At 47.5% G+C, this 270,125-nt stretch overlaps 7 protein-coding genes across 10 annotated transcripts; 3 read left to right on the top strand and 4 right to left on the bottom strand.

The window, feature by feature from the left end:
• Positions 1-13,971: 13,971 nt before the first annotated feature.
• On the bottom strand, positions 13,972-24,489 carry ADAM11 (ADAM metallopeptidase domain 11). The gene is made up of 25 exons (XM_075171141.1): positions 24,432-24,489; positions 22,974-23,170; positions 21,389-21,465; positions 20,924-20,990; positions 20,093-20,178; positions 19,933-19,999; positions 19,716-19,764; positions 19,546-19,613; positions 19,062-19,136; positions 18,873-18,944; positions 17,542-17,708; positions 17,381-17,465; positions 17,209-17,299; positions 17,045-17,096; positions 16,779-16,878; positions 16,388-16,459; positions 16,201-16,293; positions 16,023-16,103; positions 15,889-15,939; positions 15,150-15,213; positions 14,972-15,071; positions 14,776-14,895; positions 14,532-14,700; positions 14,343-14,457; positions 13,972-14,080 (listed from the first exon to the last, which is right to left on the bottom strand). The coding sequence occupies exons 1-25, from the start codon at positions 24,487-24,489 to the stop codon at positions 13,986-13,988; spliced, it is 2,271 nt and encodes a 756-aa protein (XP_075027242.1). The 3' UTR covers positions 13,972-13,985.
• A 4,504-nt stretch (positions 24,490-28,993) lies between these two features.
• DBF4B (DBF4B-CDC7 kinase regulatory subunit) lies at positions 28,994-42,614 on the bottom strand. Of its 2 annotated transcripts, none has more exons than XM_075171167.1 (11): positions 42,445-42,614; positions 39,794-39,985; positions 38,075-38,125; positions 37,384-37,453; positions 36,364-36,434; positions 35,740-35,776; positions 33,716-33,761; positions 32,730-32,846; positions 32,366-32,492; positions 31,553-31,662; positions 28,994-30,954 (listed from the first exon to the last, which is right to left on the bottom strand). In XM_075171167.1, exons 1-11 carry the CDS (start codon positions 42,589-42,591, stop codon positions 29,553-29,555), a joined length of 2,370 nt encoding a protein of 789 aa, XP_075027268.1. In that variant the 5' UTR covers positions 42,592-42,614; the 3' UTR covers positions 28,994-29,552. The 2 variants fall into 2 exon arrangements, with proteins under 2 accessions (XP_075027268.1, XP_075027269.1); XM_075171168.1 differs by having other exon boundaries at positions 33,716-33,758.
• Positions 42,615-42,895: 281 nt separating this feature from the next.
• CCDC43 (coiled-coil domain containing 43) lies at positions 42,896-54,405 on the top strand. Its single transcript, XM_075171170.1, has 5 exons — positions 42,896-43,103; positions 48,447-48,534; positions 50,699-50,834; positions 51,517-51,575; positions 52,898-54,405. The coding sequence occupies exons 1-5, from the start codon at positions 42,927-42,929 to the stop codon at positions 53,083-53,085; spliced, it is 648 nt and encodes a 215-aa protein (XP_075027271.1). The 5' UTR covers positions 42,896-42,926; the 3' UTR covers positions 53,086-54,405.
• Positions 54,406-58,001: 3,596 nt separating this feature from the next.
• On the bottom strand, positions 58,002-73,338 carry MEIOC (meiosis specific with coiled-coil domain). The gene is made up of 8 exons (XM_075171140.1): positions 73,321-73,338; positions 72,607-72,732; positions 71,192-71,349; positions 70,972-71,076; positions 67,598-69,458; positions 65,813-65,947; positions 61,732-61,912; positions 58,002-58,310 (listed from the first exon to the last, which is right to left on the bottom strand). Exons 1-8 carry the CDS (start codon positions 73,336-73,338, stop codon positions 58,087-58,089), a joined length of 2,808 nt encoding a protein of 935 aa, XP_075027241.1. The 3' UTR covers positions 58,002-58,086.
• A 4,940-nt stretch (positions 73,339-78,278) lies between these two features.
• NSF (N-ethylmaleimide sensitive factor, vesicle fusing ATPase) lies at positions 78,279-166,079 on the top strand. 3 transcript variants are annotated; one of them, XM_075171166.1, is made up of 22 exons: positions 78,317-78,385; positions 79,925-80,030; positions 91,094-91,179; positions 97,165-97,264; positions 100,024-100,063; positions 103,884-104,050; positions 105,208-105,315; positions 105,954-106,029; positions 111,123-111,278; positions 125,502-125,701; positions 127,555-127,720; positions 128,262-128,336; positions 132,040-132,227; positions 142,339-142,434; positions 143,072-143,228; positions 144,368-144,501; positions 145,739-145,805; positions 146,000-146,079; positions 154,608-154,742; positions 155,564-155,677; positions 163,869-163,924; positions 164,541-166,079. In XM_075171166.1, exons 3-22 carry the CDS (start codon positions 91,097-91,099, stop codon positions 164,557-164,559), a joined length of 2,217 nt encoding a protein of 738 aa, XP_075027267.1. In that variant the 5' UTR covers positions 78,317-78,385; positions 79,925-80,030; positions 91,094-91,096; the 3' UTR covers positions 164,560-166,079. The 3 variants fall into 3 exon arrangements, with proteins under 3 accessions (XP_075027265.1, XP_075027266.1, XP_075027267.1); XM_075171164.1 differs by lacking the exon at positions 79,925-80,030 and having other exon boundaries at positions 78,279-78,385; XM_075171165.1 differs by lacking the exon at positions 79,925-80,030 and having other exon boundaries at positions 78,293-78,385; positions 164,342-166,079.
• Positions 166,080-169,709: 3,630 nt separating this feature from the next.
• On the bottom strand, positions 169,710-220,749 carry WNT3 (Wnt family member 3). The gene is made up of 4 exons (XM_075171163.1): positions 219,818-220,749; positions 180,975-181,216; positions 171,343-171,608; positions 169,710-170,189 (listed from the first exon to the last, which is right to left on the bottom strand). Exons 1-4 carry the CDS (start codon positions 219,895-219,897, stop codon positions 169,710-169,712), a joined length of 1,068 nt encoding a protein of 355 aa, XP_075027264.1. The 5' UTR covers positions 219,898-220,749.
• Positions 220,750-252,941: 32,192 nt separating this feature from the next.
• Positions 252,942-260,445, top strand: WNT9B (Wnt family member 9B). The gene is made up of 3 exons (XM_075171840.1): positions 252,942-253,032; positions 258,813-259,078; positions 259,969-260,445. The coding sequence occupies exons 1-3, from the start codon at positions 252,957-252,959 to the stop codon at positions 260,443-260,445; spliced, it is 819 nt and encodes a 272-aa protein (XP_075027941.1). The 5' UTR covers positions 252,942-252,956.
• Positions 260,446-270,125: the final 9,680 nt, after the last annotated feature.

The following is a 270,125-nucleotide window of genomic DNA, read 5'->3' as shown; positions in this document are numbered from 1 at the left end:
TTTCAAAGGAACATACGGGAGCTGGCTGCCCAGCTCCTTTTAAAAATTGCAGCTGAATGCCCGTCTGTTTTGCCGTCACAAAAGATGGCTTTTGTAAGTGTCGCATGCTTTCCCCTCGCTGCAAATTTGGCCTCAAAATTGGAAGTATGTCTAAGGAGGCATTAACTGGTTTCCGTGTCATGCAGCTGCGAGAAAGCTAGAAGTGAGATGGATTCGGTGGTGTTGGCTTGGAATAAAAAGCTGTTTGTTCAGAGTTAAAGAAGAAAGCAGCCATATAGGCAAGGACAGCGCTGCTCCTGCTCCCAGAGCACGTTGTGTCCCGAGCCTCGGCGAGGGCTGTAATGGCAGAAATCGGTGACAGTGACCGCGGCAGGATCCAGCAGGGATAATTGTGGTTTTTTAACTGCCAGGTTACCTGAGCATCCCGCAGTCTCCACGGACTGGGAAACACGCGCGGAGCGGGGAACAGCCCAGACGCAGTCGCCAGCTCCGTGCCCAGGCAGGGTGACACCGGCCTGAGCCGCGCGGCACGGGTTCAAGTGTGGGGATAGCCGAGGAGCTGCAGCGGGGCCTGGGCTCCTGCTGCGTCGCCTCTGCTGCTCCAGAGGGACGCTTAACCTCGCTGTTATCTTTAAGCATGTGACTGTCTCTGTATGAGTCAATGCAGCCAGCTACAGGCATCCAGCTAAGCATGTGCTTAAGTGTTTTAAAGTGCAGAAGCCTTCATTTAACAACGAATTTGCAGCAAGAAATTCTGAAATGCTTCAGGCATTTAACCGTACCTGAAAAAGAAGGGTACGGTTGCAGCGCTCTTCGCTGGCGGTATGTCTAATAGAAGCCATCATGTGATGGCTGTGTTGGATCTTGTGCTCAGAAACAGGCCGGGAGTAGAAAACCAGAGGTCAAAGCTGGGATCGTACGCCGTCGCCCCAGCTTGGTTCAGTTGCTCCGTGCAGATGCACGGTGCTGTTTGAGATGCCCCTGGGTGTTTTGTGTGGCCTCCAGCTGCTGCTGCGAGAGGGTGCGTCTCCCAGGGGTCCTGTGTCACATCTGCCAGCGGATGCCTCGGGTGCTTGAGGACCTCTCCGACAGCACCACGTGCCTAGACGTGATCCCAACTGATCCTTCGTGTCTCTGGGCAGGCCAGCTGACGGTGCCACCTTGTTTTCTTCTGCTATAAAGTGAGGATAACACGACTTATTTCATACCGGGTATTGCAAGTATAAATAGATCCTCTCTGCGGAGTAATTTTCCTGTTGGAAGCATAGGCTAGGGGTTTAATATTGTTAGCATTAAGTGTTCCTGCCGGTAGTTTAGCTACGATCTTGTAGCAACTACGCCATTCTTCTTGTAGCTTGATTTGTTAATAATTCAAGAATTCTTAATACCGGCCGCGTAACTTGCCAGCTACGAGGTTACTTTCAAAAGGAGCTGTACATTGAGACGCGCACGATTGCTCTTGGGGCGTTTGCGATGTGCCTAATTCCTGTGAATCGGACATGCTGTGCTTTGCACGTTGTGCTGTTACCGTGAAACAGTTCCTGAAAGACGGATCCGTTTGCGTGAGTTAAATTACAGTTTGCTGTTAACGGCGTAACTAGATATAATCCACCTTTTTACAGCAGCACGGAAGGGAGCTCAGGGGCTTCTGCTCCTTCGGGACTTCCCATTCATTTTCTCTGTATCAAAGGAGACTTCAAATATCAGTTCATCATTGCTTGGAAAATGACATTTTGTTTTCTACAGCATGACATTATCGTTGTTGTGTAAAGTCCGTGTTGATAGCTGGGGAAAAATGCCTTAGAAGAGGGATTTAAAGGCATCTGATCAATGCTCGTCGGTGCTATGGAATAGTTTCTATACAGTTCAGATTTTGCTGTCCTCCTCCCTTTTATTTTTTTATTGAACAGGATGTTCTGGTTACTCTTTGGCAAAGGACGTGTCACCCATTTGTGGACCCGAGCCTGCTGCTTCCCCAGGAGCAGAACTGAGGCCCCTGCGGCTGCGTCCAAATTGACTTGCGGTCGTATGCCCTTGGGGTTTTTACGCGTGACCCTTGTTCAGGTCTGTGACGGAGCTGTGACTTCTGCTGCCTCGTGGCCTGGATTTCCTCTGTGTGGAAACGAAGTCTGGCCGAGCAGGAGCTGGAGCTGCGAACCCGCTTTCTCTTTAGAGACGGCCGCGGCGTGTGCCTGAGCCCGGGGGCAGCCGGGGGGCCGAGTCCTCTGGTTTGAAGCGATGCAGACCTCTGTGTCGTCTGTAACACGCTTTGCCAGGTTAGTCTTGGTACTCAGGTGGAAGTTAGGATCCCAATCTCTGGCGACGAATGACATTTCTTAAGTCGGCAGACAAGCGGTGATATGTTTTAGCTTTGTTGTGAGTACTGGAAAGCATCGTGCCAACTTCTCAGCTTTCATCGTGCCCTTATTTAAAGACATATTGTGACTTAAGTGAGTTAGGTTTTTTTTCCCCCCCCTCTAAGTATTTCTTATCCCCAGAAATTCAGTATTCCCATTTATGAATGTTTGCCAGGCTTTGTATATCTTTTTCCATAAACTTGAAATCACCTGAAAATCCACTATCAGAAAACTTTTTTAAAAGCCTGTTCTGTATGGAAAATGTTTTTGGCAATCCATTGCTATTAGCAGGTGTCAGTATATACGTGTGTATCGGTAGTTTTGGAGCTACCTCATCGCCTTTGGCTGTTATTCCCCCTGACTTTTTGTGCAGGGGAGAAGCTGAGGGGATTTGACCCTTGAGATCTGAACTTAAATGTGATGAATCCAAACTCTGAAACAAAATTCCTCTCTCGCTTTATATTGCTCATAGCAATATTCCTTTTTTCTCTCTGAAGCTGGTATTACAATATTGAGCAATTCGTTGCTGCATGCATTCTTATATATGAAAAATTAAGTCTTAATGCATTGTAGAGATCCTTTGAGTGTTCGCATTAATTGGAATTGCACCAGAGACCACGGTAAGTCCCACTGTTGTGCACTGGTGAAAAATGCTGTAAAAATATGAAGTTACAAAGAGAAGTTTGGTTGTCTGTGGTTTTTAATGGAGGGAAGAGACCCCCGAAAGCGCCGTACCCGCTGCTCAGGTCAGCTTCATCCGAAATACCTGCCCGGAGGAGGATGAGGAGCACCGGGACAGGAATCAACTTTCCTGGAGCTCGCTCAGCAAAGCACTGCTTTTCATTAATTGGTTCCAGCGCTAATTGAAGGCTGGTGGTCTGTTTGCAGGTATGTTGGATGTTTTATAAACTCTATAGCCTCCGTAGGAGGTCCACCCTTTGGAAGGAGCTGGTTTCCCTTGAGCTGAGGGTGACCCTCCAGCCCAGACACAGCCTGTTAGCTGACATGTAAAGCATGAATCAGAAAATGTGGCTGATTAGTCAACCGTATTTGGTAATAAACTTGTTATCGTTTCAAAAGGTCTTTGAGGGAGCTGTTGAAAAGTCAGTTTGATTACATCAGCTGCACGCTGAATTTCTATGGGCTTGTAGCTGGAACATACTCAGCGTGCGAGATTAACACATAGGTTCCCTGGGAGTATATTTTCCATATTCTCCAAGAGAAAAATAGATAACTTTGCTTATGTAAACATGTGCAATGTATTATATATTATGTTATATATAATGTTATATATGCAATATTATATAAATGTTCTTAAAATGAGGTGGAAAGAGATGTGGAAATGTACAGTAAGGATCTCTGAAAATTAGGGCTGGATTGATCTGGTAAATTTTGTGATGAGATACATGATTCAGAGAAGAAAAGTGCTAAATGTCAACGTTCTGGACATCAGTCGCTGCCTTGTTACGGTGCCGTGTAAGAAATTGTTTGGCCAGATAAGATGAGTTATTCTCACAAGCCAGGTAAAGTGCACAAGAGCAGTGCCGTTGGTGATGGGAGCACAGGAGAGAGAAGGGGGAATTGCCAGTGTGGAGGGCAGAAGGTCGTCAGACCATATTTTCATATCTTGCTGTAAATTTTGGATATTTTGGTATTTTCATTGATTTTTTTTTTCTTCTTCCCCCACCCCACCCCTCCCACCCCCCCCATCAAATGTACTCATGGAATTTGCAGGTAGGATGGAACTGGGAGACGTTTTGTAAAGCTGGTGAAGGTTTGGAGACAGGAACTTGTATCAGCGCTACGGACCTGGCGTGACCTGGGGGTGTGCAGTGTTCCCCCCCCTAGAGCAAAACTGCTTTTCAGCGTGGAAATGTGAGCAGCCGTGCCCCATTTATTAACATCTCTCTCCAGCCCTCCTGCGGGTGCTCAGTGACTTCAAGCAAATTGAAGGGAAGTTCGGGACACTGCCAGTCCCATAAAAAGAGGGGTGGCCAGAAGCGCTTCTGTTGAAAACGGGTAAGAATATGTATTATTGAGGATTTTTGTAGTGTGGCTGGGCAGCTGCCAGATCACGGAGCAGCACCTGCAGCCTGCCAGGGGATGGCACGGTGGAGAACACGTGGCCAGGAGCCTTGCAGCAGTAAGAAACTTCTAAAGTAAGAAAAGAGATGTGATTGTATCAAATAGAAAATGAGTTTATTAAATGAAACGCAGGGTGCGAGCTACAGATAAATGTTTTTCCTCCGCGCAGAGTGTGAGAGTGATCCACCCGGCAGTTTGGTCTTGTACAGTGTCTGGCGCTCCCGTCTGAGGCAAGTCCTTGCTGCTACGTGCGGTGCGGTAGCACCTAGACGCTGCAGGGCAGACTGGGGACCACGGTGCTCTGCAGGTATAAAAATAGCCACCTCATCCTAAATGGTGGAAGCATGTAGCGAGACAGAGGGCAAGCGGAAAAGCTTTACACCTTGGTTCACCCAGAATGTGGTATTTCCAAGAAAACTCAAGCTGCCCTGAAGTTTCCTTCGTCAGCACGTCTATTAGATCACACTGTCCCTGAATATTTCTCCCCTATATACTGGGGGAGGGAGGGCAGTTCGTTGCTGGACCGTCACGGGAGGGGACGAGCTCAGGAGTATGCCACCAGGCTGTGAAATTAAATTCTGGTTTAATTGGTGGCTCCGAAATCTGGTTTCTTGTCATCTGTTGCCTTTTCTTGCTGACTAGCTGGTCGGAGCAGCAGTGTTACATAATGACCCGGTTGTTTTTTTAACAAAAAAGTGAGTTATGATCCTCTGCAATGCTAGGATTTTATGCATTTCCTATTTGTATGCATACTTTGATGGCCGGTAAAGAAAGAGAAGATCCTTGTTAAGAAGGGAGATCCCAGAAAAACGATAGTAGCCGGTGCAGGGGTAAGGGGATCGTTATATAAACTGCTCCGACCCGGAGGGCCACGGTACTGCGGATACCCAGAGAGGAGAGCCGAGACCTTGAGAGACTTCAAAGCTAATTTAATAAATTACTGTTTTGTACTTATGAATTTAAATTTTAAGAAGGACTAGGAAGAAAAGCTCAGGAAAATAGGGGAAAACGGAGCCTTTTCTTTGTCAGATGCCATTTTAACTCAGCAATCTCTGATCCCTAGCTCCTGCAGTTTAACATAAGCTAATGAGGGCTTAACTTCTCACGTGCAATTACAGGCAGGGGTCAGCGAGATGCGGGTCCCGGTGTGCTGCGCCCTGCGCAGAGGCGGGTGACAGCCGGCGCCTGTGGAACGCAGAGTTCAGCGGCTGCCATCTATCTCCGCTCTGACTGCGCTGACAAGGTGAAATGGGCCCACTGGGGATTCTCAATTAAATTCTGCTGACCTGGATTTGAACTGCTGAGCTGTAAAACAGGCTGCGCCTATCTTGCGCGCACAATCCCAGAAGCAGTCGGCCATCGTTTTTGAGTCACGCCTGTCTCTGCCTCGGCTGCTTGTGGGTTAAAGCTTACCGGCGGCAGAAATGTGAACTCAAGCGTTCGGGGGACTGCTAATAAAAAGCAGCGGCAAGGCTGGCCCACGCCTGGAATGACACAGTCTTTGAGCTGGAAAAGACCTACAAGGCAGTGCAGTCAGCGTCCTGGCCAGCAGGAGATTGCTTCTTAAAGGGCGTTTGGAAATTTTTTTGTACAGGCTAGTCATAACAGAGTCAAGGAATTGGATTTCCCCCACTTCCCCCAGGCTATTTTCACCCTCCCCCTGGAGCTGGCGGCTGCGCAGCTGAAGTTAAAGCGCACCAAAGCCTTCAATCACGTTTTCAGGCCACTGGCTGTCTTCTGGGCTAGCAAAAATCCTTCCCTTCCCGTTGTTGGCTGGGGCTGTTCACACGCCTCCAGCCCGTGGGCCTCTCCAAGCGAGCAGTTACCGATGCGGCCGCGCTTTGACACACGAGCTGCCCCGTCGCCCCTGGCCTGCGCGTGTCCGGCAGCAACCCTGGCTGCGAGCGGCTCCGACTTATTCCCGTCTGGCCTTTGACTGTTGCCTCCGGTGCCGTGGGGCTGCTCTCGCCTGTCGCCGCAATTGCCAAGCTGTCCTTGGAGGCTCAGCTCCTCTTTTCTTCGTCGTTTTTCCCCCTGACTTTGAGGGTTCAGTGCTATTGCGGTGTACGGGGGGGCAGATACTGAAGCAGCCTTACTGCGCCCATGTTGGGAGCTGCCTGTGGGAGCTCCCTCCACCTGAAATCGTTAACCCTCAAAGAATTTTTAAAAGTGATTTTGGATTTGACATGGGTCTGGTTTGTGTGCAGGCTTGGAAAGTCTGGTTTTTTTGCTGATGTCCTTAGTCCCTGCTGTTGAGGGTTCCTCATTGCCATTAGAAATCGGGTCAGTGGTGTCTCAAATCGGTCAGCAGAAGGTTTCACCTGTGATATCTTTGTGTTTACCTAAAAGCAGAATGAAGCCCAGCTTTCCCATGCAAAATGCTTCAAGCACCATGCAACACTGGGGGTGTTTATTACCCCAAAACAAGCTCCACAGCACAACTAGCAGGAGGAAGCCTGCGAGGGGAGTGCGGTCACCGCGACCTGTTGTGTTTGCAAAGCTGCGACAAGCGTTTGCCAAAATCCCTGGGACCATTCGGTCTAATCCGTCTCAGCTCAGCCTGCCCAGCTCCTCCTGGTCCACCCGAAGCTCGAGTTGCCTCCGCTGCAGATGCATCGTGCTCGGCAAACCCTCGGCGGCTGGAAACGCTGACGCTCCCCTTCCCCCCGGAGGTTTCTGATCAGCGCGCTGGAGTGCCGTTTGGACTGACAGCGTTGTGTAAGACGTGCGGAGCCGAGGCTGCTCGGAGACGCTTGCCACTTTCCCCTGAACTGCCTCTTTTCTGTGCACTGATTTGTGTTTTGTTTCCAGCTGGAGCCTAAATAGCAAAATTCCCATAGCGAGCGAGGCAGAGCTGGGATTTGCTTTTACGTGAAGTGTGCATGCTCCTTTTGAGCATTTATCAGGTGTTTGCCTGCAGAATTTCTCCATGGTGACAAAAAGGTGAATTTCCCCAAAATCTCCGTGTATCAAATAAGAGCAACGCAGCCTCGACCCAGAGCGGCACAGCAAGGACTTGCTGTGGTCCTGCTCCATCCCAGGCCATGCTGGGGGACTTTGGGGGAGAGCCAGAATGGGCTCTACCCTTCCCGTCCCCTCTCCTCTTCTCTCTCCCTCTCCAGACCATAGTTTCCCACCAGGAACTGGGGGTGACACAGCCAAAAGAAGTCACGTTGTCTTCCAGCATCGTCACTGGCGTAGAAAGCGCCTGTTCCTCGAGGGTGTGGGTGCATGACCGGAGTGCTTCAAACAGGGAAGGGACAGACGGACAGCTTCTGTGCCGTGCGGTTGTGTCAGCCTTCGGAGGGTTTCCCAGCTGGACAACACGCGTCCTGGTTTGTGGTTGGATTTCAGTTCAGGTTCTTTGTTTATTTGCGTGGAAAATGAGGATGTGTGTTTTTTAGCTGTGTTGCAAAGCCAGTATTTGGGGAGTTACTTTCTCTTCCCTGCGATTTATCCCCCAAATAAAATTCCCTTCAGGACGACATTTCCCCATTTGACTTCACACGACAGCGTTGCCTTCTGACCACCTGACGTCTCCCTCTGCTCTCAAAAACTGACCAAAACATCTCAGCTTTCTTAGGAGCATGAGAGCCGAAAAATCGTAACCTCCCCCGGCTCACGCAAGCTGCCGCTCATGTGTAGGCCCCCCGTGCTGCGGCGACCATTCCTGAGGAGTCCTTGAGGATTTTCTACCCTGTGCGCACCCTAAAAGCAAAGTCTGCCTCGTTAGATTATCGGTGAAAAATCGCAGCTGGATGGTCAATCATGGGCTTCGGCAACCAAAGGAGCGGAGATGCTTTAGGTTCAAGGGTTTCCCCTTATGTAATGGCACAGACGCAGAGGCGGCTGTGGAAAAGTTGGTTTCTTATTTCTTTGGTTTTACTAATAATTTTTTTTATTTTTTGCCCATCGCAGGCTTTTGAGATTGGCAGGATTCACCCTTAGAGGCTCGTTGCTGTTTTCGGTGAAAAGGGGCAAATAAGTCTTTGATTTTATCCCTGTAAGCGACAGCTGCTCAGACGCATCCCCCAGGCCTGCCCGAGCCGTTGCTCCCCGCGGGTCCTTTCAGATGTGTTGCGTTCCGGGGGGATGTAATCGCACCGGGATTAGGGAGAGAGCTCTGCAAGTGACCTCGGAGGAAGCCAAAAGCCAATGCCGACCTGGCAGCCTTCATCAGAGGAGCATCTCGGCACCCGGCACGGAAATGGGAGACTGTGGCTTCTCGCTTGGGTGATGCGGTAAACCTTTAGCAAGTGCCGTTAAAATCTGGCATGAGGAGCGTGGATCGGAGCTGAGGATGGTGTCTAACGTAAAACTGGTGAGTTGGGAGTAGGAGGAGCTTTGAGGACAAGCAGGAACGCTGCGGCATCCAGCCAGCCCGTGCTCTGCGTTTCGGGGCAGCTCCTTCAAGGCAGAGGAGCTGGGTGATGCGATGGAGGAAGCTAAAAAGGAGCTGGTGAAGTTTGTGATGGAGAGAAGCGGCCTCTGGGCGCTGGACCCTGCTGCTGCCTCTCGTAGTTTCTGTGGTCCTGGGGAGTTGGCCTGGGCACGTCCAACTCCCCTGCGGCGTCCTCGTGAGCCCCGCGGTGCTGGTGAGCAGGACTCTGCCCTAAGCGAGCAGCGTAGGTGCTGCATGGCCCTGCGGGGCTGCGGACCGGAGCTGGGCCAACTTTAAGTCGTATTTTTTGCCCTCCTGACCCTGAAGGCCCTGAATAACTCAAGATTCAGAAACAGTCTGTGCATCTGGAATATTTCTGGCTCACTCATCGCGCTGGTATCTAGACACCAGCCCAAAATAGCTCCTTGCCGAGATGCATCTCAGTCGTGGCTGGTAGCAAATCTGCAGCTAAAATCCTGAAGGGGTATAAAGATGCCCCCGCTGCGACGGGCTCACGGCGTCGCGGGGAGGAACGGTGCTTTTTGCTCCAAGCCTTGCCCAGGCAGAGGAGGACGCTGCGGCTGAGGAGGCAGCGAGGATGGAGGCGGCTCCTGGCGCAGACCCCCCCGGCTCAGCCGGGTGCTCACCCCACGCTCCCTGCCACGGCCGGGGGCTCCTCCAGCATCTTCCCCACCCTGCGCCGCCTCCTGCGAGGCCACAGCTGCGGGGGACAGAGCGAGCGGATGACGGTGATTGCTTTAATAAGATGGCCTTGACCCTTCCGAAACCAGGAGAGAGGCCCCTGCCTGGGGCTGGGTCTCCCTTCGAGGGAGGCAGCGCCCTGAGGTGCTCCCGGGCACCCCCCAGCACCGCAAGTGGGGCAGAGCCGGCAGCGCATGTCCTCGCCCATCCCGGCACCCCGGATCGTGTGCGTGGGCCCCGGTGCTTGGTGCAAGGTGCTGAATCCGTGTGTGTTTTCATACCACGCCGTGTAGGGGGACACCAGAGCAGGTCCCTCTGGGGTTCTGCAGGGTGAGGGGCACCTCCAGCCCCACCGGTTGGGGGCTGGGCCCCCTCCGGGGTGGTTGTTGCAGCATGCATCGTCCTGCATCCCGCCCGTTGTCCCTGGCTGGCAGAGAAGGGGGTTCCCCAGGGAAGTGACCCACCACGGGCAGGGGGACGCTGGCGGACTGGCAGCAACGCTCACGTCGTGTGTCCCCCATCTGCCACTGATTTTACCATCAAAGGACCTCGAACTGGGGGGATGTGCTGCAGCCCCCTCCCCAGCCTGTGCCTTTGTCCTCGGGCTCCGTCCTCGGGGCTGGGGGCTGCAGGGGCACGTGTGGCCTTGGAGCATCTCGGGGACGTCAGAGCATCTCCTGCACCGTCCAGTCCAGGCGTGCATGGACTGGACTGGGGGAGCCCTCTCGTGGCCGATGTGCCGAGCAGGAGTCCGGCTGTGCCGAGCAGTCCGGCTGTGCCCAGGCCTCCCGTTGTGCCAAACAGTCCGGCTGTGCCGGTCAGTCCGACTGTGCCCAGGCCTCCCGTTGTGCCAAACAGTCCGGCTGTGCCGAGCAGTCCGGCTGTGCCCAGGCCTCCCGTTGTGCCAAACAGTCCGGCTGTGCCGGTCAGTCCGACTGTGCTGAGCTTTGTCACACCAGCTCTAGGTGAGCATCACCCGGGCTGGTCCCGTGGGGAGAATTCTTCATCCCTGTGGGTCCCTCTGGGTGTTGGGGACCCATCCCCGAGTCCCCGTCTGCCTGGTTTTGCTCACCTCGCTGCAGAGCCAGGCAGGACCCTGCACTGAGGGTGTCCCTGGGAGGGGACAGGAACCTGCCCGTGTGTCCCTGCAATGGGACAGTGAACAGCACTTGCGTCCCAGAGACGTGCGAAGGACCAGTCCCCATGCTGCGACAGCCACTGGTGCACGTGGTGGGACAGGGATGGAGCCGTGTCCTCGCGCTGGGACAGGCGCAGGACTGAGCATCTCTGCGGTGGGACGGGGAGCAGCCACATGTCCCCACGGTGGGGCAGGGTCCCCAGCCGGGCAAAACGCACCGTGTGCCATCATCTCTGTGCGAAGGGACACCCGACTGAGACACGAGTCCCAACCCTTGGGGACGGGCCAGGGTGGAGCGTGGGACATGGAGAGGACGTCGGTGGGACGAGGTGGAGGGGACCAGGGACCAGACCACCCTCACAGATGAAATTTGGGGAGGCTCGTGCCTCCCCAGCACCGTACTTCCCACCCACCCGGTGCTGGTGAAAAGCAGAACACCCATCATTTTCCAAATCTTTATTGTAAATAAATTCTGCGACATTGCAGGAGGCTTCCCGGGGGCCAGAGCCGGGGCCGAGCGAGGAGCACGCGGCAGCTCCGGCAACGGCAGCTCCGGCAGCGGCGACGGCGGCTCCCCAGCGCGTGCAAAGCAGGAGCGCGAGACGAGGCGCAGGCGTTCGAGGAGGGCGGCGAAGCCCCCACCCCACGACCCGGGGCCCCGTCCCGGCTGCGGGCGGTAGCGCGGAGCGAGGCGGTGCGGGATGGCGGTGCGGCTGGCGGTGAGTTGGCGGGGCGGGGGTTTGCCACCGCCCCGGTGTGCTTGTCCCCTGCCGCGTGCCGGGACGGGGCCCATCGGCTCAGCCTGCTGGGGGGGCCTGGGGGGGTGTTTTGCTCTCTTGGCTCTGGAAGCACTGGGTGCACCCCCCGTCCCGGCTGCCGGCCCTCCCTGGCGTGTCTGTGGCGGCACCGGTGGCACCGCTTGACCTTACAGCGTTAAAATCATTAAGAAAAAACCCCAATATTTATATATGTATATATTAATGTCCCCAAACCCAGTGACAATGGTGGCTTCTTGTTCTGAAACAGGAGTGTCCCCTTGCTGCGGGGCTCACCCTGGCACTGCGGCTGTGAACAGCCCTGGGGACATTGTGGTGACAGTGATAGAGATGGGGGGTTTGGTCCAGACCCCCCCGTGCCCATGGTGGCCCCAGGACCCACGTCCCCCAGCCCATCCCCATGGGGCACCTGGCTGATACGTCACACGAGGAGCCACCGCTGAAGCCAAGCCTGGGGACGTCCAGCCACCTCCTGTCCTGTTGTCACCTCCCAACACCCTGGCACAGCGGTGCCCTGTCCTCTGTCTTGTGCCACCGCAGCCAAGGCACCCATGGGCTGTCACACTGTGCTGGGGGCCACCGCACGCCTCGGCGCTGGCTGGGCTTGGGGACACTATTGGTCACCAACTGCCTCCATGGCACAGGGGCCCGGTGGCAGGCAGGGACACTAGGCAAGGGAGGAGATGGAGGGGACGTCCCCACCCTGCCGTGGGCGTGGGGGTTGTCCCCCCCACTGTGTGTCACCAGGGTGTCCCCATATCCCCCCCCCCCCCGAGTGTCACCAGGGGTGTCCCCCCCGATGCTGAGTGTCACCAGTGGTGGAAGGAGCCAGCGTGGGCCTCCAGTGCTCCATGGTGCTGTGGGTTGGGTGGCCTTACAGAGCCACCCCATGCAGGGTGACACGTGCCAGGGGGGTGACACATCCCACCCGCCTGCCGCGGGGCTGGGGTGACACGTGCCACCCACCAAGCACCCCAGCCCCTCCGAGGTGGACCCTGCTGTCACCTGCCCGCCCCACCAGCCCCAGTGCCACCAGTTTGGGGTTCACCTGCCTGAGCTGGGGAAGGTGGGGGGGGGGCAGCTTCTGCCCTAGAGGGAGAGCCTGACACCCCGGGGTGCCAGTCCCCACCGCTGGGGACACTGGGATCCCATAGCCAGGCAGGTGTAGCCATGACATTTTGGGGTGGAGGAGAGGAGTTTGGGGGGACTTGCTCCACATTGGGGGCTGCTGAGCTGCTTTTGGGGGGGGGGGCACACCTGGGGGTGCAGACCCAGCCCCCAGGGACCCCACCCTAGAGCTGGCATCTGGGGTGAGGGGGACACGACTCCCAGGTCCTGCGCTGGGGGGTGCTGGCCTGGTACTGGGGTATACTGGCCTGGTACTGGGGTATACTGGCCTGCTGTTCGGGGGATCCAGGCCCCAAAGCTGGAAGATGTTGATGGGGGGGGCAGAGAGGGGGATGTGGGGCTGGAGGGGGGGGGGTCCCCGCTCGCCCCCGCAGGTACATTCATCCCAGTGCCGGGAGTGCCGCCAGCCCTGGGGTGGGGGCTGGGGGGGGCCCGTACATTCGTGGTGGCACGGTGGGGGTCGGGGGGGGGTCCCGGGTGCCCCCCCTCTCTCCTCCTTGGACTCTCAGCAGCGGCGCCCCGTTTAATTGCTGTTAATGAGGCGCTGGGGGGGGGCGTGGGGCAGAATGGCCTGCTCAGGCCCCCCCGGACCTGCAACACAGAAGTGGGGTGTGTTTAGTGTGGGGCTGTGACACGGGGGGGGGACGACACATGGGGGGGGACACTGAGCTGAAAAGAGCCAGCACCAGGGGGGCCGCTGCCAGGCCCCCCCCCAACCGCCATCTCTTTTCAGCTGTGGGGGGCACAGAGATGGAGACAGCACGGCCGGACACACAGCAACATGGACAGACGGGCCCGGCCCGGGGGGGCTCCCACGCCGTCAGGCTGCCGGACCGTGACGGTGACAGTGATGGTGACGAGGAGGAGACGATGGGGGGGGCGGTTACACTCCCTGCTGCGCCGGGTCGTACCTTCCTCGGCGGATGTTCCTTGGGGGGGGCGGCAGGGGGAGAGGAGAGGAGCGTTAGTGCCACCCTCGTGTCCCCACTGTCCCCCACAGTGTCACCCCCCCCAAGTGTCACTGGTCCCACAGGCAGCAGACATGTCCCAGTGCCAAGCAGAACACACACATATGGGGGCCACCGATGAAGCCCCCCCTCCACCCCCCCCCCCCGGCACCCCATGCTTGGGGATAGACACAGCCAGGACCAAGCAAGGGGTCAGGGTGACAGTGAACCCCCAAGGACACAGGCAGGCAGGACCAGGGGACCAGGCAGGGACAAGGGGACCAGGCATCCCCAGCTCCCAGGGGACCACACTACAGGTGATGCCCAGCTGGGGGGGACTGGTGGTGCTCCCACCCAGGGGTACCCGGGGTGTCCCCAGGAGGGCAGGGGCCTGGCAGGGTGATGGTGCACGGCGGGGACATGGCTGGTGACAGTGCCGGCAGCAGAGGGGACAAGCCATGCGGCGGCTGCTTACTTAAATCCCCAGCCTGTCCCCCCTAAGACGATGGCAGCCACCAGCACGGCCCCCGCAATGGAGCCGATAATGATATTGGTGCCACTGGGACCTGTGACAGAGGGGACAGCGGGAAGGGGACAGGGACACATGTCAGTGGGGGGGGACATAGCCCCAGGGCCGCCCCAGCGCTGTGGGGACCTGGAAGGGGGACAAGACCCAGCTGTGCCCAGCTGAGCCATGGCACTGGGAGGGGGGATGGTGACACTGGACCCCCGGGGGGTGGCTGGGGACAAAGCAGGACCCCCCAGCCTGTGGGAACCGGGGACAGCAGGGACACGGGGAGCCCCACCCCTGCCGCGGGGCGCACGGACCCTTGTATCGCTCCGTCTCCCCCGTCGGCTTCGGCTCGGGGATGGGGTCGTAGACGCTGCAGTCCTTCCCCGTCCACTCGGCCCGGCAGATGCACTTGCCCTCGTTGCTGCAAACCTGCCAGGGGACGGCGTCACCCGCCTCTGCCGTGACCCTCCCCGAGTCCCCCTTGTCCCCCCAGTGTCCCTCACCCCGTGGTCGAAGCAGATCTTCCCGTCCCAGCTGCCGGGGCAGGAGCTGAAGTTAAAGGCGGTGGCTGGAAGGCATTTGTGGTCGAGACACAGCATGCCGGGGCCGCAGGGCGTCCCGTCCTCCACGTAGCTCAGGTCCGAGCCGTCCACCAGCTGCACGTGGCCTCCCCTGCGCCAGGACGGCAAGAGCGGGTGACACCAGGACACCCGGGGACGTCCCTGTCCTCATGGCGGTGGCACCCACCTGCAGTCCACATAGCGGTTTTGGTGGAAGAAGGTGGTGGTGGCGATCTCACCGCTGAGCTCGCCCAGCCGGGGTGCGCCCGAGATGTTGGCGCAGAGGAGGAAGCCGCAGAGGACGTCCCTGCAAGGCACCGGTGGCATCACCGGGGTGGGCGGGTGGCACCCAGCAGGGGACACGGGGGACGGAGCTCACTCACTGCTTGTTGCACTGCAGCCAGCCCAGACCCTCGCGCCCGCAGTTGCCCCTCTCGGTCCCCTCCACGTTGAGCTTCTCGTAGCAGAAGCGCTCGGCCGAGCCTGGGAGAAAATGGGTGTCACCCTCTTGTCACCCCCTGTCCCCCCCCCCGGCAAAGCCACCCCGGGGCCGGCACTTACCCCGGCCCCACAGCGCGTTGCACTGCCGGTCTCTGGTTTTGCAGCGCCCGCCGTAGCATCGTCCCTGGGGCGCAGGGAGAGGGGTCACGGGGGATGGGGAGGGGCTTGCACGCGCGTGTGCGTGGCCATGGAAGGTGGTTGATGGCCCCGGGACCATCATGTGCTCGACCCCGGGACCACCGCCCCGGCTGCATGGGCAGGGGGCGGCTTCGCGTGGTCCGGGGAGCCGCAGCCACGGGACGGCGTTCGGGGCACGGGGCCCCGCGCACGTGGAAGGTTTCCACGGCTGCAGATGCGCGTGGACAAGGGAGGCCTGCACGGCCCATCGCTGCGGGCGCGTGCGCACGAGGAAGCAGCGCACGGACAGGAGGGCTCGGGGACCCCGGGTGAGCCAGCTCACCCCAAATCCCCCACCCGTGCACGCGTGCGCGGCTCGGCCGTGGCTGCGGCTGTTGGCAAGCCCAGGCACCGGGCTGCTGGAGCCCCCGGGGACGTGCTGGAGCCCAGGGGATGTGTCCAACCCCACGGGATGTGCCCGAGCTCCACGGGGATGTGCCTGAGCCCGTGGGGACATGCTTGAGCCCCCTGGGATGTGCCAGAGCCCATGGCGACGTGCCGGAGCCCCCAGGGACGTGCCGGAGCCCCACGGGACGTGCCGGAGCCCCACGGGACGTGCCTGAGCCCCACGGGACGTGCCCGAGCCCCACGGCCGTGTCCCGCCACGCCGGGCTGGACTCACCTGCTCGTTTTCGCAGAAGTAGCCGTCCAGCTTGTGGAGGTTGGGGGGACACTGGGAGGACACGGAGAAGAGAACGGGTGACACCACGTGGCCCCGCAATGCGTCCCCCCCGTGTCCCCCCCAGCCCGGCTCACCTGGCTGGAGTCGCCGGTGCAGCTCTCGGGGATGTCGCACTCGTTCACGGCCTCCCGGCAGGACACGCCGCGCGGCTCGTACTGCACCCGGGGGATGAAGCCGCCGTGTCAGGAGCCCGCGGCGCAGGAACCCCGTCGGCTTGAAGGACCCAGCCCCCCCCCGGCCCCGACCCCGCACCTTGCAGCCTTTGCAGCAGAGCCCGTCGCTGCACATGGCGTCGTGGGTCAGCGTGCACTTCTTGCAGCAGTTGCCCCCGCTCTTCGCGCACTCCTGCCGGGACAACGGCCGGCACGGCACGTCAGCCGCCCGGCAATGCCGGCAGCCCCGGCACGGCCGTGGCGAGCAGACCCCAGTCCCCGCTCACCGCCAGCGAGCCGCAGTCGCACTCCTCTCCCGCCTCCACAAAGCCGTTGCCGCACTCCGGAGGGTCCAGGAGCTGCCGGGACCGAGGGGAGAGGGAGCAAGAGATGCTGGGGGGGGGGCCCTGAGCCGGGTGCTGCCATGAGCCCCCCGAAAAGGGCATCGTGTCCCCGGGGGACGGCAGGACCCCCAAGCCGCTTGCCATCAAGCCTGAGGGTCCGGCTCCGTCCCCCACTGGGAACACCAGGTTCAACGCCGGCGCTGTTACCTTGGACGTGGCAGGGGCTGGGGGAGACCGCGAGTCCCGAGGGACCCTCGGAGCCGCGCCCGGGGCATCGCTCCCCCCCCTGCGACGGCCACCCCGGGGCCGGGGGGGGGGTCAGGGGGGCCGTTACCTTCAGGGGTTTGTTGAAGAGGCAGCTGCCGCCGCCGTCCTGCAGGAACTGGTTGTACTCGTCGATGCTGCAGCGGGAGAACTTCCGTGGGAGGTAGTACCTGCGGGGCGGGGGACGCTGTCACCCCCCCCGTGCTGCCCGGGTGGCATCGCCAGGCACGACTGGTCACCCAAAATGGGGCAGGACCCTCGGCGATGCCCCCACCGGGAGCGGTGACACGAGGCACGTGGGGGACGGTGGCAGTGCCACCCCGAGCGGGCACCCACCCTGTGTCCTCCATGATACAGCCCAGCCACGAGTCCGGACACCGGCAGTCCCCTGGGAGGAGAGGAGACGGGCTGGGGGTGCCGGCTGTCCCACTGCCGGCTTGGTGGCACCGCGGTGTCCCCCCACCCGTCCCCATCCCGCTCCCGGGGCGGGTGGCAGGTACCTGCCGCCGTGCGATGCTTGTTCCACATCATGCCCACATTCTGCCCCAGCGTCTGCGCCAGCGTCACCGCCATGGCCGCCACGTTGCCGTACTGCGCGGGAGGGACGGGGGAGTCACCGGAGGGACCCCCCACATCCCCAGCCCGCTCCCGTGGGGGTCTCGCCGCACCCACCTCGTTGACGCCCCCGGCGCGGGCGGGCGAGCAGATGCCCCCCACGAAGGCAGTGCCGCTGCGGCTGCTCTGAAACGTCCGACCCCTGCGAGGAAGAGGACGGTGGGGACGGGGGACGGCGGCTCCTGGCCCCAGGGAGGTGACGCGGCCGCGGCGCTCACGAGAAGAGGTGGACGGTGTCGCTCTGCTCCGCCAGCCCCTCGCGCCGGTACTTCACGAACTCGTTCAGGGTCTCCAGGGAGTCTTCCCCCATCCGGATCCGGTCCTCCGAGGCCCACGTCTCCATGGCCACCAGCACGATGCGGGTGTTGAGCTGCTCCTTGTAGATCTGCGGGGGCGAGGGGATGGTGCCGGGGACAAACCCCCACCCCAGGACAAACCCACCAGGTGCTGGGGACCAAACTGCCCTCAGGGACAAACCCCCCAGAGACAAACCCATCGGGTGCCAGGGACCAACCCCCTGGGGACAATCCCACCCGGGACAGCCCTCCCAGGGACAAACCCACCAGGCACCAGGGATGAACCCCCTGGGGACAAAGCCCCCAGGAGCAGGGCACAACTCCCACCAGGGACAATCCCCCGGGGACAAACCCAGCAGGTGCCAGGGGAAAAATCCCCAGTGGGACAACCCCCCTGGAGACAAACCCTCAAGGGACCAACCCACCAGGTGCTGAGGACCAACCTCCTGGGGATAGACCCCCCCTGGGACAAACCCACCAGGAACCGGGGACAAGCCCCCCCAGGGACAAACCCAGCAGGTGCCAGGGACAAACCCCCTGGGGACAACCCCCCAGCTGCTGGGGACAGTCCCCTCAAGGACAAACCCTCTGGGGACAAACCTCTGGAGGACAATCCCCCCGGAACAAACCCACCAGGTGCTGGGGACAAACTCCCTGGGGACAACCTCCCCCAGGGACAAACCCCCTCCCAGGGACAAGCCCACTGGGGACCAACCCCCTGGGAATGAACCCCCCCCCGCCCCGAGACAAACCCACGAGGTGCTGGGGACCAAACCCCCGCAGGGACAAACCCACCAGGGACAAACCCACCAGGGACAAGCCCACCAGGGACAAACCCACCAGAGACAAACCCACCAGGGACAAACCCACCAGAGACAAACCCACCAGGGACAAGCCCACCAGGGACAAACCCACCAGAGACAAACCCACCAGGGACAAACCCACCAGAGACAAACCCACCAGGGACAAGCCCACCAGGGACAAACCCACCAGAGACAGACAAACCCACCAGGGTCAAACCCACCAGGGACAAGCCCACCAGGGACAAACCCACCAGAGACAAACCCACCAGGGACAAACCCACCAGAGACAAACCCACCAGGGACAAGCCCACCAGGGACAAACCCACCAGAGACAAACCCACCAGGGACAAGCCCACCAGAGACAAACCCACTAGGGACAAACCCACCAGGGACAAACCCATCAGGGACAAACCCACCAGGGACAAACCCACCAGGGACAAGCCCTCTCACCATGTCGGCCAGGTTGACCACGGACTTGGCGAAGTTGCTGGTGAGAACCACGGACTTGCGGAGCTGCAGGAACTGGGGAGGCGGGGGGGGGACACCAGGGGCCAGGTTGGGCCAGGGGGGGCCACTCCAACCCCCCCACCCCACGCCAACCCCCCACCCCGCTGGCCCCGGGACCCCCCCCCCGCTTACCAGCTGGTGGTCGTTCACCACCGCCAGCTCGATGTACTTGGTCTCGCTGTGAACCGTGTGCTGGGCTCGGCGTACCTGCCGGCGGGGGCCCACGGCTGAGCCGGCTCCGGCAGGATCCGCCCGCCGAGCCCCAGCGAAGGGGCTTTTTCACCCCTTTTGTGGCTGCCCATGAACCCCGAGGGCTGTTTGGGATGCACGGAGCGGGGGGAAGCCGCCCGGGTGGGCTCGGGGACGGATCCCCCTCCGGCTGCGGCATCGCCGGTGCTGCAGAGCACCCCCGACCCCGCGCAGGAGCACCATCCTGCAAACGCGGCCCCACCACCCGCGAACCAGCCCGGCTGCACCTGCGGCAGGGCTGTGCCGTGGGCGAGCGGCAGCCGGAGGCCAACTGGGGTCAAGCATCCTTCTCCCCTGTCCCATGTGCCCTGTCCCTCGCCCAGTGTCCCCCATCCCCTGCCCGGTGTCCCCCATTGTCCCCGCTAACCTGCCGCCGCCGCCGCAGCTTTGGTAACCCGCCCGCGAGGCGCTGGGTCAGCGCAGGGAAGAGGCAGCCTGGAGGGAAGGGACAGAGCTGGCGGGGCAGGGGACACGGGGCCACCAGGGCCACCGTCACCGGTCCTCGGGGACGAGCGCCGGCTCCGCACACAGGCTCACCCGGTCGGGCGCAGCTGGGGACGCGCTGGACGACGTGTGGTCGAAGGCCCTGCCATGGGGAGACGAGCGTCACGGCCACACGTGGATGTGACGGTGTGGAGAGGGGACCGCCACGTCCCGGTGTCCCCAAGGCTGTCCCCGAGCCGCAGCCAGACCTGTAAGGCTGCAGTGGGGAAACTGAGGCAGGCACATGGTGGGTCCCCGTGCCGCCACTCACCTGCCCGTGCTCGGCGCCCGCCTGGGGCTCGATCAGGTAGGTGGCTTGGCCGTCTGAGAAGACCCCGCTGCCAAAAGAGACGGGGGGTGACAGGGTGCAGGGGGTGCAGCCCCCCCTGACCCCCCCCCTTTCAGCCCGCCCGGCGGTGGGGGGTACTCACCGCAGGCCCTGGCAGCTGGAGAGAGCCACGAAGGAGCGGGGCTGCCCCCGGATCCGGCCCTGGTAGTAGCAGTGCTCCCCCGCGCCCTGCCGGAGCGGGGAGAGGCGGCTGAGCCGGCCGGACCCTGCCCCGGTCCCATCCTGCCCGCTGCTGCGCAGGCAGTGCCCTCCTGGCCGGCATCCCCAGGAGCCCGCACCCCGGGCTGGTGGCTCTGGGGTTCGCCTGTCACCCTTGGGGTGCGCCTGGCGCCCACGGCACCCGGGTGGGCACCCACCACAAGGCTGGCAGCGCGCGGCGTGTGCCAAAGCACCCAGGGATCACCCAACAAGCCAGACCCCACGGGAGGTAGATGCCCCCCCATCACCCATGGGCGCAGCACCCCAATGCATGGGGCTGGGCACCCCAGGGGCGAGGGGGCACCCCGAGACCACCCGGGTGGAGATACCGAACTGCCGGTGGCCACTCCTGGACTTCTCCTGGATTTAGCAATCTGCCACCACGACCCCAGAGCTGGCACAGCACGGCATGGCACAGCACGGCACAGCATGGCACGGCACAATGTGGCGCGGCATGGCACAGCATGGTACGGCACGGCACAATGTGGCACGGCACAGCATGGCACGGCACAATGTGGCGCAGCACAGCACAGCATGGTACGGCACACCATGGCACAGCACGGCGCGGTGTGGCACGGCACAATGTGGCACGGCACGGCACAGCATGGCACGGCACAATGTGGCACGGCACGGCACAGCATGGCACGGCGTGGCACCACGTGGCACAGCACGGCACGGCGTGGTACAGCACGGCACGGCGCGGCACGCAGCTTACCGTGCTGTGGCTGCTGTTGCTGCCCGCGCCGACGTGCCGCTCCACGTAGTGGGAGGCGAGGAGGTGGCTGCGGGGAGCAGGCGGGGGGTGAGAGGCCGCGGTGGTGGGGAGGAAGAGGAGGAAGAGGAGGAGGAGGGAGACGGCAGCAGCCGTAGCCCTGCTGGCAGCACCTTCATCGGGCACCCACCCACCAACCATGCACGTGGCATCACCCCGGCGCGGGACCCCCACTTTGGAGGGTGCTGGCACCCCACGGGCCCCTCTCCCCCCCCCAAACACCCCCCTCCCCCGCTCAGCCCCGGTACCGGCGCTGGGACAGCTCCGCACAACCCACCCCTGTCCCCAGGGACCCCCGGCTTCTCCACCCCCTCCCTCCTGCCCGGAGGCAGCGGCAGCCCCACAGTGGGTGCCCCCAGCCCCACGGCGGGCGCCCCCCGCCCCGCCGGGACCCCCAGGGCCACTCACTGGTTCAGCCGGAGGTCGAGGGTGAAGGCCGAGCCGAAGGCGCGCACCACGAAGCTCACCCGCGCCAGGTGCAGCCCCTGGAAGAGAGCCGGAGCCGTCACCCCCCCGCGCCGGCCCCCCCCAAGAAAATTCAAAATTAAAATGATGAAGAAAACCCAACCCAAATATGCAGCCTCTAAAGGTGCGCTTTTATTTTTCACCCCCAAAAATTCAATGTAAAGGAAAATGCTGGGGTTTTGCCCCAAAATCATCGCTCCCACGGTGCTGGGAGGGCACCCGCATCCCATCGCCCACCTCCTCAGGAGCCGTGTTTGGGTGGGGGTTGCCGGACCATCTCCCCCCTGCCCGGCAGGCCTGGCTCAGCCGCGGCAGTGCCGAGCCGGCGCTTCACCCGCCCTGCGGCGCCCGTCGCTCCTGACCTAATTCCTGCCGGTGGCAGCGGGAGCTGCGCTCTGCGGCGCCCGCCTGAGACCCGGCAAACTCGCCGCACGGGTGAGGGTCCACCACCGGCAGCGTGTCCCTCGGGAGCCCCGGGGCTTCGCACTGGGGGAAACGGTGGCCGGGAAAAGCCAAACCTTTCCTGGGGTGCCCCGTCCCCTTGCTGGGACCCAGGCGCAGCTCAGGACGGTGACGCGGGGACGAGGACTCGTTTGCCACCCTGCAGCGCCCTGGGGAGGGGACGTCCCCGGCCGAGAGCGTCCACCAGCTCAGGCAGCGTGGCCAGGAGAGGCTCCCCCGGGCTTTGCCGGTGCTGCCGCTGGGACCCAACCCCGGATCCTCCCGGGATCCGCAGCAGCTCCATCCCCCCGTGATGCCCCAGCTTAACACCTCCCTAAAACCCCGCCAGCGCCGGTGGCGGCCCAGCCACTCCCCGGCATTTCCCGGCGTCCGGCGGTTTTTACTTAACGCCGGGTTTAAATCACCTTTGCGGCAATTGCAGCTCATTATTTTGCCTTTTATCCGGCGAGGATGGGGGGGATCGATGCGCGCTGGCCTCCGCAGCCGCCACTGCCTCTTTGAAAGCACCAACCCCCCCGCCGTGCCGGATGGGACGCGTGTGCCAGCTCCCCGAAACACCAGGCAAACCAGCCGCCAGCCCCGGGATGAAGGTCACCGGCCGGTGCGGATGCACCGAGCCCGGTGCGGGGGGAGCAGGCTGCGGTTTGGGGGCCGGCACCGGGTGGGACGCGTGGGGCTGCTCCCACGTGGCCTGGATCCGTCCTCCCCGGCGCCGGAGCCATGAGCCCATTCATTCCGCAGGAGCCCTGCCTGCTGCCTGCTGCCTGCTGCCTGCTGCCTGCTGCCTGCCGCCTGCCCGCCCGCTCCCATTTCATCTCTCCTCACGCCCGCGCGTGCACCGCCGGCACCCAGATTTAATGGGATTTCGCGGCGCACATCGGTGCCCCGCCGGGGAGGAGGGACGGCAGCGGCACGGTCCCTTGGGGGAGGAAGGCTCCGGTTCGGGATGTGGTGGCCACGCATGTGCCGGGGTGCGGCCGGGCTGGCGACGGCAGCTGCCTGGGGACCTGCCCACCCCCCCGGGGACCCCAGAAAGAGCAGATGGGGGGGGTTGCAGTTCACTTACGGGGCCGCCTCCTCCTCCTCCTCCTCCTCCTCCAGGCTCATTCCTGACCCTGGTGTCCAGCTGATGCTTCTGGACTTCTCCTCCCGAGCTCTGCCCCACCAACCTGCTGGGGTGGGTGATTTGGGAAACGACCCGCCCGTCCTGCCATCCGGCCCGGGGGAGCCTCCGCTGCAGCGAGCCGGCCTGCGCGGCGGGACCTACGGGCGAGGGGAGCCGGTCGCAGCGGCCCAGGGAGGGCTGGGGACACGGGGGGCTGGGGACGAGGAGGGATGGGGATAGGGACATGCTGTGGTGGTGACCCAAGTGTGGCGTTGCATCCTAACGGGGACACCCGTATCCCGGATGGGATGCCCAGGGGATGTGGAGGGTGGGTATGGGGACATGTCCCAGGGTGGATGGCTGGGGCGCACAGCGGGGGACACCCAGGTGTGGTGGTGTGTCCAGGAGGGGACACCCAGGAAGCACAGGCTGGGGGGGTGCCCAGGGGACGTGGGGAACCAGTACGGGGACACATCTGGGAGGGGAAGCTCAGGGGGCCTCAGATACAGTGGCACGTCCTGGAGGGGACACGCAGGGGACGTGGGGGGGCACCCAGGGGACGTAGGGGGACCCGGGAACGCCATTGCACCTGGAGGAAGCGGGGGGGAGGGGGGTTGGGCACAGCAGCACGTCCTGGAGGGGACGTCCAGGGGACAGGGAGGGCCGGGATGGGGACGCCTCCCGAGGGGATGTCCAGGGGACATGGGGGGCTGGTATGGGGACACATCCCAATGGGAGAGGGAGGGCTGCTGTTGGGGACACCTCCTGGAGGGGACACCCAGGGGACATGGAGGGCTGGTAGGGGGACACCTCCTGAAGGGACATGGAGGGCCTCTATGGGGACACCCCCCCAGAAGGGACACCGAGGGGACAGGAGGGCTGGTGTGGGGACACCTCTGGAGAGGACACCCAGGGGACACCAGATTGCCGCTATGGGGACACATCCCAAGGGGACATGTAGGGCCGCTAAAGGGACATCTCCTGGGGGGACACCCAGGGGACAGGGGAGCCGATATGGGGACACATCCCAGAGGGGACATGAGAGGCTGCTGTGGGGACACCTCTGAAGGGGACACCCAGGGGACAGGGGTGCCGGCATGGGGACGCCTCCCGAGAGGACACGGGGTGCCGGCATGGGGACACCTCCCGCGGGGACACCCGGGGGCCAGGGGTGGGGGTGCGGGCCCCCCCCCGGCGGGGCGCGGGGGCAGCGGGGCGGCAGGTGCGGGGCCGGGCGGCTGCGGGGGGCGCGGGCCCGGCCCCTCCCGGGGCGCTGCGGGGCGGCGCTGCGGAAAAATGTGTCGATGCAGCGAAAAAGCCGCAGCGGCGGCGGCGGGGCCGGGACCGGGGCCGGGAGCGGGAGCGGGGCCGGGAGCGGAGCGATGCCGGGAGCGGAGCGATGCCGGGAGCGGGACCTACCTGCCCGCGGGGTGAGCGAGAGGAGCGCGGCGAGCAGCCAGCCCCGCAGCGGGCTCATGGCTCCCTCATAATCCGAGCGCGGCCGCGCCGGGCCCGCCGAGCCGGGGACCGTCCTGCCCGTCCCGCCCGTCCCTCCGCCCCGGGCCGGGCAGGGAGCGGCCGCCGGGCCGGGAGCGCCGCCCCCGCCCCCTGCACGCGCGCACGGCACCGGGCCCGCCGCCCCCCCCCCGCCCGCCGCCACCGGCACCGGCGCCGGCAGCGGCACCGGCAGCGCCCGCCCCGGGGCCGCCCCGCCCCGCCCGGGCCCCCCCGCCCCGGCTGCCGCAGCGCCGCTGGCACCCCCGCGGCATTGCAGCACCGGAGCCCCCGGCCGGTACCGGGACCCACCAGCCGGTACCACCCACGCTCCCCCACCCTGGTACCGGAGCCCCCCCCCGCCCCCGGTACCATGTCCCGACCGGTACCTGAGCCCCTACCGGGCTCCCCAGCTGGGACTGGAGCCCCCACCAGTACCCAGCCCCCCAGCTGGGGCTGGAGTGGACAAGCCAGTACTGGCCCCCCCAGCCTGTACAGGACCCCCACCCACCGGTACTGGGCCTCCCAGCCAGTACCAGACCCCTCCCCAAACAGTACAGGACCCCCCACCAGTATCGGACCCCCCCCCATCAGTATGAGACCCCCACCCACCAGTACCAGCCCCCCCAGCCGGTATGGGACACCCCTCACCAGTACCGGACCCCTCATAAGCACCAGACCACCCAAACCAGTACCAGCCCTCCCAGCCAGTAGCTCCAGATTGGAGCGCTCCAGCCAGTAGCAGACCTGCCCCCCCCAGCCAGTACAGGACCCCCACCCAGTCCGGGACCCTTAGCCCGTACCAAACCCTCCTACACTGGTACTGGCCCCCCAGCTGGAATTGGAGCCCCCAGCTGGGACTGAAGCCCCCCAGCTGGTACCGAGCCCCCCCCACCCCCCCCACCTGGTCCCAAGTCCCTAACTGGTCCCCAGCCAGCACCAGAGCCCCTCCGGCCAGCACTGCAGCTTCTAACTGGTACCAGGCCCCCAACTGGTACTGAGTCCCCAACCAGTACCAGGAGTAACCCCAGCCATTATAAGAGCCCCCCAGCTGGGACTGAAGCCCCCCAACCAGTACTGAGCCCCCCGCGCTGGTCCTCAGTCCCTAACTGGTGCTGGGTCCCCAGCCGGTGCTGGTGTTGGCTGTGGGACCCCAGCCCTGGATGCAGCCAGGGGTCCCAGGGGAGGATGCCGAAACCGGGGGTGCTGGTACCCATGGCACTTGGGAAAGTGGGTCAGTCCTGGACCGTCACCGGTGGGTGGGTGCTGTCACCCCGGGGGTGCTGTGGGGTCCCCACAGCCAGGCATAACCCTCAGGGAGTACCAGAAATGAGGACCCCCTCTTAGGTTGCCCCAATTTCGGGGGATGCTGCAAGGCCACATTCCCCACCTGGGGATAACGGAACAATTTTTGGGGGAGAAAAGCCCCGATAAACTCCTGTTTATTGCAGCTGTGGGATGGAGGGCGGGTGCAGCATCGTGGGAGGGTGACGCTCAGCCCCACGGGGGGACACAGCGCAGCCGGGGGCACCCGCGGGAGGCTCCGTCCTGGGGGGCACAGCGGGGCTCCGAGGTGATGGATGCTCCGACCAGCGCGGGGGGGACTCACCCCTCATCGCAGAGACGGGACAGAGACCCCCTGGAGACCGTCAGCCCCAGGCCCTGCTCCCCGGGGGTGCTCAGGGCCGTACCCAGGCGGGTGCTGGGTGTCCCCGCGGGCGGCGATGGGCAGCCCCTGCCTGCGTTTGGGGGACGAGGGGCACGGCTCAGCCACCACGGTGCTCCAGAGCGGTGGGGGGATTCAGGCACTTTGGTGTCCCCAGCTCACCCCAGAGGCCGGCTGCCCCCAGAGCCCCCCAAAAAGAGCAAGCCAGGGGACCTGAACCCCCAGTTCGCATCCCTCACCCTCCTCCAGGACGACTCATCCCACTTTTAAACATTTTTGACCCATTTTGCTCAAAGCCTCCCGCGCCGCTGTGGATCAGGCTCCAGCCCCCTCCTTGGAGCAGCCAGCACCCGGGGGGCTCCCCGCATCTCCCGGGGGGCATCGCCGCACCCCCCTCCTCCTCCCAGCACCTCCCACGGCTGCGATGAACCCAGGGACAGGATTCCCTGCACGTGCCAGCACCCAGCCCCTCTCCACAGGGCATCGGGGAACCACGCTGTGTCTGTTCCCCCTCCCCATGGACCCCCCTCTTTTCCAAGTGCCTTCCGCCGGACCCCCTGCGCCCACTCCCTTCTCCCCCCAGACTCACGCGCCCGCTGGTGACAAAAGCCTTTGGGTACCCGGTGGCAGCTCAAAGCCACCCGTGAAAGCACCAGGCTTGCCTTGCCGGGAAGTTTGTTGAGTATTTTAAGCTGTGAGTCACGGCAGCGCGACGGGCCCCCTCCCCACCAAAACCCACCTTGACACCCTCGTTACCAGCCGCCGCTTTGCTTTTCACCGCTTTTGTGCAAAAGTCGGGGGGCAGAAGCATTTAGAGGTGGAAGCGAAGGCAGGACAGGGCAGGGACATGCCCGAGGTTGGGGAGCAGGGAGGGGGATAAGCCCCAGCCCTCCTCCTTTCCCCTCCCCAAGCTCTGCCGCTCACCTCGTTATCATCAACTCTTTGCAGAGCCTTAACGAACCGAAACCTGCAGCAGCTCCAGGATGGAGGGGGGCAGGTTCGTCTCAGCCTGGTTTTAGCAGAGAGGAGCTGCTGAGGGGTCACGCTCAGGTTGGGGGGCTCACATCCAACCCCCGCAGCATCCCCCCCCACCCCACGTGCGCGGGGGCTGGCACGCGCGCATGCGGGGAAGCGTCTCCCACGCTGCTTTTGTCAGACAGTTGCACGGGGGAACAGGCTCCAGGAAATGCCGATCGCCTCCTTGGCCGTGCCACGGCAGTTCCCGGCTGCCGAGCGGCAATTCCAGGGCAGAGCTTTCTCGGATCAGCCCCACGTCTCTCTCCCATGAAGCTCGGCATGGGGCAGGCAGGCCTTCGAAGCCATGACCTGCTGGCCTTCATCTTCCCCCACGCAATAATTAGCCACAAACGCAGCAACAAGGTGAGGAACCTGCAGCATCAAGCCCAGCTGAGCTGATCCAGCATCTGCTTTGCACCGCAGGGAGGCCTGCAAGGTCACCAGCCTCTCCCAGCGCTCTGCTGGTGGTCCTCAGGACCACAGTGACAAAGGGGATGGGTGCTTCACAGGAGGGCATCTACACCAGATGACAGCAAGCGTATCTCCAGGAAGAACATCTGACCCAAGGCCTGAACCCCGTGGGTCCACAAAGCAGCTCCTGTAGTCCCCAAGACCAGGGGCCCCCATGATGTAGGTCACCGGTCAACGAGGGCCAAGCTGAGGAGAACCATCCTCAGCCCCCAGCTCATCTCCCAACGCCGTCTCTGCTAATGCCCCGGGGAAGCTCACTGCCTCCTCCATTGAGCAACGCTGCCATGAGGTAACCCAGCCAGGGGACAACTGACCACCTTGAGTTTTGGTCATATCCACCATGCTGTCTGGAGGGACCCGTTCCTGGCTCACCCTGCAGGCCAGGTCATAGGGGCACAGAGCTGGTCGCTCCCTCCAGGAGACTGAGCACACCAAGATGTTGGCCAGCTGGTGCACCAAGCCTGTTTCTACCTCTCTTCCAGGTATTATCCTTCAGCTGGGACAGCAAGCAGCTACAGGGACATGACCGCAGCAGAGCCCCATGCCTGGCGTGGTTCAGCTTTGCTCAGCCCTTCGTAACCTGTAAAAGCGTCTTCATTAGGTAAAGAAGAGCCAGAGTTTGGCTGTTGAGCTGGAGAATGATTTAGCTCAGGAGGGACCTCTGAGGCCTCTAGTCTGGCCTCCTGCTCACAGCAGGGCTACCTTATCCAGCTGCTCAGGGCTTCACTTCAAGCCTTGAGCGAAGGAAGATGGTTGTCCTTCACTCAGGGCTTGAAAATCTCCACAGACAGACTCCACTGCTCTGGGTGCCTGGCCCAGGGCTGTCCCACCCTCCCGGGCAGGGAGCCTTTCCCAACCTGCACCTTGGAAGCCCTAGCTTGGGACATCTGGCACCACTGAAGGGTTGGCTCCATCCTACTTGGAACTGCCCTTCAAGAAGTCACAGGCTGCTTTTAGACACCCCTCAGCCTCCTCTTGGGAAGACAAACCCAGCCCAGCTCCGACCTCCTCTCCTTGGCCCTGTGTCACAGTCTCCACCGACTGCTCTCCAGTTTCTCCACGTCCCTTTTTACCTGGGGCCATCCCACATGTGGGGTACAACAGCTTCCCAGAGCCTGCTGACCACATTCCTAGGGCAAACCACGTATGGGGTGATGTTATGTGACCAGAGCCACCGCTGCCCTGTATTCAGCCTGGTGCCCACCATCACCCCCAGATCCTTTCCAGCAAGGCTCCGGTCACTACCTAGCCTCTACTGATGGACGTTTCACGCAATTTCAAGCTAGCTGTGCTTAAGGCCACCAGATAAGTTTTACCCAGCGTACAGCAGAGCAGGATCTCATCTTCCATTTTATTTCAAAGTTTAAAAGTTTGCTTAAAAAAAACCAACTTAGTACCAGTTATAAACATCTGTAAATACTTAAAGACATCCAACAAAACCCCAAACCACATGAAGAACACAGATCTCACCCCCAGGGTCCTCCTCTCCACAGCCTCTGCACCTCCAAGGACTGGGTGAGAGGAGGAACAGGCCATGCTCTCAATCTGGAAGGGCAAAGAGCATATTCCTGCTGAAGAGATACTTCCAGAGAGACCATCTTGTCAGCAGACCAGTGAGAAGTTAAAGGAAGCTACTGGCTCTAAACGTTACCAGCAGAGAGGAGGGAAGATCCCAGCCCTCTCACAGCCAAGGACTGTGAAACCACCACATCACCCAACAGGAGAGCTGCCCAGGTTGTCTGTGGTGCCTGGAGACCATCCCAATGCTGGTGGTCCTCACTCCAGCTCTTGGGTGTACCTCCTGGTCCTGACAGGGAGGGTGGCTTGTTAAATCTCTTTCCAGCCACTTCACAGCTCCCACTAAGGGCCCAGAGAACAGCCAGGAGACGGTTTTAACTAGTCCAGCTGCCAAAAAAGGTCTCAAACATGGGGAAGGAGGCTCCTTTGGTCTCTGTGCAGCAGTTCCAGCAGTTCTTGTCCTCTTTGCCTGCCCAGGCAAGCTCCGACTTCTGCTTCAGGACCGAGCAGAGCTGAGACTCATACCCACTATCCCTCACATTGACATGCGTCCTCTGAAGCAAGTCCCTGTCCACGGACTGAATCCTGCTGTCCTGGACACCCGTTAGCGTGGAGAGCAGTTGGACATCCCAGTCTGACTCAGAAGAACTTTTGCTGAAGTCGTGATCAGCCTGTGCGTCGTGTGGAAGAGGCTGAAGGAGCCCAGGGCATGGAGCCTGCTCTCTGCTGTGGCCTGGGAGGTCAGGTAGTTCGGGTGCTATTTTTTCTGCTGCTCTGACACAGAGCGAGCAGCAACATCTGGCTTCAGCCGCAGGCAGTTTTGGAGAGGGCAACCGGCCAGTAGGACAGCTGGTCTCGCTCATTGTGCTCTCCAGATCAGGACTACTCACATTTCTGGGTGTGTTTTCATTCTCCCCTTTGAGCTGCTTCCCTTGGGAAGTCACGTTCACTCCGCTCCAGCCACGCTCGCGGACAGTGCTGGCTGCAGCAGCCTCTGTGGGATCAAAACCCACAGACACAGCTTCAAGGGAACCCGGCCATGATGTAGGGTCCCCAGGGTTCCCGCACAGGCACAGGTCCAAACCAAGGGAGCTACGAGGTCTGTTGGAGAGCTTTGTGCTTAGGGGCAAGCTGCCAGCCTCCACCACACCGGGCAAGCCCGGCTCAGACATTTGTCCTGCGCCCTGTCCACCCATCCCACCATCCGCTGGGTTTGTCTGCTCACACGGAGAGAGGCCACCACCCAGCTCCATCCTGGGCTTCTTTCCCACCTGGGTGCTCTGTCTGGAGGAGAGCTGGCGTTTCCTGGAGGCAGGCAGTGCTTGCGGAGGATGGCTGAGAGACCCAAGCACTTGCGGTTTATGAGGTTCAGATGAAAAAGCAATTGCCTCTCCAACAGGAGCGGCCGCTACGCGAGTCCCCCAGCCCAGGTCAGGAGCCAAACCTGAATGCGTATCCCCCACCGCAGACTCCTCCGTGGTGCCACGCGCAGCACAGACCCCTCTGGTGAGTCCTGCTCCAACAGGCAGCCCCAGAGAGCAGTTCTTTGACAGCCCCCCTCCTTCTCTGGGATTACTGACCCTGTCCCTGGGCAGGCAAGGGGAACATCCCTTGGTCTTCAGGCCACGATCACGCTCTGTATCAATCAACAGTTTCACAACACCCTGCTCAGCCTGCTCCTTTTCCTTTCCCAGTTCTGCTGTCAGCATCTCAATTCCTCCAGTAACTTGTGCTTGAGGCACTAAGCGTTCATCTGTCAGGCAGGACCGAGGCACCCTGAGAAGAACCAGCAGTTAATGCTCACTCTCCGGGCCTAGCAACACCCTCCCCTCAGGGAGACGAAGGGTTTTCTGCAGTGCAGGGTGTTTGAAGCCCTTGCTCAGGAGGCAGTAAGAAATTTTAGACTGGCGAGGCTCAGCAAACAGCGATACTGCTGCTGGCAGAAGAGATGGGTAGCACGAGGGATCTCAGCCTTCTCAACAGCCCAGGGCCCAGGCACAGAAGTGCTACCAGAGCAGCGGGGTTTGCGTCAGACATGGGGACAGAAGAGATGGGCTCAGCTGCCCTTTCTAGTTTAAGAGGCACTAGAAGTCCACGGGGAGTTCCCTGAGGCAGAGAAGCCGCAGAGAAGCCACAGAAACGCAAGAAGAACATCTCCCACGGTTCATCTAAACCTTGTCTGGCAGGTGCCAGGTCGGTCCTGCAGAGCCAGTTGCAGCCCTCTGCTCCCTGCTGGCTGATTCCCCGGCACAGGGCGTGCGCTAGGGACCAGTACCACAGCAGCACGGAGACTCAGGCCCCGTTCCCGTGAGCGTGCCACGCGGCACCATGCTGCTTTTCAGCTCCAGGACTTACCGGATTCGCAAAGACTTACTTGGCTGACCGCTCCACAAAGTTGTTGGTGAGCTGCGAGATGACATGATCCACAGGGGCGTACTGCGAGTCGTCCATTGCAAACCGCTTGTGCTGGGGGCTCTGGAGGTGCTGTAAGGTGGCAAAGGCCCTTTTAGCAACCCTTATCCTTTCACAGGAGGGAAATCTGCAGTAACAGCCACTTCCCACAGCCTGACTAGAGGGCAAACAGCCTTTTCACCAGATAGAGCCATTGTTTGGAAGCAGATTTGGGAAACGTAGGCAACGCTGTTAGCCCCGGTTGCTTACAGCGAGTATTCTGTTCCCATAGACACCTGCTGATGAGGAGGTCGTGTCTATATCTAACAGCAGCCTACAGCTTTCCCCAGCAGCTAGTAAAAATGCAGACTCCAACTACATACTGTCTATCACTAAAGGCTCTGAAAGCCACATTGTTTGGCATCTTCCAGGAGATGCAAAAACCTCTTCTGACCTTTTTAATCAGGCTGTGACTCCCAACTGCTCAGGATTAGGTTTCCCACCTTACAGATCAGGTGACAGGATGGCTCTTGAGGCTCTCCTGGCCCCAGAGATGAGCAAGTCATGCTCCAATCTTCAAAACCATTGTTCGCCCAGACCAGGAGGTCAGAACACAGATATACTATGCCTTTTATCTATGAGGCTGATCCTATGCGGTACCATGAAGGCTGTAGTAACAGCAATCTGCCTTCCTTCCAAAAGGGTTCGTACTGATAACAGGCACAACATGATTAACGAAGTCGCTGAGTGGCCCCCCTAACTTTTGCAAGGAACCAGGTCCCAGGGGAGCCTTTACCTTCTGCAGTTCTTCAAAGGTCTCTTGGCAGCACTCACAAAATCCCCTCTTTTTCTTTGGCACAGTGACCGGTGTGGATCGGGGGCTCTTCTCCCCCTCGCTGCGCATCGGACAGCCCTCCACACCCCTGCAAGGTAACAGCAAAGATCTTCCCTGCCCTCACTTGACAGCATCGGCAGGTAGCCAGCTGCCTGCGTAAGGGCCAGGGAGGCAGTGCTGCCTTTGAGCTACAGCTGAACCCAGAACGGGGCTCCTTTCACCTGCATCCAGAAGACAAGCGATTCTCTAAATCCCAGGAACCGGCAGGGCAGCAGTTAGCAGAGGAGATGGGTTAAAAAGTTGCACAGAAGGAGCTACAACCTACCTGGCTCTGCAAGAATTCGAGAGGCTTTTCAGAGGCTCAAATGGGCTGGAGCTTTTGGGTGCCAGGAAGTTCAGGTCGGGAAAGCTTTTGAACTGGTGATGGAAGGGTCGGAATTGCCTGAAAGCAGCAGATCAGGACATCAGACTTCTGGCAGTGATAGCATGGTTAGAGAGCTGTCCCTCCCTCAGAGGGGCTCAAGGTGCTGCCTCATTTATGATGGGATACTGGCCATCGCTGTCCTTTCATTTGGCTGTTCCAGAGATTTCCCATTTCTCACTGGAAGTACTAAACCTGATTCCCAGAAATGGCACTGATGGGGGGGATGTTTTGGACAGAAGGCAGGCTTGCCTGCTCAGCTAAAAACCCACCTTTTGCCCCCGAGGCACATCAGCAGCAGGCAGTGCAGTATTTTCAGCCTCACAGCAGCATGGGAAGGTTTTGGTTCCCAGATGACATCTCTCTCTTCACACTTTATTGCATGCAACATGTAAAACCTAATATTTGACTTTGCAGCTGCCTTAAATGTTGTCTTCAGAATAATTGATTAGCGCTTTGGATACCGTTAGAGTTACAGAGTTGTTAGAAACACCACAGAGATCAGATCCCCTTGTGCTGGATGCTGTAATCAAGTTACAAGCCCTGACCTCACGCGCTTCAATCTCCTTCCTCATTTCAGAGGGCTCAAGCAGATTAAGTGACCTGCCGAGGACCACAAACAGAATCCGAGCAAGGAAGTAAACTCTGTTGTCAAGTCTCGTTTAGCACCTTTCCCCCCCCCCGACATATGAGCCACCTAGATCGTTTCTCTAAACTCCATTTGCCTCCCTCTAGGAGAGGGTCAACTTCCCGGTCTGTAACAGGGTCTTCAAAGAAGCCACGCTCTGCCTTGGGGACAGAATATTCACTGCAAATAAAACCAGTACAGGACTCCGACCCTGGGAGCCCCTGAGCTTTTAAGGTGTGATATTTAGAAAGACCTCATTTACCTGCTCTGGTCTTCAACCTTCAGAAAAGGGGGCTTCAATTTTCCTGCTAGAAAGAAAGCTGGTTAGAAGTTGCCCTGGCCAAATTCATTCCCCCAACAGAACTGTGCTACAGAGCCAAGCTCATCAGTACTTCTGACACCTGTGAACGTCAAGAGATGGCCAAGCACAGCCAAAACAGCTCTTTGGGTAACCTACAACAGCCCTCACCTCCAGAGCGTTCAGTAGGGTGACCAAATCCTAGAGGCAGCCCAACTGTAGGATGTTTCCACCTTTGAAAAAACATCCAGCTAAGCCCCTTGCATCTTCAATGTCTACTCAGCCTTACCAGCCAGTGGCCTAACCCCAAGCCTCCAATTCTGACTCGAATCCTAAAAACTGTCACACATTCTCAGTGCAACATGCTGCCAAGCCCAAGAGACAAGTTTATAAGAAACAAATTGCAGCAGCAGTTGCACAAGCACAGAGCTCTGCCATCAACCCTTCCAGCACCTTTTTCTCCCTTTACCTTTACACAACAGCCTGGAGTTCAGAATGGCTCAGGCCAGGACAGTTAAGTCAACGCAATAAGAGCTGCTGGAGACAAACCAACATGCTGCATAGCCAAGCCTGGCAGGAGAACACTGCTAAAGAGCAATATCTGGCCTTTGCTTGGTCCCTGAGGAGGGCAAATAGCAGCTATGCTTCCTACAGAGGCATAAAATATATTAAGGGAGCAGAAGAAAGCCTCAGCAGTGCATTCAGGGAAAAGGTTTTCAGGGCCAGGCTGGGAGAAAAGGCTAGCAGGTCCCTCCTGCCTCACAGGTATGTTCAACTCGCAAGCGATAACATTACGCTCAGCCTGGAAATCTGAGTACAGATCCGGTTAAGAAACAAACCAACACCAAGGTATTCCCACAGGGCATCTGTCTGACCCTGAAACCAAGCCTCTCATACCTCCCTTATTGCCTCAGAAGGGCGAGGTGTTTTGTTTTCTTGTGATCTTGGCACTCAATGCTATTTTCTCCAAAGAAACTCTAACCTCATCCTCCAGAAAGGCTGAGTCCACCTGTCCTCACCAGTTCATTCCTCGAGCCTCATCCTGAGCTTGCATCAAATGTGCTATTACGTCACTAAATTAGCTATTTAAGTACAGGATCAATTTTTCCACGTAAATGCTGCCAAATGCTTAGCACTTCTGAAAGCAAGGCCACGTTTAGGGCCCCAGATAAAACTCAGACTGGTGCGCAGGTCCTGAGCTCTCATGGCAGCGCTGAACAGTGACAAACGGTTCAGCTGTCACCACGAGTCCCCAGGCAGGGTTCAGAGTGTGCCACAATGAAGAGCTCTGAGCTTGCAGCAGACAATCTGCCTTATCCGACAGCTTTTCGAGCCTTTTTTCACCACCTTCCCCCCTAAAACTGGAAAATAATCTTCCAAGTGTCACACACAGAATCCAGGTTGGAGTCTGCTCTGAGATATTACTGAGCGTTCACTCTCCAACCAGCAGAGTCAAACAAGTCACAAATTAATTTACGTCACTGGTGCCAATCTCAGTACCACAATTGGCTCTTGTCTAATTGCAGATAAGAACCTGGTTTTTTCCCCCCCTCCTCCTTTGGAAGCGTTATCCCTAGATTGGTGTCTCAGCAGTACATTTCAGCCTAACAGAAGTGAGTGGGTTGTGAGGAACACGCTCTCCTCTGTAGAATGCATTATTCTTCAAAACTTCGTTTGAGCCAGTGGGTTCAACGTGCAGTGCCGGCAGCACAGTTCTCAGGTGCCTCGGGATTCTGGGAGCTGCGCTGCAACGGTTTATGGGATTTTTAAAAACACTGCCTGAAATCAAAGGCATAACATCCTCAGCTGTATTAGGAGGCTGCAGCTAGACTCAGACAAGGAGTTACAAAACCCATTCAAGAGAAACTGCCTTAACAGTTGGCATATTTTGGATTGCTGAAGTTTCAGATGGATTTTCAAATTCTAAACGAGGCTTCTTCAAGCAGCTCCCCATCTGATGTAAATAGGAGCACAACTTCTGGGCCTACCTTTGCGAATTTTTGATCCGGATGCAAGGCACTTTGCCTAAAGGGAAAAGTGACATATTTAGTATGGAAGCCAGCACAGGCAGAACTGTAATTACTGATCCCAGAGCAGCAAAGCGAGATTGCAGCAGTCTCACCCACCACTTCAGAGCTCCTGCATCAGAGACTATATCACCTCCCCCTGATATTTTGTCTCCCGAGTTACCTGAGTTATTTTAAATACAATATACAGGCTGCCACTCTCTGATCTTATGCCCTAACTTCTCACTGACCTCTCCAATCCATTAAAAAAACGCTTCAGAAAGCCAGTGTACTAGCTGCATATGATCTTCGTTTTACCCTTGTCCCTTACAAGTCAAAATCAGTATTAGCTGTGCTACAGAGGAGATTGGTAACTAACGGCTGCCTCATTCTCATCTGTTTTTACCCTCACTTTATAAAAGAAAAAATTCTTTGAATTTTGACATCTCCATCAATAACAGAAGCAGCAGATTGCCCAGCGTTGGATGAAAACCAAGGAGATCACCCTGCTTACAAGCCCAGTAGCACTAGAGGAGCTAGAATGATTGTTTAGAGCTACCGAGGGATCCTGAGCACCTCAAATCGGGCTGGAGTTAGGTCAGTTACCTCCACCTTCTGGCATCGTTTCCTTGCTCCCGAGACGGCACGCAGCAGCTGTTGAGCGTACGACAACATTTCTGCGCAGGTGGGATGTCAAGGAGCCATAGCTCAACAGGAGAAGGTGAGCTGTTCCCCTCCACCGACTGCAGCACAAGTGTAACTCCCCATCCGCCCCAGGGAAAAGCGCGTAGCACCTGGGCCTGCCACCACCTGGCAGGGCATCACCGCTACACAGTTAATTTGCCCAAGGAGCAGCCAAGAAAGAGTGCTTTGAGGGACGGCACCCCATTTTGCTCTTTAGCAGAGCTGGAGGCTGGCTTTAAGTCTCTACAGAAACGAGACACTTAAGAATTTTGCAGCACGCAGACCAGACCCTGACATTTGAAAGCCCTGACAGGCTTGCAACGCCGCTGCGGATCAGCGGAGCTGGCTGCTCAGGAACGTGTACTAGCAGCGGCTGCCTCCATCGCGCATCCAGACAAGCTCAGCCATGGCTGTATGTCACTGTCATTGGACGCTCGGGAACCTTTTACTCCAGACCTATTATTAGAATCAGAGTTTCACCATCTGTCTTTCCCATCACCCCCTCCCCATTCATCACCGAGACGGGAAGCGCCTTCCAGCACAGGTTCTCAAACATCAGTACTTCCTAATTAAAAACGACCAAATCCTGCCATTATCATGATCTGTACTTACAGGTCAATTAGTAAAAATGGTCTTTTTGGGACAAATTAATGCACTGACCAAGCTATTAACATTTTCTAACATTACAGCTTCAGTATATTACAACATACTCAGTGTTTGCTATTGTAAATGTGACCGTAGCATGTTCTATACATACAAGGAAATCCGGTTTTTGAAGGGCAGACCTAGCTAGCCACAGCCAGGACGGCATCAGTCGAGTACCGGGTATTGCTCACAATTTCTTCCTTCTCCTGTACCACACTCGCTACATCACTTCTGCTCCACCTGTCTCAAAAATCACTAATTGCCAATAGCTAAATTTCAGCCTACAGAGAAGGATACCATCCACGTGCAAGATCTGGACTCCCCACAGGCGAGCGTTGGCGAGGATACTGCTGCCACTGCAGGTGTCCTGTACAAACAGAGAGGTTTGGCAAGGTACAGCTCAAAGCAGAGATGGCTGTGTGAGCACATGCAGCTCTAAATCTAGTTTAGAGAGATTTTCTTGTTGCCCAATTGACAGACCACTGCGTAGCTGTTATTAAAATCAGGGCACAGCAGAAAACGTTCGAAATCACGCTTTATCTACCCCAAATTAACAGTAGCATCTAGGTCAAATTTTTAATCCCTGCTATAGCATGAGCTTCTAAGTGGGCACTGAGATTCTTTTGGCTGCTTGCGACATCAGTGAAAGGACTGCAGGGGAGCCTTTTGCCCCAGCTATGTGGCTTTAGTTCTTTCTAGGCTAAAAATTCATCTAACAATGGGTCTTGCGTTAATAATTCTTTTGTGTTGAGCACCTAGATCACTGGGACAGGCCTTAGAAGCACTTAACATGGACAGATGACACAGCAGGAGCACTGCACAATATTCTGCAGAGCCACAAGCAACTGCTTCATACCTTTACCAGTCCCAGAATCTGCTCCATTCAGCAGGCGGGGGCTCTGGAGAAGTGGCTGGCACTGGTTCCGCACTGCTCAGCAGTACTTTGAACATACCCAGCTAAAGAAAAGCCCATCCGCACGCTGCTCACCTGATTCTTCATGGCCTTCTGCAGCAGTTCCTTTCCCCTGCTGATCAGGGCCTGCAGAGAAAGAAGCCAAGTGCTACGTTAAAGCAAAGAGCTACCAGGCAGCGGCAAGCTGAGGACAGCATGGCTGTCCAGTAAGAATGATTTCTGGTGATACCCGCTCTCTGCTGGGGAGAAAAGTCTGGCCAAGACTTCATCTCAAAGACAGCAGGACTGAGCATTTCCAGGGAACGCAAACCGCAGAGGCACCCATTAGGTCTACACTAAGCAGCTGCTCAGCCAAGGCTTGGCTTTCACTGAACAGCAGCGAATACTCCAGAGCGAGCCAAGAGGAAGTAGCAACTGAGCTCGGAATCTCTGCCTGCCACATCCCAACCTGCTGGCAGGGGTTAGGAACATCCTTGCTAGCCCTTCCCGGGAATAGTGTCTCATTTGCAAGCCAATGATTTCAGCAAATAGGTTAAAGCTCTTTGTAAGACAAATGAATAGCACTGCAAGCAAGGACAGGGGAAGAAACACCACCGGTGAGTGAAAACCCTGAATCAGCTGAGGCTTCCCACCTGCAGGCGGTCCAGATCCAGCTGGCAGAGATGCCCGTGGCCTAGACTGGGGCAGGGCTCTCCCCACAGTCGCAGCTTCCAGCAGACACCAGCCTTCAAGGCAGGACGCTGGAGCTTTGGCCACAAGCACCGAGCAGAAAGCCCAGCTCCAGCAGGGTGAATAGGACCTAGAGAAATCCCTTCTTGCTTGCCCTCGTAGATCTCCTCCCAGGTTACAATGGCCTTGCCCTACCGGTGTCTGTGAGCACGCATCCAGAGCCTGCAAGGGTTTTATCTTCTCTACATTTCTCTGAGTCCTGGTTTAACCCTAGCCAGTAACTAAAACCCACGCAGCCACTCGCTCACCCCTGCCCCCCCTCTGGTAGGTTGGGGGAGAGAATTGGGAGGGCACAAGCAGAAAAACTTGCCGGTTGAGATAAACACAGTTTAATAGTAGAAATAAAACAAAATAGAACAGTAATAATAACAACGATAACAACAACAATAATAGAACATAGAAAGCAGGCGATGCACAATGCAACTGCTCACCACCCACTGACCGCGTGTCCCGAACCACGAGAGCCCCTCGCTCTTCCCGGACCACGCCTCCTCATTATATACTGAGCATGACGTCACATGGTACGGAATACCGCACTGGCCAGCTGGGTCAGCCGCCCCTGCTATGCTCTGCGCCCCCGCCAGCTTCCTGTGCACCTGGCAGAGCATGGGAAGCCAAAAAGTCCCCAACCAAAGCGTCAACGGGCCATCAACGTCCCTCTCATACCAAACCCAAAACACAGCTCCCCCCCCCAGCTACTGGGAAGAAAGTTAACTCCGTCCCAGCCAGAACCAGGACACTCTGGCTTTTCTAGACACACTTCTGCATCAGGACAGACTGCCTATTCTGTTGGGAAGCCAGCCAAGCCCTCTATTCCCTCTGCTATTTGAGTAGATATGCTTTGTTTACTGCTCAAAGCTGCGATATGTGCATTTGAGCGGACAACGATACGCAGACATGAGGAACATCAGTACGAATACGAATGGCCAGACCAGGGGAAAAAAAAACGCACAATGTATTTGCTCAGGGCAGGAACAACTTTACCTTCCAACGCTAGTCTCAGGTTCTACTCTATAGATCCCTCAGGCCAAACTTTGAGGTGGCCTAAACTTTTATAGCTCTTACAGTGTCTGGTGGCTTCTGGCGAGGTCTGGTATGGTTCCCTTTGGAGGTAGAAGGCATTGGGCTCGTGGCTTTTGCATCCTCTGAAGTTACGTTGCTCCACTTCTCAGTCCGAGTCCTGGCTTTGTCTCGTTTGGCTTCTTTGCTGCTAGAAACCACGTAGCTGACTTCTTTGCTTAGGAAGCTTTCGGTCACCTGCAGCAAGAGACAGAACAGAGCAGCTCTGAAACCATCCAACAACTCCGAGCTGAAAGAGTCCTGCCTTTAGCTTAATCCCACACAGAGATAAGGGGCAGCTGAAAGTACTCGTCTCTACAAGTAGATCCTTCTTCCAGTCCTTACTGCCGTCTCACAGAAGGAGAGGAGATCCTATGATGTGCAGAGCGTGCACGCCCTAGAGCTACACTGCAAATAATCACCAGAACTGTCGCCAGACTGAGACTTCCACGATGCTGTCTACCATTATCTACTCAAACAATGGTTTCAGAAAAAAAAGCACTAGGTGAGAAAACAGCCCTGGACGTCACGCATCAGTGTGGAAGAGCTCTGTTCTCAGGAGAACAGAACACATTTTAGCAAAATAAAGTAGAAAGTGAACAGCTGGGACTAGCAGCTCCTAGAACAGGACAGCAGGGAACTAGAAAGCCAAACCACACACACACACGCCTTTGCACAGAAGCTAGAAGTCCGAGGAAGAGGTGGAAACCCCAAATTTGGGATGCTAACAGTAGGCTTATCAGAAACTCAGCAGAAGGCAGACAGCCATGGGGCACTAACGCACAGGTATGAAGCCCACAGGAGAACAAAGATCTGAGCAGTCTGAAATCACGGCTGCTGAACAAGCCAGTTCTGCTGTGTTACAGAATCCCTGTGGATCGAGATCCCGGACCCACTTGTGCGAAGTGCCACAAACGACATCGCAGGCTGCCCTGCAAGGGTGACTTGTGTTACAGGAGATCAGGGAGGCTGCAAGCACAGAATAGAGTATATCAAAATCTCCCCATCTAAATAATGCTCCAGGTGTTACCACCCCTACGTCAAGGCTAAGTTCAAGATGCCACATGCAAGTCCAAGGCCATAAGATGCTCTTAACTTGGTCCTGAACAACGCACAGGGCCTGGGTTTGGGTATTACTGAAGAGCAGTTTTACAGATGGTGGCCACGGTGCACTCGAATTCAGTATCTCCACAGGAGAAAGGGGAATGAGAACTCCACTCCCAGTGGTCCCCATTTCAGAGAGGGAAGTGACCCGAGAAGATGCCCGATGAGAAGAGTGGCAGTCAAAAGGCTAAAATTATTTCCAAGTAGCGCGGCAGCTACGTAGAGAAATAACTGACTGCTGGGAACAAGCGTTTCTCAGACTTGAAGATTCACAGCTAAATAAGAGATGCTACGGGAAGGAGAGTGTCCCTGAGTGTTGATGGCGAGGACAGAAAGAAATCAGCAAGTTCAGCATGAAGTTGTGATTAAAAAAAAAAGGGAAAAAAGTGCAAGCCAGCTTCCCCACGTCTCTACGGCCAGCACATGATCCTGGCAGCAGGGATACAGCAGCAACAAGAGATAAATGAGTATTTTACACCTGTGTGTAGCATTGAAGGATTTAAGGAAGTTTTGGAGTGCACATGAGAAATCCACCCCGAACAGAGAGATTAAACAGTTTGAAAACAAACAGTAACAACTATTAGGACCAAACTGTACTTAAGAGTCATAAGGAAACTGAAAGATGAAACAGATGAACAATCAGCTGCTGGGCACAGCCCCTGTCCTCAGTTCCAGCCTGGGTGACTGATACAACTTTTTGAGGGTCTTGGAAGAGGATATAAGGAATTGGTGAGCAATATCAGCACCAAGGAAACCTAGAGAGGCCACGAAGAATGCCATATGGATCCATCCAAACAACAGCTTCTCAGGGAGAAGGGTCCAGATGGCGTATCTGGGAAAGCCATGAGAAAAAGTACACGGCTACATGACAAAAGAGATTTGGCTGGCGTTACCCTGCTTTACCCTAAGTTGAATTCCAGGAAACATTTGAAAGTCCCACAACTTCCCTAAAAAATTAAGCTGCCACAGGCTGTTGTGAGGGATGAGGGGGAACCAGGCAACCAGTTACCACTGACCAGAAGGCACTCCCATGACCAGGCAACCAGTTATCACCCACTGGAGGATGCTCCCATCACCAGGTAACCAGTTAGCATCTACTGGAAGGCGCTGCCATCACCACACAACCAGTTACCACCACCTGGAAGGTGCTCCCATGACCAGTCAACCAGTTGCCCCCCCCCAGAAGATGCTGCCAGGACCGGGCAACCAGTTGCCACCGCGCAGAAGGCAGGAGCAAGCAGGCCCAGCGCCCCACGAGGGGTCTGGAACGAGCCAGCAGCGAGGGGAGGAAAGCGTCAGGCAGCGGAGGGCGGCCTCCTTCCCCAAGTGGCCCCCCGGCTGTGAGGCGAGGCCCACCGGGGACCGGGAAGGGGAGCCGGGCGGATGCGTAACCATCTCAAATCAACACCGGGAGCAAGCAGGAAAATAAGGAAACAGTTAAAAAAAAGAGAGCAGACAGAGAAACGCAGCGAGAACAGAGACGGGGCCGCCTCAGCCCCCGGTCACCCGGCCCCGGGGTGAGGGGGGCCCCGGGAGCCGCCGCGGCCGCTCACCCCGCCGAGGCGCCGGATGGCCTCCGCCAGCTCCCGCGCGCTCCGCCCGCTCGGCAGGTCGAGGTAGAAGGACTTCCCGCGGAGAGGCCGGGGGGCGGCCGGGCCCGCCATGGCGCTCTGACCGGGAGGCACCGCTGCCGCCGCCATTTAAATTCCCGCCCACCCCACCCCTAACGGCAGCGCTACGGCGGCCGCGCAGGAACACGCCGCTCCGCGCGAAGCCGGCGCAGCGCGTTCGCCGCTCCTGAGGGGAAGGAGCGGGGCGCTCGGCGCAGCGGGGCGCGGCGGCGGGTACCGGCGAGCCGCCCCGCTGGGCACCGCCGCTCCCTGTCGGCGGGCGCGGACGGGTTGATCCTTTGAGCGCCGCCGCTCTCCCGCCGGCGCCGCCACAAGTTTGTCCTCCGCGGCCACCGTCGCGCCCCCCTCACTCTCCCCGCGAGCGACTACGGGCGCATGCGCGGCGGAGGCGGCGCGGCTCCAAGATGGCGGCGCCCGGCGGGGAGGCGGCGGGCGGTTTCGCGGCCTGGCTGGCGGCGCGGCTGGAGGCGCTGGGCCTCGACCGCGCCGTCTACGGTGCCTACATCCAGGGGCTGCTCCGCGAGGAGGAGAGCGACGAGGAGCGGCTGGAGGCGCTGCGCGGCGTCCTGGCCGCCTGCCTGGTGAGGGCCGGGCCGGGCCGGGCCGGGGGGTCCCTCTCACCGGCGGCCGGGCCGGGCGGGACGAGCCTCCCGCGGTAGGAGGGCCGGTGCCTGCGGGCATGGCCGCCCGGTCCGCGCCCCTGCGCTTTCCGTCGCCCTGCTGGGGCTCGCCCGCACCCCGGGAGGTGACGAGCGGCCGCGGCCTCGCTGGGCCCGGAGGCTCCGTGGGGGGTCTGGTGGGGAGAACCGCGGGGGACAGGCGGGCGTCGCTCCCCTGAAGCTCTGGGGCGGAGAACCGCCTTCCCCAGGGGGTCCCCGACACCTCCGGGGGCGTTTCTGGACCCTCCGGGTGTTGGGAGTTTATTTGGGGTTTTTTGTTTGTTGGGGAGGGGGGGTTTGTGCCAGTTCTGAGGCTGCTCGACACTTGGGCGGCCGCTGTGGAGCGTGGCTGTTTCCGTGGGGGGAGAAAAGGGTGGATTTTTGTTTGTGCGGAGGACACAGGGTTTAGCCGGCGAGCTGGGTGGCTTCCTGGTAGTGCCCAAGTGCGGTTTCAGAGGCGATTTTAAACAACAAATCCTTTAGAGCGGCTCAACGACGGCTGTGCTAGATGGTCGCCGTTCCCCCGGCAGGTCTCGTTCCTCACAGCACGGTGTTGTCTTCCAGGAGTCAGGCCCTTGGATCAGGCTGGAGCTGGAGTCCGTCTCCCAGCTGGGACAGAGATTAACTGCGCTGCCAGGCGCGTGTGGGCCGAGGCTGGAGCTCTCGGGGGTGGGCAGTGCTTGCCTCTCCCCCGCCAGATTTCTGGGAGAGAGTTAGGAGAGTGCAGAAAAGAATTTCTCTTCAATAGTCATCTGCTTTGGGGGCCGTAGGATTTCTACGGTGTCTGTATCTCAGGATGTTGCATAAATGGATGTTTTGTAGTGTAAAAAGTTCAATACTGAGCGCGCGCTGCTGTTGAATAACAGTCTGCTCAATGACATTCGCTGTTTTCCTCCCAAAATGTCTGTACAGGAGCACAAAACCCAAAGGAACTTGGCTGTTACAATCAGCCTTTTGTTATCGTAGGTAACTATGTAATTCCTTTGGTTCACTGACTGCATGCCATTTTAAATCGGTTTTCCTAAAAGACAGAGCACCTCTTCACTGCCTCCACCGTCCCTTCCCCACCCTGGGGCACTGGTGAGGTAGTTTCTAAAAGAAACGTTAACTGTGCTGTGTAGCTTTGTGCCTAAAATAATAGGAGAAGCAAACAGTGCGTCCTGCTGGCATAGAGGCAGAGCAAAACGTCTTTGGAAAATGCTGTTCTAAAATAGCTGAGGTTAATTAACTTGCTTGTAATTACCAGACTTGCTTCATTTTATCACCAAGGGCAGAGCCCGTGTCTGATCCTTGACCACGCCGGTTGCAGACTCGCAAGCCTGGGGTGGGCCTCGTGTTTCGCTGTGCGTGCTCTCTCCGAGCTCTGGAGGTACGTAGCGTGGTGGCCGTCCCTTGCCCTGCGGTGGGCTGCGTTGTGTTCTGATATTTCCCCTTTTCTCTTTAGTGCCGAGTTACCCTTCTCATGCGCTGCCGCCCGGTTCGAGAACCGGTGTGGGGTTTTCATATTCATGGAGTTCTGGGCTGTCTTTATCCTCTTATGTGTTGCACCACAGCCCTGAGTTTTCTCCGCATTTTCTTTTTTGTGTCACGGTCGCAGCTGACTTTTGCTTCATTTGCAGTTTCAAACTCAGTTTGTTGTTTCTGCAATTCTTGTAAAACCTTTTTGCCTCTTGAACCCTCAGACTTTTTAATTACTTTTTTTAGTCAGTGCATTTTTTTCTTTTTGTGGACTGCGTGCTTATTTCTATATTGACTTTTGAAACAGTCTTTTATTTGGTTAATTTGGGGCCTTGCCAATTGTTTTATCTTTGTTCTATTCACAAATTCCAAGTCATTTTTTTGTTTGTTTTTGACAATCCTCATAAAAATAAATTCCAGGCGACCTCTGCACTCATGTCCGCGGTTCCTCAGTCCTGACAATGTCATGCATTAGTTCCCTGAGTTTATTCAGACATAACCATTTCCAATCAAGAAACTTAGAACCGAGATCTGTTTCTGTTCAGTTCTTCTCTTTAAACCAGACAGATTCCAGATCACTTGTATTTTCCAGAGTTAATTTTTCTCTGTATTTATTAACCTCTAAAACAACACCATTTCTTGTTTCTTTGGGGAATACTAGATGAAGATATTTGTTGTGGCCCCCTCAGCTCCCTGCACTCCACTGCTGTTGGTAGTGTTTGCTCTTCTACGTGGGAAGCGAGTCTCCCCGAGGCACAGAGGTCAGCGCTCTGCTGGAGGTCTCCATCCAGACCACAGTGAGGCGGAAGGGGGCTGCAGCAAATGGCCTGCGCTGCGTGGCAGAACTTCTCTTTGCTTCCTTCCCTAACGGTTTGGTTTCGCCCAGGCTGCCCCATCGCATTTCTTTTCTGTTGTTTCGTTCGTGTCCATTCACACGCTGTCATCTTGGTCTTTTGTTTCTTCCTTTCTCCAGCTCCGAGGCTGTTTTTTCATTGTTTCTGGGATCACTAGAACGTCTCACTTTTGTGTTCTCCCCTCATAGGCCTCCCTCCACCGATACAAATACCCGATCTGTTTCTTATTGTTCAAACCCTCATTAGAAGGTTGTGCAGCTCTCTGCTATCATTGTTAGTCTTCCGCCGTTCATTTTCCTTCCCACTTGCTGCCATTCCTTTATCATCACTTGCCTGATTTTCTTCCTCCTGCACAGGCGCCCAGGGAATACGTCTCTCCCAGCTTCTCTCCTGGCTCAATATAAAGTTGCTTATTGTTCTGCCAGCCTTGATTCCAGTGGGCCAGTACTTGCCCGCTCAGGGGAGCCCATCCATTGAGGAGGATCCTTTTATTATGAGTGTTTCTGGCATTTAAAAACCTTCATGTCTTCCACGTCCTTGAACCATGCTGATTTTCGTTATCTTTTCGTGACTTACTATGTGTCTGAGGGCTGAAGGGTCCCTCCGACTGGCACTTGAAATGGTGTTTCCGTGCACCTTGTTGCTGGTCTGCTCATCCAGCGTGTGTTCCTGTGAGGATCTCGGTGTCATCTCCCGGTGGGAGTGGGGTCAGTGGGTTCTTCCAGACCGAAACCACCCGTTCTTATACTCGATTTTAGCAGATTAGGCATCATCCTGTCCTCTGGATCTACTCTCATTAAAGGCATGTTGATTTCTTAAAACGGAGTCTGATATCAATGGGAATCGCAAACCTTCGTCCTTCTGCTGTTTCTCCGTTTGCAGATCACCTCCTCTCACAGCCTCGAACATCCCACGTGTTTGTCCTTGTAGCGTCTCCTCCCCAGCCCAGGGGCCTGGTTCTGTTGTGTGTGCGGCCCTGAAGCGTGCTCGTGATCTCGGTGCTTGGCCGCGTGGTGTGACGGTATCGGCGCGTGTCAGTTCTCCTGCCATCTGCCTGTTACACGCAGAATTTTGTGCTTCGCTGTTGGAGGCTCGGCGTGGGAGGACTTTATTCTGAGTTGCTCTTTATTTGTATTGGAGCAAAACGTGGAGAGATTTTTGTATACGTTTTTATCTCCTCGTCTGTCCCACAGTTGTGGAGAACTCAACTTTTCTTGCTGTTCCCTGTGCAGGTGAGCTTTGCTCTGCTGGATGGGTAACGTTTTCAGTGACCGTCTGTCCTGGAACTTGAAGGTGCTTTTTTTAGGTACCTAGTGCCCAAGATTTCAAGATGAGGATCGTGAACTTGGTGTCTTTTTGGTGGGAAGTCTGTGCGCAGGGGTTTGGCGTGCTCGTTACTGGATGCCTGGCTGTGAAAGGTGGGGAAAGAGGCAGACGGCGGAGGTCTGGTTCCTGCACGCCTATATGAGAAATTCTTTTCTGGGCAGAGTTTATCAGGTTTTCTGCCTCTCAGAGCTAGCTTTTGGCTTAGGCAGGGTAGGCGATGGGCAGGGCTAGCAGTACAGCTCTAGTAAGAGGTCACCACTGCTTTGCTGCCTGATTTGTCCCTGCTTGAGTGCAGTGCTGCTGCCCCAGGAGAGCAGGATGACCGCAAGGATTTGCAGGCAGCGCCCGGATCTAGCCACAGCTGCGGCGCACCGGCCAGACCTGCCAAGGTGCAGGGGAAGGGGACGTCTCAGTCCCAGCTGGCTCATTCCTCAGGTGTCCCTGGCCAGCTACTTTCCGTTTGATATCAGCTCTCCTCAAGCCCCTCTGCCTCCCTGCTGTGGGTTTTTCCTAAGCTGTGGGCAAACCCGATTTAGCATTAATGAGCAAAATAAATACAAAAATACTGAAACTTCCTGCCCGTTGTACACATACATCTTCCCAGTGAAGTGCTCCCGGCTGTAACACTTCAAAACTCTTCTTTTTTTATCAGGATCATGTTTCTTGCCTGGATGCAGCTTCTGTAACCTGAACTCACATGTTGGGCAGTTCTTGCAGAAATGCTGTGACCCCCTGTGCTGAGATGTGGTGATGTGTCGCCTGTCTACTGCTGGAACTTGAATTACGGTGTTGATCAGTCCCCCGAGAAGTTGTATGTAGGCACTGGGGAGAGAGCTAGTCATGGTGGAGCTCCACAAGAGAAGGATCTGGTGATGGGAACACTGCCCTGTTGCTGGTTGGGTGCGTTTCCTTTCTCCCTGCAGTTTAGTCTTCCTCAGGAATAACAACAGTGTGAATGCATTCCACTGCCACCTCTAGGTCGTGTTTAAAGCTCCAGGCAGGTCAAGGGGGACGAGAATATCCCTGCTGGTGGGAGGAGATGGTCTGTCATTACCACCAAAGTGCTCTCAGCTCCGCACTGGCCCTGACCCATGTTTTATCCAGTCTAATTTATTCACTTTAGGAGGTGGCCTTTGAGTAGCTTCTCCACAGCCTTGTTCGAGAAGAAAGACAACACTGGGCAGTAGATTTCTAGAGCGAAGATACCCCGAGTGCCTTTCCTTGGTGTTTGTAGGGCTGTTGCACCTAGAGAGCCAGCCGCTGTGAAAGCAGCCCGTGTGGTTAGAGCTGTATCACGTCAAAAGGAAACGGCCGCGGCATCACCTGGCGCGGCGCCGAGCTGTTGGGCGGCAGCCTTGACACCTTGTGTTTGCCGAGCGGGTCAAGGCATTCTCTAGTCCTGAGCTGTGTCAACCAGTAAGTGCATCGCATGACTTGTATCGTCCCAGGTTAACAAAAGTCGTGCGTGTGCATTGAACGAGCAGATTTCGTGGGAAAAGCTGTATCGCTTGAGCTTATTGCTGGGTGTTCAGATTCTTTGCAGCTGGTACTTTTCATATCTGATTCGTGCTTGTTTAAAGCAGACCAACTTTGTTCCAAGACTGAGAAGTCTCTTTTCCCTTACTAGGAAGAAGATCTCTTAAACGATGTTTGCAGGGAAGTAGTCGAGAAGTGGTCTGAATCTCAGATTGTTGACGCCAAAGAGAAAAAAGAAGGTAGTGTCGCTGCTCGGTGTGCCTTTCCTTGTGGTATGAGTAATTTGCAGGGCCTTACCACGATGAGAACTGTGTGTTCATCCTGTTAGGAGTTAAAACCAACGCTGCTAATATGTTTGCAGATCTGACTTGCTTCTCATTGACATTGCTGCTTATTTACTGTTTTGTCTTGAAATATGAAATGAGGATGAGTAGTTTCACTTTTGGCTGTCCCCAGCATTCTGCTGCTCTTTGGGTTCATAATCCTGCAGAAGAAAAGCTCTTTTTTTTTTTTTTTTTCTGTAGGATTTTTTCAATTTCCTTTCGCAAAACACCTAGGGCTTTCTCTCCGTTCAGTGCTAACAACGTAGCGATGGCAGCTAGCACTCTGATGGTGGGTGCAGTTGTTATGGTATAAAATGCCTGTGCTGCTTCAGTTTATGCTAGTTTGGAAAGCAGGTGTTTTTGTACAACTGCACCTGGAGGGCTGTGCTGTCCTTCTGCTGCTGCTCACCCCCGTACACATCAGGAAAGCATCCTTATTCTCCTCTTTCAAAATCTTCTCTTAAAACTGTCCTTTTTTTCCATAAATGCTTCTAGGGGGGGAAGCTCTGTGAGGCTGCTGCTGCTATACTAATGCTGCTCCTTTCCCAGTCACGTATATAGTCCCACCGTTTCTTTGTACCCTCTCTGAATTCATCCCTCGTCTTCAGCTGTCGGCTCGGGAGCGAAGACCTCCGTCTTGTCCTTGTTCATCGGGGGAGGCTTGTTCTGGTCATTGAGCAGAGCTCTGGAGGACAATAAAGTCATACGCTGGAAAGATTTTGCTGGTGGAAGCATACTGCATGGATCAATTAGTAATCTTCCAACTGCACGGACCTAACCGTAGCCTGTGACAATGTAACATCCCTTTTGGCTAAATCCTGCTTTTTGTTTGCTTTGCATTGTTGGTTCTGGTTGCAAACAGAATATTGGCACCGACTGATGTCATTCTAGTTCTCCCAGTGAGCCTTTATCATGAGGCCTGCGTTTATATAGTGCTTTTCTTGTCTAAACCTCAGCATTTCACAAATATCACTCACCTCCTCTTCGTAGATGAGGCAGCTGAACGGGCAGCGGTTCAGTGGCTTTCCCCAAAAATTCATTGAAGCGTGTCCTTGGCCTTTGGCTGGGGACGGGGAAAAGTTACGCTATTCTGTGCATTAAATGGAACAAATCCCTCTTTTGGGGACAAGTGATTGGAATTGCTGGAGCTGCTGCTGGACTCTGCTGCTCACACCATTGGCTGCCCACAGGGATTTTTCTTACTCGTCACAGAAAGAAGGTAGCAGAATGTGTCTAGGTTGTTAGAAGTGCAAGGATTTAATTATTTCACTGCGGTTCCATAAAAGGATAAATCCCCAATGGAGTCGATATCTACATAGAATAACAGAATCCTGAGGATAAGTTATTAAAAAAGTAAAAAAAATTTGGTGTCAAAAGCCAGATGTGATTTTAAGAAATGGGCAGCAGAACTTCAGTGTTAACAGATAAATCAGCTCTTCGTTTCCCTAGGTAGGTAGAAAAGAAAGAATATTAAACAGATCAGTCACTTTGGGTTTTCAGAATTTCTATCTGATGTCGTTTAAAGTACGTAGTTAAACATATTTAGCCGCTTTTAACCAGAAGAGCATGCAATTTGGAGTAAAATGGATTTTCATTAGCCAGAGTCTTACTGATTTCAAAGTTTCATTGTGAAACTTCCCTTGCTCCAGGAAAAATAGCGTCTGATCGTGGCTGCGCGCAGCACGGGAGGAGAAGCTGGTGTCACATCACCGCATCAGACGCCGCGCTGGCCCGAGCCGCCTCCTTGGTGGCTCTTCAGCAGCTCCTGCTCTCTCAGTCCTCAGATTGAATTCCCAAAAACGGCCGGCTCGCTGCGCTCTGTGTGTGGCAGCACCGCTAGTGAGAAGGCTCGTGGGAGGAGGGTGAGGGATATTTTTGGGCGAGACTTCTCCCTTTAGCTCGGTGCATTTGTCCCCAGCGACAGCTGCCTCCCTGCAGGTGGGACACAGCCTGCGACAGCGGGGCGGTGCCTTTTGGGGACTGCAGATGTGGGAAGCGGCGGCGTGTGGCGTCTGTCGGCTGGGACTTCGCTGCCACGTCTGCGGGGACTGACTGATGCTCTGACTCTTCTCCTTGCCAGATGAGATCCAAGCCATCGCCAGCATGATGGAGAAGCAGGCCAAGATTGTGGTGAAGCCAAAGGAGGTCTCCCAGGAAGAGAAGCAAAGGAAAGCTGCCCTCCTGGCCCAGTATGCCAACGTGACGGACGAGGAGGAATATCCTTTTTCTGACTCAGTCAGGACTCGGTGCTTTGAAGGACAATGTTTATTAAAAATCTCCTAAACCAACGCCTTTCCAGCTTTGCAGTGGTTAGTGGGGAGAATTGGGGAAACTTTTCAATCTTCCTTCTCCACCATAAAATAACTTCCATGGAAGAGACCATGGAAGCTCCTAGCTTGTGGAGTGCTACGAGCAGACGCTCCTTTGAGGATGTTTCTCTGCCATTTCCACGCTCCCCACCACCACGTGCCTGGCTGGGTAGGGTTTGCCCGGTCCAGGTGTGTTGCAGAAGAGGAGTGAATCACCTCCCGGTAACTCTGTGCACGGTAGTTAACATATTGAATTTCTCTCTTGCTTTCTGACGAGAAATCTGCTGAAAAGATCCTTTTTAGAGAGAGTATGAGTAGAGTGGGAGAGTTTAAAGTTAGCTCGTCGTAGCGCTGAAGAAAAAGCTCTTCCTTGAAGAGCAAAGTTGAATAGGAGGGAATTGTACCTGGCACTCGAGCGGCACGAGGGAGCTGAACGTGGGCTTTTGTGCTTGCCTGGTCTTTGTCTGCATGGGTGTTTAGCTGCTTCTCGTGGCTTGATAAAATTGTCACTTGACATGTTTTGAGTTAAGTGTGACTGTACAGAGGCACAGGTTCTTTACTGATGTCCATATTTCCTTAATTCTCTCACTGGCGAGGATGAACAGAATGGATCGATTGCGACAGCAGTAAATATTGGATCAGAAAAATGTATCCTTTGAATTCTCAGTGACCCAGGCTTTTTGGAAGGAAGGCAGTTTCCACGGTGAGTTTCCCATCCTTCCTTATCCGTGTCGGTACTCCCTGTTTCTTTAGGGCCACCTTTTACGTTTGGTGATTCATTTTTCTTTTCGTGTAGCCTGACCTTGTTCGTAATGAAAAGTTAGAGGTCCCTCTGCTCCCTGCGCTGTGTGCACAGCTGAGACTGATCCTGTCATTCTCTTTTCTGTCCTCTATTCCTTCCTTCCCTCTTCCACCCTCTCTGAAGCTTCACAGAACATGCTATTAGTAAGGATAATTCTCCCAGAACATCAGCTTAATGTTAACTGGTGTCCAGAGAGGTAAATCATGTCAGGAATTATTAAAAGTGCAAGAGATACAAAACTGCTGTGAAACTCATGAGGCTGTGGTGCAGCTGAACTTTAATGGTGAGCAAGGACTGATATCCCACAGTTTTCTCAACACAATAATTTGGGACATTCCTTGAGCTCACCAGCTGGCAGGTTTAAGATGGAAGCAGGTTTTTATCACATAGTTAAAAAGTGAAACCTAAATTATTCTTGACCCTGTATTACTGATGGTTAGGAGGAAGAGACGGTGGAGGAGACACCCACTCGCGCTTTCTGATGCTCTTCCCAAAGTCGCTGCAGAAGGGAGGACATGAGACCGTGGCGGACCCGTCCGCTCCCACGTCTGCAGCACTCCCCGCGGCCGGCGGGACGGGGAGAGCTGCCCCAGCTCTTCCCACCCCGCTAGCTGGGGCCGTTGGGGAGCTGGAGGGGACGCCTCGCACCCGCGGGCCATCAGCTCCCTGTCCCGGGGGTGTCAGCTGTAATCACAGTGTCGGCAGTTACATACACATGCGTACGTGTGTGTGTATGTAAAAACATACATGTCGTATACGCAGCTGTAGTGAATCCACTCGAGGAAGCTGTACCATATGTATTGTTTTTCTTCCTCTTAGGTTTGTAGAGGTTTTACAGAGTTTTTTACATACCAGTCTTAAGAACCTGTAGGCAACTTGATTTTTCTCAGAAAAATCCTTTTCTAGGGAGTGTGCATTTACTCTACATGACCTCTCTATTTGGGAAAACAAAGAGATATTCCTTTTTCTGTCTCCGTTCCTCATTTCTCATTCCCAAATTCCTTACCGGCTTGGCGAGGAAGCTGAGGTGGGAGTCAGAAGGTGAAGGGGGAGGTAGGATAAACCAGCCCGTGTGCTAGAGCCAGTGTCTGGGTTAGAGCCAAAATACGTCTGCCGAGCAGAAGCTGTGCCACTTCAGCCAGTGTTCCTGCCCTTAACACACCGCCAGCGCTGTTCCGAAACACAAACGTGGAGGATGTCTTGAACGCCAGGAAGCTGGAACGGGAGCTGCTGCGAGATGAGTTCCAGAAGAAGAAAGAGCAAGATAAACTCCAGCGAGAGAAGGATAAGCTAGCCAAGCAGGAGCGGAAGGAGAAGGAGAAGAAAAGGACACAAAAAGGCGAGCGGAAGCGATAGCTGGCGTTTTCCAGTCGGACTATCAAGGGATAACATTAATTGCGAATATGGTGTGTGTTTAAAAAGCAGCAGAAATTCTGGGCACGTGGCTGGCGAGTGGTTCTTTGGAAGCATTTATTTTCTTTTTTTCCTTTTTTTTTTTTAACATAGCAGAGAGAAATTTCAAGCACCTCTTAAGCTCGAAGTGTGCCATGTGCTTGTGGTGTCAAATGTCCCAGTGGGTTATTGTGGCCAATGTCTGTACCAAAGAACGGTGAAGTGATTATGTCCGTGTTTTAAATCGATCGATTTTTACTTCTAACCACCTCAAGCAAAGCAAAACAAGGTGTAGGAGAGGGCTTCCAAGCTGGCTGCGTCCTCCCGCCGGCCTTGACCTGCAGCAACAGCGTGTTACGATGTGAGAACAGAGCAGAGCCCCTTTCTGACGTGTAATTAAGGACATGCTGCTACAGGGCGAATGTGAATTTATTTACACTAGCCTTGAAAAATGTATTTGCAAATACATGTATTTATGCTGCCAAGAACAACGCGACGTCTTCGTTCTGGCTGAGCTGGGAGAGCGGGGTTTGGAGCTGACCTCAGCGAGGCTGCGTGCTGTTCTGCAGCAAGAGAAAGGAAACGTTATGAAATATAGATGAGTTGCAGCTATGAGACTGCATCACCCACGGGCTCTCGGTAAGGGAAACGCCGCGCTGATTTGAGCATCAGCCAGAGCGGCAGCAAATCGGTCAAGCCCTGACACTGTTTTAAGACTTTATGCTGGTAAAATGGTGCTCCCCGATGATTCGTGAGGGGGAACGTCGACTGTTATTTCTACGGCAGTTGCCAGGGCAAATACTTTAACGCAGGCTCAGCCCTGCGCAGCTGTAAGCAAGTTGGATGCGCTGGCTTTACAAGCCGGTTGCTCTCACCGGGCACAACTGCAATCGGGAGCAGCCTGTGGGGGCTGAATACTTCTCTCGCCCCCGAAGGGCTTGTTACCTGCTGTTTCCAGCTGTTTTCGTGACGGTGTCGCCCGCCTCTGGAGAGAAAAACATCAGTTTCTGTAAACTGAGTGGACCTGCAGCATTTTCGGGGGCGCGGGAGGAACCGGCATGCCTCGCCCCTGCGCTGCTTCGTGCTCTGGCCGCCGTGTTCGCTGGCGAGGTGTGCTCCGGGCAGCAGGCGGCTCCTGAGCTGCCGACGGTACCTGTCCCCAGCGCCTGCTTTCAGCGCCAGCCTGATTAAAGGGTCATGCCTCCTGTTTCACTAGCTGCTGCAAGTGTGAGTATCTAGCTGCTTTATCTTTGGACTTGAAAAATAAAACTGGTTGGCCAAGAAGTGGGTTCCTCTCTGTCTGAATGAATGTCGTGGTTAGCGATTGCGGTGCCCGACGGTGTGGTGTGGGGGCTCCCCTCCCCGTGTCCTCCGTTTCCCCTTACCCAGCTGCAGTATTTCTGAGGGCTGACTGTTCCTGCTCTGTCATCATTTATTCACACCTCGTTTCCCGAGGCTGCAGTGCCTCCCTCGCCTCTTCCCCGGGGCCTTGCAGGATGGTGAACGAGCCGAGCTTGTCCCCAGGGCTGGCTTCCCGTCCAGCCTGGGCGCTGCGGTGGATCCTGGCTGCAGCGTTGCGGTTCAGGGTGGTTCACGCAGCTGCCGGTGCGTGGGACCGCAGCGGGACGGGTGCTGCGGTGCGTGGGACCGCAGCGGGACGGGTGCTGCGGTGCGTGGGACCGCAGCGGGACGGGGAGGCGGGGGGTAGCTGGCGAGGGAGAAGGGTGTCACAGCAGCAGCGCCGCACAGGGCTGCTCGAAGCCCAGCACCGTTCTGTGTCCTGGAGCCCTTCGCACACCCCTGGGCTCGAGGCTGGGTGAGGGCGCTAAGCCGTGGCTCAGCCCCCGTGCCGGAGGCAGCCCTGGCCACATGTGGGTTTCAGGAAGCTGCCGGTTCTCCAGGGCGATCCAACACTTCCATGCGCACCTCAGTCGCTCTGGGAGCAACAGCTGCCCTCGCTGGCAACAGTTTCGGTGTTTTCCTACATTCCAACGCTGGGCACCAAGACCTCTGCGCCCTGGCACTGATCTTCCCCAAACCTCTGCTTCCAAGCAGAAAGCAAGCTGAGGGCTGGAGCGTCCCGTCTGCATGGGTGCCGGCACACCAGAGCCTGTGACAGCTCGTTTTTGAGACCTGTGGTTGGAAAGGTCCAGAGAAAACAGCTGCTTTCACCCACTCGTGACAGGAGCTGAAACCCCTCTGCCCGTTAGCGAGTTGAAGAGCCAAAGAACAAAAGGCTACGCCGTGAGTATGTGCTAAAATGTATACGTTCAACAGAAGGGTGTATGGATTTAAGAAGGGCGCAGTCACGAGCGCACCGTGGGGCTCGCTCTCTGGCGGGCAGATCACCTCTGCTGGTACCACTCATACCCTGCACCCACGACCACAGGCTGTTTGTTGTGTCTGGCTGGCCAAGACTTCGCTGCTGCAGTTAAAAAAGGCCCTTTTAGGGCCAGGGAAACGGGAGCAAAGGGAAGGTCCAGCCCCACGGTGTTCAGCAGAAATCCTGGGGCAGGTCTGCCTTCAAAGCGCGGAGCTGCCGTAACCGAGTGCCAACAGTTTTTGCCATTGGTTCAGTGCCAGGCCAGACGCTGCCCCTGGAGAGCTGAGCGCTGATGCTAGACTAATGTTCAAGATCTTCAGGAGTGCATCACTGGCATCAGCACCAAGAAATTTATACAGTAGGAATAAATACTCCAGACTCCTAAGATTTCTAGCGCAGATACCGAAATGATCGCATAAGCTTTCTCTGGCAGTACAGAGCTTGTAACCAACGAGATACTTGCAGGGAAAAAAACCTGCAATTCCCCACTTTGGCTTCATTGCACTGATGATACAATTTTTCCCTTGGTTTGTCTAAAGTCACAGTCATTTCTCTCTACAGAAGAGTAATTTCAGTATCACCATCGCTTTATACCTCTGTGACGGATGCACTCCTCCTGTTTGACCTAACGGAATTTTGGACCAGGCAGATGCCTAACCGAAGTTAATGCTCTTGCGTGAGGCTCTCAGTGAGGACTCAGCACCAAGCCCAAAAAAACCCAGTTTGGCTGGAGACTGGCCTGATCAGTGACCGAAACTGCATGAACACAGCAGAAAATCTGGCTGCAAATCAACCGCTTGACGCTAGAAATCTCTGCAGCCACCAGGGCCCCTTGAGCTCTCCCTCCGTAGCAGCTGGCTGCGCGGCGGTGCTCTGCCCCCGAGCAGGGACCCCTCTCGAGGCTGGGAGATCCCTCACCCGACACTGGGCATCGATGGCTTGGTAAGGGACATTTTTTGCACGCATGTCAGATAAGTATAGTAAGCTTACACGATAATCTTTGTATCCCATACTAACTTTAAGTGTAGTAGAGTATTGACCGCCAATCCCTCTGTACTTATTAAATATTTTACATGCCTAAACTTACTGACTAGAGCTCAATAAACTAACGACTAGATGAGATTTGCCTGAGTGATCTCCGACTCTCCTCCTGTGACAACCTCTTCACATATACTTCAATAACTCACGGAAAACGACAATCCCTGCTAAGGGATCAAGTTCTAGGAGCTGAGGATATGAAGACAAATGCAGCACAAACGCTCTTCAACAAAAGCTAATTTATTTCTTAGCAGACAGACTAAAGTCAGTACAGTATTGCTTTTAACATCAACACGTCCTAGGTTAAACTTAACAAATCTTAATGCAGTGACTTGCGGTATGAAGATGTGCCCAGATAAACTCACTCTGGCAGTGCTTTTGGTCATTTCAGTGATCAAAACGGTTACTCCGCTTTCTGCTGCATTCTCATTCAGTTTCTTTCTCACATCATCTAATGACAATTTACGTGGTGCGATCACACCTTTTGCATATCAGGATTTCCAGAAGTAGGAAGAACACAGACATTTAAAATATCAGGGTATCTAGGCAAGGACAGCTGAATAAATTTAATCCACACATTATAAACGCGATGCTAGATGTGTTAAAATCCCGTGTCTCCTGAGCCACATAATACCAACATTTCGTATCAGTGAATAAGTTACTTACATTCCGTACAGATTAAGATATGCAGAGAAACACCAAGTACTAATAGCTGTCAAAAATGCAGATGTAAACTAATAAGTCTAAAATATGACAACCAAATTTCAAACCAAACTAGTGAAAGAGTAACTTGAAGAAAATCTAAATTTCAGAACTTTGTGATACCTCTTCAAATTTTAAAGTGAAGATATTAAAAACAAGACTCATTATTTCAGCAGCTGCACAGCTTTTTAAAGGACAATCCTGTGTGCATGTCATATTTTGATTATGTTTAAATACTTTAAAACAGAGGGTTTTTTTTTCCCAAGAGCATGCCCAAATGATTTGAACACATTTACTAAATTGCATAGTTTCACAACAGCAATTTTGTCATACCAGTAATTTAGTAGAACCCAGTGCACCTCCTTTCACAAACTTACAATTCTAAAATCTCAAATTCATAAATATTTATATTTTAAATATTTAATTTTACATGAATATTGGGTATTCTTAGCATTTTTTCCTCCTGTTTCCAGGTATTAGTTTGATAAGGAAACCATTTTTACATCACAATCTTATCCGATACCAGACACCCTGTTAGACTACAGTCTTTAAGAATCATTATTTTAAAACCTATTTCCTAAAGTAGAACTAAAAGAAGTTATTGGAAGAGTAGTACACCAGGGTTCACCTGCAGAAGTTAAATAATATCTAGGCTGTTAATTAATTGTTCTGATTATTTTTTAAGTTAACATTCACCAGTTCGGCTTTACAATACTCTGACGCTGCCTGTAATGTTAAGTAGAACCCGAGAGCCCTTAAAGCAAATTCAACTTCTCATCAAGATACAGCTTTAAATACGAGTATCAGTAGTTCAAACTTTACAAATAATTAAAAAGAATTAGTGTATCATCTCTCATACATACAGACCGTGGAGTGTATTTTTGCATGCAACTGGTATTTCATTAGTGCTTGCTTACTTCAGCCCTCTGATTTAGGATGCCGCAGCTGTTCACGTTTTCGCATACTTTTTCTTCAGGTTGCACCGCCTCCCGAGCAGCTTTCTCTGGATCTAGTTTTCCAGCTGAAGATTTCGGTAAGGTCATCTGGAACGCGCACCAGAGAGTCGTACGTGCTTTACGTGTTGCTACGCTCATCTCTCTAATTGCCAAAGCAAGAGCAAACACATCTGCAGGGAGGAACCGGCGTTTTAATCTTTATTACACAGGTCATCAGCAAGCACTATTTGGGATTAATTCACTCTGGCAATGCTAAAACTTTTTAGGCCCTTTTTAGTGTCTGTTTTTGTGTCTGTCTCTTTATAAGGTTGTAAAAGTTGAATCTGAGAAAGCAGTGATTTTTATGCCCTCATACAAAGAGGCAGGTATACAGAATTTAGGTACGTACTTTGTTAAAGCCCCTACTTAGCTGTCACCTATTATCAGGAGCACCTAAAGCCTTACAGTCAGCTCTGTTTTTGAAAGTATTCCATGTGGGCACATACTAAAGGCATCTCACCCCTTCCTGTGCTCATTGCTGAATGTTCATAGCAACCCCTCCAGATCCACAAAACGGATCCTTTGCCCATCTTATTAAGACAGGTGAAGGAATAGCTCGTTTATGGCATTTTATTAAAGCATACAGATCATGTTCTGCAAAAACGTGTCAAACCCCACCACTTTAAAATAAAGAGTAAGGTGGTGCAGTGGTCCATTTATTCAACAGCAATGTCTTAATGCATAGAAAATGCTTTGATTTTAATTCCAGCCTGTGTGTGAGGAAACGAATTTGATACCCTCTTCTAGGCACCCGGGTTTTCAGCCAGAACTTGTGTGTTATTTTGGGGCAGGGGCACACTTGCTCCTCTTGGAGCTGGGTCACACTACACGACACCTTGGGCTGCACAGAACGCACGTGTGCACTTGCCTCCCTGGTCAAACACTTCCATGGGGTTTGGAAGCAGGGGTTTTTAAGTCAAAGTCTGCTCTTCCAAGTGCTCCTGCTCAGTAAGCACGACTGCCCTTTCATTTTATTGCAAAAACCTGGCACCTACCTTCAACCACTGTTCTTGGATTCACTGTTCCTGGTCAAAGCATTCCCCTCCGGGGAGCACTAGGGGTGCCTCAGAAAAGGGCAGAATTTAAAGGCCTAACCTTATCCCCTCACCATCCCTCTTCACCAGCTCGTCTGGCTCTCACTGCCCAGGCTGGTTTCTGTGAAACCCCTTCCAAGACACCCCTCCTTCCTTCCTTCCGCACACAGCGACCACTGATTCCTCTACAGTTACCACTGCTAAGCAGGAGCGGTACAGAAAACTGATTTAGGTAACTGGGAAGAATCACCATGAAAATCCACTTGTCCAACACAAGTGTCAGCCACCCAAAGAATTTTAGAAGGTAGTATTTGGAAGGATAACTCCAGAGAAATAAAGGACAGCATACAAAGTGGGAGGACATGATTATCAGGTCTTGTATCTTCAAAATTCCAATTTCCACACCAAGCTTTGTGGAATCAAGAAGAGACTACAGGAATGGCGTCATCTGGACTGCCTAGAAGAAGCTAAGAAACAAGTGACACGCACATAAATGTGCATCTCAAAGCTGTAAGATATGGTTGGCATTTGGGTCACTAGCAGGGAAGAAGGGAAAATCTCACAGTGTAAGGAAGAGTTGTTTTAAAGTCTTTGGCTGAATGCAGTGCCTGAGAGTTACAGACATTAAAAAGGTCTTTTCTCCCCTCAGAAGATGATCTGTAACATCTATATCCTTCTGAGAGATCTTGAAAACTAAATCTAGGGCAACCTCTAAGCAGAGGTATGCTCAGATAACTCTGAAAGGCTTGATGGTTGTTCTGGGTGACAGAGGGCACTCTGTAAAACCCTTTTTCCGATCATTGTGGTTTTTTCTAGAACCTCATTAAGCTGTCAAAAACATTTAAAAACAACTGCCAGATACCTTGTACAGTTCCACAACTTCAGTGTGTCATAGTAGAGTTTTTCAGACCCACGTTATGCATGAATACAACCGATATGAGGCAGCTCAGATCCATCTGCTTCCCACTTAAGTAAATCTGTGTTGCAACTGAAGTGGGGGAGCTGGGAGAAGACCATGGTTCATGTATGAATTTTCTTTAAATCAAACTTCCTGGAACAGAGGACACAATAGACAGGTCCTGCCTGATAAGATCGGTACTTAAGATCAGATCAGATGGAATAGGAAGGTACTGTGGAAGCAGGGCTGGGCTGGGGAAGACCTCTTCTCAAACAAAACAGAACTATTAACAAAAAGAAAGCTCTGCCAAAGAGGAGATGCACAGCTTCAGGCATTCTCCTCAAGGCTTTCCCAGACATGCAGCAAATACAGTTACTACATTCAATAATCTACTGTTTGAAAAATCCTCCCCAGTTGCCAGGACAGGCTACCACATCTCGGAGACAGCCAGTATGGAGGATGAGGGGTAGACAAAGAAAGCGCAACCCTTCTAGTTAAGTAATCAGATCCCACTGTGCAAAGCCCACTTCTTTCTCTTCTCCTCCCAAAGCAGCTGGACCAGGGAGCAGATCTCGAGGTCTGACAGCTCCTCTTTTCCAGACTACTTGGTTCCAAAGAGCTAATTGATCTGGTTAAGAAGTAGCACCAAGTAAAGCCAGCGCCAATGATATTCATGGGCTTGAACGCCCAAAAAACCCCTTCACCTTAACAAGTCACATAATCTTCAATCAAGGTAAAGAGAAACAAGAATGACGGTGAACAGGTGAAAAGAAAAAATTGCTATAGTGTATCTTTTGAAGTGAACTTGAGAATTACAGAACTGCATGACGGGACATCCCAAAGAAGTAAAATAATCCATCTAATTCAGTTGTGGAAAGAGAGGCAGGAAGTGAACAGAACAGTCCCAGAAATGCAAGAAAGCTTCCGACACAAAGCCGTAGGTCAGAGCATTGCAGGTAGCAAGAATTTATTCTGCCTCACATCTAAGAGAGAAGGGAATTTGCCATTCTTCCTGTGCACTAGTGAAAGATTAAGCTGAATATTCTGCGTATTTTGGATACCATTAAGAATAAAAACATTCTGACCAATATATTTTTGTGTATCCATCTGAAATATGATTTCTATTTTATGTCAATCTACAACAGAACATGCCTGAAGAGGAAATCCATTCATAACACAAGGCCATCTTTGTCTCTTTGCACAGATGCAGCATGGAGGTACCAAGGAAGTTCTACGTAGAAATACAGACAGGGCTAGAGGAGTGACAGGAACAGGAATATAAGGGACAGGGGGAAAAAGAGGCAATAGCTTAATATCATCTCCAATCCCAAACTGCATTACAAAAAAAACCCCACTACCTTTTTATTACTTGCTAGTTTATTAATTGAATAAATGCAGTCCGAACTGATTTAACCCATTTATCTCTAAAACCCAGTTTTAGTGTCCTCTTAAAACCATCACCTAAAACCCATACAGTCTGCCTTTCTCAAAGCTCTAGACACTGAGAAGTAAATTAAAACTTTAATACAAAACCCCTCACACTTATTTTTTTTTTTATAAACTTGCAATATGTGTAGAATTTTTCAGCTACCTTATAAAAGTACATAAGCATAGTTATACCTCTGTCATCTTGGCATCTGGGAGCTCCTTGCCTCTGTCGATTTGAAGCATTTACAATTTCATCTTTTCTACGTGACTGCACTACATGAATTACCTCCAGATGTTTATCAAGAGCAGTAGAAATGTTAGCATGAAGGGGAGAACTGCGAAGGCGCTCCATTTTTCCCAGTAAAGTCACAACCTAATGAACATTTTACATGTTACAGGAGTTCACACTGTACTCATCTAGACTTACAAGAAAATTAACCAGATTAGGAAGAACAGATTAACAATAACCATTATTTTCTTTTGAGAACACTTCATAAAGTTATAGTTAAAGTAGTTAAATTCTTACCTAGGATTTCTTCTTCTCCAAAAGCTGTAGAATACCTGGGTGTGCACAGCACAACAGCAAAGCTAAAATACCCAAATGTTAGGACACCCAGCTTACTAATTAATAATGGATATACACAACTTTGAGACAACCATGTAACAGGAGGTGGTTCCATGACAACATGCATTCCTCTGAATCAGGACCACTGTGGTTCTCCTTTCCATCAGCACTGCTGCAATTATGCGGCTGAAAACCAATCGCACAAAGACTGGCCAGTTTTCACCCAGGTGGTCTCCTTGTGCTGTGGCAGCGCAAAGCAACGGGCAACGTGGGAGAGCAGCAGTCTCCGTTAGGATTGGCTAAAGCTGCTGTGGAACCACACGCGTAGGCTGACGTTCAGGATGGATACTCGGCACTAAAGGAGCTCTTTCAGAGAATATCGAGCACAACCACTCAAAAACAATTCAATTTTGATTAGTTAATTGAAAATTTGCATCTTTGTTGTCTTGTTTATCTTACAACAGTCACGTTACTATGAATTTCCCCTTGGTGAGCGATTCATCAGCCGTGGTTCACAGACCACTGAAGAACCTGGTTACTAGTCTGCAGAAAGAGATAAAACTAAAAATTCCAAAATTGTAATGTTTTCTGGGCAATGGCTACACTTGATGCCCTATAAAGAAGCCTGATGATTAATGGTCATCCACAGGTTAAGAATAAGAAACAGAGGGCCTGGGAGCACAGCGCAAAGCGATGTTCTTGGTGTTTCCTTGCAACCAAACGATTGTAGGCCTCCCTAGGAACAGGACTGGCATGGAGTTTTTAAAATGTAAGAAAGAGTGGCTGACAAAGGCATTTGAACCAGGACAATTTGCCCAACCTGCCCCAAGTATTCTCAGAGCAGGCTGCTGGCCAAGACAGTTATTTTGGCAACAGCAGAACAAAGCAGCCTACTCCTGGCCAAGGGCTCAGGAGAGAGCATTCAGGAAGGAGCAAGCTCCCACTGCCAGACTTGTCCTGCTGTCCCTTAGATCTGGCGAAAGCCTGGGGGCGGGAAACGTAGGCAGGAATAAACTGCACAAGTTACTGTGACAGCAGCAACAACTAATAAACTCAAAAAGTGACATTTAACATTTGTAAGGAACCTGAAATGAAGGGAGAACTTCACACGAACAGCTGAGGAATCAGTCACTAGGATAGGAAACTAAAGTAGGTAATATTGTTTGAAAATCACTAGATTTGTTTCTGAAGAAAAAGCCATATTTTAAGGAGTGGCATAGTAGAATTATGTAAGCAAGTGAAATGAAGTAAGATGAACCTGACAGTCATTTCCCAGTCTTACTTAATAGTATGTCCACATCCACAGAAGGACTTACGTTCTGAAGACCTGCTCTTCAGGTACCACATCATCCAACCGGATCCACAGTTGATAGTTAAATGCCTACGTTCTTTATACTAAGCCTGGGAGAAGTGCCAGGTGTCTAAAAGCAAAATCCACAGAAGTCAGCAAAGCTGGGCTGCCCCAGCAACCCAACGGGAACCACTGAAGGCTCAAATGCTTGCTTTCGCATCCGCTCAGGTTTTTCTGAAGTTCATCCTGCACTCCCAAGAGACACTTCCTTCCACTCACAACTCAGAGGCATTAACTAAACCTGCCCTTCTCTTGCAAAGCACAACTGATCCCTTTTGGCTGTCCCAAGGCTTGCCGAGTAATTCAGATCCTTCACTGGGAAAAGCAGCAAGCCACCAGCGAAGCCAAGGCTGAAGCAGCAGAAACAGTCAGCAAAGCCACAGACCCTGCAAGTCCAGAGGTGAGCATGCACCATGGGATAAGGACTGACATCTCAGGCCCAGCTTTGATGACTGTTGTTCACAAAACAATGTATTTGGAACAGGGAATATAGTGCTCTCCCCAGCCCATACAGATATCCTCACTACTGGAAACAAGCTCGTATTTCCCCTCTGGCAAAAATCATTACCAGTCCAGAATAGAAGGGGTTCAACAGGAGAAGCTGAATGTCCGGCCTGAGGGTACCCCAGTGGGGTGATATGGCATTCTCCAGTTACAACGGAGCTGTGGATTTACATCTCCCCAGACACACGGGAGATGAGATACAGTCTGTAGAGAGGAGATCCCGATTTAAAGTTTGTTCTCTGACCACTAAGTGGTTTTAAAAGCTACCGATGACATGGTGAAGGAAGCTACTGTCACCTCTCCAGCAGCTATGCTTTGTTCTGGAACTGAAAGCAACTGCAAGTGGAAGTCTCAAATGAGAAAACTGAAGTGCGTGACTACCAAAAGGATTTAACTAGATGCTCCACACTACGAAGAGTTAATCCCAGATTCAGCCAGCTCAACCTCCACTTGAACCTTTGTACCAGTGTTTCTCTTTGGCCATCACTAAGTTTTTTGATGTTAGAATCCAGGTTCAACAGCCCCGCTGTGGTTTTAAGCATTCTTAAAACTACTTTTCAGTTGCTAACAAGTGTTTGAGGATGTATACCCTGAAGCTTGGTTCCTCAAATGGCTAGAGAAGATTAAGTCCTTTTGTAGACACAGTTTTAAAGTACTAGGACAAGGACAGGCAAGCCTTCTGAAAGTGGAAGTTTCCTAACACTGTTCTTTTGGGGTTCATAAAACAGTAGTTTAAAAAGTGTACGCTAAGCCTATCAACACATCTTTCGCTATACTCTACTCAGCTGTTTGAACAAAACCAGGCAGTTGCACAAGACAGATTTCAGCAGGCAGCGAGCAGACATGGCTCCACGGCTTCTTTCACCTGTGTGAGACTGGTAGGAAAGACTGCTTCTTCCCACCGCTGCCTTGGGAGCGGCTGAGCTCACAGTACTGGTTCCTCCAAGAACCAGCATTTCTCAGAACAACAGCTGCTGCCTTTAATCCCACGTCCCCTCGCAGGGGCAGCTTTTGGCGTCTGCGCTTTCAGCCCACATTTCTCCTTCTGCAGCACGAGCATCCTGGCTCTGGCCTCTCAGCCTCAGAAGAGCCAGATCAGACCCTCGCTATTCTGCTGGCAGCACAGATCAGCTCTGCTTGTGCTCGCCTCCTCCCTCTAGTCTCCCTTGCAGAATTCTGCGCAGGCTGCTGCCTCACAAAGAAGCACGATACTGCACACTGGCACCATCGTTTGGCCACAGAAGCCACAGGCAGCTCAAAAGACACCACTCACGCTTGCCCTACAGGTTGTGGCTGTTTGGCTTAAGCAGCAAATTAGTGACGTAGAAATTCAGGCTGAAGTTACAGCAAATAACCATTCTGCATTAAAAAAATACAAGACTCTCAAGCAAATATATATCGAAGTCTTAAAAACATTAATTAAACTTGCTTTTTTCCCCACAAATACCTCCTCTAACACAGCGTCTACAAATCTATAGTGAACATTTCTCTGCTGAGCTGCTCAAAAGTCAGGCACATCTTACAGCTGTGCAAGCAGTTAGGCAGGATGACTGGATTCTGGCATCTCACGCACGCTCTTGTACTAGAAAACACATCCTCCTGGCATGTATGCACGTAAACGTGAGCCTCAGCTACTCAGTGGGTTCCCTGGTAACAGCAGCAGTGAACCTGGAGCTGTAGAAATTCTAGCAGGGACTGCTGAAATATTATTCCCTGCGTAGCATTTAAGAACAAAGCTATTTTGGGAAAAGCTGCTCTGAGCATCTTACATATCTTATACTGTACTCTAAGTTCTGTGTGATAAGTTCAATAGATTTTTTTTTTTTTTTTTTTAAAAAAGTCCTACAACTCACTCTGGCTTGTTCACGTAGCTGATCCACAATTAAGCGATCAACTCTTGATGGGTTTGATGTCAGCCTTGGAATCGGAGTGTTGTTAGCACTGGAAACCTTTTTCCCTTGGAAGTTCTTAGCAAGAGCTGATTCAGTCTGCAGGAAAACAAAAGAATAGCTCCCTAAGGATGTAAGCTGCAAAGTGCGCTTTATTACAGAAACAAGAAAAAATATACAATTTCTTTTCCTTAGGGTTTTGGATTTTTTTTTGAAGCAGATAATGAGAATTCGGGCATTTGGGATTTAACCATTTGGTAAGACAATCACATGTTTTAAGTGAACAACCGCTTTACTCAAAGCGGTTCAACTAAAGTAATTATGCCAACATAATGTGTTTCAGAAGCGCTATGTCTTCTCACGCTCTGACTACAGCCTGTACTGAGTTTGCCTGTAAATAAAATGGAGGCAAGTTAGAATTACAAGGCAAAAAAGAATGAGCAAACAGATGTGGACCTCATCCACAAAATTAAAATAAAATTGTTTAAGTCAGCAAGTAACCTAAATTTTGTACAGATTAGTCAAACTACAGAAAGCTTTTTTTTTTGTTTTGTTAAAATGAAATCATATTTTATTTAGCCATCAGAAAATTACTTTGAAACCTGACTGCAAGATTTCAAATTTCAATCTCTCTCACCCCATTGTTACGTCACTCTGGAACACCTGTAGCAATATATAACTAGCTAAATCTGTTTTAAAATTGCACTTCTTACATTGTTTTGTGGCGGTCCACATAAAGCTGCAGCCTAATTTTCTCCACCACGTCCCTCTGCCACGCGCATGTCAACTCCTTCTCTTTTGCACTTTTCTGTGCGAGCTTAGACATCAATCTCCTTCTCCCCCTGACCCCTCCATCCAAAGCAACAACCGGCTTTTGTCAGGAAACGCTTTGGCAAAACCCCGTGTTACAGCCCCTCGCAGTGAAGTTTCTCCCAGTGGACTGGCACAACAGAGCTTCCACAGAGCAGCTGTCCGCCAAGCGGCCTGCGATTCCCAGGCAACATTTGGTCAAGCTTCCCTCTCAGAAAGTCACAGTTCTAGATCGCTTTTGAATTTCAATACCAGCTAAACTGGTGAAATTAAGACACCTTTTACATTCAAGGGTAGCCTGAAGCCCTTCCGCTGATGACCAAAAAGGGCAATTGCTTTAAGTAGGGCTTCAGACAGAACTACCTGAATCTTTTAGTTCAAGTGTTTTAATGTTACCCTTTTTTCAGCCTCCATTTCTAAGGGAGAAAAGAGCCCCCTCCAATACATCTTAGGTTTAAAACTTCAGGGAAACAGGAGGTGAGAAGAACTTGTTGAAAGACCAAGATGTGTAGGGCCTAAGAATTTTAATTAATTCTTGAAAGGATTAACGTTTAGTCCCAATTCAACATAAAATTAATGGATTTGCTCTCAAAGTTTCCAGATGCATTGTATTTATAGTGTTAAAAAAAAGCATAACATGGTTTTGTCAGTCATACAACACACCTTCCCCAACCCAGAGACTGAAAAGTTGCTGAATTCCTGCTTTAAGTGCAACATTCGATACAACATTAATTACGCCCCCAGCCAGGCTACAAACCCTCAAAACTTCTGTTTTCAGTCCTGATATACAGGGAAGCAAACTCTTTTAACTTTGAAGTCCCATTAAGCATTTCAACTCGTAACAGTGGGAATTACCCATGATCTCTAACTGGTCTGAGTAGGATGAGATCTAAATCAAATCTGTGATATGGCATATTAATTTATTTTAATTTTTTTTACCTTCTTTCTCTCTTTCTCCAAAGCTCTCCACTGTTCATAACATTCTTCCAGTCTAACATGAAGTTCACTGGCAGGCCCACTACGGGTTTTAACTTGCCTTTGAAATCCAAGTGCTGGTACAAAACCAGAAAAAGAACTGTCACCGTACATCTTATCGCTAAAATAGGGGTAGAAGCGTTTTAAATCGTCGCGGGAGCACAAGTCGTGAGACTCCATCAGAGGGACAATGGAACGGCCAAACAGGCGAGCTGATCTCAAGGGGAATGCACTTGAACCAAGCTGCTGATTACGTCTAAAGTCACCTATCATGCAATTGTTGGAAAAGCTTGGAGCCTGTAGGCAAGTCACAGGATTGACGGCGTTACTGTCGCCACTCCCCTGCCTGAGATTAAACTGACCCTGAGACTCCATTAAATCTTGGTACATGTTCTGCAACAACCCATCTGCGTGTTTTTGTCCTTCCAGATCATAATGCTCACTCTGTGGCTTCAACTGGAAACGGTGTTTGTTCATATTTTCCATGATCCCAAACTGCTGAGCTGAATAATTGTCACAGAATCCGTTTGGCTGCTTTAATTTCTTCTCACTTAAATACTCAATGAGATTCTCTTCTCCACTCCTAACTAGTGCTTCCATGCAAGCAGCAGACCGAGCTCGTTCTGCAGTGTTATAACCAAAATCAAGACTTGAAAAAAATGAAGGATTATCTTGACAGTACCTGTGAAATAAATTACTATTTAAAGGGAAATTTGAAGATGACAACTGAAAAAAATCATTAGAATGACTGGAACTTTTTGGAAAAGCAGGTAAATGATTATTCAGTTTCAACAAAGGACTTGGGTTCTGAAATGGGACAGAAGCAGCTGTTTTAGTTTGAATGTTCATCCAAGCCGGCCTCACATTAGCACCTGCTGAGGGGTTTGCTGAGTTTGGTAATAACGGAAGTGATTTACAGTATTCAGAATTCTGAAGATCGGACTTGGAAAACTGCTGCTTTTCTACACCATTTGTACAGTCACTATTCCCCGGACAAGTTGCAAAAGATTTTAGTCCATATTCAAATTTTTGCCCAAAATCAGTGCAGAATGAAGTTTCATTTGCAAACTGTTTTTCTGATAGAAGTCCTACAGCCTTGGGAAATGTAAAGTTTTGCTGATCTGAAATTGTATCTTCTATTTTTTTCTGAGTTCCCGATTTAACTTGAAATAATTTAGTATAGGGTTCTGTGTCCAGAGATGGTGCCTCAATGGTTCCATTTACTAACTTTTTATTTTCTTGGAAGCTACAATTGGTGCTTTTGTTAGGCTTTGCTTTACTAGCATGAGAATATTCAGTGTATCTACTATAATCTGTGTTTTCATTGTATCTGTGAAACTGCGAAAGAAACGTTTCTGCCCGCTTTTGGTGCAACTGCGCATCTGCTCCTTTGGGACACACCTTCTCCCTTCCATAAGAATAAGCATCGGCTCCCGAGTCTTTGATTACTTCTGAATACCCAACTTGGGGTGTAAAGGTGTTTTTTATGTATGGATAGTTCTGATACACGGGTGTTGTCTTAATATTCTCATTAGTCTGCACGTTGCAACAGTTGGCATGATCATTCCTAGAAGGGTATAAACACTGCTCTTCAAGGTCTATGCCAGTAAACCCGCGATAACATTCCTCTACTTTTTGCTGCGATGCAAGATTACCACTTTGCAAGTACTGCTTTTCAGCAGCAGATACGGATTCGCTACTATAAAAACCCTGTTGTGGGACAGCTCCAACAACTGGTCTTTTAGTTTCTGGCAACAGGTCATGGTGGTCTACGATTCTGGTTGCATTCATGGGCCATACTGACTTCAGGTTGGAAGAGCAGCTCCTTGAAAAACAAGAAATACACTGTTAGGTTCCTATCTGTGGAGTTCCTCTTCCATTCCCAAATGCAGAAAAAGGTTTAAGAACCCAATTCTTCCCCAGTCATTTCTCTTGACTGATTTGAAGATGTCTTACTCCAACTTCTATCCACTACTGTCATCATTGCAGTCTTCCTTAACTAGATGAGAAAACTGATTCTGGCTTGTCTAAACCCACCCATATACCCTAGGAGCTACATTCAATGCCTTCAAGCTGCAAGTGATGTGTACATGCCAAATTATGTTCAGTCAATCCCGTCAAGAGATTTACTATCTGTCACCACTAAAATACTCCTAGTTAATCAGCAGGTTAAGATAAGCATACTTCCCAAACGACCCACAACCTTTCAAAGCCGTGTCCTAGCACTCCAGACAAAACACTTCTCTGTATCATCTTGCTTATTGCTTCAGAATCGCCTGTGTTTTACACTGGCTTACACTGCTTCCTGCAGGTAAATCACGAATAAGCATCTCAGCACATTTCCTTTCCTTCCGCTAATTACCATGAGTTAACGCAGGACAATCGCTGCCTGTCAGGGAAAACTGTAAACAGACTAAGTTGGAATTGTGCCTGGAAGTCATTACAGTCACAGCCAAATTTGGCAGTACTGAAAACAGAAATCCAACCTTAATGGTCTCAAGCAAAGGAATTAGTAAGTTATCTTTGATCAAGACTGACTTTCTCTGAAGTCTTTCCTCACTTCAGCCACATAACTCAGCACACACACAGAATCATTGGAATTTTGGGAGAAGACAGAAAGGAAGAGTGGAGTCTGGCTTGGGAATCTTGAGAACTGGGTTCCCTTTCTTACCCCTTAGACCTAGAATATCAGATTCAGGCAAAAGACCGAGAGCTCTCTAAGTATCTTGGGGATACTGAATCTGAATCCTTCTGTGTCAAGTTATTATGACTGTTTAATGGTTTCTTCTGGTGCTAGACTATAGGCATAATAAATCTGGCATTTAGATAGGCAAATATTGCTTAGGTCGCACTAACATCAAGAAATTTTCATTTTGCATGGAATTCTTCCCTCCTGCCAGTTCAGGAAAGTGTGAAAGAATACGATTTCCTGTTTTTTGTATTCTTTCTGGGAATCAAAATTAACTAAGAAACCTAAAGCCTGAATTCAGTCTTGATCTAAAAAAATAGGCCAAGGCACATATTCAACGAGATTTATTTGGAAACAGCATTCCACAATGCTGGTTAAGGACTTACTTAAAAAATGCCAATTAAAAAGTTCTGTAAATACCAGAAAGCCAGAAACTACCATGTAACTCAAGTACCCAGAGAAAAGCTTTCAAGTATCACAAGAGAAATATTAGAACATCAGGGGGAAGGAAGGGAAACCGTAAAGAGCATGAGGACTTGCCAGCAGCAGATGCAAAGATGACTAACAGAACACAGACACTGAGATCAGCGAGAGTAGCTTTTCTCAGAGGAGGAGAATGCCAGCAGCGCTTGCACGGCAACACACTCACCCCTCAGCACAATATGGCTGCGATTTATCTTGTTCTTCCAAGATGTTAGACACAAGTCCATATAAATCTGTTTCACTGCCATAATCATTCCTTTCAGGTTGAATCCTGAAAATGAATTGCATATTAATTAAAACAATTACTTCATTCAAAATAATCCATAAGCTAAATTAAACAAACACACACCTTCAACACACACATTCTCTCTGTCAAAAATGACTACCTGGACTTCATATTAATCTGGGAAGCAGCAGGCTGCTTAGTATCATCTCCATAGGTAGACCATGGTGCATATAAAAGGGAAGAGTCCACAGGTGCAGAGTACTCTGATGTTGAAAGGGAAGAACTGTACGTCTGAGGGAGCTCTACATTTTCTTCATTCTACATTTTATGTACAATAAAAGCATCGATTTTAATATTAAACATATCAAATTGTCATTTCATCATTCTATGCGGTTGTGACTAAGTCCAGCCTTGGAGCAACCAGAGCATGAGAAGCAAGCCAGCCACATACTTTTTTACACAATGCTACAGATAACGTCTGCTAGTGACTACTGCCCAGCGCACATACGCATAGGAGTAAAAATCTGGGGCCGTGTCAGCCTAGAACGTCTGCACCAGTTTCTAACAGATGATCACCGTCAGGAGACGCTCCCTTCCTCCCAATCATTACAGGTTATTTAAGCTACGGAAGAAAACTTACAGCCAATTCTTTTCTAGACAAAAGGTCTTCTACCCAGTTTAATTGAAAAGGAGCTTGTTTGGTTTAAACACGATATGTTTTCTTAGCTCTTAGTAAGTGAAAAAATTAATGGTGTTTTCACAGGGTTAAATATTAAAGATACATGATATACTCCTTTACGGAGCAAAGTAGTCTAGCAGCTACAGAAAGCGGCACACAAAGCCAGGTTTTATTCCCAGCAAGGCTTTCTGCCTAACTATGGACAGGTCTCTACTTCACGTCTCAGTTCCCCATGTCTGTAAAACGCTTCTGTAAGCAAAGAGAGATGCCCAGTTGCTGGACTGAAGGACATGGAAGAACAAAGCCAGACGAGACTCAGACAGAATAAGTAATAGGTCTACTATTGAAGGTACTGGGAATGAGTTGTCACTCATTTATTTGAGTCTTTTACCTCAGTGAAAGTTTCTGGCTATGAAAGGCAAAATGAAAAGAGAGGTCTGATGTCCTTATCTGTCCTGGCATTTCCTACTGCTCAGACTAAGCAACCCCTGCGCAACAGGCTGGTTTATACGAACGTTTGGACTACACGTCTGTGGTACGCCATAGAAATATCTGGTGCAATACCTAAGCTTCTCCTTCTTACCGACGTCTCAGTTCTCCTAAAAATAGTCATTTGCTCCTCACTTTGTCTACAATTGTTTATGCTAACAGAAGAACAAAGAACACAGTGAAATACTATTTTACTAAACACCACATATTCCTTCACCTGTGACCGTATTAAAAAAGTCACTGTCCTTTCTGATTAACATTACGACGATGGAGATTTATTAATCAAACACGGTGATTTATGTTCGCCAGTATAAGCAACCGTATTAGAAACATTTTTTGACCATTTTGTTTACAAGCGACCCGAACTCTTACAGAGATATAAAAAATTAATTTATAATCAACTGAACCTGTGATTTGTAGCAACCATATAGCGAGCCAGAGCCTGTCATTACGCTACTGAACGCGTCAGTCAGCCTCCCGCCAGCTTCTGCGCTACTCCAGCAGCGACTGCCACCTCTGAACGCAACTTTAGGCTATGCAAGACAAGGAAAAAAAGGTTGCAGAAGGATATAATTATACATAGACCTGAGAGTTGTACATTTTATACCAACATTAACTTCTTTAACACTTTAATTTACCTGTGGATTCTGCTCATCTGAGTTTTCAGGTAATTAGTTCTACATATTGACATTAGAACGCTTTCATATTTACCCTTAGAGAAAAGCTTAATCCAACAAACCACCAGAAATTCACACGGTCTTTAGAGACAGAGGAGGTGCAGTTTAAGAGGAAAACTGCATTCTCTCTGTTTACACTAGCTGAGCTTCTGAAGGGCTGAACCGCCACAGAACACCACCAACTACAGAAGTAGAATTATCATCCCTTTCACCGACAGCAGCAGAGGAGTCATTTAGCCTTCCGCGCATTGCTAGACACCTCTCGCCCTTTCATCACTGTTCCTATCGCATCAGTTACGTTACATGAACACACATTTTCAGATTTCAGGAGTTAGAATTTTGCTATGATACACACACGGGGAGCTATGGCGGAAATCTGCCCCATTCTGTAACTATGGGAGAAACAACTTCCACCTAAGAAACACCCCTCTCCCCATCACCAACCTGGAAGTGCTCAGACATAGGCGGCCAGGGGGAGCAAGGAATGAAAACAAAACAAAAAGTTAGGCATCTTTTTTTCCCTTCTTCAGAAGGTGAGGTACACAAGGAAAATTTAAAGTTAAAATAAAACTGAGTAGCTAAAGAAACCTTTAGCTCACAAATAAAAAAGTTATTTGCATAATATCTAAAATGTTACCATAGCAGCTCATTTGAAACGCTTATTAAATTCAGAAAAAGTTCAAGTTTCACAGGACTAGCGTTCTGAAAGTATTCTGAATAAGCACTCTTCTCTAAAGAGATGTTCTTCTATAGCTACCTGAGGATGAAAACAGACTCTACATCTAATGTATGTGGTCTACAGCACGATCTTCCTTCTAGTTTACACTGTAGTTACACCGATGTATTAACACACTGTCTTTTTCAGACACAGTTTACAAATATGAGAACACGCAAAGTCAGAATTAGTGGGGAGCACAGCTCCATTTCTTATACTTGTTATGCCACATTTCCTCCTTAGTTATCTCCTTGTTCGGTAAGAACACTCAGCACTTAAATGACTTGTGATCTCAAAGAATGAGGAAACGTATAGGTACAGCGAGCTTCTACAGGATTTGCGACACCACCACACCCACCAAACCACACACACTCATTTATTTCCCAAATGAAAGTTTTTCGGGACACTGAAAAGTGTTTTCACGACACTTTCGAGCTCAGTTTCACCGCACCCGTTACCACAAGACAGGCCCAGGTCTAGACGGCGCTGGGCCTTGGGCGGCCCCTCACAGGAGGGCGCCGCGGCACTAAACCCAGTCGTGGCAGCAGACACACTGCGGGGGAAGGGCGCGAAGCCTCGCCCAGCCTCAGTCCGGCTCGGTTACCGGCGCCCAGGTGAAGCCCGAGCCTCGGGACAGCTCCAACCGCCCGCCGGGTTTCTGACAGGAAGAGTTGCACAGCCCAGCCTCTCCCCAGCCCGTGCCACGGCCCCGTCCCTCACCTCCATAGGCAACCCCCGGGACAGCGGCAGCGACGGCGGCTACCGGCAGCGCGCGCGGCCTCCCCTTCCGCGCGCGGCCATGGCGGGCCGCCTGAGGCGACGGGCGGCCGTTAGCCTCGCGCCGGGCCAACCGCGGCCCCGCCCTGCGCGCTCGAGGGGATTGGCCAACCCCTGAGCCGCTTAACCAATGAGGAGCCGCTCAGCTTCCTCGCACCTCCCCGCGCCGCGTGACCCGCTCTGTTCTCCACGCGGGTATTAGACATGGAGAGCCCGTAGCTAGTCTCATGGCAACAGAGCTTTATTTCTATTGGCCCCTATCCTCCAACACCTAGCCAATGAAAAATCACCTCGGTCACCCCTCCCGCCAATGAGGGGCCGGGGAGGCGTTGTTCCCCCGGAGACAGCGCCGTGGCTGTTGAAGCGGAGCCGGAGCCGGAGCCGGAGCCGGAGCCGGAGCCGGAGCCGGAGCCGGAGCCGGAGCCGGAGCCGGAGCCGGAGCCGGAGCCGGAGCCGGAGCCGGAGCCGGAGCCCGAGCCCGAGCCCGAGCCCGAGCCCGAGCCCGAGCCCGAGCCCGAGCCCGAGCCCGAGCCCGAGCCCGAGCCCGAGCCCCGCCTGGCTGCCGCGGGGCTGGCACCGGCCCGGCTGCTGTATCGGGGCAACGCCTGAGGCAGCCCCGGGCCGGGCCCCGTCGCCCCCGCGGGCCCCGTCACCGCCGGGCCCTGCCAGCGGGGCTGCCCTCGGCTGCTGCCAGCCCGGCTCCGCGCTAGGGCCGTCCTGCCCAGGGCCACACTGCCCCCGCGGGGCCGCAGACCCGTGCGTCGCCCACGGGAGCGAGAGGGAACCTCCGTCACCGGCAGCAGAGCAGTCCCCGGCCTGGCGCCGTGGCTCCCTGCCTGCTGGGCTGAGCCCCTGCTGGGGGGTCAGCGGCCGAGGGCGCCCCGGAGCCCCCGGGCTGGAAGGAGAAGCCACAGGAAAGCTGATGGAGGAGGCAGCCCCGCTCACGCGGCAGGTCTCTGTTGCCAGCTCTTGTTTCCTTACGCTTCTCGTCCTTGCTGCTGGTTTAGGTACTCTGCCAAGCGTATGAATATCGCCGTTTTCACTAAAAAGGACTAAGGAAATCCTAAAAGCCCTGAAAACAAGCCATACTCTTGTTTTCACTTCTCAAGCTATTTTGGTTTTCACTTCTCAAGCTACTTCTACGGAATCTACGGACATCGTGTTTGCTGCCATCTCTATTTGGGCAGATAAAGGTGGTATGCAGATAACTTCAGGACAACAGAGGCACACATTTTTTTATGAATTGTGGGCATTTGTGTGGCGATACACCTCTTTCATTTCCCGGTGCTAGCTAGCCTCAGCCTTCTGACTCCCGCACCACCAGCCAGCCGGTTCGCAGGGAGGTTGGTGGGGCCAGCCTGCCCGGGGGGATCCAGGACGCAGATGTTGTGTCTGCCGGGAGCCGGAGGTGAAGGTCTCGGCTCCACAGTGTGCGCTGTCCCCCCCGCTTCACCCCTCGCTCCCTGCCGCGGGGAGGGGCTGGCTGTGGGGCAGAGCTCTGCGACGTGCCCTGGCGAAGGCACTGGCCTGGTTCAGAGCCTTGTGCCCAAAGCTCCCCGAGGCGCAGCCCTCTCACCCAGGGAGACAGGTCGCGGCTGGAGCTCAGGACCGAGCAGGGGTGGACTGGGGTCCCCTTTGGTCCCGGATCTGAAGAGGAACCGGTGCGACCTTCGCGTTTGCTTTGGGGAGCTTTGCTTTGCTTTTTTCCCCGCTTTGAAATGGTGAAACGTGGGGGAGCGCGGCCACTCCACCCTCCTTGTCACCTCAACTACTTCCCTACAAACTCGGGTCTATTTCCAGCGTTTGTTTCTGCAAGAGACTCTTTCAAGGCCACACAGCAGAGAAATTTGGGAAGCTCAGAGCGGTGAGAACCCCTCCAGAATTATATCACTCAGCCAGAGTTCACTGCTGGGGCTGCAGCAGCACCAGACTCCTCCAGGGAGCACCCTCCGGGCCGGACACCTTTGCCAACGGCAGAGGAAAATGCTGTTTCAGCAGACGCGGGTGTTCACTGTTGGTCTCGCAGCTGCTTTCACCTGTAACAGAGGCCGGGAAGCAAATCCCCACCGGCGAGAGCTGCCCGGCAGTGACCTGCCCGAAGCCGAGGGGTTATTTGGAATATTTAACAACCACTTTTCAGAGAAGTTTCCCCAGCGCAGTGACTTCTGTTGGGGAAGAGACATAGATGGAGAAACTCTGCTCAGCCGCTGTGCAAGCAGGAAGAACACATTGGGGGAAACCGAATTCTTGCACTGTTTAGACCTGCCCACAACAGATTTAGGTATTGACCCCATTTCTTCATCCACCGAGTCCTGCACTCGTGCTCTGCACTGAGGTTCATCCGTGGCCTGAGGCACCGACCACGCTGGCCCACTGCGTTAACGTGTCCACCAGTTTTCCATGAACTTGGCATTCCCCTCTGTTACAGTTGACGCTGCTACCTGTTCAAGGCAGCAAGCCGGCAGTTAAAATCAATATTAATATTTTATTACGTTGTCAAAGCCCTGCGTAGGCACTTGATGTAACAGGCTGCTAATGCCTTAAAGCTTGCTCCCTGAATTGATTTCCAAGCTGTTGAGGTCGGCTTTGGAGACAGTATTGAACCTTGCTTTGGAGTCCAAGCATTTGACGCCTTCCTCCCTCAAAGCAAAGTCAAGACTGAAGACCATAATTGGAATTTCATTCTCCCGCAGAACATTACACGGGGGCACCCAGCTCTGTGAACAAGCTATTTTCATCTCTCAGCATGAGACAGTTTATCCAATATGATCTGCTGCTCTTAGGAGTGAAGCACTATTTCAACCAAATCCCCCATACAGATCCATATCCAGAAGTCTGGCTGCAAAGATTCAGTAAGTGCTCAAACAGGACCCGGCTACGCCAGCTCCATGTAGAAGCAAGAGCTGCAATGAGCAGAAGACACTCATGTCGTGAGCAAAGGCCTAACGATGGGCTTTAGAAGCCCCAAGCCCTCCTTACCAAAGTACGAGGTTAACTCCAGGCTTTCACATGTGCTGAGAGAGCGGAGCAGCAGCTCTAAGATCCCATTATCTGGCTTTCAGGCTTGCACACACCTGTAATTTTGTACCACAAAGCATAAAAACATGCCATTAGTATAAGCCATATGCTACTAAATAGAAAGCCACTTCAGAAAAAAAGGTAAGCCATTGGGTGTACTATCGGAGGAGGCCACGGCACCCCATTTAAAGTAGCTGCTCTCTTGACACACTGCCTATCTGGAGCAGTTCGACAGATTTAAAGTCCCTTTTTTTTCCACAAAGCACTGCAAACCCACTCACTGAAGGCTGTGCAGGACCCCACGCTCAGGGGCCCAGAGCCGTGAGGGGTCTCCACGCCTTGACAGACCCCTGCCGATGCCAGTCCTGCTGCCGGCGGGGGGCCTGTCCCCGCTCAACTCTCACCACAGGGACGCGGCCCTGCCCGCCGCCCCCGGCCACGGCCACGGCCCCTTCCCTCAGGCCAAAGCCTGACCCATCCCGCTCCCCGGTCGGGGGAACACCCAGTGGCCCCAGCCCCGCCTGAGGCCGGCTCTCCGGCACCCGGGCCTGAGTGCCGCGGTGAGGCCCCCCCCTCACGGCGTCACCGCCGCCGAGCCCGTTACCGGAGGCCGGGAGCCCCCAGGGCGCTGCAGCCCCCACCCGCCCGCCGTGAGGAGAACGGCGGCTCCTCCCACACCGCCCCGCGCACGGCCCAACCGGCCAATCCCAACAGCGTTCCCAGCAGAACGCCCTCCCCCCCCGCCGCTAGGCCAATGGGCGGGCGGTACCGCGAGGCGGCCGTCAGTGCCTGGGCGCTGCGGGCGGAACGGCCAATCCGGGACCAGCCGACCGTGCAGGGGGCGTCACCGCCGCGCGCCCCTCAGGGACCCGCCCAGCCCCGCCGCGGCGCCTGCGCTGCGCCGCCCCCTGGCGGCTGCGGGGCGGGACCGTCGCTGCGGCGCGGCTGTCAGGCGGCGCGGCGCTGCGGGCTGGGCGCAGCGGCAAGATGGCGGGGCGGGTAAGTGGGGGGGGGAACGGGGACGGACCCTGCCCGCCCTCCCCGGCCCCGCCGCTACCCCCCCTCTGCTTCTGCTCCTCGCTGGGCGCCGGGGTGGTTCGGTGGCTTCTCGCAGCCCCGCTGCCGGGGTGGTAGCTCAGCCCTGGGGGGGTGTGGGGTCCCCTGAGGGTGCTGTGAGGCTGTGGTGACCCCCGCCCCCAGCGGCGTGGGGGGCCCTGAGGGTGCTGTGAGGCCGAGGTGGCCCCTCTCCCTGTGAGGGAGGACTGTAGGGTTCCCCAGGGGTGCTGTGAGGCTGAGGTGGCCCCTTGGTGATGAGGACTGTGGGGTTCCCTCAGGAGCACTATGAGGCCAGGGTGACCCCTCCTTCTATGGGGCAGGATTTTAGGGTCCCCCAGGGGTGCTGTGAGGCCGGAGTGGCCCCTTGGTGATGTGGGGTGGGGGGCAGGACCGTGGGGTTTCCTCAGGAGCGTTATGAGGCCAGGGTGACCCCTCTCCCTGTGGCTGTGAGGCAGGATTTAGGGTTCCCTAAGGGTACTGTGAGGGTGCAGTGGGTCTGGGGGATGCAGGGCAGGATTTTTGGGTGTCCGAGGGGTGCTGTGGGGTGAGCTTCTAGGGCTCCTTCAGGAGCACCATGAGGCTGAGGTGACCCCTTTCCCTATGGGGTGTGGGCAGGATCGTGGGGTCCTCTAAGAGTGCTGTGACGCCCTAGTGATCCCTCAGTGCTGCTGGCAGGATTTAGGGTCCCCTAAGGGTGCTGTGAGGCTGCAGCAGCCCTCAGGCCCTATGAGGAGCAGGGCAGGATTTCAGGGGTGCTGGGAGGCTGTGGTGACCCCTCTCCCTGTGGGTCGTGGGGCAGAGTCCTCTTAAGGATGTTGTGTAGAGGGTCCTCTAAGGATGCTGGTGACCCCTTGGTGCTCTGGGGGCAGGATTGTGGGATTTCCTGAGAGCCTCCATGAGGTTGGGGTGACCCCTGTCCCCATGGCCTGTGTGGCAGGATTTGAGAGTCCCCTAAGGGTGCTAGGAGGCCCTGGTGACCCCTCGGTGCTGTGGGATACGGGGCAGGTTTGTAGGGTTCTTTGAGGCCCTAGAGACTCCTCTGCCCTGTGGGCATCAGCCAAGCATCATCCTGTGATGTGGGTCCAAACTGTGTTGTGTTAAAACACACTTTAAGGGTTGTGCAGTGATTTTATCCCATATTTATGTAAAAAATAAAAAAATCCCTTACCAGTGACTGTTTAGATAACATCAGCAAGTGGCCAAAAAGACCTTAAAATGTGAATGAACAGTCTTCTCTGTCACATCACTTTTTGAGTGCCTCGTATTTCACCTCTGTTTTCAGGTGCCCATCTCTAAGTGCTGCAAGGTGCAGTTAAGATTGCTCTTCTCTTTGCCATGAGCTCAGTCATGCTTTGGTGGATATCAGCTTGTGAAAGTCACATTTTTCATTAATGCTTCAGGCTGAAATCTTCTGTCTTGGCCAAACAACTCAGTGATTGAGATCTTGGGGAATAGGTTTTCTCACAGTTGTTTGTGTTATAGTTTGTCTGGTGGATACAACGACAGATAGTGCAGTGGTGTGATGCAGAGCAGTGGAGATTAGAGCAGTGGTGAGAAATTTGGCCCAGTGGTAAGCTGTGCGTCACAGGTGAGCAGATCCACTCGAGTGCCACCTCTAAAATGCTGCTGATTAATGGTCTTTCTTTTATTAAGAGAGCTTTTCTTCTGCCCCTGCTCGAGATATGTGGTCTCACGTTCTTCCTTGCACCTTTTTTCTTCATCTCATCCTTTGCAGCTAACCCAGGAGAAATTTGTGTGCTTTGACTAGCTTTTTTTCAGCTTTCTGTTGCCAAAAGTGGGAGCCCAGTGCTTTCATCAGTGGTAAGATCATTTGAGCCATAATGAACGTCATTCTGAGACTCCTCGTAGCCTAAACCAATCTGGCTGCAGTGGTCTTGTCTTACTCCCTACTCACTTGCTCCCCTAAGCCTTTTCGGCACGCTAAGTTGACAGAGAAAACTATCCGTGTAGTTTGAGGAGTTAGTTTTCAGTTGTCCTCGTGTACTGGAAAGGCTTCATGAACAGTCTGAGTGCTGGAGGTGGTGACTGGGGATGTGGGGAGGAAGGAGAGGGATCAGCCCCCACTTTTTCCTGCTGCTGTGAGCTTTTGTGCTACTAAACACTGAAAAAATATGCCTTTATTTGGCCGACTCGGAAGCCTGGTGGAGGAAAGGGGGGATTTATGCAAATTTAAAAGAAAGATTGGATCTTAATTGCCTCGTAATCTGGCAATTCGAGTGGGTGATGCTTTCCTTGGGTTACCAGGAAGCTTCTTACTAATCAGTGTTTTCACGATTTATCTACAAATATAATTTTTGCAGAATTATCAGATTATTTAATGCTGTGAATAGAGTTCTTAAGCAAAGTGCTTAATACCATTTTCTGAGCTTGGTCCAATCTTGCAGTGTGTTGAATGCTGTTAATGTAAATTAAGAAACAAGCTGCTTGCTCCCTCCAGCTCGTACGTGGGATAGCAGCAGCTCTGAAAAGAATGCGGAGGTCAGGGTGAGCAAGCAACAGCATATGTTTTGGGTGTGACATTGGAGCTATTGTCATCCTTGTCTGTATAAATAAGGAATAGTGGGTAGGAGGATGGAAGTGTGTGATATCTCTAGGTACCACAGGTGAGCCTGATACTGGAACACTGATGCTATTCTGTTGTCAGCTTTAAAAGGTGCTTAAACCTGGAGAATGGGTGGAGAAAGCTTCAGTGACTACTTCTGGCCTGAAAAAATGTCCTGCAAAACAATTTAAAGCTTAGCCTCTTTTATTAGACTCATGTGTTTTGATTTGTGTATGTATAGTTTTACAGAGAGAAATGAATGGCTTTCCTGATATAGAAGAGAGACAAAATCTTTAAACTTCTAGTAACATTTTAAATAATTTAGACAAATGATAAGCCAAATCTTACTAATTGTCTAGTGCTCTTCCAGGTATATTCCTCTAATCCCTTAATTGCATTGGGTTTCCTCAGTTGCAAGGAAGAGACACTGATTAATGGTTATTGAAGTTTACAGGAAAAATAGAAATTTATGATGATTAGAAATAGTGGCTGTTTCTGTTAGAATTTATTCGTATTTCTCTGCATGGTAATCATTAGGCACGCAAGCAGAGCACTGAGTCTTGCCAAGACATCGGCCAGCATCTACCACAGAAAAGGGAATGGCGTAAAGCTGTCTAGCTGTGTCCGTAGTTGGTTACAGATCTCTTGTACCAAGTCTGGACCTCTGGAAGTTAACTGGTGCTGTCTGTAGCTAATTGATTTGAACCTCATTGGGAATTAGTTCTCAAAGGGATGTAGAAAGGACGGATGATTTCTCTGCCTTGTTCCAGCCGGTGTCAAGCTGTTGAACTGGAACGAGCTCTGTTTCTGCTTGTACTGTGCCAGACTGGAGAGCTACATAGAGAAATGGTGTAGGAAATGAAGCAGGTCTATGTGGCTGCAGCTTTACTCTTGCAAGCTGGCAGGAGGTCTGGCTTTCTTCAAAGAGGAAATCATGCGTGCTGAATGTTGATTTGGTAGCGTGGATGTTGGTGATGATCCCCTAGCAGAGAGACTGGTGTGTTTTTCTTTAAGGAATATTAAAGTTTTGTAACAGCTGCAACTTGTATAACAGTTCATGATGATTAGAAATAATGGCTGTTTTGTATGGTATAAATGGTATAACACCTTAATCTTTCTTTATTTGCTATTTGGGACTCATTTGGAGTGGTATTGCCATTAGCCCAGTGATAGGAGACACTTGCCTGTTTGCTTCTCAGACGAGATTCACATCTGTATTGGGTTGGAAATGATTTTGGTTTCACTCAGGTACTAATAGATGTTGGTTTACCTTGCAGAACTGGGCCGTAACTCCTCTAGAAGAGCCTGTGACTTGAGCAGAAGATGTATTGCTGACATTTGTTGAAATCAACTGTCAAATTGAGAGAGTGTAGCCGTAGTGGGGAGGGTGGTGAAGGACAGACTGTATCCCTCGGCGTTTCGTGGTGCTGAAGGCATTTCTGGACTAACGCATGCTCTCTTGTACTCCTTGCAGTCAATCCCAGGGCAGTGTTAGGTTGGATAGTTTGGTAGAAACTTTGAAATAATGAGGGTTGGATTTTATGTTTATGGGTTAAAGCTGTAAAGTCTGATTTCTGCTAACATATGGAATCAGCCTTCATGGTTGCAGGCATCATCAGGCGACTAAAGAAACATTTGTGAATCAACTTCGTTCTTTCTTGCAGCGTGGTACTGATCCTTCTATCATCACTTATCTTTTTTTAGTGTTTCCTAATATGTAATATGAAGAAACAGGTTTTTAGCAATGTTTTAGGGAAATGTGAGAAAACTAAATCTGAATCTCTGTTTCTGAGATCACTTCTGCAACTGCATACCTGTCTTGTGAAATCATTGCAAATAGGCTTGTATCCTTCTTACAGGACTTCTGCATTATAAAAACCCATGCTAAATGATTTAGAATAAAATTCTGACAGCCATGTGACCACGTGAATGTTTGTGGGCATGGGATATCTGACCTCTGTCATCTTTGATTAACTTTAATTTGTTGCTTGGCTTAGTGTTGCAGAAGCAGCAGTGTCCAAAGCTTATACCTAAAAAGACAATGCAATAGGGAGATGTCAGGGCTGCCTCTCTATCTAAAGTTTTGGGGGTGCTGGTATGCCACTCCTCTTTTTTCACTACGGACAGGCCAAAATGACTGCATTTTCTTAAGAATTTTTCTTAGCAGGAAAAATTTGTAAAAATCAAAGAATCCTTTTGAGGATCATTTCAAATGTGATTTCAAATGTGAATCAGGGAAGTTCTCTGGCAGCAACCGGGGTTTTGTGACTAAATTTCCATATTGGCCATCTTCAGAAGTTTTTTTGACCTCCAGGAATTGGAGAATTGTGTTGGAGAAGAACTGTGAACAGAAAAATTCAAGCAGGGCACACAGTTGCTACAGTTAATAGAAAAGCTTTCAACACAGTATCCTCTTACTCTGCGTTTGAGCCAACTGATAATACTACTGCTTGTTAAATCAAGACTGAATATATAGTTCTTCAGGCACTCTCTTGCCCTGCTGATGCGCTGGTATGTGTATATCACATACTCAGGTCAGGAACGTCAAATGTTTGCAGCATAAAAAGATTTAACACGTTTCCCTAGTCTCCTGGGATGCAATAAAGCAGTGACCTTCTATCAAAAAATCTGGAGTAATTTATGCCCTAGAGTTGTGTCAAGCTACATGCTTTTTCTGTAGAATATACAGAAATACTTGCAAGGTATTGCATCTTAAACACAAACTGCTTATAATGGGGTAGTGTTTGGTACATTAGTCGGTGTCCTGGAGAAGTTTAGTGCCAGATGCAGCCCATCAGCGGTAGGGTGAATTGCAAATACGCAGGGATAGCAGCATCTCAGGCTTTCACAAGGCAAATTCCAAGTTTAAGGGGATATTTTTAGCCTTGTCCCTATTGTCATTGGGTAACTTTTCTAAATAAATGGGAAGAAATTTGCATTCATTAGGTTCTGACAGCAAGTGTGTCAAAATCCTGTGACTTGCGTCCTAGGCTAACATCTTAGACATGGTTGTGTGGTGTTTCATTCCTTTAAGCTTTTTTAAGAGAGGTTTAGATGAAACACAACAAGTAGCAATTCCCTGTAATTAAATTGTTGATCATCTTGGCTCGCGGAAGAAATGTGAGGCAACATCCACTCCAAAAATGGGTGTGTTAATTACAAATGCACATATTCTGGGTCATTATTGCTTAATTGGAAGGTGGAGTTGATGTTCATGCTAAACTGTCAGGAAACACCTTCTCTGTTATATGGCACAGCACCACAGGTACAGATATATTTTCTGAAATCACTTTACTGATCATATTGTAAAGCACTGGTGTGGAGAATGACATCTTTGGGCAGAGCAACCTGTTTAATTAGATTATAGATGCTATACGATACTAGTAGCTTGTGGAAGTTCTCCTTTAGTGCACTTGTTTCTCCTGCTCTTTTGGATCAGGCAAACCCTTCAGTTTTGGAACTGTAAATTTTATTTCTGATAACATTGCAAAATAATTGAAACTGTACAGCTAAATTCCCAAAGCTATGTACATCTTCTTAACTGCACTGGGTAAATTAGTGTTGGAGTTACGAAGCTCCCACTGCAGAATTTGTTTGGCTATAAACTTTGCAAACAAAGGGTAAGCAGCAGTCACCACCCTCAAAACCAATATCCTCTAATTGCTAAGATAGGCACTTCCATCCTAATAAAGTGGCTTTCATGTGCTAAGACAGAAGTAATTTCTAGATTACTGCCCAGGCCCAAGAGAGGAGTCCATATCTGCTATTAGATAAAGAAAACGGAAAATGTGTTAAGTGTATATTTTATATAAAGAACTGCCAGTGAAGAGTAGTTGGTGTCTATATTACTAAAGGAGGTCAATTGGGCTTGACCTCCTTTGCTTACGTAGATAGCTCTATTTGTTATCAGATGAGAAAGAGAAAGTTATGCGTGGTGCAGGCACGAAACAGTGCGGGGAAAAACATTCCCTGTTTCACTTCCAGCCCTGGATGATTCAGGAGGTGGCGATGTGAACTCTTCCCTCTCCATATTTTAAGCTGTTTCGGCTTCTGTGTCGGCCGGCAGCGGGTGTGTATGCGGCGCAGCCGTGTTCGCCTTGGTGCCTCCTTGGCCGCCTGAGCGAGCACGGGGAGGTGCTTCGTACCGGTGGGAGTGTTGCGTTTGGGAGGGTTGCGTCTCATCCCTCGTTCTTGTCTGGACTATTTTTAATTGAGGCTGTCTTGGTGTTGGCCTGCTCAAAGTTCCCTGGCTTTGACAAAAATTTGAATATTAATTCTGAGATTTTAGCTTTCCTAATGCATTCCTTTTTTAATAGGAGAAGAAAATTGGAATTTATGAGTTTGTTATCAAGATAGAATACAGCTCCTTCCTGACAAGTATAAAAGCTTCCAGCAAAGTAAACTAGAGGTCAAATGGAGCAGATGGAAAGGCCAGTCCTGAGTATCCAGTCAGGACTGCTTGTCCCGGGGGACAGTGTGTTTAACCTGCCGGGCACAGCAGGGCTCTCTCTGAGTGATGGTAGATCTGGAAACGAAACCTGTCTTGCCAAGCCTACTGTTCCAAAAAGTTATTTGTAAGTGTTTGATCTCTTCTTGTAGCTGCAGAACTCTGGAAGCTTTATTCAAATATTTTTCTGAGATGCCCAGAAAAACCTTCTGCAAACTAGTAACTTCCCTTTTTTTTTTTTTTTTTTTGAAGAAACACAGCATTTAGGTCATCTCCTGTTGCCTTCTTTAAAGGAGTTTTGGTTTTGTCTTTCCTGTTTCCCACTATAAGCTATTACAGTGCCGGCTTCCTCTACTGATTAGGAACCCTTTCTTCACTGCTACTCATTAGCTGCGATAGCGTTGCTATCATTTTATACCAATTTCTTCTGTCCTTTAGTGTAGAGTTGTTTTTCCTCTCTCTTATTCAGCTCCGTGTTGTGTATGCAGAGAGAAAGTAGCTATAATCCTCTTCAGGCTTTCGTGTGCTGGGAGAGCTTGATTTGTCTCCTTCTCCCAGGCTATCGCTGACCCAGCTCTGCTGCAGCTCATCTTTCTGCGTGCTAGTGCTGGTGTTTGTCATCTGTGTGCAGCTGGCTCCTGATGTTTGCAGTTTTAATGTTCAACTCAGATTCTGTTGTCACTTGGTCCATTGGATTTTTATATCGGGCAGTGCTTTGTGCGTGTTTGCTTTCCATCAGGAGCATAGTCTTGTATAATGTAGGGTCTACGTATCATCATCTCAGTTCCCTGTTTATCTTCAGAGCTCCTTTAATATCATAATTTTTCCTTTCAGTATTCAAACTAAATTTTGTTTGCAGACTTTTAGTGGTGAATGAGTGTTTGACTTCGAACACTTTTGAGTCAGCCATGCTGCCACACAGCCACGAGGCAGGCACACATCTGCTCGGTCCCTAGTGAACAGGGACTAAACTTTCTTCCTGAGAATAACTCCTGCACAGGTTCTTTGTTGCCCTCTTCTCAGGTGAAGCTCTGGGCTTAAAGGTACTTTGGTGCCTAACAGCTGTTATAGTAGAGTTTAGATGCTTTTTGGAGTGGGGATCCCCATTTCTACGCAGCTGGCAGTGGGCTCTACAGAAGAAACTTAAATTTCTAGTATCCACAGTCATCACTTTTCCTAATGCTTGTCTGCCAACATCAGCATGATATATATGTACGTATGCATATACATGTATGCACATATATCTATGTCTATGTTTTACACAAAAGAAAATTTTAAACATATAACACTAACAATATTTGGCATATACAAACCCTGGAGAAACAGTGCACAGAACAAAACTTTAGAAGCTGTTTCATAATCTTTTGGGTAGGATTAGAAAATTAAATGAGTTAAGCTGTTTCAAATGAAGAGCATATCTGCCTTAGCATTTAATATTTTAGCTCTTCTATTCAGTAACAACTGACAGGCAGTACTGCACTTGTATTATGTACCACCAACTTATCTCCTGTGGGGTCTGAGTAATGGGAAACATGTTTTTCTTTAACTTCCTCTATCATCAGCCTTAACAATTCACAAATATTAACCATATTTTTGTACTATGTGCTCGCCCACACAACAATGTAATATAGTGTACTATGTGTAATATTCCAGAGATTTTATTATTCATTCTCTTCCCCAGTCATATTTTAAACCAGCAATGCTTTGCTTTTGCTTCGGTTGCTTCTCTTGAAATTCAGAAGGAGAAAAGATGTGTTTTATATATGTTTGAAAATACCCAAATAACTTAGCATTGCTTTCTGGGCTGAGCTCTCCTAAAATGCGAGAACAACTCAGTTCCATTTTTTTATGGAGGAAAACTGGAATCCATGCAACTTAGAAAAAAAATCTCTGAGAGATTAGACATTATGGTGGTTGTTTCTATTATGAAGGTATTTATTTTTTGGGGGCAATTTTTACTTTGTAAAAGTAAAATGTGTCAGCATCACTGAGCCTCCTGGCGCTGGATTTCCATGGTTAGCATCAGCTCAGTAGCAGAAGAGTAGAGGCAACGTTACTGCTTTGTCATGAATCCGAAGGTGAGGTCCTTCACATTTGTCTTTCCGCACGAGATTTATCAGTGTGTCATGTGGTCTCATTTTTCTCTTGATAAACAGAAGGAATATTGGAGTAGACCTCTGCGTAGGCATGGATTTAATAGCGGATACTGCATGACCGTAGATGGATGATGGATGCCTCTAGCTGAGGATGCTTTAGAACGAAGGCTCTGTCTCTGATGTGGGAGTCACCCCCCTAGAATTTCGCTGTCCTTGGAGTCTCCTTCTTGCATAAACCAGAACAACAACTGGAGGCAGGGAAGACTTCTTTTGCTACTTTAAGCCTAATATATCTATGTTGTGGACACAGGCGTAACTGCAACCTGTGAAGATGTATATGGGTCACCTTCAAACTACTGTTGACAGCAGTGTAACTGCAGCAGATGGTGTTCACTGTCGGCTGCAAGATCTGCTCTAGTGGTTTGCTAGAGCTGAGCTTTATGTTGCCTTGCCTAGTTGCTAGCAGTAACCTACTAGTTAGCTTAATTTTAGCTTGTGTAAATTGAAGTTTTCTTAAAAATACTCTTAAGGCTTTTGCTCCCTCTGTTCCCTGACGTGTGGTGTACAAGTGCAGGCAGTAAGAGTGTTGGATGGCAGAGAAGGGGAGAGGGTGCAGGGTTCCGGGCGTCCTTGTGCTGGTGTCCTGGGAAGCTGGAACCCAAAATGCAAGAGCTTAAAGTGTTCCTTGCCAGTACTACCACGGGCATATGACAGCCCTTCAGGCTCCGGTGGCTCGTGTTACAGCTTTGGACTGCTGCATTTATGCCAGAAAAACGTATTCAGGAGCAGCCAATGCCCACATCCTTGCTGCGGCAGCTGAGCTGCTTGACAGACAAGACAAGGATCCCTGTGAGCAGTAGTGCTGGGGATGTGAGCACTGGGGTGAGGAGCGGGAAGGTAAGAGGAAGCCCCTGCAATTCACTAGAACCGTGTGTTCCTCCTCCTTGTCTGGGTGCTTTCCAGTTTCTCTTAAATGACGAGATTTCCTCAAATCGTTCCCTGTAGACTCACGAAAACCTGTGTCCATTGAGTGACACTCTTTTCTTGCATGAGCTGTATTATGTTAAAAACACTTCTGTATATTGATAATGTATCAAAGTTCTGCAAAATGGTCTTGGAGCTTGAGGAGGGCATATATTGGAGAGCTGGGAGCAGAGCGTAGATTATAGATGCGGTCTGAAATGTTGGTCATTGCCAAGGAAGAAATGGGCTTCTGCCAAACACCCCAGAAGGAGAACGCACCAGGCTATGGGATGGCTAGCACAGTCAGTGCTGATACTGCTGCAGGAGCAGTTACGTTATTTCACAAGTCAGATACCCAAGGATGTTTTGCCACACATCTATCATATTGTGGAGCTTGCAAAAAGAGCACTTGGTGCTGGATTTGAAATGCATTCCTTTATATTTATGCATTTCCTTAAAGCAAAGCTTGCACGTTCCCAAATGCGGACAGGAATAATGCAGAAGAATGGCAACTTTGCTGGGCGCTTGCTGTTAACATGCAGGAAGCAGTTTGTCGGTAAGGATTAAAGATGCAGTTGAGGACTAGTGCTGTAAAAAGGCTTAATCCAGGAGCTCTGTGTTCAGTTTTCTCCAGAAATATCCTACCTAATGCGTTTTATCAGGGCATGCCCTTTACAAAATAGTCACCTCGCAAATGGAAGGAGAAATGATAAAATGGTGAATGCTTTTTTGTGTGAAGTGCCCAGAGATGGTGAGCCTTAACAGACAGGTTGTGTATTTCAGAAGTCCACTGATGTCCATATATTTTTTTATTATAAGCATATTTAATTGAATCTCTTACTACACTTGAGATTCAGGTAGATAAATCTGTTTCAAGGCTGAAAATGGAATCCTTTTCTGTTGTCACATAAGTCAAGGGCAATTGAGCATTATTGAATAAAAATAATGAATTAAACCTTTTCTAAATAGCAAGTACTCTAGAAGAATTGCGTTACAACATAAAAAGTTGATTTGAGCTATAGGGCATGCTTGCTTCAGTCCCTATAGAGATGAATTTTCTCCGATTCTTTTCTCAAATGGCCCGGAGGTGTAGGGGGGAAAGGTTGAGCAGGATCTTAACTCACGGGAAATTATCTAGATGTGTGCGTTAGGATCAGTGCATTTCCTTCTCTTGTTGCTGGGATTTAAGGGTGTCTTAAGAGAAAATCCATTCTGAAATGCTTTTGGTAATAGGTTGATACTGACATGTAGTTTCTGTTGCACTGCCTGCAAATTTGTATCTGACAAAGAAAATAGTTGTGCTTTGATTCTAAAACCATCCTGGGAGGTCAAGTTTAGCTTTTCTCCAAATTTATTTTTTTTTCAGTCTATAGCTGATGTTAGAGATATCTTGCCTTTTCCATCCTTTTCTCCACTTCTAGAGATATTTTGAGCCCAATTTTCGTCTTTCAACCACTGTTTTGTGTAATAATTCTGCAGAAACAGAAGGGGCTAGGGATGTAGGAAAGGGCTGAGGTTTCTCTTCGGTACTCCTCTGCTGTGCTCCCCCTATACGCTATATGCTGCCTTGTAATGGGATGGGGCAGCCTGGGCTGAGAGTGGTGGTATTTGGTTATTTTAGCTGCTGATTCGTGAGTAATAGTGGAGGGGAAAAAAATTGAACAGATACTCTTGAAATAGGATTGCTCCTTTGGCTTTAGAAAGAGAAGGAAGGGGGAGGTCACCCCCACAAAATTTGCTGCAGTAATTTTTTTAATAGTGATAAGCTGGAACTGACTGTTTAACTTAACTCTCTTCTGTTTGTTATTGATCTGTGATGTTTCCTTTAGAGTAGGAAATATTACTTGCATCGTGATATTTCTTTTGAGAAGTTTTATAGAGAGATTCTGTGGAGCTGGATAGCAGCTTCCCGCGGACTTTCGGTGCTGCCCTGTACTGCATTGGTCAAAGTATATATATCCAGAATGGATGTGATCAGATTTCAGTTTTCAGAGTGAAGTGAGGGAAGAAGAAAGGTAACGTCTGTATTCTACCCTCTTTTCCCCACGCAGTCTCTCTCACCGAGCACAGCAGCATGAGATGGGGTTACCCAGGGTTGTAGTGGAACTGCTCTGTCTCTGGCTGCTTTGCCTTACCAGCTTTCAAAATATCCCAATATCTTGTCACTTGGCAAGAAATGCCTTCCAGAGAATGCTTTGCTACCTGCTGGCATGTTGCAGGGTTCAGGGAAGTTGCATGAACACTAGGGTTCACTAGCAAGTTAACAGCATTTGCCTTGCAGGCTTTTTCCTAGGTAATTTTTAGGAACTTTCCTAGGTATGATAGAAAATATAAGGTATACTAGACTCGCAAAACGCGTAGCTTTTGGGTACAAACATCTGTATCAAACAGAAGCGTTTGGAGAAACCGTGAAGACAGGGAGGAGCTTGTCAATGCCAGTGGACTATGCTCTCAGAGTACTTTAATACTCATGAGACCTATTTGTGTTTTATGGATTTACAGAAGTTTTGAGGCTTGGCTTGTAAAAGAAAAAAAAAAAGTTATTTGATGGTTTTCTTCCTCTCCCTCTTTCTCTCTTGTAGTCTATGCAAGCAGCAAGATGTCCCACTGATGAACTGTCATTAACCAACTGTGCTGTGGTGAATGAGAAGGACTTCCCATCTGGGCAGTAAGTGTGCACTGTTGCTCTTTCAGCTTTTAATCAAAAAGGAATTGTTTTCAAAATTTGGATGGAGGTGGAATGGAATTTCAGATTTGGGAAGGTGAATACAGTAGGTTAATTAACAAAATGTCTGTATCTTTAGAGGCCAAAACTTTAAATGTGCCTCTTTGTCAGAACTGGAGATATAAAAAAAATGGTAAATTTTTCTCTGAAGCATTTCTTGCTTGGAAAACTGGATCTGCTTAACTAATGATAATCACTATTTTAATGAAGGACTTCAGGCCTTTTTTGATCTTTTTTTTATTTTGTTTTGTTTTTGCTGTTATTCCTGTTACATAGAATATTTGAGCTATTTCATTTAATTGTATTACTAGGGGCATCTTCTCACTTTCACATTGTATTGGAGTGCTGAGCAGAGTCAGTAGAAACTCTCTCTTGTTCTAGGGGTTTTCATGCACAAGAACAAAAGGGGAAGACAACCAGACTGTGGGCACCAATTTGGATTCTTTAATTACAGTTCTGTGGTGACTGATAGAAGCTGACTCTGGATTTTACTTTTGTGAGAAAGGAAGAAAACACATTAGTTTTTCAGCCCAGCCCACACAGAAGGGCTTTGTATTAAAAGAAGCCAATTCAAATAATTAGTTTCCTTGCTTTGCTGCAACTGTACAGTGGCTCTCTAAAAGAGAGAGAAAATCTAAAAGATTTCCGTATGTATGTTGTAGACAGAAGTAATTAATTTCAGCAGAAAGAGGGAGCATCACATGCAGCAGAAGGCGGAAGAGCTTGGGTTCGAAAAATGGGAAAAAATGTTAAAAAAAGATATTAAATTATACACTTAGAGCCTTAACATAAAATACCTGCCCAGATGAATTCTGCTGAGGATGGAGAACGAAGTGGCTCTGAACTGCAGGGAGCAAGGGAGCGATGTGTTTTAAGACTTGCCTCTTTTTAGGTAGCAGCTGTTTTGCTACCCTGGAGAGCTGTCCTGGCCCTTCAGTGATTAACTGAACTGTGATTTCACAACCTCACCCGTAGTATAAAATACCAAAACAAAACAAAAACACTCCCCCTAAAAAAAACCCCAAACGAGCACAACTTTTAAAGTCAGAAGCAGGCAAAAGTATCTGCTTGGACAAGGTAGTGTCCTGGTATCTTCAAATGATGTTTTTTTCTGCAAGTAGATTTTTTTCAAAGTAATTGACTTACAAAAATACCTGAACTGAGCATTGTACCTCATGCATTATAAAAATGTTAATTTCCTCAAATATGAATGTCCTGGAGAGACCCAGCTTCCAGACCTGCAGCAGCTGGCTGCTTTCCTTTCACTCTGAGAACCCTCTTTCATCGCATTTATGGAAACATGCAGGAAACAATATCCTGAGACTTGCCTGGTAAGCAGCCTGGCCATGATTCTGGCTGTACTGATTCTCCCCGAGAACGCTGCTTATTTCTCAAAATCGGGGCTTATAAAGAAAGCAGCATATGTTTGGTTGTGAGCAGATGCTATAAATTGCTTTGAAAAGTGTAAGACTAGAGTACAGAGAAACATCATGATACTCAGCTACTGCTGAAGGATGTAGTCATGCTGCTGCATTGCAGATATACTGAGCAAGACCATCCTTGTGATCTGCTGCAGTAGGTTGCACGCAGTCAGCAGACTGGGTTTGTATCATCCTAACCATGACTGGGTGCGCAGAATATTTTTTGGTAAGAGTTACACAAAGGGCTTTGCTTTAACACTTCCATTTGGTGCTCACGGTCTGGAGCTGGGAGTTTGACCTTGGATCAGCGAGATGGTTTATCCCCAAGATGCTACTGTAGATCTTTTCATGCTTCATTTGCTGCATCCTGTAAGTTGCACAAGTATGAGTCACCATTTTGTGACGCATGAGTTCATGGGATGCAACGTGTTATTATAGTACTGTGTTGGTTTGATAAGTTTCTGTGACATACTTCTATCTTGACGACTCCCAATGTATTTTGGAGAGAGAAACAAGTGCTGAGAACACCCAGGCAGTGAAGGGGGTAACAGTCTGGGAGGAAGCCAGGGCAGGTTATCTCAATAGCAATTTTTTTTTATGTTGAGAACCGACTAATTATTCTTACCTTTTATTCCTGTCTTTTACATGGGAAAACCATCCCTCTTATCTCATGCCAGTTTAGTTGTCTGAGGAGCCCGTGAGGAGCCTTGCTGAATAATTTACAGGGGTTTCCAAACACGCACCAGAGGAATGTCTGCCCATATTATTGAGATGCTTACTGGCACCTTTGCATAGATACGCAAGTTATCCTCTCCCTTAAAAAAGCTATGCTCTTTCTTCACGAACATAAAAACTAATGGACACACGGGTTAATATTATCTATTATAGTTTCTGTTTTGCTCGGCCTGGCCAGCAGACGTACCAACCGACAGTTTCCTGGGCCCAGTCTGGAGCCCTTCTTAAGAATTGGCATCACAGCCTTGTTTTGGTTCTGATCTGTTCAGGCAAGGCTTTAACATGAATTAGAGCAGCAGTTTCATCTGTTGGAGCTCTTGGGAGATACCTGGCCTTGGTGACTCATCGTTCCTTTTGTTCGTTTATAAGCAGAAGCTGTTAATAAGGTTGAGATTTCCCCCATGGGTCTCCATGAGCCCTCCAAGCTCCTTTCTGGTGAACATCAATGTAGGAAAATGCATTTAGTTTTTCCTGCTATTGCCTTATTTTGAACATTCTTACTACTTAGGTTGCTTACAGCCTGTTGGAGACTGCCTGCTCCTGCTGTCTTTGAGAAGAAACATGGTTGTTCCTGTGCCTTTAGCAGATTTTTCTCAAAGAACTTGTCAGGATTTGACCTTTCCTAATCTTCTCATTTGGCTAGAGATTTCTTTCAGAGAGCTGATTTTTTTTTTCTCTTTTTTTTTTTTCCCCCCTCTCTTTGTCTTCCTGGCATCCATTTGCCTGCTGTCAGGCTCTGCTATCTTTCTGGCCTGCTGGAAATGTTCTTGGTGAATGGTGTGCTCCAATATAGTAATTTTAATTTGTATCCTTTGTATCCCCCCACCCCCCCCACCCCCCAGTATTTTTACTGGGTATCCCTATTTGCTTGCATTTTGCTTCTTTGAAGTGAAACCCAACAGTGGTGGAGTTTGTTTCTTCCTGCAGAGATGCTGAATCTATACGTGTTGAAGTCACTGTTGTGTTTCGAGCCACACTTAGTGCATTGCTTGGGATCCATCTCAGTCTCAAGAAGCTTTAGTCTTGGGTCTTTTACTGTCTGATGAGCTGCTTCTAGTAGGGTGTTATTTGTCATCAAGTGTATTCTTGGTGAGGTATTCCAGTATCATAGCTGGAACTTGTATTTTGCCTGCAGGCATGCTCGTCTAACACTCTGCAACATAATACTTTGCTTTCCCGTTGGTTGTATATTGATATTAATTTGAATTACTGAGGCTGATACACTCTGTGCTGGAAACCTCCTGATTTCAGTCCCTGCTTCCTGGACAGCTTCTCTATTTTATCTGCTACTCAATTTAAAATGAAACAGTCCCTGGAGCAACATTCAGTCTGGGAAGGATCATCTCCCTTGGCCTGCTGGCAATGCTCTTCCTAATGCAGCCGGAGATGATGTTGGCCATCTTTGCTGCAGGGGCATGTTGCTGGCTCACGTTCAACTCGTTGTGCACCAGGATCCCAGGTCTTTTTCTGCAAAGCCACTTTCTAGTCAGTTGGCCCCCAACCTGTAGTGGTACATGGGATTATTCCTCCCCAGGTGGAGGAATTTGCATTTTCCTTTATTGAACTTGATGGGATTTGCGTCAGCCCATACCTCCACCCTGTCAAAGTCCCTCTGCGTGGCAGCACAATCAGCAGGTGTGTCATCTGCAAACTGGCTAAGGGCGCACTCTCTCCCATCATCCCAGTCATTAATGAAGAGTTTAAGTATTTTTAGCCCCAGTATGGACACCTGGGGTAGGTGCACCACTAGCGAACTGCCCGAAGGTGGACTTCATGCTGCTGATCACTACCCTCTGAGCCCAGTGGTTCAGGCAGTTTTCAGTCCACTGCACTACCCGCTTACCAGTTTGTCTGTAAGGATTGTTGTGTGAGGCAGTGTAGAAAGCATTGCGAATGTTGAGATAAACAAAATCCACCACTCTCCCTTCATCCTCAGAGCTCAACATTTCATCCTAGAAGGCTACCATATTGGTCAGGCATGATTTTCTTTGTAAATCCATGCTGACTACTCCCAGTCACTCTCTTGTCCTTTAATATGCTTGGCTTCCAGGATCAGTTGCTCCATCACTTTCCCAAGGACTAAGGTGAGGCTGACCAGGCTGTAATGCCTTGGATCCTCCTTCTTGCCCTTCTTGAAGATAGGAGTGACATCTGCTTTCTCCCAGTCCTCAGAAACCTTTGCTGATGACCATGAAGCACCCATCTCTTGCTAAATCTCCCTAAGATTTATAGGGAACTGTACCACCTATAACAGGTTTCTGGATTTACACCTGGGGCAGGAGGAGATGGAAAAGGAAGATGCATGTCCCTACAGCTGGGGTTTTAGGCAGCTCATGGGTGATTTAGGGCCAGAACCAGTGAATAGTCACACCACTGGTCCACCTGACACAGGGATACATACCTCCTCGTATGTACCACTGTGTGATGTGTTTAAAGTGCTTTCTTACCCTGCTATGCCATCGAGCGCTAGCAGTTCCTGGAAAGGTTTTGCAAGCTTCCCTGTCTGTTTGGGCTAAAGCTAGTGATGTCTAGAGTTTTTGGCTATGCAGGCCACGGATTTCCTCTAGTCTCAAAGGGCCATATGTTCTTTCCTCCCATGTGGCTGAAGCTGTTATTCATACACGATGTAGCCAATGTATACGTGTGCAGCAGATCTGCTTTTGGGTGGTGCTGGATTCACTGTGCATATGCAAATGAAAATATATGGAGCATATGTGCATGTAATACATTCACTGCCAGGGAGGGAGGATGGCCAGGAGCGTGGGCCTTGGCTGTAAGCGTAGTTCATCTAGCCCTTAGCTTCTGACGATGGATGAGAGGGGAACACCACAGGTCGCATAAGTTGGTGACCTCATATACCCTTTGGGTAGCTAAAATACATGCAGTTGCGAAGAAGATGAAGTGGAACCTGATTCCGTCATCGCCCGTGCCACCAGTGCACACAAATCCCATCTTCCTTTTGTTTTGCTTTCTTACGCCAAAAAGAAGTCTGCCTATCGTATGATAAGAGCTATCGGGCATAGTCTGAGGATAGCTATAAGCAGCTTTTGAATATCTTTGTTCCTGATAGCTTAGCTTCTGAGAGTGACAGACAGGCACATGCAATTGCTGCTGCTGTGTCTGCTCCTGACTGTTTATATTGTTCTGTTCTTTATAACAGTGTTCCTGGTCTTCAAGTGCTGAGTTCAACATCTGTTGGTCACTAGCAAACAGGAGGGACAGCCTCAGAGCCTATGTGATTTTACTTTTTGTACAGAAATTCCTTCCATTTTTTTCTGCGATCAAACTTCTAAACAATATATTAAGATCTTTGTATAGGCTTTGCATCTATTTCTTGTTGAAATCACAGCTGGGGTATACTACTTGTATTGGAGTAAAATATTGATGCTTTGGTGTTAGATGCTTGAGATGTGAAACCAGTGTTGATTTTTAGATACAGCAACCTTGGTCTTTGTGGTTATAATTTGGTTCTCTCACATTTGTATAGTGCAATTCCTGAAGTAAAGGGCTACTGGTGGGGGAATGTAAATAATAATTATTAGTACTATGTATTTCAGTTGGGCTTTGAGATCACGTTGCATCACTGAAGGTGATGGACTTCTGTGAAAGACTGATGTGTGCCTGCATCATGGTGTAGGTCTAAAGCTTTTGTTTTTTTCCTTTATAGGACCAGATATGAGCTGGCTTGTTTCTTTTGAATTCTTACAGCACTGGGAGCAATGCAAAATCCTCCTGGGTATATATCGAAGTAAAATATTGTTCTCTCTCCTAGACATGTTATTGTGAAGACTTCTCCCAACCACAAATACATTTTCACGCTGAGAACCCATTCCTCAGTTGTTCCTGGCAGTATCGCGTTCAGCTTGCCCCAGGTACTATATGGTTTGACTTAGTGTTTTCCTATAGAATAAGCAAAATCTCTTTTGAGATCAGGATTGAAGATAACTATTCTAATTGGAGGGAAATGTCTGCACTAATGTATGCTACAAATTTGATTTCTGACAGCAAAAATTCAAGGAGACTTTTACTATAGCTGAAGCAAACTTGCTTATATTACTTTGATCTATTTTTAGTGCATGGTGGGATAAAAATACTAGAAAAGGCATAATTCAACCTTATAAAAAGCCACCAGAAACAAACTATTTCAAAAAGAAAAGCCTAAGCAACGTCTGCTATTCTTTGTGAATTTTTATTGTTCCCTGGTTTCCCTTGACTTTAAAGGGTTTTCTTTGCTGTGTTGCTCTTTTAAAGACCTGCAGCAAGTTTTATTGACTATATTCAGTCATCATTAGTATTTCTAGATAAAAAGTGCAATGTGATGCATGAAATAGATTTAGCTTGTCTCCTGTTTCTTAATTCAGTCAAGTTATTGCATGTTAAATGATGGTTAGAATAAATAATTGATACAATTAACTTCTAAATAGAAAAATTAATCTTGTAGCCTTTAACTGGCTTACACAGTGAGTCGCATAACGTAAAACTGGAACAACCATGGTCACTGATGTAATGCTATCATATTTTCCTGCTAGTAACTGGCCTAGAAATTGAGTCTCTATGCTGCAAACACAAATTTTTTTCTTCAACAGATGACTTGACATAGGCCCCAAAACCTTTTTGCTTTTTGATGCCTTGTTCAAATTCAGATTTGTCCAGCGAGTGGGTGAAGAGGATGCTATGTTAACCATATGTCTAGTTATGATTTCTGATGCCCAAACTGAAAAACAGTTATCAGTAGAAGATATTTGTATTGCAGGGTTAAAGTAGATGCATTCATGGTCTGGGGTTGATTTTTGTAGATTCCAGTAGTTATTTGTAGAGCCAGGAGAGCTCTTCTGCTAAGGAATGAGGTACGTTGCTTACCCCCAAAAAGTGACTATGGTAGCAATTGTTACAGCTGCCGGTATAGGAATGTTTTATTTGCGTATTCCTGGTGTTAGGATTTAATTTCCAGTATTTCCTGAAGCCCTGAATAATTGCAGCTAGCGCTACACAAAATGTGCGTTTACCTCACGTATTCAGAGGGTCATGCAATGTGCACGTAGGCTCTGAGACCTCCAAGAAAGTCTGTTGTGCATTCATTACGCACGGAAAGTTCTTGACCACCTTTATTCTGTAATAATCTTAAGTCTTAGGCCTAAATACCAAAAACCATGAAAAAATTTTGTATTCTGCAGAGCCCAAAAGATGATGGGGCATGCAGTGATGACAAAATTCTTGGCAGAAAACACCCAGATGAACATAGGAATTGAACTGCATCTCTTGCCACAGAGAAGACCCTAACTAATCTTTCTAGCAGAACTTGGACAGCTTTCCTTCCTGTCCTGAAATTGGGTGAAAGGCTTAACCTGGTGGGTTTAAGCAAAGCCCAGTGGTTGCAGGAGTACCAGTGTGCCTGCGCACCGTTCTTGCACTGGTGCTCACCAGTGCCTGGTACTTCAGGTGAAGGTGAGTTTAAGATATCTGTTGCTGAAGAATCAAGGGGAGGGGCAGAATTCTTCCTGGCCTTTCAAGTAAACAGTGGAGGCTGTGAAGCATGAGATTAAATATGGAAACATAATTTGTTTTCACCTTCTTGGGAATACCAGTAAGTACACATAAGACTTCCTGCTCTGGGCTTTGATTTCTGACAGGTTGATCCATGGACATATCAGAGAGGGGGGGAATATAGGGAGAAATTTTCTTTTTTTAAAAAAGGTCATTGTATTCCTTCTCCCAGACTTGTTCCTTGCAGATAAAAAGCCAAACATAAATTACCATAAAGTACCGCATTTCAAATGCAATCTTACCAGAGCCTTGTGTAACGATACCTATATATTTTTGTGATTCATGCCTCTCTAAGGCTTAGATATTTGAGAGACTGTGAATAGTGTGTAGCCTGAGATGTGGACTGTAAATACACACTAGCCAATCTGTAGTACAAGGGCCATTGGAAAAGTACCATGTTTGCAATTATCAAGCCAGTACTTTTGGCTAGTAAAGGTTATAGATTTTTGTGTCGCATAATTATTGAACCATTTCTCACTTCTCATGCAGTTCTGTGCTGCACAAATCTTTTTAGAGGAATTTGAAGGTACCTAAAGGACTTGAACAATTCCATTCTTGCTAGTTCTCCGAACAAGTTTTGGTTTAGGTAATTTTATAACTTCAAGCACATTACAACTATTTCCATTACAACTAGTATATATGTGCAAGCTTTTAAAATGATGATGGAGTGTATAGTAGCCTTAAAATGATGATGGATGGAGTGTATAGCAGCCTTTCTTGCCTGTTGTACCACCTGTTGTGTGATCAGCACCTGAGCTTTGGTAGAAAATGAGCAGAATGACAAAAAACCCTATCCAGTATGATAACTTCTGCTTCCGAAGTTGGTGGGGTGACCAAAAACATAAAGGAGGTTGGACAGAACAACCTCCTGAGGTCAGAAAATAGAATTATTAATGGAAATTATTCCAGGTTTTTGACATGTTTCCTGTTAATTTGGGGGTCTTTGTAAGATCCCATTCTGCTTTTTTTTGCTGCTTCTTAAGGATCTCGTGGGGGAGCCTGCTTTTCTGATGAGGGTGCTGACTCTGAGTGGGCATTTGTTCTACTGAAGGACAGGTTTTCTGAAGTTCTTGTCTTGTTTTTACAGAGAAAATGGGCTGGACTTTCCATCGGACAAGAAATAGATGGTAAGTCAGACAGCAGCATGATCATGGTATATGTTTATGAAAGCTGAATTCCGTGTTTCCGTACTGAAGTGAAACTGAATTGGAAAATTTCAGATCTTCAGCCCTTCTTCAGGTAATGTGAGACCTTCATTAGCGAAAGGGAGTTGCTCTCGTGTCTGCAGGCTTTCTGTGTCTTAACATTTTCAAAACCCGGAGGACTATTTTGACTGTTACCTTCAAACGTCTGCTGGTATATGAACATAGCTCTGTATGGGACGTCAGTGTCCCCATGCAGATGTGAACGTTTAACACGTCCTGGATAGTCTGTTCTTGTGGCTTTGGAGAACGCTTATCAGCTGACAGAAAACAGCTGTTGTCGCTGAGGATATTTTTGGCATCTAAATTTGAGTATTGAGAATGGGGAAGTTTTAGTGCTAAGAGCTGCCGAAAGCCAGCAGTGTGCTCTGGATAGCTGGAGTGATGAGCTTTGTGAGTAGCACTGATGTTTTTGCCAATAACTGACTAGAATATTCTGCAGTATAATGAAAGGAAAGGGATGCCATCTCAAGTTTGTACAAATTGCAGATTTGTATTCCAATTTCAACTCTTAACTGAGCCTGGCGAGCCTTTGCCAACGTTCAAAGAGGAGGCTGATTTGCGTCTCTCAGCTTGCATGCTCTCTCTTTCATTTATTCGTGCTGTCTGTCACCAGTACCTCTGGTTTATGAACGACTGGCTTCGCTGTTGGTTATGGGTGCTGCTGTTTGGTCTGTCTGCAGCTTCTGGAGTATTGACCAAACTCCTGGCAGCAGCTGTTGTCATAGGAGGGTCTTCATGTTCTTCAAGGTAATGGATCATGTCTGTTCTTTTGACCATCAGGAGTTACCTGTGTGCTCCTGGGGGCAGCCATCTCATCCTTTTCTTTGACAAGGTTGCTGTGATGAAGCCTGTTCTAATGGTTGGCTGGCTCATGGTCGTTGATGTGGAGCAAACTGTTCGTTAGGCCACTGTTTTGCCATTTGAGGTGTTTACAGTGATTCCAGGGAATTCCCCTCTCATTTGAGGATTGTGGGCAGAGCTGATGACTGCGTCCTGTGTCAAAAAGTGAGGAGGACCTAGACTGAGAAGTGGTACAGCTGTGGATGTGAGGTACTGTTAGGGAAGCTCGCTCTTTGGCTGTTTGTTTTCGCAGCTCCTCTGGTCTCAGCAAGTCCACGGGCATGGATCAGTACTTGAGTGTGAAGTCTGATGTCTTTGTGGATCTCTTTTTGTAGTGACAAGCTAGAGTGCGTCTGTTTGCCTCTCTACACAGCTAGATGCCTCACAGATCTTGCTTGGAAGCCATTTCTTTTTGTTGGCTGCTTTTGTTTTGTTTTGGTTTTTTTATTTTTTAAACTGAAGAATAACCTATAATGAGGGGGGAAGACCCATAAATTAATTTGTTTCTCACCCTTTTTTGGTTGCTGATCAGTAACATGTGCCAGCTGGCTTACAGATAAATGCTTTTTAGTACTAAAGTTATTTGGGGAAAGAAACACTAATATTCAGCATGATTAGCTGTTAGAGCAGATTTGTGATTGTACTTGTACTAGACCTTGCTATAAACTTACCAACTATGTGGGATCATGTATTAAGAAAAATAGTGCAGTGATTTTATGCAGAGTGACTAAATGTCATATGACTCCCTGCTGAGTATAAAGGACTTGTAAAGCTATTCTACAGGTAGGGAGAAGTATTCATAAAACTAGTGATTTACCAGGGCTCTCTTTTTGTCTTGTTCCCCTAATAATGTGGAAACTATGTTTTAAATGTCAGTTTCAAATGCAGTCCGCTGCTTAGTGGTACCGTGAAGCTGAGTCCCATTGAGCCCCTGATGATATGATAAAGGTTTTCCAGATGAGTGAATCTTGTCAGTTTGCCTTTGTGGAAAGGTTGAGTGCCTTGAGTGGATGCGGTTGTCTTGCCTTCAGTGCGGTTCAGCTTCATCAGCTCCCGTGTTACAGTTGGAGATGCACACCTGGGGCTGGGCGCTGGCTGCCTCAGCTGCATTCTCAGCACCGGGAGGTCGCTGCTACCTTCTCAGCCTGCCTCTCTGTTTCTAGGTCCCTAAGGGCTTTTGAAGCTGGTGTTGTATGTTGCTTACTGGACTGCATCCCCGGTGATGCATTACTGTTCTCCTCTGTACCAGACACCCCCAGCATTCAGTCCTTGATGTAAGGACTACTCGTATTCGGTTGACACCTCAGTTCTGTGATGTGACCGGATCCAGGGACTGATATTCTTTCCGGAAGCTTTTGTTTGACAAAGCCCTGAGATTAGGCAAGTAAAAGGAAATAACTGCCTTGAAGTGACCTGTAAGGTAAGAACTCCTGCTGCGCCCTTGCAGGACCAAAGTCCCTCCTTCGTTAGCTATGGCCTATGTGATAACCCTGCTGCCATATCCCTTTTTGAAAGAACTAGTTGATATAGTAGATCTACCTCAGTTCGGGAAGTGGTTTAGTGTTTCATTTTTATCCCTATTTCCTGGAAGATCTTTCTTTGACAGCTCATTTCTAGGTGGCCTATTCTTATACCAGGAAGGATGTTAAATGTACACGCTGTGATGACCTATGTGTCTTCTGGTAACAACTTAAGCAAGAGACAGGCTCTCTTTATTCTCTGAACTTGAACGAATTGTGTATTATAGTATGCTGGATGCTTGTTTTGACATCACATCTTCCCAGGAGTCTGGAGGTTCATTCTGGAACCATTCTCCTGCCAAGAGGCTTGATAGGAAATAGTAGGTTATGCGTGAAGTACACTTCCCTTATTCGCCTCCTACTGCTATATCCTTAGCTGTGATTTCTGTATCAGATGAGACTTTCCTCTCTCGATTCAAAGCAAGCCTATAACGTTCCTTAGTCTTCTGGAGAAACATCCGCTTCTGTCCTTCGCTGCAGTCTGGTTTGTGAATTATTAGGACTGTCTGCTTTGTGAGACCCTGTCCTTCTGATCAATTGTGCTGAGGCAGTATCCCTGAAGTTGTGGACCATGCTCTTCTTTCTATTCTCTTTCCTCCAGCAGCAACAGCCGTAAGTGGCCTCTTGTTTTTGACATGATGTAACTTAAGACCGGTGTGGATTAGGTGCGATTGGCAATGACTGTGAAGTACCTTCCATGCCACTTTGCTTTCTGCCCCCTGTCAAGGGCTGTTCAATTGATGCTGCATTACTGAAGGTAGCCTGGGGCATGTTAGGATAGGCCCAGGTGCACCTCTGGGGTAGGGGCTACTTCCTCTGTGTCAGAGATGACGGGTGGTTGATGCTGCATTCTGGGCTGTAGAAGCCTGATAGATTATATTACTGCACTTGAATTTGCAGGTAGTCTAACTTTCTGCTACCTAATCTGGAGAAGAGCTAGTCAATCTGTTGCTGCAGAAACCCAGTTATGACCTCTTGTCATTGCTTTTTTGGGCAAGATTAATCTTAATGCTTGCTTTTGGGCTTTCTGAAGACGTCCTCCAAACCCTTAGATGTAGGTATAGCTATCGTGGTGCTGCAGCATGTGTGAATTTGCTTTCATTGTCATCCCCCAAAGCTTGTATGGTGTTTTAGCTGTTTTAAAGGAGACTATTAGAGTTTTTAAAGAAATGCAGGGATTTTCAGTGGAGATACATTTGCTGGATTTTTGATTTTGTAGTAGAACATGGATGTAAGAGAAATAAGGATCTCTATCAGAAATAATATATTTAATTTTACTAAGTACTCATTCTGAATGGGTGAACATGTGTTGTCAAACTTATACTATGTTTGGGGGGAGACCTTGCTGTTCTGAAATGTGCTGTTTCTTTTTTTTTTAACAGTTTCCTTATACAGTTTCGACAAGGCTAAGCAGTGTATTGGCACAATGACAATTGAGATAGATTTTCTGCAGAAGAAGAACATTGACTCCAACCCCTACGACACAGACAAGATGGCTGCTGAATTCATCCAACAGTTCAACAGCCAAGCCTTCTCAGTAGGCCAGCAGGTGTGGGTTTTGTTTTTTAAGGCTAAAATGTTCTTAAGTAACATGTGCATGCATGTACTACAGTGATGTAAAATACTGAAGAATGCCTAGGTGCTAGCTCTGTGCTGCAAAGGACAGGTAATAGGCAGAAATTGTTTATTGTGTGAATGGTTTCTTTATGAAATGAGCAGAGTGGTTTAAAATCTGCCTTTTCCTTATTTAAAGAACTCTATCTTTCTTTGTGAGGAAAATCCCAAGGCTTGAGAGAGCTGGGTTCTCTCTCCGTTGTGGCCTGGTTGGATGTAAGCATGGCAGCTCCTGGAATCTTTTGAGAAGTAACTTTTGTCTTCCTTCTATATAAGATCAAAATGAACACCAGTTTTGATTAATTCTCAGTAGCACCTTTCAAGTGCAGTGTATTTTATTGTAACATTTATTGCTACTCTACAGACTCCAGTAGTAAAATAGGTATGAAACATTTGACTTAGGGATTTCTGAAAACTGATGTCCCTATAATTGAGCCTTCCTAGCTCTGCAGCAGATGGGCTTCTGCCCCAGTGAACGTCTGCAATAGCCTCTGCTTTGCCATATTCTCAGGACAGGTCCAGGTCTGTCTCTTATAGTAGTTTACAACTTGCAGGGTCTGAATCTTAAGTCAGTTGCAAATGTTATCTTGGAGGAAAGGAGCTGTGCAGAGACGGCCTGTTTTTCTATGGGGTGGACCCTACTTCTCGTAATACTCATTCTGTGTCTCATTATTCTCGCACTGTTTTTGAGGTATCCTGGTCAAACTGAAATGTGAAAGATCACAAAGGTTTGAGCTAAATTGTTCTCCTTCCCTAGCACCAATATTTAAAGTGAGAGGAAAATGTCAAGATATGATATAGAACATTTAGCTGGGGAGAAAAGGCAGGAAAAGAGAAGGTGTTCTTGGAAGGAGAATTTTTCTTTGAGTTTTTCCAATTGACTTCATGTTCTGCTACTTTTGATTTGTTACTCTTAAGTATGGGACATGAAAAGGACATGTTCAGTACACCACGTAGCAAAAACTACGTGGAATTTGTTGGGTGGTAAACTTAGTCTTCAGGCCTCTTTCTCTTCAAATCTTAGTAGCCTTGTCAAAATCCTTTTTAGCTTTTAAATGAGTTAAAATCCCCTTCTGTTTTTTCTTTCCACAGCTTGTGTTCAGCTTTAATGACAAACTTTTCGGCCTGTTGGTAAAGGACATGGAAGCTATGGACCCCAGCATTCTCAAAGGAGAGTCTGGAGCAAGCAAAAAGCAGAAGGTAGGCTCACAGGAATTCGTGTTCATTCCCTAGGGAATGCAGAGATTCAAGCACTGATCAGATCTTGCTACAAGGAGGATTTTAGGTTACTTGCATTTGGAGAAGTTGCACATTTGTTTTATCTGGCTGCGTCTTTTGCCTCAGAGAAGATAAGGAGCATTGCTTTCAGTTATTAAACTGTGCTTGTGTAGTTGAGAGCTTAGAGTTGCATCCACTGAAGTGCAGAGCTGGGGAAGATACAAGGAATATCTTTTGGTTTTTATGTACTAATTCATGGAAACATCCTCTCTTGAGCCTTTTTGTCTTCCAAATATGTCCAGTTTTGATTTTTGCCTTCTGTAGGAAGGACACGATTTTATTTTCTTCTTTACTTGCTAGATATTGCTGAAATAAAATAGTTGGTTTTGAACTAAACAAATAACTTTAAAAAGCCAATTTATTATATCTGATGAGCTTCTGCATTCAATGATGTTAGTTTTAGAGGAGGTGTTGGTATTTCACATTCTTCCCAATGACTTTTATAGTGGAGCTTTTGCTGCTGTTTCTTGCCTTCTGAGATGTGCTTGGAGAAACCTAAGGAGCAATCTGAAGTTGGCCTAATAGCTTAATGTAATTATTTGTTTCCCTCCCTTTTGCAGATTGAGGTTGGTTTGGTTCTTGGAAACAGTCAAGTTGCCTTTGAAAAAGCTGAGAACTCCTCTCTCAATCTGATCGGTAAGTGCCACTGTATCCCAAGAGATAACTAATGCTTGAAGTTTGCTGCTTTTCAGGCCTCGGAGACTTGTATGCCTCAAAGTTTGTTTTTCTGCTTACATCATTTGACCTAATCCATTGAAAACTGCATCTCAAAATGTCATCCCAACTAGCAGATGACTGGAGTTGATCCCTTAGGAACCTGTCATGCCCTTTAGAAAGCAGTTTTTGTAGGTGCTCGGGACTCTCTTGAAAACCACTGCACTGAGAAGGCACCATCCCTCCTCAGACTTCGCTGCTTCTAAACAGGGGCTCTGTAAAAGTCACTGTCCTCCCAGTATGAAGTTCCATACCTCACCAACGTACTGGAGCAGTTCTGTGGGTCTCTATGCCATGCTTATCACCGTGGTGTATCTAAAATATACAGACACAGAGCTAGGAAGAGAAAAGGTGAGTGTGACTTTGAGAGATTCTGGCAATAGCAAATTGAGTTAGATGACTAGAGAAGTTAACCTGCACTCCTAGGCCTAGATTAGAAAAGCACCATGAAACAGTAACTTCAGCAAAAGTCAGCAATTAGTTGAAATATTTTAACTCTTTAAACATCAAAGAATGATATTTTCAGGGACACTAACAAGCCAACACCTCTTTGATTGAATTTAATTAAAACAGCAGGGAAATAGGAAATGGAGAACTTTTTTGAATGTGTAGCCAAAATTTCAAAGTGAGTGCAAAACTTCTGAAAATCCCATCTCTGATGAGATCTCTCCTTCAAGGAGAGAGGACAGCTTCTGAAGAGCACTTGAATTTTCTAGACTTCTGAAAGTCCTGCTCTTCAGAAACTGGTGACAGCTGCAAAACACAGCACAGCCGGTTCATTGTGTGTGTTTGTTTTAACTGTTTACATAGCAAGATTATTAACAAAACTATGAACTTTTTATTAAAGAGACAGTTTCTAAAACCTCAGCAAAACAGATCTTTATGTACAATTTCAGTCTTCACTAGCAAAGAAATCGGGGGATAATTGATGTGTCCTCCACACATTAATTTAGAAAGAAACTGGTGTAGGGCTAGGGAGGAATTGGTGTGTTCCCATAGAGCCACCAGCTTGAATGATGGGGACCTGGACCACGAAGTGGGCAGTGAGGGCACTTTCCCTGCAGTTGGCTTTGTGAGTGCCCTGGGACCGTGGTGGCTGTCCTGCAGAACAGATACGCACTCTGTTAGTCTGGCTGTTCCTTTTCTTATCAGTGTTACGAAGTGGATGAGACTTAGCAAGCCTACAGTGGCAAATACCTCCCTTGCTGGTAATATGGCTCTCGGCATTCTTTCTGGGTGTGATTCAAGTCCTCTACTTGAACAGACACTTTTATTTTTCTTTTTCTCATTTTCCCTCCCTATTTTGTTCTCTCTTCCCGGAGTCTGTGAGCTAAGAGAACTTCTCCTGTTGCTGCTGCTCTTCCACAGACAAGAAGTGGCTTGTGAAGGCTGCTGCGAGGGGGAGTTCAGTGAACCTGGCCAGCTCAGATGAGCCCTCAGTCGAGTTTTAATACTTATTATTTTTGCAGTAGGCTTCAAAGCACAGCTCTGCTTGACTGTAAATGCTCATAACTTTGAGTATTTATTACAGAAATAAAACATGTGAGGGTAGTAGCCACTTAGGAAAGTAGAATTCAACTCATTCAGCATTGCAGGACTTGTGGCAGAGGCTGAGTTTTGATGCTGCCCTGAAGTGCCATCTTCCCTCACATGCGAGGCTGTGACTTCATCTTCTGTAGTTGTCTGCTTCACGTGCTACGGTGGCTCCCAAAAATGGGGAGACATGAGGTGTTGTGTAACCACATACCTTGCACCTTACGTGGATGTTTTTATCTGAAAGCACCACCAGTCATCTGTACTGAAAAAAAAAAACCCACCAGAGGTCTGTAGGCTGAATTGTAGGTGACTATAATTAAGCATATTAACAAGGACACAGGTTTTAAGAGCACCGAATGAAATTTGCATGGGCTATTAGTTCATACCTGTGATTACATGATTACAGCCCGTTTAGTTTTTACTGTGTTTTGATAGGACAGCTTGAGGTGAGTATTAACATAATCCAATTTATTGCATCAGAGCAAGCAGTGATATTTTACTTGGTTAATATTCAAAGCCATATAATGACCTGTGATCTTCCTCCTAGCATGTAGAGGTGTGAAGAGCGGTCCTGTGGGAGAGCTGACTGATTGGAAGTAGGAATCCTTCACCGTGATTCAATTTCATTGCCTGCAGACAAGAGTTGCTTATGCCTCAATTTACTTCTGTCAGATTGGTGCTTTATTTAATCTCCTCGTTGATCTGAGGCAGAGCTACTTAATGTGCTTTGTTAGTCTCTGGAGAATTGTAAAGTTGCGAATAATTAAATTCTGAGAGAGGAGATAAAAGTAAAGTAAGTGTCACTGAGCACTGCCTTCAATAAAGGGCCTTTATTTTTTTAATAGAAAAGAATAGGAAAAAAAAAAGCCAATTCTATTTCTTCTACTTAGCATAAAATCATGTGTTATAAAACCACAGATGATGTTTTAATTCAATCTGCAAGAATTTTATTGTGATCAGATGCAGCCAGAAGGGGGGGATATAGGCTAAGCTCTACAGGGAGAGGTCTGATCTAAAAACTGTAGTGGAGCAGAGAGATAATAAATACACAGTAATCAGTGAATCAAATGCTCACTGCTGCCCTGCATGGTACTATGTATTAGTGCCATATGTTATACATTGTACCATGTTGTCCCTAACGTCTTAGAGGCATGTTCTTGTTTGTTTATTTTGCTGCTCTTGGAATTGAAGTATTGATTCCAGCTGTGTTTAGTCCAAGATTAATAGCAGTCTAATTCAGCTAACACAGAACTTTTATTTAACATATATACTGGACTTCTAGATGCTAACTCATCTGGCTCAACCAGTCATTTGGCTCTAGAAGAGGTTATGGAACAAATCAGCAAAAGGCACAGTTGCAGTTTGCCAGGACTGGCTTTTTAGGGGAGATAGTGGTCCCCAGGGCCAAGCCCGTAAAGCACCATGTAAATCTAAGAAAATACAAGATGTCCGATTTCTGCATGAATTAAGGATAATCTTCAGTCTTTGCTTTCTCCCTGGGTTTTTATATTACTGTTGGTTTCTCTGGTAACTAAGCAAAGCAATGTTGCTGAAAGCCATTTGAAAGCGTCGATCTAACCGGTAAGAGTGTCAGCGCATCTTTATAAATACCCTGAAATAAACTTAAGGTGAGACTACATGGATTTGACAGCATCTCAGCAGTATTCTTATAGGAGCATTTGTGCTTATTGTCTACCTCCTAAATGCCCTGAGTACTTTAAAGCGTCTCTGAAAAGGGAGTAAGGAGCTCTGTAAGGCTAAAACTCGTGTGGTTTGTCAACAAAAGGGAAAGGAGGGCAGTCACACCGTTGCATGGAGACTACAAAACCTGTGCTTAAGGGATCTGGATGAATTTGAAGTAGCTCTAGAAGAGGTTATGGAACAAACAAACAAAATGAACCGTGGTGGTTTGCCAAGGCTGGCTTTTACCAAGACTGGCTTTTATTCTTCTGAGTTGTAAAGGAACTAGCTGACCTCGTAATTGTTTTGTGTAACCTTGCTTAAAATTGCTCTGGTATCTGAGGACTGGAAGATGGTGAATGTGCTGTCTGTTTTTAAAAGGATTCCAGAGGAGGTCTGGAGAGCTACACATCTATGAACCTGAAATCTGTACAGAGAAAAATCAACAGAAACTGTAATAAAGAATCAAACTAGTGGATACCTGTACAGAGATGATACACTGGGAAGGGTCAGCCTGTCTTCTGTAAGGGCAGTCCTACTTCGTGATCCACTGGAGTTCATTACAGGAATCAAAAAGCATGGGGATAAGGGCTGACATAGTCTGCTTGTTGTTCAAAGCTCTTCCAGCAAAGTTCCTTACCAAGTTTCTTTCAAAAGAAGCTAAACAGAGATCTGTAAGAGAGAAGGTCCTTGCATGAGTGGATGAAAGGGTAGAAGTAAATAGGCAGTGCCAGTAGAGTTCAGCGTGAATCTCTGCTGGGGCCTTTGTTTTTCATTATAATTATCGAATAAACTGGAAAAAAGACTGAGTAATGAGGTGACAAAGCTTGCTCTTACGGAGCTCAGTGACTAAGAAATAAAATGGCAGAGGAGATTCTATATAAATAAATGTAAAGCGATGCGTGGGAGGGAGAACGCTTCTAACTTTGGTTAAAAATGATTGCTGTTTTGGGCCAAGATCCCAGGTATGGCAGTTTCAGGGAAATGCTGGACCCATGCTCAGTAACAGCCTGAGCCCTGTTAAGAATTGTTAAGCATGGTTATTGAGAATTATTACACGTTATTAATAAAGGAATATGAATGAAGCGGAGCATAATTTTGTACCTGTATTTAAGATACAAAGAAACCACGGTGCATGCAGTTCTAGTCTGCCTGCCTGTCAAAGGATGTGGTAGAAATAGAGAAGACTGAGAGGAGAACAAGGGTGCTCAAGTGTGGAGCAGCTGCTGCGTAAGGAAGGAAGAACAAGCGAGAACTGCTCTGCCTGGAAAAGGCACGACTGAGGAGGATACAGGACAAGCCCAATGTCATCCCAGGTAGTCTAAAAGATACTACTTGCTGTCTCTTCATATATAACACTTGGGGGACATGAAATGGAGCTGGTAGGAGCTGGCTCAGACAGACGAAAGGAGGTGTTTGGTTGTGCAGCCAGTAGCAGATGTGGTGAGCTAGATGCTGTAGGGCAATCTGGGTACTAAGTTTACATGGGTCCAAAGGGACCTAGGTAAATTTGTGACAGAGAAGTCTACTGTGGATTCTTAAATACATAGGAGCAACACCTGGCTCGAGAAATCCCTGAACAGGACAGTTGGAAGGCTGTGAAAATAGTTTGCAAAGTAAGCTGAGTCTCTGACTGCCTTTTCATCCTTGTCATGGTGCGTCCTCCTGGCTATCGTTTGAAACTGGACATCGAGTTAGCAGACACGGGTCTGACCTGGTAGAACCGTTCTGGTGTTTGTACTTCTATTTGCTGTAATTCTGATGTGCTACATGTTTGAAACGATTTCTTTTTTTTGCAGGTAAATCAAAGACCAAGGAGAACCGCCAGTCGATCATCAACCCAGACTGGAATTTTGAGAAAATGGGCATTGGGGGCCTTGACAAAGAATTCTCAGATATTTTCCGACGAGCTTTTGCTTCTCGAGTTTTCCCACCTGAAATTGTGGAGCAAATGGGTGAGTATGATCCAGAGAAGTATAGCTGGGGTAGAGGATGCAGGCCTGTTCCTGGTTTGTAAAGGCTGGATATCAACTAAACCTTATGATGCTGTAACATGGCAGTTCTTAGGGATCTAATAGACTAACAAAGCCTTTTCTTCTCCTGTTGCTCCTGAATGTCTTTCATACTCCTGTTACTTGGCTAGAGAGGAGGGACAAAGAAAACAACGTGAATACTAAGTACTGTACGTGAAATGTCCGAACAAACGAGATACAGGATTTAACTGAATAATTTTCTGTTGGAACACAAATGCTCCCTATTCTTTTGAATGCTTCGTTTATTCATAGCAGGGAGACTGAATGCTCCTATTCCTGACTTACTGGCAATGGGCTGTCTATATAGGTCAAAGGAAATTCTGTCTTAATGATCCGGCCTCATATATTAAATATCTGTTGTCCTGGCAGTTGCGCTATAAACCTATGTCCTTCTCATAGTGTTAGCCCAATAAATAGAGTATCTTGTGTGATGTATGCTTGGTCAGATTTGAAACGCTGGAGAGGATGCACAGGCTGTGGCACGTCTTGGAGCTTGTGAAATAAAAGCACAGATTCTAAATATAACTTTTTTTTTTTGGGGTCGGGGGAAGGAAAGGCAGTCCCATTACTTTGTAAACATGTGCTGGCAGGCAGGTAAATGGTACTGGTTTTAATTTTTAGTAAGCAATATGCAGCTGCAGATATCTTATTTTGTCACATAAAGTGGCTGGGGATGTTATAGCTGGTCCTCGTTCTTTGAATATAATCTCTGTGGGTTCATATTTAAACTTGGAATCCATAGCTGTGTAATTTCTGTGTATGTTTATATTTCTTGATCCACCTTCCTTCTCCCCACAAATGAAGCAATCAAGATTTTGATTACAAAACAGGTTTTCATCAGAAGATATGTCCTGTTTGTGTGTGGCTGTGTAACGTGCGGCTGTTTCCAGTGCTTGTGGAATTGATGTTAAAGTAAACTTCCCTGTGAGGTGCGTTATGTTGTTTCTTAGTGATTTGAACACTTATGGAGAAACACTGAAGAAACCCTGTAGGCTAAATCCAATTACTGCATGATTCTCTCTCTCCTCCCTTTTTACTTCTTATCGATCTGGTAGCCAAGGCCTTCTGGGGGCTGATCTTGGTTCTCTTGTTTTTTGCGGCTGTGAGCAAGTCATAACTTCTCTGCCTCTGCTTAAGAATATCAAACGCTTAGATTTGTTAAATATTTAGCTGCTCTGCAGGGAGAGGAAATGAGAGAAATGGTGTTGGCTGTGGAAAGAAAAGCTTTTACCTAGACATTCTGTTGTGTCCAGTTCAGAAATGTTGCTGACAACTGGCCTTTGGATGGACCGGCATCCCTTACTTGAAATATTTTTACCTTTTGAAGCAACTATCATACATATTCATGGATGTAGTGCAGAGCCCTTAGCTGTGACCATATGTGAAGGTAAAAATTTAGACTTTGGGAATTCTCATCAGTGTCACTGAACTGTGATGAGAAATATGTTAGTAGGCTAGAGATAATTAGAGCTTGTTTTCATTTTGCTATAGCTTCACCTATTCACCTTCCCTGGCTGCATGCAATCTGGCAGCATGTTAAGCAGTCATGTGTCAGACTATGATTACGTTCCCTTGGTATTATCATTAGCTGAATTAACCTGACAGCTGGGCGCTCTTTGGTAACGATGTGCAGCAGCCAACTTTGCCGTGGAGGACCTACATCTCCAACAGGTACCTCTGGAGAAGGTCGGAAACCTTGCTGACTGCAGGGTGAGGTTGTGGAGCTGCTTTGCAGGCTATGCTGCTCAGATGGTTCCTCTTGTTAATTGGTGTTGCTTAATACAGGAAGAAAAAGATTCTCTGAAGGACCACTAGTATTTTGATTACCCTGGGCAATGAATTAAAGGTGTGCCATATTATTTATATAAATACATATACCCTTACTTGTGCGTGTTTACACACATACTACACAAAGAAACATTTTTCTGGTAAGAAGTTAGACTCCAAACAGAGCTCTCTAGCTCTCTGATTAACCCTAGGGCTAAAGAGCTTATCTGAAATTTGAAAAAACAAAACTTTCTGACATTCATTTTCTTTGCCTTAGTTATAACTTGCTCTTAACTATATTTCAGATCTGAAATGTCAGTGTGACAGCTGTTCACCTTTGTATATAATTTATTGGGAAAGGAAAAGAAAGAATTTGCTTGCTATCTGGTGCTCTAGTGCTCACCCATTTCTGTTTTTTGCCCAGTGCTCACAGACTGCAACTTCCATGCCAAATGCAATAAATATTTCTGTCCCGTAACTACATAGAGGCTGTATAGACCCTTCAAAAATTGCTTGCAATTTGTGTGTGGTTTATCTAACTTCCAAGGAATGTTCTGGGTTTGGAGCATATAAATCAACGTTAGTTAACCATATTATCCAAGGGTGTAAATACTACTCTGATGCTATGGTCTTTGGTTTATCCAAGAAAAGAAATCTTAGATCAACTTCAGCTGGTCATTAAACCTTGCCATCGCTCCCTGCTGCCCTGGAAAGGCGCAATTTACTTTTCCCTACCCACGGTTTTCCCGTACCCTTATCTACCACTGTGGTAGCTTTGGGCTCGTATGGCTCTGTAGAGAGCTAATGCAATTGGAAGCAAAAAATACTACTAATAAAAAAAATGTATAGGGTTAGAATTCAGCTAGATCAGCTCCCTGGTTGGCTTGATGTGACATAGCTACGTGAATGCCAGGGTCAGCAGGAGGAGGGCAGTGGGCAGTAGGGGTAAGGTCACTTTTGAACCACAATGGGACCTTCATCAATTTAAGCTGATTGCTTTTAAGGCTACAGTTTCACAGTCATTTACTGGAGATTCTTTAGCATTACGAACATTGGCGATGCTGTTATCTTTCACCTAATGCTTGACTTAATAATCTTGTGACTGCCGAATGGAAATAAAGCCTTATCCGGACGAGGATTGAGCAAGGTGTCTTGAAACAAAAGGAGCACTCCTTTTTAGTGCCGTCCATGAGGCCTCACTGTTGTAGGAATGATACTTCTAAGGAAGGAACTTTATACTTGCAGGGCGCTGATGGCGGTAAGATAGCAGTCACTTTCTTTCATAGAATCATAGAATCATTAAGGTTGGAAAAGACCTCTAAGATCATTGAGTCCAACCGTCAACCCAACACCCCCATGCCCACTACACCATGTCCCTAAGCGCCTCATCTACACGGCTTTTAAATACTTCCAGGGATGGGGACTCCACCACTTCCCTGCGCAGCCTGTTCCAAGGCCTGACCACTCTTTTGGTAAAGAAATTTCTCCTGATGTCCAATCTAAACCTCCCTTGGAGCAACTTGAGGCCATTTCCTCTCGTCCTATCGCTGTTACTTGGGAGAAGAGACCAACCCCCACCTCGCTACAACCTCCTGTCAGGTAGTTGTAGAGCGATGAGGTCTCCCCTCAGCCTCCTCTTCTCCAGGCTGAACACCCCCAGTTCCCTCAGCCGCTCCCCATCAGACTTGTGCTCCAGGCCCTTCACCAGCTTCGTTGCCCTCCTCTGGACACGCTCCAGCACCTCCATGTCCTTCTTGTGGTGAGGGGCCCAAAACTGAACACAGGATTCGAGGTGCGGCCTCAGCAGTGCCCAGTACAGGGGCACGATCACCTCCCTGCTCCTGCTGGCCACACGACTTCTGATACAGGCCAGGATGCCGTTGGCCTTCTTGGCCACCTGGGCACACTGCCGGCTCATGTTCAGCCGGCTGTTGACCAGCACCCCCAGCTTTCTGAAGGACAGCCCTACAAAAGCCATGTTTCTAGGGAATCATCCTCCTTTTCAAGCCCTGTCTGGATCTCTGTCACGTCCAGCTCCTAGTGAAGCTGCGCAACTTCGTGGTGAACTGGAGACCGGTTTTGGTTACTCTTTGTTGCAGTTCAAAGCATCCTTTTGCTCAAGCTAAATCTCCTCCTTTTATTTGATAAATATTATATTTTTCTAAACTGTTCCTGCAGATAAGCCCTTTCTTCACATCCATGTTAAATGCTCTTTTTTCTGCTGAGACTTTAAATTCAGCTCATTCAATGGCCTGTGCCATTGTCTAACGTTAAGATTGCTGAATACTTATTATAACACTGTTGTCTCTTTTTTCTTTTTTTTTTTCTGGTTTCAACAGATATTTAGCCATTTGGACGAAAGTTTTTGATATTTGGTGCCTGGAGCTGTAAATTTCAACAAAACTGAAAAGCGTTTTCTCAGAACTGAAAAGAAAATGCTAGTACTGAACTCGTTTTTCTTTTTAAAGAACACTCTAGTGTCTCCGTGCATTGAAACACGATCTTGAATTTCAGCAGGGAAGTGATTTTTGTGACTTACATGGCACATTAGTCGTTGTAGAGGCCACTGAAAAAGCAGATTCCGCATGTACATGTCATTGTTACTGTTTAATAACAGGTGTAGAAATATTTGGTGTTACAGATCACATTCCTTTTGAGAGATTGAAATGGAACCCAAATTCCCCATCCTCTCCTGTTACCATCAATAAGTAGGTTAAATCAGACTTTTCCAAAGTGAGTTCTATTTCCTGGTAAGAATCTTAACTTGTGCTCTCACCTTTTGGGGTCAATTGGTTTCAGTGCTCTGTATTTTTGAAGTACAGCTCACTACATTGAAGTATTAACAAAGCACAAGATGAACATTCAAATTAGCAGATACTCAGATATTATTTTCTTTCTTGGATTCTGCCTGTGAAGTGGAGGCTTGTCTTTTAAGGTATCTTAAAAATTAATACATTAATGTTCTTGAAGTACTCAGATACTATGAGAGAAGAATAATAATGGAAAGGATTTCATCCAGTCTGTTCTTATAATAGGATAATTTTAATGAAAAATCAGTGTCAGACATGTCTAACCTGTAACTGAGGTGGCAGAAATGCCAGAACCTCTCAAGGCAGCCTATTCCACTGCTTAGAGCATCTCATCTGTCAAAATTTTTCAAGTGTTTATTCTCAGTCTTGCAGCAGTTCATCATAAATTGTTTATTTCTTTTATGTTTTTGGACGAGGCTTTTATATACTTGTCTGTTCGTGTTTCTCTTCAGTATTCTCAAGGCTAGATCTCCGATTCTTAAACCATTTCTCATAGTCATAACCTCTAGATCACCAGTCGTCGTCGTTTCTCTTCCTTTGGTCATTTTTCACTGCTGAGAAGTGCGATGACCAAAACAGGGCAGGTAACTGAGGTGCTGATCAATTCCAGGTCAGTTGGCAGGTTTGTCTGTACCTTGGTGTATGTGCCTGTTTATAATCCTCAATATCATGATTTTTTTTGTTTTGCAACGTGCAGTTAATTATTCCTACCCCAATGTGGAAACTTGTGCATCAAATTACATTGTTTTTAAATGAATTTAATCCTGCCTGTCAGTGTATTTGTAGATCTTGGCATTGTAATGTGCAGACTTAATACGTGCATTCTGTTCCATCTTCCAGGCTATTAATAAAAGCACTGCATTCCAGTAAATCCAGGATGGATCCTTTCTCATTGTGCTTTAAAGTTTGTGGGTTTTTTTTTCCATCCACTTCTCGTCTACCTTTAACTTCATTCAGCCTGTGTTTTTCCTACATGTTTATGAAGAGGTATAAGACCTATTTATATCTTTATGAAAGTCTAAATCTCCCTCTCTTGCTTTATTTGTTTTCTCAAACCCTCTGTGTGTGACCACCTATCCTTTCCTAGAGGGAAGTTGTCTCAGACTGACCTAATAAATTCCTTTTGGCTGTTTCTTGTGTCCTTGTTTTCTTCTACCTACTTAAAAAGACATTGTGCCAGAATTTTCCAGGAATTAAGTTAGTGATAGGTCTATACCACACAATCAGAAAATAGTTGAGATTGAAAGGGATCTCTTGAGGTTCAGTCCAACGCCGTGGCTCCCTTCCTTTTCCCTTTATAACATTACGGATGACATTCACTTTCTTTCCCCATGTCTCACCCATCCTGTCCAAGTTCTCAGTGACTTTGAGATGATTTCACCCGCTCTGAGTGCTCTTGGGTGAAGTTCATGTTCAGGTAATCTGCAAATATCTAATACTCTCGTGGGCTGTCTCTTGTTCTTTTCCTACTCCTATTTCCTTTTCTTGCCCATTTGTCACTGATATTAATATTAGCTGCCACATACACATGAAGTCTTCATTCGTGTAAAAAAGTATTTAGCAGTTTGAACTTAGCATTTTCTGTTGTTAGCTTTTCTGCTTTATGGAGAAGTGGACAAATGCTTTCCTGGGTCTTCTCCTCCTAATGTGATTAAAAAATGAAGTTCACTCCTCGCTCTCAAGCACATGGTTCCCTGTGGCCAGTGAGCTGAATCTGGTCACTTACCTCTTCCTCCACATATCTGTGTGCACTTTCTTTGGGGAGGACAGCTAGGAAGTCTGACATCTGTCTTTTCCCACACCTTCTTAGAACCGTAGAGGTTGACTTCAGACCACCCAAGCATCCCCCATGTTATAGAGACTTGGAGGAAGTGAAGAAGCTAATAACGTGAGGAGAGGTCGCGTGTGGCTGGATAAACGGTTGAGGGAACAGCAGTAGGAGTAGCTGGTCTGCACTCAGAGTGGAGGAGAGTTGCAGAGTTCTCTGCTGTTCAGCGTGTTCTTGAATGACTTGGGAAAGGAAGCTGCTGAAATGAATCTAAACTGAAGACTGAACTGCAGTTGCGGTCTGATGGATGCACCCATGAGTGCTGTGGAAGCTGGCCCATGTCATTGCGAGGCCACTCTCAGTTCTCTTTGAAAGATTATTGCAATCAGGAGAAGTTTCTGGGGACTGGAAGAAAGCAAGTGTCACTCCTAGAAGTGTGACTTCTCCAAGAAGGGTAAGCAGGAGAAGCCAGGTACCACAGGCCTGTCCGCCTCAGTCTCTGGGAAGGTGATGGAGCAACTAATTATGGAGACCATTTCCAGATAAATGAAGGAGGAGAAGTTGATCAGGAGTGGGCAGCACGGATTTCTGAAGTAGAAATTGTGTCTAGCCAACCTGATAGTGTTCTACAATGAGATGACTAGCTCAGGAAGGGCTGTGGGTATTTGTCTCAAATGTAATAAGTCTCTCAACACTGTCTCCCACAACAGCCTTGTAGAAAAATTGATGGAAGACGGACTAGGTGAGCGGGCAGCACAGTGGACTGAAAGCCAGCTCAGCTGCTGCGCTCGAAGAGTTGTGATCAGCAGCACAAAGCCCGTATGGAGGGTAGTCACTAGTGTTTCACCTCTTCATTAATGACCTGGGTGATGGGATGGAGTGCACCCTTAGCAAGTCTGCAGATGACACAAAACTGGGAGAAGTGGCTGATGCACTAGGCAACCTGCCTTAGATGAACCTGCTTTGCACAGCAGGGTTGGACAAGATGATCTCCAGAGGTCCCTTCCAACCTCAACTGTTCTGTGGTTCTGCAGAAGGGCTTTCCAAGACTGAGTGACTCAGCAATACAACAAATGAAACCTCATGTTGATCAGTGAAAAATGATGTGCATGAAAATCACAGCTTGTAAAATGCTGGCTGTGCTGACTTTTCACTTGAGCAAAGTTTTGGGGCTATAGTAGATCTACGAAAACAGTTGCTGAAAGGCTCAGTAGAGGTCAGTCAATTCCTACTTGAATTTGGTAATTAAATAAAAAAACAGAAAATAGAACATAATTATGCCACTGTAAATCTGTCGTTTGTTCACATATTGAATTGCTGAATGCAGTCTTGGTCTTGGACTTTGTATCAGAAAGTATGCAGTAAAGCTGGAAAAACTTTGAAGGAGGGCATCAGGCTGGTCAGATCAGAAAAACTTCTGTGCACAGAGTGAATTGACTTGAAGATCTTCAGCCTTGGAAAGAGACCAGTGGGAGGCATATGAGAGAGAGGGCTTCAAAATTCTGCGTGGCCAGGAAAGAAAAATGTTCTCTCTCTCAACACAGGAACGTGGAAATGTGAAGTGAAGGTCGCAGATGGCAGGCTTGGAGGGAAGGGAAAAGGGGCTTTACACCAAGTGTGCTGCAAGGAATTTCTGCATTTCTGGCCATAGTCAGATGTTGCCATAGTTGATGGCCATAGTCATCAGCAGATACTGAGAGGACTTTTGCTCTTACTTCATACGGCTGCAGCTGTGGTGTGAGCAGGCATCACCACCACTGCTTGGCAACCACAGTTTTTCTCTAGCTGGAAAACCAGGCCTTGAGACACCCCAGTGACCCTGTTAAGTTGATTCTTGTTTACTCTGTAATGCTCTGCGGGCAAGTGTTCCATAAGGCATTTACAAATTACATCATGTTGACTTTCTAAGTAGACAGAAATGATCCAGCTTTATTCCAAAAAGTAGAAAATGCTGATGAGATTTATGGCTATTAACATCCAGGTGGGATGTGACTGTAAACATCAGCTGCTGTGTTCAGCAATCCATCCAACAGCTCTGCATAATCTTTGTCTTAAATTAGCTACATTTTTGTAGCTCCTCTATTAAGAGGCAGAGGCATTTACTCTCTTTTTTGCTGCAGTGATGACTTCTTTTAAAGATTGGTTTGTTTTGTATATATTCTTATCAAAATTGCTTTTCCTGAGAGTCATGATTTTGTTTGTGTAGCCAAAGGCATTCCGTTGGAAGCTTTTCTAAAGCTGATTTATTTTCATTTTTATCACATTCCATCAGAAATTGATAAATGTCCTGCCATTGCTGTAAATCTAGTTATTGCCTCCTTATATATGCATGCATTAAACTTCTCACAGCCAAACAAGATATGATGAGAAGGCTGTTTTCAAAGATCTAGGAGGAACTTACTGACTTGGTTGTCTTCTCTTTACGGTGGCAAATGATTTGGTAGATCAAGAAAATTGGCTATTGAGAGTCCACTTAAAAAAAATCACTTCTGTTTCAGGTGTAGCCTTTTGCCTGTCTCAGCTTTGAATTAAAAGCAGAAACAAGTTACTTCAGTCTTGCTACTTGTCAGTAGCACGTAAATCCTACAGGAAGATTAACTGGAGGCAGTGATGCGGGCTGGAATAATGCTGAGCTTACAGGATGAGAGGAGGGGGAAATTCCACCCAACCATATTTTTGGGGAAATTTTTGTCTGTGTGGCAGGTGAAGTCTGGGAACCCTGATCTTACTCTAACCTGCTTGAAGATTAATGTGCAAAGATAAGCATCTCTCCCTGATGTATTCAGGATCGGTACTTTACTATCGATGCACCTATCGGGAATCTGCATCTGAATGATACAATCACACCAGAATGCTTTGATTTTAATTAAAAGGGGAATTACACTCCCAAGTAGAAAATCCCTATTATACTAAAACATTTCTTCTGATCTTTCAAAAAAAAGTGAATAGTGAGAGTTGAACAAATAAACTTTATCTCGTCCTTGGGTAAGTGACATCCTGGTTCAAAATAGTGTTTGACTTCTCTTGGTAACACTAGTAACTGTCCCATTCTTACCAGTTTTTGTGATTTTTCCATGATACTTTGTGTAGAATGTTTCCCGTATTGGTATATTTTAGTTCCTGTTAACATACCTATTCAGCCTCTAACTGTATGTCATTAAATTGCATAATTAAGTATCACATTACAGGAATGACCTTTGATTTGGAGTCCTAATGGTAAGCTTAACGAGTTAGAGATGTCTGCACTGCTAATAATTTGTGTTTATAAGATTCTCATAATAGTATTGACATTTGGGCTGCATTGGTGAAATCAGCAAAGGGGAGATAAATTTAATCAAAATTCCTGTGTGGTGCATAGGATCCCACTGTGATTTGAGACATAACATTTGTAGTTTGTCATCACCTGTCTATTTTAATAAAGTCCTGCTTGTGTTTAAAACTTTAATTTTAACCAGGTGAACGTAGCTATACAGGGAAACCTCTGCTGGAGTAGCTTGTGGCAATTTTATTTGAAGAGGAACAATTGCTTTGGTTTCAGGAATGTTCTTCCACCTGACTAAGACTCAGCTCTCAGTGTTGCCCATTCAGTGGCAACCAAGTCTTGCAGCAGATGGTCAGTAATGTCCGTGATGTTCAGATGTGGGGGAACACACATGGTGGAGTTACTCGCTAAAGACTGAGCGTGGACTGCCCAACACTGGCTGAGCTTGTCTGGGCAAGGTTTGGAAGTTGTCAGGTTGTCTCTGGGAACCTGCTGCGTCCCAGAGCTGGTATTTTTGCTCTAGAGGGGTGGGTAGCTAATGGCATAGTACAGCTGAGGGCTTCAGCAGGCAGCTGAAGCAGGACCTTTGACCAGCCTTCTTTCTTTCTTTCTTCCTGCAACAGCTTCTGTCCTTTTTTTTTTTTTTTAATTAGATAAGAGTTGATCCTTTCTCATGATAAGCAAGTTTGCATAGGAAGAGGGCGAAAATCCAAGGAGGCTTTCTAAGCACATCTGTCCAAAAGGCTGTCTTGTTTCCCCAGAGTCATCCAGCTGTAACCATGCCGGTTTGCCTTTTGCTTTCCGTGTGCTCCCACTGTGGGAGATGAGACTTCAGGTGCAGTGTGTTACAGCCCTGGCCCTTTGCTAAGGCTATGCGAGCTCATGCAGCGCGGGGGAATATTTGGGCTTTTCAAGAAGTTCAATTTTTTTGGGCTGTAGAAGAGAAGCTTCTAGTGGATGTAACTAGGTTGTACGTCCTTCCAGGAGAGAGATTGTGAATTGCAGGAAAACTAGAAAAAAAAATGGGACCAGACTGGTCTTCGTGTTTCTTTTTTGAAAGTGTCCTAGAGAAAAATGATACTCTACAGTACAATTTTCCTGCCTCTTTCAGGATGCTCCCTGGCCTGTTTGTGTACATGTGCCCTGACTTGCCAGTAGCCTTTTGATAGCCTCTCTTGCTTCAGCACAGTGGAGCTGTCTGAGCATCAGTTTGCTTGGGATTTCCCTTCAAAGCATCACTCATCATCGAAATCCTGCTTTGTGCTGTTTGGCTACATAGGTGATCGTGTTCCTCCACGAAACACGTTAACAATACCTTTTGTGACATTGATTTGACAGGAGTAGCTTTTAATTTATCCGTGCCTCATTCGTGCCTGTGTGAAATTTGTCTTTACTGACAGTATGTTGTTTATGTTTTTGACTCGTAGATGCCTGAAAGTTGACTAATGAATTCTTCTTAGCTAGATCTCTTGACTTTTGTAGTAAATTTTTTGTCTGCAGAGAAGCCCGGAAAAATCTTTCAGCTTTATTACCATGCTTATTCAATGCAGCACTATTGCTCTCTGGGGTTTTGGTAGGGATCAGACACTCCTTGTAGCAATGTTCTCCTGAAACTTCAGTTTATGAACAACCTGAAAGAGAGAGAGCGAGCAGTGCATGTGGATAATAGAAATTATTTTGTATTGAGCAATTATTCAGATTGAAATTAATTGTTTATCGGTATAATATTTGGGAGTAAATGAAATCATAGTTGAGTATCGGTAAGTTAATACAGGAGAAAAGTGCTTGATCTTCAAAGGCAGAACGTTGCTGTGAGGTCTGTGCAGCCATGAGGACTCTGTTGTATGGGGTGAATTTACCATGTAGCTGAAACAAGCTGGAAACTAGGAGGGAAGTCATTCCACGTGGGTGACAAATAGCACGATGTGCCCAAGCTCGTTAAACTTTTGATGATGGTAGAAACTGAACTTGGGTCCTCTCAGTCTGAGCTCTGTGCCATCAGTTTGCTACTTTTTTGGTTTTTGCTTTTAATGCGTGTCTTAAGCACTGCAGGACTCTTGCTGGATGGTTTGCATCCTTAAAAAAGGTCAAACTGCAAGAATGTAGTATAAAATGAATGCATTATGAATGTCACTACAGCATGGAACAGTTTCCACTAACTAATGTGTTGCGTTTTACCTCAATTAATACTTCAAGATTTCTAAGGTTTTAGATATATTTTCTTGAAACAAAACATAGGGGTTTTTTATCTTCAAATATAGTGATACCTTGTGTTCCTCACTTGTTGTCCGGAGCACATGTGTAGGGATTTTGTGCAGCAATCAGATGGAGCAAGAGAAAAAGAGAAGGTGCTACTGAATTCCCTACCTCTGTAATTAAACGCTCGTGTTCAAAGTCAAGATTTTTGTCGCAGCAGATTCTAAATGTGCTGTTTTCCCATAGGCTACAGTGGTTTCCTCAAGGTCTCTTTCTTTGGGATGTCCTCACCGGTCTGGTCGGTGAGGATGACAATGACATGAGTTATTACTCGAGAGGAAGGGCAGTAGATGCAGGAGTCTGTCAACTTGTTGTTGGGGTGTTGTGTGTGACCAAGATGGTCTAAAACATGAGAAGGACGTCTTGAGTCAATGTAGGCTGAGTGTTTTGCTATCTGCACATCTATCTTTTCCATGGGCAAAATGAAGAGATATAGTGAGGAACTAATACTTTTTATTGTGCTTGAAATTGCGTAGGAAGAAATAAATTACTGAAATACCTGCTGTGTCCTAAATGTTGAAAATAAATTTGTTTACTCGTAGTTTTGTGTTTACTCTTTGGTCTTCAATATCAACTGGAAAATAGAAAAAGGAGGACTGTTGGAAGTACAAGGATCCAGACAAAATAAGTTATGTATTTCTCTCTTCTATTTCCTCACCACATTGACCAGACAATATCCAAACTTGCTCTGCTCCTGCATCTGTCTTGTACGTGTCTTTTAAATTGGGCAGTATGTAGCTCCTGCATCTTTTCTTCTCTAGGAACTTCTATTTTCCTTCGCTGTTTTTGTAGTTAGATGCCTCTGCTATGAAACGGTGGCTTTCTACTTCTTTGAGGCTTTCCCTGAGTCTGGTGCTCAGTGTTTAAAACTTGGTGCTGGTAGATGATCCCTGCTCTCCTATTTCAGGGTTTTCCAACACCAGCCCCTTCGGATGGCTCCCAGGAAAAAGGTTTTGTCTTGATGCAGTTACTTTTTCTGCCTGGCTAGATCTTGTCTAAATGCTGGTAGTCCCATTAAATGGATAAAACGTGTCATCATAGACATGTGCTGATACTACGACCTCTCTTAGCACAGTATAAGGCAGAGCATGAAATATTCGGGCATAAGGATATTCAGACAGTTGGTAAGATATGTCTGGGGCTCACAAGCTGTATATCCAAAATTTCATGAATCCTTCAGGGAAACCTTTCTTGTTCACACTTGGGAACCTCTATCAGGAGTTGTGTGCACTCTTCGGAAACTTGTGCCTGTTGCTGGGACGTGTCCAGCATTAGCTTGCGCCCGTTGTACCCTCTGTTTCCCTAGAGGAGAGAATTTAAATGCCGGTGCTCGTGTACAGTCATAAAAGTCCTGTTATTTGAATAAATTTTTTCAGGTCTTTCTAGTTACAGGTCAAGCTTTTTGGGCTGATGGTTCTAGTGGTTCTTAGAAGCCTTTTTCAGTTTTCTCAAGATTTGTCCTATAAACTTGTATTTGTCCTATAAACTTGGGATCAGAACTAGATTTATTACATGGGACTCATTAAAGCCCAATACAGGGGTAAAAAGTTAGGCATTATTACATGATGTTCCTCGTTTTCTCTTTCAAGAATCAGATTAATGTGTTTGATCTATGTCTACACTGGGAGCTCACTGTCAGTTGGGTAACTGAGGGTCTGATACTTCATTTTCCTTACATACCTGAAAATTAAACTCAGTCGAAACTTTTCTGTGAAGGAAGGCTACCTTTGTAGGCACTGTTGTGTCCCTCTAGGAGAAGAGAGAAACGAACCAGATGCAGTACATGCTTATCCTAAATTGCTAGTGCATCTTTGCTTGGTGTTTAGGGCGTACGGTGATGTAAAAAAAAGTATCTGCAGCCCCTCATTGCCTGGGGATGATCAGCATCCCTGGGACCTGCTCTTAGGTTTTGTTGAACTGAAAAGTACGTTATTCACATGTTTACCAAGTGATCTCTGTTGCTTTGTACTACTAACCAGAAGGTATAATTCAGGCTTTCAGTCCTTAGCTATTAACTTAGCGTGCCTAATGCATGGGAGAGCATTTGTGCTGTTCTGTGGGTTATTTTTCCTGGCCGTTACCAGATCATTGGAATGACTGATCCAGTCTGGCAATTCTGTGTTTGAATTTCACTGATAAAGGCACCGAGCAGAGCTAAGGCTAACGCACATCTCTGCCAGATCCCTGTAAAAGCATCCCTGCTGTCAGCAGCAATTCCCTCTTTACTACATTGCTGTTTCCATCATAAGCCTGCTCTCTAAACTTGTTCTCTCTTGTTCTAGGCTGCAAGCATGTGAAAGGCATTCTCTTGTACGGACCTCCAGGCTGCGGTAAAACACTTATGGCGAGACAGATTGGCAAGATGCTGAATGCCAGAGAACCAAAGGTGGTCAACGGTCCAGAAATCCTCAATAAATATGTGGGCGAATCTGAGGCCAACATCCGCAAGCTGTTTGCTGATGCAGAAGAAGAACAAAGAAGGGTAATGCAAACATAGATAAATAGCATGGTCAGTATGAATGTGCCTAGAGAATGACCGGAAAGGAGGTTTATAATCAGAAAATTGCTGCTTGCGTTAAAAGACTGAGTCACTGCTTAGCTTGTGATTATAGTTATTCCTTGCAAGTCACTGAATATTAGTGTTCTACAGATTCACACAATGTCCGTTGGAAAAATAATCTTAGAATCTGAAAAGGTAGCTGGTCTTCTAGCTAGCCATGCTGAAGATGGACAGTTTGTTTAAATTCCTTGCAGAGTTATTTTAAAGTAATACAGTAGGGCCCATCCTGCTATGCTTTGTATTATGTGGTGTGTCACCTGCTCAGAAAGTGCTTAAAAGTAGGATTGCAAAAATTTTGCTCTCTTTTTTCTTTTCTCTTTTTTTGTGAATTAATCTATTTGTATTTTTGCTACTAAATACAGATGGTACATAACATAGGATGAATTTTAAATAAGCTTTTATGGTTTCAGGTTTATTAGTATATTATAATCCTTGGAAGTGTTATAATCGATAGATACATCATTAATATTTCTCAGCAGAAAACTAAGGGATGAGAATAGTGTCTCGAAACTAGAGAGTATAGATCTTTGAAACTGGAAGTGGAGATAAAGATTCTGTTTTTTTCCAAACTTGTTTTTTTATCCAGTACTTTAGCTGGCTATCAAAAGCCCAGTCTTTAGTTTGCAGGTGTAAATACTTATTTCATGTGTGCTATGGTAATTTTTTCTCTGCTGTGGATCACTTAATCTTGATAAGATTTTCTCATAAAGAAAATACAATTTCAGGCAAGTCACAATTAAAGATAGGTAAGAAGACATTAGCAAAGGACATTGTATCCCTTTAATTTTATTTACACCTGACAAGACTGCAGATTTTGCTAGTGGCTTGAAATAATTTAATTTTCTTCTGCAAAAGATTTATTAATCAATAAGTCAGCTTTGCATGGTAACCCATACCGGTATAAACAATCTCCTTCTCTCTGGCTGTTGCAATTTAACTGAAAGCTGTGAGCTTCTTTTCCTTTGCAATAACACACCTGTTAAAATAGACTTTATATTGGCTGGAGGGGATGGTCCTGATGACAAGTTGTGAGATTAAAAAGGTCTCGAAAAGGTTGGTATTGTAATGACTTGTGTCTGGGGCAGATTGCCAGTGACAGCACATTTACCCAGTGTTAACATGGTCTCCACTGTCCACAAAAGATGTTTTAGAGGTGGAATTTGAAGGGAAAAAGCTTCATAATACGGTCACAAAAAGTATCCTGTTCTCTTACCAGCTGCAACTGCTTCACCTTTGAGTGAACCTGGAAATAAGCAGTTCTGTTCCTGATTGGCACTGAACGAATGGACTCCTTAAAAATACTAAGAACAAAGCTACTCTGGCAAGCTATATATGTACTAACTTTAGTACAACCTGGGGTATTTCCCACGTGGGGTGCGTCCCTCCACAGATGTGCTCTGTTCTCCATCTCCCTTTCGGAGGGCTCTCCCAGATACTGAGTGCTGTGACCCTTTGTCTGAACTGCGTGTTCCAGCTTTGGGCTTGTGCTTTTCGTGTTCCGTCTGGTCCTCTTCCTTGAAACACTGCTTCTCTTACCAGTGTCAGCTGTGAAGTCCTATGTTTGGGCAAAGCCCACCAACCACCCCATTTTGGAGGAGGGCAAGATGTTGTTCTGGAGAGGGGTCTGATAGATACATAACACGTGATACTAAAACCACTTGGAGGTATCAATGTTCTGTATCTCCGTGGCTGAGCTTGTTAAGAAGTTACTGTTTTGTTTGGATTGCTTTCAGTGATGACATGTGGCATTCCTGACATGTTTTTCTCTCCAATAGCTTGGAGCAAACAGTGGTGTGCATATCATCATTTTTGATGAGATTGATGCAATCTGCAAGCAGAGAGGAAGCATGGCGGGTAGCACTGGAGTCCATGATACCGTTGTAAACCAGTTGCTGTCTAAAATTGATGGAGTAGAACAGCTCAATAACATCCTAGTGATTGGTATGATGGTGCTTACTTTCTCTGTTATGGGGTCTGGTTGAAAACTGCTGGTGTTTTGCTCGCTGCAGGTCAACTAAGTTGTTATTACTGGTATGGGATCTGTTTGGACTAATCCAAACTGAACGACTGCTATTTAACAAGCATCAGTAGCAGATTTAAAGGGCGATGGTGCTGTAATTGGCTGATATTGCTGCTTTCAACAATTTCCCCCTTTAGCTTTTGATAACAGGTGTTTCATAGTTTAAGAAAACTTGCAAGGAATTATATGCATTGGTGTAGCGGCATATGGAGGAGTGGGGCTTCTCTAGCTGTGTTGTATAGTTGTCCTGATGCCAGGAGCCCTGCAGATACAGGTTTGATCCCTATTGCCCTGACTCTACTCCCGGGCATGACCTTTGCAGTATTTCTGGAGATTTCTGTCTTTTGTCTGTTTTCCTGAGACTCTGAGGTGTCTTCTTAGCTCTATGGGCTGTATTCAGGAGTTGGACACCCACTTAGTAAGCTCAGATAATGCTTATTTTGTTTTTAACTTTGAATTTAGGAATGACCAACAGACCTGACCTGATTGATGAGGCTCTGCTGAGACCGGGGAGGCTGGAGGTGAAAATGGAGATCGGTAAGTAAGCTAGCATATCGCAATATATAAGCTCACATGTGCTTACGATAGTAAAGCAAATACATATCATAGTGTGAACAATTAACCAGGATGGCATAGGTGCTAAACTTCATGCAGCTCCCTCGTAATATTACATGTAAATTTAATCAGCCAATTAAAATGCCATTTTAGACTTACCTACTGATAAGCCATTGACCTGATACCAGTTTCTGTCCAGCAGAATGGATAGGTATGGGCAGGCAGGACCCTGAATCTCTTGCGTGAATGAAAGGAGCCAAGTAATGGCACCAGATCATTCCTAGGTGGAAATTGTGGAACTGTTGAACTTGTAGGGCGGGCAAGTACAGTGTGTGAGCAATTCTTGACCTGAAGGAAGTGCAGATCGTTTTATTTGCATGAAGTGATAATGGTGACTTTCACTGCGGGAACTGCAGCTGTTAAATAGCATTGGCTGCTGGTTTCTGCAATCAGCAGGTCTGCATTACTCGCATCAACAGAACTAAAAGTGGGCCGAAGAGCTCTGTTAGCCATTTATTTTAGTGAACTGGAAAAGAACGCTATCTGTCAGTAACTTAAAAGGGACTTCTGTAGTTGTACACATCTGCCTGACACCAATGCAGATTAAATAATGGAATATCTGATAATGTAGGATTTATTAAGAAATTAAGGCTAATCCTCTTAAATTCATGAAAACAAGTCTCTGACTTTGCATTTAGATCAGAAGTTGGATCAGTAAAGATCATGGTGGAGTCTAAAGGGTGACTAGCCTGTGGTGCTCAGTTCTGAGGTTAACAATTCACAGAAGAATGTTTGAATAGAGAATAGCTTGGGACCGGTTAAAAGCTTGATGGTCCTGTCTTGCAGTGAGAAACTCAAATTGTTTGAGATCTGTGTTTAATTTAAAGATTGGAAATGCAGTTGCAGATGTGTAGTTTGGAAGAGCTCATAAAACATTTTCCTCTAACCTTCCACAGACATACAAATGTCACAAAATATTTTTTATGCTCTGAGCTAGACACCTACTGTTGTAAAGGTAAAAATTCTCAAGCTGTAGGGAGTCACAAAAAAGGAACAGGCAAGGCCATGAGTATTAATATGGTCTGTTTCCTTTCAATAGCAGAAAATCAGTTGAAAATGTCCATATAACCCTAAAAATCATATGATATCATACTAGAGTGGCAGGCAAAATTATAATTGTCTGGTCTGACAACATATATGCTGGTCTGAACTGCGGGGAAACTCTTGAAATCTGATCTATCAATGTAATCTTAAGAGCTCGCTGGGGATTTTTTCTCTTATCCTTAAAAGGTAACGTCACTTTTTGAAAGAGCCAGAAAGAGGAAAGATTTTTTTGTGATAGCTGAAAAGGAAAGATTTTAGGCAAAAGAAGGAATGAGGAAGTGAAGCTGATGACTACAGAGGCAGCCGCAGAGGTAACCCGGGCAGTGAGCTGATGCTGATGCTCCAGAGCTAATGCTGTCCTTGAATACTGTAGGAAACAGTTTATATCAGGTGTTAGTGTGCACGTAGCTCACGCAAGATGTGAGGACTAGAGATTCAACTAGAGCACTAGCTGTGGAGCACAGACAGCATCAATGGTTTCAAATATGCTGGAGGCTTAAGAGACTAATACATTTTTTAGGTGCAGGAAGAAATATTGAAAGAGACGTGACTATTCCTGGCACAATACACAAAAAAGGAAAATTGGGAAAAGAAGTGTATAGCAGTACATAAAGAATTATTAGAAGTCAGGCTGATGAATAGTAATGAGAGAGTGTTGGCATTGGCAAAAGCTGTAGCCAGATACAGTCTTTACAAACTAACACAGCTACAAGGGATTGAAGGAAAGACTCAATAAAGAAAGTGTGTTTTAGGGACGAAGAAGTGTAGCCACAATGCCAGTCCCCTTTGAACAATCTCATACTTGAAAACAAATGCCTAATAGCAACTGTTATTAGTAAGCCCAGGTGAGATTGATTGTATTGCAGGTGTATAGTACTTGCATCTTTAGTTGACAAAAGTTAATTAAATTAAATGAATTCCAGGGACTGAGCAAGACATCCCTAGAATAAATTATCAGATGATAAGGACTGAAGGCTGCTGGGGACCATGCACATTTTAAAATGTCCTTTCACATACCCTCAGCACAAATATTAATCAGTGCAAATTATCAGATCCTTGTAATAAAGGCTGTGAAGGTAGGTTGGAAAGTGAGCTAAAGAACAGCATGGTTTTACCAAGATGATGATTTGCCAGACTGACTTGTTATGCTTTCTTTTACAAAAAGGCTTTTCTGTATATCTTCCATTATACGCATTTTAGAAGGGACTTGCTAAGGTGCAAACTGGGAAATTATCACCTCAATCAGAGAAAACGAACATTGTGTGAGAATGGTTGGTATGGGCCAGGTGAAGAGTGAAGTCAAGACCCTGAATTTTAGGAGAGGGAACTTTCAGTTGATTAAGTGATTAGTGGATGGGACCCCCTGGGAAGCTGCCCTCCAGGATAAAGGAGCAGAACAGAGCTGGCAGCTCTTCAAGGACATTTTTCTTAGCAAGAGCTCTTGATTCCCATGTGTAAGAAGTGGGACAAGGAAGGCAGGAGACCAGCATGGCTCAGTAAGAAGTGGGACAAGGAAGGCAGGAGACCAGCATGGCTCAGTAAGGACCTCCTGGTCAAACTGAAGTGTACAAAGGAAATGCACAGGCAGTGGAACCAGGGACGTGGATTCTGGGAAGAATATAGAGATGCTGCCTGGGTGTGTAGGGATGGCATCAGGAAAGCTAAGGCACAGTTGGAGCTGAATTTGGCAAGGGATGCAAAGAATAATAAGAAGGGCTTCTAAAGGTCCATTGGTCAGAAAAGGAAGATTAAAGAAAATGTACACACTCTGGAGTGGGTCCAGAGGAGGCCATGGAAATGGTCCGAGGGCTGGAAAACCTCTCCTGTGAAGAAAGGCTGAGAGAGTTGGGGTTGTTCAGCCTGGAGACGAGAAGGCTCTGGGGAGACCTCATTGTGTCCGTTCAGTACTTAAAGGGGGTTTATAAGAAAGCTGGAGAGATACTTTATAGAAGGGCCTCTAGTGGCAGGACAAGGGGGAATGGTTTTAAACTGAAAGAGAGTAGGTTTGTATTGGATATAAGGAAGAAATGTACAATGAGGACCAAGTTGCCCAGAGAAATTGTGGCTGCCCTATCGTTGGACGTGTTCAAAGTCAGGTTGGACGGGGCTCTGAGCAACCTGATCTAATGACAGATGTCCCTACTCATGGCACAGGGGGTGGACTGGATCTTTAAAGTTCCCTTCCAACCCAAACTATTCTATGATTCTGTGATTCTATGATAAGTACAAGGTGGGAACTGGGTTTAGGGATGCCAAGGGACTCACCAGATTGCCTTTGTGTGAGGTGAATTCCTGGTATGGAAGCCTGAGAGCAACCAACTTGGAGGAACCCTGACGAAAGAAACTAAACGTTACACTTTTTCTCTCTAGTTTGGCCGTGATGCTAATAAATTTGCCGAGGGCAATTAGCGTAATTGAATGTTCTAAACCAAAAAGCATTATCAAATATTCTACTTGTAAGAATGAATTGCTCATGGTGAGAAAGAGCTTTTGGAGGTAGGACCATTGAGGAGAGGGAAAGGCTTTGCTGCAGTTGCTGTGCCGAGGCACTGAATGACATGCGTTCTGTTTAAAATCTCAGGCTTGCCGGATGAGAAGGGTCGATTTCAGATTCTTCATATCCACACAGTACGGATGCGGGAACACCAGCTGCTGGCTGAAGACGTGGACATTACAGAACTGGCAGTTGAGACTAAAAACTTCAGTGGTGCTGAATTAGAAGGTTTAGTTCGAGCTGCTCAGTCTACTGCTATGAACAGACACATCAAGGTCAGTCCTGTTGTCTCTCACTGGGGCAAAAAAAGGGGAAAAAAATTATGTCTGGAGTCTTTTCTTGCATCTTTACTTCCAAATGTGTAATGGCATCTCAGCATACCTGTCCTGGTTTCAGCTGGGATAGAGTTAAATTTCTTTCAGGGGGTATCAGCGAGCGGTATCCACCCCTTATTCTATACCATCTACATCATGCCTAGGTTTCACATTTTCCAATACATTCCAATCAATCACCACCACCTTTTTGGTCTTTTGAGATAAATATATAGAGATATATATGTATATATGTATACACACACACAGAGATATAATGCCCTTAGTCTATGGGCCATCCCTCTAAAATGTCCATTGAGTTCATTGAGTCCATGACTTTGGGTTCCATCTGTCATAGCAGTCTTTTAGGGCAGGAGAGATGGTGTGTGGTGTTGGATTGTTGCATCCTGAAGCCAGTTCTGATTCCAGTATGGCTGCGCTCGTCCGGTTCTATCATCGTTGCACTTTGCTCGGTTTCATCGGAGTTAGTTCATTCTTCATTAATCTGGGTGATTTTTACTGCAATACCATTGATAGCAACCATAGAAATTATGATATACAATATCATGTAACAATTAACATCATACAATTCAGTTCATTGGCTATTTTCACCCAAAATCAAATCCCCTTGAGATACACATTGGACATCCCCATCCTTTCGCATCACCCACCAAATGCACCCCGGTCCTTGAGCAAAAGCAATCCCACGGATGGGTTTTCCCTTGCCCGAGGCAGGAGTAACCCAGACTGTCTTCCCCAGCATATTTCTTATGTGCACGACAGGGAATTTATCCCCATCTATAGTACGTAAAAGTTTTGACTGGGCAAGGCCAGCTCAAGTGAAAGATCTCCTGGTGTTGACTAACCAGGTGGCCTTTGCTAAATGTGTATCCCAATGCTTGAACATCCCACCACCCATTGCCCTCAGCGTAGTCTTTAGCAGCCCGTTGTATCGTTTGATTTTCCTGGAGGCTGGTGTATGGTAGGGGATGTGATAGACCCACTCCATGCCATGCTCTTTGGCCCAGGTGTCTATGAGGGTGTTTCGGAAATGAGTCCCGTTGTCTGAGTCAATTCTTTCTGGGGTGCCATGTCGCCATAGGACTTGTTTTTCAAGGCCCAGGATGGTGTTCCGGGCGGTGGCATGGGGCACAGGATATGTTTCCAGCCATCCTGTGGTTACTTCCACCATGGTGAGCACATAGCGCTTGCCCTGTCGGGTTTGTGGGAGCGTGATATAATCAATCTGCCAGGCCTCCCCATATTTGTATTTCAACCATCGTCCTCCATACCAAAGAGGCTTTACTCGCTTGGCTTGCTTGATTGCAGCGCACGTTTCATATCCATGGATAACCTGTGCAATAGTGTCCATGGTCAAGTCCACCCCTCGATCACGAGCCCATCTATATGTTGCATCTCTTCCTTGATGGCCTGAAGTGTCATGGGCCCACCTTTATGTTGCCAGTCCAGATCCACCTGAGCCACTTCAATCTTAGCAGCCTGGTCCACCTGCTGGTTGTTTTGATGTTCTTCAGTGGCCCGACTCTTGGGTACATGAGCATCTACGTGACGTACTTTTACAACCAGGTTCTCTACTCGGGCAGCAATATCTTGCCACAATGCGGCAGCCCAGATGGGTTTACCTCTGCGCTGCCAGTTGTTCTGCTTCCACTGCTGCAACCACCCCCACAGGGCATTTGCCACCATCCATGAGTCAGTATAGAAATAAAGTACTGGCCATTTCTCTCGTTCAGCAATGTCCAAGGCCAGCTGGATGGCTTTTACCTCTGCAAACTGGCTCGATTCACTTTCTCCTTCAGCAGTTTCTGCAACTTGGCGTATAGGACTCCATACAGCAGCTTTCCACCTCCGATGCTTTCCCACAAGGCGACAGGACCCATCCGTGAACAGGGCATATTGCTTCTCATTTTCTGGTAGTTTGTTATACAGCGGGGCCTCTTCAGCACATGTCACCTCCTCCTCTGGGGATATTCCGAAATCTTTGCCTTCTGGCCAGTTCGTGATCACCTCCAAGATTCCTGGGCGACTGGGGTTTCCTATTCGGGCCCGTTGTGTGATCAGTGCGACCCACTTACTCCACGTAGCATCGGTTGCATGATGTGTAGAGGGGACCCTCCCTTTGAACATCCAGCCCAGCACCGGCAGTCGGGGTGCCAGGAGGAGCTGTGCTTCAGTACCAACCACTTCCGAAGCAGCTCGAATCCCTTCATATGCTGCCAATATCTCCTTCTCAGTTGGAGTGTAGCGGGCCTCGGATCCTCTGTATCCCCGACTCCAGAACCCTAAGGGTCGACCCCGAGTCTCCCCTGGTGCTTTCTGCCAGAGGCTCCAGGTAGGACCATTCTCCCCGGCTGCGGTGTAGAGCACATTCTTCACATCTTGTCCTGCCCGGACTGGCCCAAGGGCTACTGCATGAACTATCTCCTGTTTAATTTGCTCAAAGGCTTGTCGTTGCTCAGGGCCCCATTTGAAGTCGTTCTTCTTCCTGGTCACGTGATAGAGAGGGCTTACGATCTGACTGTAATTTGGAATATGAATTCTCCAAAAGCCCATAATGCCTAAGAAAGCTTGTGTTTCCTTTTTGCTAGCTGATGGAGACATAGTTGTTATTTTATTGATCACATCCGTTGGGATCTGACGATCCATCCTGCCATTTTATTCCTAACATCTGGGTATCCTGTGCAGGTCCCTTGACCTTACTTTGTTTTATGGCAAAACCGGCCTTCAGAAGGATTTGGACTATTCTCTTCCCTTTCTTGAAAACAACTTCTGCTGTGCTGCCCCACACGATGATGTCATCAATGTATTGCAGGTGTTCTGGAGCCTCACCCTGTTCCAGTGCGGTGTGGATCAGTCCATGGCAAATGGTAGGGCTGTGTTTCCACCCCTGGGGCAGTCGGTTCCAGGTGTACTGGACGCCCCTCCAAGTGAAAGCAAACTGTGGCCTGCACTCTACTGCCAAAGGGATTGAGAGGAACGCATTAGTGATGTCAATTGTGGCGTACCACTTGGCTGCCTTTGACTCCAGTTCGTATTGGAGTTCTAGCGTGTCCGGCACGGCAGCACTCAACGGTGGTGTAACTTTGTTCAAGCCACAGTAGTCCTGTGGGTCTGATGTGCCAGGCCATCGAATCCACACAGTCCAGTACACCCGGTTGTCCCTTTCCTCCACCTGGCTGGAGGCAGGGCCCCTCTGGTTCTGGTCATAGTATCTGTTTCTCACTTCTTGCAAATGCGAGTCAAGAATTTCTTCATTACAATCCAAAGTAAGATCAGCCCTTCTACTCTGTCTGGGGAACTGTTCACTGGAAACTGGACTGTCATGAGACAGGTTTTTCCTGAAAACTGGAGCAGCAATTTTCCTGGGAGAACCCCCTTATGTGATTGTTTTTCCTTGCAACTCACGTACCCGTGCCTCTAGGGTCAAGGTAGGTTTTCCATCCCACTGCCTCATGTCCTCTCCGTGGTCACGCAGGTAAAACCACAGGGTGCCCCGTGGTGTGTACCTTCTATATCCTCTCTCCTGAGCAGAAAAATGCTGACTCCTAATGACTGAGATGCTGGTCCATACAGGTGGAGAGTAGGACATACCCTCTTCAAGTTGCTGGATCTCCCGGGACAGTTTCTCCACAGCCGAGACAAGGGAGGAAGAGACAGTTTCTTCGTATTCCCGGAGTCTGCCAACCACGTCATCCACCATTGGTGCTTCTTCCTCTTTCCAGCACAGTACTGCCAACGAACTGGCATACGATGCTGGTGCGCTCCGTACCAAGTTCCACCACATGGGTCGCGTGCACTGGACGTCATCTGGATCTTTGGGCGCTTGCTCGTTGTCCAGGTCACTATAAACCACCTCCAGCACGCCTAGTTCTCTCAGGTACTGGATACCTCTCTCCATGGTGGTCCATTTGCCTGGGCGATATAGAACATCTTCCTTGAAGGGATACCTTTCCTTCACGCCTGACAGGAGTCACCTCCGGAGGCTGAGGGCTTGTGCCCCTTTTCCAATCGCTTTGTCAATGCCCCCTTCCCTAGCGAGGGATCCCAGCTGTTTGGCTTCCTTCCCCTCTAATTCCAGGCTACTGGCCCCATTATCCCAGCATCGGAGCAGCCAAGCAATAACGTGCTCGCCTGGACGACGACAAATCTTTCCGCATATCTCGCAACTCACTCAGGGATAGCGATCGGGTGGTTTCCGTCTCATTTTTGACTTCTTCCTCTTCCTCCTCCCCTCCTCGTGATGGCCCTGCTTTTCCATCATCCCTTTCTGAACGACCTAACTTTCGCTTCCAATATTTCCCTTTATGTGTAGGGGCGACGGATACCAGCATGGGTTGGTCCTCTGGTTCAGCCGCAGGGTCTGTCCCGGGGGTTGGGGTAGCCGCAGTGCCTGTCAGTTTGTCATCAGATCTGGAGACCTTGTCTTCCCTTGAGGGTTCTGAATAGCATTGAACAGGGCTCGGTAGGCATGGGCCAGGCCCCAGCACACTGCAGTGATTTGTGTCTCTCTGGAATTGCCAGGGTGACAGCACGCTTTCTCCAAATATTTTACTAGTTTTCCAGGATTCTGCACTTGTTCAGGGGTGAAGTTCCAAAACACTGGAGGCACTGTCCTAGGCACTTGTCCTAGGCACTTGCCCATACTATCCCACACACCCTGCCACTCATAACTGTCCAGCCTTGGGGCAGACCTCTGGGTGGTATTCTTAAATAGTTGTTTAACCTTAAACAAGGCCTGAAACACATTCAGGAGACATAGCAATAGGAACATGCTGGTTTGAACATCCCAAGGATATTCAGAATCCTCAAGAGCTGTTGTAATCAGCCTGGAGGAGAAGGGGAAGGTGAAGGAAGCTGTCTCCTCCATAAACTAGCTCTCTGAGGAGAAGAGGTAAAAAGTGTAATTACTAATAGTTTCCGAGAAATAGCTCCCGAAGCACAGGAATGACGGCAGTGCTAAGTACAATCTCATGACCGATACTTTTATCATGCCATAAGCCAGTGTTACACCGTGTAGCAAAATGATAACCTTAATCCATCTCCCAGAGATGACAAACCCCACATAAATACCGACAAACAACCAGTAAGGTGCTACATACCAAAACTTCTAGTACAGATCCGACAACTCTGAGAGCAAATAAACCAACATTGTGACCAGCGACTACTAAACTGATATAATGAATGCTTATCACAATTTGTTTTAACCCTCTCGGGTCAGATGTGTCATTATCTCAACCCTTCGAGCCCCACATTGGGCACCAAAAGGGACTGTCGTGGTTTAACGCGGCAGGCAGCCAAACACCACACAGCCGCTCGCTCACTCCCCCCATCCCCCAATTGGAAGGGTGAGAGTGAGAAAACTCGTGGGTTGAGATAAAGACAGTTTAATAGAACAGAAAAGGAAGGGAAAAACAATAATAATAATAACAACAACAATAGAATATACAAAATGAGTGATGCACAATGCAATTGCTCACCACCCGCACTGACCGATAACTAATTAGCAGTCGCTACTTCCTGGAACATGCCTATCATTCATATACTGAGCATGACGTCACATGGTATGGAATACCCCGTTGGCCAGCTGTCCCGGCTGTGCTCCTTCCCAGCCTCTTATGCACTTGGCAGAGCATGGAAAGCTGAGAAGTCCTTGACTAGCAGGGTACTTAGGAACAACTGAAAACATCAGTGTGTTATCAACATTCTTCTCACACTAGGAAGAAATTTAACTCTATCCCAGCCGAAACCAGGACAATACCTTAGGAGATGGAATTCGTATGGACACCACCTTCTCACTGTGTTTTTACATGGTTCTGAATTACCTCTCTCATTTCCTGACCTCCAAGAGGCTCTTGCATAGCTCAGTGGGAACAGAAGGTGATTGTTTGTCAACGTATTTTGATAAAAACTGAAAGGAAAATCTTGAGCTCAGTTTATGGATTGGGCCCAGGAGACAAGAGGTGAAGTGAGAACAGCCAGTTGTATGGGAGGGATCTCTGCTGGAGCCTGTGCAGCTCAATGTATTCATAAATGATCTGTAAAAACGGGGGGAAAGCGAGGTTACAAGCTCATAGCTGTTTGTGGTCATAAAGATGAAGGCCACCTATGGAAAACTGCAGAAGACATTTGAAGTAATGCAAGTGAACAAGATGTAGTCAATGAATTTAAGTGTACACTGGGGAGAGAAAATTCAAAAAGGCATAGGCAGTGATAGGGACTGACCTGAGCATTACTTGGGGTCAAAGTTCTTGGAGTTATAATGATCTTGAAATATCAGCCCGGTCCTTATCAGTGAAAAAAGCAAATGCAACATTAATATTTACTAAGAGAAGTATACAGAGCAAAAGTGAGGGTGTGATTATGTCATGGATAAAATCCCTGGTATATTTGAATGTGTGCAGTCCTGGGACACTCGCCTTGAAAAGGTTATGGTAGAACTAGGATATGGAAAGGCAGTAGGGAAGGTCAGAGGTATAGGAGGGTTTTCATTGGAAGAATGGTTAGACTAGGATTTCTCAGCCTGAAAAAAATATGGTGAAGTGTTGTGAAAAGTATGTGAAATCATGAGTGGATGGGAATCAGTGAATGGGGAATGATTGTTTACTCTTTCCTAATACAAGAACTCAGAGAACAGCAAACGATACAAGCAGGGCCACGCTCAAAGCAAAGAAAAGGAGATGTGCACTGTGTGAAGAAGTATTTAAGCTGGTATCTTTTGCTCCAAGATGTCACTGATGGTAAAATCTTGGTTGAATTCAGAAGAGGCTTGTGTAATGTCTTCCATTTCAAATAAGGAACTCGCTTAATGATCGTCTCAGTATGCAGAGACTTGTAATGTTCTCGGCTCCCTCCATTCTGGAGGAACAGTGCCTTGCTTTCCCAACGTTTGCTGATTATGGGAGGTCAGTGTATCTTTAACTAGAAAGGAGTTAAGGACCATGAAATGTCAGGTTATATTAATCCAGATGCAAAACACAGTATTCGATGGTGTTGAAATACGAGATGATTAGTTCGTGAGGAAGGAGGCTGAAGGACGCAGCCCCTTGCTCTAGTGGCCGAGAATTGGTGTGAATTACTGCAGAGAAGAGCTTTTGGCATCAGTTCTACAGCACTGGTATATTTTTAAGTAAAAAGTCTGTTCAGCCTCGAATATGAGGAAAGCAAATCATGCTTTAATTTAAGTGAGAGAAATCATTTGGTTGCTTAGACGTTTGTGTCTCTTGGGAGCACTCTTTCTAAAGGAAAAATGGTTCTTTTTGCTAATTTTTCTTGTATAGCCATCATACTTGAAAAGTTATTGTTTCCTATAGCAAAAAACCAAAAACATCAACAGTTTCTCATTTTCTTGTTTTCTGTCTCAAAAAAAAAAAAATCAGCACCTCTGGAGGTATTTTCATCCCTTCAGAAGCAAAACATTTTCCTTAAATAATTAATTTTGCTTATAGTTGATATTTTTTCAATGCTTGAATTTTGGGTGAGTTTGGGAACCATTAATGTTTTTATATATTCCCTGTTGTGCCAAAATGTCACAGTGGGAGAAGAGAAAATGGCAATGCATAAATGTAAAAGAGCAGTCCCCTCCTTTAGGTTGGTATGTGATTGACATCTTAATAATATATGTACGTATCTTCCAAATGTGAAGCGGCCACGCTTTGTTTTTCTTTTCAAACACTTTGACGTAGTATTTTTGGATAATCTTATTATTTATTCTGAAGATGTCTTCAGCCAAATAATGCACTAAGGTATTCTATTCTCTCCTACGAGTACTGCAAAAATTAAAATATACATCATAGGCCTGACCTAGTTTTCAGAAGCACCTACGAGAAGCAAGAGCACAAATTGAAAATCAAGGGGCATTATTCTTCTGAATCATTTAAACTCTTCTGAAAACCTCTCAAAGCTGTGTGTTAAAAATTAAAACATATGACTCATTAAAGACTAGGAAAGAAAGAGCCCCCCCTGTTTTTAAGTGTACAAACAACTTCAGGAATATATTAATAGTGTTTCAAGTACCTTCACTTCCCTCTGCAAAGTAGAAGAGTGATCAACCTGTCCTGAAGATCCACTAGCTTGTTATATTTGGCATCCTGTATTTCTGCTTGGTGGGTGTTTTTTTGTGAGAAGGGACTCTATCATTTCAGTCATTCTCTGGTTATAATTACTTGTTTGGCAGTGTTACTGGCCTGTCTGGGTTCCTGAGATTGTTGTTTAGAGGCTGCATTTGCTACTCTACAAGACAAGCATAATGTGATTATTTTTATTATGATTTTCTCCTTCCCATGCTCAAGTGCACTACTCCTTGTTCTTGTAGATCATCCTAGCCAGAAGAGAATGTCTCTGAGTCATGTCTTTGAGGGTCAAAGTTATTTGACTTGTCCATCACCGTGGTCTTAGGGCAAAGGTGATAGAGGTTGCTATACCTTCCAAGAAACTCCTTGAAATCCCAAACTTTTACCTCCTGAGCTATCAGATCATGTAGGACCATTATACTCTCAGGTGGGAGAAGGTGGTGGTGTAAAACTCGGGAAAATTATACTTGTTTTGGAATCTGTAGAAATTTGTTGTGGTACAATTGGGAAATTCAGAAAAAAGAGTGAAGACCTTTTGCCTCATCTCTACACTACTCAAAAATAGGTTTCTGCCTTACCACTTAACAGTTAGACGAATTGCTTTTCACAGGTCAACTTCTGCCCCCTCTTGTGACTAATCCTTTTTCTGATATCTCTAACTCCACTCGGGATCCTCAGCAGACTGCACCCATAGGATTAGTGTGTAATAGCCAGTGTTTGTATGCCATTGAGTGGAAAAGTTGTTTCAAATCCATTTAATTCCTGATTGCTGCCCAAGGCAATCAATATGCTTGCAGATCTACACATAATCCTCGCAAATGGAGCCGCTCCATATTGCGGAGCCGCAGCCATACTCAGTAATACATCTACAGCTGTCTTTAAAGTCTACAGACATTGAATAAAGTCTCTAGCTTTAAAGGCTACTCTCAAGTTGTTTTCAAGAATTAAAAACCTCTTCGGCTCCAGTGTGAGCAGCTTTGGGCCACCTCCTAGCGGTACCTCTGGTTGTGATCGAGAAATGATTTAATAGAGAAGATTGCAGTAGTGCTGTCTCTACTCTGTATTTGCTTCCAGTCATTAGCTTTTAAATGTTGCTGGACAGTTCGGGATTGGCAGAAGGGAAAAAGGTGATGCTTTTCATTTAGAAAGGAGTGCAATATAAGCTGAGCTAACTGCAGTTTATTTATTCAAGTGATACTGATAGCGCTACCTGGGAAAGATTTATGGCTTTGGTTGAACTGAAGCAAATAAAGACAAAGCAGAAAGAAATCTAATATTTACCAGTCCCCTTAAAGATTTTCTTGTATGGAGAGGAAAGTGCATGCTTTGAATAGAAAACTAAAACCTCTTGAAATAGAGGTGTGTGAATAATTCTTATTTTTGGCTTAGTTGCCAAAGATGGTATGGGTAGATTCAGAGTTGGGTTAAACCAAACTTTAATTTGTCTTTCTGAAAAAAGTCACACAATAAAGGAGGCTTCATCCTCTTCCCATCCAGCACCCAGACAGCATAATGAAGAATTTTTTCTACAGCCTCTAGATGGAAAGAGTAGTTCCCTACTCTAAAGGGAACCTACATGACTCCAATAACTTTTAGAAATTTAGACTTGGGTGAAATCAGTCCCATAGTGGGCACCGGTCTGAGCCTCACTGCCACTTGGTTTATGTAGTCAAGGTAGCACAGCAGCAACAAGGATGGTACAGAGCTTCCATCCTTTCTTAGCTGGGGTGGCTTCTCTGAAATGTGGGGTCATGGCCATAGTCTTCACTTCAGCTTTTCACCCAGCGGAGTGGAACAACTGTTACTTAATGACTTCGTGGGGCCGGCATATGGATCTGGCTCTGTGAAGATGATGATTGCTCCAGTGGTATCCAGCATATGTCCAACAAATGTCCTGTTAAGAAGCATTTTTCTTATTAATGCAGACTAACTACAGGGTTGGATCCATGGATCTGTACTTCAGTGTCTTTTATTGCCTTTATTAGGCCAGCAACAAAGTGGAAGTGGATATGGAGAAGGCAGAGAGCTTGCGTGTGACAAGAGGAGACTTCTTTGCATCTTTGGAGAATGATATCAAACCAGTAAGTAGGCACTACGTAACTCCTGTAATAGTCACCCAGTACAGTTAATGACGTGAGGTAGCAACTTCCTTCTGGGATGAGACATGCAATGGTGTGCCGTGGGCTGACATCCCATGTCCTGTGTTGCAGGAATGAAAGCAGGGAGCCTCTTTCTGCCTGCAGTGCTAAGGCTCTGTTTTGTACCTTTTGTTGCATGCAAGAATCATAAAAAGGAATAGAACAAATAAAGAGAACAACTTGGAATTTCTTCCTCTTGTCATATGTACGATCTCCTTTTTAGGCTACTTCAGTTAGTAGATGACGGCTTTAATAAGGACTGTAGTAGGAGTTTTAAACCTCATTTTTGAGAATTGTCTTTAAATGGCATGGGTTCAGAGCCCATTGGCAACTTGCACTGATTAGGATTTGTTTTCAGTGTATACGAAAAGGTGTTTCTAAATGTGCATGGTCTCCAATACTGTTTAGTCCTTTGAATTTAAATGTTGTGTCTCACCAATGGGTCTTCCAGTCCTGACTATCTCACTTAGGCATCTTCCAGAGTCTTGATCCTGGTCGCTTTGGTGATGTTTAATAGTTTCATGTTTTTTCTGATGTGATGCAAAATTTCTCGGTAAAATTTTTTCTTCTCTTAATACAGGCGTTTGGAACCAACCAGGAAGACTATGCAAGCTACATCATGAATGGTATTATTAAGTGGGGTGATCCAGTAACGAGGGTATTGGATGATGGGGAGCTGCTTGTTCAACAAACTAAGAACAGTGACCGCACTCCTTTGGTTAGCGTTCTTTTAGAAGGTAAATCTAAGAAAAATCTCTATATACAAAAAACCAAGCAACTTCTGTAAACTATTCCTATCAGTTGCCCAAATAGTCATATGTTATATCCTGCAACTGTACGTAAAAGAAACAGATGGGAGGAAAAATAGAATTGGTCTCTTTCAGTTTACTTGGGTGAAATTGCTTTAGATATTAAAACTGGCTTCTCAGCCTGAAAGAAATCTTGTTCTTGGAACAACGGAGACGTGAATGTACCCAGTTAATAACCTAAACGTGGACGTTTTACAGTGCAAACATCTCTAGCTGAGTTAATTGTCTAAATTTTCTTTGAAGTCACTGGAGAGCTCATCAATGTGTAATTAGCTGAGTTCAAACAACAGTTCATCTGGCTGCATTTAGGTGTCTGCTGTTAGACAGAGGTGGATTGCCCTCTATCTAGACTGTTACTGACCATGAAGAGTCTAGGAAACCAGTTCCAATATCTACGTTACAGATACTGGAGTAGAATTTGTTATTTAGCGCTGCCCTCCTTCTTTTCCTGAAGTCAAAAAACGTGGATTACCGTTTGCTTAGCGGTCTGTAGCTTTGAAATTTACCTTGAATAGATCCCCTAAATAATTCTGTGTGCTTCTGGTCAACATATTGCTTGTATGCAATACCTTCTTGCACTCCAAATTTCTGTTGGGTGTATAGATTAAGATGTGTCTTTGATCTCCGTTTGAATTATTCTGCTGTGAATTTAGGAAAATAACAAACCTGGCATTCGTGCTGTTGACTTGTTTACCACAGTACCTGCAAAAATCATATTTAGGAGGGGCATAAACGTAGTTCAAGAAGTTTCTCTAAAATACAAAGACATGCTAATTTTGGTGCAGTGGCCAGTCCTACAAAATGTGTAACGTCCTCTTTTGTCTTTTGTGTTGGTTTCATGGCAGATCAGTCTGCAAGTGCTCGAATAGGTGCATTAATTTCCTTCATCTGGTGGATTGGATTGCACTAGGAGTAGTGTGTTCCTTCTGCAAGTGGAAGAAAAGGTCATTTCAAAATGCAGATACCTCTGAATGAGATTATAAACGTGCTTCAAATCTCATCCATGCTGAGGCTTACCAGAGCTGTTTTCTGCCTTGTTTTTTCATTATGTTTGTCCTTTGTTTCAGGTCCCCCCCACAGTGGGAAGACTGCTTTAGCAGCAAAAATAGCAGAAGAATCCAACTTTCCCTTTATCAAGATCTGTTCTCCTGATAAGATGATCGGATTTTCTGAAACGGCCAAGTGCCAAGCTATGAAGAAGGTACTTGCGCGTCCTACTCTTTTGCTTGATTACAATCCGATTCCACGTTCTCTAGTGGATGGAAAAGTGAATTACCTTGTGATTGTGTTTTCTGCTCTCTGTAGGGCCTAAATTTCTGTGCGTATATTTATTTATAAAGTTGAATGAATGTTTTTGTAGCACTGACACTAAATGACTCAGGGAAAATTTCAAGGCTTTGTCCCAATTGGGTCTGATATGTAATCACGACTAACAGTGGAACAAAACACCTGATCTGCGATGAGCAAGTCTGGAGCTCTGTCTGCAAAGATGACGGCAGGAAGGGCTTAGGGTTGCACTTGGAAAGAACAGATCCTGCCTGAATGAGACTAGGAACAGTTTTGAGGTGGTAATGTTTAGTTAAACAAAAGTTTTAACAAGTTGGGCAGCAGGGGGAAAGGAAGCAATTTGGGAATGGAAACATCTTAAATAATTTCAAGTAGCCGGGTGGAAGGAAGGAGATTTCATTCACTGAAGCAAGCCAGCACTTACTCTTCTAGCTGAATGGTACCGAATGAAGCACGTAAGTGAAATGTTACTCTAAGATCAGTTTGTTGCAGGATTGCATAGTTTCTAAAAGAAGCAACGTGCTCATAGCTGGAAGCCCAGTTTGTAATTTAGGTTCAAAAAGGAGCCTTTTGGACTTCACTTGAATTGGCGTATGGCAGTGGTAGGCCTGCAGTACCACTGGTGTCCTTAGTGCTACTTACTGCTTAAATCCAAAGCTTTGCAGGACGCTGGTTTGCTGCTCTATAAAGGGTGATGTGGAGGCTCGATCCGTACCTGAGTAGGTCTGTTCTCCCTGCAGGATGCTGTTATGAAAAGTAACCAGTATCCAGCCTGGGTAGAACACCTTCATAACTGGACTACAATTGTGGGGGATTTGTGTGTGTATTGTTATATTATCAGTATTGCCCCAGCTCCAAAAAACAGAGGAATGATGCTCTACTTTGTCCATTGCTTACAATTAAACACAGGGCAGCTGTTTTTTTGCAAAGTTTATGGGGTAAATGAACAAAACTGAGCTCTGAATTTGTTGAGATGGCAGTGTTTTATTAAATGCAGGTAGAGTCTAGTCTCTTGGTACTTATCTTTTTCATTCTCTGTTTATTCCTCTAAATACTGCTGTGTTTAGCTAAAAACACGTCAACAGGTCCTATCATGATTATTGTAGTTTTGCTGCTGAGATTTAATAATGAGTCATTTTGCTGTTTTATAGATCTTTGATGATGCATACAAGTCCCAACTCAGCTGTGTTGTTGTGGATGACATTGAGAGACTTCTAGGTGAGTTAGGACGATGAAAAAAAGCTATGTTGTCTGCTGTGCAAAAATATTGAAATATTTGCAATATTGAAATATTGCAAACTGGAAATGATGTGGAACCATTTACTTCGCGAACCTTGAACTGTTTTTGATACAGTGTAGTGGCTTAAATGCGCATCTGCTTAGTGGGCATTAAAATGCATTTTTCATTTCAGATTATGTCCCAATTGGACCACGGTTCTCTAATCTGGTGTTGCAAGCCCTTCTTGTACTGCTAAAGAAGGCCCCCCCTCAGGTAAAAAAGTAATCGAGGGGCGAGATGCCCTATTCCTATAATAATTTTGACAGTGGAGAGCTTTGTGTCTTGCTGATAGCTGCTGTGCTGCCAGTGGTATTAGTGCTATTGTCTCTGGTTCAGTCAAGTTAATCCTAGCCTGCTGCTGTTCATTCAGTTAGACATTTCTAGGATAACCACAAAGGATTCAACTTTAATTATCTAATTACTTAAGGCTAAATCTTCTGCAGTTAGCCCTAGAAATACTGACTAAGGAAACAAGTTTAACCTTCACCATGTAAAACTTAAACATGCAAACTGTCTGCTTTCTGATTAACTAAGGAACTGTTTAGTCCAAATCAATCCCTGGCTCAACCACATGCTCCCTCCTTATTTAAAAATCAATTTCTAAGTAATGTATGATTGTGCATGTCAGGGTTTTAATTTGTTCTTAATTTGAAATTATCAGGTGTTAATTACAATGAGTGAGGAAAGCTTAAGATCTTACATGTCATGCTGATCCTATTTGCACTTTCTGGCTTGATGAGATTTAAGAACATCACAAGCGATAACGTTTATGAAGCTTGCACTGAATGAGAGAAGCGGGCAGGGACTCTTCTTTTTTGTTTGCCATTTTTCCTGTCGTTCGCTGGAATTCTGCTGTGTGTGTGAAAGCATCTGCATGCATAAATAACGTACTAACAGGAAAACCTTGAAAGTTGGTGTCAGGAAAAAGCAGAGAAGCACAGCCTGGATGAACTCAATTTTTTTGTCATTTTTAATATCCTGGAAACAGTAACATATGCGTGAGTATTGTTTTCATTAGAGAGTTTGGTGAAAAGACCTTTCAAATATAAACTTTGAACCCAATTGTAATGCCACAGGCCCTGAAGTTCCCCTTGTGACTGTCAACCTGGGAGAACAAAGATTTTTCCCAGTGAGCTTTCTATGCCATGTGACGTCTCTAACATGAAACTTGGATTCTGTTATCACATACGTTGGAACAGAAAGGCTGCCTGTATGCAACAGCACAACCATTTTTCGTCATCATAATCTCGTGTAATCATTGACCTATTGCTAGGTATTTCCACAGGACCAGGAAATGATTGTTCCTATAAATCAATAGGGGGAAATAGAACTTGATTTGGTTCAGTTGTCAAAGGAACTTAAAGTATTAAGTTGTCCATTTTATCATTGCATCCTCTGTATTTTGCTGCGTAGATGCACTTTTGTTGGCACCCGAGTCTCCCTGAAAGCAGGATGCAGGGCTTGAAGCTCTCAGATATTTGCCAAGTTTATGCATGTTGCTAGAGATTTGTACTTTGCAATGTTTGAAATGCCCTTGAGGCTGGAAGACTTTGGGTTGACAGCCAATATTACGGTGACTTAAGCCATAAATTGTTGGAGGGTAGAGAGAGTGTTTTCTGAGGAAATGTCACTGTTTGATTGATGATGTGGGGTTTTTTTTCTTTTTTTTTCCTAAAGTGTCCACTATTGGCTACTGTGGAAATTAGGACGTTGGGTTAGATGGACACTTTGGGCTGACCTAGTTTGGCAGTTCTGATGACAAGGTTCTTCCTAGCTTGTTTATTTCTCATGAGCTCCCTGTGATAGTCATGGCATGTGGGGATTTTTTTTTCATTAAAAAAACAACAGTGTATAAGGTAGAGTCATGCAGGAAAAGGCCTTTTCTGCTGTGAATGTTTACTGTGAAAAAGATTGAATTTGGGCATGGAGACTCTTGGGGCTTTTAAGCTCAAGTGAGAAACCACGAGGGAAATAATACTGCCGGTTAATCAATGCCCGTCCAAGTTCCCTCTGAGATGACTAGCTCCCTTGGGGAGCAATTTATTTGGAAGTAATGGCTGGTTTCAGGGGTTTTGTTGTAATTTGAGTTGCAGATACGTGCTTTAAATGTACATGAGTAGCATCAGTGGTACTAACCTGCTCCATGAGGTCAAACCAACACGAATTTCTGTGGGATTGGGATCATGGTTTAGGTTCATTCCTCGTAAAAATGGCGTGTCCTGTGCTGAGAGAAATCGTTGGCAAGATGCTGGGGAGACAATACCTGTTCTCCATCGCCATCAGGCTCTTCACTGTTTCACTTGTCAGAGGGGCCCGAAATATGGAGTTGATGTGAAAAGCTTAGAAACGGGAACAACGAAGCAGTTGAAACCGTGAGCAAGGAGTGGGTGGGAAGCGGAGGGTGCGTTTCAGCAGCGCAGCTCTGCTGCTCCCATCTTTGTTGCCCAGATTATGTATTCACACGGTGTTGTCACATCACTTGCAGAGAGTATACTTAATGTGCAGGCAGCTTCCTACAATTACTGTAGGCTACGTGTGTAAGAGGAGCATTTCTGGGATGAAATCCTATTAATTATGCGTTGAGGTATATGTCTGTGTTGAATTGGTTTATGAAAGCTCCCTCCCAGACTCCCCTCTTCCTATTGAGGCTATATTATTTTAACGTGGTGTGGGAAGGGCAAATACTTGAAGCTTCTGGTTTTCTGGGCTTTCTGGCTTGTTTGTACTTTTGCAGAAGCTTTGAGAGTAAACACGTTAGACTTTAAAGAAACTAGAAACACCTCTGAGTTTGCTTTAAATTCCTGGTCACAGCTCATGTTTGCTAGTTCCACTCAGCAGTGCTTAAATAGTGGTATCTATTACTACTAGTTCAAGAAGACTGAAAAACGCTGCATTTTGTTCAGCATCTTTTTTTAAACCAATTAAAAAGCTTTTCTAAAGTGGATTGAAGAGAAGAAAATAAACCATGTTCTCTTGGGTCTTTATTTCAATCAAGTTTTGCTGTGTTGTGCAGGAGAAGAGACTGGGGGGGGATAGAAAGACTGAAAAGGACTGTCGCAGCAGGGAGCCAAGCGGCAGAAAAGGACTTCTCTGAGAACTAAGCAGCAGCAGCTCCGAAAGCCGAAGCTGCTTCATCTACATGCAGAGTCACACAAGGCATGGAGACACTCACCAGCCCCACAGAGGTTTCACATGTGCTTCCCTGCTGGTTCCTGTGAAAAGCTAACAATTGGCTCAAAGGGTGAAAGACCATTGCAGCATCCCCGCGCTAAGCTGGACGTACAATTTGTGCAGTGTTATGAAATGTCTGGCTTAGCGCGATGCTCTCCACCGCTCTTGTGGATACCCTTCCACTGCTCCCAGAGGCCCCCAGCCCCTTTCCCCTCCAGGACACTGGAGGCTTTTGCCGATTTATAAAAGTTGACGGGGGAAAAGGGGGAATAATCTCCTTGTGTGATATAATCCTAGATGCATTCCTGATTCCATGTCACTTGGTGTGAATTGGAAGCAACTCCAATCAACAGTGATGTTACCTTTATACTTGTAAACCTGGGGAATTGTGTTTTCTCCCATTACGTGTGAAGAATTGTTGATACCCCAAAACACATGCATACAAATATACAAGGGTCGAAAGTTGAGCGAACGTCTGGTGGGTGACCAAGAGAGGCACTTCAGGATCCACCAATACTTGGTTATAGCATAGTTCAAGTTCCCCTCAACTCCCCTTGCCTAGGGCTGGCTAGATTTGCTGAAATTCTGTAATTTGAGACTCAACTCACATGTTGAGACTCCATTTGCTTGTAGCAGAGTCTATGTAATTCCTTCACGTTCTAATTTGTCTTTGGTAGTCAATGCAATAATATGGTGCCCATTAGGAAGGGAATACTGTGTTAGACGAATCAATCTCATAATTCTTGAAAATGTAGTCGTTTAAAACTACCTCCTCTTTTCATTTTTGAGTCCCATAGTTCTCTGCATGATTATATCCTTTATTCAGATAAAATCCCTGTAGTAGAGAGGTGAAATCTGGGTTTATCCCACTTCTAGAAGGCAGCAGGGCAAGGCACACACCTCTCTACTGGGTATCCCCCCATCAGTATGGAGGGATCTCGGGCTCCGAACTGGGGCACTTTTATTGCCTAAAAATGAGCAGGATGAATCCAGACTTAAGTGACGTGGCTGTATCTAATCTCTGTTGATTGGAAGGGCTAGGCCTAGAACTGCCCTGGTGATGAGCTGACACCAAACGATCTCAAGCTGTTGAAAAGCCAAGTTTTTCCTTACTTGGTAGTTACTCTCTTGTTATGCCTGATTTTTGGAAGTTCAGCTTGAATCCTGATCTTCTATGGGCTGAACACGTGGCACGTTGTCTTTGCTGCTGTAGAAATTAAGGATCAAAAATGTGAATATTTCTGAAAATGGAGGCACTTCAGCAGTTCATCTCACAATAACAAGAATAAATCTGTGGTGTGTTGTCACCAGAGGATATCACCAGAGTAGCTGGATGAGGGCAGCTTTTTCAATTTGGCTTGATGGCTTTTCGTGCTTTTGTGGTAATGCCTGGGGCAAAACATTTCTGACTTGCAGGTTTTCCACTTGTTTGCTGAGCAAGTTGCCTGAAACTTTGAAAAGTACAAGGGACTCCTGACACTTCATTTTCTTTTAGTAATTGATACAGCAGAGATTATGCTTGTTTTACGGTAACTGGTTTTCCAGTGGGTCCAGTTTAAAGGTAGCAAGTTGAAGCGCATAGCTTCTTTTGAAGAAAGCAGGGAAAAAATCAGTATGTTTTGGGTGGAGCTGTTAAAAAATTTTAAGCACAGTTTTGCAGAGTAGCCATCTGTTCTGAGGAGTTTTCAACCATTTGGTCATCAGGATCCTAAGCATGGATCCTAACAGAGATATCTAATAAAAAATTGCTGGTGGATCTGACCTCTATTAACTTGTCCTGTTGCTTTTGAACCTTGTTAAGCTTTTGCCATTCTTAGTGTTGTGTTTGCTTGAGTTCAACTGAACTGTGTGGTGAAAGTAAACCTCCTTTTGTTCGATTTAAAACTGATGCTTGATAATTTCATGTCGTGCTCCCTAGTTTTTATTTTGAGAAACAGCAGTTTTCCCCCTCATCTCCTCTACACTGTCTATGATTTTATAGACCACTCTGTTTACACCTCATCAATTTATCAAGAGTCTATTCAGGGAAGTTATTCCATATTTCTGACCATCCCCATTGCCTCTGATTCCTCCAACTCGGTGATGTATTTGAAATTGTATTTGAAATGGCTAGGATTGCATAGTGTCTTAAAGAGCACCCCGGATTCATACGGTAGAATAATGACTTTTGTTTTACTCTTTTCCCGTTCTAAAAATGTCTGAGTGTTTGCATTTTGAGTAAGGTTTAGCATTGAGCTGGTGTTTTCACAGAACTTGCCACAATGACCGATTCCAGTGGCTTTCCGAAATGGTAATAAGTCATTTAGAGTCATTTTTGTGTGTGTAGTAATTGTCCACTGGCCTGATTTACAGCAAGTTTGGGATTCATCTGACTAAATGTGGCTGTCAGCGGTTTGGTTTTCTACGACTGAACTAGTTGTTTAGAAAATAGTTTGCTGTATGAGTCCAGAGTGTAGGCAGCTTTTCTGGGAGGAGGTGCATGTCATCTGGGCTCCATTAACTGAGAAGGAAATGCAGAGAGTGAGACCATACGTGGACACCTGAAATTACAGGAGGTAAACTCACCTCACTAATTACGTTTCTGTGCTGCTTACATCCTTTCTTGGTGAGACCTTTTAGTCTCTGATGAAACCCCAAACTAGACTCCATTTTTTTTATTGCAATCGAGCATGGGCTTCATTAGTGTAGAAGTTGCTCAGGTAGCATCCTTCGAGCAGTGAGTCTGCAAGTTGTTATTCCCTCGATTGATGTCTCATCTGCTGTGCCAGGCGCTGTACACATGCTGTTAGCTATACTTTGGGAACAGATACTGCCTTGCTGGCTGCAGTTGAGTGGTTTTTTCCCCCTAGAGTGCTCATCGTTCATGGGAAACCGTTATTAACACAATCCCTTACCCAAGGTATTCTGGATTTTGAGAGTTACATACAGTAATAAACAATTTTTTTAAAAGAATTGCTATAGCTTGTTAAGCGGATTGGTCTTGGTGGTATAGCGTGGCATGGATTTGTGCTTGTAAGAGGGGGTTGGTGCATGTTTTGGAGGTCTCGGTTCTGTTCAGGAGTCTGTCTTTGGCTTCCTTTGTACTCTAATACCTTACCTGTATAATGAGAAAACTGTTTGAAGGTGCCTAACAGCATGCATATGACTTGTTACAATTTTTTGAATCAGACCGCAGAAATTCTTCTTACAGGGCTTACACTTTTTACTGAGTTACAGCATACGTAATATCAGATATATCAGCATTATTTATGAATTGAACAAAACTCACTGAGGGCAGTGTGTTGAGGAAATACAGAGCAACCATGAAAGCAAAGTAAATCAGAATTGAGGTGAAATTTTCTCCATCAGATCTGCTGATAATCCCTGTCTTTGCGTTGGGAAGATTTTAAACATGCATCAGTTCTGTTGTCACACGTGCTGTTATCCCAAGTATACCTTTGCAAGTTGAAGGCACCTTTTAACCTTGTCCTTGGATGGGAACTTCAGAGCGAATGTCAGAGGTGTTTGTACCACACTTCTCTGGTTCACGAGCAGGTTATGGTTGAAGTGTTGTTGGGGCACTCATTTCACACAGCTTCCAAGCCTGTGTTTAAACTGTTTTACCAGCCCCTTCCAAAGATGAGAGCCACTGAGATGTTGTCTTCATATAGGTAAAAAGCTTTTTGATGGCTGAGCATCATTCATTTTTCTTGATCTATTAAGTGCTTTAGCTGAAAATGAGCACCCGATGGGACTTTCTGAATTCCTCAACTTATGCTCCTTGTAGGAGCGAGGATCAAATGCCATTCATTTACTCTCCACTGAGTGCATTGTTTTTTCATCTTTGCATGCAAGATCTTACTGAATTGCTCAGACTTGGCTTAAACTTGTAAAATGATAAAATATTTTCTTGGCCTTGCTACACAATGACCATAAAAAGGGAAACAAATAACATGCAATTGTAAAGCCGTGGACATGCAGAACGTAGTGGAAGCAGCAGCCTACAGGACAGTTGTGTTTATGCTTTCTGCAGACATTGTATGCCCTTCTCAAGGCTACTTACAGACATTTTTAGACACTCAGACCTTTTTCTGCTTGCTGTGTGCCACCAGCAGGCGAGTTTTGTCTAGTAATAAAGCATTCCCTACTCCCACTGCAGTTTTAAACCTGGTATTTCTGTCGTCAGTTCAGGAATTGGCCACTTTTCCCCATTAAATTGCCCAGTAGGTTTCTGAGGATTTCCCCCGCTAACGAGGTGACTGAGCTGGGGAGCGTGGTGCCTCCTGCGACGTAGGCCGTGATTAATACCCAGAAGTGTTAGCACAGTGTTTCCCTGACAAAGCCGTTGTGTGAAGCTCGTGACCTGGGGCACGCTCTGGTTTCAACCTGCCAGGCGTTACTTCCTGGTGCTGTCTTAGGCTAAAAACAAACTTGAAGCGTCAGTACTTGAGTTCGTTACCAGTTCTGGTGCTTTCTCATTGTCCATCACCCAAAGCAGGAGTGTAATCTGTTCAAACACAAAAAGTCAGTGAATACAATGGCACTTGGGGAAAAATACACAAATGCTACGAAGATGTATCATCTTTATCGAAGATGTGTTAAGTTTAAATAGGTTTTCATCCTTTGTCAAAGGAGTGCAAAACACGAAATTAATTCTGGCTGCTCTGTGGGGATAGTTTTTAAGTTTTTGTTTGGTTTGTTTTTTTTATAATGATGAACAGTGTTTTGTGTCATGAAGTTGAAATACAGACCTTTACTCTCTGTCTCTGAGCGTCAGCTACACTTCTGTACAGCAGATGAGGAGGATACTTGGCCAGGTCCTTGTGTGCTGGGTTGGAAAAGGGACTGATCACAGCTGGTAATCCCAACAGCCAACAGTTATCAGTGAACGCTGCGTGGTGAATTCAAACAGCATTGAAATGGCATTTGCAAGATGAACTAACCAAAGTTGATTTTTATTGGCAGTTGATGTTTTCCATTCATTGCTCTATTATTTATGAACCCTGTTATTGCTCAGGCCAACTTGGAATTGGTGTGTGCACTGTCGGTTTGAACTCAGAGGCTGCCAGATGTGGTACTGTCCTTTTATACGACCACACTGGCAATGGGAAGTCTTACAAACTTACGGCAACCTCTGCTTTTAAAGTGTGAGCTGTAAAACCATTGGAACAGTCTGTACAGTGGCAGAGAATTCACTGTACCCACAGGATTTCTAAAGGCAGGCTGTTCCCCTGAGAATTCATCTGTAATTCAGCTTTTGGGAGTGGGGGTTTGCTCATGCTTTTAAATTTGATGAGGATTCAGCTATTTATGATGATTAATTTAGAAAGAAAGGTGAGATAGGAAAGCTGTGAGTATGGGTGGGTCTTCTCCGTACCATAATTTTTGGACCCTGTTGGTGTCTAGAATCTGATCCTAGTCTTGTATGGTTGATGTTGACTACTTCAATTACTGCGAGATTTAATACTATTAATTTTATTTTAAGTGGTATTTTTACACGGCCATTTTTCATTTGTAGTTAGCTGAAGCTTCCCAAGGGTGGTTCCTCTTTAGTTTTTCCTTTCTTGACACTTATTCCATTGTGTGGACAGGGTCGCAAGCTTCTAATCATTGGAACCACCAGTCGCAAAGATGTCCTGCAGGAAATGGAAATGCTGAATGCTTTCAGCACTACGATTCACGTGCCCAACATTGCAACAGGGGAGCAGCTGATGGAGGCTTTGGAGGTGAGAAAAAATTCAAGGATGACAAATAAGCTCAAAATTTGCTGGAAATGGGTGATTTTGCAGTAGCTCTGCATTTGGGTACACTGTCCCACTGAGCATTATGTCATAACATAACAGTTCCAAGGCTTCTCTGAATTACTTTTTCAAACAATAAATTAAGGCAAAATGAGAGAACGATAGGTGTAGGGAAAAAGTTTGTGGAGTGGATTGAAAGATTCCGAGGGCATGGAAGTGGGTAATGAATATAACTAGGACACTTAAACTGAATGTGCCTGGAGGGTGCCGGGCTGTCATGAATTGGAACAACATCAAATGAAGATATTTGGTGCTGAAGAGATTATAGGTTCTTTATAAATTCATGCCCTTAATGGCTTCTTATTCTATGCCATAGTGGAAATTGTAGTGAATATTGAAGGCTGTTAAAATAAACAACAGGCGAATCTTTTGTGCAAACTTGCAAAATTGTCACAATGATAATATCACCAAAGCCTGAAAGACACAGATGCTCTTGCAGCAGTTTTGAAAACTTACTGTGGCATGAGCCACTGTGTTCCTTCTAGACTCTATTCTGGAGAAAACCTAGAATGGATCATAAAAAAGAATCACTAACTGTTTGATTAGAGATGATACGAAAAGAATTACTTATGGAATAAAAGAATTTAAGTGTTTTGTCTTGTCTAGATATATCGCAACAGATTTTTCTTCTAAGCTAGAAAATGCTTTCTAGCTTCTCATTCCCTTTTTCCTGAGTTAAGTAGCGTTATTCCCACTGACAATCTCCTGTTGTTGATTTTTTTTTTTAATTTTTTTTCCCCCTCCAGCTCCTGGGCAACTTCAAAGACAAGGAACGCAGCACTATTGCACAGAATGTCAAAGGGAAGCCTGTCTGGATTGGTATCAAGAAGCTGCTGATGCTGATAGAAATGTCATTACAAGTAAGAATGTTTCTGGTCCAGGAAGGACTGGGGTAAACAGAGCAGTCTCAGAGGTTCCCACTTCTCTGCAGACTCTGTCTCTGGCTGTGTGGTGGGAACCTTTGAATCAGTTTAATTGAGAAAAGAGCTACAATGGGAAGAAATTTTTGAACAAAGAAGTCACCAGGTCTCGGTCCGCAGAGAGATCTTTAAAAACCACAGTGCCTATAGGCTGTTTAGAGCTGCACTTCAGAGAAGAGCATCTGGCAACTAGAGGGATGGGATTAACTTACCTTTCATGAAATTTCTTCTCTACACCCAGCATGTTAAGATTGCAGATAGCAATCACTTAGGATTTTTTTTGTGTGTGTGTTAAAGAAAAGGGTGCCTGTGCAGGTGTATGTGCTCTTTCCCTGAAGAAGATAAATCTGTCAGGCTGTTCAGCTGCTCTTCTCTTTATTTTCCACTTTCAGCACTTTAAAGAAAATAATTGCAGAGGGTAGAAATATGTAGCTCTTAACCCTCCCCCGCACCCATCATCTGTGCCTGCAAGCCAGTCATCAAGCTTGTGCTCGACAGTATATGCATGCTAAAAATGAGAGGGTGTAGCATGCAGCCCTAATCCTCCGCGGCTGACATTTCAGCGCCCTTCTGAGTCCTCCCCCCTTGCACACACTCTCTTTTCACATCAAATGGATTTAGTGCAGCTGAGTGAACTGTCCTTAGATCTTCCTAGGAGAGGCTGAGCATAAGCTAAGAGGCATGTAGTTTAGCAGCCTATAAGTCATGTATCCCTCTGTTCACTATTCACAATTCTGTTAAAACTTGCACAGCACTAAGGATATGCTCTGACTGGATGTCACCTCAGGGAATAAAGTCATTTATCTAGATTACTTTTTCCTCTTCTTCCTTGGCTTTTAATTCCATACCTACAGGCAAGTCAGTAAGTCATTGCTCACAAGTATTAAATGTATTTAAGGGGTGCAGGCCTTCAGGGACTGCCTGGCTCTGTTGCAGTCCATTTCACTTAGCCTTGACAATGGATTCCTTCTTCTGACACAGGACGTTTTCTTTTGCTGCTTTGACCTTAAGTGTTGGTTCTTTACAAAACTCAAGGTGAAGGTTACGTAAATTATGGGCCGTTCTGAATCTGGAGCGCGGGTGGAAATGCTTACCCCGGCCTTATTCACAGCATGGCCCCCGTGGCTGCACACCTATGATGCTGTAGATAGCGAGTCTTCACGCTGCCCTAGACTGTGCAGACAGGTAAACTGGTCTTGTGCATTTTTTTTTTTAACCAGACCACTGTTTTGTAGGTGAGTCCGTGGCCAATCAGGCTGGGAGAAGACAGGCAGAACTCTGACTCTGTGCCATTTCTGACAAACTGAACAAGTGTAAAATTGAAGGGCTGCTAATGCCGATATAGATGATTGATAATCCACCTTTGCTACTGTACGTGGATGGTTGGTAGCAAGGTGACTTATGTTATTGCACTGAATTCAGGTAATTGTGTAATAGCATAGGTAATAGCATATGGAAGCTAAATATGAAGAAGATCTGTTCCAAAAGGTCTGAAGTGTTTACATGACTGCATCTGCTGAACTGCTATAAATACAGAAAAGCAATACAGGCTCTTGCTAAATAGGAGAACACTTGTATCTGAATGCATTGAAAGATCACAAGGATATCTAATCTGGCCAGCTTTTACAGGAGAGCAGAATTTCACCAAATGAGAAGTCCAAGACGAGTTCCTTTTTTCACTGAGCTGGACCACAGCTTTTTAGAAAGAGATTTGAATCTGAAATCCCTTAAAAATTCCAAGTGATGGATGAAATTTCTCAAAATTCAGCCGATTAGATCCCACGGTGAATGAATTCTTTGCAAAAAATATGCACCTAGTTTCTTTCTCTGCAGTCACTGTATCTAACTGTGTTTTTTGTTTTATTAGACTAGAAAACCCAATATATGCTATATGTGGGTATTCTTAAGCTGTTCAAATGACTTTCAGTTTGTTTCAGACTAAAGTCTTGCTGAACCAGTCTCTCAATATCAAAATCCTTTCTTGGAGTACCGTGAACCACTGCAATGCTCGGTATCTTGGGTTGCTTTGTTACCTTGTTTACGAGCCTTGAAAACCCACACTTTTTGGCAGCTTAATTTCCCTCAAACTATGTTTATTGCTATTCCTGGCCTTCTTTCATGCCAAACTACTCGTATTTAGTGTCACATACTTTGGTCCTCTTGTGTACACTGAGCGTCCTGGAATGATGTTATGTTCTTGTTCAAAAGAAGTCTTTGATGAATGGATACTCATGATTTGCCACGTGAATCCAGAAAAGTTTCGTTTTGAAGTATCCTTGGCCGCAGTACATGGCCACCTCACAGTGCTATCAGGTGCCACGCTAGCTTCACCCTGCCCTGATGCTGCGACTCTACCCTGGGGTGCTGCTGGATACACGAACCTTCTTTTTCCATAGCTGGGGGGCTGGTTCCTTCTGCTTGCTTTGCCTGCCTGTCTTGTTGCTCTTGGACCTTGCTGGCCACACTCCGAAAACCCAGGTCTCTCTCCTTCTTGGAGTACGAACCCGAATGAGCCAGGCAGCTTTCCAGAAAGTCCCTTTTTGCACCTCCAGTATTTCCTGATTTGGAAACTTCTGTTTAGCTTAAATAAAACTTAAGTTAATCTAAGCTGTTTGTCTGTAATGTATTTTAACTTACATGGGAACTTATTTTGAAAGGTCATCATATAATATTACCTATATTATTTTAAACTAAATGCCCTATCTGGACATACTAAGAGTTTGGATTGTATGACAGGTTTATGTGAGTACTGTACTACCAAGGGCATGCACATCTTGGTGGCGTATCTCCTCTTCTCTGGACCGAGGATTAATGAAGTCTCTTCAATTGACTTTTTTCCTAAGGGCTCCCAGGCACGTCCTGGGGATGCTGCATTACCTAGAAAGGAGCAGCCATTTTCTTGCCACCTGTCTGAGCTGTGTCACAGAGTCAGTCTCTGCGCTGTTCTTCTAAAAAATCTTTCATCCGGTTTGACAGCAGCGTTTCTCCTTTCACAGGGCACTAGAGGGTCTGTTCAAGAGTCCTGAACCTGCTTCCTCTTTGCACTCCATTGACACCATCTTCTGCTCCTTCCATGGCTCCTTCTGGTTTTGTGTCTGTGTTTTTTTAATAAGCTATTTGATCAAGTTTGCCTCTTTGTTGCCTTTCAGCTTCCTGCTTTAGTCTTTTGGACAAGATGTTGCGTCTGCAGATAGATGCTGTTCTTCCCAGAGAGTCTGTAGAAACTGTGTCAGTACAGATTATGGACGAAGTGTCTTACTATGGCCACTTCCTTACGTCTGAGTGAGAAGGGGTGGGGAGGCAGCATCTTTGATTTGGGAAACAGAACACTGGCATTGGCAAGTTTGAATTTCAGTACAAATTTTCTAGCAATGAAAATAAGAGATTTATTTGTATACATCCATCTCAGGTCATGTTGGTTTTTTTTAACAGAACTATCTGATTGGTCCTGTGTTGTTATTTCCTGATTGTGATGACTTTTCCATGGTTTCCTAAGGTTTCACCACGGTCCTGGCAACAGGACCATCTTCTTTGCGGGTTGATAATACTCTTGATCGCTGTGTCAGTCAGCGAGATAAGTAATCTTAGAATAAGCCAGGCCCTTTGACTGTTCTGTGTGACATTCTCTTTCTGTCAGCTTTGGGCTCTCCGTCGATGGCCAGAAGTCATGCCTTGCTCCATCTCGGTGTTCACGGTTCCTTGGGTCAATCCGAGACGTGAAAGATTCTCTCTTTACTGAGTAAATTGCCTGGTTTTGTGGCCTCTGTAAAAAGTGTCTTGACTCTTTACCCACCGTTTCATGCAGACTGTTGGTGTCGGCGTGCCTGGCAGCATAAACATTTGCTGTGCTTCTGTGGATTTTGCCTTTGGCCCTCAGCAGGAATTCTGTATGGAGTGCAAGTATTTAAGTAGTGAGTTGCTGTTCCTCTAACCGTCAAGCTGCCATTCACTGCTTCGCCTGATTTGCAGAATATCGAAGATCTTAGAATCACAGAATCATTCTTACTGGAAAGGACCTCAGGATGTCATCTAATCCAATTCAGACCTTCAGAAAGCCTATGCGTAGATGATTACAGACATCTCACCACCCTCTTCGACATCAACATTTGATGGGAACCAGGCCTTTCTAGCTCTGACCGTAACAGATGAAGTTTGGGTTTTGGACTGTTGCCAGCAAGGTCCACTTCTTGGCAGTTCATTTGCCCAACTCTTCTAGGTTTCTCATGGAGAATCTGTCTGTGAGTTTGGACCGTAGATGAGAAGTCAAACCTGAGGACTTGGTGGGCTGCCACTTGTGTAACTCCTCTGAAGAAGTCCTTTCAGAAGTAGACGTCTTTACTGCCAGTATCTGAAAAAATGCCGTGTGTCTTATCTGAGAAGGCCAAGGATCCCTCTCAGATGCACTTTTCTACTCATGGTCAAAGATCAAATGTATTTTGTCCTTTTCCTCAAATCCCTTTCTTTTATGGCCTGTCTGAAGCTTGTTGAGAGAGTGTGCACTAGTAATTCTTTTTGCTTAAGCTTGGCAGCTCTGGTTCCCAGGCTTGCTTTGGCTGTCCATGTAACTTGAGATTTCAGCCACTTTTGAACCTCCTGTCCAGGGCTTGCGGTGAGTGCTTTATCTAGCTCACCATGCAGGTGGTATCTGGTTCTCTAGGGCAAACTGTTTGTGACCTTCTTCTCTTTGGGTGAATGTCACGGAGAGCAGGAATGTACTAAACAAATACACTCTGCTAATTGCACCCATAGCATTTTTTTCATCTTTGTCTAGTCCAACCCCTTGCTCTGACCGAGCACGATCAACTAGAACAGGTTGCTCAGGGCCATGTCCGGTTGGGTCTTGAATACCTCCAGGGATGGAGACTCCATAACCTCCATGGGCAATCCCTAATAGTGTGTGATCACCTTTGCAATGAAAAGCGCTCTCTTCTGTTTACGTGGAACTACACTTCAATTTGTGCCTGTGACCTTCTGTCCTGTCAATGGGCACCGCTCAGAAGTCTCTCAGAAGAAGAGAGAGTGTCTCTCTCTTCTTCTTTACTCCCTCCCATCAGGTATTTATACACATTGGTAGGAGCCACCCTTCCCGCCCCAGTCCCAAGTCTTCTCTGCTCCAGACTAAACAATCTTGCCTCTCTTTGTATGACAGACGCTCAAGTCCTTTAATCATCCTTGTGACCCTTTGCTGGACTCTCTCTGGTATGTTGCTGTCTCTTGTACTGGGGAGCCCTGAACTGGACTGTCCTCCAGGTGTGGTGTCACTGAGAAGGGGGAAGAATCATCTCCCTCGATCTGGTAGCAACATTCCTCCTAACGAAGCCCAGGATGCTGTTGGGCTTTCTTGCAAGGGCACATTGGTGGTTCACGTTCAACTTGTCCTCCAGGACCCTCAGGTCTTTTTCTGCAAAGTGGTACTTTCCAGCCAGTTGTCCCCAAGCCTCTACTGGTGCATGGGGTTATTTCTGCCTAGGTGGAAGACTTTGCATTTCCCGTTGAACTGCATGAGATTTGTGTTGGTCTGTATCTCCATCCAGTTGAGGTCTCTGAATGACAGCACCATCGTCAGGTGCATGAAACACACCTCCCAATTCTATGTCCTCTGCAAACGTGCTGAGGGAGCGCTCTGTCCCTAAATCCTGTTTGTTAATAAAGAGGTTAAACAATATTGACTCCCATATGGATGCCTGGCATATACCGCTAGTGACTGGCCTCCAACTGGACTTTATGCCACTGATCTCAACCCTTCGAGCCCAGTGGTTTAACGAGTTTTCAGTCCATTGCGCTGTCCCGGTTATTTAGTCTGTACTTATCAGTAAATGGCGCTTTGTTTGTGTGGCCACCTGGAGTTGTGGTCACGCCTTTATCAAGTACTAGCCATTCTGGAAACATCCAGAAATACAGGAAGAGAGGTGGTTGAGTTGTCACAGGACTGTAGGATAAATGAGGTCAGAAGGGACCTCAAGATGTCATCTAGTCCAACCTCCTGCTTAAGCAGGATCAGCCACATGGTCAGACCAGAGTCCTTGAGATGAGGAAGATCTGAGACCCTTTGCCAGGTGAGAGCCACAGGCTTAGCCTTATAGTGTGGATTACATGTGTGGATTCCCCCAGAGGACGGGGACTTCCAAGTAATCAGTGTTCAGGCTGTGTGGCCCATGTGCACATACTCCCATCCCAGTTGGCTTCAGCCTTTCTGATGGAATCAGAGAATCATGGAATCATTTAGGTTGGAAAAGACCTTTAGGATCATCGAGTCCAACCGTAAACCTAACGCTGCCAAGTCCACTACTAAACCATGTCCCTAAGTGCCACATCTACACGTAGAAACGGGAGAACTGAAATAGTGACAGATGTGCTTTCCCCTTGTAGCCAGGTGTTGACTGGGAGAGATTGTGGAGAAGATTCAGGCTAGAGGGATGCTGCAGACACCATCCTTCTGGTCTCCGGTTATGTGGCACAACAGTCCCTCTCCTACTACCTGTGTATTATGCATTTCAAACACTGCTTTAGGTGGGGGTAGCTTTCTTTTCTTCTGGGATCCTGAACCTTACCAGCATTCCTTTGCGTGTTAAAAACCCAACTTAATAGCTCAGTGATCCTCAGTGAGTTCCTTTAAATCATCTTGTGTCAGTGAATTTATTTTTCTGATCTAAAAATAGTTCAGTGGTTGATATTGAGGTATTGGCCTTGCTGACATATTTCAAAGTGATAGGAAGTTACAAATTTTTAGGCTTTTTTTTAGCATGTAGCAGAAATTCTCATTGGCCGTTTCTTCCCTGCCTGCATTACTGGTAATACTGCTGTTGGGTTTTTTTGTGTTGTATCTTCTTCCAAGCTGTTTTTAAAGACTTTGTGTTGCCCTCAAATGCAGTGGTCATGGTTTTAAATAGATTGCTTCTTCACATCTGGAATTGGTGGAAATTTTCCTTTAGGAATATAAAACGTGGTAGAGGAGTTCAAGAGCCCTTGTTCTGCCTCTTTGGTGGGAGGCCAGGGCATATGCTGAAACTTGGCTTTCCCCCTCCAAGGATAAGTCCCAGTTTTATGTTCTAGTAGAGCACTTGCCTGTTTATTCCCAAGTGGGTGATAGAGCTGGGAATCTTACAACCGGTCAACTTCATAGTACCATTTACTGCATGTTTTCGGAATGAACCCAGTGTTTTCGGCAGTGTGTTAAAGATACAAGATGTTGATGAAGATTACAGAATGAACAGAAGTTGGAGTTTCTAGGCCAAATGAACTGCTGCGATACAACACGAAGATGCTCTGAGAACCAACGGTCTCCAGTTTCCAAATGTTTATAGTCCTAACCCATTGTGTCTTGGTGTAGGCACGGCAGTTTGCCTAGTCTTTTACTCTGGAGTGCAACAAGCCCATGCATCAGCACGAAGGACTGATGCAGTTGCACAGTTGTGTCTCCTGATGGCAGCCCGAGTCTCTGTCTCCTCAGTAGCCTTTCCTCCCTCTTCCCTGTTGTCTCTGTCTCTGTTGGGGAAGAAGCAGGACTGATCTTTAGGGGATGTTCCTGGCCGATGGAGCCACAACACAAGTTGGTACTGCAAGTTTTGGAAGCTCTTTGCTGTGATTCAGCTTTCCCTTACGTACTAACCCACCACACGCTGCTCCTTTCCTCTGGTGCTTTGCTGCTGGAGCTGTATGGGGGAGGGAGGACAGAGGAAAATTGAGGACGTTTTCAGTCCCTTCTGCTCCTGACTGTTTTATTTGCTGCCCCAGCTCTGGAAAGGGAGAGATAAAAGCAGACACAGAGTGGGCCTGGTCTGTGCAGAACCAGGCTAGAATCGGCAGTGTGGGATGAAGCTAGCGTGCAGATTGCCATCAAAACAGAAGTACCTGATAGAAATGCCTGTGTGTGATCCCAGTCTGGCTCATCTCCTAGCTATGTGAGCACGCTAAGCTTGTGCTAATCAGTTTTTTCTCTTGGTGCAGTGCTGTATCTGCACTACTTAGCTACAGAACTTCTGGACAAGCAGGCTGATCTCTGGCCAGGCCAATGCACGGGCAAAGCAAACACACGCATGTATCTCCAGCTATCTTTGTGGCCTCTTTTTTCTGTTGTGCTGCTTGGCAGATTGCATCACATTAATAGAGGTCTGTTTTGTTTGGTGTTTAGATGGATCCTGAGTATCGGGTGAAAAAATTCTTAGCTCTTCTGAGAGACGAAGGAACGTAAGTACTTCTATTTTAAAACACTGTTTAAAATTCTGTTCTCCACTCAGAAACAAGCATCCCTTTGAGGGGAAACTGCAGTGTAGTATATCTGATCTCATTGTTGGCCCCTCCTGTATTTACAGAACTGTGGATCAGATCAGTTCTCCCTACAGCTATATGCCAGTTGTTTTGGGAGGGGGGAGGTCCTGAAGACTTTTTGAGAACCTGCATGCCTGAGTTTTCTGCTTTTCTTAATTTACCTGTGAATTTAAAATTTAAATGAGATATTGGACCACAATTTAGCTTTCTTTAACAAAAGTAAATCAGAAGAGGTTCTGCTAGAGTTAAAATCCAGCTGTTTATCTAAAATCTGGAACTTTGATTTCTTGTATGTCTCCTGTCTGAGAGAAGGATGTCCTACTTTTTCCCCTGTAGGTATCACAGGGAATAGTTGAGCCCAGTCTTGACAGTGGCATCTCCTAGAAAATGACTTTCTAATACATGTAGGGCAGTACCTGTGCTGGGGAAACTCACAACAGTATCTATCCTGGCTACATGTGAGTGGGTTCCAGTGTGTGCTTGATGCTTTTATACATGTGCATGCTTTCTTGATGGATTTGGCTTCTTTTGCAAGAGTTCCTTCCCTAGACTGAAGGTGGACCAAGTGCAAGATCAACAGCTGGAAAAGTGACCAACCTGGAGAATATACACTGGGATCTTTACTCTTCTGTGTTCAACACGCTGGACAAAGTGAAATACTCCCCTGTTTCCAAGAACCCAATGTGGAATCTGCATGTTTAGTGCAATACAGTATCTTTATTCTTCGTCTTTAATATACTGCTGTCACGTGGAAGTGTCTTCTAGAACATTGTGCTTCTGTCTCTGTGCAGGCGAGGCTGCGTTCTCATTTGATTTTAGCATGGGGGAAATGTCCTGCAAGTTTTGAAGCTAACGCTCACTTGTGTCCAGCATCCAGTTGCTACGATAGGAGAGAAATCATGATTTCTAATAACACCTGACAGTCTGTGGTGAAGGCATATTAAAGTACTATCTGTGTTATCCTGATCTGATGAATGCTTTCTTGTTATGTCATCCAATGCCTCACTGAACACTGAGCCAGGCTGATAACCTAAAGATAGTGCCCACAGCAATTCAGCTCCAGAATTACCTAGATACTAATACCTGCTTTCTTTTATACCCAGGCATTCTGTGGCCTGATGAGAGAGACTGGCTAGTGGCATTAGGGACTGGAAGAAAGCAGGGAAGTATGTTGATCAGAGTAGAGGAAACTTTCGAACCCAGTATTTAAGGCATCAAAGCTTGCTGTTAATTCAACAACAGTTTTAGGGATCCTGATTCCAGCCTGAAAGCTCTTCATGAGTGCAATGTAGATGGCAGCTTTGGTATTAGCCAGCCTCATTATGTCCCATTTTTCTGCCACGTTACCAAAGGTTGAAATTCCTCCTTAGAGACAGAGAGGAAGCCAAGCTCTGCAGGTGCACGAGATGCACGATATTGCCATGTTTTTGCACTGAAATAAAGGAATGTATCAAACTTCGCTATATGGTCCTTCCCCAATAGTCATCTCGCGTCAATGAGATGCTGTCGGCGATGACTGCATGAGGCTACTCCCCTCTGGTTCCTTGGCTCCACACGTTTAATAAAGTTCATGGTACATACCTCAATTTGGTGGGGCATGAAATCAAAGCCATTTATGAGAACTTAGTCACTGTAGCTTCCTCAACTTGACCAGACACGCTGCTAAGGGCTAGCAGCTTGTACCCAAAGCGGTGTTCCCAGGGAAGGAGGGTGCTTCACATTCTTTCAGGCCCGAAGGTGAAGGTACTGTAGTCCTTAGTGCATACTTACAGCAGTCGGAGTATTTTAGTCACTCCGCCCTGGTTTCTTTTCCTTTGGCAGTGCTGTTGTATTGTGAGGACGTTGCGAGTCCCAGTGGTTATTATTCCCTCTCATTTTGTGTACGATCTTGTGAATTTATTTGTTCCTTTCTTTCCTCTGCTAGTCCTAGTGACAGCAGCACACATTAACTTATATTTCAGAGTAAATGATGTAAACCTTATTGTGTCTTTGTCCAGAACTATATTGATGAATAAATATCTGGTTTAATTGCACATTCAATGGATTCAATAAAAAGCACAACTACTTGTGATGATCTGGGAGATATCTGTTTCTTTGGTGCTAGTCAAACAGAGGTGTATATATAGGGTGCTGATGTATGGCATGAAGATAACAAAGCTATTTCCAGGCTGCTGATGGCTGGAGGGATGCTCAGTTTGTACCTAAGCATGGATGGATTGAATACATCCCCAGCCTGGATAGCTTGACCACAGGTAGTCTTAAAGGAGTTGGCTGAGGAGACCTCCGATCCAGCCCTTTTTAGAGTTTTCTGGACCTTGCAGCGCTGATGAAGCCCCAAAGATGTGTGCGTGTGTACGAGTTAGGTGTATCACACTTGAAGAAGGACACGTTGGAAAACCAGAACGAACTGTTGGGTATGACATCCCACCCCTTCCAGCCTATTCTGAGATCTCCATCCAAGATGTTTCCTGCCAGTGGCAGAAGAGAATGACTCCTGACACCCCCTTCCCACCACATTTTCTCTATGACAGGCTGCCTGGGCAAGAGTGGCGTTATAGTGAGAACTACGTTGCTTTAAGCAGTTCTTCATCCCCTTCCTTACCCTGTTGCTGCTTTTTCCTGAACCTTCCAGAAGTGTAACTGTCTCACAAGTTGAGTTGTTAACCAAAGACAAATACATTAGAAAGTGTTGGGGTGGGGTGTGGGGGGATGGAGTGCGGTGGAGAAGAGCTTGGGATGAGATAGCTTCCGCTCGTAAAGCTGTTAAGCTCAAAACTCTCCACGAGAGCAGGCTTCTCAGTTGTCTGGATAGGTAGCGACACATCACTGGTGTTCGTGTAATTTTGAAGGCATCGCTGCTGCCATCCAGTAGAGATGGCAGTGGCAGAAGCAGGCGGTCTCCAACGTGGTGCAGTGACACAGAGCTAGGAATCATTCGTGCACAAGCGGCGCGGTATTTCAGGCAGCACTGCAAGAAGGCAAATGTAATTGTTTTGCGTATAAATGGGGGATCAGGGCAGGAATTAGAATGATTTAATTTTTTTTTTTTTACCCTTCAGACAGGTATATTTGAGGCTGGTGCTGTGGAAAATTGTGTGCACTTAAAAGCATCGTTAAGATATGGGAGATGTTGCAGAAACGCCCATAAAATTATCCATGGACAGTGGAAGATGTTTTTATATAAGAAAATTTGGATCTCAGTCTGTCCAAACCATCAAAAGGTGATTCAGTGACAGCCTGCAAGTACATTGGCGGGGGGAGAATATGAAGTCTAAAGCCTGTTTTAATCCGGTAATCTCGTATTGTGTGCACGCTGTGAGGTGGCACTCTATAAATAAAAATCTTAGCATTCAGCTGTAAAATCTCCTACGTTTCCTACATTTTACCCTCATTGTCTTGCATTCGTATGACTGTCGCTGTGCATAAGTAGCTGGATGACAACCCACCACTCCAGTAGATGTCGTTCGGACCTTCAGAGGCAAACCACACAGGCTGGCAAGTGCATATTTTTGGTTTTTTACCTTCTCTTTAATGACGTACCACAAAAAAATGCAAGTTGAAATATATTTTTCTCCAAATATATATATTTATATAATATATAATCTTAGTTAACTCAAGTATATACATTGTATAATAAATAATGCTTATAAAAAGAGAAATTTTCTGAATATAAAATAAAAAAAAATCGACCTCTACAACTTTATACAAAACTTTGGATACAGCAGATTGATGGAAAAAGATCTTCCATTCAGTGCTAGAATACCTGGCTACAGTAAAATAATTACAAGGCAATAAATGTTCTATTTAATATTAAATACCTTTTCTTGATTAAAAAAACAAACAAACAAACAAAAAAGGGATTTTGTTTAAAGACAGGTACTTGGAGTCTTTCCAGACACAGAATTTAATATATACTTTTAAATAGAATGCATATCAGAAGACGGCTTATTTCTGAATTGGGGAGGTTTCTTAGAGCTCTCCTGCGATCTTTAATTTTAGAAAGCAAATGCTTCTCAGGCTGCGTGAATCCAGGAGCTCTTCATCGTGCTCTACAGAGGAGGACTGAGAATTTTGCTCCGATTCTCTCCAGCCACAGCTTTGAGTGGCAGGGCCATGTTCTGTGCTCCGTATGAGGGTCTTTCACCCGTTTTATTGCTCTTTGCACTACCGTGTACTGCTCTTTCCCCAGGATGAAGAAGTGAGTGGAGTAGAAGACGCAGCTTTAATGGTTTAGAAATATTTCTATGTTAAACCACTGATGCGTGAGAAGTAGTATTGCAACGTGGTTATTTGTCCTCATCATTTGTGGAGGAGCCCACCAGGACACAGATAATACTTATTTTTTTAATTTCAATGGTCAATACGCCAGGAAAACGTAAGCCCAAAATGCGAGGGCGTGTGGTCGAGGAGGGGGATGTGGCCTGGGGAGCAGGAGGAGGGACAAATGCTGATTCTTCTGGACTGAGGTGGGTCATGGGAGGAGTGTGGCCACACCTGGGGCCCAAATCCCTGCTAATGGTACGGAGCCTCTGTGCTTGATGTGGACCCCTCGTGAACGAATTGCTGATAGCTGAAGAAATCCCACGGGAAGGAAAGGGTCTGCCTGGGATTGTGCTGTCAGATAAAGGTCTCCCTTCCCCGTCTGCCCTTGCCTCTCTTTTGCTGGATGAAGTGGTTTGAGCAAATCTGTCTGATGGGAAGGCTTGGACAGAAGTTTCTTCTTGCCGTGGCTTCTGTCTCCCTGTCCATCACTGATGCTCGGAGCTGGTGTAGCAGCTCGCCTGTCCCCAGAGAGATGCTCGGAGCTCGCTCTGGGATATAAAGTCATATTAGGGAACGCTTAGTAAATAGGTGCATCAACTGGGTGGATCTGCCCAGATCCTTAAAAATCCCCCTTGGGCAGGTGCACGGCAAGGAGGCTGCTGGAGTGGCGATGCATCCCCACGTGTGATCTGCTCTTACCCTGGGCCAAACGCCAGAGGAGCCGCTCTGGGCTCTGGTTTCCTGCCGTCCTCCTCGGGGGGACTGCGGAGATGATTTGGGGCTGTGGGGAGTAGAGAGGGCAAAGGGGAGGTGAAAGGAGGAACTGGCTGTAAGGCTCTGTTCACGTGCTCAAACAGGTTTGTTCCTCCAACATCACCCCCTCGGAGCAGGAAGGAAGGAGCCTGGCTGGTGTGGGCAGTTGGCTCCTTTCCTCCTCCTCACCACATCTGCTGAGACCAGGATGGCCGTGCCAGCAGGCGGGGAGCCTGTATTTGCTCAACAGTCGTTTCCACCTGAAACCCCCGTACTGGCATCTACGTGGGCCAGACCTCCGGAGGAGGACAGAGCTGGAAGCTCTGTGCATGCTGTGTTAGCAGCACACTGGCTGGGGTGGCCGTGCCTCGCTTGGACCTCTGCTGTCCCTGCTTCTCCCCAGACAGTCTGTCATGCCAAACAGCCTGGAGAAGTCAGCAGATCAGTGATCTAACGTGTCTGCGGCGCCAGGTCTAGCCTTGGACCTTGGGTGGGTGAGATGCTGAGAGCCTTCTCTGCAGCGCTGGTGCTGGCTGTGTGAGGGTGTCTGCCCTGACCAAGGGCATTAGGATTTTTTTATGCCATCCTCTGAAGTGTGAGGCCACCATGTGGGGGCTGATCACAGGGTTGATGGACCCCTTGGCCCTGCTCTGGAGCAACCTCCCGTCAGTTGGAGACCTACCTACGTTTACTTGCAGGTGTGGACGTCGTAAACGCGTATGCACTCCTGGCAGCTCACGTAGCAGCACCAGTGGAAGATGCAGTGACACTTCTCCTTCCGTTTCTCAGTCCTGGTGTTGTGGCCACGACCGCAGCACAGCAGGTCGCAGCCGTCGATCCCGTGGGAGGTGACGTTGCATGTTCTGTCCCTCGTCCCAAAGGAGCCCGTCTCTGGGTTGGGCTCGCAAAAATTGGGAGAGTTCTCATAGTAGACCAGATCCCGCTCCGTCGGCGGCTTGAAAAGAGCATACTTGGCCCTAAGAGTTTCTACCCATCCCCGAGATTCTCGGTGCTTTTCAACCACCATCTCAGACGCGCTGTCATATTTATCCTTCAGGTAGTCACCAATTGCCCGGAAATCAGGCTGCGCCCACCAGCAGGTCTTGACCTCGCAGCTTCCCGAGAGACCGTGGCACTTGCACTTCAGGTGCATGTGATCCAGGATGGTCTGTCCAGGGGAGAGAAGACAAGGTGGTCAGCAGCTGCTTATGATGCCCAGCGTTTGCTTTCAATCACCCGCCTTTGCTACCTGGATTTAAATGTCTGATCTGAGCTTGGTCTGGAAAGTGTAGGCTCGTCGTAAATGCATGGGAGCTTTGGTGTGCGGCAGAAACATCTCTAGACGGAGACGTCGCACTAGAAAGGCGTGACTGAGATGGGCAGCTGCTCTAATTATCTCTCCAATCCAATCCAATCTAATCTAATCCAATCTAATCTAATCCCATGGTCCGATCCTTTCAATGGGGTCCTCCCTGTCGTGTGTGTGTGGACAATCAGAGCCCAGAGAATCTGAGGGTTGGCGGATGTCTCTGACACCTGTGGATGTGGACTGATCCCCTTGTCCTAGCTTTGCTAACAACCTTCATTTTATGCCCCGAATCTAATGGTTTGCACTAGGAAGTAAAGGAAGTTGTGAATCTAAGGTCATGACATTCTCTCTTCCCCAGAAACCTCCTCTGTGTGGAGCAAAATAATCACTGCTTTTTGTTAAAATTACTAGAGTTTGGTTTTTTTTACAGGAAGCTGTCCATCGTTAACACAAGGTAGAGATTCAAGCTTCTACCCTTCCACCTCTGCCTGCAGTGGTATGGAAACACGGTGTCTAGTGTTTGCGTCAAGCACTGTTTGAAAGGTCTCGCTGCAACATGGTTAAAGCACACCGGGTTTGCAAATGACCTAGAGCAGGCAGTGGCCCAGGTACCTGCTGACAGCAAGAACAGAATAGAATATTTCAGTTGGAAGGGACTGACAACCATCATCTAGTCCAATGAATCACCGGGTGGGACAATGTTACAATGGGGAGCATGCAGGAAGGAGTAGCTTGGGAGGAAAGTCCTCTTCACCGTTGACCTGGGGTCTTGGGCAGTTGAGTTGGGTTTCTACGTGCTGCCTTGGGAGATGTTTGCGCTGGAAGCAAGGCGTGTTTTGGCTCTTCTTAACCCCCACCATCTGTTTGGAGAGCGTGGAAACGCTGTCCCCTGGAAAATAATCCTAGAAAGCTCCTGCCTGGGCATTATTGTGGTCCCATTACATCAGGGGGAGCCAGATTGGGCCACCCATGCAGGCATGGATGACCAGCTCTGGACCTGCTGAGCACTCACCGTCCTGCCGGCCTCGTTGTTGTGTCTGTTCATGGCCGAGCGGGCGTCCGGCCGGTTCTCTCGGGCATCTGCGAATTCCCGGGACACCAGCACGCCGAAGTCAGCATCCTCGCTGCATCCCCCCCATTTCCAGCCGTCTCCTGGAGGTCCTTTGTGGTGGGAGTCACAGCCGCAGATCGTGGATGTGCCCTCGGCACAGGAGCGGGTTACAGCGAAGGCCACCCCTGCCGACGCGATGGCATGGACAAAGGCAGACTCTCGCGTGGCTGGGAATAAAGAGAGTCCATGGGATTATCAGTCAACGTAACACTTCGTTTTCCTTCCCAACCTCCTTCAGCATCATCTAAATCTCATTAAAAAGCAAAAAGTTATGTTATTAATTTTTTAATTAACATTTTCTGAACCAGGTGCTGCTGGCATCGCCTTTTGAAGCACGCAGGCAGGAGTAGGTGAGAGAGAAGTGTGACTCCAGCTGTGTATCACGAGTGCAGCATTTCCCCCAAATACAGCAGGATTTGATCCAGCACGGGTGCTGATGGGTGCACAAAACGTCAGTAAGAGCTTGAGGGGTCTCAGAAGAGAGTTAGTGGAGTAATTCCTGGTCTGGAAAACCAGAGGGGGACTCCATGCCTGGAGTTAGTCCGAGGGGAGATGAAGAAGCTCACATACATGCTGAAATGGGGAAAGGTTTCAGGTGGTACAAGGCAGATAATGGCAGAACAAAGCCTAAGAGCTAGCAATTACTGTTAAATGTATCTAGACTCAACGACATGTGACTTTACAACAGTGGAATAAAACCAGCCAAGGGTGTGAAGATAACCTTGAAGTTGCCCGTTAATTACTGAACAGTCCTGGAGGAAATCAAAGCAGATGAAACTCAAGCCTCTTCTTTGACTCTGTAACTATTGGCATGCTCCAGGTACAGGGTTGCAGTGAACGAATTTCGGCAGGCCCAAAGGAACCAAGCTGGAGAAAGTCCTGAAAGCATTGAATGCTGAAGAAAGGGTGAAATAAATTGCCCAGGATGTCTAGGTGGACTCGGAGCTGGGAGCAAGAGCGTGTGTGGATCCTCTGTGCTAAGAGAGAGAAAATGTTTCAGCAGAACAAAGGTACCGGGGCAGGAGGTGGGGACAAAACTGAAAATCCACATGAAGATGAAGGTGCAATGGGTTTGCTGCACTGGTGCATCTCTGTCCATCACCTCTTCCACTTGTGACCATGGCAGGGCGACTTTCAAGCCCTCCCCTTCCCTGGTCATTCTGTGGGGCCCTGATCTGGACTTTGGACAGCAGCACCCAAAATGCACATGGGTATGGAGAAGCCACCAGAAGCCATAAAGATGTTTACGTTGGCTGGATGTTATAGCCAGCTGGGTCTGAGAAGGACAACAAGGCCAAGCAGGATGGGTGGGAAAGCAGACCAGAACTTCCTGCTCTGTGCCTGGGGCCTCCAAGCTCACCTCAAGTGTCTGAAGCCAGGGAGCTGCTGTTCTTCATCATGAACAAAACCTCTCCAGCAGCACCCTCTGCCTGAGCATTGTGGCCCTTCCTTGCTCAGTGGTGGTTGCCATAAACGCAAAGAACATCTCGTTCAGGATGAGTTGTTCTCGATAGAAATGACCAAAGCCCAGTGTTGAAGTGCACCCCTGAGAGGCAGCGTGGGTGGCTGTTCTGGATAGCACACCCAAAGCAGCAGCTGGCATGGAGCCATCAAGACAGATTCTCTTGGCCTTCTACTACCAGAGGAAACTTCTGAGATATTAAGAAACACCAAATAACAATACTGTGAGAAGACCTAGAAGACCTAGACCTAGCTTTAGAGGATGCAAAAGGAGATGACCTTGTCCACTTAATATGGTGGCATTTTCCTACCCTGAGGTCTGTGAATTTAATGTCATGTTTTTGGGAGTCTTGCACTCTGTCCGTTAGTGGACAATACACTGTCAAATTGAAAGGATATTTCCTGCATTATACATCTTGGTATGGTAACTCTTCAGGAGGCCGTTGAAGAAGTTGTGACATGCTCTGAACTGAGCTGGTCTTTTCGCTGGTGCTCTGACTGATGGCTCTTCTGCTGGTTTGAAAGCAGGACAACGGCTAATTTTGAATTTTCAACCCAGGTTAAAGCCCAACCAATTTATATCCTTTGTTCCTGTGCTCACACTGACTTTCATCTTCAAGTAGCTTTTAATGGCGTCTGTACTTACTTCATGGTGCTTGCAGAGAGCAAAACTTCCATTTTACTGTGCTCAAAGAGCCATATTTGTTAAGTCTTTCCATAAAATGTTGTTCATTACACTCGTCAGCCTGGCTGCCCATCTCTGCATCTGTTCCTGGGTTTGATTCCTCTCTCCAGGAGGGTGAACAGAAGCAAATGCTCCCTTCCAGCTGAGGACTGACTGGGGCTGAAGGAAAGTAAGTCCCACCACAGCTCAGAACAGCTCAGAGGTATCTCCGGCATTGGGACACAGACTGACAAGTCCCCCGTGAGTTTCCCTGCTCAGCCCAGTGACAGAAACTTTGGTCCCTGGACTTGGAGTCTGGGTTCTTGCAGCAGTGACCCGGCTGTTCAGCTACCGACCTCTGCTCAGGATGTTTTTAAAGCTCTCTTGTTTTGTTTTGTTTGTTTTTTTTTTAATTTTTTTTATAAAGCAGACAGTGTTGTGCTATTTCTACTCATTTTGAAATCAACAGGAGTTTGACTGTTGACTTCAATAAGGCTGTACTAAATACAGGCTTTCCCAAGCACAGTCAAAATAATATCTCAGTCTCAACTTTCTCCTTGGGGACATCTTTTGGTTCAGCCATCTTTTGCCACAGCCTGCAGAAGTACAGCACCCTGGTGAATGACACTGGAGTGCTTTAACCCTACGTGCCATCTTATAAAGATGGAGACTTTAGGTTCCTAAATTCAGAGTAGATGTTGGAGCCAATCCAACCTCACACCCAACGTGCGACCAGGGAGGTGCTGAGGGCAGGTGGTCAGGGGCCGCGGTGCCTGGGGTACCACTGCTGGTGGATGGTGCCCCTGGGTGCGCTGCAGGAGTTTCCAGCTGCCTTGTGGGTGTCGCTTGACCGAACGATCAGGACAGTCATCAGTGGATGTGGGATGAAGCCAGAATTTGCTGCTGGCTCAGACCAACGATGACCTTGGAGACCATCCCCTCCGTCCAGAGCAGGAGCCATGAACCGTCTTCTCAGCTGCCCCATGCATCCCGCGCCTGCTTTTGCTTTGTGCCCTGGGGAGGTCTTTGCTGCACCAGGTCATGCTCCTCGGCCTGCAGTCTTCTCTGCGGAGGTGGGGTCTAGCTTCCAAAAATCAGGCCTCTCAAACCAAGCTACTTTCACTCCGTGCAGGCAATCGGAAGAGGCAGCTCTGGGTATGTGCCGGCTGCGGAAACACACATCTCTCCTCCGCTGCAGCGTGGGGAACTCGGATCTAGATCCCAAACATGGTCCTAAACCAGGGCTGCTCAATCCTGTCTTTGCTGGTGGGACCACGCTGTGGTTTTCACTTTCTTTTAATTCAAACTCTTCCCTCCTTACCCTTCCCACCTCCGATACGCCAGCAGAGATCCAGCCTCTACCTGCTGAGGTTTTCCTTAGATATCTTTCACCAACTGCTTATACTGGGTCCACTGGGGGCTACGGGCCACCGGTTGAAGATCACTACTCCAACCAGAGTGTTTCAGCCTGACAAAGGCTATTTGGGTGGCCTATGATCTAAAGCAGATCAGATTAGAGGAGCTAGCGAGCCCTTCTGGCCTCAGACCAGGACAGCTCGGGGGCAGAGGGGGCGGACACGAGCCGCTCTCCTTGCTGACGTGCCTTCGCTTTCCATCCTGGGGGGGTGTGAAAAAGCGATGGGCACGGGATGGAGAATCGCTGCACGTTCTGTAAGTCTGTAAGTCCCTGTACGGAGCGCGGATGCTGGGATGGGAGCTGAGCCAGGGCCGGTGCCGCCGCAGCCGGGCAGAGGCACGATGCAAGCCGCCCTGGGGGGCTGCACCCCTCTCTCAGCTGCCCCCCAGCACCCCCCGCACCCCATGTCTGCCCGGCGAGCTCTCCGCACGATACCGGGGCTGGGGGAGAGCAAGCTGCAAACACAAACGCCTCGCCTTGAAATTCTCCCCTGGGTCTGGGCGAGGAGCCGGGAGAATTTCCCAGAGATGAAATGCGGGAGCAGCGTTCCCAGAACCAGGGGAGGGGCTGGCGAGGGAGGATTAGAGCCGTCTTGACAGTGCACCACTGCGACTGTCTCCCAGCCAGGCCCGTTACCTGCTGGGACACTCAATTTGCCATTGTTCCCGCGGTGTCACACTGTATTACCAGCATAATGCAGAATGTTTCCGCCGGCCAGCGTACCCACGGCACAGAGCACTGGCATTCCCCAGGAGCACCTCGTAGCAACGGGGCAATGTTCCCCTGTCCTGCCGTCACCCTCCAATCCCGCCAGCCCGGCTGGGAAATCCCTATTGATGGCTCTCCCCAGCCCCCCGCCACCGGATCAGAATGGCTAAAGGGCGTGTGAATGCTGCAGCAATTTGAAACGACTGCAGCGCTGGGATGGTATCGCTCGCCCTGCCTCACAGTAGGGGAGGAAGCTTAGCTCTTTCTCATCGGTATAAGCTTATTTTTCTCTCTCCCTCTCTCCTTTCCCTCCCCCTCCCTTTAAGCTGTTGAGTTTATATCAAGACGGCCCCTGATCCCACACACCCCTGTTTAGATGCAAATGACTGCAAGTGTCATGGCTGAGAAAAGCCGTGGGTTATCTTGGTGCGGGTCTGCCTTTTCACAGCTCGTGTCAGGGGCTTAGCCGAACACACAAGGACCTCCAAAGGCAGCCCGGGCAGCTGCCTGCTCTGCACCTGGCCCCGCTGCCGTCACGCTCCTCGCGGCCACGCACGGCGAGATGCTGCCCCGGCCGGTGCCGCCGCTGAGAGGCTGGAGCCCGACCGGGGTTGAGGAGGACTTTTCTGGAGAACCGGTGGCATCTTCCTGGAGAGGGAGAGCGAGCAAAGGGCAGCGGGAAGAGCGGTTCCCCCGTCGCTCAAGATGTGGGGAAATGTATGAGCTTGCTAAGGCTCCTGCCAAACTCCTGCAGATCCAGTCCTGCCTGCGGCTCAGAGACCTCTTCTCCATCCCAGGAGTCGGTCTCCAGGTGCCTGTGGGGCGTTCCTGCCTCATGCACTCACAACCAGCTCTTTCTGGCCACTGTACTTTAACCAAAATCCCAGACTTTATCACTAATGCAGAGAATGGTAATTGCTCGCAGTCACCTGGCTGTTGGCGCAGTCTTGACTTTGGAGTAGGACTTGGCTGGAAGAGACATTGTCTTTTAATAAAAACTGACCTTATTTTAAAAAGAATAGGGAGGGAGAAGGGAGAGGGGGGAAAGCAGGTTTTTCCTCCCTCCTTGTCCCAGACTGCACACCTGCGGTATAAATCATCTCGGAGAATTTGCTTGTAAAAACATGATCTTACCCCACATTCTGGGGTTGGTTTTTGGGTTTTTTTTCATAGCCCAGGTTAGAAAAAAAGACATGCAAAAAAGAAAACTTGCAGGAAGATAATCAGTGGCCCTAGGAAACCAAAGCCTCGCCAGCTACGGCTGCCACAGGTTTTATGGCAAAAACCTTGTGAGTCTGAATTTTGGGTAGGGCACATGGAAGGAAATCGGGTCGGGGGGTGCAGAGCCCTTAGCCAGGGTCAGTGTTCAGCAGCCCCCAGATGGGAGCACTCCAGTCCCCCAGGGGTTTTGCTCTGCTGTATTTGCTGTTTATTGCTTTGCTGCGAATTCGAAGCCCTGCAAGAGACTGTGAGGCGAGAGATTAGAGTCGTGCGGTGGAGCTGGGAAGAGACGTGAGATGGGGATGTGATGGGGGGCCGTGGGAGGACCTGGGGGCAGGAATCCCTCGGGCTGTTTCAGGGAGGAATGCCCCGTGCTCCCACATTGACACCAGCCCTCGAAGCCTGGATGATGTGCCCAGAAGGAGGAACCAAGGAAGGCTTGAAGGCGCATGCTGTGAGAGGGTCTGCACAGCCGAACCAAGCAAATGGCTCCATCGTTTTCCCACACTACGTTGCTCTTCAGACTAAGCTCTGCTTGAATGGAAGCAACTGTGATTAACATTTTTGCAGCTCCTTTAAAATGAAATTATCCTCAATTTCTTTTCAAGCTGTATTAGAAATCATTTTCCATGCTATTGTAGTGAGAACGACACCTTTGAAGTTTTTTCCAAAATAGCTTCAATCTACCTAAGGGAGTAGTAGATGAGATTAACCTAAATGTTGCTCTTTGATACTTCGAGGTGATTTCATCCTGGTAGTTATCATAGCTTAAATACTGGCTATTTTGGGCTTAGTATTTAATGCCTATTGGCCTAATGCGCACTGCAAACTGCAATAGTGATTGTCATCTTAGTTTGAGTCTTGCTATTAATTAACGTTTCTTAGTTTGTGGGGTTACACCCCTCCGTGTGTCCTGGAAGCCAACGAGAAGTGAACACAGCAATAGCTGCCACAGATGCTCAGGGCTTGGCCAGACGTAAAACACGCAGCCGGCAACGGTCGCAGGTGTCAGTCCCAGGTTATGGGCTCAAAACTCTCGATTTCTGTTGTTGCTGCATCTAAGGAAGATGGCAGAAGGCGATGCTATGAAGGCAACAGAAGTGTCCAGCAACCCTGTCCACAGCCCCCTCGGCAAGGACGAGCAACACTGGTCCCCAGGTTCATCACAGCTAACGAGGTCTATCAGGCCAGGACAAAAGCCTTTTTATTGCCAACGTTTTCTCTTTCTTCAGCTGAGAAAGCAGTGGCTGAAAAGGTTGGGTTTTTTCTCTGTGACTATTCCTGCTGCAAACTTTGGGAGTCGCAAAGGATTTCCTAGCGTTACTCGTTGCTACATAGATGAAATGAGTCCCATCCCGTCTCCACTCATTAATTCTCAAGGCAGCAGCGAAAAGACATTAGCACATTTAAAAAATGTAAATAATAACCACAATCAAATGGGTTGGACTTTGATGTATTGTTATTTGCAGATGATACTGTTTATTTTTAACTGTTCTACTTACAGGTTAGTGAGACACGAGAATAAATACATTTTTCAAGCTAATTCCCTGGCAGTACTGTCTAGGAGTCTGTTGATGCGTCACGGTTTGATCAGGAAAGCTGTATAACAAATGTGCTCAATAATTTTTCTCCATCTGTCAGAAGAGTTTCAGAGCTATGGGTGATATTTTACTTTGTCAGCCTGGAGTGCACGGAAATGTTGAGGCATGTCCGCAGGTGAGGTTTTGCACTAGTCCCTGCAGCCGAAAGAATCTTGAAATATTCTTCATAAATTCAAAGTTCAGTTTGCTCATTACGGGGAAGATGGTTCAAATCCAATTTTTTAAGTGCTTTCATGCTGACAGAAATGGTGGTGAGAGATTTTCAGTGCCTGAATGCTATAACAGTTCTTTCATAATGTGTTTAAAATTTTTATGGAAGTTTTTTATGGTAGTTTTTTATGATAGTTTTTAAGAAAATTAAAACTTTCTGATCTTGTAAGTGCTGAAGTTTAGGACATGCTTTTATTAGGCAGCAAATTATAGCGTGGCAAGCCTTGGTAACAAGTTATTTGTTAGTAAATACAGCAGCTACCCCAAAATACATCCTGGCAAAATAGAGGAGAATTGAATCTCATGGTCCCTATTAGCACTCTAAAATGACTTTACAATCCGGATTTCAGCGAAGAATCGCACTTTAACCCAAATAAGTAATTTTCATTGAAATATACTACTGATGTTTCAGGAAACTGTACCATTATTGGAAGGCTGAAGCTTGAAAAAAAATCTCATGAACTGTTTATATGCAGAATATTATAGCTTTGTAAGAAAGATTCACCAGGAGGTATGCACACTCCAGGAGACTATTGGGAAATAGTCTGATGTCCTAGCTTTCAACCTTGATCTCTCCCATTTCTTAAAGGCTGTACCATAAGATTCCCATTTCCAAAGCGTCACTGAAAAGAATAATTTCTTTTTCAATAAACAGACTTCATTGGACTGCGGAGGCTCAGTGCGTGTCGATACCAATGAATCTGGAAATGGTTTTGGTTGCATTTATGCAGCTGTGAAACCAAGACGTTATCTGCAGACGTCCCTTGTGCTAAACTTGGCATGGAGTCGGTGAAAGGCATGCGGTGGACACCATGGCTTTCATTCTGCCCTTCTTGCATTTGACCAACCGCCTTCAGAAAGGCGTTTCTAGTTTGATCCTAATGGGCAGGATCCTGGTACGGGCAGAGTCCTGCGAACGTGCACACGTGCAGTCCCTTCTCCCTGGAAATGCGGAAGAAGGCATAACAAGAAACCTCCCTGAGGTCCTCAAACCCGTAGTGGTGGCATGGACAGTGCAGGTGTGTTTGGAGTCAGATGGTGCATGGGAGCAGCTCTGAGTCCGCACGGCCTGCAGGCTCTTGGGGAAGGGGAAGAGAAGCAATGCCCTGGACAGCTGCTGCTCCAAGCAGACAGTTCTTCGTTCTACCTGGAGGAGCTCAGCGCATCAAATCTTCAGGGAAGGTTCCTCCAGAAGGAGCAAAGCTGTGGCCGTGAGTTGGCCCTGGTGACTTTCATGTATCGTTCCCTTTTGTCATCGGTGCCAACGCACAAAGTCATGGGACAGGATGGAGGGGAGGGGAGTTTTTTATCCACCATATGGTTCGGTTTCATGGGAATGCTTTTTAATCTAATGTCTTGGTTTTCTAACTGGACATCTGAGACATGGGATAGGTTATCTGCCACCAAATTCCTCCAGCACCCTCCTTTCAGGTCATATTTGGCTTCAGGCTGGGGTTACAGGTGCCCAGCTGTCTTGGGGCCCAACATCTCACTTTTCTCACTGTAATGCCCAGGCTGCGATCTCATTGGGAATCCCAACTTTATCGTGCCTCATCACTGTGCTCCCAGTCTGCCTGATTCGTGCCAGTGGGTCTAGAAAGGTGGCCTTTCAGGAGGAGGTGATGAAGAGGAGCAAACACATGTGTTTGGAGAGAGGAGAGGGAAAATATGTTTATTATCCCCCTTTTTGTTCCCAGCCCTGGCTGTTTCGGGCTCATCTGTGAAAAGATATGTAGAAATCCCAGCTAAGCTTAGTCATGATTTCAACCATGGCTTCTCAGTGGCAGGGGAAAATCCTGCCCATTGGCCTCCTGGGGTAGACAGTGCATGCTGCAGAGGACCGGTCTTGACTCCAAGGAGCTTGACCACAACGCCTCTCCATGAATTTTCCCATGGCTCTGCTGGACCTGTTGTTTGGATGCACTGGGCAGGGAGGATGGAGACCATGATTCCAGGACATGTGAGCATGCATTGGGCTAGACCTTTCCCCTCCTGTTCTTTATCCCACTGAGAGCTCCTGGGATGGGAACAGACCCTTCCCTCATTACCCCTCTCGATGTAACACATAAAAAAATTGGAAAAAAGAAATTGGAGGAATTGGGGTTGAAAGCTAGGACATCAAGCTCTTTCCCCAAGGTGTTCCCAGTAGGACATTCATGGCGTGGGGTGTCCAAAAGCCAAGTGAAGATGTGACAGCTCTACCCACCCTGGCAAACCCATTCCCCCACAACCCCCCACCTTCACTGTTTACCTTTGTCCAGGACAGGCCCGAAGATGGCCAAGCTGTCGTCGATGGTGGTGCAGTTCCAGCGGCGGCCCCGGAACTGGTGCTGGCACTCCTGGATACCCAGCTTCACCCCCTCCGCCACGCTGGGCATGATCTCAATGTAGTTGCGGCAGAAGCGGAGCTGCTTGGGGACGAGGCCGGGGATGGAGCCGCAGAGGATGGGCTGGGACCCCAGGGAGCTGTACTGCTGACCTAGTGCAAGGGACCTGCAAGGGACAGAGGACAGCATGAGGGTTGGGAAACCAGCTGGCACTACTGGTCCTGCCCCCGCGACCACCCCAGGGGGAATTTGATGAGCCAAGGTGAACCAATAGTTCAGGAAGACAAAGTACTGAAAAAGAGGGATTTCATAAGAAAACAAGAGACTTCCTACTGAATAGCAGCGATGTGATCTTCACACCTGAAGACACCCTGGTCCTTTGTGGGCACAGAGGGAGGGACTCAGCTGCCTGCATGGAGGCACCTGGAGCCATTCAGTGTACTCCCAAGTATCTGAGACATCCCCGTGGGGCTGGTGGATCTGACAAAGGACCTTCAAGGAGCTGTATCCGGGGGACCAACACCTGGAGGCTGGGGAATACGCTGGGGTGTCTCAGCTGTCAGGACACACTGACGTGAGAGCTTCTGAATTGTGGCCAAGGTGGGAAGTGTCCTGTCCAACGCCAAGTTCATCAGCAGAGGGATCACCATTTACTGGAGAGGGGCTGCTCTGGGGTCAGGCACGTCAATGCCACACGTCCCAGACTGTCTTGAGACCCGTGCAGGTGGTCCCAGCAGAGACTGAACCACCACGGTTCCACCCTGATGGACATCAGCCTCTAGCTGCGGCTGTGGGTTGGGCAGATGTGCTGGTACATGGTGAAGGTGCTGGAGGGCAGATTTGAGAGGACCTTTCCTACTGGTCCAAGGACCTGTCATTTGCCCAGCATGATATATGTGGGTCAAATCGCTTATGTGGCCAGAAATTGTCACTGAAGGGTGAAGACACATATTTGCTCAAAGAAGCTCTGCGATACCTGCTACTACACACAAACAAGGATAGTCCCACAGCTACTGCCTTGCTTAGGATCCAGACCACTCTGCAGTGTCCCTCCAGAACATGTGGTCAAATCTGTGAATGAGCAGCCAATTCTGTAACAGAGCAGATGTGATGAACTCAATTGCTTCCAGTGCAGAAACCTCACAGTCCAGATACTAGCGTAGGCAAATATTAAAGAGCTTTGAGATAGTATGTCTGTATTGCTCTTGTACTAGGGAGTCCACAGTTGGACACAGGACTCGAGATGAGGGGAAGGATCTCCTCTCTCTACCTGCTGGAAAGGCTTTTCCTTGTGCCGCCCTAATGGCACACTGCTGCTTCATGTTCAAATTTTTGTCCACCAGCACCCCCAGGTTTTTTCTGTATGCTGCTCTGTAGCTGATCGGCCCCCAGCCTTTATGGGTGCATGGGGTTGTTTCTCCCCAGGTTATTTCTCCCCACATCCCTTGGTTGAATTGCATGATCTTCCTGTCTGCCCGTCGCCCAGCCTTTAGAGGTCCCTTCGAATGGCAGCTCAATCATCTGGGGTATCAACCACTTCTCCCAGTTTTGTTGTGTTTTTCCCTACCCCACTGCCATCACCTAAAGATTGTACCTGAGCCGATCAATCATTTTATAGTCATTGGTTAATTCAAGCTGGGAGAGACCTCAGGAGGTTTTTAGTCCAACCTCCTGCTCAGAGCAGGGCCAGTTTCCAAGTTAGATTAGGTTTCTCAGGGCTTTGTCCTTCTAGAATTTGAAAACCTCCAAGGACAGAGATGCCACTGCCTTATGGGACCTGTGGTTGACCATCCTTGTCCTGAACTGCTCATCCAGCCTGGAGTCTCAGGCTGGATGCTGAGCTGACATCAGTAATTGGTTAAATTAATTGCACACTAATGATTGTAGGATGTAAAGGGAGTCCCAGGGGACCTGCCCAGGAGAGATGTCTCTGCTGAAGACACTGAACGAGAAGACCTGACTCCCACCCTGGCTGGGAAGTGCATGCCTCTAATCCCTGCCCCAGTGTTGTCTTCCACCACAGCTCCCCGCTCAACCACCTCTTAGACCTGTTTCTCCTGCACCTCTCTGCCCACCTACCCAGCAGTGGGGCAGCTGCCCAAGACTTCAGGACCAGAGCACTGCATACAATGTTTTGATTCCATCTCCCACACCCTTGGATGGGACACACAGAAGAGGGGCCACCAGATATAGTTGGGAGGGAACACGATGCAATGGGCAGTGCACTCGGACTGGTTCCCAGAGCTACTTTGCGCTTCCAGCTCCCACCAAATGCAATCTGATGGGGGGGAGCTCAGCACTGCTGGGAAGACTGGTCAGCTCCAAGCAACAGTTGTGAACAACCTTAACTTCATTCTCCATCCAGCAGGGCCAGCAACGTGGGGAACAGGCAGGAGAGCATGTTGTGTTTCTCCGGACACCCGCTCTCACAGACAGACTCCAGTCTCAGGTGGGTGGCACGCTGAGAGATGTTTTCTCCTGTCTGGGTTTGCACAGTGGTGGAAATGAAGTTCATATTCAGTGTCAGAGTTTTCAAGGATGTGGCTGCAGCGGCAGTTTCTCGCAGCAGTGGTGGTGGAGGGTTGGCCTGGTGTGCTGGCCATGAACTCCACACCATGACACGCATGCAGGATAATTGTGCCATAGCTCACCAGTGTGGAACCTGTCCCAGTTTTTTATCTGGATGAGCAGTTTGATCCCTCAGGGAGCCCACGAAAGCAGCAGTGGCTTTGAGGGAGTAAGCCCTGGGATTTCCCACGAAGTTCTGGGGAACTCCTGGGAGGATCCATCCTCCCATTCAACCACAGACTTGGTCAAATCCCTTCTTTAAACCCCCGAGCCATCTGACAACAGACTTCCCTGCCTGGAAGGCCCGACCGGAGATGTGCAGTCGGTTTTGGTCCATCTGTTTTGAGGTTGGAGTTGCGATTTGCTACGTGAGGAGGCCCCTGGGGAGAGCGGAGGCTGCTCTTGGTTGTACGTGGTCACATACCCAGCTGGTGAAGTTGCTTACCCATGTACAGGAATCCAACTGCTTTTGATGACCCATTCCAAGCTTTCCCACTTTTTCCTTTTCTTCCTCTTTTGCAAGGTCTCCATCATTCCTAAGTGTCTGCTTGTTGATGATTCCTAAGTTTCCTTATGATGATTACTGAGAGCACCTTCTCCCCACTCATCACCTAATTTTCATTTTTGTTCTCACATCAATGAACTTGTGATTTCCCCACTGCTGATCCTTCTTAGATATAAAAATCTTATTCCTCTTGGCCCATCATCTCCATCTACCCAGAAATCCTGGGAAGACACAATGGTCAGGGCGCTGTGGCTAAGGTGCTGCACCTCCGCTTTGACCTCCTGGGTCCCATGGACGGACAATTTCTCTGTATAGTGGCTGAGATGTGGAGATGAAACAAAACCTATTTGAAATCCAGATCTGAGATCCCAGGGGCACATCTTGGCTCTGTGTGGCTCTAACACAGAAGTCACACGAGCTCATGGGGAGGAAGCAAATACATTAGGAGAGGAAGCATCACAGGGTGAATGTGGGATAGATGGAGGACATGGGCAATTTTTAAGCACAAAACACAACTCCAAGGCTGCCAACTTTCCTGTCTTTCTTTCAGTGCTAGTGTCCTTCCTTGCTGCCTGAGCCGACGTTTCTCTAGCTCCCATCACATCAAAGGGAAATTGCCATTTCGTACCCCAGTTCCACTGCCCCCAGCTTTACCCACAGAAGGTGACAGACGCATTTTCCCAGCATCGACTCGCACACTCAAGGGCAGGAGCCATAAAAGCCAGACAGCTCTGCTGGGCTGGGAGACTCCCTGTCATTGCTGCACGTACAAGTGTGAGCGGACAGATGTGCACATAAAGGTAGGCTTTTGTGTGAGTGCAGTGCACAACACAAGGAGCGTGAGTGCCTATGGCAAAGGCACGGGAAATCCCTTTTCTCTTTCCCTGCTTAATCCCTTAAATCTCTCAGGAGTCCCGACACTGCCTGTCAGGCCAGTGACTCCTTTTGTTCCCATCCGATAGTGCTAGACATAGCAGAGCCGTGGATCCAGCAGTCTGGAGTTGACTCTCCGTGGTTCCCATTGGTCTGGGACGAGCTTTTGAAGCGCTGAGAGTAAATGGTCTTGTGCAGATCCTCTTTCTGCACATTGCCGGCGAGTGCATCCTTGCATCCTTGACGAGGTGACTCATGTCTTTGCATTGCCTCAGCGTGGAAGATACTGTGCCCATCCTCTCAACTTCATCTTCCTACAGAGATGGGCAGCAAACACATCTTCTTCTATTTGGGCCACTGATTGGAAGGACACAGGGTATCAAGAGAAATTGGACCTAGTAGTATTTGAAAGGAGCAGGATTTGGCCAGATTAGAACTGTGCCAAAACTATGAAAAGGAGTTTTCAGGATGAACACTAAGAAAGGTTTCTTGCCAGTGAGAGCAAAAGCTGCTAGGATATTTCTTCTTTCCTCTCGGCAGGAGACTGGAAGCTGCGTTGCTCGGAGCTCTCAGGACCGGACTGCATGGTGCACCACGGGCTGCCCATCCCAACTGGGTTTCACCAGCCAGAGACAAACCTTGGTGAACCGCTCCTCCTGTGGAGCGGGGGGATTGAAAGCTTCGCTGGGGGTGATGCCCCGCTTGGCCCTGTCTGGCAAGAAAGCAGCTTCTTGGAAAGAGGTTTCTCCATCCACTGCTGTGTGTGCAAGGCACGGTGAGGGCTGACCCAAAGGGTTTGCTCACGTGTTTTACATTCCAGTTTCATGACAAGAAAAAAAGGGAAGTGAAGTGCCAGGAGGGGACCAGCTTCCTGGGAAACAATCTGGTGTGGTCACCCCTTTCTCTTTCTTCTGCAATCCCATAAACCTGTTGCCATCTTTAATGAATCCTGGGAGCCCAGCTGGATGGACAGGAACCTGGTTTTTTGTCTCAACCCTGGAAAATATAGATATTTGTGAGGAGAGTACTACAACCTCCCATGAGCTCCAAAGTGGGGCAGCATCTGTGCTTGCTGTGACTGCCTGAGGCCAATGTTGCAGCTTTTTACTTGAAATGCAGGGAGAAAATTTCTGGGATGTGCTGCTAAGGGAGTGTTTTCTAGCTCTAAACTCAGCAGCTGAAAGCAGATGAATCTGAAGAGCAATTTTTCTTTTTTCCCACTATATCGAGGACACCACCAGCCCTGTGGCCATCTGGGCAGGAAGCTCTGGGCTGTAGAGCTGTGTGTGTCCAAGGGTGCCTCTTGTGCCATGGAGCTGGATGCTCCCTGCAGTGCAACTCTTCCTTGCCTCTCTTGAGGGATCTCCCACGTGAATGTAGACATGCTGTGGGGATCCTGCAGCCCACTGTGCCATTTCCGTTGACAAAATTGTTAGAAAGAACTTACATTTTCATCCCTGGAGCCCCCAGCACACCTGGAGATCCATGCAGAAATACACGGCTGTGAGCATTGCACAGGGGATGCTGCTGGTCGTGATGACTCCAGTGATGGAGAGAGGTCACAGCAACCACTGTGCCTATGGGACATGTAAGTACCATGTGCTCACGGACTCAGACTTCCTTTGGCTCCCTCCTGCCCTGGAGCCGGAGCAGACCTGGGCAAAGAGCCAGCTCCCTTCAGAGTGCTGGGGGGCCACGACACCGTCACCTTCTCCCTTTGTCTCAGCATCAATTAAATAACAACTACTTTTTCTCAATGCTTTGAGAGCCACGGCTAGCAACACTCCTTGAGGGCTCCAAGGACCTGGTAGAAATGAAGCTTTCTTAAAGCACGATATTTCCTCCCACAGCAACCCAGGTCACTGCAGCATAATGTTACAAGGCAAACGTCCGTTGTGCTTGTGCCCTCTAACGTCTTCTCAATGCCCCATATCGATCCCTGCAATTCTTATAAGGCACTAGGAAAACTATGAATCAGCAGGAGAAAACCAGATCACAGTTCAGATCTCATTTGCCACCCGCTGTCTTGGAGAAAACCTTTCTCTGCCTGGAGGGTTTTTCATTGTACTAGACATATTTGGCATTTTCCAATTCTGGGCCATGTTCTGCTTAAAATGGACAATTGTACAGGCTGGCATCTCACTGTTTTACAGCGCTGAGTGGCCCAGGGGTGATACATTGAAATGCACATTGGGAGCCAGGAGTTTTCATGCTGGCCTTTTCTCTTTATTTAGTGCTGAATGAGCCCTCCCAGCTGCCACGAATTTTGCCCTTTCCCCCTTCCTAGCAGGGACATCATCACACACTTGCTCTTCAGGTAAGTAAAGGGCTGTGCAAAACCACTGCAAGCAGAGGTGCATGATGAATATAAACCTTCCAGCTGGAGACTCAGACCCTGTTCGTTTTGTCATGGTACATTTTGAACTGTCTAGCTCAGCCTGATGCCACGTTCAAGGTGTTTTTACCAAGTGGTAGATGCTCATTGTAAGCTCAGAGATCATCGTGAATCTCACCCCAGCTTTGACAGAGGTGTCTTTATACGCAAACAAGTGCCTCCAGCTGCTAACTCCATTTTCTGTCTGACCTTTGAGGGGGTATTATATCTGGTATAATATTCATATCTTTTAATTCTTGTAATTTGCTGACTGCAGCCCTTTGTGAACAGGGTAAGACACAAATTCTTGGGTTTGTCTGAAGATCAAGAGCAGCAAGAGGGAAATTTTTGCAAGTCAAAGCATGCAATATATATGCACATATGAGCTTGAGAAATGCCAGGTCTTAACTGAATATGGAGATCAGACAAAAAGATGACAGAATTTGAATAAGGAACATTGCAGTTTACTAGGGAACTGGATAACTTTAATGAATCCCATACCTTTGCTCATAAATCACCCACTATTTAATCTCTACTGAACATGTCTTTAGTTTTGAGCTTTTCTGTAGAGTAGGCACTTGTGTCCCTGGTATGAGGTATTGCCGTTATTACAGACTGTCCACCAAACTTTGCAATCATTGGTGGGGTCTACAAAACAGGCAGGAACTTCTTTTAAGGAAAAAAAAAAAGAGGTTCAACTGTCTAAGCATTAGAGGCTGATTCCCCAGAGACAAGGGCGAGTCCCGTGGGCAAGAGCGTGGGTGTAGGGTTTTGCTGTATTACTGCCCTGGAAAGTCTCTATAGACTTTACACACCAGGTGATGTGACCTCTTGAACAAGAGAGGTTTTTTTCCCGTTGGTGTGTTTGAAAATTACTTCATTAAATAGCGTGTATGAATTGCATGGTCTGCACAAAATTCAGCAGCCCACAAGGCCAGATTCTGTCCAATTAAGATTCTCCCTTAATTTAGTCACACCTAAGGGCTACAAACCTTTCTAAAACATTCACAAAGGCAAAAGTTCACCTAGGAATCACTCCCAAAACTGTGGCTGCTTAGAAACAGGCTAAGCATCCCTCTGAGAGCTCTCCCAAAGGGACATCTCAGGGTATTTATATCCCTCTAGGTCCCAGGTAATTTTTATTTATTGTCCGTGCAACCCAGTAGTGCCTCTTCTATGATTTGTCTCCTACCTACAGCTGCAGAGCTCTCTTCCAGCAACCTCTTCTAGGAGGGCTTAATCCTTCCTCTAAGCACCACAGCACAGAGACGTTCCCAGTGGTGGGGCAGTGCCCCATGGGAGGATCTGTTCAATACATTTATCAATGATCTGGACGAGGGGATGGAGTGCACCCTCAGAAAGTTTGCAGACGACACCAAGTTGGGCGGGAGTGTTGATCTGCTGGAGGGTAGGAAGGCTCTGCAGAGGGACCTGGACAGGCTGGATCGATGGGCCCAGGCCAATGTATGAGGTTCAACAAGGCCAAGTGCCGGGTCCTGCACTTGGGCCACAACAACCCCAGGCAACGCTACAGGCTTGGGGAAGGGTGGCTGGAAAGTGCCCAGAGGAAAAGGACCTGGGGGTGCTGGTTGACAGCGGCTGAACATGAGCCGGCAGTGTGCCCAGGTGGCCAAGAAGGCCAACGGCATCCTGGCCTGTATCAGAAGTCGTGTGGCCAGCAGGAGCAGGGAGGTGATCGTGCCCCTGTACTCGGCACTGGTGAGGCCGCACCTCGAATCCTGTGTTCAGTTTTGGGCCCCTCACTACAAGAAGGACATGGAGGTGCTGGAGCGTGTCCAGAGGAGGGCAACGGAGCTGGTGAAGGGCCTGGAGCACAAGTCTGATGGGGAGCGGCTGAGGGAACTGGGGGTGTTCAGCCTGGAGAAGAGGAGGCTGAGGGGAGACCTCATCGCTCTACAACTACCTGAAAGGAGGTTGTAGCGAGGTGGGGGTTGGTCTCTTCTCCTAAGTAACAGCGATAGGACAAGAGGAAACGGCCTCAAGTTGCACCAGGGGAGGTTTAGATTGGACATTAGGAAAAATTTCTTCAGTGAAAGGGTTATCAAGCCTTGGGACAGGCTGTCCGGGGAAGTGGTTGAGTCACCATCCCTGGAGGTATTTAAAAGACCTGTAGATGTGGTGCTTAGGGACGTGGTTTAGTGGTGGACTTGGCAGTGTTAGGTTAACGTTTGGACCTGATGATCTTAAAGGTCTTTTCCAACCTAAATGTTTCTATGACTCAATGATTCTATGATCTTGCAAAGACCAGGGGTGGTCAGCCCGTGTTGTTCAGGGGCACATAGCACCAGCTGGTTAGAAATTTAGCAACTTGCTCCATTCACAGAGAAATCTGATTATTTCCAGAAGAAGACAAGGAGAAAGCACTTAATGATATGAACCTCTGATCAGCATATGAGGGTTGGACAGCATGTACCCTGCCTATAATCCCAGCTGAAGAGAGATGTGCCATTAATGCATGTGCTTTTATTTTGAGATATCAGAATGATGATTTCTCAGGTATTGCTAAAAAATGAATGCTACAAAGAAATGCTAAAGAGAAGGCTGCCTAGGGTCTGAGGAATTGGAGAGAGGGGCTAGTGTTGTTTTATTTTAGCCTCCAATCAACACTGATGTTGAAGTAACTATTGAAACACATTCCAGGCTAAATCTACATTAAGTCAAATGAAAAGCCCCATATCTGCGCACAGGGGAAATTGTTCTTTGTAAACAAAGATTTTTTTCATGTTGGCTGGACACCAAATGGTCTGGTTGTTCTAGAGTGATAATCTCATTTCCCTATGATCTATCACTCAACTGTATCGCAGGTAAGGAGGCAGCAAAGCTCAATAAAGCCATTCTTACAGATGATGGTGCACCACCAAATAACGCCTGGCAATGGGCACTAGTTTAGGGGCCTCTCAAAGTGGGGCAAAGTACAACTATTTCACTAAAGAAGGAATTGCAAGCCCTCTGGCTGCTCTCTGTGAAGCTTGCAGCATGTCAACAAGTTGGTGCCGAAGTCTCCAGCAGTAGATCCACTCGGAATTCACTCCTGGGCTTGCATCCTCCCTATCAACTGTGTTGTTTGGAAATGGTGTCAAAATAATAAAATATATTCTGCAAGAGGTGAAGGGATTGGGTCCTGCTAAGTATGAAGAACTGTCAAATCACGGAGGGGCACCAGCGAAGTGGTGACCGTCATCTGCTGATGTTATGTTCAATGGGAAACTAAAGCTGGGAAATCCTGGGCTGCAGGACACCAGCTCAAGCCCCTGGGATCTGCTGATAGAGACAGAGGAGGAGAAACGAAATCTTCAGTCTGGTCTGGGGTCCTAGGAGCTACTACCAGTGCATAATGGATGGGAAAGAGTGGTTGTAAGCAAGGCTTGTGTCACAAAAATTGCCTCATGGTCACCTGAGATTGGCAGTTCAAGCAGACAAGGAAGGAACAGGACCGGGCAGGCAGCAGCCTCCGAAGAGAGATGGAGCGTGCAATTCCTCTGACCAAAGGTGGGGGTCTGCCTGGCTGCAGGGGCTGAATACCAGGCTTGACTGAAGACATGCAAAGTTTGGGGAGGCAGATTGCCCCGCCCTCCTGAGCTGGTGGATTTGCAGCCGCCGGCAGTGGTCGTGTGGCCATCTGGAAAGTCCTCGCTAAGTTGTTTCCTCCTCAAATCTGTTGGAAAAAGGAAGGAGTGAGGCCCTCCCAAAGACCCTGCATTGAACAGGTCTGGACCACTCCAAGTTGAACGAGTGATCTCAGCTCCACGGCTCGGCTACTGATGCCAATGCCAGGGCCGGCCATGCCAGCCTCCTGGGAGTGGAGGGGCCAATTTCTTCAAGGTCCCTGAGATGGGGGTCCCCAGCTGGTTTCCTAAGGGCTCGACAAGCCTTGTCCCAGATTATTGCTCACTGAGCACCGAAGCAGGGTGGTGAGTCTGGCAGAGGCACTGCAGCAGGAAAATGAACGAAGTGCCGGCGGGTGGATGGATGGCAGAGAAGGCAAGAAGAGGCTTGCCCTGGAGACAGAGTGGCAGAGGCTGGATTACTGTAAACTCTGAGCATTTAATCCCAGGGAGACACGAATGGGAAGGTTAATGGGTGCAGTGATATGGCAAAAAGGGGAAGCCAGAGAAGGAAAAAGCCAGGATGAGGCTCAAGGAAACATCAAGGCGAGTGTTGGAAGGAGGTAGCTGGGGAGCAGCTTGACCTGCTCAGTGTGGGTGGGCCTCGTGAGTGTTTACACTCATGGGAATATTAGCCATCATTTTATGTATTTCTCGCTCTGTGATTTCAACCATTAAAAAAATTGCCAAAGGATGCCCCGTAACAACAGCGCATCCCTCCTAAAGAGGGCCATCCTGTTTGTGTTTTATCTTCTTCCTCCACTCTAACAAAAAAGTCACTATTGTCAGCGGGATGTGGTTTCCCTCATTCCCTTTATAAAGTGCATCCAGATTCTGCAGGTTCAATGAAGCTTAGGGGTGTATAGAGGTGCCGGGGAGATGCATCACTCAAAACCCAAACATTCATTCAGGGCTTATATCATGAGATGGTTTCTTAGCTGAAAGCAGGAGTTACACTAGATAGTGTGGCCAGTTTTTTCAATGTCTAAACCCCAAATGTGTTTTCTTCAATCTCCCACTGACCTACCAAATAATCTGCATCATATTTAGCATCTCAAATACCTGAATTTTGCAGATAATGTCTGCTGCTACCCACATGGTAGGAGGATGCTAATCCCCAAATTCTGTCTGCTGGACTGATTCTCACAGGCAGTCACAGGGTGCTCGCACCAGTACCAGGCTGAGCCCACATGCGTTGAGCAGCAACAGGGTCTTCTTCCACTGAACACATTTGGGTTGGGATGAGTGCATGGCACAGGAGAGATGCCTGGCCGAATCCCACCTCTGCCAAAGAGATGCAAACTTTGGTGTCTGAGGGCCATGTCTCAGTGATGGGACAGGAAATCTGGGGCAGACCAGCAACTTCTAAAGTTGCTTCTGAGCATGCAGGCTTTGGGAACCGAGTGTTTTCCCCACTGAAGACTGGTCTGCTCTACCTATGAGGTTAGGACTCTTGTTCACACTCATGTTCCCTCTCTCAGGCTAAGGAGCCATCTTCGGCAGGAAGAACTGACTTACTGCCACTCCATAATCTCTGTCTAGATCATCTCCAAATCTGGGACTCGACCCTTGGTGAGCACTGGCCTATGTGGCTCCTGGATATGACAAACCGGTCCCCCTGGGTCTGGCCTGAACAAAAGGTGTTGTAGGAGGTCCTGTGCTCTGAAGCTGCTGGAAAAGGCACAGAGGGAGTTCACTGACCTCCTTGATGCACAGCACCCCAGGAAGCCCCACTCTGGCTGGTACAGGAGGAGGCAATGGCCTGCAATCCATCAGAGCAGGTGCAAAGAGTGGTTAAGCTTTCGCTCAAAGATTCAGTGACTTTTGGGGCTGAGAAGGAGAAGAGCAAGTGCAAAAAAAGAAGATGAAGGTGTCCAGCTGCAAGGGGTGTCTTCATCACTGTGGTGAAAATGATTCAGCTCTTCCAGGGTTAAAAACCTCACATTTACTGCTGTTTGTCATCCCGCAACCATTCCTGATCCACAGGTCTCCAAAATCATCAGGTTTCCATGCTAATGTGACCCTGCCCGAGAAGACTGTGACACCTGACTGTGCTGAGCAATGCTCAGTGTAGCTTCTCCAGCACGTTACCAACAAGATCTTCTCTGCTCCACAGGGTCCTAACCTTGCACCACTAAAATGTTTTTTAAACTCTTGATTAAATGATGTGAATTTTTTGGGGGGGCATTTGGTTCCTAGTACAAGGTTCACTCAATATTCCTAACGGTGAAATGGCTGAACATGCCTAGTTTGAACCCAAATCAGTGGTTGCTCTCAACATCAACAAGGCGAACCACTTACTGGGCTATGACAGTGTGGGGTCAGCACATCAAGGGAAGTTATTGTCCACTCTTCTTGGTGTTGATGACACCACATTGGGAACTCTGCATCCAGTTTTAGGTCCACTAGTGAACAGGGATGTATAGAAAGTGGACAGCGTCCAAGAGATGTGACCATGATGGTCAGGGGTTGAGAGGCTGTGGTGTGCCAGGAGAGGTGAAGGGAGCTGGGCTGGTTTAGTGTGCAGGAAAGGAGGCTGAGGGGTGTCCAACAACAGCCTACAACTGCTTGTGGGGCAGTGGCAAATCTGATGGAGCCAAACTCTTCCCAGTGGTACCAGATGATGTAAGAAGGGGCAACAACTAGAAATGGGGCGTGGAAGTTCAAGTTGGCATTAGGAAAAATTCCCTTTCCAAGTGCCCAGCAAAGTGTAGGGGATTCTCCACCCATGGGAGTGTGTGGGGTTCAGCTGGACAAAGCCCCCACTGCCCTGGGGTGGTGCTGGGGATGGCTCTACTCCAGGGGAGGTCGGACTACAGATCCATAAGGGTCCCTTCCCAGCAGCACTTCTGTGACTTGGTGTAACAGGCTCTGATTTTAGGGCAGAAAGGGAAGCATCCGACCCCTCGGTGGCACGACTGTCATCTCTGGCAGTGATGCTGGCAGAGGCTGCATGGGGAGGACAGGACACAGCCTGGGACTGAGGAGGAGGATGACGGGACACAGCTCCTGGAGGAATGGTGAAGGCTGCAAACCCCTGTACCTCAATGGCTATACAGACACAAGCTGGTGAATAACTCTAAAATAATTACAGCATGATCGTGCTTTGGGTCAGCATTTCAGTGACACCTGCCTGTTCCCTGAGCTTGCTGCCAAGGCAAACTAGTAGACTGCATTTTGACAAGTAGAAAACGACCTCAGGTTTACACATGCACAAAAGCTGTTGCTGGTTGGACACAGCAAATTCACACGCTAGGCTATTTGCAGAGACTTGTTCATGTCTTATGCCCTCTGACGGGCTGGAGATGACAACCCTCATCTGCGAGAAGCATCCTTCTTCAGACAGGACCGTGGAAAATTAACACCCAGCTCTGAAATGCGCAGGGTGCTGCAATTAACCTGAGTGTGGCTGAATTTCAGTGTTGCCATTCGTGTGCTGCTTGGTCTGCCTGCCAGGCGTGGTGAAGTCTGTGGGCCCTGGGAGGGATAAGTGCCTTGCAGGGATTGCTACCAGAAGAGTTTAAGTTCTTTGATGTGAAAGATTTTAGGGAAATGCAAATATTGCCAGTACAAACAGGTCCAGACTAAGACCAGAAGTGGCTTCGGCGGGTGAAGGTTCATCTAGGTGATGAGATGGGTGCAAGGGCCAGGACATGCTCAGTGCTATTACCCAGTGTCAGAGTTTCAGAAAACATTGATTTCTTTACCTTTCCTCTTAAGCTGAGTTTGGCTGACACCTAACTGATGGGACCTCCTGTTCTCCCGGTCACTGGGACCAGGTTCACTTCTCCACTTTAAACTCCAGGTGGCTGTAACCCAGACTTCCTGGGTAACTGGCGGAGAAAAGCAGGCACTGATGGGGCACAGTTAATCTAGTCCATGTAGAGTAACTAACTGTGGAGGAGAGGTATCACACTCCAGAAAATCTCCATTAACTCTACAGAGAATTAGGGAAGGACTTCTCAAATTAGGTGAGATGAACCTGCCCTTGAGTCCCAGACAGTGCAATGCACATGGGCGTTACTGGGTGAAGGCCAACTACAGAGAAGAATGACCAAGGGCAGACCTCCAAGTTGCACGCCTATGTATGAACTTGCCACCCATCACCCACATCCCTGCATCCACTCTGTCAGTATTTTGCACAGTTTTTACAGTACGGGTTGCAGCTGGGCTGCAATAAAATAAAACAGGATGTCTCACCTGCCCTCCCTACACAAGACCCAGGTGTTCCCTCTGCCACTGACTCTAGGTTTGGTTTTGCTGATTTAGTGTTCTGACGATTTAGCAAGTCAAATTATTTTTGGCTTTGATCAAAAGAGATGCCAGACCTGACCCAAGTGAATGGGTGGGGGAGTGCTTGGCAGGGAGGACCAGGTGCTGGCGAAGGGAAGAGAGATGGAGCGGTAGGTCTGCCCCCTTCTGAGAGGGGTAAATTGTTAGACTGACTTTGCTGTATAAGGTACCTTCTCCCTAGGTGGAAATCAGCCGAATTTGGCTGAAGAAATGTAAAACCCCTAAAGGACACCTAATCTGAACTTCGTTATCCATCTCTTAGGTACTGCAATTGTATTTGGAACATGGAAAGCTCAGGAATACCTATTGAAAAGGAAAAAAATAGTGAAGGATGCCAAAGGAAAAAGTTCTTCAAGAACGATCTTATTGGTGGTCACCACCTGGCCGTGACTGCCCAGCTGCCTTCTGTGGCACTCGGCTTCCCCCTTGCCATGACAATAGCTCTCTTTTCCCCCGGTACTGAGGCAGGAGGTAGGATGAACTGAGATAGGAAGTGGCCAGCTCCAAGATGAGTCGTCAGCCAGAAACAGGCTCTAAGGCATCCTGACTCCCTGGCACTGACCAAACCCACGGGCAGCAGCCCAGGGACGCTGCTGATACAGCTGGTGCCTGGCTTGCAGCGTTCACGAAAGGACACCCTTTTTGGTATGTCTGTTGGTGTACGAGCATCTACTCAAGACTGCCGTGTGAATGTACCATTGGGGCACGTCAAAGCCTGATCGCAAATGTGACTTCTCTAACAGGAGACGGCTCACGTAACAGCCGTGCAGCACTTTAACGAAGCTGGTGTAGGCTGTGAGTCATAGCCATCTACAATGGTATCTCCATGAGAATGCAAACATCTCCTTTGACATTCAGCAAAGTTAAATAAGACATCCAAGGGGAAAGAGGACAGTGTCATGTTTATGAAATTGGATTACTCAGCTCCCAGGCTCTGAGGGTTGCCTACAGCTTCCCTCCTGGACGTATTAAAGATGGTTTTATACTTCTGTTGTCTTCATTGAGTTCTGGCCAAGTGTGTGCTGTCTTATCCAGTCAAGAGCACACGATGCTGCAGCCATTACTGCAGAAACTGGAGTGTTTTAAGCCTCCTCCTTGTTGTAAATAGGATGTTAAACACGGAAAGGGGACAAAAGAGGAATAGCAGTGAGCTGAGGCAGTGGCTTATGTTGACAGTTTGATTAGTCTATTGGAAAGACTTCTGAGAGATTATTTAGTTACAGTGAGAAGAAGGGGAAGATTAAGACTTTCTGTCCAGCAGAAGAGGGCAAGACAATGGCTGGTGAGTGGGAATTCAGACCAGCAAAATGCAAAGGCACAAGTTTCAAAGAAAAAGACAAATGTCCAACACTTGTTGCAGATTCTCTAACACTGAGTGTCTTCAAATACAGCCTGTGCTTTTCTGAAAAGAACTGTTAGAACCAATACAAATAAATTCCTCACCCTTGGGGTAAAAGGATCAAATTCAGTGGTTGCACTACACAGCCCTGCCTGGCTTTGCAAGGAGGATTTTTTTTCCCCTGTCCTCTGGGTTCATGAAGAGGGAGACCCCATATGGTCTGTGTCTTGCTGTGATTTCTGCCATAATGGTCCTCTGCACATATTGATAGTGGCTGCACCGACAGGCAGCAAAAGGAGGAGGATGTGCTTGGGCAGCGTTAGAGGAGCTTGGATCCAGCTGTAGTGTAAGGGGGGGCTTCTAAGAAATCAATATTCCTTATTTCCTCTCTAAACAAAGGTTAACTCCTCCATCAGCATTCAGTAAGATGCTCTTAAATTATCAAGTGATACACATGGAAAGACATAGGAGTACTGTACGTCACAAGTTTAAGCCAGCTCAGTAATTTGAAATAACATTATGATAACTGCAGACCACACTCGAATCCCAGAGTCCCTAGTGCAGGGGTTGGAGGACGGATACTGGGTTCCCCAAAATGGCTGTGCTGAACACCCTCCCAATGCAGTGGCATGTGATGCTGAAGTATTGCCCTTAAATTCAAAAAGCACTGAGGAAAATCCCCTGTAGATTTTTTTTGGTCCTGCATCCTCTGCTGGATCTGCTCTATTCTTTTCTGATCCAACCAAGCTTTGTAAAGAAATCAGCTTTAAACATTTTTCAAGTGCTCTGCCTGCAGCTCATGTTGCAGAAGCATCCACAGTCTGCAAACACCAGTGAAAACCTGGGAGCTGCTCTCACCACCACAGGGTGACTGGCTAGTTCCTTCCCATGCCCTGCAGTGTCTGCCTTCTCATAACCTTTTTCATAGCCTCAGCTGGGTTTTCTTTGAGTCCTGATGGCTCAAGAGCAGACACAAATTCTGCTACAGGGCCCAGAGCAGTCCTGCATGTCAAACTAGGTCAGTAGCGTCTTCAGCAACTCTAAGTGTAGTGTCCCTGGGCCAAACCTGGATCACTTTACTGATCTATCACAGGCTTCCTGCATACCCTTTGCCTCTCTCAGTTCCCCATCCTTACCGGAGATAATTTGCTCTGGAGACAGCACCCGTAGGCATTTCCAAAACTCTATGTGTGCTACCAGCATGGATCTTGCCCTGCACACCCTGTTTGCACAGCTGCTTTCAAATTTTTCCCAGGTGGGCAGAGCCCTTTGTGTAGGAGATTGACATCTCTTGGATCAGGACTTTGGTTGTCCCTTCTTAGCTCATGTGGACCATTGTGGAGCATAAAGCCAGGAGTACCTGGCTGTGAGTTGCCTTGGTCACCTAAGAGCAGTCCAGGTATCTGTATGTGCTGGAACAACAGCTCGTCACTGACGTTGGTGTAGATCTGAGGAAGATCCATGCTTTTTTTGGATCTCCTGCTGGAGAAGCAGACATTCATTTCTCACAAGAGGATGGAGAGCACTAGGCACCGTGACTAAGAAAGGACTACGGCAAAAATTATGTCCTGGGCAGGAAGTCCTGCAACTTGTACTAAATTCCTGTTGCATTTTTTGGAGTGAGGAGAGTCCTAAGTAATAGAAAATTAATTCCTGATCCTCAGGAATGTTCCTCATTATACAAACACAAACTCTTTCTCTAGTCACACAGAATTACTTAGTAGCCAACATCACTCCAATTCTTCAAAAGCGTGTTGCTTCTTGCAGGGGCCCAGCACCAAAAAACACAAGAGATGGTCTAGATGTGGTTGGAAAACTAAGTTGACCCTCAAAGTGCTGATAATTAAAGAAATAATGAAATTCAGATGCTTGTGTCAAGCACAGAAGGAAGAGACAGAAGGAAGACCAAGATCTTGGCTGGTTGTTAAATGACTTGTGCACAGGAGTTTTAATCACACAGCATAATAAGAAGATAACCCCCTCATTGCCAGCAGCTCTTTTTAGAGGCAGAATTAATGAGTTGTTGGACATTGCAGTGTCGTAAGAAGAGACGAGAATGAGGAGCAAACTGGCAAAAGCAAGAAATACCGAGGCTGGAAGAAGGTGTTTATAAAAACACTTAGACTAGCAGCATTAATTAGTATTAATTTCTCTGTGACAATGAGATATTGTAAGGTTGTACCTGTGTGTAAAGTAGGATTGTCAGATTATAATTGCATTTGGTAAATGGTTTGAAATGACTTCCAAAGAAGAATACTAAAACATCCAGAAAATCCTGAATTAACAGATTAGAAGAAACAACTGGAACAAGTAGTCTGACTGTTATAATGCAATTTAAGAACTTCCCATACCCCCTCAACTTGGGGTCTATGACATATGTCTGGTTAAAACAACAAATAGGAATATTTCTCATATGAAAAGGTGGATGCAGGACAACCTGACTTGGAGCAGGACAACCACCAAACTAGACTAGGTTGGCGATGGTTTTGACAAGCCAAATTTTGTAAACCTCCGAGGATGAAGATCACCCACCTCCACAGGAACCTGTCCTAGGGCTGTGCCACCTCCTTGAGAAAAGAGTGTTTCCCAGTGGTGAACCTGAATCTCTAAGTAAATGTAAATTTGCTGCCTTTCCTTGCCTCCTACTAATTGTCCAGTATTGGACATAATACATTCAATGACATCTCAGCTGTCCTTCCATGGATGCTTCCCATGTTCCTAAGGATTTTGAATATGCACTGTTACAGATTTTTTCTAGGTTAACAGACATTTCTGTTTGGGAGTCCTCTCTGCTCATCCACAGAAGCTTGTAGGACTGCAGAGAAATAGCACTTTTCAGTGCTGTTCTCTAAGTCTACGTTCACACTGCTAAACGCACTTCAAGTGTTTTAGGTTTGTCACATTTCTGCTGGTCATGAACAACCCTCTCTAAGATGCAGCTGGCTCTGCGTTCTCCCATGTGGTGATCCAAATTATGATTGACATTACATCTTGCAAACATGGAAAAAAAAGGGCACACCAATAGCACCAGCTTCAGCTGCTAGATATGGGAAAAAATACCTTCAGCTGTGGAAGGTTATGGAGAAAATCCTCTTGGAAGCCCTGTTCAGGCACATCAAGAACAAGAGGGTGATTGGGAACAGCCAGCATGGATTTACCAAAAGCAAATTGTGCCTGACCAATCGGATAGCTTTCTGTGATGAGATGGCTGGCTTTGTGGTGGGGAGAGAGCGGTGGATGTTATTTACCTCAGCTTTTGCAAGACCTTTGAGATTATCTTCCATAGTATCTCTATGGAAAAACAGATGAAATATGTACTAGACAGATGGATTGAAGGGCGGGTGGACCAATGGGCTGAAAAGCTAGTGGTCAATGGCTCAAAGTCTAACCGGCAGCTAGTTATGATAGGCTGGAGGGCAGGGCAGGTATTCAGAAAGAATATGCTGAACAGGGTGAGAAATCTGTTGATGGGAACCTCACGAACCTCAACAAAAACAAATGCGAAGTCCTGCTTCTGTGGTGGGACAGCCCCATGCAACAGGACAGGTTGGGGGCTGACTTGCTAGAATGCAGATTTTCAGAAAAGGACTAGAGGATCCTGGTGGGCAACAACTTGAACAGGAGTCCCTCGTGTCCATGCAGGAAAAAAGATCAACTGCATCCGGGGGCTGCATAAGCAAGACAGTAATTAGAACATCCGAGGGATGTGATTCTTCCTCTCTATTCAGCACTTGTGAGACCACATGTGGAATCCCATGTCCAGTTTGGGGCTCCCTAGGACATGCAAGACATGGACATACAGGTGGGACTCCAGTGGAGACCACCACGATGGTCAGGAGGCTGCTTTGAGTGGGGCCTCCATATAAGAGACTGACAGATGATCCTTTCAACCTAAATTATTCTATGATACGATGATTCAATGAGCACTGCAAAGCCTGGTATGCTCACCCACTCAAGAGCGTGGCTGTGAAGTTCATAGTGATGTATGCTTTTCTCCAAACTGCAGATATTTAAAAGCTAGTTGTCAAAATTGCAGCTGGTTGTGCTGGTTCCTCCTCCAGACAACAGAGAAGAACAGGCACCTATGGGAGGCTACTTTCCTTTGCACTCCATGAAAAGTACCTGAGACTGGAGGTTGACCCACCTCCATTGGTGGAACTAACCTTTAGGTGTCCCCATTATGGCCATCTCCACCTAAGCTAGTCACTCAGGCTCCCTTCGTAACAAATGGAGAAAAATTTGCGCTTTTAGAACATGATCCGCTGACCTGTTTTACCTGTTTACCTCTGGATGAGGTTGTCTGGACTGCAGTCTAGACATGTGGTCTAGACACTTGGTTTTAAATTGTGCCTACACATCTCTCTCAGATGGCTCTTACTGACTTTTCATCCCCACCAGAGTTGGATGAGGCTTCAAGCACAAACCATGAAGGGTGCATTATCTTTTTAAAAGGGAAGCAGGAAAAACCAACATGCTGTTAGAAAAGCCACAGAGATGTTTCTCGCACAAGCTAGCACAGGAACATGTACCTTACCCATAGCAATGCCCTGTGAAAGCCAGAAACCTGCCCACTATTTACCGAGCAATCCAAAAAAGCTGTTTTGGAAGCCTTGAATGTCATGAACTGTGCTATTTATTTCTCATTGCTCAGTCTATAACAGAAATAACGACGCTCAGTGAACAGACTCACCCAGGGAGGAGCTGGGGTCTCACAGTACCTCTATCTCTGCACACACAAATGCTTGTGCAGGTAAATTATGTAGGTAAGTGAAGCGGCATTTGGGCTTCTGGGTAACAAGGGACTTTTCTGTTAAGATAAGAGCAGATTCAGAGTATGAGACGTGGAATGGGTGGAGTTAAAGAAGTCCAGCAGGTGAGCATTTAGCGCTGCCTTGCAATCCTAGACGTTGTGTGGGAGGTTAGAGGACTAAAGAGCATTTAAATGATCTCCTCGTTGGCCTGCACGGAGGCATGGCCAACATCTGTACAGCTGATGGAGGAGCAGAGATGTTTTGGGATTGGAGCATCTGACATACAAGGAGAGACTATGAGAGCTGGGACCGTGTAGCCAGGAGAAAAGAAAGCCCTGGAGAGATCTTGTCAATGTGTATAAATAACTGGTGGGAGAGACTAGAGAAGGTGCAGCCAGACTCTTCTGAGTGGTATCTAATGACAGGACAAGGGACAATGAGAACAAACTGAAACACACGAAATTCTGTCCGAACATATGAAAACTCTTTTTTACTGTGAGGATGGCTGAACATTGGAACAGGTTACCTAGAAAGCTTGTGGAGACTTCATGCTTAGAGATACTCATAACCCAACTGGACACAGACCTGGGCAACCTGCTCTATTTGACCCTGCTTTGAGCAGGTGGGTTGAGCTAGATGATCTCCAGAGGTCACTTCCAACCTCAGCTATTCCTTGATTCTGTGACTAAATATTTAGTTCTTTGCCAACACACCATGGATTTAATGATGAAGGACCAGAAGCGTTGCTGTGGGGCTTTAGGGACAGATCAGACTGATACACTTCTGGGATTCATCACGCTATGAGGGGAGGATGGAGAGACATATGGCGGGGTGGCGAAGGGGAAGAGCGCAAAGAGAAAAAGGATATAGTAGATGGTTTGAATGCCATTGCCACAAAGACAATGATTCTTGTAACCACTCCTACCCATTTGCCTGGTTGAGCTTTCTTAGACAGTTGGGAGCTGGAAATGTCATCTGTCTGTCCAGAGCCAGCACAGCTGCCTGGGCAGTTCTCCTTACCTTCCTCCTTATCTCTCATTTCTCCTCTTTCCTTCCTGTGTCCTCCCCAGTCAGCACTGAGATAGGAATTGGGAAGGTAAAAATCTCAAACTTCCTGACCTCGTGCTTTTTTAACATCTGGCCTAGAAAACCTCTTGTTTCCAGTTTGGGTATGATCACCCAATATCACCTGTTGAAAATCCAACCCTAAAAACCATTCTCTTTCTGATGGGAGAATGTCTCATCCCAAAAACGTCTTGCATTCACACTCCCTTTAGTCACAGCTTTCTTCCTCCATAAACCTCCTGCCCTAGACTTTCCTCCTTCCCTTTGATCTGTTACTCATCGCAACCCTCTTGCGTCCTACTGTAATCTTAACTATCTCTCCTCTTCTCATCTCACCCACACCTCTGCTTTTCTGTGCCCAACCATCCCTTCCCCTCCTCCTCTACCTCCGAGCCCTATTCCAGGTACTGAAAGGTTTCTTCTTCTACCTCCTGGTCTTCATGCATCTCTTGCTATTTGTGTCGTGAGCAACGTCCCCTCCCTTTAAAGCTCCAGCTCTGTTTTTCTCTCCTGAGTCATTTGACATACTTTATCCTCAGCTGTCCTGCCCACGTCCTTGAAGGGACAGCCCGGCCCCATGTTCTTTGCTACTGCCAACCCTCTTTGCATTCTCCATATTGCTTTTACTCCCTTGAAGCCGGTCTCTTTCTGCATGATCCTGACCTCCACATCCATCATGCTCGGTGCTTCCACAGTAACACATCACCAGCCACTCTCTGTTCTTGCGGTCCTTTTTCCTTATTGTTGGGTGACCGCTGCTTCCTCCCCAGACGTACTTCTGCTTTCTGAGCTGGGCAAGTCTGAGCCAATTGGCAAAGGCCAATTCCAGCCCCACTGGTGGGACAATTGGCTTTCCCCACTTGCTTGATCATGGGTTGAGTGAGCAGGCAGCAAGAGGCACAATTAGCCCACCCCAAGTCTGGTGTAACTTCCTGAGGTTTTTCCTCAACTGACCCAATCAGCCAATGTTCACATTTACATACATTTTTCATATTACCCCACTTACTAGGCTTTGGTGATGGTGACCACCCTGCCCGCCTGGCCCTAGAAGCACCTTCCTTACTGTGCAGGAGCAAGGCAGTCCCCGGAGCAGAGCAGGACAGGAGGGGTGTGCAGAGAGGGGTCATTGCTGCAGCACTGATGGCCTTGGAGCCTGCTGGTGACATGAGCAATTGCTAGGGAGGAATTGGGGACAGGACCTGCAAGCTCCTCAGACCAGACTGGGCATGATACATGGTCCAATGGAGACCTTAGGGTCTCAAGTGGCCTTGTGGAGAAGTCCCTCTCCCAGCCCAGACAGCAAAGGGAGCTTTCTCAAATCCCCCTCTCGCTCGGTTCGTGGGATTGCCCAGCCAGAGAGCAGAAAGCGGGATCGGACCTGAGCCGTTCGCCTGCACTAGGACCTGTTCCCTCTAATGTCAGAAGCCCTTTGCCTGAGGAGACCCCACAACAAAGGGCTTCGTAACAGAGCAAGCAGATCCCTCTATATTACTATAATTTCCCCTTGTCTGAGCATGGCGTTGAGCAAACGAATCTGCTGTTGCATCCCTTACATTATCTCTCTGCCCACTGGCGTGTGGATTAGTGTTGCTGCAGCAACAGCACTTTTGTAAGATGAGCCCATTCTGGGAGAGCTGCTCCAGTTTGGGTGACTCAGGGCTCTGTCATGGGCTTGAAAGTGATTTGGCATCTGCCTCCACCCCTTTGTCTTGGCATCGCACATGGTTCGGCTCTGACTTATTTGCCAGCAAATGCTGGAAGGATGGGGGGCGGGCAGGGCTTGGGAGCTGGAATCTGCTTCTCTTCCTAACGAATGCAGCCTGAATAAAGTTGCTGACAAGGGTGTGTGTCCAGGAACTGGGGTCCTTTATTGTTTCGTGTATCAGATATAAATGTTATGTTCCGTAATGCCTGGTCAAAGCAATGTCACTCTCAGTTTAGAAAACACAATCAAGTGATTTGCCATGGGAGAGAATCTATTCTGCAGGGACTGTGATAATATTATTCACCCATGAATTTACATAAATGCATATGATTTGCATATGCAAATGGAGGCTTCCAGGCTGTGACTGCAATAAACACAGCAAGATTTTCAGCACCGCAAAACCTTTCCTCCAAAGAGAAAAAGACGCTGAAATTTGTTTGGAGACTTGCTCGCTCCAAATCGGCGAGTCCTGGCAGGGTTGTGGATTTGCATACGCACCGCGTGCGACCAAGGCCACCTCATTTGTCAGTGCTGCTGCTCCCTTGCCAAGCCTCCCACTGCCAGTCCTGCCTGCGAGGCATTCCCAGCAGAGGGATAACCCACCACTCGGATTTGCCTTCCTTTCCTGCCTCTTCCCCAAGGCTGGTCCTGATGGAGGGAAATATTTCCTACCAGGGAGGAGGAGGTGATGGGACACTCAATCCAGACTGGAGCATCACAGAAATGGAGGGAAGGAAAAGAGACCTCTCTACCCAGGCCAGCAGGGATGCTGGTCATCCCCCATTGGTCAGCCAAGCCCTCTCCACATGCCTCCAGTTTGGGGTGTTGCTTTGGAGAGGCTTTAGTGGTGGCTAACCTCAGTAAGTGGTTAGTGCCAACCACCTGGAAATCACCCACTGTGAGCCACCAACTTTGGCATTGAAAAGCGTCTGCCCAATGCTTAGATATTATGGGAACATCCAGTTGAACACCGTGTATGAGAATTATGACATCCATCCAGCTGTCCCGTAATTTGGGTTGTGATCTAAGATGAATGCCTGGGTTGCCTCTCTTTGGAGAGTCCTTCACTGTGTCCTGAGACCAAGATTGCAGGTAACAGGTGATTCTGCTCCTATAAACAGCCTGAGATTACCCTAAAAAGAACATACCCTGGCCTAGGAGGAGACAGTGAGTGCCATGGTCTCACACTGAGCTTGGCTCTGCCCATCCTGGGCCGTATAGATGAGACTAAGGCACCTAGTTCTGTCTCATCTGGGTGAACTGGATCTTAAAGTGTTTTATGTCAGACACAACGTAGAAACGCCAAATTGAATCTTTTGGAAAACAGATCTAGAATTAGTCCTGGTGGTTTATTGTGGTGGAAAATTATGTCTCTGCCATCCTCTTTCCATGGAGAGCAAAGCAGCACTCAGAGAGGAAGGGTACTGGGCTCTAGAAAGATGTGACACAAACTGCCATGAATATTGCAGAAAATATTGAACCAGCTGACACACTGGGTCTGCTCCAAAGGTCAGCGTACCCAGTGTGCTCCCTCCTTCGTAAGTATTCTCAGCTATGTAGGGAAACACCATGAGAAACAAGGCAAGGGTAAAAGATGGCTTTGCCCAGTATATGTGGGTTCCAGCAGTGATGGGCTGTGGGATTTCCCGAGTTGAAGCTGAGCTCTGGACTATCATGCTTAAGGATGACCGGTGGAGTCATTCTCAGTAATTTTTTCCAAACCACTTCTCACTCCATGGTATATGTAGCCTCCCTGGTGCTTCCTGGGAACAAGTTCCACAATCTAATTACACACTTCTCTCAGTTCGTTTTAAACCCAAGGGCCAATAATTTCATTGGGGAGCAAATTATAAACAAATTGAACAAATTAAACAGGAGACAGTTTGTGTGGTAGCCCTTGGGCCAGTCCAGACAGGACAAGAGGTGAGAAACGTGATTTACACCCTCCAAATGAAAAAGAGATATTGGCAGCATATGAAGGGGTTTGAGCCACTTCAGAAGTGGTTGGTACTGAAGCGCAGCTCCTCCTGGCACCTCGATTGCCGGTGCTGGGCTGGACGTTCAAAGGGCGGGTGTGCATCATGCATCACGCAACCGACGCTACATGGAGTAAGTGGATTGCACTGATCGCGCAATGGGCTTGAATGGGAAACCTTGATGACCCGGGAATCCTGGAATTGATCATAGACTGGCCAGAAGGCAGAAATTTTGGAGCATCACCAGGTCAGGTGAGTCATGCTGAAGAGGCCCCACTGTATGATAAATTACCAACTAACCAAAAAGCTGGGGGAGGAAGGAGGAAGTGGGGACATTTGGAGTTACGGCGTTTGTCTTTCCGTGTCATCGTGTTACACATGATGGAGCCCTGCTTTTAGCCCTGCTGAACAACTGCCTGCTGATGGGAAGTATTGAATGAATTCCTTATTTTGCTTTGCTTGTGCATGCAGCTTTTGCTTTATCTATTAAACTGTCTCTATCTCAATCCATGAGTTTTTGTACTTTTACCCTTCAGATTCTCTCCCCATCCTGCTGGCAGGGAGTAAGCGGCTGTGTGGTGCTTAGCTGCCTTTCTGGGTTAACCCACAACAGGTTCTTATACCCTGAGAAATAAACATATTTTCCTAGGCACACCCTTGTCATCATTCATGGTCTGCAAGGTCCATATTGGATTCACTTGTAATTGTCTTTCTCCAAGCTACAAATCTAAGTTAAGTATTGTCTCCTCCTCTGAAACCATTCAACACCTCTCTTTCCTTGTTGCTGTTGGCTTGTCTGTGTGTTTTTCTCATTTTATATAACATTTTTGGGAAATCAATGATCAGATTGCAAACAGACCTCAGGATCCATGAGCCTTGGACTGAAATAATGACATGCTGATATTTTCTGTTTTGAGAACAAATCCAGCAACAGCTCCTAACAGACCTTTTCTATCACCTATCAACCAATGTGTTCCCAAAAATCTGGGCAAGGGAGTGAGCAACAAGGTGCAAAGCTTGTAGATGTTGTACAGTTCTACATGTTGATTACTGAGCACTGAACTGTTCATAATAAAGTCCATTTCCAAGGTGGTTGTAATAGAAAGTCTGTATCAACCTATATCAATGTTGTGCAGATTGGGGATCCTTTTCTCAATTTACATTACTTCACAGTCATTTGCAACTAATCTGCCTTTTTATTATCCATTGAGTGTTATTCATTCCTGTCTTCTGTGGTCATCTGTTGGACCAATCTGAGCAATGTGTTACATCTGCAAACTTCGTCACATCACTGTTTCCCTGCTGCAATCCTTTTCAATATGTTGGACACTGTGTGTCCTTGCAAAACTCTACTGCCAACTCCTTACCAATGTAAAAAAATTACCTTTTCCATATTTTTTTAACAAATAATGTGATTTGGAGTCATGGGAAATAGCCTTTCCTCCTAGACTTTTTGGTCAGGAATAGAGAAGAATAAATCTGAAAAATTAATATCTGTTCTTAAAGATTTGATTATTGCCCACAAATTTTGCCCAGGAATTTCCTCTTTTTAATCATTAGGGATCTGGTATTTTTTTCTGGCTTATTTTCCAGCTATATTGAGCTTAACTGAGTTCAAAGCATCCTGGGGAACTGGGTGGAGGGATGGGGACCCTCTATTAGGTGATATAATGTGTAAGGCCAGGCAGAACTGGGCCGTTGACTTATTACTGAAAATTTGTTAGTGATACCCTGGAGCATGATATGACTCAAGAAACAAAGGCTAAAAACACAACCCCAAAGCAAATGTTATTTGAACACCTACATCTTTCCCTACAGAAAAGTTTTTTAATATGTAAGTCATTCCAGTACTCTGTGGAGATTTTTTACACCCAGTTGCTCATTTCTCATGGGTTACCAGCAAGCCTTGAATTCACAATATTCAAAACCACATCAGAAAGCTGTTTTTCCAGTTTATGTATGGTTTCCACCCATGCAGCAAAAACAACACACATGTAATAGCCAAGGTCTCAAGGCTCAAAGTAGAACTCAAGTGTTTTCTCCACCAAAACCTAATACATGGACAAGCCTCATCAGCTGTCACCAAGCCGTGTTTCACAGTCCAGCTTTCTGGATGCTGGGCTGAATGGAATAAGAGAAAAGCACAACTAAAACTCAGGCAGGGTTGGACACCAAAGACGCAAGGCTCATAGACCGTTAGGACCATGGATGCTGTATTAAGCCAGGCTGCCTGGATTGGACTAAACAAAAGTAGTTACTGCAGTGCAGGTAAGTAGAGTAGCATTAGTACTAGTGCTATGGTAGGAGACACCACTGCAGCAATGCATGTCTGCCTCGGCTCTGGGAACAGCTGCGCTTATAGACAGCAGAGCTAAATGGAGTAACATCATTTCTGAACCTCTGGGGACGCTCACCCGTGTCCTCTGGGTATAAAAGACTGATTTTCAAGAACTTCAAGAACTAGACCATTTAGCATGTAGATGATAGCGCTATCCCCAGTGTGTCTCCCTATTGTCTGGCTGCTTCTAATTCTCCTTGTGGTGCCTTTGTGCAAGCTCTCATTTATCTGATCAAAGGTTGAATAAGGGTTGCCCTTAAGGTATGAGACCACTGTTCATGATAAGACTGTGAAATCTGCAGACATGGCCCCAGTGGACATGGGGTGAGACTCCTTCAGGGATTTTGGTAGAACTTAAGTCTCCAAAACTGTGATCCTGAACATTGCACCACTGTTGCCTTGGTTTGAGGCAAAGGCAACAAAGATACCAAAGATAATGAGGCCAGAGCACATACAATGCAACAATCAGTTAGAATTTAAAAAGACAAATGAAAATCTTTTACAACAATGAAAACAACAGAAAAATATAACTATTGAAAGCATCAGCAATCATGGGAAGCACATATTAGGAAATCAGGTGAAAAACAGATCAGTGATGAGGGAATTGCACGGCTGAGGCATGGATGTCTGTGCTATTGGCTGAAGTCTGAGCTGGAGGCTGAAACAGTGACTCCTACAAGAAAATAAATAATTTTATGAGGTTGGCAGATAAGTCTGTACCCAGCTGTATTGTACATGCAGACGATGGGAGTCATCTGACGGACGGCAGGCGTTTCAACTGAGAGCATTGTCCTGGTTGGCCACCATAGTCCAGGGAGCAAAATAAGCACTCATCTCATCTCAGACCTCTGCAAGTAAAACCCATGCTGCAAATGTGCCATTGTCAGTAAGGCAACTAGCTAAGATGAAGCTACCTGTGCTGCAGATATTTCCAGTGGGAGGAGAGGAATAAGGAGTAAGGAATTGAGTGGCACTTGTTAGGACTCCATTGGAGCTATGAAAAGCCCCTGTGACAGTTTTCAAGGATCACTGCAAATTTCTTAATTATAATTCTTCACAATTGCTAAAAAGTAACTGCAGGAAAATTGGATGAGTATGAGACATAGAAATGGGAGCAGAATAAAAAAATCAGAAGTTTATCAGCTAACACTAACCCCTTCTGTTTTAAACTCAGAGGGTCTATTTGCTGAAAAGGTGGAGGAAGATCTCCAGTGTCTGAGCTAATGCGATGCTAGAGTGGCTCAGGGAAAGTGTTTCTCATTCAAAAATGAAAGGTGCAACTACTGGGAAAGGTGCCAGTTAGACTTGATTAGATTTGTAAGATTAATTAAAACCAGACAGGTTCAGAGAATTGTGAAAAAGACAAATTAGCAAATTAGCAAATCAGGAAACCTATCTTTAGAAAAGGAATTAGAAAGAGTTTGGCTCCTTTATCATAGCAAATTTGCTTATCAAAGCATAGTTCTTTTGTGTTTTCAAAGATGGCTAAGCAACTACAGTAACAGTCCTAGTGATCAACATTTTTGTTGTTACAGGGTAAATATTCAATTTTTCAAGCCTGTGCAGTAGAAACCCTTTCAGCCAAGGATGGCTCACTGTTTCTTTCTTAGGTGGCGGTGGAGGTTTTCTTGTCTAACCTGCGTCAGCACTAGCCTATCTGTCTATTAAATATGTTGGATGGGTGTATGGTCTGGAAACAGGCATGCTCCAGCTAGGGTAACGTGTTAGACAAGGGAGACAAGATATATTTGTAAAGGACCACTGCCTTACCCAGTGGTTTGCAAATATCTTCTGTTTTGGGGTTAGTTTTGAATTTTTAAGGAGTCCTGGCTACGCTCCTGGTCAGAGTAAATAGTAAGAAACACAGTGCTCCTGGACGGGAGGAGGTGGTAACTCTCAAGATATGCCTAGCCCTAAGCTTTCTTTCCAAGTATTATCAGAGGAAAAGCTGTAAATTCACACGCAGTCAATGCATAGACAGTGTTAAAAAGGCACTAGGTGTTGATCATAACACAATGTTTTTCAGCCTGTGCCCCATGGTTGGTCCTGAGATCTGGTTTTCACCATGTCACACTCCTGATATGGTCTTTATCCTGAAACTTCCACTAAACAACCTTAAATAATATTGTCTGATACCCCCCTATATCAGAAGTTTTAATTACATTCAGTATCACTATAATATTACCTCCAAACTTGAGTAACATTAAAACACTTCCATTTGTAGATACAAAATGAACCTCAGATCAGGTCAGCAAAAATAAGATTGCATCTGCCAACAGAAGGCTAAAATTAAACTTTGAGTAATTTAAGGAACATGAGCTGTAACTGTCTATATATGGGGTATGTAAATTATACAGCCAAGCTCCTGACAAATCCTTCCCATTTCAGATCTTTTGGGAAAATCACCGATTGACCCACTGAGCGGTATTGAGAACTGAAGAAAAATGAGATTATAGACATATGCAGGAGATGAAGAACACCAGATTTGTCTCATCCCGACAACAGCCAATGGAAAATAGGTGTCTAGTCTGCAGTCCTTGTGTGGTTCTGTCTACCAACAGAGGAAAGAGTCCAGGTGATTTCATTTCCAAGATCAGACCTAAGATAGACTTTCTGGAGGTCTACCTTATAGAGAGGTAGCATCTTTCCATAGGCAGCAGACTGTGCCTTGGTGATTTGCATACAGTAGGATCCTACCTTTCTGGGAGAGAAATCCCATCGGAATTCTCTTGCCATAGACTATTATTTTAAGAAGTACCTTATAACCTTTTAGAGCTATGTCAGTTTGGGCATGATTTCCACTACAAGCTCCATTTAGAGCCATTGCCTTTAGGAAACTGAGAGTAAGAGTGTGCTTAAATAAAGAAGGAATGCCAGCCTACTGGATTTTTATTTCCAGGTTTGACCGTACCTCCCAAGACATGATCCTATCCATATGGACACAAAAATTAAATCCACGAATCCATCTTCAAAAAGTTTTTGGTATGAGCTTCATAATGTTGTAAAAATGATAATAGCTACTCAGAAGTATTTCTTGGATGCACAAAGGCCTTGACTTTCATCAAGGACTTTGAGTATGTCCACATTGCTGAATGGCTGGACCCTGAATCCAGAATTCTTGCTATTTTAATGCTCAGAAACATTCCATATTTGATATGCCGTCACATATTAAAACCAACCAAACACTAGTCAGTGGGAAGACAGCAACTAGCAGCTGCTAAGACGTGCCTAGGATGTTTCACTCAGGCCTGGCAAAAATTTCAAAACAGGCTCAAGTCGAGCCAAATCGCCATAGACACTACTTTGGCTCAACACAAGTCAGGCAAATTGGATTTTCAAGGTCAAGAAAGTGTTAGCAGTGAGATGTATCTAAACAAATACCATTGCTAACCCAACTGACTACGATTTTTGTATTTTAAGCATACATTGATTAAGGCAGCTCGGTTCTCATGATGCGAGAGGGGTACTGCACTCTTCTTCACATTGAGATTTCTGTCGGCAGATGGACCAACAGCTTCTGTGTCTGAACAGTAGATGAGGTGTATTTCTAGATGGCTGGCCTGTCTGCTGGTGAGCCTTAGAAACTGAGATTTGTAGCACACATCAGATGAAGACATTTTTCAGTTGAATACATGACAGAGACAACTGAAAGTGCTGTGCATTATATCTGCATATTTTCAATACACAGCACAATTATTTAATCTTTATTATTTCATATTTAATGTTAACTTTTTAGTTCTTTAAAACTGGCCACTTGGATATTTTCCTGCCTTTCCATACAAAATCCAGCCACTAGTTTAGGTTGAACTGTTCGACTTGGCAGTGGAAAGGCCTGATGAGCATCACTGAGGCCCTATCACCAGTGTCAGGTGGAAGAAAACCTTCTACTTCCCGGCTACCAGCCCTGGTGAGTATGTGGGCAGTGTTCACTGGGCCTTGAGGACAGCAGTGGAAATCAAGAGCCCTCAGAGTGTCAGCTAAATTACGAAAGTGTAATTTAAAAGTCGGAAGTGACCTCAGAGTCACGTCCTCTGAGGGTTCAAACTGCCCAGGTCTGTACCGTGCCTACAGGGAGGGAGGAAGGGCTGAAGGCTTTCTTGCATCTCTCCTTGGCTCACCCACCCAGTAGAGCAGTGACTGCGGTGCAGGAGCTGGAAAGCAACAGAGCCAAGATAAATGCAGTGAGAAAGCATTAGCTAAAGACCTCTGATGACCTAGTTGGAGTGGCAATGACTCATATCTGGGCACAGAAGATGTGTAGCATATTGCAAGGGTGACATGAGTGACCGTCAGGTTTCTCCTTGGCACGTGTGTGTTGGGCCGTATGTTGCCATTGTAAGCCTTGAGCTGTCACATGGATGAGAGGTCCTCAGTTGTGTTCAGGGTCCTAATGAAGGTCCCACTGCCTGTTAGACATACGCTTAGGATTGAGTAATCCAGGAACTGTCTAACACTTTGCATCTTTTGTAGCACTGCTGTTGGCCTCAGCAAAGGGCGTCTCAAGTCACAGAAATGATGGCTGAGAGGATTGCTGGAGATCTCTAGTCCAACAACCTGCTCAGAGTAGGACACTCCCCAGCACCAGCCCAGGGTCACCAGGGCTTCGTGCAGCTGAGTCCTGCAAATGTCCAGGAGGAGGGAGCCTCCTCATCTCCACGGGCACCTGGCTCCAGGCCACACCACCCTGGAGCAAGGAGGGTCTCATGCAATCATGAACCTTTGAAGTCCCAGCTTGTGGCAATTGCCCTTTGCTATATTGCCTGGAACTATGGAGAAAAGATTGGCTCTATCGTATTTGTAAGAGCCCTTCAAGAAGCCATAGGCTGCTGTTGAACAGCCCTCAGTCTTCTCTTGGCCAGACTAAATGAGCCCAGGTCCCACCGTCTTTCCTGGTGAGCCCTGTGCCCCAGATCCTTACCACCTTGGAAGCATCCACTGGCTACTCTCCAGTTTCTCTACATCCCTCTTGAGCTGGGAGCAGGGGGGGCACTTCTCAACACAGTATTACAAGTGCCCCAAATGCCAAGCAGAGGATGACAGCTCCCCTCAATCTGCTGCCCACACTCCTCCTCCCAAGGTAGCCCAGCATGCACTTCATTTTGTTTGGGATGAGCACAACTGTGGGTTCATAATCCTGCTGGTAATCACTGTCACCGGTTCCCCGCCTGCATACACACAACTGTGTTGGTGGGGTGTGAAGTGTCTACCTGACCACATCAAGGTGAGTGTTGACACATAGCTGGGGAAGCAAGTCAGCATGTAGAACGGCTGGTATGTGAATTTGCTCGCTGGTGGCCTCCAGCATCCCCAACACCCTGCAGCCAGCCCTGAGCTAAGAGTACCGGGTGGCCAGAATTCCCCCCTGAATTTCCAGTGCTCTTGCACAGGGTTCCTTAGGCAGATGCTTCACTTTGTCAAATACTGCTTTTAATGAACAATTCAAATGAAAAGCAATCAGTTTGCAATTAAACAGCCTCTTAAAAGCTCTTTGTCACCGCTTAAATTTACTTCTAAATTTAGTTAAAAGAATGGTAACAGAGATTTCTGGCTTAAGGGCAGAAACACTTTTAAGTTTGTGAGTCAGAGCCTTTCTCCTTATGTTCATCTGGCTCCAGGCTTGTGTTGGCCCTGCAGGACAGAGTGGATCTCTGGGCTGGGACACTCCATGAGACATGAGTGGTTAGTTTTCGAAGGAATGAGGCTTCCTGATATTTAGGGAAATGTGTACGTTTCTTATTGCTCTTTACTGCTGTGTTCTAGTAGCATTTTGAAGCTGTTACCAAACTCAGGACTCCACTGCACTGCACTCTGCCATGTAGGCGAAAGAGAAAATCATCAAGAGATGCTACCTGGCCATGCTAACACTCTGCCAAGACCTGGAGGATGTTGAGGTTCACAAGGCTGTACATCCTCAGAAAGCTCTCCTCTGGCAATGATTAGGGCTGCCCATGTCTGTTTGCTGTACAGGACAGACAACGAATCTGAATTTCAGCTTGATCATGGAAAGCTCTTGCTTTCATGGCGTGGACTAACCATTCCATTTGGCAGGGTGGTGATATGGATTCCCATGGGCCATGCCTGCCTGTGGAAAATGCTGAAGAAGACCTTTATGCTTGTGGCATAAAGAAGATCCTGAATGCTTGTGGCCATTTAGCTATTGACAACTGTTTTCATGAGCAGCCACGCGTCACCCCAGCATCTCTGATCATTACCTCTGGCCTCACTGCAATCCCCAGGTAGCTTCACCTACAGCTCTGGCAGACAAGCTTTGACACATCTAAGGGCAGCAGTCTGCGGCATTACCCACCAGCCGCCGGCGGGTGTTAACGCCCCTCCAGCAGTGTCAGCAGAAGGCGATGTGTGGTTTATGCATCAGCTCTTCCAGTTTAGAGCTTCACGTGCCAGCGCAGGCTGCTGGTGGAGGTGCTTTGGCTTCGTGTGCCAGACCAGGAGCCAGAGCAGCACCTCTGGGCTTGCATGGTAAGTGCCGTCAGCTCTGTCACTGACAAACTCCATCATTATCTTAGTCATTTTTCCCCAGAACTGGCTGCATTTTAAGCTGTAGGAAAATTATATGTGGGGTCTTTTTGTTCCTTTGTTGTGCTACAGCAGCTGGATTTGCATCAGGAAATCCACTCTCGTAGTCTGATGCTGCACTTCAATTTTATTCCTTTTGAATAAAGATTTAAGGGCCACATGCCTATAACAAAACACAGGCTACAGGATATAAATGTTTTGAACCTTCAGAGAATAAAAAACCCAAGACTGCCAAGAGAATGAAGTCTCCCACTCATTCCAGCAAGGTAAGACACTAAAAGTTAAAGAAGACAAGTTACATGTCACCTCAGACTACATCTACCTGCAAATGGTTTTCACATACAGGTTTTTCCTAATGAGGAAGCTACTGTGGGACCAGTGAGAACATGTTTTTAAGTTTCTATGTGCCTCTTCCTAGGGGCCTAAGGCCACTGGGATCCTCAGCCAGCTGCCAAAGCCTCCAGCTTCCCCTGAAAACATTTCCAAGGTATAGAAATAAAATTTAATAACATATGACGGACAAAGCCATTCTTCTAGTTGCCAAGTCATCTGCTTAGAGACCAACGAATGCTGGATGGGAAGATGCACTTGGTGAGAGTCAGAGTTATGGGCAGTGACCGATTAATACGATGTCTTGAGGAATGATGAGAGAAGTGGGGCTAAATGTTTTACTCCCTGTTTACCAATGACTCCAAATCTGGCTCCTTTCTCCAGGCTAGTGACACACCAGAGGTTTTCAAGACTTCTTGGTGAATGATGCTCATGGAAGAGGAGACCATTTGGTGTTTATTCTCAGTTCATGGGTGGAGCTGTCTCCCTGATTGTCTTCTTTAGCCCCTGCACATGTATCAGCATCCCGGGAGCGGTTTCTAGTTGTTTCCTGGGCCACAATATCTCTGTTGGCCTGCACTGACACAGCTCTGGCCATGGGCTAGATTTTAATCTAAATTCTCTCAGGACATTATCAGAAAGCTCTGGGCCCATCCATCAGTCTGTCTATATGCTGCACTGAGTCTTTCACACTTTGATCCCCCCCAACCCCAATGACTCAGACATGTTCTGTTATCCATGCTGTCATTAGGGTATTCGGGATTAAAAAAATGACCGCAGGAGTGATTGGTGTCACCACCATCCCTTGTGCTGGCACCTAAAAAGGCTGTTGCCATGACCCATGACTGCTGCCTGTGGGGCAGGGGTGCCAGCCACAGCCCTGCTGCCCACTTTACTTCCATCTATGCCATCCCTGAAGGGTCAGGAAGAGCAGCAGTGCTGGTCTCCGTGGCCTCACCACATCTCTCCATCTCTTCCTTCTCTGCCTCTCTTTTAGCAGCAGTAACCCAGACAGCATAAGTGTTGGATACATATCTGAGGAAGCTTTTTTAGCTTCAGCTCCTCTTGTCAGCACTCTCGCAGGCAGCATTTAGATGACCTTTTCCCATCTGTGCCCCATTTGTTTCCTTTTCACTGCTGTAATAGGATGGAAGCATGTGAAGAAGGGTTGGACCTATGGCAAAATACCACCCCTGCTCACTGAAGGTTACATCTACGGTCTGTGCTACCCCTGAAACTTGCTCAGGCATTGCCTGGGAAAACGCTAGTTGGTCAGGGACAGGATGATGTCAGGGAGTTGCTAACAATCAAACAGGCTGGATTGCAAACTCCCTTCTTGGCTTTGCAGCCCAGTCCCTCCACCTTCCCGCTGCCACCAGTAAGCCTGGACACTGCAGATCTGTATTTGCACCACAAAGTCCTTCCCTTTGCATGCCGTCTGTTCAGACTGCTCCCCGTGCCAGGAGCTGAGGGCTTGAGCCTCACTGCCTTGCATATAACATTTCACCACTGAGGCCAAGGGCAGGATCCACCCTCCAACATGATGGCGTGCAAGCTGAAGGGTTGCTGTTGAGTTATGCTCTCTCTAGATAATATAACCAGGTGGCTAGCATCCTTCCCTGGCCCCTCATAAAAATACAACTCAGTGCAAACCTTCAGCAGCTTCATCTTTTTGCTTTTATCCCTTCCACCCTACTGTCATCGATGTTGTGCTTGCTGACATTGTCTGACTGCACTATGGAGCAGCCGGATTATTCCAGCCACCCCTAAATTCATTTACAAGGTGCTGAGACCCCGTTCTCATTGCATTTCCTTTCCTCGTGCACATTCAGACACTTCCTCCCCACTACAGGCATAAATGTTTTTCCCATTTATGCCCCAAAGCAGAAATGATCTGTTTTGATTTTGCTGCCAAAATATTCCCTATACAGTAGAAAAAGACCCAGAAAGGTTGCACCAGCAGGACTGGGCACTATCTGTCAGCAGTCTTGGGGTCCTGCAAGATGAACAGAGTTCTAGAAGGTCTCGTATTTAGCAGAGATGGGTTTAGCTGAGGATAAAGAAGCACTGATGATCTCCTGTCCAGCCTGGCCTGGAGGGGTGCAGGAGCCCAGCGCAGGGGACTGGGCTGATGCTGTGCCCCATCTTTACTTCCCTCCCCCTGTTTTGGGGCGTGTTGAACCCTGCAAGTGGGACTCATCCCCCAAAGTCTGCTCTGTGCCTGCCTAAAGATCAGAGGATCAGGAAGACGACTGGAAAAGGATGCTTTTTCAAGAGTATATATCACATCATGCTAGAGCACACTATACATAAGATCTCAGCTCCACAGAGCAGATATTCAAAGCCTTCAGTGGGACTGAAGGAGATATTTAATTTTGTGTGCCGTGGGAAGCATTGTCTCTGCCTGAGCAGCCAGGGAGCCCTGGCCCCCATATTTCTGCCCTTTTGCTCCCTCAGCCTTCAAGGAACCTCTAAAACCTATGCCGTTTTTGATAGCCAGTCAACCCTACGTGGGGCATCTCATCCCTTCAGTGCAGTGGACACCCTCTGGCATTTTGGTATTGCCAGAATCTCCAAAAAATATGCAAGATGCGGTTCTATTGAATGAAATTCTGCGGATAGCTTGTTCAACTCCCTCCTTTCTTGCCTTTCTGCTGCTTGCCATGCCCCTGGTGTTTCTGTCTTATATGTCCTCTGTATTGTTCATTTTGGGTTAACTTGTAGGGATTTTGGAGAAGGCAAGACATGGGGCAGACACCTGTCTGCAGCGTCTTCTCCTGAAAACAGGGAGAGACATTTTGCTCACGGGGACATTTTTGCTTCACAGGGAAAAAACCAGACCTTTTCGTCAAGAGGATTTCGGTTCCTCGCTCCGAGAGTCAAAACCCTCCTTGATTTAGGCATTAAAGCCCGATTTATATCAAAGCCTGAGGCAGGTCAGGAGCTGGTGAGACCCTGGGAGAGCTGATGTCGCGGCAAGGTGCTGTTGCCCCATGCAGATTCGTGCCTTTAGATCCAGCCATGCAATTTTGGCCTGTTCTACAACCCACCGCGCACCCCCGTTCAGACACGCCGGTCCCCAGATGAAGGAGAAAAGGGATGTAAGGAATCAAAGTGATGCGGTCTATATTTCAGTAGGCTCCCCTGCCCCAGGCTTAGATCCTGAAGTTAGGCAGCCACGCTCAGAGCGAGGAAATAATTTAATTCTTCAGGAAAACATGCTGTGATTTAGCCATTTCATGAACCAGCGTAGCTTTTAAACGTTTCCTGAGCGTGGACTTCTCATTGTATTCTCAGTCTTTCTCTACTGGAACTGCACATTTTCATTCTCAAAGTCCATGGTAATAAGCGGATTATTAAAAAAAAATCAGCTTTTCCCTTCTGATTTCTAAATATTCCCAGACATGGCAGTCCATTTCCAAGTTCACTCCCACCTACTTCTTGCCATCTCCATGTTGGCACTGAAAGGATCTAATTCAGTAATAAGAAAAAAGACTTTTCTGGAAAGGCGAAAATAACCCAAGAATCTCAGTAGCACCGAATTCCAACATCTCTCTCTGTGCCCTACAGATCATTAGGCTTACAGCCCCTACCTGGCACAAACAGAAACTTAACAAGATATATTCCAATGAGAAATCCTACACGATAAAGAGGGAAATTAACTGAAATATTCTGTTATGCAACTGGCTGTCTGCTGTATTTAAATGACCTGAAATGTTTTATTCTGTATTTTTTGTTCTAAAGTGCTTCCGATTACATTTTGTTAATATAGTTATTTATATACTGTTATATTTATTTTTAAAATAAATAACTCAGGTTTCTTATCAGCCACGTTATAAGAGATAACCAATTCTTTTAAAAATTATTTTTATTGTTGGTGCAAGGAAATAAATGACATTTCCATAATTAGAAAGAAAAAAATCCATCTTTGAGGAATTTTACTAATGAATATTTTCTCAGGTGCCATTTGCGTTCTCAGCTTATTTGCTGGACTAAATTCACATGACAGAATACAACAAAAGAACAGAAAGAAGTCCAAAAACTGCAGCAGCCAAAAAGAAAATAGAATTAAATTTTTTTTAAAGGATTGATCACAATTTAATAGAAAGGAAGAAAATACCTGCTACACAGTCATGCAACAGACAAAATTCCTATTGCACAAGAAAATAAAAATGCATCCTTTTACATCTAAAACAAATGCCTATTGCTACAGTGACGAAAATGGAGAAATTAAGAGTGGTGGGGAAGACTCCATTTGCGCAAAGGGAAACCTAGACATTGCCCTTTAAAAATAACCCCCAAACTTTTCATTAATTACCAGTCAAATCTGAAGAAATTATGCTTAGAATCAAACATGCAGTCGTGGCCAGCTCAGCAGGGCGAAGGGTGAAAAGGAAGGAACACGCATACACACAAATCCCATAGTTAATAATTAATTAATTCATTAATCAATCATAGAAAGAGGGAAGGGGGGGAAGAAATCTTACCACCAAATTGGGTAACCGGCTAAGACCTTTGTGCCATTGAAGAGAAAAGATAAAATTAGTCCAAGCAGGTGGTAATCCATTAGTCCAGGCTGGTGCAAGAGGAAAATCTCAGCGAAGTTTTCAGAAAAACATTAAGTACGAAAAATGAAGAATCCCCCTCCTTCCAGAAAAAAAAAAAAAAAAAAAAAAAAAAGAGTTAAACAAAGTCCCTTGTAGTGCGGATGACTTTCTGGCTTGTCAGAAACACACCTCTCCAAGCCTTTTCCCTGTAGATCATCCAAAAGCGTCTATTAAAAAGTGCAGGGCTTGGGGATGTCAGCAGGCAGCCAATCAGACCGCATGGCCCAAGGTAAGGGATGAGTCTCAGCTCAGGGCTGTCAATCATGCTCTCCTCCCCCTCCACCCCACAACTTTGTTCCTAGCCCTCGCTTCTACAGACAAACCCTCTTTGCAAGAGACTTTACTGGGGCAGTGAGATTTTTGGTGGTGTTTTTTTTTAATTTTTTTTTTTAAATTTTTTTATTTCTGTTTTTTTTTAATTTCACTTAGAAACCCAGGATGCACAGACACTGCTTCTGGCTTGGCATGCCAAGACTTTGCAAGGTAAGGATGAAGGGTGACCGTGATTGCGCTTAATCTCACAGTGGGGGTGAGATAGACAACTTACTCTTTAGATGGAGAGGGAGGTGAACATTAACCCTTGCAGGAGACAGAGCTAATGGGAGCACCAAAGAGGCAGAATAACCCTCTGAAAGTGTTGATGTGAGCCACGTGGGCAAAACTGGTTATAAACTTTAAATGAAATCTGCACTGCCCAGGTTCTTCAAAGCGTGTGGGTGGGATGGATGGAGGGGGGAAGCAGTGGCAGCCTGGTTTTCTATTGAGGAAAGAATGCCATGTCATGGCGAGAGTGGAGCAGGCAGATGGGAAGATGTCCCATTAACTACTTTCTTGTGAAGTGCATCTCTGGATGCCAGAAGATGAAAATATTATCAAAAAACCACATACATAAAACAAAAATCACAAGCATTATCACTTCTCTATAGAGGTTGCATGTTGCAAATAGATGCAACAAAGATTTTCCTTGAAAATCCTTGTTATTGCTTAGAGGCGCTGTTTTTACAGGAGCTATTGTGTCAGAGTAGCAGATCTAGGGGGTGACTCAATAGAATGGGACAAAGAAACGGGAGAAGTCAAAAAAGGTGCTTTTGCTCATAAAGCATACTCAACCATCGCAGCTCTATTGCCTGCAGTGGAGCTGCCCAGTTTATAACCATCTGGAGGTTGGGTGCTTTAGGAGTAGCCAGCAAATCAATTTATTGCAGAGCAATGGCTATAACAGAGGTCCAAGGTCCTATCTTGGGCAGCCCAATGCATCTCATGGTTTTGAAAGTTATAGACCTTCTCCTGCTATTAAGGCTCTGGGTACAAATGCATTCCTTGTTGCTATCTAATTACTGGGATGCACCTGCCTCATGCCTCTGTCATTCTTGATTCCCACTTCTTATAGATTTTAATGTATTTGGACACTGAGTTAGTGCAGAGCTGTTCTCATAAGTGGTAATTGGTTTCCTGGCCATCATGCCTCCAAGAAAGGACATCCTCCAGCTCTGCGCCTTACCTCTTCATCAGTCTCTGCATCTGCTGCAAGGACTATGTGGCCAAGCTTCTCCAGGCTTAGTCCAACGGGTTTTCCAGCTGTCTATGACCCATCATAGATGTTAAACATGGCTTGTTCCTCTTGTGGGGTTTCAAATTCCAAAGGGTATATTGGGTGTAGTCTATCCTGGCAAATCTCTTACCTGGCACCCAGCTATGTTTTATTGAACGCAATCACTTGGGTTTAAGAAAGTGATGATTTTTAGATGAGCATTTGGAGACACATTAAATTTGGATTTAATCTGTTCCACTAAATTAAACACTACCTGGGAATCTTCGCTAATTCTTGAACTCTATTGTCCATGTTTTTAGCTATGAAGCATGGACCCTGACATGGGCCTGACCTGACCAACTTGCACAATTTGGGGTTAGTGTGGAACAGGAACTATTCCAAATAGACTCTTAAGATGTGACCCACCTCTTCTGGAGGTTAAATTAGTTTAGCAAGAAGGATGAAGGCAGTCCTGCGTCCCTGTCTCTCTGGTTCCAGTGCCAGGGAATGGTCCCGGGCTTTTAACTTACTGGTTAAAGTAAGCCATGGAGTATGTGAATTGCCACTAAAGAGCCTATAAGTCTATCTAGCAAAAGCAGACCTTAAATTGCTACACAGGTTTGTACCTCTATTGGTGGATGTTTTGGAGCTGCACAAACAGAATAAGGATTAAAAGTACTGAGCGAAAGCATTTCCATCATTAAAATGTCAAACTGTTAATGAGGCAGCAAAAGGAGAGACTGAAGTGAGATATCTGAGGTGATACCACAGGTGACTGACATCCCATGGAAAAGGACAAAAAAATCCCCACACTGCAGAAATCCAGCTGGGGAAAGCTTTTGAAATCTGAATCGAATGATTGGTTGGACCATGTGTGGACACTCAGCCAGATAACAGAGAAAAAGGATTTCCCCATCATCAAGGTCTTGGTAGTTGGGATGTTCCTGTCCATCAGACACTGGGGAGCATTACAAAGTGCTCTTTATCCATTTCTTGATGCTAGGATTTATAAATCAAACCAATAAGAAGCTACAAAGTGCTGCTTCTGCAGACAGCCAAGTGGGGGAAAGTGACCTAAGACCCAAACCCCAGAGACTTTATTTGTTGTTGTGCATTGGGCAGAGAGCTCAGTGTGGCCTCGGGAAGTGGTGCATTACAAAAGCAGCAGAGATGCTAAAGCACCCACCCATACCCCAGTAACTGCCCAACAGACAGGTTTTGAAAGACGAACAGCATGTTGGTAAAGATTTGATCCCAAACAGACTGAAGCCAGGGGAAAGCCCTCTATAGACTCTAGCAGGTATCTGAAGAAGTTTCGCGAGTTGCCTGTCCTCCCACATCTTTTAACTTCTCCCATCCATTGCTCTCTTTGTTTGCTCTGAACATCATGGACTGTTTGTCCCAGCATCATGAGGAATTCATGTTGTCCTACCTTTTGGGAAGAGACTGTGATTCGAGTGTGTCCGCAGTTGCTTTGGCTTGGAGATCTTGTGAGATCCTGCGAGATCCTGCGAGTAGGAGGTACTTATTGTCTCTAACCCTGTTCATATGTGACTCATAGTGAGTCTTGGCTCCCAGTTTCTCCCACTGAAATGAGTAGAAAAAAGAGTAGAAAAACAATGGCAGGTTTCAGTTGTGTCTTCGGTTGTATCAGCCTAGATCCCCGAAGCCTTAAAACGGCAGACATGTCTCACCAAGGAGTATGACCTGTCTCACAGGGATGAAGACTACGTTGTCCGTTAAATGAAAAGACTTACTTTCAGTCTTCTCTGCTGTGAAATGAAAATCTGATGCGTACATGCTAAAATTATCCTGGGCATATTTCATGCTAGCCTGAACAAATATTTATAAGTTCTACAGCAAACATTAATTTAAAATGTAATTTCTAAGAGCAAATGACAGTTGTCCAATTTCAAAATTTCACTCATAGATACCTCCTTGTGCTGCTGACTGACAGTTTTATTTACTGAGGGTCTTTTCAATCACATTGGTCAGTCTAGTTTGGCAATATTGACTCTTATAGACCAGTTTCAATATGCCCAGAAATGAAAAAACTTGAGGAAGCTAGAGGTTTGGCTGCTCAAGAAAAGTCCTGTTGCCTTTACAATGTCAGTATAAAGGTCCTTCTGTATTGTGCTAACATTGTGGTATTGCAAACTCAACCACTGTAGGTGCCAAGGCATCTGGAGGGTTCTTTGGTTTATTCTAACGACAGTCCAGCAAATGAGCATTGTAATCACATTGAAAACATGCCTCTTCTTCCCACAGTGCTCTAACTTTTGTCACTTTTCCCTTCTTTTAGCTTTTCTTCCTTTCTCTGTCAGAATCTACCAGCCGGAAGAAATCAAGTGCCGGGGGAACGTGACGGGACCATGGAGTTTCCTAGATTTGTTCTCATCCTGCGTTTCAACATACTGAGCCACCGATGAATGTGAGCCACTAGGAATTCAAACCCTCCCGGTGCAGTTCAGCTGCCCTTGGTGGAATTACCCCACGGTCAGCGTGACGTGAAGAGGATGACTCAAACCGCACAGCGAGTGGCAAGAGATGGATGACCTGGGATGACCTAACACAGGGGATTTAGATGCGTGATTCGGTGTGTTGGGGAAGGCAGGGAACGTACAAGACCTGTGATCCATGATGCAGCACTAAGCAATGATATCAGAGCACTTGATTTGCTGGTCGACTCCTGTTCACTGGTGAAGGGTGGCTTAGGTGGGTGCTAGACGTTAAATTGCACATTTGGGCACTTCTGGGCATGGCCAGAAACAGAAACTGAGAAGGTGGGTCCCTCAGGACCATGGTCCTTTAGGGGGTTTCAAGTCTTAGAAGCAGCTGAGTTTATTGTTTTGAAGATCTAAATTTTGGTCTTAGTATCTGAAGTGGAGGTAAAATAGCAAATTAGTTCTTTGATGGCTCTAGCCGTCAGTCCTGAAGTACGTAATTATTAAAAAGTGTGTAAAGAACTGAAGAAATCCTTCCCCAAAGCATGAAGGAGCCGTCTGACTGCCTTCCATCTTAAACCACTCAAATCCTGTGTGTTTCTGAAGGCTGTGTTTGCTGCTATCTTATGACTGGTAACACTAACATTTCTTTCTAAACTTACTTGTTCCTCAGTTTTCTTGGTCAAATCTCCTTTCTCCTAGATCCTTATGTTCCCTCTGGCTCTAACAGACTGTCCTTCTCTGCTCTTTCTGGTTCTTCATATCTCAGTTCATGTTAGCTGGGCACACCAAGGCAGCTGGAAACAGCAATCCTGTGTTAACACCTGAGTAGAGTGATTTAAAGAAGAGCCTCGATGGGTATTACATCACTTCTGATCTCCTTTGGACAGGAACATCTTTGTATATTTCCATGTATCTTCTCAATGTGCTCCATCACCAGTGATCTGGGGGGTACGCTCCAGCACGTTGACATTGCATGGACCAACTTAGCATACCCCTCACTCCTGTTAGGTGTCTCATCTCCACGTTTACTCCAGAAAAGCTTTAATACTCTCTCCAGGTAAGCTCATGGCTTATGCAGGAAGGCTGCCTTTCACATTTGCCTGCCTGTTATGTGGCGGCAGTTGATGTGTAAAGCTGTTAGGTGCCTACAGGAGATGTAGCCACAGGGGAAAAGTATCCACCGTTATAGGAAAACAGATCTTCACCTGTTCAAGATGAGCACCATGATGTTGTTTCTACTTGATATTTTTTTGGAAATTCCACTTTGCTGAAGACACAGGTATAAAGCAGAGGAAAGTCAGGCTTTAGCTGAAGGTCTGATGGCTGTTGAGAGGATGGTAATAGAAAGCTCTCAGTTTAGCAAAACCTTTTAACATTGTTTTTAATGTTTTAGGAATAACTTTAGGGCTTTTTTTTTCCCTGCAAATAGCCTTATCTCACTCCAATTTTTACAAACTATTCTCAGCTCATGGTATAGAAATCCTACACTTCCAGTGATGGTATAAACTCTTTTGAACCAAACTTCTGCTGCGATATCCCAGAAGGTCTTGTGGCTAGGGGACTGGGACTTCTGTTTTTGTTTGTTTGTTTGTTTAGAAACAAAAGATTACATTTTTAAAACATTGGTGGAGTAACCTCCTGTAGTACCTGTTGTCATATCCAAACTCAAGAAACTTGGGTTGTGTTCTCAACTTTGCCAATGACTCCTCATATGATTTTGATGGCTCAGGTTCCTTATCTGTCCCCGTATTTCTCACTTATAAAACTTGGGAAATAATTGCTTCTATGTGTATCCTATTATTTCTGTCAGGAGAGAACTGTCTCACCCTCTGTTTGCGCAGACCTGAACTAGAACATTAAGGGACAGCTATGAATCACAGACTTAATAATAAAAATATTTTTTATTATCAACAGGACTGCTGTTACTGAACATATGAGCAGAACTGGAATCCCAGTCCTCGTATTTGAAGGGCAGAATGAATGATAAATGGTGCTCCCAGTGGTTTAGTTCTTCTCCTCTTTTTTATTCACTTATATCTTGTTCTGTGGGCAGGGAATCATAGGAAATATGTGAAGTGGAAATGCTGACTGCTGGCTCTTCCACCATTGCCAGTAAGACAGAAATCTTCTAAGGACACTTTATCTCAGGGCCTGGGTGCCACTGAACTGGAGCTGTTACAGACTTTGAACAAAAACATCTTTCTTTCACTGTTACCTACTTAAATTCCTTTAGCGCCTCACAGTTCAAACTCTGGTTAGATTTTCAGATCTTTCATCTTGACATGGAGGTGTTGAGAAAAAAATCACTAATGAAGCCCTAAGACACACGTTTTTTTAGTGACTATGACAACTTGGAACACAGAGAGCTAGCAATGAAACCCGCCTCAAACTTCAGTAAATACAAGGACATAAATATTATGTTTGACTGGCACAGTTTTGCCTGAAATGGTGTTGGCTCACATTGCATCATGTGAGGACACTGCTTCAGCAACGGACGTAGAAAGAGGCAGTACTTGTGGTGAAGCTTTAAAGTCTTTTCTGTTAACTTTCTATCCTTCTACCCAAGTCATCCCTACTCTCTTCTGAAGTAAAGGGAGATCCAAGTCTGGTAGAATAGGACACCTATCCCATCAGCCATCAGTTATTAGTGGGAAAATTTTTCCAGACAACTTTTAAGGTTCTGTTCAGTTTTCATCTGAGCAGCTTCGGGCAGGCTAATGCCCGCTGGAAAAGGTCTCAGAAGGATTTCTTGCACATTGATGTGATTTTTTTCATCAATGTGAAACAATAGCTCAGGGTACAGGAGAGGTATGACCAGGATGGTTGAGTATGTGTAGAGCCCTGATTGCCAACGTATGTGTACGTGGTCTACATATAAGTGAATGTGAGCAAGCATAGATGGTTGAGGGTGGATAAGCATGTATAGATCAGTGGTCATAGTTATATAAGGCCTTGCTGGTGGAGAAGCAGCCTCAAGGCAAGTTCCAGAGATTTCTGGAAAACAGGTCCATCATAAAAAGCGCTGTATGGCTAGTGCACGTTGTCTCTCTGAAATTCTGTAGCGCAGGGCAATTTTACACCTTGTGTTCGAGGCCAGCCTTGCGCTACGGGAGAGGCAGGGCTGCCTTTCACAACGGCAGTAAATCTGACTAATTGGACTAGCTGAGTATATGAAGAAACCATGCCCCAGGTCTTGGGCTTGTTTGAAGACAGCTCTGTCTACCTTGACATCTGGAGGAATGCATCCCAGGGACGGGGGGAAGGGATGGAGAGCAAAGAGAGCAGAGTCATTCCTCTCCCTTCCTTCCTTCCCCAGGACTCCAGCCTAGCAGTATCCTGGAGGCTGGAGAATACACAGTAAAAAATGAGACCAGGTATTTTTTGCTCCAGGCTGTGACTTTCCACGATGTTGTAGCTGGAAATCATGGGGCCCTCTGACATAGGCCAGTGCTTGTGCTGTTGGAGCAAAAGGAGCCACGTGCACTTACGTCAATGTTGCATATCTCCTGGGCTGTTTGGTCAGCCGTGCTGTAGGGTAATGGTAGGCACTGCCACTGGAGCACTGCTGGGATGGGAGACCTTCTCCTTGCTGAGACTCTGCCACCTGTCCAGGCTGCAAGGAGCTCCAAGGAGCTGCACCCCCCATGCTAATGGTACTGCCAAAGGTAGGGATTGATGATGGAGATCTCAGTCTTTCTTGCATCTTGGGTTATCAGCTGCATTCGCAGAGTGGGTGTGAGACGCATGCTGGATCTGGCATTGCTGTGCATGGCCAAGACTTTGACTGACCAAGGGCACGGTGCTCCACAGGTCCCCAGCAGCCCTTGCTGTGCCTGAACACCTGATGCAAGAGGAGCTCTGCTCAGACTTGGCCTGGTTCAGCTATGCGCGGGCACGGCAGAGCAGGGATGCCAGCACTGGATTGTCCCGTGCCCCTTCTGAGACAGCTCAGCCTGAAAGATCAGAGAATCACAATTTTTGCTTGATCACTATGAGGATGTTGGGCTGAACTGTAAGAAGATAAAATACTGGGGAGGGACGAAGTGGTGGGGATGGGACAAATGTCCCAATGGGAAGCTGGGCTGGGCTTTGCTGAGCTGGGGATGGGACTGAGCTTTGTTGAGCTGGGGCTGGGACTGGGCTTTGTTGAGCTGAGGCTGGGCTGAGGCTGAGTTTGGACTGGGCTTTGCTGGGCTGGGTCTGGGCTTTGCTGGTCCAGGGGATGAGAAAAGGCGAAGGCAGCTGGCTGGAGGCAGGCAGGAGGTCTGGAGCGGTGCCTGCAGAGCAGCCTGGTGGGGATTCAATCCGGGAAGTTTTAATGACACAACAACAACAACAACAAAAGAGGAAAGGGGGGAAAGGAAGAAAAGGCTCCTGCAGGGCTGGTTGCCACGGAGACCCCAAGGAAGTTTGAACCAGTCCTGCTCTTTTCACAGCCGCCTTTGAGCCAAGGAGGGAATTATGGCTGGCGATAAAAGGAGACATGTGGCCCTTTGCTCACAGGGACCGGCCTCTGCAGTTACGAGTCTTCGGCTCATTTTCCCCCTTGTCCCCTCCTGCAATTATACATTCGGATCTCAGGAAAAAAAAGAAAAAAGCAAAAAAAAAAGAAATCTAGGACAAGTTGTGCACCCTTTGCCCTGGGGACCCATCCCTGCAGGGCAGACCACTACTTCTTTCAGCCCATTATTCCCCCCTCCGGAATGCGCCGCCCCCATTTCCTCTGTAGTTATGAAATTTTTACGTGTTCAGAGCTGACAAACAGCTTGCGCCGTCTGTCGTCACACCAGCCCCTGCAATGATACAGCCTCCACGAGGGAGGAGGGGCTGAAGACCTTTTCCAGGGAAGCTGGAGACAGTTTTCTTGCTTGCCACAGCTCTTGGGTTTTTGGGAGGGATCTGGCTGACCAAATGCCAGAAATTAAAGTGAAAGGGATAAATTCAGCTCTGTGCTGCCTCCTCCAATTTCTTCAGTGACAGTTGCATAATGCAAGCCTTGAAGTTGTGTTGTAGTGCTCAGGTTATGCTCTTGGGTCTTCCTCTTCGTGGAGTTAGAGCTCGATACTTGCACTTCCAGTCCATGGTGTAATATGCTGCAAAAAATCCTGCTCAGGCCCATTTGATGTTATACACAAGGGACAAAAAGGCAAAGGGAAGGCAGAGGTGCCGGCAAGAGAAAGGCACAGCACAGCACTGGGGCCAAAGCATATCTCAGCCTGCAGCTCTCACCTCCTGGCCAGCTGGACTCAGCTGGGTTAACAGATCCCAATTCTCGTTTTTCATGGGTTGTCAGGGGTATTCAGGTCTTGGACCTTTGGTGCTGAGAGTGAGCTGTGAAAGAGCAGGTATGGCTGGGGACATGGAGCGGTGACCGAGGCTGGGCTCTGCTCTCCCTCCTGGCTCTTAGGACGTTGCTCCAGAGCCCATTTCCCCCTCTTGTGCTGAGCTGTGACAGGAGTGAGGCAGGGGGACAGAGGGGAGAGGCCGGGGCAGGGTGGGTGACCTGCTTCTGGCTCTCACCCTACAGTAGCCTTCTGCTGCTGGCAGCAGAGCTACTCCTGGAGCCAAACACTGAATGGGACTGGAGGGTCAAAGTGCCAACGCAGGGGCTGGACTGATGGAGTTGATATGATTGTGCAGTTTGTTTCCATCAGCTTCTCGGGTTTCTTTTTAAAGCCAGAACTCTGTTTGAAGGAATCTTATTACCTGGAGAAGTTGTGGGATCTCCATCCTTGGAGGTTTTGGAGACTTAGGCAGACAAAACTATGCAAAAGCTTCTGGCATTAGTCTTGATTTCAGCAGGAGGTTGGATTGGAGACCTCCAGAGGTTCCTTCCCACCAACACTTTTGGTGGGATTTGATGCTGCTGCTGTATTGCTTCACGAGTTAATTAACTATTTAGTCTATTTTTTGTGCATGATAATAACACAAAACACTTAAATAGCCCAGAACACCTTCACAGGAGTCATCCAACCAATAGGTTACAAAGCCAAGATCCTGCTTGCTTGTTCTGCCAGGCTCCATGCAGCAGGCAAGGTGTGCGGCTGGCCAGCGAAACACTGTGCATGGTGCAAGCAGAAGTATGTCCCCTGGAAGCTGTCCTGAAATTGGGCACAGTCCTGGGATCAGAGTAGAAATTCAGACGTGAACCCTGCCTGCTCGCCAGAAGCTGAATGATGCCTGGTCAGCAGCCCCATTCCCAGGGATGAACCTCCTCTTCCCAGGAGGAACCTGCCCTTAATGAAGGGAAGTTAATATCATTAAATGAAGAGCAGCTGGAACAATTGAGAATTATTTGGGCAAGTGTTTGTAGGTATGTTTTTGCCTGCCTTTGCCAGGTTTTAGTGTTCTGGGTAGCTGTGTCTCCCATTCCCACTGCTGCTCCCTGGACACAAAACCATGCATCCCATCCTCCTAACACCCAAACGGACCTTTATTTCTCAGCTCCTACCACAGTCCTGCTTTGCAGAACAGCTGATAATTTCCAGGCTCTGCGCTTAGGGCTTTCGCAGTGTCTGAGGACACTCCTGCCTGCTGCCTTCAGACAAAAATAAAAGGAACTTGCACCCCTCAGAGTGCGTGAGCATCATCTTTCCTGTCATGTAGCTTGGCAAGCGTGCCACCCCTGGAGGTCTTATTGCCAGGGGCAGCTGGAGCTTCCTGGAGCTAAAAAGCTACTGGAGCTTCGCTTTTGATCCCTGTAAATCCACTTCTGTTCCATAACCAGGCAAAAAAGCCAACTGCAGCATCCCCCACACGGTGTGGTCCTCTTTGTAGCCACTCCACAGTGTTCCCAGTCCAGATAGAGTGGTGAGGGCTCCTCAGACCCTCCTTGGTGACTGCTCTGGCTTAAGTTTCTCTGTCACAGTGTCATCACAGCCACATGTTCCCCTCCTGGGATTACCCCCTCAGCTATCCTGGTGTCCTGTTTGTGGGGCTAAGTGGTGAATCACAGCTGGGGACTGAGCTGCTGCAAAAATAACCGTTTTTTTGGGGGGGTAATCTCTATTTACATCAGTGCCACTTTCATATATTTCTCCTTTTGTTTTGTTATCACATTTTTGATGGAAAGTGCATACAGGAACGAGTAGGTTTTCTGTGTATTGGAACAGGACCACTGTCTCTATGATCATGCGAGTGTATGTTTGCGTATCAGAACTCAGATGTGCAGCATGTTGTGTCCTGCTCATACTTTTGGAACCCGTGGCTGATTCTCAATTACTACTGTTTCTCAAAGACCATCTTTATTTTAAAGAAAGACTGTCCTAAAATGCAATACAGGCAGTGCAGTAACTACTGCTGACCTGCAGACCAGCTGCACCCGACCTATGCTCTCCGAGGTCTGTGATCTGGGGAACAAACATGATAGGATGGGGGTGACTTGCCAGGAGAGCTTGGGAGTGTGGGACACAGTGCCATCCAGTGGACCTGCCACAGCTGACCACGTAGCAATATAAAGTAGCATGTCCATTCCTGATGTGGGTTGAAGCACTGGGTTGTATATGATGCTTTCCTGATCCAACCGCAAACGCTGCAAACAAACCCTGTTCAACAAAGCACAGGTGCCAGATTATATCCCTGAAAACATCCTCCCCAAGGCCTTGGGTACATGGCAGTGCCCATCACTTGGGTGTCCCAGCTGTGAGGATGCAGGAGGACAACTATTCTGGAAGAACCATACATGGAGGACTGGCCCATCGCACCCCATCTCTCCCAGCTTTCTGGGATGGAGCTGCTCCAGGTGATGGAGGGGAAGCAAAACCCAAGGTAACCCTCACCTGCGTGGCTAGTGTCACTGAGGAGTGATGGGATGCAAGCAGACACCCTTGCACTCCACGCGCCTCATCTCAGGAGCACAGGGCAAGAGCCGTTTGGGGAGAAAAGGGCTCCAAGAGTGATAGGGTAAGTAGGCAGGGCAGAGAAAAATAGCGAGCACCTTTCCCAATTGTTTGGAAAGATTTCTCCTGGAAAAGCCCCTCCAAAGGAGGCCTTGCTCCTTGCGTGATCCTTGGGGGCACAGTACCACCTGCTGGCAATCAGACGGTAGCATAGCGAGGGATGGGACGCAGGGTGAAAAACCAGCCCCGATAGTTTGCTCTGTTCCAGAATTAGAGCAGGACTCACGTTTGCTGTTTATTCAGTCCAGTTTTAAATATTTAGGTTTCAAATTTAGACCTCAAAGTCGAGCCATCCTTGTGAGGGAGAGATTTCCCTCGCAGACAGTCAGAATCACTAATGTTCAAGCTGCAACGTTTTTCCATCTGCAAAAAGAAGGCAATGCAAATCCCAAAACAGAGCCCAGTTTACCAAATCTATGTGAAGGATTTATATGGGTAGATTTTTATAGCTTTTTCTTTGGTTTCTTATTAAACTGTAGCTTGAATAGTAATGTTTTCAACCCCTTCCCTCTTCTTCACTGGGGTGTGCATTACATCAACACTTCCTACCTTCCCTCTCAGCCCAAATTTATTTCTGTTCTGTTCTTTTCTATTCATCTCAGCACAGTGTTCAGCCTCTAACTCTCCCAGGCTCTACCCCACTTAAATTTATTTGCCTAAGAAATAGCGGATGATTGATTTGAGGCTGTTTAGTAGTTTGTTCCTGTTCTCAGAACCCTCAAGTCTAGCAGCCATGTTCACTTTTTATTTCCTCTTAATCACTTTCTTGCTCCTGTGCATTGCTGTTTGTCTTCTCCTTGGTTATTTCACAGAGCAGTTTCTGGAGTGTAGAGCTGATTGCAAAAGAAAGCTCTGTGCACTTAGCTACTAGCCCACACAATGTGGCCAGGAAACTGTGGTTTAAAGCAAACCCAGAGGATTCGAAACACAACTCCTGAAAGTATTTGTTAAGCTACGTGGGTTCAAATATGATCTAGGACTTGATCCCACACTTGGAACATGGTCCCACTGGTTGACGATGGGGAAGGGGCAGGATAGTCCCTGCTTGGCTGCACTCCCTGGATTTTGTTTTCCTAAACCTGACTCATTATCAAGATGCACCTGACTGAAGAGATGTGCATTAAGTGCTTTGGAAGTAACAATTTGTTCATACCTGCAAAATTATCAGCTTGTACCAATGCAGCACCTGGAAGTTGCAGACACACCTGGGTTAACTGGAAAAAGGACTAAATTGAAGACTATGGAGTTGAATTCAAGATGCTTTGGGCGAGGTTCAGCTCACCTAGGGTCAGATGCTGACAGTGCAGGGCTCAGTCGGAGCAGGGTGGCTAATGCCTAGTCCATGCTGTGGCTCAAGGGTTTGGCTACCAGGCCACATGTTGGTCTGGGACTGGATGTTCTCAGGGGAAGCTCCATGAGATGGTGTGAGCTCAGCTAACAGCTAACTACTGACAAAAGCAGGGGTCTGCTTTCCACATCTTTTCTGCCTCTCCACCAAGGGCTGTGTGCCCATACATCCCACCTGGAACCCGTTTGGTGCCCACAGAGCTCTCCATGGATCGGTTCAGCTCACTGATTATGCAGAATGTGGCAAAAAAGAGCCTGTGCAAAATAGCGGTCTGGACTGCTGTTGGGAGCAGAAGTGGATGAAGAAAGGATGGGGAGAGTGGTTCTTCTTTAGGCGGCAGCAAGCTGTTAGACTGGCTCAGATTGTCATTTATTGGCATCCTCAGATTCCCCTGTTGGAGCTCAGCAACTCTACATGGACTGCTTGAATCTTAATTATGATCAACAGCTGTTTTCCATCCATCCAAGATACCTCCTTGGAGGCCTCTCTGAACTGTTGACCTTTTCCTAGGACCTTAGCAAGACTGACAGTGTTTTGGCATGACTAGGGATGGGTGACCTCCCCTCTACTCTCCTGTTTCCTCCAGGGTGCAAGGACTACCTTCACCCTGCTCTTCTTTCCTATCTCGAGCAATCATAGAATCATAGAATAGTTTGGGTTGGAAGGGATCTTTAAAGGTCATTTGTCCAACCCCTCTGCAATGAGCAGGGACATCTTCAACTAGATCAGGTTGCTCAGAGCCCCGTCCAACCTGACCTTGAATGTTCCCAGGGATGGGGCATCTACCACCTCTCTGGGCAACCTGTGCCAGTGTTTCACCACCCACACTGTAAAAAATTTATATCTAGTCTGAATCTACCCTTTTTAAGTTTAAAACCATTCCCCCTTGTCCTGTTGCAACAGGACCTACTAAAAAAAAATCGTACAGCTGTGCAGTCTCTGCTGGCCCCTCATTTTGACTCTGCATGCTTCACTGTTAGACATCAGTCTCACCAGCCTTCCTGGATGGCCCAAAGCACCATTTTATCTGGACAAGTAGCACCAAAATGGCTCACTTCAAACTGGGTCTGAAGAACATCCGATCACTCCACCTCCTTGTCCTGGATTGCTGCACAGACATAGAGTGGCAGGACCTTTCACTAGCAAAGGAAGGTGGAAATCCAAGATTTCAGTTTATATCAGGTCCAGACTGGGACTTAGGTTGGAAAATCTACATTGCGTGGTGAAGGTGGGTGTGCTCACTGTGCAGTTCACAGCACCCCTCACATAGTTTCTTTTTGTGGTGAGAGACAGACCCTGGTGAACATGTACTTCAAGGCTGCAAGCCATTCTTCAGGTTCTCTGGAGCCTCCTGCTGATGCCTTTTTATTATCTGTATCCATCTCACTGGAGGGCCTACAGGGCCATTGGGTTCCTCATCAGTGTCCCCCTGCTCTGGCTAAGCTTCTGCCCATGGGACAAGCAGGTGCATCTGGCTACCCACCACCATAGGTGACTGTGGATCCAACTACTGGTCCCTGGCCCCATTGCTTTTCCAGACAAGGCTACACTAGGAAGCCCCCACCAGCTACTGGGGTGCCCTTAGGGAGCAGTGGGCATTTCCAGAGGAATTTAATCAGTTTCCCTTCTGCCTTTCTTCTTTTCAAGTTTTGCATATTTCTGATCCTTTGACCTGTCCCTTGCTTTCATTTTTACCACCTTTGTAATTTGATTTTACTTTTGATCTGTTTCCCAATTTTCCTGATTTTCTGTTTAGGTTTTTGAATTTGGCTCATGCCCAGCAGTGACACTGTGGAAAAGCAGATTTTTTGGGAAAAGTACAAGAACAGAATGTGCACGTAGAGACGCTTCCCCTGAAAAATTTCCCAGACGACAAGAATTTGCAGCTCAGGGACTTCCCCAGCCCAAGGTAGTGTTGCTGGTTTTAGTAACAGTGTTTTTTTCTCTTCCATAAATCTACATGGTTTCTCCTTAAACTGCATGCAAAATTCGGCTTCTGTGACATGGTGTAGCCTGCAGTCCCACAGCTCCTGGTGACAATATCTTGGTTGAGTGAAGAATCGCATCCAGTGTCGGTTGATTTTGTTTTTTTTTTTTAAATGCCACCAGCTGGCTTAATTTAATGCCCCAATAATTGTAAGTTCTTGTCCACCCTCTATCAGCCACTTGATCTCAAAAACCTCTACCGTATCCCCACCAGTCTTCTCTTTTCCAAACAGAATAATCCCAGCCTACTCAGTAACTCCTTCTACGATGCCCTTCTCTGCCTTTGATCAGCATTGCTGTAACTCTCCAAACCTTTCCTAGTTCTATTGCACCACTATTTGAGATGGGAGGGGGGCTGACCTGTGCCTGGACCTCAACTTAAAATGCCATGAAATCAGACTGCTCATTGACAACTGTTGCTGTTTCTTGCCATTCCTGTTTGCGTGAGCTAAGGAAGAACATAAGCCATCCAGATACACGATCAGTTGAGAGCAATGCTTAGGTCAAGAAGTACAGAAGCAGTCAGTGCTCCAGAATATTACCTGTGATGGGCGGAGGATTTATTTACTTATAGCTGGTGGAAAAAGCACCGTTTTCACAGGATAATGCAACACAACGGGACATGGGAGGAGAGATCTGTCTCATGATAAGAGGATGTCTGCAATGAGAATGTCTACATCTGAGCTAATTCACTGTTTCTCTTTAAGGACAATGAGTTTCCAATACACAAGAGATGCTTAATTAAGTACAACCTTCTATAAAAATATCATCTCAAATCTCCTGGATGGTCATCATGGAGAACAGAACATCAGGAATTAGTGCTTGAGACCAAGACAGGAAAAATATCTGGAATACATGCTATTCTGCTCTCCTCATTGACAACGGAGATCAAGGAGAATCAGAGCAAGTATTGGGAAATGTGATGAAGATAATACAAGATACTGAATGATGACATTACTAAAGGACGGCTAGACCTCTTCAGCTGGAAGACCTGGGGTCTGTCAAGAGGATGAATGCAATTCTTACTTGAACAGTTGCCGAGCTGCCCATGGTTGTAATTCCTAACAACCATGGAAAAGATCACTTGCAACTTGGGCAGTCCAGACACTCTCAGTACATACCATGGCCTGGAGTTAGGATGTTTCGTCCAGCCCAAGTATGTCTATTCACATTGCTGTGAGAGAGGAGTTCAGCAGAAGCAAAAGGATCATTCAACATGATGGGCCAAAGGTACATCAGGAGAAGTCTTTTGAGGGCAGGCACACCATATGAAACCTCAAACTCTGAGGATGTCAGGATACAAGGGAATCACTCAGCTGACATGCCTTATTCCTAATTTTTGTCTTTTGTTACAGTAAACATCCTGCCTAGTCCCTGTGAAACGCTGTGGGCAAGCTAGTGTTATTAGCATTAACTGTACTGTTAAGAAGAAGATTATGAAGCACTGCAGAAGTTGTGACCCGTCTCTTGGGATGAATGAACTTCCTCTGAGCATGACAGAAATGTGAAACATCACTTAGGTCTTGAGGATGAGATATATTAACTCTGTGCCGCACAGAAGCCAAGAGAACATTGCATCTGAATTAGAGGAGACGGTTTGATGGTGGTCCCACTTCCCCATCCACCTCCTCTTCTTTGGTGTCTCTATGCAGTCCCTGAGAAAGGTGCTTGAAAGCATTTGTGCTGGCCCATCTCAAAGCTTTCTTCTGCTAAGAAAGGAGCTTTTGTTTTGTGGGCGAAGACACATGCACAAGCCATGGTAATTTCATGGGGTCCTGGACACCCTCTCCAAAACATGGGACCTGCTGCCAAGATATCTGATCAGGATAGGGTTGGATGGACTAATTTACAACTTAGATGAAGAATGGGGTGGGTTTTGCAAAGCCCCTGGATTGGAAAGTGTGAGTATTGTTTTTGCCAATACACATGATCAATATCTGAGTATCAGAAATTCCTACGAAGCCAAACTCCAGCATATAGAAACACTGAGTGAGAATTTTTCTTTGGTTCTCATGAATCCCTCAAAATACCTTTTCTACAAAATCTTACCATATATGCCTCTTTCTTGCAAATCAAATAAAGTGGCAACTGAAATCCAACCAAAAGCTCCTTGAAATGCCATTGACAAAAAGCTATGTAAACTGTAGGTATGAAATAAGTACTAATATAGACACTTGGTCAGATGGCTATAGGACAGTGAATAGTGCAACAAGCAGTTGACTCAGAAAACTATCTGATTTAGAAGAAATATGGCCATTGTGCCTTGGCAAATGTTCCTAAAACTGCGTTCAAAACAGCACAGATCAAATCAGCTCTGAAATAAAATATTTTAAGTGGAGAGAGATCTACAATGCCAAGTCCTGAAGCATCCTATCAGGAACTGGGATAAAACAACGTGCCAGGGCAGAAAACAACGGTTCTTCTTTCTCCAGTCTTTTATAGGTTTTATTGGCTTATGAACTCCATGACAAAAACTAGTCCCTGGCCTTGCATTGTGCACTGGAATGAGTGGAGCAGTTAGAACAGTCTTCTCACCCATACAGATAGACCCTCTCAGGTACCCTTGCTGCCCTCCTATTTTCCCCAATTTTCCTTCCCCCGACGTCTTGGGCCCTTCTCCTCCCAAGTCCTCAGCACATCTGAGCCTCAGCCTAGCCTCTGACAAAGCCTTTTCCATTCCTGCTGTCAGCACAGAGCATTACTTGGCCCATGTGCTAAGCCACCCATATCCCTACTCTTGGGCTTGCCCACCTCCACCACTGACTTGTCCTCCTCCAGGTCTGCCCAGCGTCTCTCTGACACCTTCTTTGCTTCAGACACCAACTTGCTCTTCACTTTATCCTCCCTCTGACCCAGCTCTTCACTGATCAACCAAACTCCTGTAGGTTCATTGCATTTTTTCCCAAGAACATCTCTACAAATGTACTCCTCACTCCTTGCATGAGGCACTTTCCCTCCCCATGCTTCTCTCTCTCACACCTAATGCCCGAGACAGAAATTATGGGAAGAAAGGCCCTGCTACAGTGGCTCCCCAATAAGCCAAGAAGGAAGAGAGGTCTGGGGACAAGATGACTTCTCATGTTGTCCCCCATGCTGTCCCTTTGACACCTCCTGCTGAAGACTTAATCTCCAGCTGTCCTGCCACTGTAGCTTGGGATGAGAAAAGCAATAGGTACAGCTACGGTTGTCCTCCCTTAGCCCACCACCTCTCTCAGGTTTCCCTTTGCTGGCAGAAGGGGGCAGGACCAAAAAAACAGGGTGCCTACATGAAAGACCCCCTCCAGGGCATCAGAGCATGCTCAGCTTGCCCAGAACCTTGACCTTTCCTCCTGACAGCTCTTCACTGAGGACATTGCCTCCGCAGGACTGCAATGTGCACAGTCAGCCGCGACTTTATGGCTCCAGCTCTAACACCATGAAGCATGGCTGCTCCCTCCATCTGCCCTAGAGTTCCCACCTCCTCTCCAGATGCTTACATACCATTTGAAATTCCCTCCTTCACAAAGAAGGCAAAATGTCTGCCAACCATAACTCTCCCAGTATAAATAGATACTGTCAAAAATGTGAAAATCTGGGTGTAGTTGTGGCCTCCAAACTGTATGGGAAGATGCCTTCCTCACATCAGAGACACTTTCCAGGAGGCATGAGAGGTGTTTGTGTCCTCTTCCTCACCACTGCTTGCCTACCTCCCTTGGCAGCCCTCAGTAAGTTGGTCTTTCCTCATGTCTAGGATTGAAAGATTCATACATAAGCACATAACAGTCTTCTGCTGGCACTTCATCGCCTGGTCCTGGCCAGTCTTTTTCGTCCTTCCTCAGCAGGTCCCTGTGGGGTTGCATAGTCCTGTGGGGTCTATGCCTCTTTCCTTCCTCTACTAGGATTCATGGCAGGCCTGGGAAGCTGTCCCTGTGTGTTGGGCGGAGAAGTATTGGACTTCCAAGAACTGCCAGAACTACTAGAAGCACCTCATCTGTCACAGCTTTGTCCAGGAGCCACCACTGATCTGTTGGCAGCGGTGCTGCGTGAACTCTGCTCTGCCCACCAATGTTCATGAAGTGGACTTCCCAGCAGGAGGACTGCAGAGGTTGCACTGTAGCCTTCTTTGCCAAAGACATCACGACTTGATTGTGACACTGGTGGGCATGGCATGGTGTTCTCCATGTGTTTCCACTCTCAGATTTGGAGGCAGGTGGCTGCCTTCTTCCTGAACTGCTCCCACGGTCTGGTGGTGTCTGGCTGGGGACATCTTGGCACAGATGAAGACTGCATCTGAAGAATATTCCCGGATGCAGAATTGCATTCCTGACGTGCTCTCAGCAAACACTAATATCCACGCTTCCTTGATGCCCAGGCTTGTATCCTCTGAATGCTGTCATGGTAGCAAGAAGTGAGTCAAGGAATGAGAGGGTTATCAAAAGCAACCCCCCACTCCCAGTCATTCCTATACAATTTGGTGAAAAATAGCATCAAAAGACATTCTTATACAAAAACCCCTAAACAGGGATAACAAAATCAGCAAGTCTCTGTGTCGCACCTAATGAGCCCTGCCACGAGCAGAAAAGGAGAAAAGCTTCTCAGAGGGGTAGGCAAAATGGAACTTTGCTGCTCCTTGAATATTTGGGCAAGAAGGTTGAGGTTTGAGGCTGCAGCAGAGCAGGTTCAAAGGGAAGGCCACGGGGAGTCAGTAGTCTCCTAGGACAGTGAGGAGTACTAGATGTTGGGGAGCTCTCTAAGAGGTGAAGTTGGGTTGCCCTTCTTCAGCCCATTTTTCACGGTACCCAAGACTCCCATCTTACCCCCTTCATGAAGGCACAGACTTTTCTGACATGCAGCCACATACCTTCCTCTGCTTCCCTTCCCAAACAACAACCCTGTTCAACCTCCTGTGCCTCCATGGTTTAAGACAGAGCATGGGAGGAGAGCAGGGCTTTCTCTTCTTACTGTAGTAGGACTGGTGTGAGATGGTGACTGTTAATGTTGTCCCTACTTACTCTAATCCCTCTCCTAAAATCACCAGTCCTTGCAGCAGGGTTGTGCAGGCAGGAGATGGGACAGCCCAGCTCTGCCATCCAGGCAGAGGCATGGTTATAGAGATGCTCTGCCCTGGGGAGGTGCCATGAGCCCCTATGCAGGAAAACAAAAAGAAGAAGCCCAAGTACATACTGGAGAACAACACTGGTCTCACTAGGAGAGAACAGGTCTCGGTAGTACCCTCCCCATCATGGACATTTGCAGATACTTCTGCAGGGATGGGAGTAATTACAGATTCAGCTGGAGTTCTTTAAGTGTTACTAGGAAGTGCTGCAGTTCACACCTTGCACACACCTTCACACTGTTTGCAAAGCAAACTTCCCAGATACACAACCTGATGGAGGAGGGTGTGAAATGCAGCAGTGCACCACCAGCTCGGCAAAGTTGCCATTCTTGTTTATCAGCTGGGTGGATTGGTTTCAGACCTCTGTATCTGGCTATGTGCCTGTCTAGAGCCCTGCCACATATGTATCTCCATACATTTTATGGGAGTGTTTCCAGAGCATGGGGCGTGCACCTTCCTAACATTTGTCCCAACGGCCACTATTGGGTTCTGGAAGTTTGTTTCTGAGTTCCTCTATGAAAGTTTGTGTAATTGCATTTGGGAGGATCAGGCTGGGCATTAAACAACCCTTCCCCTGGAGGGTTGTGCATCCATAGGACAAGTGCCCAGAGAGGTGTGGGGATCTGCATCCTTGGAGGTCTGCAGGACTTGCCTCGACAAAGTCACAGCCATCCTTATCTAGATTTGACAACAACTTGTGTCGGGACAGGACGTTGGTCTAGAGACCTCCAAAGGATCCTTCCCACCAACATTTCTATGAGATGTCTGTGCAATGCATGTTTGGTTATCCATGTCTGTGGGAGCACGCTCCAGGCCATGCATTGGGATCTACCTGCCACATCCATGGACATTAGAGCCATTGGCAGTGAGCCCAAGCAGAAGAAGGAATGTGTTGGGTGAACGCCGGGTGCCTGGGCACAGCAGGTTCTTCTTCATCTTCTCCTTGATGCATCAGTTCACTTTCCTGCACAAACAGCTGCCCACAGCCGTGCTGCACCACCAAAGGCAGTGGTAACGCTTGGAAGTGGGATGTTCCCCTGCTGCATCCACTGTTATTATTCCACATGGCACCGTCGAGCATCCCGGAGCCTGGTATGGAGACTGCCAATGCCCTGCCGTGGCCTGCGAGCCCACAGAGCCCCAGGGGCTGCTCTCGGAGCCCGCAGGGATGGAGGGACGTGGTGGGACGCGACCCGGCACGGCATGCCCGGGGGCTCCAGGGGCCGGCGGGTCCCCACGGAACCCCGGGGGTGCCCGGCGCCGTCCTCCACGGCGTCGCCGGCGGCTGTGGGACGGGACGGGACGGGACGGGACGGGAGGAGGGGGCCGCCCCGCCTCCCGCTTAAAGAGCCGCGGCGCCGGGCGGCCGCGCAGCGAGCTGCGGAGCGGCACCGCCCGGCACCATGCGCTCCGCCGCCGCCCTCTGCCGCATCCTCCTCCTCCTCCTCCTCCTCCTGCCGCCGCCGCCGCCCGCCGCCGCCTACTTCGGGTCAGCGCCGCCCGCGGGGCTCGGCCCCTGGCGCCGCCTCCGCGCCGGGGGACCCGGGGAGGGAGCGCGCAATGTCCGCGGGGCAGTGCTGGGGGTCCCCGGGAGGAAGCGCGCAATGTCCGCAGGGCAGCGCTGGGGGACCCCGGGAGGGAGCGCGCAGGGTCCGCGGGGCAGCGCTGGGGGACCCGGGGAGGGAGCGCGCAATGTTGCGGGGCAGTGCTCGGGGACCCCGGAGGGAGCGCGCAGGGTCCGCGGGGCAGCGCTGGGGGATCCCGGGAGGGAGCGCGCAATGTCCACGGGGCAGCGCTGGGGGACCCCGGGAGGGAGCGCGCAGGGTCCGCGGGGCAGCGCTGGGGGACCCGGGGAGGGAGCGCGCAGGGTCCGCGGGGCAGCGCCGGGGGACCCCAGGGAGGGAGCGCGCAGGGTCCGCGGGGCAGCGCCGGGGGACCCCAGGGAGGGAGCGCGGATTCTCCGCGGGTGCTTTGCTAGGAGGAGGCGCGGAGGCTCCGCGGGGTTGCTGGGCCCTTGGGCAGGTCCCGGCCGGCGCGCAGCCCGGCGCGGTGCGGGAGGGGGTCCCGGCCGGACCGCGCACCTGCAGCGCCCGGCGCATCCCCGCAGCCGCCGGGACGCACTGGCACCGCGGGGACGGTCCGTGCGCTGCGGTCGGCGGGACACTGCGGGGGAGAGAGGTGGGAGAAAGGGACGAGGGTGTTGGGTGTCGGCAGGAGCAGGACCTGCCCCCGTGCTCCCGGGCACCCCGGAGAAAGGGGACGGGGGGAGGATCAACGTGTGCAGGAGTGGGACGGCGAAATGGAGTGGAAGATGCTATTAGCTGGGAGCAATAGAGAGAAAAACTGGTTTTCTTATACTCCTTGAACTATGCTCTGTTTCTGTTCTGGATGTGAAATCAGCCCCGGACAGTTGCTGGCTTTGATACCTCTCTCCAGGCTGCTTCCCTGGAGGGGAGAAGGTGGGAGGAGAGGGCTGGCAGAGGGAGTCAGGGCTCAGCAGCGAGGTGTGGGTGACCTGCGGGTGCTGCGGGGCTCCACGGGGCACAGGGATTTAAAGCCAGTGCAGGGATGGAGGGTGTGCTTGGGTGCAGAGCGAGAGCGCTGATGCTTCAGCCTGGGATACAGTGCAGGGTCACTTGGGCGCGATTGTCCCTGGGTGTGTGTCCTCCTCTCACATTCTACTTTTCTTGGGTTAAAGGCGAAGATGGGTTTCTAACAGGTTAGATCAATGCAGAATTTCCCGTGAAGAAGTGTTTTGTTTTGTTTTGTTTTCTGAGTAAGCGGCTTCTTGGACAGGCTTTCAGACTCTCTTATGGTAACCAGAGCTGTTAGTTCATATATCACAGAGTGCAGGAAAGACATAAACGTTAATACATTCAGACACTGCTGTGAGTGATTGTAACACTCAGGACAGATCTGTGCTGACTTTCACTTGTGGAGGGTCTTGGTCCCTCTCTACTGATCTTCCCATCACATGCCAGACACTTCCTTCTACTTGCAAGTGTCTGCTGGCTTGGCACCACTTACCTAGGGCGATGATTGGTATTTCATTTCTGTTGGAAAGCTTCCTTAAAACAGCTGGATTTGAAGTTTATTAATTACATCATTTAGCCTAACTCATATCTAAGCACCTGCTGCCAGGGGAGGACTTTACCTCTCTTGGTCATTCATAGTGTGTGTATACACATACTCTCTGAAGGAGTTGGGTTGCAGCGAGTGTTTGGCTTTCTGGTTCCAGGGGCACATGCCCATGATTGTACTTGGTGGAAGTGAACCTGTTTGTGCTTCCCTTTCAGATAATTAACAGAAAGCAGTTACTGACTAGTCCTCAAGCTGGACTCTGTTGTTAAAGCAACCTGAATGATTCTTCATTTTGTGACAATGATCTGTTTGGTACGAGCTGCTTTCTGGGCATACGAAATCTGGATGTGCTGCCTTTTGACGATGCATAGTGTAGGATCTGAGGCTGTAGTTTCACTTTTTAATTTTTTTTTTCCTTGAGGGCTTTGACACAGGCATGTCCTGCGTATTCTCACCTCTTCATTTAAAAATCACAAGAGGGAATACAAGAAGGAAACGGAAGTCTAAGAACTCAGTGAGTGTTTGATGGTGATTAATAATGCGATACATGGGTGCTTTCAGATACAAATTGGAGTCAATAGACTAGAGAGGAACTTGAATATTTCAGAAGCCCTGTTGTGAATGCCTGATATGGCTCAGTTTGGGAGAAAAATAATCTCACATCTAAGCTATTACTGAATTGGAGGGGCCCTTAGACCTTGGTTCAGTGGTCTACCTCTAAGCTTTGCTGAATAGGAGAGACTTAGGCACGTGAACCAGATCTTTGCTTTCCAAACACTTAGTTGAAAAAACCTTGCAAAGATGTAATAAAAAGTGAAGGAGGCTTTTGGGTGGCTACCTGCAGAGAGAGGACCTGAGTCCTTTCTGTCGTGTACAGTGGATTTTGCAAAGGTGAAGTACTGCTTGTTGAAAGCGGTGAAGAAAATATCAAGTTTGATTCCATCAGGACAAAGGTAAGGCAAGAAGTGTACAGAGTAGTCCAGCAAAAATGGTCCAAGGGCCCGGGAAAGATGAAGATCACCTATAAATATACAAAACAAAGTCTTGCCAGAGTGAACACAGCCTTACAATGGAGAAAGAATGGCAGCTGTGGGCAGGTCTCAGAAGACCACATTCCCGGTATCTGGAGTGGTTTGGCTATCTGGTGTCAGTGCATTGGCTATGCTTGAATAGACCTTGAACTGCCAGTGCTGGGTCCAGAGAGGGGTAAATTACAGCCTACTTTTAAGAGAGGAGGAGAAAATAAACTCTGCATGAAATGTGGTCCGGCTGTTGGTCAGGTTATGTTGGGCTTGCCTGGCTCATTAGATGCAGGAATCCAGGAGTGGCCGTCTCCCTTGCTTGTTTTGTTTTCACCTTTGCTTCGATCTTCCCCCATGCTGCAGCCTCCTGTAAGGTATTGCCTCCTCGTCTTAGCCACGCTTTTTCTGTCAGGATATAGAACTCCTTGGGTGGGTGGGAGTCTCTCTAGACCTCACTGAAAGCTCTCAGCCTCCTGTTGCCTTCTTAGGGGCTGTGTTTCACGAAGTGAAAAGTCGTTTGGGAGGTGTTGGAGGGCAAAGAGCTCCTCATAGGGTCTAAGAAGGTCTCTTCCTAGAATTAAGTCAGGGCAAAATTCAGAAGAGACCCACCTCAGGCAGGACGTTGTTGGGTAGGCAGAAGCAACAAACTTGATGAAAGCTTTCCCCTGGGGAGACCTCCAGGGAGCAGGCTGCAACTTGTCTCATTCATGGGCCAGTTTGGCCTGTGCTCTGTGGGCAGCCGGATCTGCTGGAGCGTTTCTTTATAACTCGTCCTGAAATACCTGTGGTAGGTACAGAGGCGCCAGGCTTCCTGGAATTTCACATGATGTGCTGTCTTGATTCGCAGCTCCTCTTAATTCAGCCTACCTGCGTCCTCTGTATTTACTGCTAATTCTGCTCCCATCAAAGTCAGTGGCACAACTGTTGCCCATTTCATGATGGAAGAATTTTTTTGGACCCTAAGAGAGTAAAAACAACATGTGACTTGCAGGTCTATTGAAGCTTGGGCTTGCACAGTTTTGAAAATAGCATGACATGTCAAACGACCTCTTAATGTAAATATGAGTACCTGTATCTTTCTACAGATGTCAAGTAAGCTTTGGTTTTCATACAGTTAGCCCAGTTACCTACATTCCTATGTTTTCTTTGGTAACTGTTTGTTATTGCAGCCTTTCCCTGATAAATCTAATGGACCAAATCTACTACAAATAAGGACTCCGCTGTCCAGTTCTGAGCGTTCCTGGAAAGATTTCTGAAGATGTTTCTCTTCCTGTTGAGCTGATAAATTAAATGCCCATATTACTTACAGGTTGCATAACTATTCCTCAAAGTACGGTATATCAGGAGGGCTACAAGCATCTTTTTTTTTGCATTGTCAGTCGCACATAATAATGGGATATTTAAAAAGAGTTTATTAGCAGAAAGAGAGCAGAAATGGAGAGGAAAAGCAACTTTTAGCTGAAACTTGAAAAGATGGAGTCTGTAGTGATCGCCACAGCGGACATGATGTGGAACTACAGATGCATTGAATAGGAAAGGTTTTTCACAGATGCTTTTTCATTATCTTCGGTTCCCAGATTCTCTTTAGTCATTGTTTCAGGGTATTATATTTTCTAAAAATCACCCCTCTGGGTGTTGAGTGTTTCACGTAAGGAACACTCCAGGGCATGTGGCCAGTCCAGAGTTAGACTGAAAATCTGATCTCCCATGTAATGATTGACCGGACTGCTGGCCCGGGTTGGACGGTCAGAGCAGGGACTACACTGCCCCTGAAATCAAGAGCTACATGGAGATATTTCATATGATTGAGTTGAGAGATGGAAGGATTTAAACCAAGTATGTCCAGACTGTGGGAGCCCAGAGCAGATAAGGATGAAGAACCCAGTGCAGTTAGAGTGACCCAAGTCAACCGGTGCATAGGCACTAACTGCAACCATTCCCAGCTAAATCCTCACACGAGGTTACATGTACCTCTCATCCCAAAACAGCCAGCTGTTCTGATGTAAGATTTTTATATGGTGTTCCCTGTGGAGAATTCTTTTTAAAAAACGAGTCTGTATCTGGACACATCATCTGTTGCTGTTCCCAAGAAGGTTTTGCAGCAAGCAGAAAAGCCCATTTCCAAAGATTCCAACTCAAAACCTCCCTTAAACCTCACTTGAGTTTTTAATTCAAGCTCTTTTACTTTATGAGGAGCAGGAAGCTTGACAGAAAACCTGGAGGATAACAGGTATAAAAACACCTGCCAGAGGGTCTGAAATGACAGCTCTGATGGAGAAAAGTAGAAAACCTTTGAGATCAATACTTTATCCGGAGATGCTGCTTTGGGGATTTCTGCCACCTTCTCTGTAGACAGTGGGTGGTAGAAAGCATGGGAGACCATCCCATATAGTCAAGACACTGCTGCTGGCCATCCATTTGTCCAGGGGCAAATACTGAGGATTAAATAGTGTTGCTTCTGAAAGGATTAAAACTCTATTCCACTGAGCTGCCAGGGAGAGGGGAAGGCCGAGGACCCGTTGTGCACCATAGTGGCCTTGATTTGATCTGTAATTGTCCCATATTCTCTTAGCCCTTCCTGAATGCTTGTTGCAGCTATCTGTGGGGTGTAGATATTTCTGTGGAACATGAAAGGCCTGTGAAATCAGATATGGAGTACTGTTGTGGCTCCCTTTGATTTTTCTTCCTACTTGGGAGAGGTAGAAAAGGCATATTTTTAGGGTTTTTTAAGACCTTTCAGATCCAGAGGACATTGGGCATTGCACAGGAACAGGCTCTCATTAAAAGTCTCTTAAGCAGCTGGAATGTGGCTGGAAGGAGATTAAAGGAAATAGATGAATTTAGCAAAGTGCTTAGACAGAAAAGTAGAGAGAAATAAAAGTTTGAGATCCTTATTGTTCTTTCAGATTGCTAGCAGGTGTGCATTAATTCAAAGAGTTTACTTTTTTTTGCCATACGATCTGTAGATAATAAACTCTAAATCATCTAAAAACGATGTGCAGTTTGCCTAACTGCAAATATCTGCATATTTTATATTTAATCTTGTAAGAATGTTCTTGTACTGTGATCTTGATCTGATCAAATGTTAGTTTTACCCTAATAAAACACAGTTATAGTTAATATAGTCAGAGCCTGCAAGCCTCTACTCACATGGGTAAACTTAGCTGTGTCTGTTACGATTCTGAGAGTGGCTTCTGCTCCCAGCTGTGCCACTGGTCAACTGCATGACCTTGGGCAACTCCTTTAATTTCTCTGCCTACTTATCTAAATAGAAAGTTACGTGAGACACTAGTTTTGAGAGCTGTGTCTGTGCACCAATCTTATGCAATGAATCCCGATCTCTGTAGGAGCCTCCAAGCAGAGCGTTATGATTTTTTCATGTTGACATTCACATGTCTTATGTAACGAGTATGATAGTTCACATGAGGGAGACTTTCACAGAAAGGTATATTCCAGGTAGCTTTAGTCACATGCCTTAGTTTAACCAATTTACTGCTTGTTTTGTTTACTCCTCAATGCATTATTTCCATCTGGTTATTTCCATCCTCCATTTCTAAAGGAAAACCAAGTTACTTTTTGTGTTGCAACTATAGAAATTCACAAATAACAAAAAAAAAGTAGTAGTAAATAAGTTTGCCTGTGCAACCAGCTATTTATGCAGGATGCTGTATTACCTCTGTCGGAATTTAAGGTATTGCTGGATTCAATTTTAGAAAGTGTTTTTCCCATGAAGCTTTTGCTTTGCATAGTGTAAAAGATGAATTAGTCTTGGTATCTTTGCTCTGTGTGTGGTCCCAGGCCGTATTTGCTGTGCACTATTGAGACTGCTCTGAAAATGGAATCAAATTCTTCGAAGGTTGTTTTTATGGTGCCTATCATTATCCTATTTGAGTTTTCCGCAAATATTAACATCCAACATCCTTCAGTGTCTGGAGAGTGGCAATATCACCTTCTCCCGAATCTCATTGGCCACTGGCGGGTCATAGGACATCCTTGAGATAATCCCTGTCCAAGATTGTAGGAACAGCTGTCCTGGGTCAGACCAAAGGTTCATGTAGCTTCACAACCTGGTTTCAACACTGGGTGATAATAAGCATGAAGGCAAAAGCATAAAAAGGAATAGGGTAGCAGATAGTGATGCTTTGTCAGAATACTCTCCAGCTTCTGACAGTCTGCACCTCAAGAATTTCCTGTGTTAAAGTATCTTCGTGTTTAGTGGTCCCTTACAAATTTTTCTTCTGTGGTTTTGTATGAATGCATGTATACTTTAGCACCCCTAGTGTCCTGCATTAAGAAGGGCTGCAAATTTAACTACAGCCTCTGTACCCCCTTTCATTTATTTTTAGTCTATCAATTAATAAGTTAATATAATTCCCCCTGGTTCTTGTATATTAGAGGTAGGAATAATATTTCTTTACTCACTTGCAGGTCACTCATGATTTTACAATCCTGTGTTCTCCTAGTATTCCTTTTTCTCCTAGAGGAAATTGTGGAGGATATCCAGTCTGTCTATTTGTCTTCATACACAAGCTATTTTGGAAATCTGTCAACTTTACAAGTCCAAGAAGACTGTAACATCTGGCTTGTCCTGGGTCTTTCTGTTCAATGACTCCTTCAGAGACCTCTAGTAGGTTTATGAGGCGTGACTACTTTCTACAGAAGCTGTGTTAACTCTTCTCTACTGGTCTGTATTTAACCTATGCCCACTAATTCTACTCTATTCTTAGAGTTTCTAACAACTTCCCCGGTACAGCTCTCTCCTGGGCTGTGTAGATCATCACTTGTCTTATAAAAATTTGAAGATACATTTGCCACCTTTTCTCCCTTTTACACTCATGCAGTTTTAAGCAATATCTTTTGCACCATGTTTTCCCTTCTGAGTCAGCACTCTGATGTGAATACTTTGACATCCAGTGAGCTACAGAAGAGCACACAGTCTTGACTTTACAGTTGCTACTTGAGGAAATGCATCAAAGCCCCTGACAAACCTGGAGGAGCTCAGTAGCCCTTAGTTAAATTGTGTCTGCTTAAGGTCTGAATTTCTGACTTTAGCTTTCATCGTATGGGTCTTGCTTTGCTGTTTACCACTAGACTAAAGTACTGTCTACTATATCTTTTCCCCATGAGAAGGGATTCATGGATTTTAGGCCAATATCCTAGCCCCTTGGGATGAGCATGTATAATGACAAGAACAAAAAGTGAGCAGTTATCTTGCAATTCTGTGTTTTATCCCCAGTTGAGGTCGTACTATTGGACTCCTTTGGAAATAGAGCCATCAAGCCTCTACACTAGAGCTCCTGTTGCTTCTGAAGCCCCCATGAAAAGGAAGGTCTGAGAGCTGATCACGTGTTTCACAGGAAGGAGATGACTAGTTTAAATAGTGAAGCTGCTGCTACTGTCTCAAAAATATCTGACAAGGGATGAATGCCAGTTTAGCTGGGATGGAGGACACTAAAATGGGGATGGAGACTGGCAGGAGGGGAGCTGTCTTTGTTCTGAGAAGGGATTTTTGGGAGTTAGGATGCTTGGCATGGGTGGTAGTTCTGTTGGTATGTGGACAATCAGTAGCTTGGTATACAGGAGTTTAGTAAAATTGCATATGTGGCTTTCCAGCAGTGAGCAATTTCAGTGTTGTTATACGAGGCTCTTAAACTCTTATTTCCAGTGTCAGTTCCCTTTTTTTATTTCTTCTCTCTGTGCCGTGAACTTGGGAAACTTTGCTGCTTGGGAGCACAGATACTGCATGGCAAATAGAGAATAACCACATCTCGCATTTAACTTGTTGCCCAGTGCACTTTCCTGGCATTTGAGTGCTGGAATCCCACTACCAAGCAAAGTGCAGGTCTCTGACTCTCTGGGTGAGTGTTCCTCCCCCAACTGATGTCATAGCAACACCTCTTCCTGAACCCAGCATTGTCCCAGTGAGTTGGGTACAGTCTGAACGTCCCTAAGAAGTCAGACTGTTGTTGACATCTAAGCCTCTCCCTGCCCATGCTGGTGTTGGCATATCTTGATCTTCTTGAGCTTCAGAGCTTGTGCAGAGCATGTGTGTATGCACCCAAGGAAATATAATTCCAACGAACACGTATTTTGGTTTTTAAGCACCACAGTGAGGCAGGCAAAGCAGTCAGGGTTGCTCATCATGTGCTGGTCTCAGTCACTTGGGTCAATCTTGTGTCCCTCACCACAGTTCCTCCAGCTCAGGACTGCCATGTCCCTTGAGCACCAGCTGTAGCTGCCCTCTCTGTGCAGTGTTCGGTGCCAGATAGGGCTTTGAACTGTGCAGTCTAAATTGCTCTCTGAGGCTCATCAAGCTGGGTTAATTCCAGTTTCTTGGGCTGAACCTGACCCCAAATATCGTCTCTGTTTCCAGTATTGCCTGTTTATCTCTTGGCTCTCACTGGAACATCTTGTGTTTCTGTCCCCCAGTTCAGCAGTGACAACGGGATTAAGAGATTGTTCTCACTCACTTGGTTTCTAAAATTTAATACTTGCTGTGATTCACAATGATTCCTTGGTTCTTGGTTGGTTTGCAGGTCTCTGGATGATTTCCATGTGTTAGTTAATCGCACTTGTGCCCAATTACGGACGTGTGAGTGCATCTGGAGGTTGTAGGCTACTGTGAGAAAGAATGCAGAATGCTGCGGGGTTAGGTCAGCTGAATTGTGCTATAACTCCCGTGCCTGAGTAGACTGGATTGACTACAGAGAGATCTAGACAACTAGCTCAGAAATAGATGTCTATAAAATATGTAGAGGACTAAAATTGCAGCTGCAGTGCTTGACTTGCCTCCTCCATAATGAAGATTATATCCCTTCTAAGAGTATGGTCTTACTTGAACAGCTGAGTGTTAGAAATGTCTGTCTTTTGTGGAGCCAGGTAAGTTTTTGTTTTGGTCATCTCCATCGGTTAAAATTCTTTACTCGTGAACTGGAGTGTGGTAGACAACGTGGACACTTGTCATGTTCACTGACACAGACTTTCCTCTTCTCTCTCTGCTGGCACAGACGCATTTGCTGTGCAGAAACAAACACCTGGGAACATGACCAGTCAGACCTGGTCGGATAATTTAGCTGCGAAAGAGCCACACTTTTACAAGGAACCCGATAATGGTGCAGAGGTGAAGAATCTCACTTCCTACACTGCTTGGGGAATTGCTTGTTTGGCATTGTACCAGCTTACTAACTAGTGTCCATCTCCGTCTGGCTTGGTTTGCTCAAGCGCTGACCTGTGCAGGGAAGACGATGGAGAGTCGCTGGTGGGGGTGCTAGCAGCCAGATAGTCTTTGTAGACGTGCTTCAGAGATTGCTCCTGATTGCATCCCTCCCTATCCAGCTTTGCTTGTCTGACTCCCACACTCACTTCGTGGAGCAGCATAGCCCAGTTTGCCTGACTGGGGGAGAGGAACAAGAACCAACTGGCTCGTCTGTTTGTCCATGTTGAACTAGTGGTGGACTTGCAAAGAAAACAACGGGGTTTGGGGGAGAGGAGGCGTAGTCTGCAAATGTTAATGTTGGGGCTGAGATGTGTCCAATGTAAAGGTTTAGGAGGTTTCCATTCATCTGTGTGGTTTTGGTATTTTTCGGCGTGGGGGGGTTGATGCGCTCTGTGATTCTTACCTGTTTGGTAATCAGGAGTGGCACTCCTGATCAGTGTTGTGCAAATGCGTGACTCTTCCCAGTTTGTTTGCAGCCCTCAAATCTTGCATCAATGTAAAATAATTTCTGTGCGTTTTCACGCATCCTAAAGATATTAAGGGAGATAAATTTTGCAACAAAAATATAGTCTTGCCATGAAAAGTGAACCATTTGTCTCAAAAATTTGTGACATTTTTCAGCTGAATCACATATAAAAACACTGCATTTAGCAATACATTTGTAGTTGACCTTTCCTTTATTTTTTCAGTAAGAAAATGTTTTCCTGCAAAAGTTGTGCTTGGTCTAGAAAGGTGGTCATTGGTAATGTCTCCCTATTGGTCTTTCCTAGCTATGTCAGTGGTATGGCAGCAGTGCACACAAACCCCTGGAAGGACGTGGTTAATGCTTTATGGTGTTAGCACAGAGCTGTGACATACAGTGACCTGCAGCACCACTGAATAAAACAAATCTCTGTATGTGGCGGTGAATGTACTGCGAAGGAAACAAAACTGCAGGGGTGTAAACATGTCCTTTTCATGAAGTCGAGAAAACTTCCCACCCGAGGTTGCTGGTGACAACACACATGCGTCTCTTCTTTCTCCCCACAGTCTGCTACTCTGCCTTGGTGTGTGGTGGAGATGGGATACTAGATCTAATCAATCTTATTGATTAATCTTCTGAGCTGGTAAAGTACCCTGACCAGCAGCTTTCTGAATATCCTTCCCTCTGATCACCCTTTCTCTTCCATGACTGCCGTCTTCCATAACTCACTGCTTTTTCCCTTTTCTTTCAGCTTGACCGGGAAAGAAGCTCTGACCCACTTCCCAGCCCTGGGACCCTCCACAAACTCTGCCCAGGGAAAGGTCCACGTGAAGCAGTGTGACTTGCTGAAGCTGTCCCGCAAGCAGAAGAGGCTTTGCCGGAGGGAGCCTGGCTTGGCAGAGACCCTGCGGGATGCCATCCGCCTTGGGATCATGGAGTGCCAGTATCAGTTCCGCAGCGAGCGCTGGAACTGCAGCCTGGAGGGACGGACCAGCCTGCTGAAGCGAGGTACAAGGTAGTCTTTTGTTTGCAGTATAAAATCTCACTTGGTGCTGTAGCCCCTGGGATATTCATCTCAAATTAAGCAAAGTGGGGCAGTAACCAGGGAGTGCAGAGATCATCTGTTTTGCCTAGGGATAGGAGCTGTGCAATTTGGGCCCTTTTGTTACAAAATATGCCTTATCCTCATCTTCCCTGTGTGATTTGTCACAGATTGAAAAGTAGAAGGAAGTTCACACCCTTGGCTTCTGGATTTTTGTCCGAGACCAGAGTTTCCTAGGCTGGCAATCAGAGATTATACTGTGAAAAGTAAGGGTTAGTGCTTTATGTCAAGGGACGTTTTTGGAAAAGACTCTTTTCAGCTCTTCGGATATTTCCATATGTAAATCTCTGCTGTTCTCAGATACAGAATTTAGTCCTAATTTACTGTTGGAAAAAGCTATTTATCAGCATTAAGGCATTTCAGTGCATGCTTACAAATATCTCCTAAGACTCTCTCACATATATTTGGAGTTTCTGCAGAAGTTCAGACAGAGTGGACAGAAGAGCCATTGGCTTCTGTTTCACAGAAGGCTTTAGAGGAAGAAAATGTTCTGTAAATTCTGTATTTGAGGTAGGAGGGACCATAATAAATCCTTTAAATTATAAGAGTTTGAGAAAAATAGAATGAAGATAGACCCTGAAACTATTTCTTACTAAAAGTTCCCAGAGCATGCACATAGACTCTGCTGAACCTGTCCTCATCCAAACGTGCCTGACCAGCCTGTTACTGAGTTTCAGCCCTTCAATAACGTTTAGCAGCATTTACTGAGTTCCAGTCTTCCGTATTACTGAGTTTCAGTCCTTTGATAATGTTTAGTAAGATAATGTCTTAAAAAAAAGGGGCTGAATAAGCCAATATTAACTTTGATAAAATTAAAATGTTAATTTTAATTAGCATTGGGATTGAAACTTTTTAACGTTACCATTTAAAATTATCAATTTTTATTAAAGTAAATATTAAGTTAATATTTTAGTAAACCAGCACATACAAGATCAGGTTTACTTCATTGCAAGACTCTACTGTGAATTTTTTAGCAGACTCTGCAAGAAACTGTTCGTGATCATTTTGAGTGACTTTCTGACATCTGTACCTTCATCAACCTCAAAAAACTTGAAAATGACAATTGAATAATCCTCATCTTCAAATAGCTGGAAAACATTTAATTATCTCATGGTGGCATGCCTCAACATCTCCATGGACTCCTGACTGACAAAATAAAATATCACCTGTAATTTAAAACCTGTTTTGGCAGATGAGGATAAGTGTTTGAAAACTTTTATTACACAATCTTAAGGATCAAATGATGATTTAATACAGAAAAGTATGCTATATACATCTCCTATATGAAAGGACAGTTGGCTGGAGCCAGTTATTAGTTCTCATTTTCCTTTAACTTGCAAATAGGTTAGTTTCTTTCACAAAGAACATGAACACTCTCAGCTGCCAGTTTTGATCTGTTTCTCACATATTCCTACAGTTGTTTTGTTGCTGCCTTGGAAATTGTTGGTCAGACAATGGACTATGCTCCTTTCACCCAAGTAGTGATGAAGAGTTTTAGAAATTATTAAATCATTTGATATTGCCATGGTCCTAGAGAAACCGTAAAGAAAAACATACGCTTTTTAACTGTCTTTAATGGTCTTATGAGTGCAAGAGGGGAAAAAAAATCATGTCCTGGTGAGTTGGTTCATTTTTGTAATAGGTAAAAAGCCACACGTAATTTGCAGTGACAACTGAAAATCTTCTGTGACTGATTGGGATCACCTATGCTTTTCTTGCTTCTACAGATGCCAACATCTTTTTTTTCCTGTATTTACATACTTTTAGTAAAAAAAAAAGCCGGATTTATTTTCACAGTCTGCACCATCTGTTGTTTTACATTGACACTCCTCTGGATACAGCTGGGAAACTCCTTTTGCGTACCCTACAATCCCTCTATGACTATTGCGGTCAATTATGATGGCTATTACTCTTCACTGATCCATGCAAAATCCTTCTGCATTCCTTCTCCACTTCTTTAAAAATCCATGAAAATAGGTAGATTTAAAATTATTCTGGACAGACATTTCAAGTCATCTTGTTGCACGGTGGCAGTTGGTGTCTTTCTATAAAGTTTGTAAAGCAATGATGATCTTTTGGTTTCCAAGGTTTGCCCTAAAGGCAGTCAATTGCTGCTGGAGGTCAGGTAAGCAGTATTTAATCTCAAACAACGTGGTGATTTGTGGAAAATAAATACCTATAGCAAAGACAACTTAGATCCAGCCACTCAGAAAAATCCTTCTTGAGAAACGAGCACTCTACAATCCTTCCCTCCATCAGTCCATTTCTTTGCTTCATGCTGGTCAGATTCTTTGACCTTTAAGCCATGGTTTCGTTGATGTCATGAGGGATCTAGGAATGGTACAGCACAGTAGTGGTGGCTCAGAGACATATAATTTCCATCACTGGAGATCTTGAGAACTCAGTTGGACAAAGCCCTGAGCAACTTTATCTGGCATTGGAGCTAGCCCTGCTTTGAGCAGGAGGTTGTACTAAAGACCTTGAGAAGACCTTCCATCCTAAATCTTTCTACAATTCTATAGCTTTCTGGTCTGCTCTGTTTTTTTGTTTGGTTGTTTTTTTGGAATGTTGTTTGTTTGTTGGTTCCCCCGCCCTGCCCCCCCGAGAAATGTCTCTTCCACTTGCTCTGAAATGCTCACACTATCTTCATTGTAGCATTGAAAAATCTTTGACCTTGAGCATCTTGCCTTTGGCAGAATCACCACATGGCTAAACTCCTCCTATTATAGTTTTACTTGTGGTCTAGAGCACACCACACCACAGAACAGTGTCTTGCCATTGCAGCAAACTTCCTTCTGTATTTATAGGCCGCTGAGCTAAGAAATAATTCCGGAGAGCTCAGGGAAGACTTAGACATGTGCAAGGTCCTACCAGGGGGAGCTGGCTTGCTTCAACATCTTGGAATTCAACTCTCTGCTGGATGTTTGCAACCAAACTGACAAGCAAAGACATCTGCATTTAGATGTTCCCCCTTGCATTGAGTGTTTAAGATTTCATTATAGTCACTGGCAACTCAGTGTGGTCAGGAGATTCACTCATCCCTAAACCAGACCCTGACAGCCTGGGCATCGGGTCCAGGCTCCACTGGCTGTGGTGACAAGAGGTCCATTGACATAGTGGGAGGATAGATACCCAGGACACATGGAGAAACCTCCATTTAGATCTTCTCAAATCATGCTTGTTGGAGCTGATCCCTGCTCATTTGTGCTATGTCCAGCTTCTACAGCTGCCCTGTTGCTCATTGTTATTCCACAAGGACTTAAGGACCATTCAGTTTTTCCTTTACTCATGTGATTCGTGAATTAAACAATTAAACAGTGATCAGTCCCTTATAACAATAAGTAGAAGGAATCATCTTAGACTTTTCAGACAAGCATTTGGCAGCCTGGTGACATTGAACCTTTGCCATAAAAGGAGGTGGATGGGGGAGAAGAAGGAGACGATTTGAAAGTATGCTCGTTATCTTCAGTTACTGCTGTCTGCAGTGGCCTGACCACAAGCAATGGTCTCTGATTTCAAGTGGGTTGAAATCTGGCCAGCACTTACGTGGAGTGCCACAGAAGAAACCAAACCATCACTGGTCAGAAATAGCAGGAGCAGTGTGGTATTCCACAAAGTCAGATTTAGCAGCGTATGTGGAGCTGACTGGTACTGCTAGCTTTATATGGTATGGGAAAGTGTTTCTAAAATGCTATCTTCTCTTCTGGTATCAGTATGTCAGATAGGATATTGGGAATCTGGTAAGCAATTGGAGATTAGCTACCGGAATTATTTTTCAGTTTTAGGATCTCAAATGTACCTTATCGTCTCTTATATCCTTCTTTTGGGTTAGCCACTGTTTGAAAACCTGTGATCATCATCTTGCTATCCGTAATCTGTATTGACTGTGTCCCACATCAGCTTTTCCAAAACTTTTGATGGATTTGGTGACATTTTTTCATTATTATTCCACCCTGAGAGATTTTATAGAGCATCATCAACCAGAGAGTTTAGTTGCAAGTTACTTGTCCCAGTGATAGAGCAACTAAAATGGTGAGGTAGGAAGCAGTTTGTTGATTGACCTCCTTGATCTCCTCCACATTTTCTTGACTCTCTCATCCACATCCATACTGTTGCTAGATGTTTCATCTAGAATTCTGGAATTCCAACGAGCTCCTATGAAGTCTATATTGAAGTTGCTAATGCAGCCTCTCCATTATGTTCATGATTAGTTGATTTTTCATTCTTCTCACTGATAGCTATCAGAAGAACTCTTTGTCTTGTTCTCTTGTCAGATTTATGGTGACTTCACCCGGATCTCAGCTGTCAGTGGTCTGATCTGGGAATTCTTTGAGGGAACAAAATGATGGAAAGATTTGAGGTTGAACTGGATGAATTCTAGAGGTCCCTTCCAACCTCTGCTCAAAGCAGGGCTAACTGCAAGACTAGGTCAGGTCTCTGTGGTTCTCCCTCTCTCTTCCATTTTTGGGGGAAACAGATTTGTTTCCTTCTGATGTGGAAGGAAATTTGGCATTTTCCAATGTGGAATATTTGTTTGCTTCAGTGTGTTTCCTTCCCTGTAATGTGAAAGTGTTCTATTTTTCATAAACCAAAATGTTTCTATTTTAGCCAATCTTATCCATTCCTGCACTCTGAGCTATTGATCAGACATCTGTCTTTCTCTTCCTTGCTCTGCTTCCTAAATTGTGGACTTGTTAAGTGATTTCCTATTAATAGTTTTAATTTCTGCAAATAAACTCTGGAGGAAATGTTAAGATTTTCCCCTGGATTAAATAGGAGAGGAAAGAAAAAATCAAACCGAAGTATTTTGGGGTTTAGGTGAGGTTTGTGTCAATCAGTGTTTTCTAGAACTTCTGTGGAGCTCATGGGTGCCATATCAACATTCCCATTCCTATCTGATTCCATGTCTTCAGGCTGAATTTCTATTCAGGCACTGTACTTTCTTTCCTGGTTAAAATGTCGTGGTATGTCACATACGTCAGGGCAAATGTAGCCAAGCTGGGAAGCCTGCTTTAGAAAGGAGAATAGCTTCAGAAAGCATCACCGCAGTCATTGGGAGTAGATAATTTACAAAGAAGTCAGAAAATCCACTCGTGCATCCTTCTTGCCCAAGATGTCCTTCAACATAGAACCTTTCCCAATCAAACTACTTGTGATCTTTCCACATGAAATACTACCATACTGTGGCAGCACAGTCCCAGGTAAAAACATTTTAAAATAACGGGTCAGATTTTTAAAATGTTTTTTCAGTCTCTACTAAATATTTCCTGATTTTAAGCCACAACATGATTTCAGTGACAGTCTCTATTCACACCTATCAGCTCTGTGGTGGGATTGAGGACAAATGGAGTTTCATGACTATTGCTTTTTGCAGTTGAATATTTTCCCAGGGCTGTTTGGCTGTTGCCACCCATCCCATTATTCATGAGTGGTCTCCTGTCTCCATGTTGAATCAGTCACAGCCACCAGGTGAGACTGGCGTGTTACTACACCAGTTACTTCAAACATGGTATTGAGATTCTCTGCTAGGAATGGTGTGCAGGTTATGGAAGAGTTTTGTCTCTTTGTATTTCTAAGTATTGTGCTTGGTTTTAGTTCATGGACAGTCAGGAGAGCCAGTGAGGTGGATAAACACCTTATGTTGCCTTTCCTGCTCCTACCCTCTCCTAATCCTTCTCCTGTGCAGGTTTTAAGGAAACTGCCTTCCTCTATGCAGTGTCCTCCGCAGCTCTCACCCACTCCCTGGCCAGGGCGTGTAGTGCTGGGCGCATGGAGCGCTGCACCTGCGATGACTCCCCAGACCTGGAGAACCGCAAGGCCTGGCAGTGGGGCGTTTGTGGAGACAACCTCAAATACAGCACCAAGTTCCTGAAAAAATTCTTGGGTCAGAAGAGGATTGGCAAAGACCTGCGGGCCAAGGTGGACATCCACAACACCAATGTTGGCATCAAGGTGAGGAGCTGCAGCAGCAGCAGGCCTAGAAAGAAGTTAGGACTCAATGCAAGTCTTCTAACCCATCCTCAGCCAAGGCTGTTTGTGAGAAGGACATTCACTGCCCCTACTCACAAACCAGACTTGTTTACCGGTGTGTCGTGGACCTTACGGTACTGAGAGCTCCCTGGAAAGTCTCCTGAACTCTGGTGTGAGGAGTTGCATGTTGAGTGTCAGAGTGGCATCCTGTATCCTCTAGTGGCACCAGGGGCTGAGTGACAGCTGTAAAACTCACTGGCTGTATACCCCATGGGTTATGCCACGGCCACGGGGAGTTTTGAGAACAGCTAGAGCTTCAGAGCTGGTGGGATGTGTGAAGTAGATTAAGGGTTGACACTCTTGAGATCAATTATGAGTCTGCTGGCGATTTGCTATGGAACTAGTCATGTCAGAAGTTTGGGTCAGCGAGACCATTAAATCAAGCATTTTGGCCTGTATGTTACAGGCTACTGACTTATCATTGGTTTCCATTTACTGAGTCCAATTACTTGTTTGATTAGAGCACTATCGTGATTTGAATATACCAAAGGGAATCCACCATGCTGGAGATACTCAGTTTCATGGTTGACTACTCCTGCTATTCCAAATAGGCTTAGTAAGAATTTGACTGGCCTCAGTATTCAGCCATTTGTCCTCATTCAGGCTTTCTACTCTCTGGCTCACCAGTCAACTCTGTAGCCATTCCTCTGTTGTTTTTTGTTTCTTGTTTTCACTTCTTCCTCCATAAAATAGGAATAATACCAATAAAACTGAAGTACTTCCAGGCTGTCTGCAATCTGAGGTGTTGCTTCTACCCAGAACTAGGCTCATGGTCCTGGCAGATAATGACTACCACTTCTCTTCCTCATCAGGCTGTGAAAAACGGTCTCAAAACCACATGCAAGTGCCATGGTGTCTCCGGCTCATGCGCTGTCCGGACATGCTGGAAACAGCTTTCGCCTTTCCATGAGATTGGACGACTGCTGAAGCTGCGCTACGATGATGCCATCAAGGTCTTCAGCACCACCAATGATGCTGTGGGACACTCGGAGCTGGCTGGCCCACAGAGACACAGCCATTCCCCCAAGCACCCCGCTTCGCCCCGCTCTACTGATCTGGTGTACGTGGAAGACTCCCCCAGTTTCTGTCGTCCCAGCAAATACTCCCTGGGAACTGCTGGAAGGACCTGCTCTCGAGAGGGCAACTGTGACAGCATGTGCTGTGGACGAGGCTATAACACCCAGAGTCGGCTGGTTACCTTCTCTTGCCACTGTCAAGTGCAGTGGTGTTGCTACGTTGAGTGCCAACAGTGCATGCAGGAAGAGGTGGTCTACAGCTGCAAGCAGTAAAGTCAGTGCTAGAGGGTCAAGACAAGTCCTAGAGTACAAGAAAGCAGTAGGGAGAGACAGACCTGATTCTCTGCTGTGGGGTGAGGGCAAAGGCAAACACCAAAAATGTCCAGTGCTCCTATTATCTCAATGTTGAGATCCTCCGATCTGGGGAGAGCCCCTGTGTTAGGGGTGAAAACCAGAGGTTTTGTCAGATATCAGATCAGGAAGGAGGGACAGAGAGCGGGGGTCGTGTGGGGACAGCAGGAACACTGAAGCAGTCAAAAATATCTCTCCTGAGCTAAAACTTGTACTCTCATCTGCAGGAATATCCCCCTCCTCCATCCCTCACTTGCACTTATGTAAATGCATTGAGGTGGTGACACTGAAATACTGCGGGCTTGCACCCTGGTTCCTGGAAAGAAGAGAATTAAGGGACCAAGGAGGCAACTAACCAGAGACTGGATCCTGATGGAGCAGGGACAGCCGTGTTCCTGCACCAAGGCAAAAGGACTCTGGCAGCAGGGGGTTTTCAGTGCTGTTCTCTGGGAGCTGGTTGAATCCTTTCTGCTTTGAACTCAAAGACACACTGCTGAGTAGTCTCACCTTGATGCAAGAATTGTGCCTCAGAAATACCAGTTTACAAACAGATGGAGCTCATGTCCGTCATCTCCAGGTCTATAGTTTGGACGTTAGACTCCAAGTGCATTTTAACCACGTTTTAACCTTGCTGTACACTGGAGACCTGGAATTGCCTCTGGGGTGCATGTATCACAGGAACTCAGCTGAGGTCTGTGAAGTTACCCCTCTGCAGCATGCTGCCTCGCAGGGGGTTATTTTATGGTGGTGGATCCAGGGTGATGGTGCCAATTATGCATCTCTTTTCCTCCCCCCGCTCCCCGAATCAAACTATCAGTCGCCTTTTTGTATTGTGTGTATCACTTTTTGCCCTGGCGCTCGAGGTGCATCACATCCCATAGTTCTGCCCTGCGCTAATGACAGGTAACATTTCTGAAAGGGAATTAGGAACCCCAGGAACTGGGGCATCGTAAAAATTTGCAAGTCATGAGTGACAATCTCTGCACTGAGGAGTTAGATATATCTAGACAATGCAGGCATCTGGCGTGAGAGAAGGTGACCTGGGGGAAGGAGCCCAGCCCATTACAGAGTTGTGATCCCCTGACTTTGAGTCATGCTTTTCTAGTTAACTTTAAGTTAAACACAACAGAAACAGTCGTGTCTTAGAGAGTAGTCTTGGGAATGGCAGTGAGGCAGTCCCTGACACGGCCACCAGGTACACGGAGAGGGGTGTAGCACAACCTGTCTGGGTGTTGAGCTGTATTATGGTGCTTGGCAGTGTATTTGCCTGCACCAGGGCTCCTCATGGTTAATCCTGCAGCAGCAGTTAGAGCGTTTGTACTGTGAGCAGCTCTGGACAGTCCCCGAGATAACAAAGCTGCTGTATTTACTCAGTTTTGGTAATGGCTGTAAAGCAGCAAGCAGGATGCTGGTGTGGAGATGGGCTGGTGCTGAAAAGAATATTTAAATCTTTAAGCTCAGATCAAAATTCATTGGCAATGCAACGGATGAAGGTGTTGGTTTTGGTTGTTTAGATGGACTGATCCATGGGCTGAATTGGGCAAGGTTTCAATGTGATTGAGTTCTCCTAACAAGCAGCAAAATCTCACCTGTGTGCTCCAGCTCTTGAGTGTGGATATGCTGAAGTCAGGCAGCTCATCTGTTCATTTACATATGCTTTGAATAATTACTTTGCAGTGATGAGTGTGTACTCACACTCTCTTTATCTTGACCTTGTTGCTCTTTGCTTTATACAACTATTTTTGATTTCTGCTTCATAAAAAGATGGAAGAGAACTGTCTCAGAGCAGATCTAGCCATTAACTGGCTGTTTAGAGGCCACTAACACCTTCCCTTTGGCTAGCTACAGGTCTTTTAACGAGCTTATTCCTTTTTATCCTTTTCCTGGCTCAAGTTGACTTGAACTGAATTAAACTGCTTATGACAGGCATAATACTGTAAATTGGGTTAATTGGCCTTTTTTTTTTTTACCTCCTAAATACCCAAGAAATTAATATTGAGCAGACGATTATTTACATGTTGCTTTTAATCTTTTTGGAGTTGAAATCTTCCCACGAGTCTCAATGTTGAGCATTCAATGAAAAAACATCCCAAGGAGTTAAAATTGTTAGGACCAGGCATCACAAGTAAAGTGACAAAGGAACTAGCTCTGCTCTACTCTATTGATCCCAAGCCACCTGCCCCACTGACCTCCTGGCTTGTCCAGCGTCGGAGAGCAAGGGAGTACCATGTCACAGAAGGGTTATATGGGGATCCCATGCCACTGCATGGAGCGTTCTCATTTAAAGAGGGCTTGGGACTCGGTGGGAGGAGAGGGGAAGCACAGCTTTTTGGGAAGCAAGTGGAAGAGACACCACTCTGTCCTCTTGCTTTTATCAAAGCTGCACTTCTCAGTTGTCCACTGAGTAATTTCTGGGCATGCACAATCCATTCTCCACACCCAGATGTCATAATTTGAGGGCAGCTAGGATGCTTCTAGGTGGTGTAAAGTGTTCTTGATGGTCTTGTTTCTTTTTATTTCCTCTTTGGGCTAATGTTAACGAAGTGAACTAAGGGGGTTCCAGCAGACGCATCACTGCAGGTTGGGATTCATGCATTGTGCAGATCAGGCAACAGGACTTGCACAAGGTCACTGCAGGCAAGAACTCAGGATAGAACTGGTTTTCAATGGCTTAGTAAGTTCAGTCTGCAGCTTTGCCATGAAGTTGTTTAAAGAAGAAAAAACACTTCGGTTACCTCCCAGTAATGTTATCTGGGTCAGTGTCACCTGCTGACGGCTGCATCCCAGTGAGGGGTTATGAATCTGCTCTCTTGTTTCTTAAAAGAGCAGGCTGTTTGTGTTACTTTGAGTGTTAGGTCTTCTCTTAAGAGCTTTGTGTTCACTGAACTCCAAGTGACTCTGCTGAGCAACATTGTGTTTGACTCTTGCAGTAGGAACTGTCAGGCTGCACACTGGGAGCAGGTCTATGAAACTCTGATGTACTCCTGACCTCCAAACTCAGCTTGGACTTGTTGGAGAGGATCTACCATCCATCTCACACATAAGTGAAAATCTGTTTTCTCCCCTCCGCAGTGACTCCAGTAACAGTAGAGCTTGGAGCTTGGCTGAGGTGGCTGTTGGGCTACAGGCTAAACAGGAGCCTCCCCAGACCTGGCTGGTCTTTGTAGGGCTCTTCGGGTACTCTTCAGGTACCTGCAGAGTGTGCTCATTTCAAGGTGAAGCTTTTTGTCTTGCTCAGACTCACTCTTATTACTATTCCTGTAAAAAAGAGAGGAGAAAACCACATAAGAACAGACACATAGGTAAGTCTTTTAGCCTTCTCCAATCACCTGGTCCTGCTCTGGAGTTAGCGTGGAAGGAAGTACATGTTACTAACGCCTTTCATTTTCCTGTCAAGAGCATTTCAAATCTGTAGGCTAGTTTTCCCATCCTAAAGGCAAGCCTGACTTCCACACAGTACAAAGTGTTATTTTAGTAATATCCTTTATCTGGCTCCAAATGTTGCAATGCTTCGAGCAGTAGGTGAATGCATTTCAGAGGCATGTTAGGTGTTTTGTACAACATACTCAAAAACAAGACCAGAAGGATGGTAAGATGATTATTTACGCAGAGGGGAATATGGTCAGACTAATAGAACTCGCAACTTTGATTATTTGTGCCCTTTGCAGCTGAAACACTGACGTCAGTGGGAACTGAAGGACAGGTTTGTGGCAAGGAGACTAGACATCTTTATTTGGGCAACTAGATCAAGCCCCTTCAGTGTGGCTATTTTGGACTGAATGGGTCCTTTGGCACTCTTTCAGGCAAAGACGACACATTTAAGGCAGAATTAGATACTGCTTTGCAGCACTTGCAAAAAATCTTGGTTTTTGTGTGCGTAGCCCATGTCGTATGGACATTCATGCTTTTGAGGTGGTGTCACCAAGTCCCTTGCCACTGCAAACACTAGCATCTGTGAAATGTGCAGGGATTACCTCTAGCAGTGGAGGTTTTTAGCAGTGATCTGTGTTACCATTTGAGCTGTGATCTCTTGAAACTGGCAGCGTCTATGCCATACCATGTTTTTGTCCAGTCTTGCTGCCAGCAACTATGAGGTGGAGCTGCCCTTTGTCTTGAGTGTTGGGTTAGCACAGTCCCATGGGGATCTCACAAGAACTTTATTAAAGTCAAAGAATAATGTAAACAAAGTAAATTGAAAGGTGAGGTTGTGCCTGGAAGTCCTGGCACCACACAGGAATTGTTGAATAAGAACTGGACAAAAAGATATTTCAGGGGAAAATTAAGTACTGTTTCTTCATGTATCAAAGGGGACTTCTGTGCCTGCAGCTCCTTGCCCTGCATGGCTTAGAGCTGCTTGGGAAATGGTGAATATGGAGAAGATCTGAGGAAGAGATGGTTCATTCTCTGGTATTCTTGGGGTGAGTTTGGGCTCAGTTGAATATGGAGGTTTGGCCTTTGACTGCAGTAAATTTTGGTTGTTAGCTGTTAAGCCAAGTCTGGACAAGGAAGTCTGATGTCCTCTGGCTTTGCTCTGCAATCTTAATTCAAAGCCTATTTCAACCCCTCCCTGTCACAGCTGAAAAGCTTTCTGTTCAACCCCTGCCAATCAGAACAGCCAGCCTCTCTCAGTCTGGAAACCAAACAATGAAAACTGATGGGAAATAAATAATTTAAAATGCCCCATATGAGGTCTGGGGAAAAGACTGGAGCATATTTTGAGTTTGAGGCAATGTTGATATCACTCCTTTTAGTATCCTTCAATACTAAGCCTTTTAGAAATGGTGCTACAGATAAGGGAGTGAAGAGGTTTCCTTGAGGCAGATAGCCTGTTTTTCCTTTTTTTTTTTTTTCCCCCGTTCAGTTATCCAGGGCTGTTTTATCACCCAAAGTTGAGGTAAATTGGGTTGATATTCAGAAATGTGATTTACTTCAATTAACAGCAATGGGAGTCTTTGTGTGACCAGGAAGCAAAACATGGGTCTGTTTGGCATTCAGTATTCTTAGGTTTGAATTGTATTTTCTTCAAGAATCAAGACCAAGCATCATCTTGAGCAAAGCTCTTCCGCCACCTCCTGGAGATATGGGATGTGAAGACCTGGCCCTCCATTTGATCTGTGTGTGAGCTTTTTAATTTTGCTGCACACCTTATGATGTACTACAAATCCAGTGGATGTGCCGCCTCTTTGGTTATATGTGCAAAGAAGTTACTGGAATGACAGGCTGGAGATGTAATGGGATCGCACTTAAGTCTTTACATGGAAATCTTTTCAGCAGCAAAGGTGAAAGCTTATGCCATAGCTATAAAACAATTCTTTTCCAAGCACAAATGTACCTCAACGTGACTATCAATGGTAAAAATCTGAGCTGCACATGCTTTCCTGTATAGTTTTTTGATTCAGGATGAATCCTTTCCTCTGAACCTAAGATCGAAGTAACCTAAGAACAGTGATAGCTCTAATACTCCTAGCTGGCTGGGATCCTCACTACCCACACGAGGGCTGCCCTGCAGACACAGATTACTCCCTGTCCCTGTGCGTACTTCCTAGTCCAGTTTTTATTGCCTCTCCTGATGTGTTGTGGTGCTGGGTTTGGTAGTAGTGGATCTAGCATGCTTATAGCAGGAGAGAAATAACAATCCATCAGAAAAATGTTATTGAAGTGTATAAAGTTCTGGTGTGGATGGACCCCACCATCCCCAAGTGAAGAGCTGAACATGCTTGGGAAGAAATCATGTATCTGGAGGCTGCCCCATGAAATGATGAGACACCAGTAATGCCTTGAGGCTTAACCAGGGATCCATGCAGCACTATTGCTGTGATAGAAGGGCAGTGCAATGCTGGGGTCAGGGGTGCTTTATTAGATCAACAAATAGGGCCATGTAAGCCAAGAAACACTAATGAGCAGAGTAACAAACCCCACTCATGCAATAGCCACTTCTACACCCTCAGACACCTTGTATAAGACTGGAAGGCCAATTTGCAACAACATAGTATGTCACTTGAAAAAAAAAAAGGCTGTGCTTTAAGGGAAGCAAAACATTTGTCTACCTCAAGATGTACAACTTGTGTGACAAGAAGTATGGATGTTATTTATATTTCAAATATATCCTTTAGAAAGAAAATGGTGCTATAGGTTTTAAGTTGCCTAACAGTCCTGCTTGTACCTTGTCCTAATTTTTTATATAATCCTTTTGATTAAAACATGCATATTTGTGTACCTGGCTGTGTTGTCCAATATTGCACTAGTGTCTGCGCTGCTGGTGTTCTTGTCAGTCAATAAATACCGGTTGTTTTCTAAGAATGTACATTTCTGCTTTTCAAGGAACATCCCCGGGAAATAGCTTTGAATAACTCCATTCCTCCATTGGCACATTGACATTATTCCTTTAGTTCTCCTTTACCTGCACCCTCTCCAGAATATAACTAGAAATGTTCATCTCTGCCCACCCAACAGTAAGGGTTGCCCAGGTGGGCTGAGCTCAGGTATGTTTGTGTTAAGGAGATGTGACACTAGTGAGCCAAATCTCATCGAGAACAGGTCAGCGGCATATTTCCTGTAGCAGCAAAACAAACTGGAGGCTCCTGTAGCTGGTTGCTCTGTTCTGCTGATGGTGCCTCTGTGTCAGCTCTTTGGATGTGACTCTTTGTGGAACTTGGCAACTGGGCTGATGCAACTGGTGCAAAAGTAGTTCAGCCTTAAAGACATGACTCCAAGGTGCCCTGTGCTCCTCAGACTCTCCCTGGGGACGCAAGGGCGGTTGTCTGAGGGAAGCCTGTGGACGTGTAGAGGAACACTAGAGCATAGTTTTTGCAGGGAGGGATAATGGAGCTGGCCTTGTGCTGCAGTGACGACAGTGATGACTGGCAGCTCTTCTTGCCCTTCATCTTGGGCACATGGGAGCTGCCAGCTCCAGCAGTCCTGAGCAATGGCTGAGAGTGGGTTTACCAGGTGATCCCAAGTAGCTCCCCCAGACCTTGGTCTGGCACCAGGCCACCACAGCATGGTGACACCTCATCACATTGTGGCAGTCAACAGTGACCACACAAGGCCAGAGGAAGGGCCATGGCCACAGGCCGTGTCTGATGCACATGCCAAGCTAAGCCCTAGAGGAAGCGTGGTTAACTGCTGTGTCCAAGGCTCAGCACAGCCCATGGCCAATGTGTGCAACTGCCCAGGCCCAGCATGGCCCAGAGCTGCCAATCGTGGGCCACAACAGAGCCACTTCACACTGTGGTTTGCTTTCTGTTGGGATCTTGTTGCCCCATCCCTTTTCCCCCCCCAGCTCACTCCCCTGCTCTTGCACATAACTTCCGAGTTTCAATTCTGGCCTGTTAGAAGGGAGCACGGTGCTGCCCAGCCCTAAAGGTCCACACAGAGCTGTCCAGCTCCTTGGCATGTACGGAGCTGAAAGTGTGTCAGAAATACCATTCAGAGTACTTGGGTTCTCCTGGGTAAAGCATGGCAGTGCACTGGGGTTGATAAATAATTCAAGACACTGATGGGTCCTCTCCCAACCCTCTGCCCTAACCTATTCTTCTGTCAGCGCCTGTTGTCTCCTAAGGTCTGCCTAGCTTGTCAACCAGAGTAGTGCAGTCCGTGCAAAATCTGCCTCCCAGGAAAGATAAAGCAAGCAGTACGTCGCCATGGACAGGCTTCACAGTCAGTGGCATTTTCTTGGGGACTGGATGAGACAAGGGGGAGCACATCTAGCACTGGCCTCATGCTAGGAATGTCTGTCTCTCATAAGCACCATCATGCCTCAGGGCTTGGGTCAGCTCGGTGTCCCCAGGAATGCCCCCTGCACCCCCCCCCAAACAGCACTACTGAAGTGGGATAACCACCATCCCTGGAAGTTCAGGGAGAGCCACACAGCTGTCAGGTATTTCTTATATTTCTTATATATCCTCTAGAAAGAAAATGGTGCTATAGGTTTTAAGTTGCCTAACAGTCCTGCTTACCTTGTCCTAATTTTTTATATAATCCTTTTGATTAAAACATGCATATTTGTGTACCTGGCTGCGTTGTCCAGTATTGCACTAGTGTCTGCGCTGCTGGTGTTCTTGTCAGTCAATAAATACCAGTTGTTTTCTAAGAATGTACATTTCTGCCTTTCAAGGAACATCCCCGGGAAATACCTTTGAAAAACTCCATTCCTCCATTGGCACATTGACATTATTCCTTCAGTTCTCCTTTACCTGCACCCTCTCCAGAATAAGCTCTCTTTAGCTTCTTCATTGGTAAGCAACATGTGGCTTCTTGGGCAGATGCCTGTCTTAGCCTTTCTTGGGGCTTGTTTTGCAACCCCAGTTGTCCCCAGTTAATGCTTCCCCTGCCCCAGTGAAGCAGTCGTATCTACTTAACCTCCTCGGTGGATGAAGAGTGCTGACTCTGGGGATTTTTTGGGCAGACTGTGCCAGGGTGCATTAAAAGCTCCTGCGCAGCTTGGCTCTGCTGTCTTATGAAGCAGCAGTGGCTACCATGCTCTTCTGGATGCTCAGCAGCGCAGCATGGAGACAAGAAGAAATCAGACAGGTCAGGAAGGGATGCTGAGCAGAGGCAGGCTTTGCCTGTGTGCTGTTTTGAGTCATTTGCAGGCTGAATCTGTCCCAGTGTGTCTCCTTAAGCATATCCTAACAGGCTACTTTTGCCTGTCAGCTCTTTCATGGCACCCAAAGGCAGCAGGGCTGTTAGGTCCAGGGCCAGAGATTAAATGGAAACCTCAAATCTTGCTGTGAGAGGGAACGGTCTTAGAAGAAAAGGAGCATTGGTGGAGGACTGGGTGGCAGAACACGGTGAGATACACCATCCTCCCTCAGCAGTGTCAGGCAGCACAGAGCCTGGGCACACAAGGAGCCAGCCGAGCCCTTAGCAGGCACGTGTTTTCCTGAGATCATCTGTTCCTGCGCTAATTGTGATGTGAGGTATTTGTTTTCTCAGTCTTATTGAGCATCTGGGTGGGTGCAATGAAACCTCCTCGTGCTGCTTGTTCCTGTCGCAGTGGGATTAAAATGTCATGGGAAAGAGCTTCTGGCAAATGAGGCAAGTAGGATGCCTGCTCATTTGTGTGACCATGCTGAAAATCCCCCGCCTTGCTGGATGGAGAAAAGCTGGACCACAGGGGCTGGGCAGGCCTCCTGTTTTTTTGGGAGAAGTTCTGGGTTTGGGGCAGACACGCTGTGATGGCTCCCAGCCAGCCCTTCCATCACTCTCCCAGGCAGCGGAGACCTCCAGCAAGCTCTTTGAAGGCACAGCTCTCACTAGGCAAGAGAGCAGCAGGAGTCCCAGACACAAAAAGCACAGGGTAGTTTGCAAGACACATCTTAGATATAGAAAATGCCGGAAATACCTTTTCTTGAGAGATTAGTGTCTTCTAGGCTAGATTGCTTCTCTAAGTAGCATCATGGATGGTTAATGTCCCATTGCTTTGGGCAAGCAGCTCAATGCAAGCAGTTAATAAATAGCACAAATCAGATTCCTGTTTCATGTCAAGGGCATTACCATCACTAGCAATTCCCAACCAAGCAATTTTCCCCTCTCATCCACAACTGCATCTAAACTATTGTGCAAATCAAACATCCCCTACAGTGACAGCTGCGAAGTGT

The sequence above is a fragment of the Calonectris borealis genome, chromosome 22 (genome assembly GCF_964195595.1).
Source record: "Calonectris borealis chromosome 22, bCalBor7.hap1.2, whole genome shotgun sequence".
NCBI lineage: Eukaryota > Metazoa > Chordata > Aves > Procellariiformes > Procellariidae > Calonectris > Calonectris borealis.
Note: the sequence above shows the minus strand (reverse complement) of the source record. Positions and strands in the feature narration are given on the sequence as shown.

Excerpts from the sequence above, each read along its gene's own strand:
- ADAM11 (XM_075171141.1), bottom strand. The coding sequence starts at position 24,489 with ATGAGCCCGCTGCGGGGCTGGCTGCTCGCCGCGCTCCTCTCGCTCACC. Across the intron at positions 17,709-18,872 it reads TGGTCAACCTGGCCGACATG|ATCTACAAGGAGCAGCTCAA; the intron begins GTGAGAGGGCTT and ends TCGCCCCCGCAG. Across the intron at positions 15,214-15,888 it reads ACTTCTGCGAAAACGAGCAG|GGACGATGCTACGGCGGGCG; the intron begins GTGAGTCCAGCC and ends CCTGCGCCCCAG.
- DBF4B (XM_075171167.1), bottom strand. The coding sequence starts at position 42,591 with ATGGCGGCGGCAGCGGTGCCTCCCGGTCAGAGCGCCATGGCGGGCCCG. Across the intron at positions 38,126-39,793 it reads GCCAGAAGCCACCAGACACT|GCCCTGATCAGCAGGGGAAA; the intron begins GTAAGAGCTATA and ends CTTTCTCTGCAG. Across the intron at positions 35,777-36,363 it reads AACGATGCCAGAAGGTGGAG|GCAAAGTGCCTTGCATCCGG; the intron begins GTAACTGACCTA and ends TTTTCCCTTTAG.
- CCDC43 (XM_075171170.1), top strand. The coding sequence starts at position 42,927 with ATGGCGGCGCCCGGCGGGGAGGCGGCGGGCGGTTTCGCGGCCTGGCTG. Across the intron at positions 48,535-50,698 it reads CGCCAAAGAGAAAAAAGAAG|ATGAGATCCAAGCCATCGCC; the intron begins GTAGTGTCGCTG and ends TCTCCTTGCCAG. Across the intron at positions 50,835-51,516 it reads AACGTGACGGACGAGGAGGA|TGGCGAGGATGAACAGAATG; the intron begins ATATCCTTTTTC and ends TAATTCTCTCAC.
- MEIOC (XM_075171140.1), bottom strand. Across the intron at positions 69,459-70,971 it reads CAGCCATATTGTGCTGAGGG|GAGCTGCTCTTCCAACCTGA; the intron begins GTGAGTGTGTTG and ends TTGTTTTTCAAG. Across the intron at positions 65,948-67,597 it reads TGGAGAAAGAGAGAAAGAAG|ACTGAATCAGCTCTTGCTAA; the intron begins GTAAAAAAAATT and ends GTTTTCCTGCAG.
- NSF (XM_075171164.1), top strand. Across the intron at positions 128,337-132,039 it reads GGAGGTGAAAATGGAGATCG|GCTTGCCGGATGAGAAGGGT; the intron begins GTAAGTAAGCTA and ends TTAAAATCTCAG. Across the intron at positions 142,435-143,071 it reads TGGAGAATGATATCAAACCA|GCGTTTGGAACCAACCAGGA; the intron begins GTAAGTAGGCAC and ends CTCTTAATACAG.
- WNT3 (XM_075171163.1), bottom strand. The coding sequence starts at position 219,897 with ATGGATTACCACCTGCTTGGACTAATTTTATCTTTTCTCTTCAATGGC. Across the intron at positions 181,217-219,817 it reads GCCGGTTACCCAATTTGGTG|GTCCCTTGCACTAGGTCAGC; the intron begins GTAAGATTTCTT and ends TGTCCCTTGCAG. Across the intron at positions 171,609-180,974 it reads CGGGCCTGTCCTGGACAAAG|CCACGCGAGAGTCTGCCTTT; the intron begins GTAAACAGTGAA and ends CTTTATTCCCAG.
- WNT9B (XM_075171840.1), top strand. The coding sequence starts at position 252,957 with ATGGAGTGCCAGTATCAGTTCCGCAGCGAGCGCTGGAACTGCAGCCTG. Across the intron at positions 253,033-258,812 it reads GACCAGCCTGCTGAAGCGAG|GTTTTAAGGAAACTGCCTTC; the intron begins GTACAAGGTAGT and ends TCTCCTGTGCAG. Across the intron at positions 259,079-259,968 it reads ACACCAATGTTGGCATCAAG|GCTGTGAAAAACGGTCTCAA; the intron begins GTGAGGAGCTGC and ends CTTCCTCATCAG.